At 43.3% G+C, this 240790-nt stretch overlaps 3 protein-coding genes across 6 annotated transcripts; 2 read left to right on the forward strand and 1 right to left on the reverse strand.

Annotated features, from left to right (window-relative positions):
- Positions 1-8963: 8963 nt before the first annotated feature.
- On the reverse strand, positions 8964-174802 carry LOC127585475 (myocardin-related transcription factor A-like). Of its 4 annotated transcripts, none has more exons than XM_052042952.1 (18): positions 174725-174802; positions 155885-155957; positions 155579-155659; positions 116400-116607; positions 105220-105339; positions 74286-74351; positions 37893-37948; positions 35624-35699; positions 30387-30548; positions 24928-25100; positions 22268-22393; positions 19252-19502; positions 17566-17725; positions 15775-16827; positions 13737-13841; positions 12617-12772; positions 10687-10744; positions 8964-9478 (listed from the first exon to the last, which is right to left on the reverse strand). In XM_052042952.1, exons 5-18 carry the CDS (start codon positions 105311-105313, stop codon positions 9288-9290), a joined length of 2727 nt encoding a protein of 908 aa, XP_051898912.1. In that variant the 5' UTR covers positions 105314-105339; positions 116400-116607; positions 155579-155659; positions 155885-155957; positions 174725-174802; the 3' UTR covers positions 8964-9287. The 4 variants fall into 4 exon arrangements, with proteins under 4 accessions (XP_051898912.1, XP_051898913.1, XP_051898910.1 ...); XM_052042953.1 differs by having other exon boundaries at positions 174622-174733; XM_052042950.1 differs by lacking the exons at positions 116400-116607; positions 155579-155659; positions 155885-155957; positions 174725-174802 and adding an exon at positions 110369-110533.
- Positions 174803-191632: 16830 nt separating this feature from the next.
- desi1a (desumoylating isopeptidase 1a) lies at positions 191633-203828 on the forward strand. Its single transcript, XM_052043215.1, has 6 exons — positions 191633-191820; positions 197428-197449; positions 197562-197631; positions 198759-198868; positions 201022-201144; positions 201621-203828. Exons 1-6 carry the CDS (start codon positions 191736-191738, stop codon positions 201709-201711), a joined length of 501 nt encoding a protein of 166 aa, XP_051899175.1. The 5' UTR covers positions 191633-191735; the 3' UTR covers positions 201712-203828.
- A 9285-nt stretch (positions 203829-213113) lies between these two features.
- Positions 213114-237514, forward strand: LOC127585679 (phosphomannomutase 1). The gene is made up of 8 exons (XM_052043351.1): positions 213114-213483; positions 217790-217907; positions 218115-218191; positions 221372-221463; positions 226257-226356; positions 229242-229317; positions 233746-233861; positions 236939-237514. Exons 1-8 carry the CDS (start codon positions 213409-213411, stop codon positions 237044-237046), a joined length of 762 nt encoding a protein of 253 aa, XP_051899311.1. The 5' UTR covers positions 213114-213408; the 3' UTR covers positions 237047-237514.
- Positions 237515-240790: the final 3276 nt, after the last annotated feature.

The following is a 240790-nucleotide window of genomic DNA, read 5'->3' on the forward strand; positions in this document are numbered from 1 at the left end:
CATCAGTGTGCAGAGCCGTCTAAGACTGCAGTCAGGGTTCAGCTGCTTGAACTGCAGAATCAGTTCAATCCCATCCTGTACAAAGTTCTGCTGTACTCCCACAGCATATCTGAGCATGCACATGCTGTAAATAAACCACTGACAGTGATTACAGGGGTCCATTTCCTACAATCCTAATTATAAGAGCAAGTGATTTGTTACAGGCAGTGATTTGTCAGGCAAAAAAAACATTTACAGAACTGTGTAGGGTGGGATGGAGGAATGGATTTCAGTGGTTTCTTAAAGATAATACCTACAGAAAAATTATCCATCCTGACCAATACTCCCAATTTGGGACATTTCCAATCCCACTCATCCATCAGCCAACCCAACTCCTGATCAACATTCTGGGATATTTCAGGAAACATCACCGACCCCCCTGCTTCAAGAGTTATCCTCCAACAAAGTGCCTTAAAAGTTGCTGTTCCTTCTTCTGCTGGTGGTGTTCAGGGGATTGACATTGAGCTGTCTCAGTGCAGACTCCTATTGGGTGTTCAATCAAGGAGACCTCCAGGAATGGAAAACTTCCATCAACACATGTCCACCAGAAGTGGTGGGACTGCAGGAGCTGTTGCAGCAGGCACTGCCAACGTAAACCTAGCAGGAAGTTTCTCCACATTTCCTCTTTGGTGGTACACACCATCCTGAGCAGTGTGGAAGACAACTGTTTAGATCACACTGAGTCAGCCTGAGTTCAGAGTGTTTACTGCACAATACTCATCAGGTGCGCAGTATCATTTCTTTGCCCACCGTGCTACAAGTGCCAGTAACTGAGATACAAGAGTTACAACTCTCACCCTGTATGCTGAAGTTTTTTTTAAGGGTTTCAGGGATGACTGGTTGCTTTCTCCATCCACTAGTGCCGAGGCACAGAACAGCACATTCCTGGGCTGTTAGCTCAGATGCACTTACCCACAGGACTGTCAGACCAGCCAGAGGCAGTAAATAAAGCCGGTACAGTCACCAACCTGAATCTGCAGTGATTCTGCCTCTTTAACCTTTAGAAAATGAAGAGCAGTAACTTGCCCTTTACCACAATGCACAGACTGCTGAACTGGACCTATCTTCACTAGTCTACAAAGGAGACAAACCTGAGAGACCTGGTTCTATCCCCAGCATCAGCAACCAAAGCACACACCTTCAGTCCATCTCCCCTCAATGCAGCCTATACTAAAGCAAGCAGAGTTATTGATAACAGGAATCTCCAAAGGTTCAAAACAATTTGTCAATGTTGTACCCCAGTAAAATTCCTGTGCAGACCCCACCTTTGTATCCCCATCAAAGAACAGGAGATAATAAAGATCAAACACTGCGATGTAAAACTGTAGCCCCATCCTATAAAAAAGTCCAGTCTACACTAACTGGATAATTAAGGTAGAATTTCAGCACATATATAATCTACTATTTTAAAGGATTTTGTTGCACTTCAGTGACATGCCTGTAACCAGACCAGGTTCCAACTGCACTCCGATCTGAGAGCACCATGCTCAATGGATGTTCAATCACAGCAACATTTCCTCACTGCCCCACTGTTCTACAAAAACACAGTCATCTCCTTGGGTGCAGTCTGGAGCTAGTATTCATGGGGCAAGAACTTTGTACTGCCAAGTGCTCCTTAGGAAACTAGCAGCAGATCTAGAGGTTCAGTAACCAGTGCCACATTCTAACACTAAGAGTGGAAAAGATTGTATTGTGTGAATGATCCAGAGGTCTACACACACCCTTCTAAAGATGCAGCCTTGCAATGAGCTGGTGTTACACAGCATTTTGCACCAAGCCAACTGCAGGTGATTTCACATATCATTAGACAGAACACCAACCAACTTCAAATGCTACCAACCATGACACGCCGAGCCACAAAGCAAACCCAGATAATTAAGGCAGCTAGTCTTCCTTCTCCTGCTTTTCAAAGACAACCATTGGCAGTGTTAGACAGCCATGCTACAAAAAAACATAAGAAATCAAATTTTAGTCTTGGCGATTTACCTTTAGTACACACTTACAGCAGCTTTCTTTTGATAATTATTTATCCCCAGTGCGCAGCAGGCTGGTTCTGAAATGAAGGCACATTTAATTTCTGATAAGGGAAAAAAAATTTAAATGAACGAAAGCAAGGACAAAAAAAAGTGCATTTAGTAATTAGCACTCAACTCTGGATGGAAGCTCTAATAAATGCTCTGCCTGAACTGTGTCCTTGTGTTTCAGACCCAGTCAGATTTGGTGGGTGTTTCCTGCATCTTCTCATTTTGGATTTCCAGCTTCTTTAAAAAAAGTAACACTCTGTCTTTGGATTTATGGTCTGGTCGCAATTAAATTAATGCTTTATCTTTATAAGCCTCGTCTCGCGAATGATGCATGCCAGTTTAGAGGCACCGAGATCTCATCCAGCAAGGATTTTCCCCACAGCCAGTGGGTGCTCTGTCTTGCTGGATCTGCACTCACAGGTGTAAGTGGAAAACAGGACATTAAGGGCTGATTTATGATTCCTGTACCGTTGAGACCAAGGGGAAGGGTCAAAGAGGCAGCTTTCACCTGGATCAGGAGCAACTTCCAGATGGCCGCAGCTGAGAGATTTTCATCTGCAGTGCCTCCACAATGTAATCACAGAAACAGGTCAATTACCAGTCAGTGACAACAATGGCAATTTGTAAGAACAATCAATGACCTTTGCCTTTTGTCCTGTTATCCATGAAGGGTTACTAACCTGAAATTTTTGACTCTGTTTCTCTCTCTCCACAGATGCTGACTGACCTGCTGAGTGTTTCACCAGTGTTCACTCGTCACTGGAGTTTCATTCTGTTGTGATTTTGGTTGAAGGTGCAATACAATAGCCCACTGTAGCCTGGCTGGTGCGATGCAGGAATGCATGGCAGGAGCAGGTCCATAGGAACTGCAAGATCTCCTGGGCAATACCTAGTCCAGCCTTGACAACTGGATTTTCCATAGATCCAAGACTGTGGATTACATATTAGCCACTCTTTAATCCCATGCTCTTTACCGAATCATTGCACAGGAAAAGGTCATTTGGCCAATCAAGTCCGAGCTGGCTTCATGTACAGATATCTGCCCAACCTCACAACACACAGCCTGTAAATATTTTGGAGACAGAAGAGACGGCAGATGCTGGAACCTGGAGCAACACAGAAGGCGCTGCAGGAACTCAGTGGGTCAGGCAGCATCTATGGAGGAAATGGACAGTCGATGTTTCATGTTGAGACCCTTCATCTGGACGGTTCAGGTGAAGGGTCTTGACCTGAAATGTTGACCGTCTATTTCCCTCCATAGATACTGCCTGACCCACTGAGTTCCTCCAGCGCCTGTGTTCCTTGTAAATTATTTTCCTTTCAAGTTCCTATGTAATTCCCTTTGAAAGCCCTGGATGATTCAGCTTCCAACACATGCAGATCAATAATCATCATTCTCCATTTTTAAGTTTATTTTTTTTTACTCTTACACCCCTCAACTTTTGCCCTTCACTTCAGCTCAGTCTGCCCTGGCCCCAAAACCATCTGCTAATGGGAACACCCTTGAGGGTTGCGGTACTGGAAACTCACTGCCAAATCCTGAAAATCTTACATTTTAAGTCCAAATACTTTGCTTTGTAATTGAAACAAAACTGTAGATGCTGGAAATCCAAAACAGAAATAGAAAGTGCTGGAACATTCAGCCAATAATTGGCCAGGATCTGAAGCATCAGAGACTAGTAAACTCTTGCCACACATTTAACTCCAGACCTCAATTGGCACCAAATGCTCCAACTCTAGAATTGAAGAGACCCCTGTAAAGTGTTCTGGTTTCTCACTGCTAAGTAGACTAGTATCCTCTGAAGATGGTTTGGCAGACCACTTGCTAATAAGTTTTTAATTTTTTTTTAATTTATGAAATCAGGAGGTTGAAGGGAATGGGAGGAACAAAGATTACATTAGAATGGAGTTGCTTGCAGTAGAGAGATGAACAGAAGGATATGTTGATAAGATTAGCTGAAGTAGGCAGGGACCGGTTAGGACAAATGGTTTGGTGCTAAATTGTACATCTGATGTAATATTCTCTGCTAAGGTCCATCTCCAAACTCTACAAGAGACTGAGAATGAATGCAGCCCTGCCAGGGTAGCGTTACCATAATCTAGAAAGCAAATGATGAAAGCTAATGTACCGGGTCCAAGATACTTAAAAGATGAACTCTATCTCCCCAATCTACCTTGTTGTGGCCCTTGCACTTTTGTCTACTTTGCACTGTACTGTAACTGCAACACTATATTCTGTTTCTTTTTACTACCTCGATGTACTTAATGTATGGCATGATCTGTCTGGATGGCAAGCAAACTAAAGCTTTTCACTGTATCTTGGTGGCATGTGACAATAAACCAATCAGGCTTGTGTTACATTTACATTCCAGCCAACAAAAAGGGAAAGTTTAGGAATAGAAAAGCCGATGTGGTTTGGCATCACTAATCATTTCCTGGGAGGAAGAGGGAGGAAAAAGGTTTCTACCCCAGGGCTCTGCTCGACTGCCATCTAGTGATCCCTGCTTGAAAGTGCATCTAAGGACAAGCTCTGGATCAGCGGGTAATCCAACCAGTGACACTAGTAATACAGGCTCGTGCACGAAGACTGTGGGTGTGTAATTCTGGCATAATTCCAGGATACAGGAAAGGGATAAGTATACAGAAGCACGTGCAGAGGTCAAACTTGTCTAAACTGAGGCATTTAAGGATCAAAATCCTCACACTGTCACCTCAAATTGTGAGCAAGATCCACAGAGGTCAACTTCAAGAGCATGACAGTAAGAAACAAATAAAATACATTCAGTTCTACCATCTGAATCGACTTTAACGTAGTAAACATTTCACAGGAGTAATCAAGTAATATTAGATACCAAGCCACAAAATGAAACTAGGGCAGGTGATCAAAGGGGTCAAAGTAGTAGATTTACAGAAGTGCCTCAAAGTAGGCAGGAAGGTGAAGGAGTGTATGACGTGACGTCCAGAGCTTGGGGCCACAGTAGCAGAGGCACTGCTGCTGATGGTGGGGATGAAGGGGAAACCAGAGCACTTCAGACTGACTGCGGTGTACACGCGACCAACCCTTACATCAGGGCTCATTCTTCTTGCAAAAAAAAACAAAATGAAGTATCAATTTATTTTACAGAAGTAGGACAGAGCTCCAAATCCTTCCATCGATTGTTTTGTGTCATGGTCTCTTGGAATCAAGAGCAGTAACTGAAATAACAGAGATTACTTCACCCCATGGTGAACCTACTGGGTCTTAAGATTGTCTTGGGATCAAGTAAAGCTGGTTTCTGGCATTCCAGCTAAAACCCAACTCTAGTAACAGAAATTGAGCCGGTGATCAATTTATATATAAACCTACATTAGATTCCTTGTTAACTTTATGGCTTAGCATCATTCCAGTGAATTTCACATATATTGCACATTTTTCTCCATCTATTTATTTTAATATACGGAAATACCTCCTTATTTCTCATGCTACAGGAGGTAGCTATTTGATCTATTTAGTCTATTAAGACTACGTCTCTCAGGAATCCCACCAGTCCCGTTCCCTCACTCAGTTTGCCTTGCTCAGATCAACTTACCCCTCCTACAGATGGTAGTTATAGGAGCCCATTGACTTACCAGCAAGCCTTTGAACATATGAGGAACTGGGGCATGGTTTTGGTGGGGGGGGTGCAAGTATTGAAACTCTGCGCAGACAGCTCCAGGACTCAAGATTGAACCCAGGTCCTTGGAGCTGAGACAGCAGCACTACCTGTGCTACCCTGGTCTCCCGAGTGGTCATTAGTTGGTGAAGGTGCTGATTATAATTGGAAGAACTCAAAATCATTATAACTTGCTTCACATCCCTGTTAGATGATATCAACAGGTTTGATATGATTTAAATACCAAACCACAATTGTCAGGACAATACACAAATATATAACCCCTATTCACCAACTGAGCTCAAGATGGCAAAGTTCAATGCTTTACTCCATAGGGATCTGCTAACAAGGTCCATGGCTTAGTTCAGGCTGGTGGTCAACAGAGAACTTCATTAGGGGATGGAGAAAAATGAAGTGGCAGTGAGGGACAAATCAACTTGGGCTTCTCCAGGTTTTCCTAGTTGCTCAGGATGCTGTGTCTCTGGATGTTCTCAGAGTCACAAAACATCAGAAAGAATGCTCACCACTTCCATGCTGAGGAACCAGGTGGTTTCCAGTGAAGGTGGTTCCACGTCCAGATATTTCACTTGGTTTGCATTGGTTCACCGAAACAGAGGCTCAATGAACAGATACAGAACTTGCCAAGTCTTTCAACTCGACACTATCAAACCATTATAACACTTTATGGAGAAACTTGATTGGACTAAAATGTCATTTTTGGTTGATGGGGTGTAGAGAAATTCACTGCTTAATCTCCTCTGAGTTCTCACACGTGACTCTCTTCAGTGCAAGACAGATGAATATCAAGTTCACTGGAAGTGGGATTGAGACTTTCAATAAAACATCTTTCTTCTGCTTTGGTGTGGGAGGTGGTGTTTGGATGGTCGTGGCCTTCTGTACTGTGGATCAGATCAGCAACCTTTGAAGCTTCAAGTCAGTTCCTATCCCCATTGAAAAATTAATTACTCAACTGTTCCCTTTCCACAGCAAGTTGATCCACTCTGGATTCTGTAATGCACCAGGACACGATGATACAACTGTTATCTCTCTCAACCCCTCTACAAAATGGAAGTCTACAAAAATCAAACAACCAGCTCCTACAGTGGGCTCCTCTGTACTGAAAAGCAGCTTGTGGTCAACAGGAACAGAAAACAAAAACAAAGAACTGATTGCCAAAGCAATGACACCCAACCCCTTTCTGGGGTTATATAAGACCACAGTAATTTCACTTTTGGCTACTAGAAAGGTTGACTTGGCCACTAGCTTGCAATAGTGATTAAGTGTAATGTACTCTCTGCCTTCAACTACAAGGCTTGCAGAATGTGCCATACTTGATTTTAGGAACACGTGTCAAATGTTTCAAGAATATATATATATATATATAAAAAAATCACAGCATTGTCCAGAACTCAATACAATGCCTGGTCACTAATTTAATGTGAAAGAAACAAGGAATTCAAGGCAACTTCTACCCCTTTGTCACTGTTTCTAAACTTCCAAAGGCTTATTCCTCTTAAATTTCCTTCAGATTAGTGTAAATAATCTAGAACCAAGCACATAGTCCTTCCTTGCTCCCAAGTTAATGCTGTTCCAATCTCAACCAAGAACTCTTGGTTCAGAATGAAAATGCATTAGCTTGGTCCTGCTATAACCCACACTATAGGGGTTGACAACACTGGGGATCATACAAGCTCTGTACTAGAATCCCACCGAGGCAAACATTAACTGCTATTCCATTAGGCTGCACAAGTTGTCATTTTCAAGGCTTGTAGTCAAAAGTGGGCCCCGTACACCAGTGTTATGTTATCAGTGATTTATATAACATAGCTGAAGATAGCTATGCAACTTATACACAGATATGACTTCGAGTGCACATATTACAGTATGTAATTTTGTTTTACATTCTAAATGATTGTAACTTTACAGTTTAAAAAATCCTCATGTAGCTGGCAAGAAGGACAATTTCTTCTTCCTGCAGATTTTAAAATGCCTTTTTGTTCACCTTTAAGAAATACTGCGTCAATTCACGGCCCTTTCCAACATTGAACCCTCGGCTTTTCAGACTCCCTTCACAGTTTGAAGGGCGAGGTACAGAAGGCTGAGGAACACCCTGCATAGGCGACACAGCTTGGATCGATGAGAGAAGGACAGATAGACAGACAGCCCCACACCCACAAACCAAAAGGGCTGCAGAGATCTTGCGCCTGACTCAAGAGACACCAGCTGGCAGTTGAAAGCTAGTTATCAGTACTCAACAGCCCCAGGGTGCAGATCTGGTGTCAATACCATAAAGACAGCACCAGACAGTTGTGACACTTTCCTGGTTAAACTCAGACCTCTCGGTTTCAGTTGTAGGTAAGTGGACAGAATGGAACTTGACTGCCTCAGACGTAGAAAACCTTTGGGGAAAGTCGCAGCTATCCTTGGGGCGTGCTCGAGACAACACTCGCCTGATCCGATCGTCCAACTCAACATCTGGCTGAGAATGAATGGCATGTTAGGGGCATGGTGAAGGCAGTCCAGGGCTAAATTCAACTCCTCTCCTCAGACTAAAGCAAACACTGTCAGGTTGCTGGGCAAGAAATAAACTATTTCACAACAAGCCAAAACGCCGCGGTTACAATCCAAGCCAGTCACAAACACAGGTCTTATTTCCTGATCTTAGAGTGAAACCATGCCAGACGGAGACAAGTGCTCTGGAGACAGACCACAGTAACATTCAGACTTGTCCTTAACGGGCTGGGCTGGTGGGGAGGTATAGTGGCAACTTTCAATCCCTACTCAGTTAATGTACCTTTGGGTTCCTGTTTTAAAAAACTTTTACTTGCCCCAGTCAGTGCAAAGAGACGGCCTTGGCAATGGAGAAACTGAGTGACGTGTGCTGAGAGTGGGAACCCTTTCTCCACAAGGTCCAACCCAGAAGCCATGTGAAGACTATCGATCAAAGGCTCCATTTTGTTCTGGTCAACTTTTTAATAAAGTCCATCCTCTGATTTGGACTCTAATCCAGGTGTGGTTCCCCCAGCAGCAGTGGTTGGGCTCAGAGGTACAGCCATGAGCTCCAGCCCGTAGTTGCCCGTGACTCTGATGCTTCGCAAAAGGATGTGCATTCCTGAGTCGTGTGCAGATCCTGCTCAGTTAAAGTGACAGCGAAGAACCACACTCGAGGACACTCACCCTGATTCAGCATCAGCGCACGGAAGTTCCACATTGACCAAGAGGCTCCGCGGAGGATCGCCCTCAACGTTTTGGCTGTTGACGTTAATCCCAGTGTAAATGCAAGTCGTGACCATCTAGGAAGTCAGTAGAGAAGACACTGGGGGTCACAGAGCTCAAAGGAGCAAGACCCACAGAGGAACCACCCATAGTAAGGTCCAGCCACTCCATGTTGTCCAAGTTAGTGTCCGGCAAGGTCCAGGGTCAGGCTGGTGCTGTCGGTGGTGAAGGTGCATGTCTGAAGTGTCCATGGGAGAGTGTGGATGTTCTAGTATACTGGAGCTGCTCAGCATTTGGTTGTGTAGATCATCGATGAGCGAGAGAGGCTGAGTGCCATCGTGGTCTACTGACAACAACGGGACACCGGTTGTGCTTACTAGAAAGTCCTCGAGCCGGCTCTCTGGTTACTGGGCTGACTGTCGGCGATGGGCTCCAGCAACAACTGCGGGGATGGTGGCTCCACTTTGAGAGCAGTCAGCGGTGGAGACACGGCAAGCGTGGGCGAGACGCTCTGCGGAGATGGCGTGTTTAAAGAGGCAGTAATGTCCTTGGCATTGACGGAAATTTCTGTAAATGAAGGCAAAGAAAATAAGCAAAAGCTTTGATCATTTCTCTTTTGCATTAACCTAGTCTTGGTTCAACACACTGAGATCCAGTTGGGAACCTTTCAATCTCCCGATGCACTACTTGACTAGATGAAGGGTTAAACCGCGTTTAACCCAATACCTAGAGTCAGAGTAATACAGCGTGGAAGCAAGTCCTTTGGCCCAATTCGTCCATGGTGCCCATCACCATCAGGATTCATACCTTCTGAACTGTATTGATCATTAATTCCCTCCACCTATCCTAACCCAAGGCACTGCAGACAATTATAAACAACCCGGCCCCACCTCCCCCCAACCTGCGCCATTGAATTTGATTATAACCCTTATCACACCTCCTCATCAACCCACCCATCCCCTCACCACCAGGTGCTTGTGAACATCTTAAAGGGTTTGCCTACATTAAACCCTGAAAGGTGGCTGGGGACTGACAGCACATTTGAAGAGCAGGCGCTAGAGATACGATCAATGTTAGTCACCTAGGGTTTCAGTGTGACTAAGATCTAAACAGTTACGCACGGTCTCTCCTGAATGCGGACTGAGAGTGGAGTTCAGCACCTCGGGTCCCACGAGAATTCAGGCTCTTCAGCATCAAACATGGATGTTTGGGGTGGGTGCCGATGTCAATGGAATGGTGCAACAGGATAGGAGGGAAGGAAAGTTAAGAGAAAATATAGCAGGTGGTCCCAAGTAAGAATCACGCTCGGTCAGTGCTATGTCAAGAACAAGGAGACAGAGCTGGAGGGCTAGAAACAAGCACTACAGCCTACCAGCTGCATGCCAACAAACTAGTATCTACAAATCCCATTTGCCAGCACTTGGTTGGTGGCCTGCTCTGCCTTGGCCATTCAAGTGTTTGTCTCGACACTTAAACGTTGGGAGTACCTGCCTTCACCATCCACTCAGGCACTGTGTTCCAGATTCCAATCACCCTCTGGGTGATCCTCAGATCCCCTTTAAACCTCTTAGCCCTTACCCCAAACCTATGCCCTCTAGTTTTAGGCACCTCTGCTAGGGGGAGAACTTTCCTATCCACTTTACAAATGCCCCTCAATTCTGTACACCTCTATCAGGTCTTAACTCAGAGACTCACAGTCAACATTGTTGGTTGGGCAGTCTGACGAAAACAATCTTAACCCAGCAAAAGAAAATATTTTGCCATCGTCATCTTACCTCCGCTTTCAATGAGGATATCAAACAAATCATCCATCTCTTGGCTTCTGGAGTTTTCCTGAAAACAGTAAAACAACAGTGTGACCACCAGGCACAAACCAAGACTGAAAAGAAGAACAAATTCATGTAGCAATGAGCTGAGGTGTTCAGGTTCCCAAGCCAGCTCTGCAGCAGCCCAAACCTTCCTGACATCATTGGGTCAGATCAGCCTGGTCACTTGCTGAGAGTCATAGAGCATGGACACAGGACCACACCAATCTGCATCCACACCAATCAACCACCACCCATTAACAATGGGACTGAATCACAGCTTAAAAGGCATAACACTCCCAGTGGGGACTGTGCCGATTGGGACAAATTCTCTGGGGATGTGGCTAAGGCCACAGAACTTTCTTGCTTCACGGCAAGATGGAGGCAGTGGGGAGGTGTTGGAGACGACATGACATGTCAAGGAGAAGGGGAAATAAGGTGATCCATCAAGCTGGAGATGGTGCATGGAATGTGATTGGGGTAGAGCACATTGGCATGGTTCTCCAACTTTGTTGTTGGAGAATGCTGAAGAAACCAAGGCATTTTCTATTCCCATTCCCTCCTATCACCTCCTCCTGGAAGCCCACCTAGAAACAAGGAAGATACCATCTAACCTGATCCCTTGACATCTTCCCCAAGGAGCCTAGATCAAGTGCAGGGAATCATCAGCACCAACTAAATCCCATCACTAAGTGATTATGCTCCAAAACACTTCCCTGTCAGGCAATAAACCTCAGGAATTGCTGTGGTAAGGTCTTGGTTGACTTTTCATTACCTTAATCACTTGGACTGGGTTCACAATGAGAAAGCTAGCTCACAACCCAGTGAACCAACAGGAACACCTTTTAGGACAAGCCAAACTTCAAGAAAGAATCCTGGAAACCTCACAGGAATTAACAGTCTATATGCAGAGCATGCTCAAAGTTTGGAATCCATACCTTGAATAGGTCAATCCATCTGGGGCAACTCCAACCCCCTGGTTCGATTTTCCTCACTGCTAGAGGTGAAAAGTATTGAAGGAACTCAGCCACTGGTGAGCGTTGCTCACTCTCTGAATGTGGCTCAACACTCTTTGAACATTCAGCTGGTTACCATGTAGGCTGATTTTCCAATTCTTCCCCAGGATCCTGCAATTTTCCCCCCTTCATGTCCATGTCCAATTCCCTTTTGCAAGCTACTTTTGAATCTGCTATTCATTCAGGGAGCTCACTCTTATTCATACCAACCGTGGTTGAAAGTAATCATATTCTCTACCAGTTATCTGTACCTTCATCAGCAGAAACAGCTCCTCCATTCTTAGGGCATTAACCCCTCCATCACCTGCAACACTTCTGCTCCATGCAGTATAAACACAACTTTGCCCATCTTCCCCTGTAGCCAATTCCTCTCACATCTGTAAATATTCTAGATTAGCTCTGATTTTGGTGGCAGTTGGAAGTGATGGGTGGGGTTCGCGTGGTTTGATGGTTGGGGGCAATGGTTATCTGGCAGCAGCAACAGTTTCTGCCTGCCATCCACAGCCCATAGGAAAGGGAACAGCTTTGCTACCCAGTTGATTAATAGTGACTGTTGAACAGCCTTCTTTTTAACTCTGGTACTCTCAAACAAGTTTTCAAAGAAAATGAATGTTTTTTTTAAAAACATCTCCAGTGTCCTCTCAGATTATTCAATTCCTAGGCTTTACAAACACTCAGGAAATTTGACAACCCCATAAGGAAAGAGTCAAATGTTACAGAGTGGTGAGGGAGCAGATTTAGAGAGGAGCAATTGGGATGAGGGAAAAAAATACCCATCACCATCTATCCCCCTCCACCACTGCCTACAGGCCCCTCACAATCAGTGGGTGGGTTTTTGCTTCTTGTCACAATTCTAAAATGTCTGAAGTGATTCACTAACTCACCTTGTGTGGGGAGCTGGATCCATTATTCACCCTAGTCTGTAATGAGTTCTCGGTCGCATTGTTTACAAAGAATGGCTGCAGGTTTTGAGGTGTCAAGGCGTATGACAGCACAGCACCGGATGTCCCAGTGATCAGCTGCAGACCCACCTTCTGGTCCTACATTTAAAATATAATAAGGGTCAGATACCACCTGCAGAAACCGCGACACAGCCACAAAGCAGGTAACTCAGACTCATGCAACGAGGCTTTTAGTAAATGAAACTTCGCCTTCCCAAATGCCAAACACTGTAACAATGTACAGGATGCAATTTGGAAAAGATCAAGTAGGTACTCAGAGTAGAAGTGGCAAAGTTGTTTCCCATGGTAGGGGAGTCTAGTACAAGAGGGCACAACTTCAAGATTGAAGGGCGCCTATTCAGAACAAAGATGAGGAGAAATTTCTTTAGTCAGAGAGTGGTGAATCTGTGGAATTTGTTGCCACGGGTGACTGCAGAGGCAAAGTCATTGGGTGTGTTTAAGGCAGAGATTGATAGGTATCTGAGTAGCCAGAGCATCAAAGGTTATGGTGAGAAGGCGGGGGAGTGAGGCTAAATGGGAGAATGGATCAGCTCATGATAGAATGGCAGAGCAGACCTGATGCGCCGAATGGCTGACTTCTGCTCCTTTGTCTTATGGTATTCCTTATATATAATACACACAAGTTTCCCATATCTGTAGCCTCCCCCAGTAAGGAGAGAAAGGGCCGCACTACCGCCTGCAATTTCCAGTCCAAATCACACACCATTCTGATTCGGAAATTTATTGCTGGTTTTCCCACGGTCATTGTTTCTAAACTCTGGAGCTCTCCCCCAACAGCACCATGGAACACCTTCACTGGAAGTACAGTAGTGGCTCAAGGGGGCTCACCTCTGCCTCCTCAAGGGCATTTACGGATGGGCAATAAATACTGGCCTTGCCAGTAATGTCCAGATCCTTAAAAGTAATGAAAACCTAACACAGACCTTCGGCAAACTAAGGGATATTCCAGACTGTATCGGAGCCCACTTTGCAGCCCCACCTTCTCTGCATCCTGGCTAAAAGGTGGAGGATTAGCTCCACATCACAAATACAAAGTGTGTACCTTCTTTCCTGTCTGGGTCATCGTTCCTGTTTGTGGCTGCTGCTTTGACTGAGTGGTGGGTGTTGTCAGCTGTGCCTGTTCCTGGGAGGGGGGAGACATCACTGCCTGAGAGCAAGAGAGAAATCTGGTAACTGTAGGAAAGTTGTATTAGCAGCAGGGCTGTGTACAACACCCTGAAGTAGGACTTTAATAGTTTCAACAGGCTCAGAATTCCCAACTTTATATGTCACTTGGCTGTAGGTGTCATTCTGGCTCCACTTTACAAACATGGCCTTCACTCCAGCAGCAGAGAACGTTGCAGTGTCAGAAACATCACTTAAATGGGTCTTCAATGATGTCTCCAGAAACATGGAGACACAAGAGGCCGCTACCTGGTGGGTTTTCATATTCACCTGCCCAGGGAATTGCTGCAATGTCCTTTCCCTGCACTGCCATCTCCACACTCTCCCATTTCCTGTCCAGATGTTGCCTTTCAGCAGCAGCACCGCTTCCACAGGTTCACCCTGACACCAATCCCACCTCTCTGAACTGCTACCAGCACATCCAACGTCATATACTGGTTGAGCAGAAACTTCATCCAACTACATATATCGGGAAGGCAGAACTCAGTCTTTGGTCCCCCCAGTCACTGATTCCTCCTCACTGTCAACTGCCTAAAACAGAACCAGTATGTTCACAACTTTCATGGCACAAATGACCCCAAGTAGAGCTTCAGACCACACCTTTTCCAACACTAAGATTGCCTCTTTCCACTTCAGTGACACTGTTCAACTTCACCCTTGCTCCCGACTTAACCAACCCGATGTACCCCAGACTAGCCTCTCTCCATCCCTCCCAAACACTGGATATAAGATTCTCCAAAGTTCTGCCTTAACCTGCACCACTGGATGTTGTAATGATAGGCTTGTCTTCAAACACTCTCACCCTCCCAATGCATAATTTGCCCCTGGGTTAAAATCCTCCCCAACATACACTCGTCCTTCCAATTCTGCCCTTGCCATCTGTTTAAATTAGTCCACCATTGTTAGCCTGTGGCTTCAGCTGCCGAAACTTCAAGCTTCAGAATTTCGTCCCAAAATCCATTCTTCTTTCCTCTATTCAAACCCCTCCTTTAGACTTTTAATTACGTTAAAGACCCGACAAGTTTAAGTTACACGGCAGTAGTGAACAGGTCCCATGTTTAAGAGTGTGAAAGTGTTCCTTTCAATGGGAACATTAGTTCTATTCCCTGGACAAAGGTGTAATATACCCTGGATACAGTGGTTCCACAATCACTAATTATTGCTGGAATATTTTACAACTTTTATTCTTCATATCAAACTAACGTCCGTTTTAAGGGAGCTGCTTAAATGCAATCTAGCTATTTCTGAATCAAATCTGTACAAATCCACTCATCAAATCAAACACTAATCACAGTATAAACTGTTGCACTGCATTCCCACCATCAGGGCATTAGTTCGGTACTGCACTCTGCTGGCAGAAAGCAGAACTTGCATCAACAATTTGGCCTCCAACAGTGAGAGAAGTCAATGCCACTTGAGAATTTACAACACAGAAAGAGATTGAGTATCCCAATTTATGCTCCACATGAACTCCCTCCCACCTTGCTTCATTTCTCACTCAGCATCTTGTTCCGTCCCTTTATCCCTCCTGGTTGTATCTGGTTTACCTTCATACTTGTCTCAACCAGTCCCATGGTAGTGACTCTCTGTGGGTTGAGGAGCTTCTCCCAAAGACCTTACCTTCCAATTAATGCTCCCCAGTTTAGGTTCCCTGCACCCTACCCAACTTGCTGGTAATTTTTCAGACCTTTGTCAGGTTGCAGGCAATAAAACCCTGTTCAAACAAATCTAGAATTCTCACATCAGTGAAATGAGCCCCCGGTACCTACAGGGTTTCCATTCAACAAGCGCTGGGTGCTTCAAGGTCACAATGAGCACCAGCAGTCATCATTAACCTCAGAAGCCGTGTGAAAGAAGGTGCCCCTCAGATCCCTGTTAGATCTTTCCCCTCTCACATTAAACCCATCATTGAGTACCTGTGTTGCTGGTTGATCCTTGGTGGTGCTCACGGGGGGAGATGCACTGTCCACGTCTGTCCTTTGTGGAGTCATGGTGAGGAGGATGTGAGTGCCGGCTCCGTTAGTCAGCAAGCTGGGGCTCTGTGCCTGCGTGATTGTCCTCAGTATGCCCGTGGTAAGCCGGTTTGGCTGTGATGGGCTCAGCAGGATGGTCGGTGCCGGCGTGGGTGGCTGGCAGCTGCTCCCCCCGCCCTCCTGCTTCACCATCACCGTCTTGATTGGCACCGGGTTGGGCCCGGGAGTGCCGGGGTTTGCCCTCGGGGGCTCCGCTTGGCCGGGGAGCGGGCTGGATGGGTCGGGCTTGCCGGAGAGGGTGCAGCTGGGTGGCGGGTTCTCTTGCTTGACGGCGATGGTTTTCCGGGAGCTGGGCGGGGTGGGGAGCTGGCTGGGGGCGGGGGCGTTGGCGGACTGCTGCTGCTGCGTGCGCTTTTCCTGGTCCAGCTGGAGGCGCAGAGCTTCGACCAGCTGCTGCTTCTGCCTCAGCATCCTGGTTAGCTCCTCGATCTGCTTGTCCTTCTCCTGCAGCATCAGGTCCTTGATGGCGGCCTGCGAGTCCTTGCCTGCCTCTCGGCCCCCGCCGCGGCGGACGATGGTGCTGGGCACCAGGGCGGTGCTGGCAGTCACGCCGTTGGGGCAGGGCGGCTCCTCCTTGCACGCCGAGTGCAGGGGTGGAGACTGGGGGGGCTCGGCTGGCACCTCGGGCACGCTGCCGTCCTCCATGCTCTGCACCGAGCGGTCGGAGGGGGCGGGCGAGACCGGAGGGGTAGGGGTGGTGGCGATCACTGCCGCTGGGGCGCCAGCGGAGCGGGCAGTGAAGGCCACCACCACCTCAGCGGGCTTGGAGGCGAGCGGGACGGTCTTGGTGACGGCGGCCGCCGGGGCAGGGGCTGTGGCGAGGGTCCCTCCCCCCCGCACCTGCTCCTGGTAGTTCTTCAGCCGCTCAATCAGGTCGGTTTTAGTTCCCGACACCGGCAGCGCCCGCAGCTTCAGCTCCTGCTTCAGCTCAGCCACCTGTGGACAGACAGGAAGATGTGTCACCGTCATAGACCGGGGGGGAGGCGGGAGCGGTCACACCAGGGGCAGGGGCATCAGAGACCCCAGGGACCCGGAGGAGAGGGAAGCACAGCTGTCAGAGATCCCTGGGGGAAGGGGGACCGGGGGGTGGGAGCACACCTGTCAGAGGTCCCGACCTGTCACAAACCCAGAGGACTGGCTCCACCCATCAGAATAACAGCAGCAGCCAACTGTACATAGTCATCATCACATTACAGTCTGCAGACATTTGCTATGTCCTTAGATACCAGTTGGGGTACTGGAGTGGGGGTAAATTGACCAGGAAATCAGACTAGAAACAACTACCCTGCTCCATTGCATTTTCCACACCCACTGATGAGGCACTGAGCAGCACTCTGCTGAATGCTGTAAACCCACTACATAGGTTCTAGGGTTTTCAATTGCTCACTGGGTGATACCAAGCCAAGCAACTCAGAATCTGAAGACGCAACCTCAGTTCAATGTTTTGCTGCCAGCAGATAGATCAGCCTCAGTGCCCATGTGAGGAATTATTTAGCCAAGGTACCACAAAATCATGGGAAAGGGCAAAATGCATCCCAGTGCAAATTAGCATACAAGAGGAAAAACCCAAAATTCAATAAAAAGGGAGATGATTCCTACAGAGGGGTGCCTGCTACAAACTCGGACCAGTGGCTCATAAGCAAGATGTACGTGGAACGTTAGAATGCAACTCACCTTCAGATCATCAAGGTTTGAGGGCAGAGACGCTGGCGGTTTGATGACGGCTGTGCAGCTATTCTGCCGTGGCAGACCCCCCGAACCTGATGATGATGTGCTGTTGGTCAGAGGCCTTACTGGTGTAGAACCACTGCTGGTTTGATGCTCATTGTTCTGTCTGAAAAGTAGTACAAAAAACCACTCATTAAAAGGTAAGGCAACCTATTATAAAATATCTCCCAGTGACATTGTGAGCAACGGAGTCAGTCATATAGCACAGAAGCAGGCCCTTTGATCCACCAAGTCCCTGCCATTCATCATTTACACCAATCCCATTTTATTCTCCCCACTTTCCCTTCAACTCCCCCCAGATATGACCAAGCTACACACTGGGGGCAATTTACAGCAGCCAATTAACCTACCGATCTGCACTTCTTTGGGAAATAGGGGGAAACCGAAGCCTCTGACAAAGGACATGGTCACAGGGAGCAAGCTTCCCAGACAGCAAGCTTCCCAGACAGCACTAGAGGTCAGGACTGAACCCAAGTCACTGGAGCTGTACTAGTTGCACCACTGTGCCACCTTCAGATTTATAAAAGGTACAGAAATGAGCCGTTCAACCCAAGTGGTCAACACTGGTATTTAGATCTGTACTGGTCATTACAAAATGTTTGGATGAGGGGAATGATACATTCGGAAAATCTTCTGTAACAAACTGAACTTCTAGGTCAGATAAAGTTAACAATTTGGGACTGTAAGTGATTGACAGATACACCTCGGACAATATATCCAGCAGTACCACACCAGACTCCTGCAAGCAGCAACTCTGTCACGTTTTGGAGGGGAAAGAAAATACAAGGAAAAGGAAAAAATAAAAATTCACTGTGGCCTCATTTTGGTCACTGTTTAAAAATGGGAACACAAAGAATGTAGAAACAACATGCAAGAAACTCTGGTGCAAGATGGGCCATCACACTGGAGGAATCAGTACTTGTACAGTATATAGTAACTTGTATTAAATGCCTGTGTAGGGAAGTGCGCAAAAGATCACTCCAAAAAGTAAAGGATGGTTTTCAGAAGACACAATGATGCTGGCATGATCACCAGCCATGAGACCATTACATCACTGACACATGACACTTCCAGTAACTGAGGGATGTCTTCTCACTGGTCACTCACACTTGCGGCCCTTTCTCAAGACCATCAGTAACTGTGTTAACATTAACGAGCTGGGGACTTGGCGAGGGAACAGAACAGAGGTTAAACCAATAATTCCATTTGTGATCAGCCTCTCCCCCACCTGGTATCCTCCTCTCTCCCAAAGGCTCTGACTGTTGTTGCATTAGGCTGTCAAGTTGTATTTCGCTGTCCAGTAAGAGCTGATGTACTGTCTGACAGACGTCCTCATCCTGTCCACTTTCCAAGAGGGGTAACAACATAGCAACCAGAGGCAAGAACCCAGACTCTCTCCCTCCCCTCCACAGGGTAGGGGGCACGAGCTTCAACTAATGCTCTGGAAAGGCAACCGGCCCAGTATGGACAGAGAACAACTAGTGGAATCACGCTGCCCTCAAACGGCTCAAAGCTGCATCCGATGCACAAAACTTCTGGACACCCTTCAGAGCGCTGCAGATACCAGAAACCATAAATAAACTGCAGCACTGGAATATTTGTGCAAACACTGCGTACAGGCTGGGTACTTACTTTGGTGGTGCAGGGAGGATGGTCTGATAGTTGTAATGTTGCTGCTGCTGACACAGGATCTGGAGCTGCAGAAAGAGCTGCTGCTGCTGGAGTAGTTTGGAATAGGCAGTGTCCAGAGGCAGCGTGGCCTTCTCCAGTTTCTGGTCTGGAGGCATGTATTGGTGGTACTTCAGCTTCTTCACCCGGGACTTTGGCTCCTTCAGCTTCTTGTTCCGCTGGTTCTTGTCACGTGCCAGTTTGGGCTGACTTTGCTGAATCAGGAAATTCAAACTGAGTGACCCACATACACTCGAGGAGGACGTTAAGTTTGTATAGTACAATGGATTGTATCAATATACTACATATTAATGACCAGAACTGCAGCTTCAACCCAAGCCCAGAGTTGAACGAACAAAAGGAGCTATGCTAGGAACATTACTGGACCCATAACAGGAATGATTACTCAAGTTAAAAATTTCTTTTGGACTATTTTTTGATGGTATTACCCTTTGCAGATAATTAATTTATATAAACGGATTAATCCTTTCAATGCAAATTGACGAAGGTCAGTTCTGTAAATGAACAGACAAGCAATGTGACTGCTGTAACAGGCAGCAATACTTTCACATTAAACTAAGGAAAGATTTTTCAAATACACACCCCACCCCATCACTTTGGGATTATTTACTTTGATCCCACTTATCCTCTTGCCAATGTACATCCATCTCAAAAGATGCTGACAGTGGCAACAACACCATTTCCCAACTTGATGGGTTAGCCCAAAGATTGACAGTGACCTTGAAAGCCAAGCAGATCCCGTCAGCGTTCGAAATCCACGAGTTGCAGCTTCTAAGAGGGATTGCTGGACAGCTTACCTCCCGGAAACTCTGGCTGATCTTTTCCCACTCCACCAGGCCTGGATTTGCAGCATCTGCTCTATAAACGTGGCCAGGAAATTCATTAAAGGACCCCTGCTAAAAACTAAGTATGACAAGCAGCTCACGTCTGAACCCATTATTTACTGCCCTGATGACGAAGGGAGTGGTTGAGGATAGGATCAATTTCATAATTTACCAACTAATTTTTTGGTGACAATGATCATCTCACAGGGGTAATGTGGTCTTCCAAACAGATTTGTTGAAATAACTCTACAAAGCTGCTTCCAGATACGCAAATCTCTGACATTCCAGCACACTTGGTACTTTGGTGCAGGATTGGTGGATTTTCCAGACTATTGGATGCTACTCCTGTAAGTGCTATCTTTAAATTAATATTTAGATGTTGCACTGCATTATAATAAATTATCCAAAGAACCCAGTGAGTTTTAAGGGAGCACAAGAACCAGGGCCACGGTGAGTTTCAGGGGACATGACAAACATCAGCTGGTGAACCAGATGCTGAACTATTTGGATTTCCAAATAGTTGAGAACAGATTATCGGAGTTTTACTGTAGTTTAATGAGTTTATCTGAGTTTATTTCAACGAACAGCCGAGTACACAGATCAAGTAGGGTTTTAGCCAAGATCAGCTAACACAGCTCACACTGGAGACCGAAGCAGGGTCGTTCTGGTGTGTATAATTCACTTAAACAGAAGAGACCAGAGAAATGCTGGGACCCCAAAATACAAGGATAGAAAACATTGTTTTCAGCCTAGACAAGAAGAGAAAATTAATACTCTGGGTGTATATTCTCAATTAGTTTGTTACCAGAAAAAGCAGGAAATCCCATTGATAAATAAAACCTGAAACACAAGGCAGTGGTAAAATGCCAGACAGAAAAGCTGAACCCTGTCCCCTTCTAAAGCCATAAAAGCCTCTCTTATGATGAGAAGTTTATAAACATGCTAAATAGCAAGATGGACAGAAATGAGAAAGGAAAGTATACTCCTTTTTTTTTTACAAAATGCTTGTAATGTGGAGATGGACTCCGTGTCCATATATAGTGGGTGAATAAAAAAAACTCCGAACACAATCAAATGGAAGTTTGGCATCAGAATCAGCTAGGTGCAGGAGAAGGACAGCGTTCATGTCTGAACAGCTAAAGCTTTCAGACATGGTAGTGACTCAGGTGTGCCACTAACACAACTCATTTACACCACTTTAACTGCTGGCAAGCAGGTGCTATCCATTGAGACCTTCTGATACCTTTTCTATTAAACTGCCTCGAATTAAAGATCTGAAAAAACACCAGCCAATTTGCCTCAGAATAAAAGAGAGAAATTCCCCACTGATGTACACTCAGAAGCCAATTCTTTCTAATCTATGAGACTGATCAAAACTGGCAACTGCCAACCTTCTGCCACCAATGATGAATGCATCATTGTGATGTAGCTCAGATTTATCAGGAAAACATTGAACAACGAAACTTAGTTCTTAAACACAGGATTCCACCCAGTTCAAGTGCAGATGTTTTGAAGCTGCGTGGTGTGTTGTCAAAAAACATAACTGTCCATCATGTACTGATGCGTTGAATAAATGATTTAGAGTGAGGTATATTTAGAAATTAAAACTTTACCAATTAGCTAACCATATTTTCTCATGTTGGAATGAGTAAAAAACACATGGTACTTTGGATTCCTCAGATGTTTATATTGAGTGCCAAGTCAACTGAGACTGAGGTTTCAGGTTCAATGCAATGCCTAGAGAATTAACACTGCTCAAGCAGATAAGTGCAGTAGAATTGACCACAGTGATGCTGGGCATAGGAAGGGACAATTCTTCCAGCTGTTCAGCGTCCAGAAATGAGATTGTGTGAGGGAAGCACAGACCAGGATCAGACCAAACTTCTGTGAATAAATGAATAGCTTGCCAAAAACAGTTCCACAAAAGGAGACAACAGTGACAGGAAAGGAGAATGGGAAACTGGCAAGGAAACAAAGTAAATGGGAGTAATTTGAACCACACAACTTCATGTAAATAATTCAACAGCTGATCAATCAACTAAATTCCAAAAATTCAACATTTCTGACCACATATTTTGTTATGATGCAAAATGTGATCACATGACCCACTGTATAAACATTTAAGAGTTGCTTACTTTAATGAGTGTTGGCGCAGGTTTAGCAGCTGGAGATGGCACACCATTTGCCAATTTTGCAATCTGTTGCTCAGACACTGGCTTGAACTTGTTCAATTCTGTTCCAGTTGGCAAGGATACAACATACTGCAACAGAACAAGGGGGCCATTAAATAAAGAGTAACAAATATCATTTCCCAATCGAGTTCAGGGAGGAAATGGGAAATACAACAAAAGTAGTCTAAGTACAGAGGAATACCAAGAGATTTTACAGAGTCAGTGTGGTACAGGACAGAAACAGGCCCTTTGGTCCACCACCACATTCAGGGCAAACTTGTACCTCATCTTCCTGCATCTGAGAAATAAATTATTGCATTTTAGGTTCTCTGACCTGACCACCCAACAAGATTTCCTTCTCAGGAACAAATGATATTAGGGCTCCTTCTAATGTGGTGAGAAAGTAGCAATGCAGATTGTTTGTGCCTCCAATTTAACGACTTCACTTACAGAAAACCACTGATGTTACAGGTGAGATTGGCAGAACACAGAGACTATGGCACCCTTATAGCACAGCTCAGTCTGGCAGCAGCAATGTGGCACTGATGTTATTAAAAAAGGGTTGACGTGTTAAGATATTTTGCAGAGGTTTACATTGGCTCTGGCTTAGACTTTGCAGAGACTTAAGAATATTTACTAAAACTACAGGAGCAATGTGATAATATTTTTCTGTGCTGGTACATGCTACCAAGACTTGAATGTGGGTGTTAATCCACTCTGGTTTACCAGTAGCCAAATATTCTTATTCAGTTGTGATCTAGGACCTTGAGGATTGAGTCACATGCAATTCTTATTAAGACAGTTCTAGAATAACTTGGGGCTGGTGGGGGGGGGGGGGGGGGAATGGAGAGAACAGCTGACTGATTGCTCTTTTCAGCCTTTCAAATGTTGTATGACAGATGGAGACAGGAAAGGAGGTACCAATGAAATCAAATTGCAAAATAAGCAATCCTGCAAACTGCAGAATATTGCTGCATGGTCCATCGATCTGTAGAAAGGGCAGTGCACTGTGAAATGGAGGACGAGATTCCACATTTGCAGAAGGGCATAACAAAGTCATTTAGCTGGCTCAGTAATGTGCCGTCCACTAAGCAACAATTATGTTGCACACAATGACTACTGAGGAGTGATCAGGAGATGCATCTATTTCTACACTCACAATGAGTGCTAGGAACCATACCCAGTACTAATGCTCTCAGTCAGGGAAAGCAAAAGTTACAAACAGACTTTCATTGTTACTCTGTTCAACCACTAACTCAGGATCAGATTTATTATACTGACATATGTGAAATTTGTTGTTTTACAGCAGCAGTGTAGTGCAAAGACAAAATCCATAAGTTACAAAAATATTCAGCTATCCTGAGGTTTTCTTTGCAAAGTGATAATGAATTAAGGACCTGCTTTTTCAAAGAGGAATTAGACGATGCATGAACTTTTTTCAATTATGACCATCACAATTAGAAGAGGATATTTGAACTTATCAGTCCAACGGAGGTCTAATTAAAGTAGAAATAAATGCCTTGCTCACGAGCTCAGCTTGTCCCAAAGCACCTTGAAACTATTGAAGTATTTTTGAAATTGTACTGTAGAAGCCAAATATGTGCACAGTAAGGTCCAAAGCAGCAGTGACTAGGCAATTTGCTTTAATAATGGTAGACTGACAAATATGGGAAAGTGGACACAGGTGAGAACACCTTTCTCTTTGAAATAACTCCATCTGACTAGGTAGACATACCTTAGTTTAACATCCCATCCAAAAGGCATGGATTTCCAGTCAATTCAAGTCTCTGGATTTTAACTTCCAGAACCTTCTGGCTCAAAAAAGACGTGCGAACACTGAGCCAGTCTAGGCTAGATTTAAATTCAGATGCAAGGGGCCAAACACTTTCTTGTACCCAGACGTTCCTATTTTCTAAAAGGTGGCCAGTGTTAACATGGTTTTCATACAATCCAGAAAAAGGTCCACAGATTCTGATCACACAATGCAAGCATTGCTACTTGTGTGTACAGCAAGACCAAATATATAAGGCAGAAGTTCAGATATTAAGAAAATTCCTCACTGTTGTTTGCATCACATCTCCAAGGTTATTTTCATTGCTGTCAATATATTGCTCACTATTGGTGGGTATTCCACAACGTAAAGCCTCGTAATGCTTTTGTCTTGACAGTAGTGCAGACCTACTTTGTGGGTCTCCACCAAATGCCATCAGAAATGCCTGTTCCAAGATCTGACTGGGTTAGGAGAGTGCCAACAGGCTCCAGCCAAGAAGCAGAAGGGGAGCAATCTTTGCCATCACACTGTCTGGGTCCAGGCTGTTGCATCACCAGCTGCCACAGCTGAATAGTTCACCAATATTCAATGCAGTCAAGAGTGGCCACTTTAAGGTGTGGGGTTGATTTATCCAGAAAGGGGAGAATGATGTCTCCGTGCCATTGGTTGTATGGGGTGGGGTGGGTGAAAAAACAAAGTGAAAGCAGCTTAGGACTTAGAGCTTCCACCATTCACATCTTGTTGCAGTTTCTGTCTGGAAAGGTCACACTTTTTATGAAGGAAGGAACTTCTTTTAAAAAAAACTCACTATGAAACTAAATTCAGAGGTTGGTTGTAAGTGAAAGGGCCAAACCTGGGTTGGAGAAGTGGGGAGGGGATGGTGCTGATCAACAGATCTTGCTTCTGTGGGGGATGGCAATGACCCTAGTGACTCCTGACTTCCTGGCTGCTCTGGTGAAAGGGCATCACTGCTGTCTTCGTCAAACGATGAGTTGTCTGCCAATGCAGAGTACGGCACATGATTATCTGCAAGAGGAATTGTAATGACACGCATTAGCAAGTTGGCAGAGAGATTAACTGAATTTCATTAGGGATGCTTTCATTGCAACTGGGTGACCAGCTCCTGCTCCAATCTGCGTGATCCAAAAAACAAAATAACGTGTTTGGTTATGCAACCGAACCATCCCGATTAAAACAAAAGCACCGGTTAACGTGACAAAGAATAATTTAACCTTCCCTACATCAGCTTCGTAATGGTTCAGGAACTGGCACTCTCATGCAATTCTCTTTAATAATGTTTTCCATTGATTTACCAACACCTTATTTTATGCTCTATGTTTTGCATCTACCTGAAGCTGTTCTACTACTCTCAGTACAAACAGAAGGGTTATCCAGGGCAAGGAGGCTTGATTTTCCTGCACACTGCAGCACCAGACTTTCTCACTTGCAAAGAACTTACCGTGATACAAGCAGCTGCCATTCAATCCATCTGGTCCATGTCAACTCCTGACAGTGAAATCCTTTCATCCCCATTCCTCGTTTCCTTATTTCTCTGTACCCTTATAACTTATTCTCTCACATGTCCATCAACTCTCTTTTGATCCTTTTTGCCACTTACTTACACTAAAATGTAACTCACAACATCCAGTTAACCTACCAGCACATCTTTGGAAGGAAACCAGAGCAAATAGCAGAAACCTGTACGGTCACAATGAGGATGAGCAAACTCTACAGGGGCAATACCCAAGGTCAGGATCAAACCTGGACCTCTGAAGCTATGAGGCAATTCACTGCATTCAGATCAATGCACATTCAGAACACAAAAGTGGTGATCAAGAAAAAAAATCAGCTGGTCAATCAAACTTACAATACACCATATCATAATGCGTGCATCATGACCAGCTAATTCCTACACTTACTCTCTAACCACACCCAAGTAATTACCAAAAGTAGAAACCACAATGTAAAGGCTTCATGTAAAACACCAAAGGGAACTCTAAAGGGAAGACTAGTTTTCTAATGTCACATTAAACTGAATGTGCAATTATATTTGACCTCAAAAAATCAACAAAACCAAGTGCACTTTTGAATGCGATCTAAATATTGAAGTGTACAGGACTTGGATACAAGATCTTCACCGCCAACAAATATTTCATAAAGTTCTCCTCATGCAAAAGTTAGCAACCTTTCCAATAAAAATCAGTTCAACTGAATTTTCTTTTGCTTTCAGTTGTCTCTATGTTTTACAACAATAGCATGCTCTTAGCACTTTATAGGAGCAATCAAACAAAATTTAACAAAGTCACACTGGATATCAGAGATGTGGGTTTTATGAATCTTAAAGGAGAGGGATGTAGAGGCCAGAGTTCCACAGCTTAGGCTTTAGGCAAATAGAGGATTCACCACACTGCAGAGCTCGCTCAAAGATTCTCACTGGCATCTGTTAATTAAGTCTGCGTACACAATCTGCGCTGGCTGAAAACTTGCAGCCAGGTAGAATGTCAGCGAGTAATTTTAATTCCCCTTCCCATACTGAGCCATCTGTCCTCAGCCACCTCCACTGCTAGGGTGAGGCCAAATGCAAACTAGAGGAACAGCACCTGATATTCCACCTGGGTAGTCTACAACCAGAAGGCATGAACATTGAATTCTCCAAATTCAGGTAACCTGCTCTTCCTTTTTCTCGTCTCGGTCTCTCAGTTCCACCTACACCTTCTAACTCTACCCCACCCTCCCCAATCACCTAGTTTCCTTGCCCCTCCTCCACCCACCACCCACCTACCACTAGGTCCCCTCCCCTCACTGTTCCCATCTGCCCTCCCCACCTTCCTTACTTGGTTCCATGCTCCACCTTCCTTTCCAATCAGATTCCATGATCTGCAGCCTTTTGTTGCCTCCACCTATCACCTCCCAGTTGCTATTTCCACCCTTCCCTCCTCCAACTGCCAATCACCCCCTCCCCCCACCTGGATCCACCCATCACTCGCCAGCTTTGGCCCCACCCTTTCCCCTCGCCTCCTTGTGCTGGCTATCTCTCCTCTACTCTCAGTCCAGATGAAGGGTCTTGACCAGAAACCATCCATTTCCCTCCACAGATGCTGCCTGACCCACTGAGTTCCTCCAGCAGTTTGCTTTTTTTTGCCTCAGGTTCCAGCATCTGCAGTCTCGTGTCTCCAGTAAGTAATCATCCCTGAAGTTATCAGGAGTTAGCCATCAACAACCAACCATCCACCATCAATAAACATCCTTGTAAGCTAATGAAAAGCACATGGCAGCATCCTCCAGAGGCAAGCAGTGTAGGCACCTGATCCATCAAAATCAATACTCCCTTCTGAATTTGAAATCCATAATTTTCAAAAATATACAGAACAACAACTCTTAAAAACCCACTAAATGTTCCAGTGAAAAAAAACTGATGTAATATTTTGTCATTTCATTTCAAAGCATTTTGTTTTAAATGTTAGTATATACCAGCCAGTGCTGAGATTTGTATGATAGCAACCCAAAATGAATTCTGCAAACTATGCTTTGTGAATTTTGTCACAACACATGATATGCTGGAGGAACTCAGGAGATCAGGCAGCATCTACGGAGGGAAATGAATAGTCGATGTTTCGGGCCGAGACCCTTCATCAGGGCTCGAGATTGTTGCTTATTAACACACGACACACAAAATTAGTAAGAGTGGATCACCAAGCCCCACGTGCCTGCCCTGCTATTTGATATGATCATGGCTAAACAATGCCAACTTCATCTCTTCTATGCCAGTTCCTTGTAGGCCTCAATTCTCTGACCTTTCAGATATTTCTCTCACTTTAAATACTTCTAATGATATAGACTCCACCACCCTCTAGGGCAGAGAATTCCATTCACTACCATCTAAGAACTTTCAACACACAATCAAGTTTTGATGCCAGAGGAACTCCATGGTGCAAGGTCAATAAAGGCAAGTGTCTAATTCCAGCCACACCGTAAACTTTACATCTGCCTATCGAACAACACACACAAAATGCTGGGGGAACTCAGTGGGTCAGGCAGCATCTAACAATGAACAGTTGACATTTCGGGCAGAGATCTTTCATCAGGACTGGAAAGGAAGAGGGCAGGAGTAAGAGTAAAAGGGTGTGGGGAGGGGGAGGAGCATGAGCTGGCTGTATCTGCCTGTAAAAAGCTTTTTTGATTAAGTTTATAAAGAGATGCAGAACACACACAAGCGTTATATTTGAAGTTGTTTTCCTGATTTAAGATTCATAAGTTTACATTGATCGTATGGGGTTATTATGGAACTATGAGAGGTCAGGTGCCTGAGCACGATTGGTTATGGTGGTGAGATCATAGCACTGTCAGAACAACCCAGGGATCCTTACGCAGTGACTCAAAATGTCTCCTGCAGCAGCTAAAATGACATAGCAGTGACTGAAGGGATAGATTTACTACTTTTATTTCCTATCAACAGGGAGCAATGTCACCAAGTGCTCTCTGTTACATAGAGCATACGATATGTAGTATTTCTGGCTAAAATCTGTAAAATAGCAACACTTATGAAGCAAAATAATGGAGGGGAATGCCAAGAAGCTAAAATATCAACTTATGCAAGACGTATATGCTTGTAATCCACGACCTATATGCTTGTAATCCACATATACAAAGGGAAAGCTCGGGTAGTTTGGGAGCAGGAATAGGCATGATGGGCAGAGTAGGCTCCTACACAAGGGTCTAAGTTTTCTCATGATTTTAAACAAAATAGCCTTTTAAACATAATACCCAGCAACTTTTAAAAATCTATAGCACACATTTTCATTTTATTCTTTTGTTTCGTGAAGAAATCACGAAGAGGAGACCAGTTCCTATACCCAGGGTAGGGAGAAGCCTTTACTCTAGAATTAGCAAAACATCACAACATCAAGGGCGTTAGATCACGTGGTGGTTTTATAACCCATTGTGCGTGTGCCAAGATTTTGAATGAAGTATCATACTTCGATTGACTGACACAATATTTCCCCATGGAGAGTATTTCATTTTACAAATCTATACATGGAAAGTTATGACTAAAATCTACCCTCTTTTCCAGGAATGCCTTGCATATCAAAACTTGTCACATTAAAAAATAAAATCTGATTTCCCTTCCCTGACAATTACCTTAATTCCATACCAGCCGAAGCCATTTCTCCTTCTATCTACTCAATCAAAACCCTTCAGATGTGAACATCTCCCTTTGCCATCTCAGCTCACAGTAAGCCTAGCTTCTCCAGTTTCTCTGCATAGCTGAAGTTCCTCACCCCAGAACTGTCCAACTATAACTCTGCACAGTGATATCACCACATAACACTTGTGTGATTCAAACTGTATTTTTAAATCAATACACAATGCACATGATTTATCGCTACGATCGGCTGCTTTTGAGTCGGCCTTGGGGCATGGGCATCTGCATCTGAATGAAAAATAGCAAAAGTGGGGCCAGAATCACAGAGAAGGTTTAATACCAAATCCCAATAATTTGCCTAAAATCAAATTGCAGATTCCACAGGCCTTGGTGTTCTGAATTAACATTTACCTATTAAGAGTCAGTGGCACTAAAATGCTTCAGCAAGTGAAGTAGGATTGAAGTGGGCAGCTTTAGGGTCATAGGTTGGAAGCTGCTGGCCTGGCGTACCACTTGGTTAGTTCCGAAGTGCGGAGGGCACTAAATATATCGGCTGGGTGCAGATCATACATCTCAGTGAAGTAGGAAGCAGCAAACTCAGTAGGAGCTCAGATCACAAACTTCTTAAAGTGGGTTACAATCACTCATTAAGCTAGGGATCATAAACCTGAAACTCTAAGGCATCCTTATTTATATAAATTTTAACAACAATGTAAGGTATAGGATCTGCACCAATAGGATTTATTTTTCCATAAGCTGGGCACTCGAGGCTAGTTCAGGGGTAACGTTAGGAAGAAGTTTTTCACATAAAGGCTCATGGAAGCATAAAATACTTCAGACCAAATGATACAGGGTCTTGACCCAAAACCTCGACAATTCCTCCCCCCCCACCCCTCCAAACATGCTGCTCGACCCGCTGAGTTCCTGCAGCAGATAGGTTATTCCTGCACTCCAAAATGTTGAAGTTGGGGAGCCAATGATCTAGCCTACACAACACTCCATCCCGGTGTTGTCCGACCTGGTTAGCATAGAAGAAAACTAGAAGGATGTCAGGGGATTTTTGGAGGCCAATGTTAGTAGTTAGATTAGATTCTTGTATGGCACTGCTGCCTTGCAGAGTGGCTGACAAAATACAGCACACTTTAGTAAAGCACCTGGTCCATACATACCTATGATGGCCTCTTTGACACTGGAGTCCACAGGCAGGATATTCTTTTCCACTAACTCCATAGGACCAGGGCGCTGTGCAATCTTCTCATTCAGATCATCAGCCAACCTCGCCCGCTTCAGCTTCATCTGCGTGGCTTGTAGGGAGGGCTCTGCTGAAGTCTCTGCACAACATCAGTAAATAGACACATTCAGCTCATGTTTGGCACTTTAACTCAGAGGTGGACCAATTACAGTAAAACTCCATTAATCCAGCACACAGAGGGCACTGATGGTGCCGGACTGGCAGATTCTCTGGATCACCTGGTGAGCCAGGTGCTAAAGCACAGGGATTTCTGAATAATCAGATGGGGGTTATTGGAGTTTTAAAAGAGTTAAATAAGAGCAAGCTCACAAAATAACACAGTAGGCAAAAAGCCAGAGAAGCTTTAAAAGGATTATATAGCCAACATACAACTCAGCCTACACAAGGGCAAGAGCCGATAAACATTATGTCAATTAAGAGGTCAATTAAGGACAGCAAATTAACAAATCAAGAATAAAAGTGAAAGTAGCATTAAGGACTTTCAGTACAGACAACTAAGAGAACAGACTGGTACATCATTCACCAATAGAGAGAAGGTCAATATGTTGACTTCACACAGTTTTAATCTACCGTTCTGTGTGTTGAAATCATACTTCAGAAAAAGCAGGTGCAAGGTCTCCACAGGTGGCCAATTGGATGCATAATAAATGATGTTGGTCCTCGTCCAGATTGCTCACCAGTCACACTTTCCCAAATAGCTGCTAGTTGCCCTAAAGAAAACAGCTGCAAGCTCTGGCATTAAAGGCCCACGTGACTGAACACCAGCAACATTCAATGCTCAAGAGGAACAATTTGAGCAAGCTACTGGATGTCTGTACCAAGGCTGCCATCCTTGCAGGCAGGATAGACAAATGAAAATCAGAGCCAAGGAGATTGCACTTTGATTCAGAACGCCACTGGATAAGCTTGGTACAGAAGTCTCTCATGCTGGGATAAATGAGCTCAACATGTATTTTACATTTTTGCCCGATATGTTAGCAATACGGACTCTTTATTAGACTGATGACAAAAAAAATGAAAGTGGCAACTTTGACATTAAAAGCGACCAGACAATTAATAGGTTCCACATGATGTAATATTTACTAGTACATATAATACCACTCATTTTTAGAATTAAATTCCCTTTTTATCTCTATCCACAGGAAATGGGAGGAACATTTTTAAACCATGGAAGCTGAAGGTCTTGAAATTGGCTGGGTAGTCAAAAATTTTTTTCAACAATGTAAATCTGACTGAATTATGTAACCGCTCCATTTGTGCTGTTGCCTGGTCTAGGTCTTAAGACTCTAATGTTTTCAATTAAGTAGTTTCAGTGCAACAACCATCTTGCTCATTCTTTAGGCATCAGCTTGTGATCCCACTTGACAACTTTTTTTATTTAACAGTTGTTCCCTTGAATGAATCTAGCTTTATCTGGGGACAGAATCCATTCTGGATGGACAAAGCCTTATATTGGCAAACAAATTCCCTACATTAGAAAAAACCTAAATGAAAGAAAGTATTGTATTGAAACGTAACTTATTCAAAGATTAATCTACCAAATAGTAACAGAACCATTCACTATTTTGAAGGGTTCAAATAGCAAAGACAAATGGGGAAATTAGGATCAGGGAGATATTTGGGTAGATTGCCCCCCCCCCCCCCACCACTCGAAAGGGCAACAGAACTGCTGAGGAAGTGACTAACAAATTCCACTCAAACAGAACTGGATGCATCACTAAATAGAAAAAATAGAGGGATTTTGTCAAAAAGGTAGGCGCAGTGAATCAGAAAGGAAAGGGTTTGCTCAATCCAGTGGCTGTTACTGAAAAATTTTTATACAGGTCGTGTGTGTCGGGAAATTTTAAAAGGTAAGAACATGGTCATTTAGCACAGTAACTCTTTAAATTCCCTTTTGATTTTTCTAAAAGGAACACATACATATTTCAGAGTTTTTTTTTCCTCCTCCCACTTGCTTTTACAAGAACTCTTGAAATGATCAAAGGATTGAGCAGCCAGGAACTAGGAAGCTGGTTATTTAGCAGCTGTGTATTGAGAAGTTTTAAATGTTACTCCTTCATGTGGAGTCCTGCTGCAAATGTTAAACAGAGCTTGCAATACAATGCCAACCTTCCCAGCAGCACAGTCCTGCTGGGCTATATTCTCTTTGAGACTTGCCAGTGCTCAGCATATCAGCAATTTACAAGTGCACATCGACCAATAACTGCCAATACCCAAGTGGAAGTGCCGAAAGCAGCTGCTCTCTTCACAATCACCATTTGTTCATTCCTCTGCACAAAGCAGAAAGTACAAATTCTGCGTCTAAAACCCCTCCCAACTGGCGTTTCTCATAATGGACTCCAGAATAGGAACATCATACTGGATCCTGTTGGAACAGGGCATCGTGTGATGCGCACCTTTAATGGCATCGGCGGCAATCTTCAGCTAAGAATTTTCTTCGAGTCTTATTTTGCTGGAAATGTGATAATGGAGCAGCAGGGCATCTGGGACCTCAGCAAGCAATGAAGCCAAACAGTCTCCCTCCCTAACCAATGAGATTTCAGATTGAGGAAAGAAAAAAAAATGTGAGAAACAAGGTGAATCAGAGTCAAATTAGGAAAGAAAAATAAACGAAAAGGAAGAATAGATTGATGGGAAAGAAAGGAAAACTGATGAAAATTTATTTCAAACTCAATATGTTTGAAATTATGAATAACCTGAAGAATTGAGAATCTGATTGAGACCTGGGCTGGAGGAGTTGATGGGTGCTACATGAACAATTATCCCATCATTACTGTGCCAAGGCTGATAATTACCAACCAAACCTTTCAGAGTGAACCTACAGGGAAAACGTGAAAGTCCAAGAGGTTCTATAAATAACAAGGGGAAGCTAATGTCAGTATGTTATTAGTTAGTTGCACCACATCATACAATAAGTTGTGGGGATTCTCAATGCATGCTGCACGTCTCTGAACTTGCTGGCCAATTTTGTGGTTTCACTATTGTGTACTTATGACAACAGGAGGCCATTCAGCCCAATGGCTTCCAGCAGAATAATCCCATTCCCCCTCTCCTTATTTCCCTGCACCCCTACAATTTATTCTCTCACACACTCAACTCCTTGTTGATTCTTTTAAATCTAAGCAAAGGAAACTAAATCAGGGTATGAGGGGAAAATCAGCTTTGGTTGATTGGAAGAATGTATTGAAAGGTATGTCAGTGGACATGGCATGGTTAGCATTTAGAAAATATAATGCACAATCTGAAGAAAATATATCCCTTAGCAACACAAATCCAAAAGGAAGAGAGATGGATTCTTAGCTGACCAGAGAAGTCAAAGGTGGTAGCAAATCAGAAGAGGCAGCTTATAAAAGTTGCCAGAAATAGCCATAGACTTGAGGACTGGGAGAGTTTCAGATAGCAAAAGAGGACCAAGAAATTGATAAAAGACAGACAAAATAGACCTGCAAGAAACATAGGAACAGTCTAAGAGTTTTTAATGGATATATAAAAAAGAGGGCAAATGTGAGCCCCTTAAAGAAACAAGAGAATTTATAATGAGGAATTAGGAAATGGCAAGGAATGAAACAATTACTTTGCGTCTGCCTTCATGGAACAAGGTGCTTAAAACCTGCCAGGGATATTACAGAATAAAGGATCTAGTGAGAATAAGGAACTGAACAGACTGTGCACACACAAGACACTGCAGACGCTGGAATCTGGACCAAAAGCAAACTGCCAGAGGAACTCAGCGAGTCAGGCAGCACCTGTGGAGGGAAATGGACAGTCAACGTCTTGGGTTGAGACGTTCAGCTGGACTGACCTGTTGAGCTCCTCCAGCAGTTTGCTTTTTGTTGAATGAATTATGTATCTATTAAGAAAATAATATTAGAGAAGATAGTGAGCTAGAAAACTGATAAATCCCAAAGACCCAATAAATTATGTCCCACAGTTTTGAAAGAGGTGGCTTGAGAGGTGGTGAATGCTCTGGTTATCACCTTCTAAGGTTCTATAGATTCTAGAATCGCTCCTGTGGAAAGGAAGGTAGAAAATGTGACCCCACTATTTAAGAAAGGAGGGAGAGTGAAAAATGGGACCTACTGACCTGTTAGTTAGTCTAAGGGTGATAGGAAATATGTTGAAATCTATAATCAATGTAGTAGTAGAACACCTTATAGAATTGAGCAGTCAACATGGATTTATAAAAGGAAATTATGTTTGATTAATCTGTTGTTCTTTTTTGAGAATGTGAATGATAGAATAGATGAGAGAAAGTCAAAATTACATATTTGGATTTCAGGTTTTCAATGAAGTTCTGCATAGGAGATTGATCAACAAGGTTAGAACTCATAGAATTAAGGGCATTATACTGACATAAATTGAGAATTAATTATTGGACTGAAAATAAAGAATGGGAATAAGCAGTTCCTTCTCAGGCTGGCAGCTTGTGACTGGTGGGTTACTAAAAGAATCAGTACTTGGGACCCAGCCATTCACAATTCACATCAACAATTTGGCTGAAGGAACCAAATGTTACATTTTAAAGTTTACTGCTGATTCTGCACTAGGTAGGATTGTGAGTAGAGAGGAGGATGTAAAGCTTCAAGGGGATATGGGCAGACTGAGTGAGAACACAGCAAATGGAAGACAATGTGGAGGAATACAAAGCCACCCACTTTGGTGCACAGAACAGGAGAGTATTTGTTAAAAAGCAAGACATTTTGCAGGCAGCTAGTTACCTGGTTGGACAGCCTTACAGATATTGAACATGTTGGTTACAATGTGCTGTACATACACAGACCGAGCCAAGGTCCTGTAGCAGGAGGCCATTTAGCCTCGTTTTTTTTCCAGCATTCTGTTGCAGCATGGCTAAACTGTATTTCAACTCCTTCCTTAATCAAGTTGGATAGCCCGAATAGTTTAATAAAAATCTACCTAGTCACAGCAGCTTTATGAAGTTGCCAATTTTGCTCTTCTGTGTAAACAAATGCAAAACTCAGAATAAAATGAAAAATATTTGTTAAATTTTAAACCAGTTTTATTTTAAATAGTTCCGGCCTCAGGTACACATTTCCTTTAACATTTCAGGATCTTGCACTCTATGAGTCACATCAGTTTTAGTTTGACCGTTAACTACTACAGAAGTGTTGTAAAGTATGATCTTGTACACCTTACCTTCAAGTATGTGCATTCTGACCAACTCTGCTCTCTCTGGACGTGATCGTATCTTTCTCTTTAAATAGTCCTCAGTCTGCAATTTTTCAAAAACAATTAGTTACATTAAGAATCCAGGAAGTCCACAATGTCAGCACAACACAGGGGCAAAGCTGCATCCAGTGAACTGAACTGATACTCTTCCCCCAGGCTCCAATCCTTAGCTGATTTATTCACCAGATGCCATCTCCACCGTTACAAGCTCTCAAGGCCACAGCAGGTCATCTTGCTCCTCTGTTGCTCATTGAGTTTGTGGACTGAACGCAGCAGAAACTTGTTTTAAAATGGCATTGTGAACATGGGGTGGTACAGTGTTGCAGCTAGCAGAGCTGCTGCATTGTAGCTCCAGCAACCAGGTTCAATTCTGACCTTGTGCATGGTGTGGAGCTTGTACATTCTCCGTGACTGCGTGGGTTTCCTCTGGATGCTCCAGTTTCCTCTGGATGCTCCAGTTTCCTCCCATGTTCCAAAGACATATGGGCTGGTAAGTCAATTGGCCACTGCAAATTGCCCCTAGTGTCTAGGGAAGTGATAGAATCTGGGAAGAGTTGATGAGAACATGGGGAGAAAGAAAATAAGATCAATGTAGGATTACTGTAAATAGGTGGCTGGTGGTCAGCACAGACTCAGTGGAACGAAGGACCTGTTTCCATTTTCTCTCTCTACCTTTTGTAGGATTAAAAAGCAAACTTCTTCCCAACTAAAGAAATAAATTCTTTGCAACATTCAATTGTGTGATTTGTTAAGTAACTAAAGATATAAAGTGGTGCTCTGCGCACTGCAAAAAAATTCTTTCAAGTGTTTTACTTTCCTAGGAGTTTTCATTTTAAAGCCTCCACATCTGATGCAGGAGAGATCATAGAAATATGCAGTTAGCGTAACGCTTTACAACACCAGCGACCCGGGTTCAAATCCGGCCACTGTCTGTAAGGAGTATGTACGTTCTTCCCGGTTTCCTCCGGGTGCTCCGGTTTCCTCCCACATTCCAAAGATGTATGGGTTAGGAAGTTGTGGGCATGCTATCTTGGCGCCGGAAGTGTGGTGACACTTGCGGGCTGCCCCCAGAACACACTACACAAAAGATGCATTTCACTGTGTGTTTCAATGTACATGTGACCAATAAAGACATCTTATAAAAAATATGTATGGCACAAGTTCTGTGTGGAACATGTATGCACTGTGCTTAAGATCCACTCATAACACCATTAAGTTCCATTGACGGCAATTTATATTACAGAATTTATGGAGACAAACAGGCCATCCTGCAATGCGTTGTACATACTCAGACCGAGCCACGGTCCTGCAGTAGAAGGCCAACAATTCTGCACTGTTTTTGCACACAAGCTTCCTCCCAGTTTTCTCTCCATTTACTTGGTGATGTGGGTACCAGCATCACTCCTAACCCTAATCCTAACTGCCCTTAGTTGCTGGATTATTGAGCTACTGCAGTTTACAAGATGGCAGTATTGACACAGTGCTATTGGCTGGGAGCTCCAGGATTTGGAGCAAACAACAATGAAGAAATGTTTCCAAATTAGGGTACTGAGAGACTAGGAGGGAGATTTGGAATCGGTGGAATTCCCATACACCCACTTACTCTTTCAGGTGGTAATGGCGGCAGGTTCAGGAAATGCTGTCGAAGCTGCCTTGGCAGATTGCTGCCAGGCAGAGCCACATATGCATAGTGGCTGCAAGGGCAAGAGATGGGGTATCCTGCAGGGAACAAATCAACCAACTTCTCAAAGCCTTTCCCCCCCACCAACAATGGAGAAATCATTAGAATGGTGGAATACTCATTTGCCTAGATGCTTCATCAACACTCAAGAAGCTAATTACATCCAGTACAGAGCACCCTACGTGACTGGCAGCCCATCTGCTATTTGGTGGTGTAAGCACTCTCTTGGAAAGGAATCTCTCTTGAATTGCTCACTTGACTGTTAGATTCACCACCCTGGGCTTTGGCAATCCCTAATCTCCTTACATCTACTCCAGCGACACATCCATCTTTATCTCTATTAGGTTGTCCTTCAACCTTCCCTTTCTAGAAAGAGGCATGCTTGTTTATTTGCTTATAGTTATAATATTTTAAGTGGTGACTTTGCCAAGAACAGGGTTCAACTCATTACCAAGTATTTCTCTCCCTGTATAACTGTTTGTTCTCTAGCCTGTATAAAAAGGGAGAAACAACACTCAGAAACGAGATTTTAAAATCTGTGTTAAAGTCGCTTACCCGTGCCCTTTCCAAGCTCCTCCTCTGTTCGTGAAATGCAGCAGGACTCTTGAGAGCTGGAAGAGTAAGAAAAGTTAAACTGTAGCAACACCCTTCACTTGTATAAGAGATTCAATGCATTAGAACATCTCAAGATGCTTCACAAGAGCATGATCAAACAAGGAGAGAGTCATGGTTATACAGCATGGAAACAGGGCTTTCAGCTCATCTCATCCATGCCAACCAAGATGCCCACCTAAGCTAGTCCCATTTGCCTGCATCTGGCCCATATCCCTCTAAACCTTTCCAATTCATGTACTGGTCCAAATGTCTTTTGGATGTTGTAATTGTACCCATCTCTACCACTTTCTTTGGTAACTCATTCCATACATCCACTGCCCTCTGTAGGAAAAGTTGCTCCTTGGGTCCTCTTTAAATCATCCCCTCTCAATTTAAACCTATGCCCGCTAGATTAAGATTCCCTTACCCTGGGGAAAAAAACTGACCATTCACCTTATCTATGCCCCATATCAACAGATACTGAGCCACGCAAGATATTAGGTAGGGCAAGTGACTGGTCAAACTGATGGGTTTTAAAGGATTGTCAATGGAGGGGGAAGAGGGACAGGGAGAATTTTAAAGGAATTCCAGGGCTCCTTAAAAAAAGTTGTTGCCATCGGTGAACAGCATTTAGAGTGTAAAGTCAACAGACATTTAGTCCTTCTTTCTGTAACCCCACATTTATTTATTTTTTAAAAAGAGGTTCAAAAGCGTGGATACAGGCTACAACTACAGATAATGCATGGCCTTGGGTAAAACCAAAGCAAATCATTTCTTTTCCATAATCATAAAAATAAATTGAAATACAAACTACTAAACCATGAAATCCTTTGTAGGTTGCAAAGTATTGGACTGTCTTCATTTGCATAACAATGAAGATCTCAGTGAATTCTTCAAGATGATTTAAAAAGTATGAATTTTTGAAAAAAAATTGGAATAGAGATAGAGACAAACCTTAAAATTGGTTCTTCACACTAAGCATACCCCAGAGGTCCGAGTACACCAGGTCGGAGATGGGTTTTTGGATTGAAGGAATCGATACTTATGGGAATCAGGCAGGAAAGTGGGAGTTAAGGCTAAAGATTAGATCAGGCTGTGTACCCTGATGCTGTTCCTCCTACTTACGTCCTTTCATTCCAAATCTGGAATGCCTTGTCCCAAAACTTCAATTAAATCACAAAACTTCAAAATAGAGATTGCCATATTTTTTTTATTAGCAAGGTTACTGAGGGATATACTATTAATATAGAGATCAGCCATGATCTATTGAAACAGGTGGAGTGGTTCAGAGGGGTTAAAACATCTCAGCCTCTTCTTACATCTAGCATATACAAATCAATCCCGTAATCTCAATATAGCTACCACTATTAGCTACCCCTAGTGAAGAGAGTGTACTTCAGTCACGTTGCACATGCCCGGTTTGAGACAATTTCAGTAATTTCACTGCAAAAATTATTATGTCCCCTAACTATCTCACAGGCTCCAACCCCATCCGTTGGTCTGTGATAAATTAAATTGCAGATTGCGGAAGCACTGGTGTGTGTTCCACAGCAAGCAGCTACAGCTCATCATCCACTCCCCAATGTACAAGGCAAGGTCTGATGCAGAGTTACGCCTCTTATTTTGTACTTTGGCACCTTTCTCAAAAAGGTACATATGGTCAGTGACCATTCCTCACACTAGAACAAGACACTGCTGAATACAAAATGCACACCAAGAGCCGAGACAAAAACATCTCCATGTACACATCTCCACTTTTGTTCCACCTCAACTCAACTGAAGAGAAAGGCACAAAAACAGCTGAATGCACAAGCAGTTGGGCAGCCTCTGTGCAGAAGGTGGAAGTCCAAAGGCATGCCCTGGTGCAAACCGTTCTTTTAAGAAGTTCAGAGGCTGGATTTACACACAAGCTATTAACTGATTTCTCTCTTCTCAATAGATGCCACCTCATCTGCTGAACACGACCATTATTTTCTGGTAAAGGTCCGTTTCTTTTGCGAGATGCCTGACAGTCAGGCATCTGGTACCAGTAGTCAGTAACCCCAGGTATCAGGCTCTGGAGAAGCAGTAGTTTGAAAACTTGCCCAATTAAATTATTCAGAGCTTAACATTTGTTGTTATAACAGCTAAAGGAGGATTTTTTTATCTTAAAGTATTAATAAACAAACTACTTTGACCTACAACACATCAAAAGGACAGTGGAAACTGCTGCAATAAGTTTCAAAAGTAAATTGGATAAATACTTCAAAGGAACCATATGCATTAATGTAAAAGGTCACGAGCAGGACTAATTGGCTGTCTATTTCCAAGAGGCAGCTCATGCCAGGTGGGGTAAATGGCAACCTCCCGTTCTGTATCATGTTATGATCCTAATCAACAGCTGAAATATGCAAAAGTGGGTCACCATCCTCTTCAGTTACCCCACCCATTAGAAAAGCCACATTTCCCCTACACATGAGCAACACCATGAGCAGGAGAACTTGGCTGTAACCTACACCCCACCATTCCTCTGTTCAGCATGCCAATAAAACCCAAAGACAAACTGCTCTGGGTAGAACTAAAGTGTGGTGGGGCAAGGGAGTAAATCTCACACAACCAAGGAACGAGCATTTTATAATTTGAATTCAGTTCAGTACTGGAGAAAAGATCCCCTCAAAAAAAAATAACAGCACGCGGGGATATGAAATTCAAACAAGGTCACATATGAACTTTTAAAATTTTATGCAACAATTCTGGTTGTGATCTGGCAACCAGAAATTATAACAAAAGGATGCAAAAACTATTAGAAAAATACCCCACATCGTTATGTTTTATACTGGTTTCCTAGTGAGTCAGTCCAAGTTTCAGAAAGCTAGCATAATGCAACATGACAAAATCAAAAGCCAATCTTCATGTCATCAAATGAATAAGAGATTTCCTGTTCTAATGGGTGATATTTATTTCAAACCATACCTAAGGCCACAAGTGAAGAAAGGCAACGTATCGTGTTTATACGTGCCTCTTGAAGCAAATTAGTTGCATGCAAATTTAGTGCAGAAGTTCTACTCAGAGGCCCAGATTTCTATAAGCAATACTACTAATGCAGCTGCACTTAAGAGCAGGAATCATCTTCCTCTGGCACGAGAAAGCCAGCAAGTACCATCAGGGCCTACATCTGCTAGGCGGGTAGAGAGCACCAAGGGAAGTCTCAATATAGCAGATACCAAAGCTAGTTTGAAAAGTCGAGGAGGAGGAATGGAAGAGAAGCAAAAAGGAAGCTTTGGGACCCTGAGACAGAGTGGCTGAACTATTTCACCAAATACTAAACAGTTATGCCACTGCCAAGCTTTAAGATAATGACATTTATTAAGAAAATACATAAAAACTGGATTCCAATCATTTCCAAAACATGTGACTAAACAGGGGGAAGAGTTTGGTTTACATAAAGGGAATGAGCCAATCAGCCTGCTTTGCTATTCAATGAGATTGTGGCTGATCGGTGACCAATATCTTTATTACCATCATTTGGCAAATTCATTGAAGGTTTGTACTCCACACAGCAGGCTCACATATAGAGGTCAATGAACCACAACATTTACAATGCAGAAGGCTGCCATTTGCACATGTCAGCAGGGGAAAGTCCTTGAACATTTGTTTTACATTTAAAGCAAACAGGGCTATGACATGCCCCAAATTCATCAACTGCAGTACCAAAGGAGAGAGTAGGTGACAATTACTCTAAGTCCCTTGGCCTGTGGGGCAGTTGCTCAACTTGCTAAGAAATTAGGGGAAACTAGAAAAGTCTGTCAGTCTTGTATTTTTTTCATTCAATAAAACAACTTGGCTCTTTTCCCAATCTTCTGTCACTTGGTCAATATTATATACAATTCTACATCAACCTTTCCATTCTGGATTGCTGGATTTTCCAAGTTCAAGTGGATACTCCCCACCAAATGTTAACTATTTTCCTAATTGGGGTACTTAAAGCCAAATCCAACCCTTACTCATCATCAATACTGATGCTGTCTCACAAGGATCAATTGTCATGGATAATAATTGAATTTCCTCCCAACAGTTAGTGGTTTGTTGGGACATTCAGGAAATGATTACACAGCAAGCTGCCTCTTCACAAGGATGGCTCAAACTCACCTGTCGCTGAGTTGATCCTCTTCAGTAGCACAGAGCGGTGCCATGTGAACATGTTCTGCTTTTCAGCAATGTTAACTTGTTTCTCAGAAAGATTCTTGTTTGTTCTGCTTCTTTGGGTGACCACAATTTTCTGGTTATTATTAAGCACTCTGAATTCAAGGTTCATTCCAAAATGCTCTTGACCAGGAAGTGACAACTGCTGGCCATTCAGAGGGAATTCTCAGGATTTTACTTGGTTGTCACATTGACTGTGTTATAAACACTAAAACGGCTCATCTCCTGTTCATGGAGCAGAGGAATTGGAATATCTTGCCATGGTAACCAGGGAGCCAGGAACCACATGGAAAAAATGGCACGAGGAAACAGGGAGGCCTGGCAGTGTTGTCCCTATTTGATACACTTCCACCAGTATAACTTAAGGCAGTAAAACCAAAAGGCTCAATACACCCCATGCTGAATGTTGATGTTAATTCATCACCTCAAATTCCTAACATGACCACTTTGAGGAGAATTAACCAGTGCCCAACTTGGTGTGTTGCAAATCAACAGCACGTTCCAGCCAAAACCAAGCTTACAAAGACAGATTGTCCCCAGGTTACAACAGGGTTTCGTTCCCGAGAACTGTTCGCAACCCGGAAATGCAGCCGCGAGCCGAGTTCCCGCCCTGCAGAGGACATCTGCAGCCCCGCAGCAGCTGGCAAATCCATCCTGCCGGTCTCCCAAACACTTGTTACGGGCTGTACACAGGTCGAGGGTTTGTAAGCTGGGGAGGACCTATACAAAAATTGAGAAATCTTGTCCAGGCCACTTTTCAGGCTCTGGTACTTAGTCTTTGAAAATTACCAACTCACCAACAGACTTGGCTGAAATTACAGGAGCAGAGAGATAGATTTATTACAAACTTCCAACAAGCTAATTTAGTTGTTGCAAAACATCAACTTACAAAACAGCAGTGAATTTGTTCTGAAACACAGCTGGATTGCAAAGATGGGGGTGAATAGGTCAGGGCCAGAGTAATCCATGGTGCATTTCGTCAAATAATGAGATATTTAATCCAGAAACGTTTTATTGGTTCTTGCCAGTTCTGTCCTTGCAGTAAAATGTGGTTCAAATGTTTATCTAAAACATTATTAATCTACTAGATTGAGAACCAACGGTAAAATAAAGATAAGGCATTACAGTGAAATCTTGCAATTGCGCTGGATTCTGTCACCAAATCATTACCCAAGAGAAAGCTTAACATTGAGTTAAATTTACAGCCTTCATCACAACTTGCAAGTCCTAATGGGAATGCCATCAATAGTGTTAAAAATGTATTAACTGGATGCCAGAGTCAGCATATAAACTTTCAAAGGGATTCTCAGCTGCAAATTATATCTGCAGGCCAGCTGAAATCCAAACAATTTATGATTCACATCAGGAGATTTTAATGTAGACTGTCAGCAACAAACTTCATCTGCAGAACTGGGGAAAATCTGCAAGCAAATGCAAGGAGGCAAACAGGCAAACTTTGGACACTTAAGAGGGAGGTCTTCAAACAATTCAGTTGTACGAAACAGATATATAGGAAAGGATGCCTGTATCTCATTTGACCTCTAATCATTCCATGCACATTGTCCATTTGATCAAATGATTGCCATAGATCTATGGACATAAATAGATTTGATAAGGTATATTATGTTTCCACTTGAAGATTGGAGTAGCCAAATTTAAGCAATTCACCAAAGCCCTGTGACAAATGTTGTAAAAAAAAGGAAGCAAAATACTCTGGATATTGGAAATTTGAAATAAAAACAGAAAATGCTGGAGATACTCTGCTTCATCAGAACTGGAAAAGTCATCACCCCGAAACAAGAACTGCACAGATTCTGCCTGACCCGCTGAGCATCTCCAGCTTTCTGTTTTCAGTGCAAGTATTACCCCAATGATGGGATTCAGAGTATTTACACAGGCTGCAAAACAGACTGGATCAGATAACAAGCAGTTTATAACTGCCACCAGCTTTTAGAAGGGGCTTAGATTACAACCTTATTTAAGTTAAGCATACTGCTTTAATTTTATAACAACTGGTTAATTCAGGAATGGATAGGGCCTTGCTTCTGGTAGCAGCTTTCAATGCAAACTCTAATTATCAGTATAATTAGTGACAAGCAGGTAGCCCAGGGGAGTTTACCAAGAAATGATCTGTTACTCAGGATCATTGCTCCCTTGGTAAAAAATAAAAATGGCCACATGGGTCTAATGTCTCATACATCACTGGCAGAACAAACATTAGGCAAGTCAAAACTACTGCATACCTTCGCTTGCACAAAAATTACACATCTAAATAGACCAAAAAACTCAGTTTCCCCTGCAATATTCACGTGGGTCTTTATTTTGCCAATCTACAGCCATCTCACACAAATTCAGCTGTATGCTGGTTAATGTGCAAGATACAATTTCTACTGCAATTAAGGCCACACTAACATTACAAACTGTCTCAGCAACTTTATCTGCATTAAAGTTATTCATTTAGCATTTGCACGCAGGATCTTGACCAGTAAATTTAAACGTAATTACACACTATGGATCAGATAATTCAAGTGCTTTATTTAAAAAGAAAGCCTCAGCTGAGGTTTATAAGAGGTGCAAAAACAGTAATTAGATGGTTATGTCCACCACAGTTCAACATCACGCTTCAGGCAGCACACCTGCAGAGGTACATTCCCACCTCTCACTTTCCATAGAGAATTAAGAGCACAGAAACAGGATGGGTCTACCCAGTCTGTGCTACAGCTGGCATTGGTCACCCTTATTCTATCCACACATCATTCAAATCTTTTCTAACTCATGTACTTGCTGTCTCATAAAAGCATTTATGCTACTCACCTCAATTAATCTGTGTTTTACTTTCTAGTGACTAAGTTTCTCATAAATTCCCCAGATTTATTGATAACTGGAGCACCACAGTGGCACAGCTAGTGGAGGTACTGTCTGCTGTCTTTGTGGAGTTTGCTTGTTCTCCCTGTGACCACATAGGTTTCCTCCCACATCAAAAAAGACATGAAGGTTGATTTATCAATTAGCCGCATTAAACTGCCCCTAGTATGTAGGTGAGTGGTAGAATTTGGGAGGAGTTGATGGGAATGTGGAGAGAATAAAATGGGATTAGTGTAGTATTAGTGTAAATTGTTGATGGTCAGTGGGCCAAAAGGGCCTGTTTCTGTGCTGTGCGATTCAATGATTCTGTGATATCTTAATATTCATGGCCTTTAGTTTTGGCATTTTCACGTGGGAAAATTCTTCCAAAGGAAGATTTAAAAAAATCAGAAAAGTAATGCATAAATGTTTAAATGAGGGTTTGAAAGGTGGATGGAACATATGAGAAAGTGTGACTTTATTCAGAACAGTACATCACAGGAACAGGCCCTTCAGCCCACAATGTCTGTGTCGAGCATGATGCCAAATTAAATTAATCCCACCGGCCTGAACATGATCCATATCCCTCCATTACCTGCATATTCATGTGTCTATTTAAAAGCCTCTAGAACATCAGTATCATATCTGCTTTTACTACCACCCCAGCAGTGCTTTCAAAGTCAAAGTCGAGTTTGTCATAATGCACAAGCACATGTATGCACAGGTGCAATGAAAAACCTACTTGCAGCAACATCACAGACACATGCACATGGCATCAGATAAGCAGCATTCACAAGGAAAACACTTAGGAAGGATATGATATTTTAAAATGGTACGGAACTGAAGTTCTAGTGCACAGTACTGCCTTGGTCCTCTAGTACATGAGACATTTTTAGAGTTAAGGTGTGGCTGCAGCAAGCAATTAGACAACTAATACCTCAGTTTTTATTGCAAGAATGTGGTGTGGGTGGGGTAGGGTGGGTGGCAGTGCTTTGGCATCAGAGAACAAAAAATAACTCAGTCTTGCTGTAATGAAACAGGGCTTTGATGATGCTACACCTTGGAGATGCATTTAGTTTTCGTCTGTGTATTAACATTCTTGCCTTGTCCTCTGCTTGCAGCATCTGCAGAATGTGAGCTTGTAGGCAAAGGGATGATTTTCTTTTCATTTTAAAAACTTTATTTGGTTAATTTAGTTTTACAATTAAATTTTCTTAACCTCGTAGTTTAAAATTACTGTGATATAAAGATGAAAACAAGTAGCCTTTAGTCTCCCGGGTAATTGGATAACCAGCAGAACTGTTTAATTGGAAGTCTGGTGACTCAGAGGAATGGGTGCTGGGAAACCAAATCTGTGGAGCCAGATCAAAGCATACTTTTAAAATGTCCTTGGAGCACCACATTGAAGTTGTGTAGATTTTAGCAAGACTGGGACAACACTGACAGAATTCAATAAATAAATATTTTAAAAAAGGCATGGCAGAGTAGGTGATGTGCTGCAGTTGTAGTTGTGGAAGTTGATGGAAACCACTGGTATCCATGGTGGCCAATCCTGCAGCGTCCAAAGTTCAAGGAACTTCAGGTCAGAGTTGATGAGCTGGAGTCAGAGATTCGGATGCATCAGGCGGCACAAATGTTACCTGGATAGTTTGTTCCAGGAAGTGATCACGCCCCTTAGATTTAGTATTCTGAAAGTGTTTGGTCACGAGGGACAGGAGGAGGCAACTACAAGTGAGGCAACAATGAGGATCCAGAAGGCAGCATTACAGGAACCTCAGACCTTGTACTTGTCCTACAGGTTTCTGCAGCTGTGTGGATGAGCAAACTGACCTCAACACCATAGTACAGGCAGTCAATCCAGTTGGAGTGAAAAGGAATGCACAAATCACACAAGGGACATTTAAAAAAAAGAGTGCATATTATTTGGTGGTGATATATTAGAGAGATTCAGGATTGCTTAAAGGGTAGAAGATACAGCAAGAATAAATGAGTAATTTTGAGTTTGGGAGATTAACAAATGAGGGAGGAGCACACAGATTAGTGTTGGGGACAACTGTTCATAATGTACTTAAATTGTATGTACCATGGGATCAAAATTAATATATCCAAATTTGCTGAGGATACAAAGCTATGAGACAGTGTGGTCTACGAGACGGATGAAGATGGGCTGGGGGGGGGGGGGGGGGGGTGGGGAGGGAGATAGAGACAGGTTAACTAAGAAAGACATGGCAGGAGGTGCAAAAGTGCGAGGTAATCCACTTTGAAAGGAAAAATAGAAAGGCAGGGTATTTTTTGAATGTTGAGATATTGAATGGTATTGGTGTTCATAGGGAATGGTATGTCCTTGTACACAAGTCACAATGTTCAGTTACAGCAAGCAGTTATGAATAAAAATAGTATGTAGATCTTTATTGCAAGAGGAATTGAGTACAAGAGTAGACATTTCTTACTCTAATTAAATGGGGTTATGGAAGATACAGAAATTAAAAACACAAATTCTGGAAATTTAAAATAAAAACAGAAAATACCAAAAGCACTCTTCAGGTCAGGTAGCACCCATAAAGGAGAAGCAGAGTTAATATTTCAGGTTAAAGACCCTATATCAGAACTGGAAAGTCGCTCTCTTCCAGTTCAAACATTCAAGAACATTAGAAATAGAAAAATGAAGAAAAAAATTAAAATTTTAAAAAGCTAAAAAGCACACCAAGTTAAAAGTAATTTTATAAAAAAAATACAACCATCTCCCAGGATCAGACATCTCCCATTCATTTAACTAGGGGCTGCCATGATTGCTCCTGGATTAACCCAGAAAAGGCACAGGGGCAGATTTCCCAGTCTGAGGCCAACAGCTCTCAGAGAAGGAGTCTCTCCTCATCTCAGTCATAAGTGGGCAACTCTATCCTATCTGCTACTTCTAGACTTTCACTGTGAATTAACCTCTTAGCATCTATACTGCCAAGTTCCCTCATAGCTTTTTGTTTCCATTGGATCACTTCTTTTTTCAGAGAACATAAACCCATTCTGTCAATCATTCTGCAGGACAACACCCTGTCAGTTAACGAGGTGCCCTGCCACTCCAGCTTACGTCAGGGAAATGCATGTTTTCAACCACATTCGCAGTGTAGCTGGCAGTGACAAACTACCTTAATGAACAATGCTGCAAGCCTGACTTGTTCATGTTTGAATACAAATGGATTGAACTGAGAAGATGTCAGTGGGAGTCAAAAGGAAGCACTAGTATTATTTGTTATGCTTCAGATAAATGTTCAACTGTAGTGGCTGCAGCAGGGAGAAAGGGGGATGGGGGTGCTGAGTGGGAGGGGTTTTGAGGGAGAGGAAGGGGTCTGGGAGGGGGGAGCACGCACAAGTGAGAGGAGAGAATTGAAGGACAGCAGTTAGTGGAAGAGATGACCACAAGAGGCAAGAGATGGCTGAAGCAAATGTGGGCAAGAGCACGTGTGGACAGAGTGGGCCCTCATGCACCTGAAGTGTCAGCCGATGGCTATCTAGAATCTGGATTATTGCGATAATGAATTTCCCCATCTAAAACATTAATTCACTCTCTCAGGGCTTCGTAAGCAATGAGCTTCAGTACAACATTCAATTCATAGGAGTAAACATCAGATGCTATTATTCAATCAGCAAAAAAGCTTAACAGAAATACTTAAAATGCCATGGAATTAATTCTGAAGCGTACTGGTCACAAATCAGAAATCATGTATGCATACAAGCAATTGAAACTTAAATTTGCTGCCCATGAGCAAGTTGAAATTAGATCTCCTTACTAGTGCCAGGCCAAATCAAAATTAAGAAAGGCTCCAAGTTTTCTCTGTAGTCTAGCTCACCTTTGCCAGGACAGAACACATGGTCTCCCTGGAGTGAGAGAGAATATTCATTAGAATTTCTAGTTGCCATCATCCTGGGTCCTCAGAGAGGACAGAGAGCTGTAATGTGGGATTAGATCAATAGTTCTCTATTGCCTAGCAGGGACACTATAGGCTGAATGATCCCACTCGTGCTGCAAATTTCAATGATTCCTCAAAGTTTGAACAATGAGAGGATAAGGTTTGCTGAACCACACAAGTACCTTGCAATCCTAACACAAGGGATCCTAATACTTGGAAGACAAAAACACACCCTTGCACATGGTAAATCCAGTGAAAGACTGGGGAGGGGTGAATCGTGGGGTCAGAGAGATGGGAAATGCCATCGAATCCAAGATAGCAACTCAGGTCTTTGATATTAGGAATCTGATAAAACAGTAATGCTGAATGGGGGTAGATCATTTTCAAAAACAGAAAATGTCAGAAAAACTCAGGTCAGGTGGAGAGAGAATTTGAAGTTTCACTCAATGACTTCATCAGCACCACAGATGCTGCCTGACCTGGAGAGTATTTCCAGCAATTTGCCATTTCGGATAGCCAGCATCTAGAACACTTTGCTGTAATTTTCAACTTGTACAAATTAGTTATGGAGTCACAGAGCAATACAGCACAGAAACAGGCCCTTTGGCCCAGCTCATCCACACCAAAGAACCCATCCAAGCTGGTCCTATTTGCCTGCGTTTGGCCCCTCTCTCTCCAAACCTTTCCTAACCATGCATAAAGGAAGAAAGAAAATGGGAATGTACACATTCCATAAATGACACCGATGGGACCCTCAGCTCAGAAAGGAAGGAGGGAAAAGAAGAGAGCAGTAGTGATAAGGGATTCGATAGTTAAGGGGGACAGATAGGAGGTTCTGTGGGAGATCGAGAATCCCGCATGGTCTGTTGCCTCCCCGGTGCCAGGGTCCGTGATACCTTGGATTTGAGTTCTCGATATTCTCAGGAGGGAGGGTGAGCAGCCAGATGTCGTGGTCCACGTAGGGACCAATGATGTGGATAGGAAAGAGGAGGAGGTCCTGCAAAGAGAGTTTAGAGAATTAGGTGCAAAGTTGAAGGACAGGACCTCCAAGGTTGCAATCTCAGGATTGCTACCCATGCCACAAGCTAGTGAGGCTAGAAATAGGAGGATCATGCAGCTAAATACGTGGCTAAGGAATTGGTGCAGGTGGGAGGGCTTCATGTTTCTAGACAATTGGGCTTTGTACCTGGGAAGGTGGGACCTGTTCCGACGGAACGGTTTGCACCTGAACTGGAGTGGGACATTCTTGTGGGTAGGTTTGCTAGTGCTGCTCTGGGGGGGGGGGGGGGGGGAAGGAGTTTAAACTAGATTTGCAGGGGGAGGGGAACCAGAGCATTAGAGCAGATAGTGAGGGGGAGGAGAAAAAGGTCATGCAAGGACTGCAGGTATCGACAGAAATCAAAGGTTTGTACGTGATAGAAATGTTCTCAGGTGCATCTATTTCAATGCAAGAAGTATTGTAGGTAAGGCAGATGAGCTTAGGGCGTGGATTGGCAAGTGGGATTACAACATTATTGCTGTTAGTGAGACTTGGATGCAGGAAGGGCAGGACTAGCAGCTTAATGTTCCGGGGTTCTGTTGTTTCAGACGTGATAGAGGGGGAGGGATGAAAGGGGGAGGAGTGGCATTACTAGTCAGGGAAAATATCACAGCTGTGCGTAGACAGGACAGCCCGGAGGGCTCGTCTACAGAGGCCATATGGGTGGATCTGAGGAACAGGAAAGGTGTGGCCACACTTGTATTATAGACCGCCCAATAGTCAGAGAGAATTGGAGGAACAAATCTGTAGTGAGATAGCAGACCGATGTAAGAAACAAAGTTGTAATAGTAGGGGATTTTAACTTTCCACATATTGACTGGGACTCCCACACTGTGACTGGGCTGGATGGCTTGGAATTTGTCAAATGTGTTCAGGAAAGTTTTCTAAATCTATATATAGAGGTACCAACGAAAGAGGATGCAATACTTGATCTCCTATTAGGGAACCAGGCAGGTCAGGTGACAGAAGTATGTGTAGATGAGCATTTTGGGTCCAGTGACCATAATGTCGTTAGTTTCAAATTAATTATGGATAAGGACAGGTCTGGTCCTTGAGTTGAGGTTCTAAATTGGAGAAAGGCCAATTTTGTGGAAATGAAAGGATCTACGAAGAGTGGATTGGGATAAATTGTTTTCTGGCAAGGATGTGCTCAGTAAGTGGAAGGCCTTCAAAGGCGAAATTTTGAGAGCGCAGAGTTTGCATGTTCCTGCCAGGATTAAAGGCAAAGTTAACAAGCATAGGGAACCTTGGTTTTCAAGGGATATTGGCGATCTGGTTAAGAAAAAGAGAGGGGTGTATAGCAGGTATAGGCAACTAGGAACAAATGAGGTACTTGGAGTATAGAAAAAGTAAGAAAATACTAAAAAAGGAAAATCAGGAAGGCAAAAAGGAGACATGAGGTTGCTTTGGCAGATAATGTGAAGGTAAACCCAAAGGATTTCTACAAGTATATTAAAAGGATAGTAAGGGACAAAATTGGTCCCCTAGAAGATCAGAGTGGACGTCTATGTGTGGAGCCTCAGGAGATGGGGGAGATCTTAAACAGTTTTTTTGCATCAGTATTTACTCAGGAAACTGGCATAGTGGATATGGAAGGAAGGGAAACAAGCAAGTGTCATGGAACATATAGAGATTAAAGAGGAGGAGGTGCTTGCTGCTTTACAGGGAATAAAGGTAGATAAATCTCCTGGGCCTTATAAGATATTTCCTTGGACATTGAGAGAGACTAGTGTAGAAATTGCAGGGGCCCTGGCAGATATATTTAAGATGTCCTTAGCCACAGGTGCTGTGCCGGAGGACTGGAGAGTAGCTCATGTTTTTCTGTTGTTTGAAAATGGATCTAAAAGTAAACCAGGTAATTACAGGCCAGTGAGCCTGACATCAGTAGTGGGTAAATTATTGGAAGGTGTTCTGAGAGATCGGATATACAAGTATTTGGACAGCCATGGCCTGATTAAGGATAGTCAGCATGGCTTTGTGCGTGGTAGATCGTGTTTAACTAATCTTGTAGAGTTTTGAGGAGGTTACCAAGAAAGTAGATGAAGGAAAGGCTGTGGATGTTGTCTACATGGACTTTAAGGCCTTTGACAGGGTCCCATATGGGAGGTTAGTTCAGAGGGTTCAGACACTAGGTATGCATGGAAAGGTTGTAAACTGGATTCGACTGTGTGGGAGAAGACAGAGTGGTAGTGGATGATTGTTTCTCAGACTGGAGGCCTGTGACTAGTGGTGTGCCTCAGGGATCTGTGCTGGGGCCATTGTTGTTTGTTGTCTATATCAATGATCTAGATGGTAAATTGGATCAGTAAGTTTGCTGATGATACTAAGATTGGAGGCGTAGTGGACAGCAAGGAAGGCTTTCAAAGCTTGAAGAGGGATCTGAACCAACTGGAAGAATGGGCCAGAAAATGGCAGATGGAATTTAATGCAGACAAGTGTGAGGTGTTGCATTTTGGAAGGACAAATCAAGGTAGGACATGCACAGTAAATGGTAGGGCACTGAAGAGTGCAGAGAAACAAAGGGATCTGGGAGTTCAGATACATAATTCTCTGAAAGTGGCATCGCAGGTAGACAGGGTTGTAAAGGCGGCTTTTGGCATCCTGGCATTCTTAAATCAAAGTATTGAGTATAGGAGTTGGAATGTTATGGTGAAGTTGTATAAGACATTGGTGAGGCAAAATTTGGTGTATTGTTTGCAGTTCTGGTCACCTAACTATAGGAAGGATATTTGTAAGATTGAAAGAGTGCAGAGAAGATTTACTAGAATGTTGCCAGGTCTTCAGGAGTTGAGTTACAGGGAAAGATTGAACAGGTTAGGACTTTATTCCTTGGAGTGCAGAAGAATGAGGGGAGATTTGATAGAGGTTTACAAAATTATGAGGGGTATAGAGTTAATGCGAGTAGGCTCTTTCCACCTAGATTAGGAGAGAAGTACGAGAGGACATGGCTTTAGGGTGAAAGGGGAAAGTTTAAGGGGAATGTCTTCACTCAGAGTGGTGGGAGTATGGAACGGGCTGCCATCTGACGTAGTAAATGCGGGCTCACTCGAGTTTTAAGAATAAATTGGATAGATACATGGACAGGAGAGGTCTGGAGGGGTATGGACTGGGTACAGGTGAATGGGACTAGTGGAATACCGTTTCAGCACAGACTAGAAGGGCCAAATGGCCTGTTTTCTGTGCTGTAGTGTTCTATGGAAAGACTATGGGTGAAGTAGAGGGGTCTGATAATATTATTAGAACAAGGGTGCTCAACAGGTCCCATAATAAATAATAGAGCTCAAAATATTAAGTTATATTGTTCAAAACAGCACAAATCACAGGAATGAAGACAAGAAACTATGAAGTTCTTTGGTCACACCACATCCCAAGTGCTCTTCCTATTCAATAACAGTGGAGACTTTCAAACCTTGGAAATAGTGAAGAGCATTCACCAGACTTATCTGGTAGTGGGCAGGCATAGTAGTGTAGCAGTTAGCGCAACGTTATTACAGTGCCAGCGACCCGGGTTCAATTCCAGCCGCTGTCTGTAAGGAGTTTGTACATTCTCCCCCGTGTCTGTGTGGGTTTCCTCCGGGTGCTCGGGTTTCCTCCGGGTGCTCAGGTTTCCTCCCACGTTCCAAAGACGTACAGGTTAGGAAGTTGTGGGCATGCTACGTTGGCACTAGAAGCGTGGTGACACTTGCGTGCTGCCCCCAGAACACTCTACACAAAAGGTGCATTTCACTGTGTGTTTCGATGTACATGTGACTAATAAAGATATCTTACCTACAGTATAAATTGCAGTTGTGGGAAGCTTGGCTTTCAACGTTCAATAAGGACAAAAGGTAGAAAATTTTGTATTGGATACAAGATAGCAAATCATATATAGAAGTCTACAGAAATTACAGCACAGAACTAGGCTACTTCACATAACCCTCCAGCGATCTGCACCATCAGCATATCCCAACATTCAGGTGCAATGAGAAAAATGAATCTGTAGCTGGCAGATGTCATAATAGTTAAATTAACCATGTTTCCACAAAATAGTCAATTTTTAACCACATGTATATCATGCAGGACTGTATACTCTAGAGTGCTCATTGAGAGAAGGGATCAGAAGTTTATAGCAAATGAGTTTTTATAGGGCACATCCAGATACCTACACTGCTCTAAAAACTAGAGCGCCAGATCACTTACAGAACTATTTCACAAGTGAACCAAAACATTAGGTACCCCAAACATAGCACAGGAAGTGGGTAGAGCACTTGCTTCAGGGGAATGACTCATCATTTTCTCCTAAGCTCCACTGCAAGGCCTCAATATTTTGGGGAAGTTATTAAAAGCACCTTTATTTAAAAACTCTTCCTCTACTTCATTAATAACTGTACTTAAACTTTACTCTCTTCCTCCAAACTTGCACAGCTCTGAACAATTTTCTTCCATTGCCCCAGGTTAGGCATCAGGGAGTTAGTCAAGTAATTACCACAGTTAAACTAGTCTGACCAACTATTCCTTCAGAAAGACACATCATTCAGAACAGTAAACAAAGCTGTTTTGTTTTAATTCCTTCACAGAATGAAAGTCGCTGGCTAAATGAGCATCTATTGCTCATTCCAAATTGTCCCAAACTGCACAACTTGCTCAACAATGAGACAGTAGTTAGGAGTCAACCAGATTGGTGGAGGAGTTACAGACCAGCAGATCATCTTTCCTGAACGACAATTAACTAGTTGGGTTTTTGACTGTTAAAAATATATAATTAACCAAACTTAAAATTCCCAGCTGCCACAGTAGGATTCCAACTTCCGTTTCTGGATCATTAGTCCAGCCCTCCATACAATGGTCCAGTAACTCATTTATTCTGTTACTTTACTGAATGACTGGCTTTCTCATGCGACTGTGCCCTTGGGCATCACCTAGACAACTAACTGCACAGCACACAGAATCAGGCAAAAACCCAATCGGTTCATTGCATGCTCCAGCAATGATGGCCACTGATCCCCACTTAGAAATCTTTCATTACATCAAAAAGTAAAAACACACGACTTGGCAAGGCTATACTTCTGCTTCTCACTTTAACTCTGACTTCCGTAGCATTTTACAGAACCATAGATGCGGCTCCCTTAAATCCAGCAAGTAGAACCTCCACAAGTCCTACCCTCATCATTTGGTTTCAACAAACATTCTTGCTTCAACAGTTTGTCTTTTTCTCCTAATTTTCCAGTTGTACTTTGATCATCTTCCACTGAAATAGGAAAGCTAACATCTGTCATGATTTTTCTGTTTACCCTAGTTCCTTTGAATCACTTAACTTTGATCTACTTTAGTTATGTTGCTCACTTCTTTCATCTTTTGTCTCAGTATATTGATAGTAACTATTTGAATTATTCCAGCAAGAATCATCAACTCTCATCTTCTGCTGGCAATACATTAAAAATACAGGTAAAGTTAACAATGATCTGGCATCATATTGCCCACCAAACAGGGTGGCACCAACACATGATACTCAGACCTCAGCGTCTCAGGAATTCCCTGGATCAGCTGCTTCCAAACTCTGGCTGAGGGGACAATGCAGTCTGGGGCAAGGGCACTATTACGCACTGAGATAGAGGAATTTCTTCAATCAGGGGGTGATGAATCTTTTGAACTCTCTACCCTGGAGGGCGATGGAGGCTCAGTCAATGAGTTCATTCAAGAGAGAGAGATAGATAGATTTCTGATATTAAGGGAATCAAGGAATATGGGGTGCAGGAAAGTGGCACTGAGATAGATTAGCCATGATTCCCATGAATGGCAGAACAGGCTCGAAAGGGCAAGTTGATCAGGTTCTGCTCTTCATTTTTTTCTTATTTTCTTAAAATTCTGGCTAATGGAGACCCTGTAATCAAGGTCAATTGACACATTTCCTGCTTAATTGTCCTAATTGAATTCTGTGTTTTGAAGCCTAGAAAATAAAAGCTGTTCTTAATTCTGCTATCTAGCTAGTGGATAAATCCTGCAACAGAACACCAAGCATCGCTAACACCCACAGCTTTACATATTATTGGGGTATTGATCTACTGGTACATTTCATATTACTGGTGAGGTCCCATTCTATGCTAGAAGACTCAAGAGAAAATTCCTGTAAATATCTCTCTCCCCACTGCCAGCTTCAACTTTTAACAAAAATTTCTGTAATTTAACTGTTGCCTCAAACTGCAAAATACTTTGCAACAGGTATTTTATTGAATAAGGACGAGAATATTTAGGCACTTCTGTTCCTTCATTTGACAACAATCATGGCAATATAAAATTCACCTACACCCCCTTTGTCATAGGATCCATACATCTAGCACAGCAAGTTAGGTAACAAGGTCAGCTTCCTGCTTTGACCAACTGGAATCACTGTTCCTCTCTCAAAGATGATATTCACTTACTACTCAAACCCATGCTGTCTGATTCCCCTTGTGTCTACAAGTCCCTCTCAACCTTTAACTTACTTGACAACTGACTATCCAAAGCTTTAAGGTAAAGAATTCAAAGATTTACCATTCACTGCATAACTAAAATTTTCCATCTTCACCCTTAATGGCCAACTCCACATCTTGAAGCTGTGCCACATGATTGTAGACTCCTCAGCTAGGAATTTCTGGTCTCAAGTCTCACCAACACTTCCCACTTGCCATACATTTCCATTGGGCCCCAGAGTCTATGCCAGCTCAGAAAGACAACTTCATTCTCCCACTACTTTTCCTGGTAACCTGTCCTCCCCTCATGCCTATTGACTTCTCTGAGATTCTACCACTCAGTCACACCAGAGTCCAATTAACCTATCAACCCACATGTCCATGACCTGTGGGAGGAAACCAGAGCACCCATGTGGTCACCGGAAGTGTGTGCAAAGTCCACACAGACAGCAGAGATCAGAATTAAACCCAGGATGCCAGAGCCATGAGGCAGCAGCTCTACCAGCTGAACCACCTTGCTGCCCACATTAGAGGCCACTGCCATTAAATCTTCAACTATAAACATTTGATTACTCTCATCATTTCATTTAATTTGGAACTTTCACATTTTCTACTGCAAGGTGATTTATGAACTTCCTTTTGTTTCTACACCATTTGCATTTAATACTCTGTGCTCCATCAAATTCTAGACCCAGAAACCTTCATCTCTACTTCCACAAAAACACTAAGCCTGGAAGAAAGATCAAACTATTACCCTATTGGGTCAGAGGAGGTGGAATCCTTATGGGTGGAGCTAAGAAATAGCAAGGGTAAAAGGACAATAGTGGCAGTCATATATAGGCCCCCTAATAGTGGTCAGGAAGTGGACGATAAGTTGCAGTTTGAGATAGAAAAAGCATGCCAGAGTGACAATGTGAAGATAATTATGGGGGATTTTAACATGAAGGTGGACTGGGAAATCCAGCAAGGCAGTAGAACTCAGGAGAGTGAGTTTGTGGAATGTCTAAGGGACGTTTTTCTGGAGCAACTTGTTGAAGAGCCCACCAGGGGATCAGCTGTTTTGGACTGGGTGCTGTGTAATGAACTGGAGGTGATTAGGCAACTAAAGGTAAAGGAACCACTGGGAACCAGTGATCACAATATGATTGAGTTCAGTTTCAAGTTTGAGAAGGAGAAGCTGATAACTGGTGTATCGGTATTTCAGTGGAACAAAGGAAATTACAATGGTATGAGAGAAGAGTTGGCCCAAATTGATTGGAAGAGTAAGCTAGCTGGAGGGACGGCGGAGGAGAAATGGAAGGAATTCCTACAGGAAATAAAATGCAGGATAGATATATTCCAAGAAAAAAAGGTTTTGAATGGAAAAAAGGCACAAATGTGGATAACGAGAGAGGTGAAGGCTAAAATAAAAGCAAAAGGGGCGGCGTACAAAGAAGCAAAAATTAGTAGGAAAACAGAAGACTGGGAAGCTTTTAAAAACCTGCAAAGGGAAACTAAGAAGGTCATTAGGAAAGAAAAGATGAATTATGAAAGGAAGTTGGCGGATAACATTCGAAAGGATACTAAGAGTTTTTTTTAAATACATAAGGAGTAAAAGAGAGACACGGGTTGATATAGGACCAATTGATAACAGTGCAGGAGGTATTGTAATGGACGATAGAGAGATGGCAGTGGAATTGAATGAATATTTTGTATCGGTCTTCACCGTGGAGGACATCAGCAATGTGCCGGTTAGTCAAGAGTCTCACCAAATGGAACTGAGTTCAGTTACGATTACTAGGGAGAAGGTGCTAGGAAAACTAAATGGGCTAAAGACTGATAAGTCTCCCAGACCGGATGAGGTGCATCCCCGGCTTCTGAAGGAGGTGGCTTTAGAGATAGCGGTGGCATTGGCGATAATTTTTCAGGAATCGATAGATTCCAGCATGGTTCCGGAGGACTGAAGGGTTGCAAATGTAGTTCCGTTGTATAAGAAAGGTGGGAGGCAGCATAAAGGAAATTACAGACCTATTAGTCTGACGTCAGTGGTGGGAAAATCATTGGAATCTATCCTCAAGGATGGGGTTACGGAATACCTAGAGGCGCAAGGCAAGATAGGTCCTAGCCAACATGGTTTTGTGAAGGGAAGATCCTGCCTGACCAACCTATTGGAGTTTTTTGAAGAAATCACAGGTAGGGTGGATAAGGGAGAGGCGGTAGATGTTGTGTATTTAGACTTTCAAAAGGCCTTCGATAAGGTGCCTCACAAGAGACTGATTAATAAGAATGAGAGGTCATGGAATTACGGGTAGGATAGCAGAATGGGTGGCGCATTGGCTGGTTGGCAGGAAGCAAAGAGTGGAAATAAAAGGATCTCATTCTGGTTGGTTACCGGTTACTAGTGGTGTGTCGCAGGGGTCGGTGTTGGAACCTCTCTTTTTTACCTTGTACATCAACGATTTGGATAATGGAATAAATGGTTTCGTGGCTAAGTTTGCAGATGACACCAAGATAGGTGGAGGAGTAGGGAGTATTGAGGAGATAGGAAGGTTGCAGAGGGACCTAGACAGTTTAGGAGAATGGGCAAGGAAATGGCAGATGAGATTCAATGTTGAGAAATGTGCAGTTGTACACTTTGGAAGCAGAAATAAGCGGGCAGATTATTATCTAGAAAGAGAGAAAATTCAAAGCACGGAAGTACAAAGGGACTTGGGGGTACTCGTGCAGGATACCTTAAAGGTTAACCACCAGGTCGGATCGGTGGTAAAGTAAGTGAATGCTATGTTGGCATTCATTTCGAGAGGTATAGTGTACAAAAGTAAGGAAGCGTTGATGAGGCTCTACGGGGCACTAGTGAAGCCTCATTTGGAATATTGTGCGCAGTTTTGAGCCCCACATCTTAGGAAGGATGTGCTGACGTTGGAGAGGGTTCAGAGGAGATTTACGAGGATGATTCCAGGAATGAAAGGGCTTACGTATGATGAGCGTTTGTCGGCTCTTGGACTGTACTCACTGGAGTACAGAAGGATGAGAGGGGACCTCATAGTGACATTTAAAATGTTGATAGGAAAGGACAGAGTAGATGTGGCTAGGCTGTTTCCCTTGGTGGGTGAGTCCAGGACCAGAAGGCACACAATCTTAGAATTAGAGGGTACAGTTTCAAAACAGAGATGAGGAGAAATTTCTTTAGCCAGAGGGTGGTGAATTTGTGGAACTCCTTGCCACATACAGCAGTGGAGGCCAGATCAGTGGGGGCGTTCAAAGAGGAGATAGATAGATATCTAAATAGTCAGGGTATCAAGGGATATGGGGATGAGGCTGGAAATTGGGATTAGAATAGGTTTTTTTTTCCCCCCATTCCCCATTTCTTTTTCCCTTTTCCTTGGAGCAGACTTGATGGGCCGAATGGCCTGTTTCTGCTCCCTTGTCTTGTGATCTATCATCCTCCAATATTTAACTTCCCTCCACTGCCTTCTTTAGTTTTAACTAGTACTATACTGGATCAATGCTGTTCTGAAAGGTCATAATCATTTGCTCTGTACAATATGCTACCCTAATGTTCTTCCTCCTCTGCATATTTGGGTAAATGGAATCAAGATTCCACAGAGTATTTCATTCCCAATTTATCTTTTCCCCAAGACCTCTAAGATATGGAGGAGGTCTTGCCCAAGTTTTTCCTTCAAACTATGCTCAACTTTAAAACCAGGCTTAATATGACAATCACAAGTCTTCACTAAATTAGTGACTTCAAAGTGAGAGGTTATCCACTTTGGAAAGAAAATCATTTGAAATGAAGTGAGACCACCAAATATTTGCAGTAAAAAGGGACCTCTGTGTCCTGGTATACAAAGTGATAACATGCAGGAACACCAAGCGATTAGGAAGGCTAATGGAATGTTGGCCTATATTGCAAGGCGTATGTGGTAGGAAAGCTCTGATGAAACGTTACAGGGCGCTGGACCTGGAGTACTGTAAACAGCTTTGGTGCCAAATTTAAAGAATGATACATTTACAATGGAGCCAGTGCAGAGAAGATTCACTAACTGGATTCCTGGGATGAAAGGGCTGATATAAGAAAGGTCGAGCAGGTTGGATTATACTCGTAATTAGAAGAATGGTAAATTGGTTTATTTCCCAATTTGTTTTTGCTGCACCTGCTGCACTCTGGGAACTGTAGTTCTGGAGCACCGGTGGTGCCAGCGTCAGCACAGTTACTGGAACTACAGATCCGATGTTGCAGCGCGAATGGGGGACCAGCCTTGCAGTGTTGTTCTAAGCCTGTAGTGCTCCTTATTTGGCTTGCTTGGCTATTTTGTATTTTAAAGTGACATCCAACACAGCTGGATTGCGAAATGACCAAAAAGTGCTAGAAAAATGGGGTCAACGCTGACCGTCATTTGCATTGAATGTTTGTACTATCCTGATCTCCATGCAGTGACTTTGGGGTGCTCAAGTGCTTATTCTTAACGAAAGTCGATCCATGGAAGCACAACTTTGAGGGGGACTGACAGGAGAGAGAAAGGATGATTTCAGTCTCCCCTAGTGAGGGGATCTAGAACTAGGGGCAACATTTCAGAATAAGAGATGACCCTATAAAACTGTGACTCTCTGGAATTCTCTACCTCAGTGAGCTGTGGAATTGGAGTCATTGAATATTTTCAAGGGAGAGGCAGCTTTGAAAATGGAATCCAGGAGTACGGGGAAGGCTGGGAAAGAAACACCGAGGTCAAGTCCAGATCAGCTACGATCTTACTGAATGGGGGAAGCAGGCTCGAGGAGTCAAGGTGGCCTCACGTTTCTCATGTTCTACTTTAGATCTGGACTTCTTCATTCTCAGGTTTGTACAGCTCCACAAGTGGCCCTTCAATCTTTGGACTCCTGCTTTTGGAACTCCTTGTCCCTAAAATAACTTCGCTAATCAGACCTCAATTAGCCTTTCCTGTAGCTCTCCACTTTTCCTTTATCTCCCGTCCACTTGGTAAGCACTGCTTTATCTTAAGTGTTCGTTAGACCATTACATGTTAAAAAATGCTACAAATAAATACAAGTTGCTGTCACCCAACCTAGGAAGTGGTCGAAAAATTTTGTTTTCCGTTCAGTATTTTTCCTTTTAAAATATTTCAAACACTCAAAAGTATAACAAGTCCACAGCCAGGCATTTAATGAATGGCCTCAAGGTTCACAAGAATTAAATGGAAGCAAGATTATCGAATGTGGGTGTTGCCAGTATGGCCAGCAATGATTCACCATCAGTGATCAGCCTCAAGGTAGTTGTGGTGAGCTGCTGTTCTGAATCACAGCAATTCTTCTGGTGAAGGTACTCCACAGTAATGCTGAGGAAGTTGTTCTCGGATTTAGACCCAGCAATGATGATGGAATGGTAGTACATTTACAAGCAAGGTATGCAGACAGATCACCGTGCTTCCATGTTCGTCTAGGAGGCAAAGGTCACGTTTGAGAGGTGCTGTCACAGTGACGCAGATAAATCACTGCAGCCACATTACATAGATGGAGGGAATTAATATTTAGAACGGCAGATGCAGTGCCAATCAAACAGGCTGCTCTGTCCTGAATGGTGCTGAGATTGTACAGTGTTGTTGGAGCTGAACTCATCCATGCAAGTAGAGAGTATTCCATTTTGCTCCTAACATGCGGGGCGGGGGGGGGGGGCTTTGAGGGAGTCAGAAGGTGAGACACTCACCACAGGATACACTGGCTCTGGCCTACTCTTGTAGTTGAGGCGGTCCAGGTGAACATCTGGTCATTTCTCACCATTCCCCTTCATTCCTTACGAAGGGGATGTTGGACTCAGCATGGGGCAACACTGAATGTTAAAGGTAGATGGCTAGAACTATTTTTGTTGAAGAAGATTACCTGGCACTTGCGTGGTGTGAACATTACTTGTCATTTGTGAGCCAGACTGAATATCACCTAGGTCTTGTAGTATACATACAGGTGTGAATTCCCTCATTTTAAGTGTTGCAAATAGAACAAAGGAACAGGCTAAACTGGGTCACACAAGAGACTGCAGATGTGGGAATCTGGAGCAACAAGCAATCTGCTGGAAGAACTCAGCAGGTCAAGCAGCATTTGTGAGAGGAAAGTAATTGTCGACATTGAGTCAAAACCTTGCTGTGAGAACAGGTTAATGATCCTGTGCAGGAAGCTTTAGGGAAAGTGACCAATACAGAAAAATATTTCCTTAAGAATGAAAATGAAGTATTCAACCCAAAACTAGGGTCTTAAGTCTAAAAAGGGAAAAGTATAGAACTATGAGCAGTGAATTGGCTATAACAGATGAGGGTACTTCAGTTAATGGCTTACAATAGGCAATGGCTTACATTTCAGGAACAAATGCAAGAAATGCAAAAATTATGCATTCCCCTCTGGCACAAGAACATAAAAAGTAAAGTATCCCAACCATGGCTAACAAAGCTTAAGGACAATATTTGATCCAAAGAAGAGTCAAATAAAGTTTCAAATAAATGTCTCTGACAGTCAGAGAAAGGAGACTTTATAATGAGGGACAAAGAAATAGCAATTAAACAAATAGTTTGGTTGTCTTTATGTGAAAAGTACATAAATGGTTCCCTTGCATTTCTGAGAAGTTAGGGTCTAATGAAAAGAAGGAATTAAAAGGAAATTAGTATTAGCAAAAATAGTGGAGAAATTAGACCTGAAAGCAGATAAATCCCTGGGTCTGAATCTGCATCCCAGAGTACTAAAAGTAGTCAGTCCTTTGATAGAATTTTGGAAAATGACAGCCAATGGATGACAGCCATTTTCCAAAATTCTACAGCAAGGCTCCTGCAAATTAGAGTGTGGCAAGTGTAATCCCATTATTTTGTTTGATAAAACAAAAGGGAGAGAACTACGGACCAGTTAGCCTCACACTAGTAGAGAAACAGCTAGGGTTTATCATAAAAGATGTGATAATAGGATACTTAGAAAACATCAATGGGATTAGACAAAAAGTGGACATGAATTTATGAAAGCAAAAATGCATTTGGCAAACCTATTGGCCTTTATTTGGGGATATAAGTGGTAGAACAAATAAGGGAGAACCAGTACAAGTGATGTATTTGGAACTTCAGAAGGCCTTTGATAAAGTCCCACGTGAAAGGTTATTATGCAAAGTTAACACAGGGATTGGGGTATCATACCACAAATGTTAGTGTGCTAAGGGATCTGCATGTCTCTGCACACCAGTCACTAAAACTAAATATGCAGGTGTAGCAAGCAGTTAAAGTACTTTAGCCCTTATTGCAAGAAGTTTTGAGTACAGGAGCAAGGATGTTTTACTACAATTAATAGAGACACAAGAGACTACAGATGCTGGAGTCTAGAGCAAAAAACAAACTCCTGGAGGAACTCAGCAGGTCAGGCAGCATCTGCAGAGGGAAATGGACAGAGGACATTTTGGGTCAAGACCCTTCATCTTACTACAATTATACAGGTCCTTGGTGAGATCACGCCTGGAACTGTGTACAGTTATGGTCTCCTTACCCAAGAAAGTATATACTTGCCAGAGAAAGAGTGCAACAAAAGGTTCACAGACTGACTCCTGGGATAGCAGGACAGTAGGATGAGGAGAGATCGGATCCACTAGGCTTGTATTCACTAGACTTCAGAAGAGTGAGAGAAAACATCATTGAAATCGAGGACTCAGGTTGGTTGGATGAAGGATCTTTCTCCTGGAACCAGAGGTCATGGTCTCAGCAAAGAGAGAAAGACATTTAAGACAGAGGTAAGAAATTGCTTCCCTTTTCTCATGATCATCAGGTTTTCCAAAACTCAAGCCTGTTGTCACAATCACTACTTTGACTTAGCTGAGCCATTTTCCAACTCTGCCTGTACTCATGGCCCTTGATTATTAGCAATCCATACAGAAATAGCCACTTCTGTCTACATTTCTTTCTGCCTCAGTAAAGCAGGCAGCATAATTAAAGACCCCACCCTCTTCTCCCCCATCCCAATGGGCAGAAGATACAAAAGCCTGAAAGCATGAACCACCAGGCTCAAGAACAGCTTTCATCCCGCTGTTATATGACTATTGAGCAGTTCCCCAGTACGATAACATGGACTCTCCACCTCACCATCTACCTTGCATCTTATTGTCTGCCTGCACTGCACTCTCTCTGTAGCTGCTGCACTTTATGCTACATTCTGTTATTGTTTTAACTTGTACTACCTGAATGCACTGTGTAATGAATTGTCTTGCATACTGTTCATACAGATCAAGTTTTTCCACCTACCTTGGTACAAGTGACAATAATAAACTAATTCCATTTCTGACTTCAGTCCACATGGGTGGCCTTGAGCTTTCAGTCACCTGTTAGTGTAATTCTCCATCTCACTCTGACATTGCCATTGGCCTCCAACACTCTTCCAATGAAGCACAAGCTTGAGGAACACCACTTCATCTTCCAGTTAGGCAAGTTACAGCCCTTAGGACGAAACAGTGAATTCAATAATTTCAGATAACCAGCCTTTGCAGCTTGTATCAGAACTGGACAATTCTAGAGAAAGGACATCAATAACTTTGTTTTTCCTCTCTCTCCACAGATATTGCCTGACCTGCTGGGTATTTTCATTAACCTAAATGAAGTTTGTAATTTCATGCCATGCTTACATTCTCAGGGATATCAGTCCCTACAAAGCCAATACCAAATCTATGCAGTCATCATGACTTCCACAGTGAAATACCAGCCAAGGAACACTGTGTACAATGCACGCCAGGAATTTCATATACATCAGGAACTTAATTTTTGATGGATTATACACTTCCAAACAGCATTCAATTGTATGACACTTAAGCACAACAAAGGAAAATTTAAAAGTACAACTAAAAGCAAACTGATTCAACTATCAGCTCAAATGCAAGCTCATCAATGACATATTGGAAGCTAACTTAGTGACTAACAACCACTTTTAGTTATGACCTTCTTTTATGATCAGAAACAGGACTCTAGGATTCTATAACCACAGACAAAGAAGAATTAGTTGTAGAAGTAAGGTACACAATTAGAAAATCCAAAGGTCAGACCGTAAAATTAACAACCTACTTAATACAAAACTATCTTCCACTATTCCTCACTTCTGATTCTAAAATACAATTATTTCCGATTCTGATGCTGCCTATTTCTAGCTCCCAAACATGATCTACATGAACATTATCTCCTTCTCACCCCCCCTGCCTTTGGTTGCTGGCCTCAGGCAACTTTTGGACAGCTTCTGCTTTTCAATCTGATGCTGGCTATTTTAGGTCTTCACTCTCCTGCTTCAGTACATGTCTCACTTGATGAAGTGCAAGGCTCCCTGCTCAAAACACGTAATGGTTTAAATCTAAAAATAGGTGCTATTGCATTTTCCTCCATACATCAGGGATGAAAGTTGCTGCAGACAAAGTGGTCTAAAGACTGTCTGGTGAGAAACCATGGAGGGCTCCAGAGGGGATAGCAGCAGATCATCCCATGGGAAACTTTGCTCTAATGAAGTGAAGTACTATTTCACCCCCCCCCCCCCCACCCCACAGACAGAGTCAAATTTACAATCCAGATTACTTACGATGCCAGTCAGGAGAAATGCAGCTTCCCAATCATTGTTTCATTTCCATTTCCACTAGAAAGAACACTCTTGATGAGATTAGCAATATAACAAACACGTATTCATGCAATACTACAATTGTAAACCTGGGCCCCATTTCCAGGTTACATTTCATTGGCCTTCCTGAAACAGGCTGTTGCAATTTGGGTTCTCATACAAGCGTACAGGAAACAACACAAAGTATCCATCAGATAAGAGAAAACAGCACGAGCCAAGAGTGCAACTACCTAGAAACAGGACATGAGCCTCCATGTTACAGGCTAAATCGGCCACCAATAAAAGATGGAAAACTAAAGGCCTAAGACTCTCCTGAACAGTATTAGACCAAATTCATTGAACGCACTTGATGCAGATTCCACTAAAAATAAGAATGGAAAGATTTTCATTTAATCAGCAGATTTACATTCTAGATCACTAAGAATGAGCCCGTGAAATCCTGCGTTTTGATCTAACTATGCGAATACATACGATGGCAGGAGATGAATTACATGCCCATTTTTCTTTGTATTAACTGCTACCTGAACAGTACACACGTACCTAAAGCCAATGAAGTCCTCATCCATCTACCACAGCAATCAAACAGCTGCAAGGTGAAGGATGAAAAAAATAACCTGAATACATTTTGAAACAAGTTAATCCAGTTGCAGAAGGTAGAACAAGTACAAAAATACCCAAAATAGAAGCTCAAAAATACATCAACTTTTACCACTGGGAAAAAGTTAGATATTACAAACTAGGGACAAATGGGCTTTAGGTCCTGCCCTGATGTCAGATAATGAAGGGTGTAGCATTGTCAATGTAGCAGCCCTCTATCTGGAAGAGATAAAAACAAGATTAAACTCAAGCTACCTACTCAGCAATGTCCACCCCACCAATGGAATCCTCTTACTTCCAAACTTGTTACTCCAGTGACCATCCTCAGAGGTGGACTACTAATGTCCCAAAGACTAGTCAGGGTTTCCACATTCCAGTTTCTAATTAAGTCAACAAACACCCTTCTTCAACGTTTTAAAATTATTTTTTTTCCACCTTGTTAATATTCCCATGATTTTTCTTGGAGTTTCTTGCAATAGTGTCCAGACAATAATCTTTAATTCCAGGAGGAAGTGGGGAAATCCTAGTGGACTAGCAAACCTATAAGAAGCAATGGTCCAAATTTCCATTACAGCACTCTTGTGAGAACCAAGTCAAATCATAAACACCACAATACATGGCAGGATTTAGTTTATATAAAAAAACAAATTACAATGCTGTCTCTTGTAAGCATTCAGGACATTAAAGTGACCTCTACTTCAACTTCAATTCTGGTCACATTAACTTTCATGGAGAGATGATTGGATTGTTGCAACCAATCAACAACAGCAATTCTTCAAATTGCTCAAAAGGTTTTTTAAACTGATTTTCCTTCTCTCTAAACCACTAGTCTTTAACTCTTAATGGGAAGGTTTACCTCTGATCCATCAATTCTACATTTAGCAGAAAAATTCATTACTATGTAGATTGTAATGACTGAAGCCAATCTTCAATGTGCTAAGATTCCACTACAGCTCTATGATCAAGAGCAAAACTATTTAGTACTGAAAATTTCAAATAAACTTGCATCCATAGTCTTTTGAAGGAAGAAAATTTTATATCTCACACTTCCAGCATTATAGTATGGAGAAAATGTGCTTCCCAGTTTTCTACTGAATACTATATGCCCTTCCCAATTTACAAACACCCATACACACCAGCAGGATGGACTTGCCGGCTGCTCCAGGGCTGCAGGTATTTTTTGTCGGGCCGGAATGGGGCATAGCTAAATCAGGGTCTAGTCAAGCCAAGCAGAACTGGGAGCGCTGAGCAAACTGGCTCACTTGCAGAATCAGCAAGGCTGGCTGGCAGCTGCTCTTCCCATGCCTGCTTGCTTTCCCAAAGTGTTTTCTCTGATCCTGTGCCACACACTGTTTTCTATTCATTTCTGACTCACGAACAGTTCAAGTTACGAACAGTTCTCAGCAATGAAACTCTGCCGTAACCTGGGTACTGATTGCCCTTGTATTTTAAAATGGTGCCACCTTAGCCAGGATTCTTCCATTTACAAGTGTTCCATTATGAATTTTCACTATAACACCACCGACTATTTCCATTATAGCAAAGAATAAATTAAAATTTATTTTTTGCCATAACATATAGCGCACCAATCTGCTCATGGCAGTACACTAAATCAAAATATTCATAATGCAATTTGCCTTCCAATTTATGAAATTTCACTTAAAGTATTTTCCAGGAATGCAAAACTTTTGTAAACAGAGGAATATGTATACCGGAGGAAACATCTGCTTTGTTGTTAACTTGTTACCCTCTTAACCAATTAGGTCAACACAAGACCTTCTAAATGCAAGGTATTACAAATTATATTTTACAACACACTACACAAAAAGAAGTATTTCACTGTGTTTCGATGTACATGCGACTAATAAAGAAATTTTCTTATCTTTATGTCCCTCATTATTCACATGGATGATACTGCTCGTGAAACTTTACCAGACCTGTTGATGCTGTGGAAGGATCTAAGTGGATATTCTACTGATCTCACTGCAATGAAATAGCTTGAACTACTTCCCCATTCAAGCAGTTGCTTTAATCCAGTGTGTTTGAATGCCTGGGTGCACATAATTTATTTGCAACTTCAATCTAGGTAGATTTCACATTATCTTCTGCTCTGAGGATGGGAAATTGGACAAAGTACAACTTGTTCTTTGCAATACAATTATCCAGGTAGTGCTTTTTGTATGAGATGTCTGTCACAATATATTCATATGCTTCAAATACTTCTGCATTCAGTATGATGTCAGATGACAACTAACCCTTCCCTCAACTGTTTGGGGACAATTCCGGACCAAGTCACATCATTCTGGCACATCATCCCAGAACCCAAATCATTCATGGTAAACTCAGTATACAAAAATTGGCAGACCACCTCAATGTAAAGTGTGTTTGGGGCAGAGTGAGAGGGACAGGTACAGGGGAGCACCATAGTGCCCTAAAATACCCTCTGACACACAACCTTCAGTAACCAGGAGAAGGACTCTATAATTGACTGCTGCAGAAGCACTGAAGATTAGCAGATCTTTGGGGATGCACACAAGGATTTCAGTATGCAGCATACCCACCCAATCACATTAACTAATAATGAAAATTGTGGGTGCTCAGCAAAAGCAGGCCAAAACACAGCTGTCTTGTGTCATGAAGATTGGAACTGCATGTGCATTCTATTATTAATTAGCATCATAGGTCTAGGCCTACAATATCCCCAACAGAAGACTATGAGATAGTCTTTCAGAGCACTGTGAAGCAGTGCCAGATGAAGGCTCAAGGAATTAGACCAAGGCTGCTGTTACATACCTACTGACATTGGTAGATGCCCTGCTCAGTTGGGACTTGCAGGTCAGGGAAAACTACATTCATCGTACTTTACTGACTTACAGCCTGCACTTTCCCACAGCAAAATTTCAGTACGAGTTGGGGTGGATGGGGGAAGAACCTATATACTAGCTGCTTGTTTTGTTTCCCCTGGTATGGACCGTTTGCAATAACAACTTAAACATAGACCAATGTGGTACTTTCATAACAGGTTGGCAGTGAATTTTGAACCACAATCAATTACCAGAAGATACTTATAATATTATGTATTTTCCCATCTCATCATTATGTTGAATTTCAGGGATTTTAACATGGGATCTTTTATTTGAAAGGGATTTTTTTTTAAAGTGGAAAAAGTCTTCATGGGACAATAACCATAGATGTCATTAAGCTTTTAGAAAATGATTTACTGTAACTACAGATCCAATACCCTGCTTTGTCCTCAAATAATCAGACAACTGTACAAACATACAAAGTAGTTTCAGTTTTATATTGCATGTCCTTAACTCTCAGGACCCTATCACAGAAGTCAGCTGTTCTCCAATACAGCACACATGAACCCATAAAGTGTGTATGTTGCCCTTTCATCGTGGTAGGCCAGCTGATCCCACCAGCTGCTGGCTATAGACAAAGATCACTCACTGGATCTTCTTTTCCTGCCCAGAGATAATTAGGTTGATTACTTCAAGTACAACTTAGAACATAGAGAAAGGGGAAGAATGAATCGACTTTACACAGGCCATTTCACAACCTTGCATGTCCTAATTCAGTTTTCAGCAATTATTTTTAAAAGCATAAATCAAGTTGCAGATACTACAAATGTGAAACCAAAGCAGTAAATGCTGGAAACATTTAGGCAGCACTTGTAGAAAGAGTTAATGTTTCAGGTCTGAGACACTTCAAAATATTTTGGACCTGAAACATTAACTGTTTCTCTTTCCACAGATGCGCCCAACCTGCTGAGTGATTCCAGCGTTTTCTGTTTTTATTTCTTTGTAAAGTGCAGTTACTGTTGCAATGAGAGGAAGTCCTGCAGCCAACACAGACAGCTAGGCTCCAAAGACAAATATCCAGATAACCCATCTTTGGTGTCTATTGAGGGGAAAAAAAAGTCACCAGAACTCCCTGCTCTGCTTGGAACCAAGTAATGGAATCTTTTACATCCACCTCAAAAAGCAGAAAAATCTTGGTGTAACATTTCATGAGGTCTGGCACCAGAGATTCAGCAGCATTCCCTCAGTAGCACCGAGGATTACTGCTGGCCTCTAGCACAGAGAGGGAAGCACAGTACAAAATCATACAGGAAAATGTGTTCAAAGTAGTAAAACCAAGGTCAGGATACCACGATTTAAAATCCAACTGATCTCCTTCACTTAACCCATAAAAATAAAGGAAAATTGAAACTGGTTTCTTAAAAAAAATCCATTTGAACAGCAGGGCTTTTTCTCTAATAGGCAAGTACCTCAAGGGGAAATCTTACCAGAGTTGGGTGTTTAAAGAAACGTAGATTGGCACAATAATCTCCATGCAAAGGGTGTTTCTCAACCAGTTAGTCAATGTATCTCTCTTTTTCCCAATACCCATTTCCCATAATTTGTGCTGCAGCAAAACCACTCTCAAGCTTTGTTCCTTCTTTTCCACCTTATTAGCACAGACATTCATCTTATAACAGCTCTGCAGTACATTCCACTTCTGCCTTGCTAAACTCTGCCAAAACTATATGCTCAAAAATAGCTAAGGTTTATAGTACACTACAAAAATAAAAGCAACAAGATGGGGCTGAGGGCAGTCAATGGCTCTGCAATCCAATGCCAAAATCAGTATGGGCCACATACATAAGGTGGCTCATGTCCACCTTCCACAATTGCTGGCTGACCTTGTGATGAGTCATCTGCCGTTAAGACTTCTGCTTTGGACATTCATCCTGACCATGTAAACTCAGAATCGACAAACTTTTGGTCTGCTAATAAGACAACATTAAAAGAATTCCAAAACTTAAAGCTTGCAAGACTCCAAAGTCACAAAACAATGAAGTAATTTTATTGTTACAACCTTTGAGGACCTTGATTTAGGGAATAAGTGATTACTTTTAGTTGTCACTTGATTTCATTCTCTGCAGGAGTACATCACTAGGAGTGTTTACCTCTTCTGCCTTATCCATTATATATATGGTAGCCTGGCCACTGGCATTCATGCATGTTTAAAGTTGATGCCCTCTTGCCATCAAGGAATGCTTCTGACAGCAACTTGCAGGGCGCATCACATGCGGATGTGTAAAAGTGCAGTGAGAAAAACTGCATTATTCAGAAGTGCTGGCTCAAGTTTTTAGGCAGCAGTGGCTCTAAGTATTTTAGTCCAAACTGCACCTCAGCCTTTCCAGTGTAATAACTGTAACATGGCTAAATGTTTGTGTGCATATATACAACCATCAGATGCAACAGTTTTAAGATAATGCAAGGAACCATTCTTAAAAGAAAGGGGCCTCCAATCAGTCACCGTTACATCTCTGAAATGAGGCTCAGCAGCCATTTTGCACATTGCAGGGTGCTTATGTTTCCAATGGTGTTGACAGAAGGACAAGGTTACGCCAGGGAAACTTCCTATTCTCTGAAAGATTCCACAGGATCAACACCCGCCTGAACCAGTCATGTCTGCCTCCATGAGTCCATGAGATGGGATCAAGTCCATGAGATGGGATCAAGTCCATGAGATGGGATCAAGTCCACAACTGCTGGCCTAGAAGAGAAAGCCACAGCTGACCGGAATTGGGGCTCAAAGTCTCAAACCCATTTCCAGGTTTCAGAAATGAAACTTCAAGGCCTTCTTCTGCCAGACTCCACTAAAAGTAACAAACTGTTTAATCTGTTGGGCTTTTGCAGCAAAAAAAGAGGACGGTTTTAGCCCACTCTGGATTCCACTGCTGAATCCTCCGATTATTCTAAGTGTATATAAAGTAAGGAATTATGGGAGTGGGGTTAAACATTTCTTTCAATGTGAATGCGCTGCCTGGGGCAGTGGAGGAGGCAGGTACATTTGTCAAATTCAAGATGTTGCTAGATAAGCATATGGAGGAATTTAAAATAGAGGGATATGTGGGAGGAAGGGGTTAGATAGTCTTAGGTGAGGTTTAAAGGTCGGCACAACATGGTGGGCTGAAGGGCCTGTATTGTACTGTACTGTTCTATGTTCTACACTCTTCCAGAACAAAGAGTAGAATCATAGCAACCTGGGACGTGACATCTGATCAATTCCAATTTCCATCACAACACCAATAGTGGTGGAGAGTCAGGGATAACCAAGCATAAACACTGATCTCAGCCTCTTTCTCCATTATTAGCCCACTCAGGATTAAGGTACAAAAGCTAATTTCCTTCCTTTCCCCTTTCAAAATTGCTGCATGGGAAGAGAGGAAGAAGCAAACAGAATTACATAGTACTTAAAAAGTCCATTTGTCCCAATGCAATGTCACTGTTTATGCTTCACAAGCACCCTTCTAATATCTGCATATTCTTACATTCCTTTCTTTTCTGTGTACATATCTTACTTCCCCTTAAATTCACCAATGCCATCTGCTTCAATTACCTCATGTTAGCACGAGTCACATTCCATAGGCAACTGGGCATAAAGATTCATCCTGAATTGTTTAGATACAACAATTGAAATGTGGACTCATTATCATAAATCTAAATTATCAGACTCCCATTAGGTCACTTCCCAGTCTTCTCCTTTTCAGCCCCTGCCTATCAGATCTTTGCTGATGTATCACATAACATGATTAAGAATACCATTTCTAATCAAACATTTTCCCAGTCAAATGCAACTTGTGAACTATGTCTGTGTTAGCTTCAACACTCCATTGAGGGGAATTACAATTTTTCATGATCGATTAATCTCTCAGGTGTATCACAGACACGGGAACCTAGCACCAATTTCAGGAGCCTCCAAGTCAAATTCCTCAAAATTCTGGATAAGTGGAGATCGTATTCACCTAATGTGAAGTGCACAGCTTCTTCAAGGTGGAAGATGCCCATTTACTTTAGGCCAGCACATAGGGCAGAAATGGACAAAGGGCAAGGATCTTTGAGCTTCATTTCACAACATCAGAGCAGTGAAAAGCTGCAAAAATACTTTTTATGGCTGTAAACATCAGGACAGACTGAAGTCCTGCATACAACTAAGTTCTTTCTCCCATGCTGAATTTACAAGGTTAAAACTTCAAGGCTTACCTGTACACTGCACTGGTAGACATTTTGCAGCTGGTCCAACTAGCACCACCATACCAGTTACTATCTGTTAGTAGCAATTTATCTTACAATGCTGGTAAAACGACCAATGATGCCACTGCATCCCCAACACCAGAGGCATTCTTAAATGCTACAGACAGGATCACCGGTCTTTGTGTCAGATGATACTTTATACATTCTGGATAAGGGACCCATTCGGCCTGTACGTGTCAGCCAACTCGGGGGAACTTTCTCTCTGACAAGACAAACTAAAAGGAGGAAGAACAGAGTCAAACAGGCACCTGTCACAAGCCTGTCTCTGAAAAGGCGGGGCTTGGAGAGGGGGTTGAGGCTAGGGGAAGGGGGTAATGATTTGTGTTATTCATTAGATTCAATATTAAAAACCCCATACTGGGCAGCATTCTTGAATATAGCTGCTATCTGCTTTCATACCACACCTAGGCTTATATCAATGCCAACTCTACACCGCTGCAGACATCCCAGGAAGCCAAACTGCACGTGCTTGCAGAAAGTGAAAGACAAGCTAATTCAGAACTTCAACTACGTGTGCTCACATAACACTTAGCAGACGGAAAAAAAACCAAAGATGAAGAAACGCAACCATTTTACAACCATGCACACATTGCCTAAAAGTGTCAAAATGGCACCATAAACTTCATTTAAAATGGAAAGAACTGCCCCCAGCTCTTGTTATGACTGTGTGCTGAACAGCGAGTACTTACGTGGCATGATTCCCTGGCTGGCCAGCTCTTCGCGTGTCCGCCGTTGCTGAAGCTTTAGCTGCAGTACTGCCAGAGAAAAGGAAGGGACATGGTTAGTGCTGCTGAGCAAGTGCTACAACACCCCACTTCTTTGAGAAGGTTCTCCATTCCTAACTTCACTTTTTGCAGAAGTGGTAACAGTTCAAGTGTTTCCGCCCAGCTGCCTCTGTGTAGGAAATAACAAAGCTGTCTGTCATTCTGATAAGCTCTACAATAAGATTTTGCAACTTTGTTATAAATAAACCTTGAGGGTTTAAGTCTTCTCCTCACTCCTCTTTTCAGTACAACACTTTGCAGCTTTAACAAAAAAAGTACTGCTTCGATGTAAACCACAAAACAGTTATGAAAGTAAGCCAAGTACTCCACTGCACAGCAGCAGTGCAGGACCTGAAATTTAAGTCAGGGGTCAGAGATTACCATCAACCTTAGACATGATCCACAGGATGGTTGGGGGGGAGAGGAAACAACCTCATTCTGTACAAAGACAGGCCTAAAATCCCATTTCATTTCCATTAAATGGCCTAGAAAGCCCATGGTGTCTGTTGACCATTGCACGGGACTTGCATTTCAGCACCAGTTTTCAACCTAACCAGTTGAACTACTGCTCCATTTCATTCTTGGCCAAATTCAAGTTTGAAATTGAAATTTACACTGATCTGTGACATTTGTTTGCCTTTTATGTTTTCTCTGATCCTTTCAAGCCCAAGACACTCAAATCGCCATCAGCTGATTTCATAATTCAACTGCATGATCAGGCTTGTGCATCTTCTCTGCCCACTTCCAGCACCCAAATCACACGCAGAACTGGATGTAGCGAGTAAAGAATATCATTGCAACTCCACCATAACTTCCTCTGGCTTGACCTCTGTCTTGATGATAAAATTCAACACTCCACTCCGATAGCCCAAGACTCTAACCACAAGATTGAACAGTAACACCATCACACAAGTCCAGTTTAAAAGCAAACAGGCCATTGCACGTCTGCTCAGAAGAGGAGATAGTGAGTGAAGTAGAAATGCAAAGACAAGCCATCCATATAGTCATGAAAATCTGTCTTCCCCTCCTGATCAGCTACCCTTTAAAATTCACAAATCACAAGACAAAGGAGCAGAAGTAGGCTATTCGGCCCATCAAGTCTGCTCCATGAGCTAAACAAACTATTCTCCCATCTCGTCCCAATTTCCAGCCTTATCCCCATATCCCTTGATACCTTGTCTAATTAGATACCTATCAAGCTCCTCCTTAAACGCCCCCAATGATTGGGCCTCCACAGCTGTGTGTGGCAAATTCCATAATTTCACTACCCTCTGGCTAAAGAAATTTCTCATTTCTGTTTTAAACCGGTACTCTCTAATTCTAAGATTGTGCCCTCCAGTCCTGGACTCACCCACCAGGGGGAAACAGCTTAACCACATCTACTCTGTCCAGTCCTTTCAACATTCTAAATATTTCTATGAGGTCCCCTCTCATTCTTCTGTACTCCAGTGAGTACAGTCCAAGAGCTGACAAACGCTTATCATATGTAAGCCCTTTCATTCCAGGAATCATCCTCGTAAATCTTTTCTGAAACCTCTCCACCATCAGTACATCCTTCCTACGATAAGGGGCCCAAAAATTAGGGCAGCAACAATGAGAATCCAATGTAAATGTCCCCCATTCAACAATTCCAATGCTCTGCTCCACTTGTAAACTGATCACAAAAAATAAGTTGCAAAGAATAGTGTTAAATACAAAACTGTGTGCATCAGTCTATGAGGTTTTAAATCAAGGGTCAGAGATTACCAAACTTCTATATGACCCACAGAATGGTTGAGGGAAGACAAAACACAGCCTTGCTGTGTAAAGATAGACCTAAAAATCAGCTTCTTCAGCAATTTCATTTTCTCCCTCCATTCAACAACCTAGAGAGCTCACTCTGTGGTGAAGGAAGTTGATCTTAACTTTAAACAATGTAAGAAACACTCTCAAAGTTCATTGCTTCATTTGGACATCAAAATAAAGTGTAGGTTATGTTTTTTTGGGACATTCTTTATTACTTCAAATTCAGTTTCTCAATCAGATTGCAAAGTTTAGAGAAATAGTTAAAGTCCTCAAATTTCGAGATACCTTTGATTAAATCCTTGCTTTTCTACAAATAGGTTTTTGAAATTGGAGGCTCATATATGCATTAGACAAAGTATGTAATTCCAAGTTAACGAGTACATTGTTTAGAGAAATTAGTTTGCGATGAACATTCTTCAAACTGGTATACACTGGCTTATTTATACCAATTTCGGTATTAATATTAGTTAGCGCAAATTAGACCAATACACAATCATGGATGCAGCAGGAAATATTGTTTCCAGGTGAGCGCTGAGCGCCAACTGTCATCAGTTGTAAGTAGGGTCAGATTTGGCTCCTGGGGTTTTCCAGCTGAGAACAAATAATTACCCCCCATTTTTTTGTTGGTGTCAGCGATCTGACAGTGGTGATGGCAGGTTGGCCATTAATACGGAGGCACAAGAATGTGCAGATGCTGGAATCCGGAGCAACACACAAATGAAGCCTCTAGATGAAGGGTCTCGACCCGAAACGTTGACTGTCCATTTCCTTCCATAGATGCTGCCTGACCCACTGAGTTCCTCCAGCACTTTGTGTGTAGGCTATTAATATGGTGGCTTTTAACAATTGTCTGTACCACAGACTTGGAATAGGGAGCAGACCTTGGAGTCACACAAAACAATTTTAAGTTCAAGATGGGGCCAGTGTATTTTCTAGGATTAAAACACCACCTCTAAATAAGAGTTATAAAACAACATTTGACACCAATCCTCATCAAAAGGCTGTTATGGCAGATGCCAAGGTTTGGTCAAAGTGCTAGGCTTCAAACTGCATCTTATGGATGAACCTCAAATAAAATGAGATAAATAGCCCAGGATTGAGCCGCATCTACAAAAGCATCTCCCTTTGCTACCTTCTAGACAGACTGCAATGATAATAGCACTGAAAGTAATCAACAGAATCCATATTCTTGGAGAACAATTCCTGGTATTGATTTTAGGATATATTTCTTAATTGTGAGAATTATTTGATGTAACATGACTGTGCGTACATAATGTTACTTCTTCAGGTTCAGCTCCAGTGAAATGAGCCAAATTAGCATCCAGTGCCATCAATACAGATCCATGCTACCTTGAATTGGCCACTCTCAGTGAGAGCATTAAAACTGGCTTGTTTCCATAGTTAAGTGTGGGGACGGGGGTGGCAAGAACAACTCAACCCACCTTCCTTCTTTCAATCAGAACCAATGGAGGAGGCTGGGAATTAGGAATGCACTTCAGACAAATATCAGTGGGCAAAATAGTGAAGAACAGAGGGAAATCCAGAGAAAATAACGGCACATGCACGAGCTTTGAGCTACAGTGTTAACGTGTGCCACAAGGACAACTGCAGACAAATAGACTGAATAAAAAAATAGGCTCACATGAAGACTGATTACTATGATGAGGTTACAAACAGCACCCAGGGAACAAAACACCAACCAGATTCACAGCCTTCAAAAAGGGAAGGGATATAACAGCAAAGAGTTTCTTGAAATTAAGCACTAGCACCAAAATGGCTCTTAAAGACAAATGACATCCTGCTTAGCACCAATAAGTTAACTGGTCCCTCCTCACTTTTGCTGCTTTTGACTGTGTTGACCACACCATCCACCCCCGACACTACATCACATTCACCTAAACAGGTCAGCACCACATTTGCTTGGTTCCACTCTTATCTATTCAGTCATAGGCACAGAAATTCCTGCAGCTGCTTCCCATTCCACAGTTACCCCTGGTGTCCTCTCAATATTTATTTCCTTATCAAAGTGCTGCACTCCTATTGTATCTAGTTTTGCCCAATGCAAAGAGGCAGCAGCTGCTCAAAGAACATTCCTTTCAATGATGGCAAGGTAAAGGCATTCACCATGTTCAACCAGAAGTATCAAGTTAGTATTCAATCTCAGCCTACTCCCCGAGATCCCCACCAAGGAAGCCAGCCTTCAGTCAATTCAACTTACTGCACGAGATATCAAGAAATGGCCAAATCTACTGATTGCAGCAAAGACTGGGAATCTTCAACTATCCTGGCTGCAGTACTGAACCTGTGCTCCAGAGCAAACTGTTTCTATATCAAGTCACTACAACAGCACAAAAGGTAAATCAATTCTAGTTACTTATACCTAATCAATCTGCTCTCAAAGTAATGGAAGGTGTCACTGAAAGTGCCATTAAGTGCACTTACTCACCAATAATCTGCTTGCTGATGTCCAGTTTGGATTTTGCCAGGGTCAACTGGCTCTAGACCTTATCACAGCCTTGGTTCGAACAAGGACCAGAAAGCTAAATTCTAGAGATGAAGTGAGAGTGACTGCCCTTGACATCAAGGCAGCACTTGACCAAGTGTGACATCAAGGCATCCTGGTAGAACCCTGTTATGCAACAATGCTGCCCTGTAGTGTGCCTTGATTCTTGTTCTCATATCCCTCTATGGCCTTGTTGCTCCCCTGCTCCAATTTTCTCAAGCTCAATAAGATAGGTGTACGAATTTAATTGTTCTACCACTGGCAACCTTACCTTCAGCTGCTCAGCTCTAGAATTCGCTCCATCAGCCTTCGACTCCTTTGTTCTTTTCTTGTCCTAAAAACCCCCAGTATCTCAAGTAGGAATGCACTACAGCTAGCTACATTAATAGTACTATTCACTGTTGTAGTTGTGTGCCTTCTAAAAGCTTCAAGATTTTAGAAACCTCTGCCCTTAGAGGTATAGAACTGCAGCAAAAAGAAAAGGCTTGAACTTCCTTCAGTTTCCCAAATTCATTACATTCAGAAATTAGGAACAAAGCATGCAAAGCAAGAGGGAAAAGCAGAGCTTCTGAGCCTTGCTACTGAACACCCACGTACGAAGGCTCAGCCTTCACTTATGAAAGTGAATGCAATCTTTGCCTGTCTGAGAGCATGCTGTTCTTTCTGCTTGAAGATCCCTGACAAATACAACTGCAGCTCTGGAATTGAGAAGAGATCTCAACTCCCGTGGACAGGCAAGGAAAATCACGAATGTCCCTCTGCCCAAGGCATATTGTGCATTTATCCTCTGCCCCTCCTCCATCACATACACCATGTAAACAGAAATGTTTATGCCAGCCCTAGTTTCAATGAGCAACTCTGCAAGATAAGAGAGTCTATAATATAAAAGGACAACAGACATGAAAAATTCTTTCAAAAGCTGCTTTTTTTTAAAAAAGAAACCCAAGGAAAATAAATCAGGTAAATTCCTGAGGATTCACATAGGTCCACACTGCTTCATGTCACAGGGGTAGATTTTACTTACAAAATTTGTATTAAGTATATTGATTTACTAACTGCAGTTATTTGTAGATACAATCTTGCTTTTGAGAGGCACTCATCTTTCAGTAAACTTCATTTGGCTCTATGCCCTGCCCAGTGTCTATCAATGATGCCAAGTTTCACTTCACATTCATGTGTAAATGATTCGATAAAAAGCGGTGCTACTCTCAGTGAAACTGCCCCCATCCTGTCTGGATGATCCTATGATAACCATATTTACTTCACAGAAAATACCTCCTCATCCAATGTGCAATACAGGAAAATATGGCAAGAGCAGAGGAACTTTGCAAAAAAAATTACAGAAGTGAGTTCAAAGCTGTCAAACCTCAGATTTTGTTTGTAGACTGATATCATCTGGCTTTGCCTTCCTTCCAAAGTGTCATCATCACAACATAAATGAAACTTCAATTAACTCATTAATTACCTGTGACATATAGGTAAATTTTTTCCACAGTATTCACTGTAACATTTCCCTTGGGATGCCACCAAGTGATGGAGGAACTAGTCAAATGACACACCTTTGTTCCTGTTGTTTGACATTATTGAGTCTCGTTTCCCCTGTTAGTAAATAGGTGTAATACATTACCAGTGTCCTGCTTACAAGAATTTTATTTTTGAGGGGCTGTATCGTATCAGTATCGTGATCACAGATCATTGGCAGCCACTGCTGGGCAGCATGGTGGCACAGCCATAGAGCTGTTGCCTCAACCCCAGCAACCCAAGTTCAGTCGTGACCTTGGGTGCTGCCTCTAAGCATGGAGTGGAGCTTTCACGTTTTCCCTGGTGTCTACATGGATTTCCTCTGGGCGCTCCAGTTTCCTCCCACATCTGAAGGACATGCGATTTAGTAGGTTAATTGGCTGCTGTAAATTGTTCCTAATATGCAACTGAGGGGTAGAATCTGGTGGGAATTGATAGCAACATGGGGAAAATAAAAAGGGATTAATGTTGGGTTAGTGTAAATGGGTGCTTGACAGTCAGCATGGACTCAGTACGTTGACAGGCCTCATTTCTGAGCTGTACAACTCCATGACTCAACCATCTGACTAGAAAGCACATGAGTAATAGTTTGGGTCTCGTTCATTTGTGTAAATAAAGTGATTGCATTTCAATTTTCTCAGTCTTTTATTACTTGGAGGACGTAATAGGGGTCAGCTATGGAGAATGAAATTCTTCAATGCAAGATTACAAAATTAGCCTAACCCAAAATGTAAGTGTTCATTTATGCTGTGCCTTTAATGTAGAAGGATGTCTTAAAATATTCAGGGAAAATGGACACTGGGGCAATGAAGAATGACCAAAAGCTGGGTCAAATTGGGCTTTTAAGCAACCTCCTGAAAGCTTGGGTGGATAGGCAAAGAAACTTAAAGAGGAAAAACAAGGCTATAGTATCCACAAAAAGCACTGGAGGAGCTCAGGTCCGGCAGCATCTATAAACTCAGCCTGACCTGCCGCGTTCCTCCAGTGCTCTTTGTGTTGTTCCAGATTCTGGCATCTGCAATCTCTTGTATCTTTGCTATAGTGTCCGTGGACACTGAAGGCACAATGATCAATAGTACAGCAAAAGACACAGACCAGCAGTGGAGAGAAAACAATGTTCAAAGGTCTTTGAGGCTTATAAATTGAGGTTAAGGAGAAAAGGTGAAATTACAACAGGAGTTAAACACAAGTATTTAAAATTTGAATCTTTGGGGAACTGGGACTCAAAGATGCCAAATGAGGGTAGCAATAATGGACAAACAGAGCTCTGTGCAGCAAAAGATACAGGCAGTGGAGTTTTATATCTAAAGAGGTGGGGGGAAGCCATCCATGACGGTGTTGGGATAGTAATGCAGGAGATGACAAAGACAGATGATTGAGAGGTGGATGATGTTACTTGGGTGGAAGCTGTACAATGAAGCAGGTGTAGGAACAGAATGCACATAGGATGAGGTGGTTAAGAATAAGGTGATTCAGTGACTGGTACTGGTCAGGGAGGTGGAGTGAAGTTGGTACCTACACAAGAGAGCTGGTGGCAGGATCTTCATTGACAGTCTGCCCAATGCTTAATTGGAGGAGATTACAGCTCACTGAAAAATGGGTGTCAGACAATCAGTTTGCACAAAAACCAGAGGCTGTGGTACAGCCAGGAAGCTCCTAAAACGAGCCATTTCACCAGTTCTCTTCATAAGTTACTTGGAGGGAGCCCAAATGACAAAAGCACACATCCGTCATTTTCTGATTACATATTTGCTGTCTAGAGTTTGAAATACTTGTCTCATATCATTTATCGGTAAATAAATACTAAAACACAGATTTTTAGATACATTTTCCTCAAAGCATGCAGAAAAGTTCCTTTCTGGAACCTCACATGGCAGTTAGGTAACCAGACTTTGGTCCCTTACATGTTCCTTCAGGATTGAGCAGCTGGTTGTTTTCACTCCAGTCTATGTTCAAATACCAATGCATTTCTGCCCATTGATCTCCAATACATTAATGACACAGTTCTAAGGCAGAAATCAGAATCAGATTTATTATCACTGACACAATGTGAAATTTGGTGTACAGTGCAAAGACAAAAATCTATAAATTACAGAAATAATGCAAAAAAAAAGGAATAATGAGGTAGTGTTCATGGGTACATGGACCGTTCAGAAATCTGATGGTGGAGGGGAAGAAACTGTTCCTGAATCGTTGAGTTTGTCTCTTCAGGCTCCTGTACCTCTTCCCCGATGTGCAGGAATCATGTTAAAGCTAAAGCAGGAATAATCAAAGAATGTTTTAACATTTGAAAGAAATATTTAAAGAAATGACATGAGAATGACAGGGAAACCACACACTACAACTGCAGAAAGGACATTTCAAAGCTAGTCCTTCTGAGTTCCAATGTACAGTACTGGTCCAAGCTTGGACGAAGAATGGAAGAGAGAGGACAGCATGAAGAGGTAAAGACTAACTCACTTGAAATCAATTGAGACACTTCGAGGTGGTGGTGGAGGCAGAGATTTTCACAACATTCAAGTAGTATCTAAACAAGCATTAAACTGGCAAGGCAAAGGCAGCTTTGGGCCAATTGCTGGAAAATGGGATTAGTATTGATGGACACTTGTTAGTCAGCATAGACATCATGGGCCAGAGGGCCCATTCCTGTGCTGTACAACTCAAATGATTTAGTATCTCCAAGACAAACAGTTTTGTTTGTGACATACAAATTACAATTTTCACAACATTCAATAACCTTCATTGTCCACTATACCTCCTATTTTAGTAAGTTTGCAGATGACACTAAAATCAGTGGTATAATGGACAATGAAGGTGGTTATCAAAAATTACAGGGGGATTTTGATCAGCTGAGTAAGTGGGCCAAGGAATGCGAAGTGGTGCTTAATTCCGATAAGTGTGAGGTGTTGCAAGAACCACCTCCATTGTCCACTATACCACCTATTTTAGTGTCATCTGCAAACTTACTAACTATGCCTTGTACATTCTCATCCAAATCATTGGTATCGATGACAAACTACACTGGGCCTCGAGAAGGTGGCATCCATCACTAAGGACCTCAGCATCTGGGATATGCCCTCTCCTTGTCAGTACCATTGGGGAGAAGGTACAGCAGCCTGAAGACCCACACTTGACAATTCAAACAGCTTCTTCCCCTCCATCATCAGATTACTGAACAGTCCATGAACCCATGAACACTACCTCTATTTTTTTTTGCACTATTTATTTTTGTAATTTATAGTAATTTTATGTCTTTGCACTGTACTGCTGCCGCAAAACAACAAATTTCACATCATCTAAGGCAGTGACAATAAATCCGATTCTGATACGACATCACTTCTGACAAAGGATAACACATTAAAATGTGAGTGATACTATTATTAAAAGACCAACAGCTCAGATTCTTTATAAATTTAGGAATTCAAGGCAAAACACCAAAACACATTGAATAAAGGATGGGCAGAGGAGTTAAAACAGATTAAGGGAGGAAAAAAAACGAAGGACGAGAGTTCTGTGAACCTGAACTACAGAAGAAGAAAAAGAGCTGCAGTTTTGATTTCATTACAATGGAGCTGTAGGGAAGAGAAAAAAACATGTAGGATGATGCATTTAAAATCTGGAAGGAAGAACATGCTGCAGCTTTACATTCCAAGTTGCTATACAGGAACCTAATCAAAACAGAATATCTGAGTCACCACTGCACAGTACAATTGACCAAAAACTCAGTTAGACCAGCCACTTAAATACAGTGACTTCAAGAGCAGGACAGAAGCTGGGTATCTGGCAGTACCCGACTTACCTATTGATACTCCAAAACGTTTGCCACATCTATAAAGGCACAAATTAGGAGCATGGGGGAAAACTCCACTTACCTGGATGAGTGGAGCTCCAACAACCTCAACACCATCTAGGATAAAGCAGCCCACTTGAATGGAGCCCTATATTCCTTATTAAATGTATTGCAGTTGCACATACCCCTCCAAGTTGCACATCATCCTGACTTGGGAACATATTGGCATTCATTCAGGGTTGCTAGGTCTAAATCCTGAACTCCTTCAGGATGGGAGGCAGTTCAACGTGGCAACTCTCCACCACCTTCTCAAGAACGATTCAACATGGGCAATATATGATGGTATCACTAAACCTCCCCCCACCAAAAAAAAACTTAAAAAGATCAGGACAAATCAACACATTAGTCAAAGATGTAGATTTTGATTAACATCATAAATGACAGATGAGAGGGAAGGCAGTTGGAGAGAAAAAGTTTAGGGAGGGAACCTAGAACAGCTGAAGACTTAACTACTAATGGATGCATAGAGAGAAAGCAGGGAGCATAAACAAAAAGGAACACAATGAAAGAGAAGGATCACCCACCAAAGTGCCTTCCAACACACCCTGTCCAATAATGCAGAATGCCAGAAGACCCTCTGCTAATGTGGGAGTGGTACTTAGGTCTTGGACAGTGCTCAAATGACCGAGAAAGGTTTAGACTCAAAAAAAAAGAGTTCAAATTTAATTAGATGGCAACTTTGAAAACACCCGAGTTATAACTTTTTTCTTTGATAGCACATGGAGACTTCCAACATTGCTGGGTGATGCAGACAGTAAGCAACTCCCATAAAGCTAATGCAGAACCACCAAGACTGATGTAATAGAAGCAGAATGATTAACTGTTTATCAACAAGTTTCAATTCCAAAAAATTTACATAGGGCAGCCAGTGCGTAGAATTAATACAAAGCACCTAGAATAAAGAAGTGTTTGGTGCTTTGAGACAGCTCATTTCCCTTTTCAAACAAACTTACTGAAGTGAAATTCTATGAAAGAAACTGTTTGCTGGTAGCATTGTTGAATAAAATGGAGCTTTAATCTTGTGTAATTAGGAGCAGATTATCCTGAATGAGGGAAAAAAATGAAAGGAAATGCTGATAGATTTAGAGTGGGAGGAAGCTCACATGGAGCATAAACATCAGCAAGGAGGAGTTGATCTAAACAGTCTGTGCTGTATGCTCTACATCATTCTATATGAAACAAACAGACAGATGATGGATATGGGTCCATTTTCTTTGACTTTGTCCTCAAAAGGTGCCTGGCAGAATCACTATTCCAACATACCGACCATACAAATAGAATGGCTTGCACTTTAGTGCCTTTGACGTCCCCACACCAGCTTCACAGACAATTAACCAATCACACAAACAAGTACATTTGGATACAAAAACTGCAGTAATTTGTACCATCTTTGTCAGGTTTTGCACGCTATACGTGTAATATATTGAGCTAGTTTAATTTAGTTGTTCCAGCGAAAGATTGAATGCAGGCCAGGAATAATCCCTGCTTTTCAAAAAGGTGTCGTCTTTGGGAATTTTTCTCCCCCAGCTGAATAAGCACGTTGCACTTTGGCTTAATCTGATACCATGGCACGTCTCAAGTGTTGCATTAGTCTGAATTATTTACTTGAAGTTTTATTATGGGGCTCAAACCAGTAATTTTCTGACTGAGATACAAACACACTGTTTGCAAGCTGTTAAAGCTTCCTTGCCAATAAATAATTCTAGATTTACAAACTTCATTGGCCATGGATTGCTATCCCATTTCAAACTTGCTTGGTGTTGCAACTCAGAGAAAATTAAACATCCTACTGGACAATGTCTGCAGTTCATTTTTCAAACTCAGCCAATGAAAAGAACTCCATGCAGGAAACAAATGCTTCATAAGCAACAAGTGGAGATTATAAGAAATCTTTGAAAGAGTGTTCCTATTTAACTAAAAAAGATAGGCCAAGATGGTTTTCCACTTGGTCTATATTTACCAACCAATGTGTAAAGTTTCCTTTAGCATTTAGAGGTCAGTACTCTATATTCTTTGGTGTGTAAGCAAATGAGATGGTGGTTTGCTTTTGGCTCAAGTTTGCTGAGAGTTCTGTACTAAAAACAAAGTACTGGACTTAGCGTAAACTGCACAGTGCAAGTGTCATAGATGAACCAACCGCTGCACTAGGCACTGTTCAGGCTGTAAAAGTGAAGCTCTTAAATACAAAGGACACTTCCTGCTCACAAGATGCAAGTCCGGGTCAATCGTTTCATATTTTCTTACAAAAACACCATTTTAAAAGTCAGATTCTAATAAAAACCCCAGAGAGATCCAAATGCTCAGAGAAAGAATTTCAATTTTCTCAATAATACCCATCATCTCAATAACCACATCAAACCTTTTCAATAATCCACCAATATATCCCCCTCAAATTTACCTGCAATTAGTATTAAAGCAGCTCAAAAAACAAAGCGAACTTTTACCCTATTTCTAAAGTAGGTAGAACATTTGCCTCTTAGCTGACAATGTGTTTATAGAGAAAAGTCGACAGAAAACAATGAAGGGTGCACAAATAATTTGCAATGTGGATTGGGATGCATGTTTAAATTTCAGAGCCAGGTAATTGCACTGGCTCGCCAAATAAAAATCAAACCTGGAAGCTTCTGGTCATTGTATTTAGTAGGGAAAGTGCTGGGGCTAACAGATAGGGTACAGGGAGTTAACGCCCTTTTTTACATTACCCAAACTCTTACACCCAAGCTCAGAAAGCAGTGAGTTATTTCCATTCCACACCCTAACTACTTCTGGGTGAGAGGACCAGTCAGCTTCAGTTGTGATGACTATCGACTGCTTTCAATCTCTGAAACTGTCCTCAATAGGAAGTGGTTTGACACTCCATCACACCAAGTTTAACTAGACCCATACAGTCAACAGAAGAGACCTTCAGCTAGACTACAAGCATGCCCAGGACAAAAAGTTAAATTACCGCACTAATTAGTTCTCTGGAAAGAAAATGGTTTCAGTTGTTAAAAATATTTGCTGTTCACTTTCAAACCTGCTTTTTATAAAGTTAATATAAGAACCAAGGGTATACGGTATGGTTGCCGCTTCAGTTCAGCACTCTAGGAGGTGCTGTCTTTCAAGCAATGAAGCTGAATCAAAGCCAACAGGTGGATATAAATGATCCCACACCACCATTCAAAATAGTTCTGGAAACACTGTACCTTGGCCAAGATTCCTCCCTCAACCACCAACACATCACCAAGTTCCTTCCTTCTGCATGACCTTGATGCATGCATATTAGCCAACACTTGTGTCTAAATAACAAGTCAATATGCTATACTGGTTTAATGGATGTGCAGTGCCTTGGAAGAGTTCAAAGAATACATATTCCTTTTATAAACTGGCAAGAAAGAAAAAAAAAGTCACAAAAAAGCAAGCACAGTTGAAGAGGTCTAATAATAAGGGCAAGTTACTGATACCTTGCTACATCTACCTTTCTCGCTGCATTGTTAAAGTACTTGTACATCAGTCCATAGCTCAGTGGGGAGAGTAGTTCATGGCCATGCTCTGTATTTACATTACTAAGGCACTCCCTTACAACAGCAGAATTGGTATTGAATCTATCATTCTGCCCTGTGAAGTGCACAGTCATCCACACAAAACACAAAAGGAAAAGAAATTTCTTTCTGAAATGCAAGCAGACCAACTACACACAAAAACTAGGAAGCAGTAGCTTCATAAATGTCCCCCTCAGCCGGTCAGAATGCATGCACAAGGAGACATTTCAAAAATGGATGCAGACATATTATCACTAATTTAAAAGGATGCAGATGTGTATACACCACACAACACAAAATTATCTCACAAGTGGGCACAGTACAAACTACAGGGATTAATGAGATGTAGAAAGTTGTCCATAGGCAAAGTCTAACCAATAAGTTTTTAAATAGCTTTTGATGGCAGATTGTAAGGCAAAGTGCCTCTGAAAAATGGTCTAATGACTCAAACATCAGGAGGCAGATGGTGAACAAAAATAAACTTCACTGCTTTAATATATCACCTTTCTAGAGGTTTTTCTTCTCTACATTTGTACTTATCAGAAGAGTTTTCAATCAGGATCTCTGAAAATTCTAGGTGATAGCTTGTGTAATGATTTACTCAATCCAATGACAGTTTTTAATGACATGCTCCACTTTGATAAATTCCTCATTCAGAAACCAAACTCTTCAGATCAGAGTTAATCAGACAGAAGAAAACAGCCTCTCGACCCAAATATAACTTCATGTCATCCATGCAGGTCATTGGACAACTTCTCTCATCAATACAATCTATTTATAAAGCTCTTGTGTATAGACTTACCAGCTGCAGAGCACCGAGCTATAATTACATTTTCACAGCTATTTTAATTTATCGTGGCATCAGTAAAACTAATAATAAGAATGAAGTAAACATCAATATAAAATCATAAATCCTACAGTAGGGAAAGTTGCTTGGTCTATTGGACGTGTTAAGTTTCTTGAAAGCATTATCCAATTATGTCCACTCCCTTGCTCTCTTAAAATTTGCCCCATAAATAGTTTCTGTTCAAGTATCTCTCTAATACCCATTTAATTGTTACTACTTAATCTGCTTCCACCACTGTTATAGTGCATTCCTGATCATCACTGTGGCATCTAATATAATAAAGCAACCATGAAACATATGGGTTCAGCAAACAATGCAAATAGCACATTGAGCTTTTATGCAAGGGGTTTGGAGTACAAATGCAAGGAAACTTTTGGGCAACTATGCAGAGCTCTGTGAAACTATACCTAGAGAAATGTGCACAGTTTAGGGCTCATTATCCAGGAAGAATATTCATACCTAGAAGGTAATTAATTTCTTGAAGGGTTGTCCTCTGATGAGATTATGATTGTCCAATACTCAATGAAGCTTGGAAGAATGAAAAGGTAATCTTTTAGACAAAGATTACAAGAGGGACTGAGAGGAGATGCTGAAAATCTACAATCTCTTGCTCGAGTCTACATCAACATTACAGAAGTGCCCTCATCCACCCTCAAACAAAAAACACAAATCCCTGATAGCTCTCTTTTACCAGTTTATGTTTGCCCAGTTTCCTTCCCCATAACTAGGATTAAACTAACTGACCTATAATTGCCAGTTTATCCTTCTTCATTGTGTGGAACAGGTGCATAATTTGTCACCATCCTGTACCCCAGGAGTATGGAAGATTGCAGGTTCACTACCAAAATTAACGTTTCCACTTCCCTTTGCCACCTCGGAATAATCTCAACCTGAAGAGGTCACTCATCTGCCTGAAACTTTCTCATACCTCTATTTCCTACCTGGATTTTACAGGTTACAGACAACCCTCTCATTTACTGCAGCTTTGGCAAAGTCTTTTTCTTTGGTACACAATGATACAAAGACTTTACTTGGTACTTTAACTAACAAAGCTCCATCTTGGTTCCTCACCAGTCCCACTGCTCCTCTGCTCGGACATTTTTATTGCTACAACACAAGGGATCACTTCTGGTGTAAATCTTCGGAGAATCCTGTCTGTTCTTGTATTGTCTCTTTGCCCTTTCCTTTTTCAGTTCCCTGTGCATATTTTCAATCCAAATTCCTCTTCCATTATCACGGTGACACCCGTCATACAAAACTTTCTATACCGACCCACTCATCTCTGCTTGTTATGGATGGAACACTGGCTTTGGGTTGCCTTCCCTTTCCCCCTTGTGGGTACATCCCTAAACCGCAACCAATTATTATTTCTACCTCTCAATCTCTGAGCCCTCATGAATTAGTTTAGCTCTATTACAACACCAGCTTTAACCATCCTCTGAGGTTATTCATTTCTCCCAACTCTGGGACTAATTCGGTGGCAGAAAGCTTGGTCAAGCTGGACAGCTCAAAGTATTGGAAACCCACCTTCCCACGTCTATCTGTGCATCAACTTGACACTTCTTCCCATCTTTCACATCTATTGCAAGTCATCCAGAGATCATTCAGGGTTGTCCTTTAACTCCTTAACCTGATCACTAAACCTCAATGCTCTTCCCCCCCAGTGTCATTAATTCTGACACTGGACACCAGCCTTGCTTTTCCCCCTTCCTCTGTAAAATGATCTGTATTCTCCCTGTGACATGCCATATTCCCATACTCCCATACTCGTTAATGAAACAGTTAGGTCAACTCTGAGCTGATTAGGTGCCTTGTTGGAGCACCAGTCCAGCTCCTGGTCCAATGTGATAGAAATCACAGAGCAAATCTATTCTAAGTCCATGATATTCAGAATATTCCAATAATAGAGAGTCAATGTAGTTGAGTTTTAAGTGCCCACTAAAGTGACCTAGCAATCCTTTAATATGTACAATCACTGCTATGTTGAAAGAATAAAACCGGGTGGGGCACTAACATTGATCGAGACGCCAAATTTGGACAGCGTAGAACAACTCCCAGCCTGATTCATCTTGGAAAGTCCTCCTCTCAAACATGTGGGGACTGGTGACTAAATTGGGAGAGCTGTCCCACAGACTAATCAAGCAACAGCCTGCCTAGTCCTCAAATAATCATACCTTACCAACAACATGATAGGCTCCATCTCAATCTGGGCATATTATGCCCCACTGACAAGACTGACCCACCAAAGACACAGACTATGGTAAATGGCAGAAGCTAGCAGCTTTGGGAGTCCTCAAGACTGATTCTAGACCCTAAAGTCTCATAGTATCAGGTCAAGTATGGACATGAAAATCTGATTATCACCTATCGTCCTCCCTCAGCTCAAATCAGGACTGCTCCATGTTGAACCAAAAGCTGGAAGATGCACCAAAGGAAACAGAATGCACTCTGGAGATTTCTATGTCAAACCACTCGGTGGTTTCAGCAGATGTGGTCGTGAAGGATCTGCCAGATTGAATATGCAGCAGACGATATGTGAACCAATACAAAGGATAAACCTACTTATCCTCACCAAACTAGTGCCAGATGCATGTCTAGGATGGTATTGGTTGAACTGACTACTGCACAGTCCTTATGCAGTCAGAGTTCTTTCCTCATACCAAGATACCCTCCATTGTGTTGTGTGGTGCCACAAACATGCTAAATGGGACAGTCTCAGAACAGATCTGACAGCTCAGATTCAAAAAAATGTGGACCATCGGCAAGCAGCAACAATGTATACCGACACGATCTGTAACCTCTACCATTACTCTCAAGCTAGGGGTCATCCAGGTCCAATAACTGCATGCCAGCAGCAGCACAAGGCGTGTTTTAAAGATGAGATGATAATGCATGTGCTAAGCAGCAAACATAGCGAGCAATAGACAGCTAAGTTATTGTGTAACCAACAGATTAGAGAAAATTTCTGTAGTCATAAAATGGTAGTGGACAATTAATCCAGCTCCAAGGACATCCCCATCTCTAGCAACAGAGGAGCCCAGCATTCGCAATCATGTTCACACAGAAATGCTGAACAGACGATCCATCTCAGCTTCCTCCCAAGTCCTATATTGTCACAGAAGCTGGTCTTCAACCAATTCAATTTATTCTGTATGATAGTGAGAGCGCTGAATACATGGGTTATGGGAATGAAAGTAAGGGATGTGGGAACAGGAATATTCAAGCTGTAGCACTGAAAAGTTGTGCACCAGAATTACCCACACCTAGTCAAACTATTCTGGTGCAGTTACAACACTGGCAGTGACCTGACAATGTGGCAGATTATCCAGCTATATCCTGTTCACAAGCAGGAAAAGTCCAAACTGGTCAATTAAGCACCCTCAATCAGCAGCAAAACGATGCAAAATGTCATCAAAAGTGCTATCAAGCAGCACTTACTCACTAGTAATCTGCTTACGAACCATTTGGTTCCAGACCTCATCACCTTAGACCAAATATGGACCAAAATGCTGAATTCCAGAGTCTTTGATATCAAGGCAGCATTTGACTGAACATCTTATAAAGGAGGCCTATGAAGAATGAAGTCAATGGGCATCACTGGAGAAACATTCCAATGACTGGTACCTTATATAAAGGAAAGTTGTTGGAGAGCATCATCCCAGCCCTGGGACACTGTTGTTGGTGTTCCCTGAGGGCAATGTCTTTGGCTCAATGTTCAGCTACTTCGTCAATAGCCTTTTTTCCATCATAAGGTCAGAAATGGAGATGTTCACCAATGGATCGTCCAACTCCTTAACAAATGGATCTGCAAGATCTGGACATCAGCCAAACATTGATCAATTTGTGGCATGTAGCATTTCACCACAAAAATGCCAGGCAATGACCATCTAAACAAGAAAAACAACTCGATCAGCCACATAAATATTGTGACTATAAGAGCAGATTAGAGGCCGGGTACCCTGCAACAATCACTCACCTCATTTTCAATAAAACACAAGTCAGTGTGTTGCAAAACCCTCCACTTGAATGATTGCCATTCCAACTTCCAAGGTGCTCACACTTTCCAGAACAAAACAGCCCACTAGCCTGGTAGCACCTGAAACATTCATACCTTCTACCACTACTGCACTTTGGCTGCAGTTTGTATCATCTACAAAATATACCACGGTTATCTGCATGATCTACTGCAACAACATCTCCCAAGCCCATGACCTCCACCACCAAGAAGGACATATGCTCCTCCAAGTCACAAGTCAGCCCAAATTGGAAATATATATCCACAATTCCTTCACCAGTGCCAGAACCAAATCCCAAAATTCCCTCCCCAACTACATTGTGAAGTACCTTCACTAGAAGGACTACAGCATTTCAAGCTGCAACTCTCCCACCTTCGCAGGGTAATAAATGGTGGCCTTAGCAGTGACAACCAGATCCTGAAAAATGAATAAAAGTTAGTGACTGCAACACAGCAACTGGATTCGCTATAGTCCTGAATTAGTAGGAATTTGGTTTTCATTTCCAATCATTACCCAGGTGATCCCTTGACAGCAAGTAGGGAGAGAAGGATATCCTTCAATGGCCTATTAATTATCATCGCTTGTACTCGCTGAAGCTACAGTTTAATCTGGAGACAACTTTCTTTGACTGCTGAGGCCAACAAGGAAGTGGGGATACAGAGATCCAGCACTATAGAGACAGCTTACAAGTGGCACATAAAATTATTCACATTACTGGCAACTAGAATGAAGTTCCCTTTTATTACAGTGCACAAGTTTAGGAGATGCAAGGCATTCACTTTTTCACTTTCAATTTTGACATGACCTACATTTAATTTTAATGAAAATAATTTTTTTTTAAGGAAAAGCAACAGTTCCAATAATCCCATGTTTATGCTACAAGAGAAATAAAAAGACAAAGCTAGTATAGTAACCAGAATTGAATACAACACCAGATATAGACAAATGCAACATAACTTCCTTGCTTTTGCACTCAATGCCTATGTAGCCCAGGATCCTCTAGGTTTACTCACCACTTTCAATAGTCCTGCAGGCTAATGTTTCTGTTCATGCAAACCCTTTAGAATTATCCTTAATGTCCTCATTCTGCACCCCATTCCAATGTGAGCCTTGTGCCCAGTGACAAATCACAGTAGCACAACTAATGTACCATTGAGCTTTAGCATGGCATTGCAGCAAGGTTTTATCAGTTCAAGTTGGTTTTCTTCTGTTGTAAACCCCATCTGCCAATGTGCCATCCAGGACTCTGCCAGCTTGGTCAGTGGGACAACCAAGCCATTCCCACCCAGAGAGCATTCTCTGCCCATGTTAGCTACACTCTTTCTTGCTAGTGACATTCAGCAAAGAGTCCTGAGAGAAGGGTAGATGGTAATTGGCAGGAAGTCCATTGCTCGTATTTGACTTAAAGGGGTCCAGAGTCAATTCAGATCTCCAGGTCTTCCTCCCAACTATACCACCATCTGTTGGTGATTCTTTCCTGCCAGTGGGATACACGTAGGATGTTGACACAAGAGACTGCAGAAGCTGGAATCTGGAGCAAAATACGAACTGGTGGAGGAACTCAGTGGGTCAGTCAGCATCTGTGGAGACAGAGGGATAGTCGATATTTTGGGTCAAGACCCTTCATCAGCACTGAGCGTCGAGGGATGTAGGATGTTCTTGGATTTTGGCTGATGGGTACAACTTTGTGCTTTGGACTCACCCAAGGGACAGCACTAGCCCCTGGCGACAGGCTTGACTAGGCTGATTGCAGCTTTGTCACACCCATTGCCCAAGTTGATTCCAGATTCTCCGTCACATCTTTATCACAATGCTCATCATGTTAGCTGAGTCATTTCAGATGATAATCAAGGCTCAACCACATTTCTACGGGTCACACAAGTCAGACTGGATACATTTAGCAGGATTTAGTGAAGCAGGTGGGTTTTTAAGTAAGTCTGACAACTACACCATTACTGATATAGGCTTTGTATTCCACATTTGTTTAATTATCCAAATTAAATTCCCAGTTGACGTCATGGCATGCATATCTAGATCATTAGTTCAGAGCTCTGGGTTATTAGTTTGTTTACTCATCTACTGCACTCCTGTAGCAAACATTCCTGCCGCATTCTATCAGGGCTCAAAAGCAGAAAACTAACCTTCTTTTATACCACGGTAACCGTGCTGGATACTATCAGTGCAGCACTGTCCTTTCCATGTGCTGCTGCCAGTGACGGACAGAATCTCAGACAAGACAGATTTGATTTTCCTGCTCTTGTCCAGCATGGTAAAAGGCCGCTCGAGGCAAGTTTCAAAGCTTTTCTAGGACAAACTGTTGCCTGCAGTGGTGAGCTTTGACAGTGCAGTGAGAACTCCTCCAACTTTTGATATTCGATCCGTGTGACCTGATTCGCTCTGCACAGAAACTTGCTTTTTAAAAAAAAGCAAATCTCTTTTTGTTTATAATCTAACATATGAAACAAGATCCAAAAATCACACAGATTAAGAGGTTAGACAGATGTCCAACAGAAGTAGTCAGCGTTTATATGATGTAGGTTAACATTTGCACAGTCTGCACTTTACAAGACAGGAACACACAGCAACAACCGACTATGCAACCAAAATAGTAAACACACAGCTGCCTGCTTAGCTCCAATCAACATATGCTGCTTAATTTTTTTTTAAAAAAAGAAAGGTTTTTAATATCACTGAATCCATCACGTTCTTTATTTATTTTCTGAGTAACACCACAGATGTTTTTCCTTTGATCTTCCAGTCCTCCAGGTCTGTTACTGACATTCAATGTAACTGTGCACACAAGTAGCTTGTCATCTGGGAAGGCACTACATCACAAATCCGACATGAATTCCTGTACTTTAAAATTGACTTGGACAATTATTTCAAGGTACAATCAGCCATTATTTCTACAGAATTATTTCCAACATGTTAAGGATGATCAGGCATGGGAGAGGTGGGGGGTTATGGTTGGAGAAAAGAAAAATCAAAGTCAACCAGGCTCTTTGATCTTTCTGTCAAAAGGTGCTGGAGGAAGAAAAGAGAATGGGGTTCAATTAGACTGCCCTTCACAGCCAGACCATCTTACTCTTCCTCCCTAAAGGAAACAACACAAGGAAAGAGGAGGAGTAGGCCACTTGGCCCCTCCAGCCTATCCCATCATTCAATATGGTCATGGCTGATCTATGCCAGCTTAAACTCCTCTTCCATGCCACTTCCCCATAGCCCTCAATATTTCAAATATTTATCATCACCTTAAAAGGAGAAGGCAGGAGAATGGGGTTGAGGGGGAAAAATAAAAATCAGCCATGATCGAATGGCAGAGCAGACTCAATGGGCCGAATGACTAATTCTGTACCTCTCTCTTTTGGTCTTAAATATTTCTAATGATTTAACCTGCAGCCATCCTGGAGCAGAGAATTCCAGAGATTAGGCAGCCTCAGAAATTTCTATGCCCTCAGTTTTAAATGATCGCCCCCCCCCCCCCCCCCCCCCGTTTACCTTGTAACTATGTCCCCTCTTTTGACACACCCACCAGTGAAAGTCGTCAAGCCCCTTTAGGATCTGATGAGCTTGAATGAGGTCACCCCTCATTCTCCTAAATTTAAAGGAATAACCTGGATGGAGGACAGACTGCTGGAAAGTGGCACAAGAAGTATCAGTGTTAGTAGGAGGAGTAAACAGCAACATTCACCATATTCAGTGGGAGCTTCACTGAAGTTAAGAAAATTCTCTTCACTGAGCATGTGCAATATAGCACTGGAATCTTTTATACAACTCCACCATGCTATGGATGATGAATTTTGATGAACTCAGACAAGTTTTTCATGAACCCAATTTGAGTCCTCAGCCATGCAATGGTGTTCATAAAATATCGGTTCAAGGGTAGGGAGATAAAATTGGCTACTCCAATACATTAGCCTGCCACTGGGATTGAACCTACACCAGTGAAAGCTGACTGCAGTTCTTTCAGAGGGCTACAGACCTATGACACATCACCCAGATCTTTTGATAGAAGTATTATACTTTTGACTATGTGAGAATGAGACATTGATTTATCATTAACTAAACTGTGGGACATAGGATATTTTGCAACAATTCAGACTACGTCACCAGACCAAGCAGTTAACTCAAAATAATTGGGCTGTTTGTACAATAATAGACTGTTGTCTTTGGCTCTGTTGCTTCTATATCTCACTACACCACACAGCACTAACATAACTAAATTATGTGGGCTGATTATGTTGCATTTAAAAAAATAGGTAATGCAGTAAAATAGACATCTGCCTTTCACCTCTGATCATTATTCAAATCCAGCCTTGAAAGATCAGAGAAGAAATTTTCCTCCATCTGTTGGCTGCCTTAACCTAGTTAGCAAAACAGCCTACAGCATTCAATTCATCACTAATTATTGTTTCATTGAAGACAATGGATCAACTAACAAGGGAATTTAGGGATAAAAGGTATCACTGGTGAAGTGACGGGTAATGTAGTTTTGGCCGATACACAATGAGGATAAAAATATGCAACATCTATGTTACACTTAATCTGTGAGCACTTCATGCTGGTATTGGATGCCTCAAGAGACTCATTCCATGGCATTATCATTCCACACATTGAGCACAAAGAACTTTTAAAAATTGCAATGAAATTGTAAGGCTTGACTTTGCCTTTGATATTTTTGTTGTCCTCTGTTATCCATACTGTATTCTTCAATCTCAGTACCTTTGCCTATGTAGAAGACTATATTTAACTCATGGGGAAAGCATCAATTATGATTGTACTGCAATTATTTTGAAGACAACTAAAACAGATTTCAGTTGACCATTAGCCAAGCTATTCCAACATCTTTAACTTCAAATACTTTTGAGGGATCATGCAGCAAACTGTGTTCCAGCAGTTCAAAGTATGCTCAAAAGCAGTCTCCATCAACAGGATGAAGCCAGCATCAAAACACAGGTCCAGAATTGTAATTTCCAGAGAACTTCACCATCAGAGGCTGATTTTATAGTACCAAAGCCTCAGGAAATTGCTATAAACATGACTTGCAACTTTACTAATTCCATGATCCAAATACCCAAGACGTTTGCACTGATCAGCCAACTTATTTTCAAAAACAAGGTGTTAATACAGGTGCAGCTCTGTGGCTATAACGGTGATTAGAAATCCACTGAATCACTGCTGCTACATGGAGAATTACAGAACACCCTGCTGGGTCCAGTATATTTGGCACAATCACACAAATCTTATTTACTTTTTGAATATTTATTCACTCTGAAGTAATTATTATTCATAAAAATCACTCATTTCATGCAATTTCTAATGGAGTGAATAGCCATTAGCACTGCTGACTAAAACACTGCTACTGAATTATTTTTAAGTTTTAACAAATTTAGAACTGTGCATCTATTAGACTCAATGGGATTTCTCTAACGAAGATGATGCAGCTAGCTAAATCAGTTATAACAAAGTGGAAAGAAAAGCAAGCAACAAATGATTTGAGTCTTGACTGTACTTGATTGGTTTAGTTTAAAAGGTAGAGTCTATTAGAGATGCATTATTTTCAATTTAAAATTAATTTATCTTGTCTGCCCAAACATACTCTCTCATACAACTTCCCTATTGCATTCTCTTTTCCCAGTCACTTAACAGGTTCTCCTTTCCATTGGAGAATTCTTGATCTCCAAGGTTACATTCTGTGCACCATCATTATTGATGGCAATCAGTGTCTACGTATGTCCATATCCAAACTGCAAATATCCTTACAAATTAACAGAGCATACTTGAAAGTGGAAACATTGCTTCTGGCTATCACGATAGCCCCTGCTGATATGCATCCAACTCAATTTTTCCTGATCAGATTACTAAAACCAGTGCACTCAATTTTTGAAGATTGGATGTGTAATACCCAGACCCATGCAATTTACTTCACACATTGCTAAATACTTCAATCAAATAAACCTAGGTTAATACTTGGCTGCAAATATCTCTTGGAACATGTTTCGTACAATACTTCCAAAAGCCCATTTTGATGTTAAATAAACAGAAATACAAGAACATTTCCCAATCAGTATCTCCCAGCAGAGCCTTACGAAATATCAGTTATATTAGAATCATTTTCCAAGTAACCCTTGTTCTTATGTGAATATTCCTGTTTGAATCTGCATTATTTCATTGGCTCCTCCTCAAGTTGCTGTTTTAATCTCAGCGGTTCTCCCAGTAATTTTGGGGTAAATGTGCTACTGGAATCAGGGCCGTGCATCAGTCCAAATGCTGTGATCAATTTCAGCTCTGCAGGTAACTCCGAGCTACCACTGAACTAGCAAAGTCCAAACACTAACCCACTGAGCACTCCAAGTTCACTCCCCTACTGCTCCCTATAATTTTGGAAACTGTCCTTTTCAAAAAAAAAAGGCTTGTATTCCATTTATTAACCCAAATCATCTGACTTGGTAGAAATTTGATACACAAATTTGTTAATTATAAAGCATATACTCCAACAATAGCTGTCAGCACCGACTACCCTTGATTCCATATCAGTTGCTTCATCTGCAACTTTCCTCCCCGACACCCTCCCAACCATTTCTCTAACCCCTGACTGCACTAGTGTTGCCTTCCAGCATCCTGTGATAGCAATATATATTCCAATCAGGCTAGAAGTCAAGGCAGTTCCACAAACCCTCTCAATAACTTGAAATTACTCCTACTCTGCGGAAGTACCAAGCGGATGATTGCAGACGTCCTTGACCACGTGGGTGAGCCATTCTCAGCCATACACGCTATCAAAGGACAGCAAGAGGAGTGGGGAGGCAATGAAGAGCAAGAGATGCAATTCAGAGAGTAAAATATTCTCTAAACCATTAGAGAACCCAGAGATTTGAAGTATGGTAACATTTTCCAGCAAAATGGAGATAAATAACCACAATTTCCAAAACTAACTGAACTTAAAGGCACTTTCTCTTCACATTTTCATCCTCAAGAGGGAAGTACTCAAAACAGCCACCACAGACTGGGGGGAATTCTCAGCACCAGCTACCCCATTGGTTCAGTGGCTTTCTAGTTCTACATTAGTAGCTTTATATATAGCAGAATTTGCAACTACAAACATACCCTAAATGTGAGCCACCCCCTGTGTAAAGCCCAGGGGAGGAGGGAAAGACAGGTTCAAACTTAAAGGACAAATTTATCACTAGTGTCAGACAGTTCTCAATCAGCATTGAAGAACCAACTGGACAGTTGTGGAGGCAAAACTCTTATTGAAGCTTAGTGCCTCTGTGGGAATTTTAAGATCAATACGAAATGATGAAAAATGTAGGAGTCCTTTGTCAGTAATTATCTGGAAGTATTTGTCGGGATCTGTAGCCCACCAACAGGTGGTGAAATTTGAGACCAAGGCCTGCTGCCCTGAGCTTGAGGGGTCAGTGAAGGCAAATTCTGCAAAGCAGGACTGTACCTAGATCAAAGACAATGCACTAACAGGAGTGCATATATTCTGTGTCAGATACCATCCATTCAAGAAGTTATGAAGTAGAATATGCAGATCGGCTGTGATCCAAGATCCCAGCCAAGGCATTAGCCCATCTGTGTAAATTTCCATTATTACTTGCTTTTACTCCAGATCCCTAGCATTCTCCAATCACTTCTTAATTATAAATGGGTGCAACTTGCTCTGGGAAAAAATGCAGCAATAAAATGGTGTTCCCAAACATACAGACAGTTTGTCACTAGGTCAAATGCCCATCATCATAAATGCTCAAATCTGTTGAAGAGAAATTAGATGATCCTCTTGCAGATTAGAAATTGATTAGTGTAGCTTGAAAAGAGAAAAATCAATTAATTTAGTGCAACACAATCTGCCGGAGGAACTTAACAAGTCGAGCAGCATCTGTGGAGGGGGAAAGGAATGGCGATGTTTCTTGTCGAAACGTCAATCACTTCTCTCCCCCCACCCCCAGATGCTGCTCGACCTGCTGAGTTCCTCCAGCAGATTGCGTTGCTTCAGATTCCAGCATCAGCAGTCTCTTGTGCCTCCATATTTAAATTCAGTAATTGGTTAAACCAATTCAGACAAAACGGCATGATTAATCTCAGTTTTGGCCTCTATCCGGCTTGCTGCTAAACTGACTTCAAAGTGCCAACTTATTTCCCAACCATGACTGCATTGATCCTTGGAACAAAAATCCTCAGGAATTGTTTACTTATTAAACAGGATCACAGAACAATGTAGAGCTCCAGACTGCAACAGAAAGCCTAACCATATTAGGAAATGTGAATGCTAGTTGAAAGCACTCTTTTCTATAAAAGATTTTGTCCAGTAAAGGCCTGAATTTTATATTAACAAAAAGTCAAAAAGATGAAAACTAGTATACCCTAGGACAGATCATCTCATCCTAATCTAATCAGTCAGGTGAGGACCTTACAGAAACAGGATACCCTGCCTAATTCTGCATACACTCATACTCAAGGGAGTGGGGTGGGGGAAGGTGTGGGATGCCTGTGACCAAACCAATCCAGTTAGCTCCCCACCAGGTGCAAGGGGCTCATATTATCACCAGACCTGCCAAACGTTTACAATAGGCCTTCAAAGAACCATCACCCTCTTGTTCAGGCTTTTTTCTGCATCATTAAAGTGCAGGGAGGCAGATATTTGACAGGTCTGCACATCTGCCCAAACTTTTAATTCAGTTGGCAAAAGGAACTTTGTTACCTTTCACTATGCCTGGAGGAGCTCAATGCCTCAATGAGGCCAGGAACTTATTTTGTACTGACTAGGGCAAAGTCTCTCACAGAACAAAGAAAAATAATTGCCAGCCAATTGGTTCAATTTAATCCTGCCAAAGAAAGCATTGATTCAAAGTCAATTCAATAGCATTTCCTCTCTTTGTTCAAGGAGGTTAGAGAAAGGTCTTCCTTGTTTAAGAGTCTATCCAATGTAGATTCAAATAAAATTCTTACCGAAGGAAACTACTTCAGGTCCACTAACGTTCGGAAAGCATCTGCCGAGTAGTCTTTTCAGACTCATGCAGCACAGAAATGGGCCCTTTTGCCCAACGAGGCCACACTAATAATCAAACACCCATGTACAAGAGCCCCATTTTATTCTCCCCACATTTCCAACACTTCTAATTCTACCACTCATACTTTAGTGGCTAATTAGCCTATAACCCACACGATTTAGGATATGTGAAGTCCGAGTACCCAGAGGAAACCCAACACACAAAAGAACATGCAAACTCCACACAAACAGCACCAAAAGTCAGGCTCATATCCAGGTCATTGGAGCTGCAAGGCAGTGGCTCTACCAGCTGCACCACTCTTCCTGCCTAGTTCCTATACAATTATAAACGCCATATATTAACCACAAATTTCACACCCAAGATCTAGGCAAACCCCCTACAATACACAAAAAGACCAGCTCATTCTAAATAACCTTTCCCACTACACATTGACAGCTAAGTGAGATTTAACGCCATTCTTAAAAACCCATATTCATTGATAAATGATTCACAATTCCTCCTAGGTCTTGCTCCATTCCACCTTTGTCCACATCTACTAAGCCAGCTCGCATTCTGCATAGAACCTAGATACAGCTTATTTTGCACCTCATTCCACCTACCAATGGCATGGCCTTCGGCCTTTAGTGTGATATTCACTTAAAATCATACATCACCGAAACAAGCCCTTTGGCTCACCATGCCCATGCCAACCGTCAAGTATCCTTCTTTACTAATCCCCTTTACCAACATTTGATTCATAACCATTATGCCCTGGCAATTCAACTGCTCATCCAGATACTCAAAAGTTGTGGCAGTACCTGCCTCCATCACCTTCTCAGGCAACACACTCCAGATGGCAACCACCCTCTGGGTGGAGAAAAAAAAATTCCTTAGCTTCCCTCTAACCCTCATCTTAAACCCATGCCCTCTAGTTTTAGATGTCTCTTATGAGGAAAGATTCTCGGTATCCATGCCCCACAATTTTGTACACCTCCATCAGGAACCCCTCTGCCACCTCTGCTCCAAAAGAAAGTCAGCCTCTCCTCATAACCTAAATGTGCCATCCCAGGCAAAACCCTGGTGAATCTCCTCTGCATCCTCTCCAGTACAATCACATCTTCCCAATAGTGTGGTGACCAGAACTGTATACAGGACTCCAGCTGTGGCCTGACCCAAGTTTTATAAACTTGTACCATGGCATCTATGCTCAAATATATCATGATTCAGCCAATGAAGGATATCCTGTATGCTTTCTTCATCAGCTTATCTACCAGGGCTGCCACCTTTTAAGGAGCATTAGACTTATGCACCAAGGTCTTTCTGCTCCTCAATACTTCCTAGGGCCCCATCATTCATGGTGTACATTCTGCCCTTTATAGACCTCCCAAAATCCATCACCTCATACCCAGAGGCTGTGGTATCTGTTACTGGAGTCTCCAACCACTGGAGACATCTCACTGTACCTGGTCTGTTTAGAGCTGTTAGACTTTTATTTTCAGATCCTCCTATTTTCCCATTCTCCAGTGAATAAGCCTTGTTGACCTAATCTCTCCTCATCCATTAACCTTGGCATCCCAGGAATTAGTAAATCTTTGCTGCACTCCTTCATTCCTTCCATGGCAAGAACAGTTGTCCTGAATAAGGGACCATGTGGGTAGAATGGTACTGCTGCAGCCTTAAAGATGGCAGAGATTTATAAGAACACAAGAAATAGGAGCAGGCCATCTGTCCCATCGAGCCTACTCTGTCATTCAATAAGATAGTGGCTGATCTGGCCGTGGACTGAGCTCCACCTTTCCTTTATATTGGAAAGCAATTGGTTAAATGCTATAAACAATTGGTTAAAGATCTATATTCTTTGGAGTTGGATGAGGGGTGATCTTACTGAAAGATGAGATGCTCAGAGGTCATAACAGGGTAATTATCTAGATATATCCACTAGTGAAAGAATCACAAATGAAGTGACACAGGTACAAGATTGGCGATCGGTTAAAACTTAAGTGTGTTGAAATTTCATCTTGTAGGGAGGGGGCAAATCTCTAGAATTCTTTACCCCGTAGGGTTGATGGGACTAGATCATTGGGAGTCATTAAAGAGGAAGTAAATAAACTTGAAAGATCAGGGAATTGAGGGCTGTTTGGAACTGGCATAGAGAAGAGGCAGCCTGGAACAGATCAGCTGTAATCATACTGAATAGTGGTACAGGCAAAAGGGGCCAAGTGGTCTACTCTTACATTCATATAACTCTTCAGAATCAGAAGCACCAGTATGTCATACATTCCTTTCAGCCTGCTCCATCATTCATTATTATGGCTGGTCTTCTACCTTACACTTTGACCCAATTACCTTTTATTCTGTTAAAGTCCCTTACTATTGTTCTCAGCTTGAATATTCTCAAAGCCCTCAGAGAAATTTAACGTCTCACAGCCTTCTGAATAATGAAATTCCTCGACCCAAGTCATAAATGGCCATTCTTCACTATGATTGGTCCCAGTCCTAGACTCCTCAAATGGGAGAAATCAGCATCTATCCTCCTAAAAATCCCTTTCAGAATCTTGTCTCTCAATAAGATCATCTCTCCTTTATCTAAATTCCAGTGGGGATAGGCTGACCTTACACAAACTCTCCTTCACATAAAGGAGACAGGTCCATGAATATGCAGGAAATGGAGGGATGTGAATCATGTGCAGACAGATCGGTTTAGTTTAATTGGGCACCACTGTCAGCACAGATAGTATGGGCTGAAGGGCCTGTCCTTGTGCTGTACTGTTCCATGTTTTAGGCTCACAGGACAATCCCTTTACCCTTGGAATCAATTTCAATAACCTCACCTGCAGAGTTTCACAATATCTGACTCCATGCATTTTCATTTCTGTACCACACCAAACAAAAGCTCAAGGAAAATATACAGGTGACCCCCATAATATTTTTGGATTTGGGGGGGGGGGTTTCATTTCTAGAAAAGAGTCCATACTGCGATTTTCCATAAAATGTGCGAGTTAAGAAACAAGTTGAAAGAAAATAAATTTACTTTTCACAAATTCCACGAGAGCGAATTTTGGTCTGTGCCTCAAAATGTTGGGTAGTGATTTGTGAATTCTGTCAGAGTGAACTTCTGTTACCCAAACTGGGGGGGGGGGGGGGGGTCAAATATTATAAATAGCACTCATTACACCAAAGGAAGCTGCTCAGCCTCATCTAGCCACAAACAATTCCAATCCTATTTATCCAAATGGTTTTTTGTCCCTTTATCTACTTCCGCTTTGCCAAAGCAGTTTCAGAATATTGAAAGTGATGAACTAAGAAGGAACAACAGTTTAAACCAGGAGCTTTCCATTTATTTGGCTGTTTAATGCTTAACTAACATCACCATTTCCAGTTTTGATGAAAAGGTCATTTACCCAAATGTTAACCATTTTTCTCCCCACAGATGCTACCGAGCAATAAACATTCCCAGCATTTTGTTTTCTTTCTGGATTTTCGGAAACCTCCATAAGGTAAAACCCAAACCACAGTAAAGCAGTAGGTAACTTGTTGATATGGGAACCTGTGACACAAGAATCTATCAGAATAAAATATGAAAGCAGTAAGTGCAAGCACCGTCTCAGATGATGCACCTCAAACAAGCAATTATATCATTAGTGAAGCTTCGAGTATATTCAGTCAACTGCAGGCACTGACCTGTGCTAAAACAAGATTTTTGGCAAAAGCCAAAATATGATCTGGGTCACTGTACCAAAAGTGACCTCTTTTCAACACCCCAGCCCAGCAGCCAACCACCACCCCCTCCCCACTCCACCACAAACACACTGGTGCATCTCACCTTGCAGCAACCGCTCCTCCTGTTGGCTGAATGTGGAATGGCACTGGCGTCTAAGGCGTGGAGAAGTCCGCCCCTCGTGCGCCTGCCCTTCCATCTGAGGTCCAGTTTCAGAGGAGTGCTCTTTGGGGAAGAAAAATAAAGAGTCAATCTATCTCACAGCTCAGAAAAGTCCATCAGCACTACTACCCCACCCCCACAAAGCAAAACTCCTGCTTTGAGACCAGGAGGATGGACAGTCAGTATAATGCTTTTGGGGACAGAATTGAATAAACAATGTAGCATCACAGACATTGTAATGGAACTTCACTGGTAACCAATGCACAACATTCTACAGTGAAGCACAAGCTGCTTCATGCTTTGCCAAGCACAATCGCAAATAATTTCCAGATTTCAGCCAAAAATAATGAATGCAAGTACTAAAGAAACAGCCAAATGTTTTACTAACTCAAGAACTAAGGACATCACATAGCAGCAGTCAAATGGCAATGCCATCAACATAAACACTTGCATTACCAATATTTACTTAAATGAAAACATTTGATTGTCCCCAACTTTAGTCTGGCTGTGTATCATATAAAATACACGGATTCCAGTTCTGTCTGCCAATGCTGACAACCTAGGTAGTGGAGTGGGTCAGATAGGGATTACCCCTTCTGCAGGGGAGCACCCTCTGCCCTGCACTATGCAGTCTCAAAGCTCAGACTGGGAACTACCTGGAGGCTATAGGTGTGAAGATAGGCTTCACTATTCCAAGGTTGTTTGCAAATTTATCATGTTGCATCACGCATTCCCTCAAGGCAACCTACATCTCCTTGCTTATCCAACGAAAAACAAAGGCAAGTGTAAACTCCTGTGTCATTTAGAGAACTTCTTTAAACCTTCAAAAATATGATTTATTCATACAATTTCAAATACATACAATGTAGAACATGCCAGTAAACAGTTCCATCACATGTAACTCCAATTCCATGACTTTAGTTATCATTTAGTTACAACCCTTAAGTAAACTTCTCCCTAAACTTTGGCCCTGCCCCAAAAAGCCCTCGCAGTGGCTGCATCCAGCTTCAGTAAGTTACTCAACACGTAGTCCTGGTGCTTGGAGCGTGCCTATTTGCAGCCCTTTGTCATGGGCAACACCTTGCTCTGGAACACCGGCGAGTTTCAGACAGACCAGAGTGGGGGTCTCCAGCAGCAGCTGATAGTGGCTCCCACCCCCCTGGGAACTGCCCCACACCAGAGTTCCATGTTGTGCAACTGTTCAGGATGAATCTAAGAAAAACCTTGTGTTGCACCAAATAATCAAGTCTTACCAATATCTCTGGAGCTGTCAATAAAATTGGGGGCACAGCACAGAATATAACGTAGGAGAAACTACTACCACGTTTGGGCGAGATATTAAACGAAGAACGCATCCAACTTTTCTCATGGATGCAATAAGACTCCACTAAAGCTATGTGGCCTATTTACCATCCTGACCACACACTAAAAGAACACAAATTAAGTGGCCATTTATCATATTTGCAGAGTTTTGCTTGTGCAACAGTGAACAATCCTTTTAATGCAATCCATTGTTTGCAGTGGAACATTCTGAAAAAGTGAAATGCACTCTTTAAATCAAACCCTTTGCTCAGAATTGAATTCCAACTGTGGGGCAAGAGGAGAAATGGTAAACCAAAAATCTGGTCTCCTGCTCATTGGCTAACAGCCATGCACAAGTCTTGTTGGGAGAGCCAGGTTAATAACCTGAATCACTTCCAAGGGTTACGCATGCCACTGGGAAAACACCAATCTACGAAAGGGCCACAGTGTTATCATCTCAGCCAGTTGTGACATCAGACTCGTGGACCAAAGCGCCTCGCCAATCAAAGACAACTTTGTGCAATGTCCTGGATTTAATGCTGCAAAATCTGGGCAGTGAAGTTAAATTCAGCTTGACTGGTGCAGCAGCAGAAATTGCATTTTAAGAGGCCAGGAAGTTTCAGATTAGAGCTTTTGAATTAATTTGGTTAATTTCTTTAATTCTAAGTGCTTTCTAGAATTTTGTGTTTAATTATTTTTAAATTTGTAGCAATTAAAGTAATAACTCTTTCATTGTTTTTGAATATCTTCACAATGTTTCTGTAATGTTAGCAACAGTCAAATGTTCAAAATATTTTGAGTTTTTGATACCCTGCGAGTTGGGACTCCAGCTCAGTTAGCTGTCAAAGCATCCCTGGGGCAGGGAGGCCCTGAACTCCAGAGGCTCCCCAATCAGGGACCAAGTTGCTACTGCAGACAGGTGCAAATAGGGGGAGGCAGTGATCACACACAACTCATTGTTCACACCACTAAACCAGGATTATATTCCATCAAATAGAACTTCAAAAGGAATGCACATTTATAATCAAGCATGTCTTATTTCAAAGTTGATGCTGTCTAGACATATCATGACATATGTATATATCCAGTTTTTCTCTGGAGTGAGGAGCAACAGAAGGCTGCAGAAACTTTTCAAGAATAAATACTGGATAATTGCTGCCCCTCTGGATCCAAAAAGCAATTCAATTACATCAAGTTGCAGGGGCATTAAGTACTGACACAAGATTGATCATAAACCTAGTTTGCATAAAAATATATCTAACCAACTTGCAAAACGTCTGCCTACAGCCCTTTATTAATACAGTGCGATTAATGTGGAATCATTCATGAGAGGTCAAATACGTGTTGTCCTAAAACGGATTTAATGGAGTCCTTTAGCAGAACACATCAAGAATTTAACCTCTGGAGAAGAGGCAACTTTGCTTAATTCCTTAAAATGATAAACATAAAAATTGGGAGTCTCGGATTCTGTGGAATGTTACCGTTTCATTGCTGTGCACAAGCTCTGGTACCCCTGCGTACACACGCTCCTCTTTTGTAGGAAAATGCATTGGGTACAGCTTGCAATATGTAATATAATATCCCACCGTCTTTCACTAGTGAACAAAGCAGACAAAAATGTGCAAACCCTGAAAAGAGATATTTTGAAAAGTAATGAAAACCTTGCTTAGAGCCAGGTTTTAAGGTGTGACTTAATCAGGGAGTGAAGTACAGAGCTGGAGGACATGACAGAAATCCGGAGTTCAAGGCCCAGAGGGTGCGGCAGTGACAGTCATGCACATGGCAAGAGGCCAAAATACACCAGTGTTGATGGCACTGTTCAATATTGGAAGTTAGTGAGCTGCAGCTGGGGATGATTTCAGGAACTGCACAGCAAAGCAATTAAGTAGAAGTTAGATGCCTCTCAGCTGAAACACCACAGTTCCAGGGAACTGGCAAAAGACCAAAGCTACACGGGATATCTGCTGCATCAGAGTTTAAAAAAAATCCTTCATTTGCCTGAAAGCCAATTCTAGAGGTGGGTTAGTGAAGTCTGATCATTTGCCTCCGTGCTCATTTCATCGATGTCAGAGAATCGGGGGCACAGTCTGCAGTAGTAACCACAGGTTCATTAATTCATGGACTATTTCTAATCCCATCATGGCAGTTGGGGAATTTAACTTCAAGTAATTAATCCCAGAATTTAAAAACTATGTTGACCATGAAATTATCAGATTGTTATTAAAAATAATAAATGTCCCAGAGAAGGAAAGCTGCTGTCTCTGCTTGATCTGGCCTATATGTGACTCCAAACCTATCAATGTGGTCAACTCTCTTCCAAAATAGTAAAGCACCAGGGTCAAGGAAATTAGGGATGGACTATAGATGCTCCCCTTGTCATCAAGTGACTGAATGGATAAATAAGTAAAAGAGCAAGAATGGATAAAATGACAGGGAAAACCAGATAACTAATTTATCTCCTTTTCCTGGAAAAAACCCCCCCACACACAAAAAAAATTTCACAGTACGTAAACAAGATGAAAGTTCAAATTGTTGCATTATAAGTGCTTAATTCATCAGTTGGCTCCCCTCAAAACCAAGATTTGTCCCCAGTTGTATCAGGACTTTGAAATCCAAAGCTGATGCAAGTTTGCCAGCAAGGATCACCTGTAAACAGAACCACACATTTTGCCTGGATTTTGTTGATAAATACCAGCAGTTCCAAAAACATCTCTGGAGGGGAGGTGACGATGGCAACATTTAACAGTCTGTGGTGTTGATTCCCCCTTCACAGAGGTTAACTATAGGCAGTAGTGCAAGGATATCCCTGGCATCCAGCAGCCACAATAGCATTGAATGAGCTGGACAACTAATCAAGAATTTACATAAATCGAGAGAGGGGGAAAAAAAAGCTTTTTTTGGCTAATATTTTGAGTACTAAAAGTTTGGAACTTACAAGATTAATGTACTAACACAATGAAACTGGAAAATCTGCTGAACTTTTAAAATATTTGTAGGTAAAATTACAACTCACAAAATTAGATTTTTGGGATTATAGAATTTGCTAAACAGCAATTATGGATTGGTATACCAATAAAATCTCATTGTATAACAATATAAATTTCCCCAGATACGCACCCCACTCAAAAGGCCACATTTAAGAGTTGAGGGGAAAAGAGAAAGAGGCAAAACAAAAAGTTTAGAGCATTCCCTGCCAGATAAGCCCATTGATTTTTCATACAATTGATCTTAATCAGGGGCCTTCGCCATTTCAAACCCATGAAGTGCTTAACTAGCTTAGCAAGTTAATGAACTGCAGTGGTGTATATGCCTCAGATTTGACTCCCAACGTTCAGAGTCCAAAGTGTAGAGGCATCAGCTGCTGATCTTCTAACAGAATAAAACACCACATTAAGCCCGAGCCATTGGAGTCCTGACATTTTATCAAAACTCCCAAGTAGGTGGGAGTGTTTGGAGGGGGTCAAGGGGAAATATGAAAAATTCAAACAGTCCATAAACGGCACCAAGAACGGCGTGGCCCATATTTGTCATGCTAAGAGACAAGTGAAAAAAAAAGCAAAAGAACGTGTTCAAATTATCAGTAAATTGGCCATCCAAGCAGGATTGCAAAATAAAGGTTAACCTACAGTACTCTATCCCCAGGGCTCGATTCTCTCTGGAAATCAACCTCCCTCAGTTAACTGGGACAAGAACAGTGTTAGGCCACTCCACAGCAATTCAAGCTGTCCAGCAGTGAACAGCAACTTGAACCAAATTCCACACAACCCTACCCAGTCATATGCTGCTTTACCTGCACTATACATAGTGGATTATGAGCATCAGATTTCTTGTTCCAAACAATGCCATTCCTATCCAGTGGCTCGTAGTACTTTGTCTTGGTCCACAGCAGCTTCACCACTCAGTCTTTTTGCACAGACTTATCACTGGACACAACTGAGTGTACAGGCATGTTCTGATGTGGACCCGTCCCATTAATATTTAGGTGCAGCCAACATGCATGAGCTCACCCTTACAACGAGAACAGCCTTGAATACACAAAACTTTCACTGCGCTATGAACTTTATCCTGCGAGGACAATCACTCGCTTTCTTCCACAAAGAACGTTAACCCCTTCAGTTTGCTTTTTTTTAAAAAAGAGAAAAAACTGAATGCACCAACTTCCTTTCTGAAGTGATGAAATAAAGCATCTTTTTGTCTTCTACTCTCAGATATTCCTTTGCAGGTGTTTAAAACTGTGGAGCTTTTCCTCTAGTCTTTCCCTCCACATACAGTCAAGCCCAGGTCTGGAATTATTTCCAAATGCATAAAGTGCCCAGGTTACTCCCATCAACCTCAGTAACTACAATATGGGCCCATACCTTCCAATTTAAATAAATCAATGCTTCCTAAGTGAACCACCTGGGCTTCTAAAATTGGGAGAGGTAACTTTACAAACCCTTTATGAAAACTGGTGCCACTTTGTCCCACTGCTGTCTGGCAAGTGGTACTGGAGTATCCGGGCCAGAAGTACTAGATTACACAACAGTTCCCCCCCCCCCCCCCCCCTCAGGCTGTCAGGCTCCTGAATACCCTGGTAGACAAATGCCACGTCAAAAGCTCTGGTTTGCACAACGCCGTATAAGAACTTTGGCTGCTGCTGAACGTGTTTACACAATTAGTACAACATACTGAGCTTGTATTTCTCTTCATCCAACTCTGTTTTGCACTAACCCTGCACTCATTTTGTATTCTGTATATACTGTTTTTTGCACTATTTGTACTTGCACAATTTTTTTTTGTTTTTTGTTTGTGTTCATTGTATGTTCTCTGTTGTGAGAGTCCGGGGGAAAACAACATTTCGTTCCGCCATGTGTTTTTATAGCATGGATGAATGACAATAAAGTAACTTGAACTTGATTCAAAATCTACATTAACAATTACACACTTAATAGTGGCAGTGATCTCTCTCAGGAAGGGAATGTCCTTAAAATATTTCCAGCTAGAGAGATGACAGTCTTCATTGAGGGGTCAGTGGTAGAAAGGGTCAGCAGCTTGAAGTTCCTGGACATCAACATCTTAGAGGATCTATCCTGGGCCCAACACATTGATACAATCAATGAAGGCAGCACGCCAGTGGCTGTACCTCATTGGGAGTTTGAGGAGATTTGGTATATCATCAAACACTCTTGCAAAATTTCTATACATGTATGGTGGAGAGCATTCTGACAGGTTGCATCACTGCCTGGTATGGAGGCTCCAATATGCAGGATCGAAAGGGGCTGCAGAGGGTGTAGACTCAGCCAGCTCCATCATGGGCACAACCCTTCCCACCATTGAGGACATCTTCAAGAGGTAGTGCCTCAAGAAGGCAGCATCCATCACTAAGGACCCTCACTATCTGGGACATGCCCTCTTCTCATTACTGCAATTGGAGGTGGTGGTACAGGAGTCTGAAGACCAACACTGAACATTTTAGGAACAGCTTCTTCCCCTCTGCCATCAGATTTCCGAACGATCCATGAACCTTTGAACACTACTTTGTTATTCCTCTTTTGCACTATTTATTGTTTGTAACTAACGTAATTTTTGTCTTTCACTATCCTGCTGAGGCAAAACAACATATTTCACAACATAGGTCAGTGATAATAAACTTAAAAAAAAAGCAAAGGTTTCAAATGAGTTGTAGAGGAGATCAGAAGAAGAATTTTTTCCCACCCAGAGGGTTGTTGTAATCTGGAATGCACTGCCTGAGGTGGTGCTGGAGGCAGACACACTCACAACATTTAACTAGCCTTGAATCGTCAAAGCACGAAGTGCTGGGAAATGGGATTAGTATAGACAGGATTTAATGGTCAGCATTAAAGTGGTGGGCTGAAGGGCCCGTTTCTATGTTGAAATGGCTTTATGACTCTGAGACCGCTTAGCTGCAATCAGAACTTATAGTGATGTGGTTTTCGTGCTGGTTGGCCAAAGGGAGCTGCATACACTTCTTCCAAACTTGATATTTAGCATAATTTAGGTCAGGTTGAATGGGAAAAATGGACCTAGTTTATGAGGCACTTCACTGAGACCAGGTGGTGCCAGAACACTTCAGGTCAAGTGAGTGACATTGCTGTCATCACTAAGTACACTCTACAGCAGGTTCATCAGGGACATAAGGGAGCGAGATGCACTTGAAACACTGAGTCAAAATCCAATAAATCAGATTATAGTGGTTGTGCTGGATTAAAGATAAAATACACCTCAACAGCATATTGGAGATATGCTGAACTCTTGGCTAAATACTCAACCATTGATCTGGAGTCATTATTTTAAATTCTGTATTGGCAGCTGGGGACAAATAATTAAATTAATTTGGAATGAAAAAGGCAGTTAATAGGAACAAGGGATTGTTTAAAACATGAATATTGCCTTTACCTGATCAGGTCTGTTAGTCATTGACTTCAGGAAAGGGAGCAGAGTACATACACCTGTCTACATCACTGGTGCTGAGGTTGAGAGGGTTGACAGCTTCAAGTTCCTGGGAGTGAACATCACCAACAACCTGTCCTGGACAAACCACGTGGATGCCATGGCCAAGAGAGCTCACCAGCACTTCTACTTCCTCAGGAGGCTAAAGAAATTTGGTTTGTCCCCTTTGACACTCATCAACTTTTACTGATGCACCATAGAAAGCATCCTATTAGGATGTATCACGGCTTGATACGGCAACTGCTCTGCCCAAGACCGCAAGAAGCTGCAGAGAGTTGTGGACACAGCCCAGCGCATTACGGACACCAGTCTCCCCTCCTTGGACTCTGTCTTTACCTCTCATTGTCTTGGTCTAGCAGCCAGCATAATCAAAGACCCCACCCACCCCGGGACATTCTCTCTTCTCTCCTCTTCCATCGGGTAGAAGATACAGGAGCCTGAGGGCACATACCACCAGACTTAAGGACAGCTTCTACCCCACAGTGATAAGACTATTGAACAGTTCCTTTATACAATGAGATGGACTATGACCTATGACCTCACGATCTACCTTGTTGTGACCTTGCACCTTATTGCACTGCACTTTCTGTGTAGCTGTGACTTTACTCTGTACTTCTATTGTTTTTTTTAACCTGTACTACATCAATGTGCTCTGTACTAACTTGATATAACTACACTGTGTAATGAATTGACCTGTAAGATTGGTTTGTAAGACAAGTTTTTCCACTGTACCTCGGTACAAGTGACAATAATAAACCAATACCCGTGTGATTGACACTTAACCAAGGTGGATTTAGCAAACCACTCAGAATGGGCAATAAATGTTCACCTTGTCAATCATAATGATATCCCAAAGAAAAACGTCAGGATAAGTCAGATTATGTTAGGTGGCAGAGTAGCCAAAACACCGACATCCAAACGATAGGTATACTTTCTACCATTATGGCCAACTTGATGATCACATTGGGGACAATCAGAGTCGGGGACAATGCATATTATCTTAGTTGGGTTCCAATCTACCGTAGACCAACAAGAACAATTGTCCCATTTGCTCCCAGGACAATGTGGACAACTTTCCCAGCAACATTCTAAGTGTCATTTTCTGGGTATCTGACACGGAAATAATTGAAATCATTTTAGATGCACACATGCAATTTGCACAGGTTAAATTTCTTCAGTGATGGGAAGTGACAGGCATGAAGGAAATAGTCATCAAGTTTCATTCTGGGTAAAGCTCATCTTCAGTTGTGCCCCAAAATAAATGATGCTTCACAATCACATTTTTATGCCAATGTCCAGAAAAGATGGTCATTTTATGCATCTTAACTGAGGCGGCTTTTTCTAAATTGCACATACAAAGTGAAGGAAGTCTACCTCTTGTATTGGTCACACAACATTGCCAGGAAAATAAAATGCTGCATTTTACTTGTTTTCACATTTGAAATCAGACAGCAACACAAGAAATAACTTGATCTGCATTTTGCAGATTATAAGCAACAACATGTAAAAAAAAATTTGGAACAAGGGTACCAATTCAGCAGAAAGCAATGAAACAACCACCCAAGAACCTGATACTCATGATCTACTCAATAAACTGCATCCTATAACCTGGTGCAGAGAAAAATTCACATTATTTATTATTGTGGCATTTGTTTGTGCTACCTTACAACCCCCTAAGTTGCCTTTTAAAATGCCACGAGTAGAGCCTCAGTGGGAGCCCTCGATACATTAGGGTCGGATCATGCCAGATTGGATCAGTTTATCCAGGTCAGGATGACTTATTTCACATCACTGCCTAGGCAGTGAGAAGGAACAAAGGGATTACACAACACAAACATGCCAATCATTAAAAGTTGTGCTACAGGTTATAAAGGCCATTAAAAAAAAGCTAGACAAGAACAAGGGTTTATTTCGAAAGGTTTAGAAATGAAGTTGGGCAGTAACGTTAACCCTGTGTCAGGCTTTGGTTAGACCACATTCAGAGTGGCTTATAGTTCTAGGCACCATATTGTAAAGACAAGAGGTTCTGGAGAGGTTGTTTACAAAGATTGGACTAGAAATGTGAGGGTTTTTCATACTAGCAAAGTATAAGCAGACTGGATTTCTTTTTTGAGAAGTTGAGAGAGTCTTTAAAGTTACAAAAGGTTGTGACAGAGATAAAATGTTTCCACCTTGAAGAAAATCATAACTAGAGGCCATCAGTACCAGATGAATACCAAGTCTAGTAGGGAACTCACAGGAAACTTTGTGATCCAATGAGTAAAGGAATATGTAATTCACACTCAAGGGAGGGTTGAAGCAAAAGGTAGCTACTCGCAAGGGAAGGCTGGACAAGCACGTGAGAGAGAAGGGAATAGAAGGGGTAAACAATGATAGTTCTAGATGAGGAAAGGTAAGAGATTCAAGTGGACTGTACTGTGCATACTATGAATACTCTATCAAAGATGATTATTCTTAGGATGACGATTGGGTCAGATATAGAAAAGTGATTAATTCAGACTGGACATGGTCAGGTCAGGTCAGAGCTGGGCTGGATTTTGATTTTTACACCCAGCAGACCTCTAACCAGGATGTCACAAGACAATTTTCAGTTATTGAAACGTCTTTGAAGCAGAGTTGTGATGTGGGAAACATCAGCCCACTCGTGTACTGAAAACTCTGACGAACAACAAAAGGTACAAATGCTCTAGTGATGTTTGCTGGGGGATAAACATTGGCTCATAATACCAGAGAAATTCCCTTGATGTTCCTTCAAAGTGGTGCCATGAGACTCGTCTTACATTCACCCAAGTGATTCTCAGTTTAACATCTCACCCGAAAGACAACATATCTGACAGTGTAGCATTCTTCTAGTGGAGTGACGGCCACAGTATAACTAGAATTGAACATAAATGGAAGGAGGAAACTATTCAACCCTATGCTGCTCCACCACCCTTCAATTCAACCATGGATGCTAGTTTTTTGTGCCCCTGTGATGCTTTTCTGCACTAACTCCATTTGTCAATACTCAAAAATTGATCAATGTCTAACTCAAATATATTCAGCAAACCTTCTGACTCAGCACTAGTAAACAGCTGCAATTAAACCATGATGCACCTTCTCCTGTACATGGTCACAATACAATATTAGTATTCTTCTGGATGATCACACACAACAACATGATCATCCTTCCTTTATGCAGCAAATGATGGCAAGATATTCAACTACACAAGACTTCACAGCTGGGCTTGATCTTGTTCTCATCTCTCCCGGTAGCTTTTCAGTGGGCCCCCTGAGAACCACACGTTTAGGTACTGGATGTGGACAAGATCACAAACAGTCTGTCACAACACAAGCCACTACTAGGTGATATGCACTTGGGAGATGCTAACCATTTTTCCTCTTGCTCAAAGGCGAAAAGCCGTTGCTTGACTGCAGCGTGAGCTCTTGCAGTTCATTTACGACCGCTTCACTCTGTGGACTCGGAGCTGATCCATCCTCTTCACTATCGCCAACCCCACCACCGTCTGACCCATTACCAGAGACGGCGAGGGGAAGGCTCACTTCATTCGGCAAATCCACTTTGGCTTGAATATTAACCTGTAACAATGAAAACAGAAGGTGGAGAGGGAATTGATTAAAAAAATATGAACACATTCGGACCACTATACTATTTCCTAATGAATGATCAAAAGAATAAAAACAGGCTATAATTAATTTTCAACTTGGAAAATTATTTTCATTGCAGCCATTAGTAACATGAATCTCTGGCAACCTTCCATGACAAGGCCCTGGAAAACATGGATCACTTTCTTTGTCTCAGGATCAATCTCACAGCAAAGATGGGCATCCATAACCAAATTCACCACTACCTCCATGTATACCAGCAGTTTTTGAACATTATGAACTCAAGCTCACCACCAAGCTTGTGGTCTTCAGGATAGCAATAGCCCCCACTCTTCTGTACACTGCAGAGGTGTGGACCACCTGCAGCAGCCACCTCAAAGCACTGGAGAACACCACTGGTATCTCCATAAAGTCCTCCAGGTCCACTGGAGTGGGGAACCAGGCAGTGCCTGCTCCCTAGCCAATGTGCCCAGCATCGTGGCTCTAATTAGATTCAAATAACTCTGATGGGTAGGACATACCATCTGGTGTCAGGACTCTAAGCTCCATAACAGTAAGACATTTCCACAAGGACAGGAAATATGTTTCAAGGATGTTCTCAAAGGCTCCATAAAGCAAATGTGACATTATAGGGATGGAGGAGCACCATTTGGGCAGGCACTGAGCATCTGAAGTCTCTTCAATGACAGCACAATGAGGATGAGCGAAAACACAAGAGCACAGAACCTCCCAAGCAATGTGTTGGGAATCTCCTGCCTGCCTGTGGTAAATCCTGGGCATTTCACATTAGAACACACAAAAATGGGAGTGGCAGCAAATCATCCTTGACAAGGGACTGCCTTAGGTGACAACTGATGCAAATCTAAATAACAGCAGAGCCCCCCTGTAAAACTGTTTGCAACTTCAAACAACTCATTTTCAGATGAGAGATTAAAATTACATGGCTAATAGCCCTTGACAATTTATTTTCTTTTGGCTTAAGGCAGCACTCAGAGCCTAACCATACAATGGAGCCCATCAAACCGCATCCTTTTCAAAAAATCTTCAAAGTCTACCTCTTTAATCAATCTTTTGATAACCCATTTCCTGGTTGATCATTCACCGTTTGCATATTTTGTCAGCTTCCTGTGGACATTCCTTTTCAAACATATTGGTACACACACACACACACACACACACACACACAATCTGCACACCACAAAGCATAAAGATGCCCAAAAGTGCTTCACCAAAGGTCCTTTATTTTTAAATACACAGCCGGGTTGTTGTAAATGAAACTTACCCCAAGAAGCCAAGTCTATGGTGCAAACAATTACAAGTTAGATTGCTGCTGGAAAATATTTCCACTCTAAATGGCTGCACCACTGCAAAGTAATAGTCTTGCAGACCTACAGGCACCACCTAGATCTGTTCAAGAAAAGCACTTACAAAGATCATGAACAAAGTACTGCATTCAGCAAGAGAATGACTCATTTTGCTCCACCCTGAGGCAAGGGGCAGAGAGATCCCAATGATAAAATGGAAGGCAGCAATCCACTTTTCAGAACAATATACACCACACTTTCAAGGCTTGTTTTAAACCTAAATGTAATAAGATTGCCAAATCAAAACAGGTACTTTTATTGCCTAGCCAGGTGTCATTCCAGTATATTATTCAAGTTGAAGCTTAAATTTATTGTCATAGGCATATATACCCAGAGTATGAAGGCCACAAAAGTTAGTTTTGTTGCAGCAGATTTCAGAATCAAGGATTTCTAAGAAACTACAACAGAGATCCAGGTAAGCAGATATTCTACACATCCAGGAAGAACACTGGCCAATTCCACTGAATTATACAAAATTCACAGCAAAGGAAAATTCAAGCCAAATGATCAATGCCAGTATTGATCAAGGCACGGTAGCGTAGCGGTTAGCACGATGCTATTACAGCGCCAGCGATCGGGGTTCAATTCCCGTCGCTGTCTGTAAGGAGTTTGTACGTTCTCCGTCTGCATGGGTTTCCTCCAGGTGCTCCGGTTTCCTCCCACATTTCAAAGACGTACGGGTAGGTTAATTTGGGTTTAAGAATGGGCAGCGCGGACTCGTTGGGCCGGAAGAGCCTGTTACCACACTGTAAATAAAATTTTTTTTTAAATTAATTTAAAAATTTATCAAGAGACTCCCTTCACTTTAACCTATCCTTTACTCCTATACATTCTTATCTGCCTTCCCCCTTAAACACATTTGTGCTCTCACTTCAACTGCACCAGTGTGAGGAAGTTCCACATTCCTAGTACAAATAAATCCAAGAAGTTACCCAAAATATTATCCACAGAATTTAATAAAGGTCCATCTCTTGAATTAACTAGGGGACGTGGATTTAAGTTAGAGACAGAGACTGCAGATACTGGAATCTTCCATCAAACGACCTGCTGGAAGAACTCAGTGGGTTGAGCAGGATCTGTGCGGGGAGAGAATTGTCAAATGTTCCAGGTCGAAACCCTCCATTGGGGCTCAAGTTTGGTCATTGGTAGAAGGATTAGAGGATATTTAAAGAAATATTTTTTACCCAATGTGTAAAGTCATGAGGGCAGGGAGTTCAGGAGAAACTGAAAGGCTGATGGAAGAAGAAAGTCCTATCAAATTTGAAAAGGTACCTGGTTGAGTGCTTGAAGCTATAACCCAAGGCTGCAGACAGAGGGCTGGAAGTGGCAGAAACATAAATGGCTCCATTTTTTAAGCCAGTAGTGACCAAATGGGCTGAATGGTCTCTGTTTATAATTCAATAAACAAATCACTACTTTTTATATCTTTTAATCAAAAAGGCCCAGGATACAAAACAAGGGAAAACACTTCAGTTCCAAAGATCTGGTCAAGTCCCATTGGGAATAGTTAGATTTTGGTTGTGCTTCTCAAAAGGTATTGTTTCCTCAGCAGGACAATGCAGATTCAGAGCTTGAGAGTTAAATTCTAAGGTTAAGTTGCATAAACAGCTTATGTTATTGAAGTGTGGGCTGTTGAATTTGAAATGGCAAAAGTATTCAACAGGATAAATGAAAGAATTATTGTGCTATTGTTAGTGTTGAGGTACATGAAGATAAGTAAGTGGAACTGAGATGGAGGTCTTGATGATCCAAGTGATTGAATACCCAGTTTTTATATTTCAAGCATCTCGATAAAACGATTGTGAAAGTAATACAAGCAGAATGTAAAACTGGATCCGCTCAACAATTTGCTCCATTAGGAAATAGAGAGGGCAAACAGCACCAGGAGTAGTCGACTTCAAGTAACTAAACATACACTTGGAAAAAACTCAAATGGTTTCGGGTTGGTTATTCTAATACACATGATCCAGTGGCAGGAAGGCCACATGCAACATACTCAGCTTGGTACTTTATGGCTGAGTGAACCAGACAACTCGCAAGGAGTGGAGAACCCATGACCACATGTATTTAGAAATATCACGTCAGCAGCCAGGAGTATATATTTCAGAATTAAATTCAATGACAAGGGGAAAGAGGTAATGGAAATGAATCAAGGGAAGTTATTCAATACAAAGAATCACCTTAATCAAATCAATAAATATGAATAAATGCAAGAAACCAAGAGGGTAACTGACTCCTCCACAAATCATGCAGGGATAGGAAAGATTTTGCTGAAATTAATGAAGAACTGATAAACACAAGGAGCTCAGAAAAGCAAGGAGAAATAGACATATTTAAGCTCCATGGAAAATTGGCTGTGTGGATTCGAAATTGGCTTGCCCACAGAAGGCAGAGGGTGGTTGCAGTATTCAACCTGGAGGTCACTGACTAGTGGTGTTCCAGAAATCTGTCCTGGGACCCCTGCTCTTTGTGATTTTCTTTATATAAACGATTTGGATGAGGAAGTGGAAGGATGGGTTTGTAAGTTTGCAGATGACACAAAGGTTGGTGGTGTAGTAGATAGTGGAGGTGGTTGTCGTAGGTTGCAAGGTGAGTTAGGCAGGATGCAGAGCTGGGCGGAGAACTGGCAGATGGAGTTCAATCCAGAGAAGTGTGAAGTGATAGATTTTGGAAGGAGTACTTTGAAGGCAGGGTACATGGTTAATGGTAGGATTCCTAGCAGTGTGAAGGAACAGAGAGATCTTGGGGTCCAAGTACATAGATCCCTCAAAGTTGCCACACAAGTGGATAGGACAGTTAAGGCGGCATATGGTATGCTAGCCGTCATTAGCCGGGGAATTGAGTTCAAGAGCCGAGGGGTAATGTTGCAGCTCCATAAAACTCTGGTTAAACCGCACTTGGACTATTGTGTTGATTTCTGGTCACCACATTATAGGAAGGACGTAGAAGCTTTGATAGGGTGCAGAGGAGATTTACAAGGATGCTACCTGGGTTGGAGAGCATGTCTTATGAGACGTTGAGCGAGTTGGGGCTTTTCTCTTTGGAGCGACAGAGGATGAGGGGAGACTTGATAGAGGCTTGAAGCATAGACAGAGTGGACAGACAGCATCTTTTCCCCAAGGTGGCATCGGCCAATACTAGAGGTCACCCATTTAAGGTGCGTAGAGGAAAGTTCAGGGGAGATGTTTTTTTTCCTATATAGGTCGGTGACTAGTGGTGTTCCACAGAAATCTGTTCTGGGACCCCTGCTCTGTGATTTTTATAAATGATTTGGATGAGGAAGTAGAAGGATGGGTTTGTAAGTTTGCAGATGACACGAAGGTCGGTGGTGTAGTATATAGTGGAGGTGGTTGTTGTAGGTTGCAAGGGGATTTAGACAGGATGTAGAGCATGGTGGGTGCCTGGAATGGTAGTGGTGGTAGGGGCAGGTTCCGATGCAACAGGGTCATTTAAGAGACTAATCAGATAGGCACATGGATGAAAGAAAGATAGAGGGTTATGGGAGGTGAAGTAGAGAGGGGGAGAGATTGAATGGGAATAAGGTTTATAAAGGTCAGCACAACATTGTGGGCCGAAGGGCCCACACTGTGCTGTACTGTTCTATGTATGTTACTATTTTCCCAAAATAATTAAACAGAAAATGAAAGGACATTAAATGTACTGGAAAGTTATGAGGACAAATAATATTGCGAATTGCTATTTCAAGTATATAGGGGAAACAAAACATACTTTCAATCAATGATAGCAGAGGCTTAATTAATGGCCGCATTTAAATAGAGTGCCTTAAATGCAAGGCAGCTTGGAAGTGCTCTAAACTAATTTTTCAGAATAGCTGGTATTTGTCCATTAAAACCAGGGAAGGCACTTATGAATCATTTACTATAAGTGAGAAATTGAACAGGGGGAAAAAAAAACTAAATTCCCTAACCATTATGCTACTCCGATCGAAATAAAGTTACAAGATTGATTGGCAAAAGGAATCAATGTTTTAATCTAGTTAGTAAGAGCCAATAATATCCTGCCTAGCCACCCTCCAAAAATCACACAAAAGGCAGCACCCAAGTGAACTACTGAAATCTGAAAATATGGAGTTAACAGAGACCCATGATGTGGATTGTGACCTCAGGTCCCGGAGCACATCAAGCAAAGTAAACGTTAATTTTATTTTAAAAGTGCTGAGACATTGTAATTTAGATAGGTATCAAGTGTGGCTCAGACAGTTGCATTCTCAGGTTCAAACTCCACTCAATCAGAACAAAAACCTAGGCTCCTCTTCCAATGTAGAATTGCTGAACTCTGAATGATGCAAGTCCCATATTTTGTATGAAAGAGCCATCTGCTCTGAGGTGGACTTAAAAGATCCCATTACACAAGTTTAAAAAAACAGGAAAATTACATCTGGTGCCTGGGGCAATGCTCATCCATCACTCGACATAATTGACTTGGTTACCACCCTATTGCTGTTTGATGGAGTTTCCTGGGTGCAAATTGGCTGCCATATTTTCTAAATTACAATTGTGACCACGTGGCAAAATTACCTCAATGGATGCAAAACACTTTGGGACATCTGAAAGGAGATGAAAGGCATGACATAAATTGAAGTATTTTATTCCCCCCCAGCCACCCTTAAGAGTTCATAAGGCACTATTCAAACATGGGCTGACCCCAGCACAGCAGCTATGCAAAGAAATGCAGATTGTGGCAAGAGAAAATTTCACATTAAAACTAGCTTGATAAACATTTGGTTAGAGATACTTTTCTTTTTAAAAACAAACTGATTCAAAGTTTTATGTTTGCAGTACATTAACACATTGAACAAATGTGAAGACTTTTTTTGGGGGGGGGGGGGGTGGAGGTGGAAGGATGGTCAGAGAAACTGGATTTAAAATTTCTCAGCAAGCACAGAGGATTACTGATTTGATTCATTGTGTTTCACTGACCACTTGGGCACAGAACTGCCATAAACTTGTTACTGAAATGACAGGCAAAACCAAAGAACTTCATCCAAAAAAAAGTTACTATACACCAGGGAATGGGAATGCATTGAGACTAAAAGCCAATTCTTTCTTTTCTCTCAATGTCAAACTACCCTTGCATGCAGCTTCACCTGCAGATGCCATGGACCCCGTTTACACCACGCATTCTAGTGCTGACAAATTACTATTCCACACCGAAAGGTAATCCCATTTTAAACCTCATGAATGGACAGTTACAATAAGAAAATACACAGGTTCAACACAGTAAATAACAAAGTCTGTGAACTGCACAATCACTGTACTAACAGCAGAGAAGAATTTCTCTAATCAAGATATTTCTGAACTTGAAGTCAAAGTAAATAGGTACTTTGGATAAGCAAACTTAAGAAATCTATTTTAGCTCTGACAAAAATTTGTTAGCTGGAGCAGCCAAAACGAATTGTCAAATTACTATCAGCTTCCCGGAATAGCATAACCATAGATACAAAGCATTTCTTCATCTAGGTGCCACTCACTGGACTTGAACAATTTTATGAATCTCTTCTTACTTCCAGGAGAATAGGCTGCTGAACACCTACTAACTAAAGCAATATTTTCTTTAAAAATTGATTCAGCTGCAATGGTTTTCAAAGAAAAGCATCAACATTACCTTCAACAGAATGCCGTTAAGATCTGGATTGCAAAGCATGCATGTGAAGCACCTACACAGCACAAAGAACTTGTGGGAATGCTGTAGGGCTGTCACCTGGTGTGCACAGCACTAGTGTTCATGTGATTTTGCCTCTAAATCTTGCCGTGCCTCTCCAGTAGCCAGGTACAGATCACAGAGAGGGTTTTGTTCTAAATCAACTAGCCACAAGGAACACAGTGCACAACCACCAATTACTGCAGTGACACAAACTTCAATAGAGGTTGACAATTACTGTTCAGGCATTGACCTGGTGAACAAGGACCCCTTTAAAATCACTTACCAAAGTCACCAAATGGGCATTTTATTGCATCCAAGGCAGGGCAGAGAGTCACTTGGACAGCAGCAGTGTTAATTTTACAATCCTGGTTGACCTTGAGAATACCAGAAATGGGCTTTCCCATTGAATTCTACTCAATATTCAAATTGAATCATATTTGCCTCTCACTGGGGTCATAGGGCAAATTAGTTTTAATCCATGGAAGAACCACCACACAAGAGTTATACTCCAGCAACCGAAAGGTGTATTGTCTTGCAAGGGTGATTTTGTAGAGCAGATGGCATCACACAATGAACTAAAACATTACAAGCAACTCAACTCCCAGATTCCACTCCTGAGCTCATTGTGATTACCAGGCAGCTGGAAGCTGGTATCAGCCAGTTGTTCAATAACTTGACAGAAATAAAGACATTTATAGTGAAATATTAATGCAGGTTAGAACAACACACACAAAATGCAAAACGCTGGAGGAACTCAGCAGGTCAGGCAGCATCTATGGAGGGAAATAAACAGTTGACGGCTTGAAGGGTCTCGACTGGAAACATCGACTGTATTTCCCTCCATACCTGCTGCCTGACCTGCTGAGTTCAAGCATTTTGTGTGTTGCTCTCCATCCCAGCATCTGTAGAATCTTTTGTATCTCAATGGAGGTCAGAAGTTGCCTTTATAGGCCACAGACATAGCACAGTAGAAATACACCCAGTGGCATAGCAGTAGAGCTACGGCCTCACAGCTCTGATGTTGTACAAGTTTACATACTTTATGGCCATGTGACTTTCCTCTGGGTGCTCTCTCATTTCCTCCCACACCCCAAAGACACAAGGTAGGTAGGTTAATTGTCCATTGTAAATTTCCCTTAGGTTGTCGTTCAGGGGTAGAACCTGGTTTGGGGGGGGGGGGGGGGGGGGGAAAAGAGGTGGTGGTGTGGTGGGGTGGGTAGGGTAGGAGAGTTGATGGGAACATTGGAAGAATAGGTTACAGGGGAAAACATTAGTGGAGTAATGGGATTGTTTTGTGAGCCAGCTGACTCAATAGGCTGAAATAGGCTCATTCTATGTTGTAAGGAAACATGGAAATAACTGCATCTCACCATGCCTTTTACTAAAGGATTGAGAGAGAGAAAAAAACTCTAGCAATGCAAATTACTACTCTTCAATTGGCTCTGCTACTGACTACAAGTTATTAAATCACCTGATTTGCAGCACACCATAGTGCACCCTTTTGCATGGACTGTATAATCCATTCATGTCCAAGTTTTAAATAAGTTGCACCTTCAACACTGAATCAAGTCAAATCTCACTACCTTCTTTTAATTAACTCAATGGAGTCCTTCTAACTCAACATGCTCAGAACTTTAGGGGAAAGCAGTTTTCTAGTATAGCACCAAATATTTTCTACGTTGCAGACAGGATAATTTGCATTACATTGTAACTTTAAACCAACTAAAACATTAACCAGTCATACCAACCCATCCCCTTTGGCTGTAGCTCAAGTTCAAGGACTAGACTGCAGGGAGGATATGAAGGCTTGGAGAGTGTAAAAAAAATCTGAAAAGGTCCCAGAGGCAGGAGATCTGTCGCATGGAAACCGCAGAAGCTGGAATTGCTCTCTTTCCACTGCACACCCACCTCTTCCCCCCCCCCCCCCCCCCCAATCAGGCAGAAAAGATTGAGCAGCGATTTGACATGCATTCAAATTCAAGGATCTACATAAAGTCAATGAAAACAAACTTTTTCCATTGGTGGAAGAGTGGAGAATCAGAAGACAAAATTTCATGTGATTTGCCAAAGAACCAAGGAGACAAGGTTTTTACCCATGGCAAGCAATTACTATCTGATTTGACTACCTTAAAAAATGCAGATTCAAATGCAGTTTTCAGACAGCAAAGCATAGATATCCCATGGAGGTAGAAAAAGTTTTAATACTGATTTTGCAGGATACGGGCATCACTAGCAGAGCCAGCATTTATTGCCCATCTATAAATGCCGTCAAATCAATGATGTTGAGCCGCTTTCTTAGCCCTTTCAGTACTCCCAAAATGGTTGGGGTAGGGAGTTTCAAGATTTAGACTGAATAATGAAGAAACTACAATGTTTCGCATCTGCAATATACCTCCATTCCCCATCATGATGGCCTCACTGCCCTCCACTTCTTTCTTGACCAGAGGCAGAAAGAGTGCCCTTCCACTAACACTCTCCTCCACCTGGCCGAACTTGTCCTCACCCTAAACAACTTCACCTTTGATTCATCTCACTTTTTACAGACCAAGGGCGCAGCTACGGGCATTCGTATGGGCCCTAGCTAAACTTGCCTCTTCATTGGCTACGTTGAACAGTCTCTGTTCCAAGCCTACTCCGGCCCCATTCCTCAACTCCTTTTCCGCTATATCAACGACTGCATCGGTGGCACCTTGTACCCGTGCGGAACTCGAGTTTCATAAATTTCTCCACAAATTTTCACCCTGCTCTCTAATTTTCTTGGACTCTTGACACCTCTCTCCTTCCTCGATTTTTCCATCTCAAGAGATTCCTTATCCACTGACATCTTCTACAAACCCACTGACGCCCACAGCTACCTTGATCACAGCTCCTCCCACCCTGTCTCTTACAAGGATACCATCCCTTTTTCTCAATTTCTCCGCCACATCTGCTCCCATGATGAGGCTTTCCACTCCAGGACATCTGTGATGTCCAACTTCTTTCCTAACCGTGGCTTTTCCCCTACTGTGGTTGAGAGAGCTCGCACCTGTATCTCCATCATTTCCTGCACCTCTGCTCTCACCCACCCCCCCCCACCCTTCCCAGACCCAACAGGGATAGGGTCCCCCTTGTCCTCACATTTCACCCTACCAGCCTATGTATCCAACACATCATTCTCCGTCACTTCCGCCATCTCCAACAAGACCCCACTACCAAGCACATCTTCCCCTCCCCACCCCTTTCTGCCTTCCACAGGGACTGCTCTCTCCATGACTCCCTAGTTCGCTCCTCTTCCCCCCCCGCCCCCCCCCCGCATCCCACTCCCACCCCGGGAACATTCCACTACCCCCACCGTAGGTGCAACACCTGCCCCTAAACCACCTCCATCACACTGTAGTCAGTCTGACAAGGCTAGACAGAATTAATGTTTATGTCTGTCAGTCACGCAGGCTACTTATTCCTAAGATTGATTCAAGCTTCTTGTTTTGTTGGAACTTCTCCAGTCAAATGCAGTGGACAGAGTTTCTGCTCAATGGTACTGCAATGATGATTACATTGGAAAAAAATCTGCCATGATCATGCTGTTGAATGTCATGGGTAGGTAGTTAGACTGTTGTTGGAGAAGACCATTGGCTGACACACAAATGGCAAGTGAAAAGTGCCATACATCAGCCAATGCCTGAACACTTCCTGGGTCTTGCTGCAAAGAACCGCAGATTGCTTCATTTCTGAATAAATGCAAATGGAATTGAAGACTGTTCCTTGAATGCACCTACTCATTTGAGTCTTGCATGGATGGTAGTTCGTGATCATTACTCGGTTGTGGGGATAGAGACTAGATTGCTCGTGGAGGGCAATTACTGATTTGATGGGCTGAACGGTTTCTTCCTGTCACAATTCTCCTGAAAGAACTTAAAATTCAGCCTCACTTTAAACAGGACTTTCCATGTTTACAAACAAAACTACAGCATTAGCAGTGGCTTTTAATACCTTTCAATACTGTGGACTAGGCAACTCAATATTAAAAACCAGGGTTAATTGCTTTAGATGTTAAAGATTGTGTCCATCACTGGTCCATATAAAAATGCCATTGTTAATCCACTGCTGTCATAAACAAACTAGAGGAGGGAATTGTACATTTTGCTGCCATCTTGGGGTTCAGTGCAATATAACCTCAATCCCTGCTCGGGAGTCTTCTCCCAGTCTGAGGCACTCCTTTGTCCAGAGCCCTCAGCCATATAAAAAAAATCTCGGGTTATGGAGGTTTATTTTTCTGACAGCTTTATGGGAGTTGGGCACAAGGCTATGTGGACAGGGAAGAGGGTTGACTATACAGGAGATCTCTTTGGAGATGATGTCTCGGAGATTCTAGAGGAGTGAAGCTGATGTCTGGAAGAAAGAAGAAATAAGAAAGAATAGCTGGCAAAAAAGTGATTGAAAACAAAAATCACACTAAATTCTGTTTGGAATAACTTAGACCACAACGAAGCTGCACCTTTTTTCTGGTTCTCTCTCTGCCCAGATGGAGTTTGGATTTGTGATAATAACCGGACAGGTGGAACTCTAAATGCATCAAGATATATTTAGAAGTACAGGTAGTTCTGCTATAATGCAACGGTTGTGTTCCTAAGATACCTCATTATATAGAAAATCATGTTATAAAAACAATTGTGTCAGTGGGGAAAAAAGGGGGTTAGGGACTAGAGTTTCAGACTTGCAATAACAAAGTTATTTTTCCTGCATTTTTGAAAATAAAGGTGTTTTTAAATAGCTGCGTTTTTTTTACTGCAAGCTAAATACTAAAGGCTGTATTCTACCTTGTTCAGAGTATTGTTGCACAAGTATTAAAAGAAGCAATTGCTTGTCAGTTTCCAAAGTAACTCTTAAATAGCCTCCCACAGTGAAACTAGCAGCCTGCATTCTTGAGACAACTGATGAGTCAAGTGTCTGACTACTGTGGGGCTCATTCTGGATCAAAATTGCATCATAACCAATTCAGCCCACGTAATACAAATAATGTTCCATACTTTATCAATCACATTATATCTGATCTGTGTTATGTTATGAAAACACACATTATAGCAGAACTACCTGTAGTTTGCGTTTCCATGGAACAGCACACCAGGCATTACATACAATCATGGGATCTTGAAATGTGAGATTGTACTATCACTCAGAAATTGCACTATATCCATTCAGTGTAATAAACTCTAGTGTGACACAGCCAGCTAGGGAATAGAACACGAAACAACTACATTATGACTTCAGAAAATTAAAATAAATTACGACAAAGTTACAATGGTAAATATCACTTCTTTCTGATTATGTACAAGTTTAAACTGAGTGATGCAGGATAAAGTTAAAACAAATATAGGCTTGCCCTATCAACTTTATTAACAATTATAGTTCTGTTTACTCTGCAGATGTAAACACCCACTTCTTAAGCAGTGTTATCTCAACGACTGTCATTAATCCTGCCAGCTCTTCCCTTCACACCTTGAATTTTGAATTCCCCTTTATTCTTTGGAAATCAATAAAAACTACAGATGCTGGAAATCTAAAAGAAAACAGAAAATGCTGGAAATACTTAGCAGATCAGGCTACATCTGTGGTAAGAGAAACAGAGTCAACATTTCAGGTCAGAGACCCTTCATTAAAACTAAAACAGAGACAAAAGTAGCTTGTAAAACTGCAGGGAGTTTGGGGGAGGGGGATGCCCCTTTGTTCTACTGCCCTTGGTTCTATATTATCTTCAGCCAAAGAAGTTGGTGTAATTGAGAATTCCCCTGTATGTTACTCTATATCAACCTCCACTTCACGGGCTAAATAAGTCACTGCACAGGATGTCCAGAAATACTGAAAAACACTACATAAACACTAGCTTTATTTTTCCATCAAGAGATCAGGCTAATCAATCTCCGTGGTGGACCAGTCAATAAACATGTTGCAATTCACCCATTGGGAATAATTACAATTGGACACCGGTCAAGCTTATAACTCAACCTATGTTCCCACAACAGGAGTGGGGAAATGCCAGAACACACTAATCATTAAACTTAAACTGACTGCATTGTAACACAAGTTTTTTTTCCTCCTCTGGTTTCTCCTACCACCCAGCAATTGTACCGAATGTCCTTGGCTGTTTTCACACACACTTCCTGTATAAGCATGCACATAATCAAAAGGCAGCAAGAAAGAAACAACGAAATTTTATTGACGAGATTTTACAACGTGGAATCTATCAAGTGTGCCCAACGTTTCCTTCCCAAGCCTCTGGCTCACTTCCACAGAAAGCCTTTGAGTTCAGGTCTGCCAACCGCCCCAAACTCCACTATTGAAAGTCAGATAGAACACACTGGCACAGACCAAGGCAGCACTAACCAGCCCATCCATTTGCACTTGGACACTAACTTGAAAGCATTTCATATTCCACCTGGCTAGTTTATCATTGCTTCATTCCACCACCTCTCTTTTGGTCCACTCTTACTAGAATTTGGAAAAACGATGCCTCAATTCATTAGATGAAGGGTCTTTAACAGTCAGAGTGGACACCTATTTGTACAGGGCTTGGTTTGATTTAACCAAGTGAAAGGCCTATATCAAATACACAGAACTATTTAGTCTGCTCGTCATTCAACTGGAACCTGGGAGGAACCTAGAAAATTGTTCAAAATCCAACAAGAATGCAGGTCACCTGCCAGTATATAGTTTTAATTTTATTCCCAAAGGAAACTTTAAGTCTATATCCAAGTCACAATACAGAGCAGTGGGAACTATAATCCTGATACATTTGGCAATGATACAGCAGATGAGAATTGGGGAGTGTGACAAGTGTTGCACCTCACGAGGTGGCTGTGCCACAACACTCATCTTTCTTAAAACTAAATATCTCATTAAGGAGCTACTGGAGGAACTTGGCGGGTCAGGCAGCATCTGTGGAGGGAAATGGACAGTCGACGTTTTGGGTTGAGACCTTTATCTGGACCAGTCCAGATGAAGTTGACCAGAAACATCAACTGTCCATTTCCCTCCACAGATGCTGCCCAACTCACCAAGTTCCTCCAGTAGCTCTTTTTTTGCTCCAGATTTCAGCACCTGCAGTCTGTCTCTCCATCTCCTAAGTAAGTTTGCAGAAATACAGCAAAAGAACATCCTCCATTCTTTGAATACAAAACACCAACTGCTCACAAAAGACCTGTTTTGATTACTCACCTGCTCCAAAATGCAACCAATATTTGAAGCAAGATACACCCTGAAATCACTAGCTTGTCTCATGAAGATTTACCTGTACCAGGTTCAATATATCACTATCCCCAACCCAGTTTAAACTGCGAATGAATTACTTCCGACGCACACCCAACATGGTAGTGTAGCGGTTAGCGCGACCCTATTACAGCACTAGCAATCGGGGTTCGATTTCCGTCACTGTCCGTAAGGAGTTTGTACGTTCTCGCGTGTCTGCGTGGGTTTCCTCTGGGTGCTCCAGTTTCCTCCCACATTCTGAAGATGTACGGGTAGGTTAATTTAGGAGTGCGGACTCATTAGGCCAGAAAGGCCTGCTACCACACTAAATAAAACTTAATTTAAAAAATTTAATTTAATTTAAAAGTTTAATTTAAACTTTTAAACAAGGCAAGACATTGTGCAAGGTTAGAAAAAACAGAATCTGATTACCCTAGCAAGTGCTTGCGGCAAACCACAAACTCTGGTTCTCCTCCCCCCCCCCATCCCCAATAAAACATCCCAGCTTGGGTTTCCATGTCACCGGTAATTTCCTAAAACTAGTTTAACCTGCTAGATGAGTGTGGAGAAAAGCAAGGAGCTCTTTATTACAAAACAAACAACAGCCAAAGCCTCTACCTTTTCTTAAGAAGTTACATACAATTTAAACACTCCCACTCATAATGCAATCATTCCTAAAAGGATGATAGGGATGTGGAATAAAAGTTGCCTGGCAAATTGAACTGGAGAGTTTGCAAAATTAACTTTTTATTCACCAACGCTTACTGAAATTTTCTGGAGGAAATGAGAGATGACTTTAGTAACAATCCTCTGGTGTTCCCAATGACACAGAACACTTTAAAAATTACATACAAAGAATGCAAAGCACAAAGACATGTAATCTGAAGCAGCAGGCCTGCACCTGTGTTCACGCACCACAGTTTCCTCCTGCTCGAGGCAACCCACTTCCTTCTTCCTGTGTACGTCTAGGTTTCCCTTAAATACTTTATCCTTTGCATTGTTGCTTTACCTTGGACTTTGTTTCTAAGAGGAAAGCATCTAAGGGACAAAGGATTCCATGTCCAGTTCCTAAGGGCCTGAACTTCCCTAGTTTGAGGTGGCTGCAAAGGTATATGAAATCCAAGACTACAACTTTCATTCTTGGTCACTATCCATCAGTTCCTCGACTGTCATTGTCTTCCTTCTAAAGCAGTTGCTTGGCATCGAGGATCACTTGCTCCCTCCGCAGTTTTGTGGATTCTGAGGTGACGAGGCAAATGTGGGAATCGCAGAGTATGCCACAGATGTCAGATAGGGCAAGTGGGTCAGTAGCTTGCGAGATGGTGTGGCCCTTCCACCATTTCCACAAGGCTTCTGTGTTCTCATAACGTATAGCCTCAAGGTTCTCAATACCAACCCAAACGCTCCTTCTCCACCTTGAGCTGTCCCAGGCATCATGCGTTAGGTCTGAGGTCTTTGACCTCCAAGGACTCTCTTCCTCGATTAACCTAAAGCTGTGCCGACAGATTCTTCCTCTAGCCCCTCACTATTATACGCCCGTACAATCTTGAGATATCCAATTCTGACATCTAATTTTTAGCACTTCAGCATGGGCAGCAATACTGCAAGCCATCTAGTTCAAATTCCCTTCCTGAAACTCTAATCAAGACCTGGCCTTGCATTTTAAGTGGCTCTGTGTCAAATTATGTTGTAGAACATTTTACTATATTAAATGCACTGTATATAATGCACATTCGGGAAATCTGCTCACAATCCCCATCAAACCTTAAGAGTCAAGGCAACTCAGGAGAGCCAACTTGAAAGCAACAGGTATCAAAAGATCTATACATTGAATAGCCATCATTGCCTAAGGTATGGAAGGAAGCTACCATTGTGTCTGTCAGAGTAGTGAAGTTGGGGATCATAATTCATTTGCATTTAACTTATTCCACCTCATTCATTACTTCTCATATCTTGAGCATAATATGCATCCATGACAGGTGGTTTCAGCAGTTCAGTTATATCTGTTTTTGAAGACCAAAGTGAATGGATACCTGGAAGGAAGAGATCAATGGAAAGGGATGAGATCTGAACACGGAAACAGGAAGACCACCAGCCCCTTGCTTTATTCAGTGAAGTCTGATTTGTAACCCAATTCCATTACCTACATTCAAGTAGAGAAATGATTTACTGATCTGCCAGACCGAGTACAATGCTAAAACTAGATCAGAATGTAGTTGAATGGTGAAAAAAAGAAAAAGGGCTTGTCAAAGGTCTTCACTGAAACCCTTGGTGGACTTTGTTTCTGAAATGTCCCATCACATTTCACAAGTTCTAACCACCAACGTTTCCTTTGGCCACCATCAAGTCAATTAAAATGGCAACCTAGCTTAAGCATCCTGCAGGGTGCAGGAGGAAGAGAATTATCTTCTAAACTTTTTTTTAAACAAAGCAAATAAAACATTGTATTAATGAGTCAGTCAGTGGAAAGAAAACATTCTTCCAATGAAGGAATCAGATTTGTTTATTCAAACAGAATTGGAAAATTTCTGCTTTTATTTCAGATTGCCAGTAATAGTTTTCTTTTCACATTTTCAAAGTAGCTGGTATGTGACAAGTCGAGGTTGTTAAAGGCATTATTCAATCACTGGCTGCTGCAGGATGAAGGAGCTTTCTCAATGAAGGAACAGAAAACCTCATTCTCTGATGTCCCTCTCAATTTCTGTGCCATAGACAATTCTGACAAACGCCTACACTCTGGCACGCCTCTAAGCTCCAGGGAGCAAAACTGCACTGCAGAAAGGAAATCTGCACTCAAGAATTACAAAACAAAAGGGGTACCCAAGAAATATTTAAATAAGGGTTCCACAGAGGAACAGAAGTCGTCAGTTTCCATCAGATACAGTTTAGAAAGGTGGAGGGTGGGACAGCTTGAAAGAGGAGGATATGCCTTTGATAATTGGCATATGAAAGTTACAAAAACAACTCTTTACAACATCCATTTTCCTGAGGTGTAAATTGTCACAGATACACAAAAGGTATCAAAGGAAGCAAGTCTAGCTACGTTACACCTCTAAATATGTACCCTACGGCAGAACTCCTGACCTGTCATGTCTGAACATTCAAGTATAATCCCGATTTAGAATCTGTAGCCTCAAGCTACAGTGGAATCAATCACTGCAGCTGAGAGCCCAAGCAAAGGCAAACCAAAGGACAAGAGTATTGCAACATCATACTTTGTATAATTGCTAGCCCTTCCAGTTTGAAAATCTGTAATACAGTATGGTTTTAAAGGGTTTCAGCACTCGTCAGTTCGTATGTAGTTCATTAATGATGAATTTCAGCTGGTCTGTTCCCAAAGCTGTCATGCAACAGGTGTAGCATAAATACATCAATGACATTCAAATCATGTACAATCAGTTTATTGGCACAGTATGTTGGCTGTCCAACATGCCCACACAATGCACACAGATTTGAATCCATGTCACTGTGCTATTCTTGTTCTAAGGGTATCCATTATTTCAACTATTGTATCCAATGAGCCATTAGCAGAACAACTGATCACTGCCTCGAGGACCCTACAAAGTTGCAATATTTTGAGGAAGTGGCGTACAAATTCTTGGATTAGTCGCCCCACATCACTTCTTCGTGCTATGCAACAACACACATACGTGGTCTCCTCTTATTTGCTCACGCGCAACATAACATGATCGACAGTCCTGCAATTAACAAACATCTTATAATGTTGAGACTTAATGAACTCTATAATTTGTATACAGTTATCTAATGGCCAGTTTACAAACACATTGGGCAGAACCTTTCTATGAAAAGAGATGTCCAAGCTCACATCCCAATGCATGCACCCCATTTCTTCAAGCACGTACCCAGATGTAATCTCCCACAGGCAGCAGGCCCACAGCTCGTTGACAAGACCCAATGCAGCAAAAAGCCTTTCCAGCGACTAGTCTTGCCCAGAAAAGGCCTCAGCTTTCAGCAAGGCCCAGTCCTTAGACTCGCTGTCTTTCTATGTCATCAAGTGGCCAGCAATATTACAGAACACTGAAACTATTTTAACAACATCAACTTCACAATCCATATGTCAGGTTATTTTTTTCATACAAGTCTCAGGTTTCCTTGCACTGCTTATTGCTAGTCCTTGAAGAATGTTCTTAAGTTAACAAGGGTGAAATATGAAAATGTTCCAATAGTTAATCAAAAATAGTAATTAGCATGTTTTTTCTAAATCAAAAAGGAAGTTTTGATGATAATTTCGTGAGTTTTACCCTGTTTAAATAAAACATTTTATCTAATCTGGGACTGGCTTAAAGTTTGAGGAAGTTTTTAAAAAAAAATCAGCTGAAGGGAGACTTCAGGAATACCAGCAGCAATCAGCAGCAGGTATCATGACTCATTGTTTGCTGTGGGTCTGTGTTCCTTTCCATGGCTGTTACTCCAAGAAATCTGGTGCCTCAGCACAAAGTGGGGGTGAATGATCTCATACCCATGATTCACACTCTGCAAGCAAAGGAGAAGTGATCTCGTAAATGAAGCACCGGTAAGCAGAACAAGGACAGTATGTAATCTGACTGAGTTAGGGGCCCAGTCCCCAGGTCTGATGGCCAGAAAACACTCCAACAACTCAGCAGTCCGGGTAAACCAATTTATAGATTGCATAGATCCCTGTATTAGAGGGAATATAGGAAACCTAAAAGATTACACTAGCCCACTGAGCTCAGCATCATGGTTCCTGCTGGATCAGTGGGAGGCCAACTGGATTACATATAACTGGGCATATGAACATCCTATCAGTGCCAGCAGTTACTCAAGAAATGAACAACATGCCTTAGATGATCAGCCAATTATACAGTTAACCGCAAAATGGATCGGGAAGCTTGCCACAGCAATTCACAACTCGCAACCAAAAAGAGCACACCCAAGAACTACAATGATGAGAAGCAAGATATACAGTCCAGTGTAAAACACACCCAAGACTTATCCTATATTGGACTGGAATTTCCAATCAGCAGGAAACAAAGGGCACTAGCCATTCATCAGTGTCGATTACAAATCCAAAACAAAGATACCCTCCACAGGGGATCCAGTGAACAGGGAACACAACTGCACGTCTGATTAACTCGACTGCAGGATCTTGTCTGAGACACTGTCTGAACCAGGAATTAACATTTCTTTCTTTTTGCTGTCCACACATGAAAGTTGGGATTGAGAGGGGAACGAAGACAAGGTTTTTTTTAAAAAAAGCTTCAGTTTTATCATTAATTGTAGTACAATGTAACTTTTGACTGAAACAATTTGCTGATAGTGGTCATAAACTGAATGCATTATAATCAGTGTGCAAAACAGAAAAGTCGGTGACTATAGGAGTCTGGGGTAGACAGAGTCTCTGATATTCACCTCTAGAACTTGTGGTGTTGCAAGCTTAACGTTGCATTCAAACATTTTCCAATATTTAAGGTTTAATGCAATTTCCTATGTACGAAAACAAAGCTTGGATTTTCACAGCAAAGTGTTTCCAGACAGCAGCACAAGGGACAGCAAGGGGACCAGCTGGTAGACCCAGGTTCAATCACCTCCGGTGCTGTGTGGAGTTTGCATATTCCCCCCATCACCATGTGGGGTTCCTCTCCATGCTCCAGTTTCCTACGTCTTAAAGATTTGGGAGCAATAGGTTAATTGGTCACAGTAAATTGCCCTTAGCATATAGATAATTGCCAGATAAGTGGTAGCATCTATGAGAAGTTCATGGGAACATGGGGGAGAATAAAAAAGGATTAGTGCAGAATCAGTATAAATGGATGCTCAATGCTGGACTCAGTGGGCCAAAAGGCCTGCTTTCTTGCTGTACTACCCCATGCCTGTCTAGAGAAAATACTTTTGCAGTAGATAACTCTGCCTCAGTAAACTGGAGTGAGAGTTGAAGACAAGCCAACACATGGAACTGTTTGTTCCAGTCTGTCACACTGCGTAACAGGCTTGGTGTAACTGATGGTGTTGTGTGCAAGAGAAATCCAAGTGAGATAGAGAATGAGGATCTGCAGAAACTGATCTAATCCATCAGGTACAATGTACCTGTTGCTTGTATGGATAAGAGTAAAAGTCTGTTTAAAAAAAAATAACAGATTGCTGCCCAAAGGAAGAAACCATGTGGTAGTTGTAAAGGGATCATAATTAAGGGGACAAATTTAATCATTTGCAAACATGAAGCCACAGGATATGGAGTTCACCTGGAGTCAGAGCAAAGGATGTCCTAAACCAGCTTACAAGGAGTTCTGCAAAGGTTGCATCTATCACTTATGACTCAACAGCATACAGAAAAAATGCTGGAAACACTCAACAGATCAGGCCGCATCTGTGGAAAGAGACAGAACAAGTCACAGACCCTTCAGAATGTTCTGACGAAAGGTTACATCCTTCTACTCACCACTAGATGCAAGCAGAAAATGAAAACTTTATGCAAAGAATAAAATAGGAAAAAGGAATCAAGATTGTTGTGAAAGTTCTTTTGTAGGCTCCTGGTAGCAGTCACGATAAAATGTGGAAGTTAGTCAAACATGTAGTAAAGATGATGATTTCTAGGGGAATTTCAGCTTCTATTATCTGACATTTTTTTTTATAAAATAAACTTTATTCATAATAAAAGACAAACTATATACAATTACAAAACAGTGCAAACCTTTACATTCTTTCACAAATCATTCGTGTTACTTTTTTTATATAGAAAAAAAACAGCACCAATGCCACACATGTGGCTCCCTGGAAGCTACCCGGTCCAGTACTTACAATATTTAGGGGCTTTCTCCCTGTCCCCGCCCCTCCCTCTCCAGTGGCAGAAGAATCCTAAACTGTAGTCCTTCCCCACCGAGCCTTTGCGTTGGCTGCGCCCAGCTTCAGTGCGTCCCTCAGCACGTACTCCTGCAGCCTGCAATGTGCCAGCTGGCAGCATTCCCCTACGGACATCTCGCAGTGCTGGAAGACCAACAAGTTTTGGGCAGACCAAAGAGCATCTTTCACAGAGTTGATGACCTTCCAGCAGCAGTTGATGTCCGTCTCTGTGTCTCCCCCCGGGAACAGCCCATAGATCAGAGAATCCTCTGTTACACTGCTGCTGGGGATGAACCGTGACAAGGACCCTTGCATCTTTCGCCACACCCTCCTTGCAAACCTACAGCCCGCAAAGAGGTGGGCGACCGTCTCGTCCCCAGTGCAGTCCTCCCGGGGGCAACGTGCGCTGGGAGTGAGGTTCCAACCATACAGGAAGGATCTTCCATTATCTGACATTAAACCATCAGAAAGGCATGAACTTAAGTGCATTCAGAATGGTTTCCTGCAACCATGTTCCACAACCATTACAGCAAGCCACATTAGATTAGATGAGGCAGATTAATAAAAACTAAAATACATAAAGGCAAAAAAGTAAACACAGATACCACTGGAGACTTAAGAACAGCAAAGCTGACAAACACAAAGCTAGAGCAAAAGAATAGTTTTGAAATCACTTTCAGTTTATCAATAATGAAAAAAAACACATTTACTGTTCAATTTAAATTCTATTAGGAAATCAATGTGGCTCCTTCAAAATTGATAATTCTGATATTGTAAGGAAATGGCAGTCTTAGATAGTGCACGTTAAGTATTTGTACTGGAGGAAGACGACATACTGATTCAGGGTTGGGTATGTGGGGAAATAAATCAAAATTAACAAATGTAACAGTAACAAAGAAAACAAGCGCAGGTAGTTCTGCTACAACACACGGTTCCATAACATAAATTGGTTATAACATGATTAATGGATTAGGGAACACTATTTGCATTATGCAGGCTGCATAGGTTATAGCACATTCAGAAAAACCTGTTTTAATCTGTACTTTGAAGGCAGCTACAGCTAGTTCTGCTGCAACACGACTTTCTATAATGTGAGGTTTCATAGGAACACAACCATTGCATTATAGCAGAACTACCTGTACACTATGGAACATAGAACAGCACAGCAACAGGCCCTTCGGCCCACAATGTTGTGCCGAAGCAATTACATTAGCAATAAAGTGGCCAACTAAACTAATCCCTTCTGCCTACACAACGTCCATATCCTACCATTTCCCTCACATTCATGTGCCTAACCAAGAGCTTCCTGAACGCCCCTATCATATTTGCCTCCACCACCACCCCAGGCAGTGCATTCCAGGCACCCACCACTCTGCAAAAACAAAATTGCCCTGCTCATCTCCTTTCAACTTACCTCCCATCACCTTAAATGAATGCCTTCTGGTATTAGACATTTCAACCCTGGTGAAAACATACCGGCTGTCTACTCTATCTATGCCTCTCATAATCTCATAAATGTCTATCAGATCTCCCTTCAGCCTCCGCCGCTCCAGAGAGAACAACCCAAGTTTGTCCAACCTCTCCTCATAGCACATACCCTCTAGTCCAGGCAGCATCTTGGTGAACCTCTTCTGCAGCCTCTCTAAAGCCTCCGTATTATTCCTATAATGGGGCAACCAGAACTGAATGCAATACTCCAGATGCGGCCTAAGTTTTAAAGCTGCAGCATAACTTTGGCTCTTGAACTCAATGCTTTGACTAATAAAGGCAAGCATGCCGTATGCCTTTACCACCCTATCAATCTGTGTAGCAACTTTCAGGGAGCTGTTACGGACTCAGTGAATGTCCCTTTAAGATAGAGTTAGAGAGGGGTGTGTGTGTGTGTGTACACGCCAACAGAAGATAAAGGATGTAATGACGTTGTTCAAGTCAGTCAGTCGAAGAGGGAGAGAGAGAAAAGGGAGAGAGACACCAGCCTGCTAGTTTTTCCTCTAATGATGGATGAGAAACAATAACTGTGTCTGCCACTGAAATCCATGTATGGAAATTGGAAGTAATCTGGTGGAGTTCACTTTGTTGCTGACCTGTAGAAGGAAACAGGTATTTGTGTGGACGACCACGATTCGGATGCTTTTCAGGGTGAGGAAGTCACTACCGAGTAAACACTGAAGTGTCGTTTGGGTTCCATCGTGGAGCATTTGGATTTCGTAATTACTCTCTCGATGTTCTCTACGTCTACATTTTATCTTCAGACAACGGTGGTTGTTGAAGAAGCCTTTGCTCATGTTTCACCTTATGGCTTGCTGAACTGAATTTTAAGAACCATTCCTGGACTTGGAGTTTGGGACTTTGTCTCACACACACACACACACACACACACACACACACACACACACACACACAGAGTTTAGTTTTTGGGGTTAATGTTCAAGGTTTAACATTTTTACTTCTAACATACTAACATTTTTACTTTTATTTTTCTTATTATCATAAGTAGTGATTAATAAAATAGTTCTTAACACTGAATAATGACTCAGTGTGTTTCTTTTGTTGCTGGTTCGTAACAGAGCTATGAACTTGGACCCCAAGATCCCTCTGCTCATCAACACTGTTAAGGGTCTTGCCATCAACAGTGTACTGTCTCTTTACATTTGATCTCCCAAGGTGCAACGCTTCACATTTGGCCGGGTTGAACTCCATCTGCCATTTCTCCGCCCATATCCACAATTGATCAATATCCCACTGTATCCTTTGCCAGTCTTCCACGCTATCCACAATACCGCCAATCTTCGTACTATCTGCAAATTTACTAACCCACCCACGTACATTTTCATCCAGGTCACTTATATGCATCACTAACAGCAGGGGTCCCAGTAAGTATCCCTGCGGAACACCACTGGTCACAGACCTCCAGCTAGAATTAGTCCCATCAACCACTACCCTCCATCTTCCACGGGCAAGCCAGTTCCAAACAGCCAACTCACTGTGGAACCCATGCATTTTAATCTTCTGGGTGAGCTTCCCATGAGGGACCTTGTCAAATGCCTTACTAAAATCCACATAGACAACATCCACAGCTCTACCTTCATCAATCACCCGTATCACCTCAACAAAAAACTCAATCATGTTAGTAAGGCATGACTTGCCCTGCACAAAGCCATACCGACTATCCCCAAGGATCCTCTCCAGTAACTTCCCTACCACTGACGTGAGACTCACCAATCTATAGTTACCAGGATTATCCCCCTTTCCCTTCTTGAATAATGGAACAACATTAGCTATTCACCAGTCCTCCAGGACCTCACCTGTGGCAAGAGGGGACACAGAGTAAATGGTAACGAAATGTAAAAGATTACTGGGACCAGGCAGCTTCTACCCTTAGGTCTTCAGAGGTAACAAATGCTTGAACTACTAGCTTTCTATTTCCAGAAACTGTTCCTTTATACCAAAGAACTGTTTTTGTCATTTGTCTATATTTAACAGAAGGTGAGGAGAGAATCCAAGAAATTATAAAACAGTTCCAGAGCAGAGTTTATAATTAAAGAGTAGCACACTGTGAATAACACAAACCTATGTGCTAGATTCAGTTTGCAACATCTTTCCAACCCAGAGCCTCTGACACGGGCTAGTCAGTGGATCGTGCAAGTGATCAACTCCACGTGGATGCCAAAGTTTCAACTTTTGCATTTTAGGTATTTAACTTGAAATGTTCTTTTATGGAATTTTATAGCATGGATACACAGAATGCCTTGCAACCTATAACTGACAGCAACCAGCTTACAATTGCTGGAAGCACTTGGACCAGATTTGCATTTTTCAATGATCCAATAATCACACAACATCTGCAGCTTGTTCCTTATCGGTAAATAGTGACCAGAAATGATCAGTAGTTTACATATGGACAAACTCCAATGGTTGCCAAGTTATTATCCTGCACACTGCCCAAGCAACAAGCGAAACATTCTTGGATTAGTCAACACACAACTTTCCAGTCCCGTTTCTAGAATGGCATGGCAGGATGTTAGGAGAATATTTCTGGCCCATTTGCCAAGACACTAAGACAATGCAAATGCTGGCTGTAATGTGTCATTGGTTGGATCCTCTGTAGAGGCATAGGCTGGAGGAAATTTGCAAATGTGAGCAAAGTAAGTTAAATAAAAATTCTCTTCCTGTGTTCTCAAATTTAGAAAATTATACCAAGTCTGTGTAGAGCTAGAGTCCCCTCCTGGTGTGACATTGTTGGGATTTTTCTACAGGGTGGGGAAGTAGAGGTGTGGCAACTCAGAGGGCTTCTAATGAGCTTCTGTAGTGTTGACATCAACTTGCTTTTATTTGTTTTCTTCAATTCCTTCATGAAATAAAAACACCATTGTTTTTCAGTTTCCAAATTAAATTTCTGAATTTTCAGAATTCCAGTTTGCCTGATATGCTCTGCACATCACCCCTTCTCTCTCCCTGCAACTAGCCTCACACCCCAGACTGCCTTCCAACAAATTCTTAACAGAAAACAACCAGGAGGTGAGCAGCATCTGTGGAAAGAGAGAGAGTTAACATTTCAGGTCAAAGACCCTTCATAGGAAGGATGGATAGAACAAAAGGAAAAACTTATGACAGGCTTGCCTGGCGATAAGTAGTGGTTAATGGGTTAAAGGCAGCAGTTAGAGAAAGAACACAAGCCAAGGCATGTAAAATATAGCAAAATCCAGGGCTGTTGAACAAGCTCTGTAGGTCAGAGTGTACTAATAAGGAGGAAAAACCAGACAATATCACAGGTGGATGACATAGCAGAGACAGCCAGTTCTGACATAGACAGAATGTGTGTTATCTGAAATTGTAGAATTCCCCGTGAAGTCCAGAAGGCTGCAACTTGCTCAGACAGGAGATAGTGCTGTTCTCCTAGCTTGTACTGGGCCTCATTGAAAGAGTGCAGGAGGCCACAGACGCATAGGTCTGTGGGACTGAGATGGAGAATTCAAGCAGCAGGCAACCAGAAGCTCAGGGTCATCCCTGTGAAACAAAAACAAGATTTCATCACCAGGTGCAGCCTGCCCTCCACTTCAGCATTTTGAAGGGACCATTCCCTTCACGATTCCCTGGTCCAATATTCCATCGTCACTGACATACTTCATTATCCAGTTGAACACATTGCTGCCTTCGGGATGAGATCAAATTCTGCAACTTCAGATAACTTGCTTTCAGTGCATCAGAAGCGGCCATGTTCACTGCAAGTCATCAATTGGTTCAATTGTTCTCCCTCTGGTAGTAATGTCCGACCTGCTGAGCACGAATGACAACCCTGCTTTTCATAACATTTTACATTCCTTTGTCTGGATTATCGCTCTAACAGCCTCCATTAACCCATCAACCCCCATGGCAATCCTGGCCTCACCCACCTCAAATATCCCTTATCCTATTTATCTCTACCCCAACCTTCCCTGCAGATTAAAGCTAATTTGTTAACTGTTTCTCATTCCACAGATGCTGCATCACCTGTGTATTTCTAGTATTTACTGTTTTTAAATTCAGATTTAGCATCTGCAGTTCTTTTTTATTTCTAACAAGCTCTTCTTCCTTGGTATGCGGCACATCCATGTAGTAGTCCGAGGAAAATTCCTGGTCTTTTTTTTAAAAACAAAAAACTCCAGCAGGATGTCCTTGTGCTTTGCTGGGGCAAGGCATTTGATTTTTTAATTGTTAAATAGCCCCGTGTACATTAAACATCCCCTAGTACTTTTGTCAATCCATCTCTCAACTCAATGGATTACAATAACTTGATAGAACCAAGGCTGTGGAAAGAACATACATAGCATCTCATTGAAACAACAAATTCAGAATTTAGTGCAGCTCAGCTTGTAAGAAATGGGATCAGAGAGACAAGCAGCCAATAAAACAAACTGGCAATGATTGAAGATTTGTATGGTTTAATAATTAAAATTGTAAAGCAGTGAATGTTTAAAAATGATGCATGGTTGTTTTGGTCTAGATCCTAATTTCTATCTCCAGGATTGATAAAAGATTAAAAAATCAACCAAATTGTCCTGTCAAAAACATGACGCCCCATCAAAACTCCACACATTTCAAGATGGGAACAGTCACTGGATTGTTGCAATTTCGCAGCATTCTGAACGGGGACTAACTTTTTAAAATAAATATTGGTAACAGTCCTTTCAAAATTGTACCTTGAAAATAACATCTGATCACACATGCTTGAAATAAAACACTGGCCTGATTGTGCTGCTCACAATTCCACAGTTCTGTAGAAAACAGCTTCAGCATGTGCATATGCTTCTTGCCAAAACACCTGCACATTACAATGTAGAAGTGAGGAATGTGCCAGAGGTCAAATACCAATGCAACACCCACTCTGACACTGGACTCTGCTCAAATACACCAAGCCAAGGAGCTGGACATCCTTAACAACCACCCCCACAGCATTACAGCATAGTTGGGAATATACACAAAAAGTGCTGGAGGAACTCAGCAGATCAGGCAGGATCTATGGAGGGAAATAAATAGTCGAAGTTTCGGGCCGAGACCCTTCATCAGGATCGGAAAGGAAGAGGGTAGAAGCCAGAATAAGAAGGTATTTCCCTCCATAGATATTGTCTGACCTGCCAAGTACCTCCAGCACTTTGTGTATTGCTCCAGATCCCAGCATCTGCAAAGTTTCTTGGGTCTTAGTTGGGATTATGTAGCACAACTCAATTTACCTGGATGTTTCACAGATCCTGGTGAAAAAAAGGTAAGGACTTTCTCAACTTACTTTAATCAGAATGTTTTTAATTGTCATTTGAATGTGCTCAAGTATTTACTTGAACTTTTTTAATATTTAAATCCTTTTGCACCAACTTTAATGTCTCTGACCAGAGATACCTACAAACAGTCCAAAGACCTTTGACAGCAGTAAGCTGTCAAAACGCCATTAGGGCAGTTGTAGGGGCAGGTTCTCAGTAGCCACCACCCATGTCCAGTCTGCTTCATGGGACAGCTGCGGCAAAAAGACCTGGAGAATATTCAGGCCTGTGGGGCTGTAACAGTGCACTGCAGGAAAAGCATAGGCAGTGAGTGTGAACAGAACGGTCCAGGTCAAGCACAGTGCAGCCCATACACTTCAGTGACTGGGGCTGCCAACCTGGTCTTCAACCTAGAACAAGTTGTGCACCAGAAGAGAGTGGCTGAACACCTTGAAAATTACCGGAGTAGACTTGTGAAGGCGGGACAATGACGCACCAGCAGAGTTGCTGCCTCAATAACCAGCGACCCAAGTTCAATCCTGACCTGCTGCTGTGTGGAGTTTTCACACTCTCCCTCCGACCACCTGGCTTTCCTCTGGGTGCTCTGTTTTCCTCCCACATCTCAAAGACACTCAGTTTGGTAGGTTAATTGGCCACTGTGAATTGGCCCATTCCCATTATTGTAGGTGTGCAGTGAAATTGTGGGGAGAACAAGTTACAGGGAAATATTAGTGAAGTAATGGAATTGATCTGCGAGCCAACTTAGACGATGGGCTGAATGGCCTGCTTCTATGTTGTAAGGAAGTGTGGAGAACTGAAGAATGGTCAACAGTTCTCTTCAAAAAGTATTCTAAGCAGCAAACAGGAGTATATCTACGGATGTGGAGTCATTCCATCAAGGTTGACAAGGGGACCATTAGCTAATGGTGCAACTCATTTACTCGAAGGTAAGTTATTAACTAGACTAAGAAACCGACTGAGCTGCAGTAGACAGAATGTAGGAGTGATTAGTGATGCCACACAAGGATATGTATTGACTACAACTATTCACTGTACTTAAAAGCAACTTGGGCAATATGATAGAAAGCTACAGATCAACCACTGGTGATTACACAAAGAGCCAGCATTTTAAGCAGTGTACATAGAAACTTAAATTTCAAAGCCATATTAACAAATTAAACAAATATGCAAAACCATAGTAAATGCATTTTAATGTAAGCAAATGCGAGATCATCAACTTTTGACCTGAAAAGGAAATAAGTAATTTATAAGTGAAGAGAAAAACCAATGGTAGCCCAAAGAGACTGAGGTCCATGTATACAAATTAAAATATCAGGGACTGGTGCAGGAAAGTAATAAAGACCAGTGGCCATTATATTCAAGGGCAAGGATTCAAGGCAATAGAATTTATTCTAAACTTTACAAATTTGGTTGGCTGTAGCTGGAGTAATGTGAACAGATAAATAACCAAAAGGGACAGATTAACCTCAGGAAGAAGAGCAAGAAAGATTTGTTCAAATGATGGCTGGACTCAAGGTTTAAATTTTGAGAGAACACACAGGTCAAGGCTGCATTTCCTAAAATTCACAGTTACAAGGTGACTTGATTGAATAAGGGAGAATAAATTCCTTTGTGTAGATGGAGAGAAAATATTTGCATAGTTGAGTTAATGATGATTGGAGCACAGACACAGACACCATCCGACTTCAGCAACATCAAATGCAGCCAGCCATTAAAAACTAAACCTTTTTTTGAAAAGAAACTTAATGTCCCTTAGAAGTGGCCTCAGCAAATTAAGTTTTACCACCCATTAGTCTTTTCACTGATCACTAAGAAACAAATTCCAATATGAAAAGATCAATTCTATCACAGCCAGATCTAGAGGTACAGCAAAGAAAGCGTAGATTCCACTAAAATAGTAATCACTGCTTATTGAATTGATATCCTAATGCACTTATAACTAAACATTGCAATATATTTCCCAGTAACACAGGAAATTCTATGGAACCCACTTAAGATTCAAGGGAATGTCATGGCTTTTTGTGGGGGATTGTCAGTTGTAAAGTTTGCCCTGCATCCAGAGACATTTGCAAAACAGCAAGTGTTTCAGCACACTAGGTTTGCAATTTAGTTAGCAATTGTTCTGCACTTGTGCATGCAAATTCCTGGAGTAATTTTCTTTTTACACTTGGGCCATGGCAAGACGACAAAGCAAAGAACTTGCCTTGTAATTAAAAGAGACCTTTGGCATTATACGAAAATGTACTGTTCCACTTGTCCAATAGATTTTCTGTTGATAGCAGTCACAATCAGCACAAATCAACTATTATGGGCACTTCTTGAAAAATACCCCCATCTCCTTTTCTGTGATGAAAAAAAATTAGTTTACACTCATTGCCCTTCAGGTGACTCCAACCATAAAGTGATAGGAACAAGACTGGGCTTGAAGCCAAGTATGCTGACAGCCCTCAAACTCATCAGCTCACAGGAAATGACTATTTAGACAAACTACGAGAGTCAGCATAACATCAGGAAATCAGGCCACTGCACATCAGAGGTAATAAGAGCAATGAAAGGCTAACAGAGAGCCAAGAGGAAAGCTCTGCCACGTGTAGTGACTTTCAAATATTCCTTTCACAGCTTTCTCATCAGAGGCTTTGGGAAATTAGCATGCAATATAATCACAGACCACGGCAAGCCACTCTGCAATATATCTAAGCATCATGCTTTTGAGAAACCATACAGCCAATAAAAGTGCGACTATATGTCGTGATAAAACTGTTCCCAGACAGTGGAGGTGACAGCATAATGGCAACACCACTCAAACCTGTTGAGCAAAGGCAGAAAATCCTGAAAGTACTCAGCAGGTCAGGCAGCATCCATGGAAAAAGAAACGGAGTTCGTGTTTCAAGTCAATGACCTTTCCACCAGAATGGAAAAGTGAGAAATCAAGCACATTTTAAGTTGTAGAATGGTATGGAGAGAACAGAGGGACTGTCTGAGAGAGGGTGCAGACCAAAGCTATCAAGGTAACATTTAATTTTAAAAACTGGCATTTGAAGACAAAAAAAAGACCACATTTCACCAAAATAGGGGAAGAAAATTGCTGGCTAGCTGAAATTGTTGAATTCAAGAGGGCTGCAACATGCCCAGATGGAAGACTCAGTGGCGTCTCTTGAACTTGATTGGGACAGACATCTGACTTCAGTAATATTAAATGTTTCCAGGCATTAAAAACTAAACTTTTTTTTTAAAAAACTTAATGTCTCTTAGAAATGGCCTTAGCAATTTAAAATAGTTTTAGCACCCATAACTCTTTTCACTTAATACCAAGAAATAAATTACAATATCAATGAAAAGATCAATTCTATCACAGCCAGATCTAGAGGTACAGCAAAGAAAGGGAATTCAATCAAGAGGGCTACAACATGCCCAGGTGGAGGATGAGGTGCTGTCCCTTAAACTTACAATGAGGTTTTGTAAGTAGTAGACATGTAGTAGATAATAGACGGGTCAAAGATTAGAGCAGAACACAATTAAAGTGATAGGCAACTAGGAACTCAGGGTCACTCTTACGGATTGAACCAGAGCGTTATACAAAGCAGTCATCCAATCGGCATTTGGTTTCTCTAGGGTAGAAGAGGCAACATCATGAGCACCAAAGGCAAAATACTAAAACTGAAAAAGTTCAAGTGAATTTCTGCATCAATTGGAAGTGAACAGGTAAAAAGGTAGGCGCTGCATTTCCCATGCTGGAATGGGAAAGTGCCACAAGAAGAATAACGTACCAGGGAGATGCAGAGGGAACATCCCTTTGGAATACTGAAAAGGGATCAAGGGAAGATACATGTTGGTGGAATCCCATTGAAATGGTGTAACTTAGAGGATAACCCACTGAATGTGGAGGCAGATGGGGGGTGGGGGGAGGAGAGGCAGGGCAAAGACAAAAATGAAGGGGAACTTTATCCAGCTGGGAGGAGAGGGAGTGAGAACAGAACTGCAAGCAATAGAGGAGACAGTCGAGAACGCTGCCAACTATGATGGAGAGAAGCCATGGTTGAGGAAAAATCCATCTCTAAAAATTAAGTGGCAGAACTGATCTGACAGAGGGAGAAACTAGGAGAATTAACATCCTTACAGAAAGTGGGGTAGAAGGAGGTAGCATTGAGACAGCTGTGGCAGTTTGTGGGCTAATAATGCATATTAGTCACTAATCTATATCCTGAGCCATAGACAACAATGTCAAGAAATGGAAGGGTTTGATATGGAATCTGAGGGCAGAGTGAAAATTGGCAGTAAAGATAGTGAAACTTCTGAATTCTGTGCAAGTACAGTCATCAATCCAAAGGAATGAGTTGGCAGACTGACAGAATTTACAATGGTTACCTTGACAACTATAGTCTGCACCTTATCACGGATGTTCACTGTTCTCTGCAACCTCCCTCCTTTCTGCTATTCCAACACATTTGTTTTTCTCTCCATAAATGCTGCCTGACTTGCTGCTTACTTACAGCATTGTGCCTTTCATTTCAAATTTCCCAGCTTCTGCAGTGTTGCTGCAGGCTTGGTGAGCACATTGTCGAAAGTGACAGAGGTTGATTTTATGCTAGTGGTTAGTTAGCCATTTTTTACTCATTGCATTTTTGTGGAGAAGTTATCTTATGTAGACGGAGAGAATTTCCTGTAGTTTGTCAGAAGTCCTATTCCCTCTGCTCTAAACAAACTGTATTTTTAGTAAGTTGATATTGTGCATTGCACATTGACCTACTGTGCCTAAACGCAAGCCTCAAATGCCTCAGCCAGTAAATTGGAGAACAATGACAAAGTGAACAAAAAATGTTTTAAAATAGAATATATCCAAAGAGAAAGAACTAATGGAAATTAAAAAATATTGTAGCTACATCAGCATCCAAAAATAGTTTTTAAACTTAAATGATTTATGGCAATTTAGGATTCGATGAATAATCTCTACACAAAACAGTGATTCCTTATTTTTCATGCATTTATAATTTACAGCAATATTGTCATGCAAAATACCAACAGCAATTGCAGCTTCAATGTCACTTTTGAAGTTGAATCACTGGTAAGGAATCATTCCTGGGCAGAGCTGGTACACTTCTGTTGTTGTTGTTTATCCAAACTAGCACAAGTGAAGAACTATAGTACAAACTATTATAGTAGCAAACTCAATAGTAGCAATCTCTCTCAGTTAATTCCCCATCCCATCCAAGCCCCACCCAAGATTAGACAGAACTGCATTGCCAAAAGGTGTTATCTTTTGTACAATGTATTAAAGAGAGTTTGGATCACCCACAGATCCCTTCATACAACAGAGGACTGGGGACTTCTTCCTACCAAACTGGCCTGTAATTGGTAATTAACATCATTGCTTCGAAAGGTGAAGACAAGCTCCTACGTAGCCAAATCAGGTGTCCTAATACTCAAGGATATCCAAATGTAAGAAGAGATCCTAAAGGAATGCAGAGTTTTCCTTCTGACACCACCCCACCTCCACCCACCCACAACCCCCCCCTCCAGATGACACAGTTAGGAGAGCAAGAAATGAACACGAGTGTTGCCTTCCAGAAAATTGTGAGGCAAGAGCCATTCCCACTGTCCAAATCAAGGCAGGAGAGTATTGGGTTCCACTGCTGAGAAAACATTTCAATACTTCATAACCTCAGCCAGATGGGTCTTTGCTAGAAGGAATAAAAGGTAGAAATCAAGGCAAATTATGGATCTCATGATGAATAGACTTGTGAGTCTCATTCAAGCAGATGGGAAAAGTGGTAGAGTCAGCATGGAAACAGGCCCTTCAGCCCAACTCACCCATGATACCCATCTAGGCTAGGTCCAAACATGGGTACATGGGACATGCCCCTCTAACCCTTCCCTATCCATGTACTTGTCCAAGTAAATGGGTTTATTATCATCACATGTACCCATGTACAATGAAAAAAACTTCCATGCCAGCCACACAGATCATTTCATTACAACAGTGCAATAGTACAAGAGTAAATAACAGACCACAGAATAAAGTGTTACAGTTGCAGAGAAAGTACAGTGCAGGCAGACAATAAGTTCCAAGGCCGTAACGAGGTAGATTGTGAGGTCAAGAGTCCACCTTATCATACTAGGGGACTGTTCAATAGTCTTATAACAGCAGGATAGAAGCTGTCCTTGATCCTGGTGGTACGCGCTTCCAGGCTTTTGGATCTTCTGCACGATGGGAGTGGGGAGAAGAAAGAAAAAAGGTGTCGTCTTTTAAATGTTGTATTGTTCCTGCCTCAAACCACTTCCAAAAGTCCTAGCCTAATCAACCTCTCCCTATAACTCAGGCCCGAGTCCTGGCAATATTATCGTAAATCTACACGGAGTTGAAGGGCAACAGGTAAATGTTGGAAAAACATCCAAGAACAGTTCGAAAGAGAGAAAAGAAGAAAACATGGAGGATCAGTGCTATTCTGGGCAAAACTGTTTTTGCTACATTAGTATTCAGGAGTTCAAGAAGTTAATTTAGAACCATGCCTGGCATAAGAAGTGGACTACTCAAAATTTGGTAACCTCCATTCCTGACCCAAGAGAGGAATTCTATTTATTCAAAAAGCAATAAAAAACATTTGATGATAAAGTCGAACTGAAAAGTTCAAACTCTGGAATGAAAACAAAACACCAGATGTATGAATATTTGAGTTAAAAGCTGCTGGTCTGGATGATAGGAATGTTGCGCTTCTGCTGAGAATATCCAAGAGCAGGTTTGTTGCTGTAATTTAACTTGATTTACAATGGGCTTCAGCAATCTAGCCTTGCATCACTCACTGGCGTTTGGCAGAAGGGTTATAAGAACAAGGTTGAATATATCAAGTTTATATCCCATCTTCAAAATAAAACAATTAATCACACTTATTACAAGACTGCGAGTGACACTAAAATACCTTCTACACTTCTCGGTTGAGAGGAAGGCAAAGAAAAACAAAAGATAATAATTAGCCATGATTTCAGTTCCTAATCACTCGTGTGCACAGATCTCAATTGAATCCACAAATATTTAGCATCAAGGCTCACATGTGAATAACTGGCATTCAGCCAGAGGACCCGAGTATGGCTGCCATCTGAGGAAAGCGATGTAGAAAAAAATACTTTGCCCTATTAAGTACAAGAGTTTCTTTTTGATGAGTAAAATGAACTATGTTATCAACAGAGAGTTATGCATTTCAGGTCAGTTATTTGTCTACTTGTATACAGAAGGAGTGGTGGATTACAGGGATAACACTAAATTCTGTGTTTAGGGCAAAGGGCTCAGGGACTTTAAAAAAAGTGTTTTGGGATTACTTGTCACAGATTCACCTGTTTTCCCCATCAAAACTAAACCAATTCCTTTCCCATGGCCTTTCGCTACAACACTTTAAAAAAAAGCCAGATGTTATTCACTGCTTTATTGCTTTCCCTTAATCTTCTTGACATTCCTTGTCAATCTTACTAGTTACAAAAACTTGCATTCACATAAAGCCTTTAAAACTGATTAAGACACCCCAGGGCATATGCTTAATCAATCAAAATCACAAACACCAAGACAAAGAGAGATATTAGGAGACCAAAAGCTTGGTCAAAGTGGTAACTTTTACAAGAGGAGCCTGGAGGAAATGTCAGAGGTGGAGGTTTAAGGAAGGAATTTTTGCCGACAACTCACACCTAATTGATGTGTTCACAAGCTAACACAACACTCCTTTCATTTTGAGAAACAAATATTTATTTACTCTCTATGAACAATTAACAGTCTGGAGGGCCACCAATAATAATTTATTGAAAAATTAACATAAATTGACTGCTCAATAATGATGAGCCCTGCTTAACATCAAAGCCTGCCTGCCTTACCAATTAGTACGAGATTCATAGACGAGCTATGGAAGAAACAACTTCTGTGCCAAAACAAGTTTAACAAATGGAATTTACAGGATAGGGAGGAGAGCAGTGGTTTTGTGTTAGCAGTAGACTTGCTGGACAGTTTAATGGTTATTCTGTTGGATAAGCATGAGTCAGCTATTAAACATCTAGAAAGGACTCTAGAGGAGCCCTTCCTTCAGCTAGTTTCTACCCAATCTTCAATGATATGGTTCTGGGGGAAAAAAGCATTTCTATTATTCCATTTGGTAGGGATTTGCGTCCTCAAGTGAAATTTGTAACCTAAACTAAGAAACAACTGCAGGAAGTATTTAAGCCAACATGGATTGAGCCACTCAGCCTCTTACCATTCAATAAGATCATGACTGACTCGATTATAACCTCAACTTTGCCTACTCCTAGAAACCCTTCACTTTTACTCATCAAGAATTGACCTCTTACCTTCAAAAATATTCATGTTTTGTTTTTGCTGCCTGTTGAGGAAGAGAGTTCCAAAGACTCAACTCCCAAAGAAAAAAGTTAATTTATCCTCGTCTTAAATGGGTAACCTGGCTTTGGGTTCTCTCACAAGCAGAAACATCCTCTCCACATCCCATCAAGATCTTATGATTCAATCAAGTCACCTCCCACACTTCTAAACTCCAGCAGACAAGCCTGGTTTGTTCTCATAAGACAACTACCCACCCATTCTAGGTATCATTTTATAAGCAGTCTTTAAATGACTTTGAATGCATTTACATTCTTCCTTCAATACTGTACATAGTACTCCACATGATCTCATGTGGCCTATATAACTGAAGTTTAAACTTCCTATCTTTGTGTTCACTTCCCTTTACAGTAAGCAATAGCATTGTTTGTTTTCCTAATTACTTGCTATACTTGCATTCCAGGCTTTTGCAAAACACACACAAAGGCACCCTGGTCCCTCTACATCTTGGAGCTCTGCAATCTTTCACCACTTAGAGAATGTACCTTTTTGTAAAAAAAAACTTTTCATTCCAAAATGGACAACTTCACCTTTTTCTACATTCTACTTCATTTGCCAGATCCTTGCCTACTCACCTATCACATTTCTTTGTAGCCTCCTTGTCCTCTTCACAACAATTTTCTTATCCTTAAGTCATCATCAAATTTAGCGACCTTACCTGCAATCTCTCATCCAAGTCATTTATACAAATTGTGAAAGGTTTAGGCTCCAGCACCAATCCCTTTAACACACCATTTGTTACATCTTGTCAACCAAAGACCCTATTAATGCCAACTGTTCCCAATTGGCCAGCCAATCTTGTCTCCATGCCAACATGTTGCCTTAATGTTGTGCATATATCTTTGATGTGGCACTCATCAAATGAGTTCTGGAAATCCAAATCCCCCTTATCCACAGCATAGGTTACTTCTTGAAAACAACTCCATTAGAGTCATAGGGTACAGAAACAGGCCCTACAGCCCAAATAGTCCATGCTGACCAAGATTCCCATCCAAGCTAGTCCCATTTATTTGCCTGTTTGGCCCAAATACCTTTCCTTCCCAAGTACCTTTTAAATGTTGTTAATAATGTACCTGCTTCAACCACCCCTGGCACCACATTGAGGAGGTGTAGGATTAATAAACTATAACAGTATTCACATCAAGACAGATGAGAATTATGGTTGCTCAAAATACTGATGATTTAAAAAGTGTCCTTCAGGCCAGAACAACCACACCACTGCTTTCCTGGGCTAGGTGCTATGTGATAATTGCTGTGTCTGGAACTTAATTGGATTCCCATTATGTTTGACCATGGAGATGATGGTCAATCTTAACGGGAAATGGGAAAGTTGTCTCAAACAATGAAGGTGATACCTGCCTTTGTCTCACCTGATTGCAAAACGATTAGCTGAACCTGGGGTGTGAGGCTGCCCTTTGTCCATTTCCTGCTCAACCAAGAACTCCGGTGCCTGACTCATTAAAGTGTGCGTGACAATGTTTGTATAAATTACTGTCTGCCCCCTCTGTACCTTGGAGAACTCCGCTACAGGCTCCACGATAGAGTAAGATTTCTCCCTAGTGATATATTGCTAAATAAACGCCCTTGAATTAACTTGTGGCACTGTGTGATTTACAGCAGACGGAAGTGGGATTTCAAAAATCGGGTTAACAATTCCATTGACTAACTACTCTCAAGGTGAAAAAGTTGCCCAAAAAGGGGTCCAGATAAAGGGTCTCAACCTGAAACATCAACTGTACATTTCCCTCAACAGCTGCTGACTGACCCACTGAGTTCCTCCAGCACTCTGTGTTGCTGCTGAAATGTCGCCCCCTGAGTTTCTATTAAACTTCTCCCCCTCACCTTAAATTTATGCCCTCAAGTTCGATTCCCCAATTGGTCAAACATTTCCCTTTCACAAAATCAATTTTGCTTGATTACCTTAATTTTATTTCTAACTCCCTGCTATAACAACATTAATAATAGGTTCTAACATTTTCCCAGACAGCTAACTGGACTGTAATTTCCTGCTTCCTTTGCTCCCACCCCCACCCTCCCCCCCAATCCTCTTTCTGGAAAAGTTGGAGTAACATTCAGTGTTTTATAATCCAATGAATCTTCCCCAAATCTGGGAAATTTTGTAAAATTAAAACCAATGCATCAACTATCTCATGACCCATTTCTTGAGACCCCAAAATGAAGTCCAGTAAATTTCTCAGTACCACTTTCTTGGCGGTTGGACATTTCCAAAGTTCATCTTCCCAATTCAGTTATTTTGGGAAGGTACGCTGTATGGTGAAGTACCTCATCAATCCATGCATGCAAATAATCAGTGGACCGGTAGGAACTTAAATATGCAGCAACCTTCCCTCTCCCAGTCCCAGGGTGCTGAAGTAATTGACTGCTCCAGTTGCACATACAGCAGAGATACAAGAACAGTTCCTCCAACATGTCTCAGCACACTGGTTTATTAATACACTGTCCTAGTTTTGTGCTGACAGTTCTGCAAGTCAACCCACACAGGGAGAGCTCAGATGCAAGGCAATTCCCTCTAGGGAAAAGGAAGGAAGATTTGTCAATGCTTTCCCATCTAAGTGACCATTTTCAGAAATGAAAATTGCTTAAGGAAGAACAATCCAAGGCAAAACTAAAACAATAAACTCGAAGTCAATGCATCATTTAAAATGTTAGTTAATAAACCCCTTCTTTAATTCGCCACTTTAATGTTATGTTTAAGAATACCCATAATAAGAAAAGCCATGACTAATAAATACCTCGATTTGCGTCAATTCTGCAGCTGCACTTCGGCTAGATTCAGTAACCGTCAAATCCAGATCAATGTCATCACCACCACACTGGAGGAAATAGTAAAGGTGTTCATAAAACAAACTGCAATTCCTTAACATCTAGAAATATGACTCTTCCTAAAGCCAATTAACAAGTGTTAATTAACAATGAGCCCATTCAACATAAAGCCCAAATTGGCCCCGAATATCCTGCAACCGTCAATTTTTTTTTAAAAAAAGCTTTTTTGTAATATCAAGGCAGCTCCAAGCTCCTTCCTAGATGATTTAGGATACCTGTATGGGTCTCTGGTTGTCTTCCCCAGCTTTGTTCCATTTCTTTTAAGGTCAATTGCTTCTGACACAAGCCCTGTAAATAAAGGGAGAAAGTATCAGCACGAGCGACTAGAGTGCTATGATGCGACTTTATCTAAACTAATACAAATATGGATAGTGGGTGCTTTCACATAAAAGAGTTCTCCTTGAAAAGCTGCTGAAAATCAAAGGCTTTGCCAATTTATTGGGCAAAAAATAGCTTATGTTTAACACTTCCCATATAGAAAAGCTAGAAAATATTCAGAAGGAAGAGACATAGACACACACAGGATCAAAATTCCTGAACGAGTCAGTCAATGCCCCCATTAGAATAGCACACAAAAGAATTTTAACACAAATGTGACACTTTTGTGCAATTGCTCCTAGCACAATTTGCAAGCAAAAGAACCACAAAAAATATTTATAGTTCAAGGTTTCCTTAAGTTCCTCCCCCCCCCCCCCCCCCCCCCCCATTTTGCTGCATGTTATTTAACAGTTTTCCTGGTGTCAGGACATCTCCAATATGCAGGGAAAGGGAGACTGGGCCCATGAATTTAGGAAAAGTATCAAACGGAGGAATAACCTTTATTGACAATCCCATAAGGTAGTTAGAAAACGATTAGTTTAATTGATGTTGAGACTAAAGACAGTTACTCAAGGTTGCAAATGCAAAACATTGATAAGTGGTCTTTAACCTCCAGACCTCAGCGTACCCATTGGGAAGGGGGAATTGGAGAAAATGATGAGTGGGTTATACAAATTTAGCAGATTAGACTAGATTGACTGTTGCCATCAGAATACAATAAGTACATGGAATTTAGTTTCACAATGAGCTATGGCAAAGATTTAAACTAACAATCTCTTTCATTGGCATTGCTGCACCACAATAGTATTCAGTCATGGAAGGCATCACAGCTAAGCATAGGTTAATCACAGCACTGGCCAACTCGGCTTGAAGCCTTTTGTGCCATTCAGGTACATTTTCTCCTCAATCCATCTGCTCACTTTGGTTCTGTTACACTTCCCCCCCCCCCACCCCAAAAAGAGGCTGGGTTTGTTTTCTTTAGAACAGAGAAGACTGAGGGGTGGAACCTGATAGAGGTATACAAAATTATGAGGGGCACAGACAGTAGGAAATATTTCCCCCCCCCCCCCCCAGCAGAGGTATCTAAAGCTAGAGGGCATAGGTTTAGGGTAAGGGTCAAGAGACTTAGAGGGGATCCAAGGAAGAACTTCAGGGTGATTGGAATCTGGAATGCACTGCCCGAGGGGGTGAAGGCAACATTTGGGATGTATCTAGACGAGCACTGTATTGCCAAGGCATAGAAGGCTATGGACTGACCAAGTGCTGGTAAATGGGACGTATAGATTGACAATTGATGGTCAGCGTGAACACGGTGGGCCAAAAGGGCCTATTTTCTGTCCTGTATGATTATAGTTAATCAAGAATAAAGCCAATCTTAAGTCTGAAAGTTTCAATCAATGATGGCTCTGTGTGTGTCTGAATACAGTTTCAGATATTAGTTCTCCAGTGTGAAGCAGTACTTCATGACATCAAATCTCCCTCCCACACCAAGAGGTCCCTTATTCAGGAGGCATTCACTCAAGAAATAGATTCTCTCCATTTATCCTTCCAATTGAGTTAATCAACCTCAATTACACCTTTATGATTTCTACAAACCAACAAATGCGAGCCTCCTATAGGCAACCTATTCCAAATTTAACCCTTTGCACTCTGTTATTCAGCATACATGCACACATTTTAAGCAAGACACATCACGTATCAGCCATAAACCTGGCTCAAGACCACAACAGCTGGATGTAACGACAACCTCTTCACTCCAGCTAAACTGGAAACTGAACCTGAGGTAGCAACTACCAACTGAGTCATCAGAAAACCAACAACACAATGTTATTGATGCCCTGACACGTACAAGAATTGCCAGGACCTGCACTGGTGGTGCAGGGTTACTGGCCCTATGCATTCTTGCTTTTGCTTGGCATCCAGGAGGTGCTGCTTTGCAAGTAGAGGAAGCTCCCTCAGTCGTGTTCTGATGAGAAACTTCCAATCTTGTCATTCCCCTTCAAAAACCTGACCCATCCGTGCACGAGCGTGCTCTGCTTCTCTTCTCCCATGGACCACAGGACAAACGGATCTCCATTCACACCATGCTAGCATCTCAAACCCAAACATTCAGTACAGAAGGAAGGTCGGGAGAAGTTATTCCCACTGGGAGGAATATTAGTGACTAGATTTCAATCATTTACAATAATTGACAAAAAAAGGGGAGATGGATGGAACAGAATTACTTGCTGTGTTATTATGATGCTGATCATCCTGAATTATTCAACAAATTTCCCCCAAAGGAAGTGGATTATTATTGGAAAAGATTAAATTTGCACAGCCATGGAGAAGAGGAAAAAAAATGCATAGCGCACTTCCACGTGCTTCAGCGATGCACAGCTGGTGGAGTAGATTGCCCCAGTAGCAAAGTGAACAGCAATGGTACAAACAACCCCACGTACCCCAGGGCCAAATCAGCTCAAAGCCAGAGCCAGTCTGCCACTGAAAACTATATTCTGCTCTGATCCCACAAGGTGCACTCAAATAGTTTAGTTTGTGGAGCAACTCTACCCCACAATGCCTTCCCACACCAGCTTGGACAGACAACATCAGGTAACCTCTCTGATGGGCGCGTACACTGCGCACCAGTGCAACATAAGGCTTGTACACTGTGCATCAGCATAGTACAAGGCATCACTGTTGATTAACCCGTTGTCACTTTCTGTTTAGGCTAATTTGGAAGAAAACACAGACCATTCACCAAGGTGCTGGAGAGGAAACAGCACCTCAATATATCTGGGAGAGGAGGACAGAAAGTTGTGGTGGAACAGGGTTCTTTTCCTACAATGATTGACTATAGTATGCTCTGGTACAGAAGTCTCCTACCAAACTCAAACTGCTCACCTACATCAACTGACTGGCCAACAGGTGAAGAAACATCGCAGACAAAGAACTAGCTTCTGCATCTGAATTCATATTCCAGACCACAAACACTATTCAGGAATACTTCCTTAGTAAGATGATTACCTCAGTCTGCCTTTATCCAATATTGGCTTCACAGCTTACTACGATCTGCAAATGTCCAGTTGTTCAAAATCCTTTTTCCAATAAACCCAAAATGCAAAAAGAATTGTTTAACTATACTCCTTCAGAATTAAATTAGGAAAATACATTCAATTAAATAATGAGGAAGTCATGGAACCACGACCATCTCTCTCCAGTTGCAGTAGGAATGAAGCTCCATTCTATGACTTGATATATTATATGACTTTTCAGTAGCAGATACATTAAATGTAATTTTTTTTCCCCAAAAACTCACTTGAAATTATGCATGCAAACATATTTATGAATCTCAAGCTCTATCTATACAAGACCATTGCCATTAACATTTAGAAAATAATAACATTACTCAACTACAACAGGCTTACTATTAGATACAAACATTACTCTTGGGTTGTTTTAACTGGGCCAAGAACAATTCCACCCCCCCCCCCCCCCCGAACCACAGAAACTTCAACCAACATCTGGTTTCACAGTAAATTCATTCAAAATTTCTTTTTTTTTCCTGTCACAGGATATAGAGCAGTGCAGCAAACCTCAGTAACCACAGGCTGACGTAGAAAAAGACTAACAGCCCAGGCTGGGAACAGCAGAAATTGCATTTATCAAAAATATCCAAAGCCACTTAGAAATCACTCTCTCCCTTTCATAGGAAGTTTAAAACTAGTTTCTCCAAGGACCATCCATTGCTAACTACAGTTCCACAGACTGTGGTAGTAACAACGATGTACTTTACCCAACTTGACTCTGCTAATAGCTTATGGAAATAAGAGAGCATGTGGAAAGGGGGTGGGTTGGGTGTTGGGAAGAACATCCTTTCCTGGTGTGACCTTGAAACTACTGACATTGTCTTCCAGTATAAACTAAATCGGATAGTCATCCAAAAGCAATTAAAACTTTGTCCATGACTCTCTTCATTCCTGCTTATCCCCAACCTCAAGTAAATGTAACCCACCACCATCCAGGAGAAGACTGCTCAAAAGATTACAGTTCTGGAATTCATGATTCTGTATTTTATTTAACAAGGAAAAGTCAACTATAATCCACACAATCTCTTCAAGCCATTTGACAGACTTTGAAGTAAAAACCATGCTGAGAGAGAAGCTAAAACCTATTTGAAGAGATTTCAGGCATTATACAAGATCTGTGAATGCATTACTATCTTGGAAGAGTTTCTAGCTTTTGCAAACAACTAGAGCTCTGCTTGGGAACAACACAAACCTAATTCCAACCTGACCCAACCACAGGCAAATAGAACCCAACATGAACTGATAGATGCAATTTTTTGATATCTGGCCAGAACCAGACACACACATACAGTACTCAGGTCTTGGCAGGCTCAGGAGGAAAGGACCATTACTCCAACACATAGTTCCAACAGATCAGCAAATTCTAATGGATTCCATTGCAGGCATTGCTTGCCCAGCCCGGTGCAATCTGGTGAGCTGGGGCGAACATGAGAGCTCCCTCCCTCCTTAATTGCTCTGGTCCCCTCTCCAGCTAACAGAATACCCCTATTCTGCTTATGAATATACTCCACCACATAGCAACGACAACAAATGACAGCTGTCTTTGCTTATTTATAAAGGGAAGGCCCACCTGATCCAACCAGCGCCAGAGGTCATAACTTTTCTCAAAGTCCGACCTGATCCAAACCCAGAGAGTACAGCCACGTTCCTGAAGGCACTGGTCAAGCTTCCAGGCTCCAAAAAACAATTCTAGTCCATTTACTCAGACAAGCAATTATCTACCTTCCAGAGAAAAAAAATCAGCCACAGATGAGACAGGAAACAATACTTTACACCTTGAAAGAAATCTTTCCCCAAATTTTACTGCAACAAGCTTAGACATACATTCAATTCAAATCAGATGATTAGTTATCCTCCAGATGTCCCAAGTGATAATCCAAGCCTAATATTTGATTAGGACAAGATAGAATGTCTGTTATGCAACAACACATTGTGTGTTAAAAACTGTAAACCATGCTTTTGTTTAACAAAGCTTATCCTAGTTTTGTTTTCCCCCAGTAAATCCACTGTTTCATCTGAAACAGAGCCAAAATATCCTGGAGAATGCCAGCTTTCATCATTGACCCATGCCAAATAAACTAGCTTTAGCCAGGAAGGCAGAGCCCATCAGCCCCACTGCATCAGCAAGAAATTGAAAACATTATCCCAGTTCTCTCAAATCACTGAAGTGCAAATGTTGCAAACCAGACTTTCCCGTAGTGCTCCCTGCACTCCATCAGCTAACTGGCAGGACCTCATGCTTGAAACCTCAGACTGGAACTTAAGATAAAATAAGATATCTTTATCAGTCACATGTACATCGAAACACAGTGAAATGCATCTTTTGTGTAGAGTGTTTTGGGGGCAGCCCGCAAGTGTCGCCACACTTCCGGTGCCAACATAGCATGCCCATAACTTCCTAACTCGTACGTCTTTGGAATGTGGGAGGAAACCAGAGCAACCAGACACAGGGAGAATGTACTAACTCCTTACAGACAGCGGCAGGAATTGAACCCAGGTCACTGGCGCTGTAATAGCGTTACGCTAACCGCTATACTAATGTGCCTGCCCCCTTTCTCAAGTGATGAGAAATGGAAAGACCTTTCAATCAAATGAAGCTACCATCTGTGTCCTAGCTCGGGTTGCTGTTCTGTAGGTTTTGTATTTAAAGAAAAAATACACAAGCTCAACTTAGGCTGATATTTCACTGCAACGTTGGAGGTGCTACATTGTCAGAGACATCGTCTTTCAGACAACAATAAATCAAGGCCTTATTTGTCCATCCATGTCGAAGATTGCTTGACTATTCTTTCACAAAGCCAAGCAAGTTTCAACATTACCTTGGCTAACATTTAAAGTTAAGACCTTTCAGACATAGGAACTGCTTATTTCTTACTGCTGTTTGTGTGAAGTAGCTCTATGTAAATTGACTGCTCTGCATGCCTGTTGAACAGTGCAATTTAGGAAATTTTATAGTATTGAAGATTCATAGCAAAGAAACATTAGGCTAAAATAATTTATGCTGGGTTTTTAGGCCCCAAATGAGCTCTTCCCAATCTTCACTAACCCATACAGATATCTTTCAGTACTATTCTCACTGCACAAGCAAATCTAGATCTTCCTTCTCCTTCAAATACCCCAAGTAGTGAATTCCACATTCTTACCTATTCTCTGTACGGTTTCCTCATGAACTCCCTAGATTTGATTAGTAATATCTTATCTTTGAAGCCATAATCCAAGAGGCATAATAACTGGTAGATGCTGGAAATGTGAAATAAGTCAACATTTCAAGTTGATAGCCTTTCATCAAAACATCTGTTTGTTTCCCTCGATCTCTCCACAGGTATTTCCTGATAAAATAGTTCCTGCATTTATTGTTCCTGTACTACATAATTAAGGGTTGAATTTCTCAGTTTTAACCAATAAAAACCTCTGAAAGACCAGAAAATAAAATTGATTTGCCCCCTGCACTACCAATAAACACCATAACAATAAATTTCAACCATAATGCAAAATTTTTCATTTTGCTTTACAAATGTTTGTATAAACAACTGACCCCCCCTCCCCTTTGTATACGGGCACTGGTCATTAGCACGATTGTGGTGAAAAAAGGTCAGTAGAGTAAAAGGGAGAGCGAGAATGGGCTAAGAAGCAAAAAAAAAGCAGTTGGATTTGCAAGAAAAAAATATTCAAGATAATTAAAAAGTTAAAGCACAAACTAATCAGTGATTGTTTTTATTAATTGCTGTTTAGTTGTTGTTTGTAGGGAGCAAATGTTTGTGCATCTCAAGTGAAGTTTTTTTTTTAAATTAACCAAAAATACCTGGCTTAAACACCAACCAGAACAGGAAAAAGTAACTCAACTAAAAACAACTAATGAAATTCAAGCTCTACATACACCGCATTAATTCTGGTGCCTCCAGCAAATTAAATATATTTCTACAGCTATCCTATCAACAATATCTTAAGCTTGAAGATCTCTACTAGGTCACTAGCACCAAATGACCATTCCTCAATCATGAGCACACAGCCGTGGCATCAATCCCCAAACCAAAGTCTCAGCAGTGCAATAAGCAATTATATAAACACATTTTGTTTTCCTTTGATACTAACTAAACTCCATTATGTTGTAAATAGGGCTTTATAGGTTTCTTTATATATAAATAGATAGATTATTTTCCTGCACTTTACAACTACTTTTCTGTACACATGTATAAGTGTTCCAGAAGTATGCACTTAAGCACAAAGCATTGCTCTGAAGCTTGAAAAACAGCCGAGGATTAGAACTTAGACAAGCAAATAAATCTCCCAGAACAGCTGTGATACCGCACACTAGAACTCAAACTACATTTGCCAGAATTGTAGGGCAGTGATTGCACTAGTCCCTATAGTATACATTTTATGGTCCTAACCCTTTCGATGTAGCCAGGGAGAGAAAGTTGGATAACTAACTTCCTCTCCATCATTAAGGCACCAAATCGAAGTGCAATTGCCCAATAATCTGCCTGATCAAAGTTAAATCTTGGATCTTCTCTATGAATGCTCAGTAACTTCCATTCAAAGAGTTCATTTTAGAATTGTTACAGCAGAAAATAAATTTAAAGCAGTGCGCAAAGTCATCCTATGGGAGAAAAATAAACGAGTAGAGATTCTGTTCCAGTGGCTCCTGTGCATCTTGTCAGCAGTTTACTATCCGATATCTGTCTTCTCAGCTGGCAAACGCTATCTGACCACTGAGAAATGAAAATGAAAGGCAATAAAGGAAAACAAGAACCAGCCCTTTCAGGTGAGGATTTCCTATGGCTCAGCAAGCAGGAATGCATTTCGACTCATGAAAGAGCAAGTGCCACTGAATGTAGCTGGCATGACACCTTCAACACAAAGTCTTCTTCTATGGTAGTCCCTTGGGATCGAGGATGATTGCTTACTCTACAGTCCTGCGAGTTCTAGACTGGCTGCGAAGGACAATGTAGGAACTACAGGCTTTTCCACAGGTGGGGTGGAAGGTGCCTGATCAGACAGGGTGTACTCCTTCCACCATTTATATTGGGCTTCTGTGCAGCACATGGAAGCAAGATTCTCAGTGCCATCCCAAGTGCTCCTTCTCCATTTTGAGTATTCATGGACCAGGGATTCCAAAGGATCAGTGAGGATGCTGCCTTTTTTGAGGCGGCTTTGAGAACACCTTTGAATCATTTCCTCTGTCTACCTGATATTCTCTTACCATGCCAGAGCTGGAAATCTGGCGTCAGGCATGCAAACACTGTGGCTTGCCCAACAGAGCTGACAGAGTATAATTAGGCACTCAGTGCTGAGGAACTGCCCCTAGGAGAGGTCATTGATGCTAGTTTGCTTATTCTTTCAGTGGATTTGGAGGAGTTTGCAGAGACAACTTTGTTGGCATCTTTCCAATGCCCTGTAGTGTAGGTAGTCCGAGTCCGTGCACATGGGAAGGCAGATTCCACGTTTGCTTGGAAGACCAGGTTTTGTGTCAGGTTTGAGGTCTTGATCTTCAAACACACTTGCCTCAATTGGCCAACAGCTGTGCTTGTATAATGAAGGCAATGCTGTTTCACTAACACCTAGCACTAAAAAAAGTTTTAATAAAAATAATCATTAAAACTACCAGATCATTGTAAAACCCCATCTGGTTCACTAATACTCTTCAGATGGGGGAACATTCAGACCTTGCCTGGCCTATGCAGGACTCCAGACAAGTCCTATGCAGTTGACCCTCAAATGTCCTCTGAAATGGCCTGACAGGCTATTAAACTGTACAATACCAGTATTTCTACATTTAACCAGAAAAACTGGCCAGACTACCTGGTATCGACCTTAAGCACCAAAATCAGATATGGCAAAGTTACCTCTGAAATCATATTATCTTACAGACAATGTGCCAAACTCCTCATCACAATTCCTGGGTACATCTTTCCCACTGGCAGTACTGGCCCACCAACAAGGACAGAACAGTGGTATACATATGGGAGGGTGTAGTCCTTAAGAGTCCTCAACATTGATTCCAGACTTCCATTAAGTCTTATGGTATGGCTAAGGACCCACACTGCTCCCCTCCACTGCCCAGCTGCATCTACCATAACTCCCTCAGCTGAATCAATGCTCTTTCACAGTAAGCAACACTTGGAAGCAGCACTGAACGTAGCAAGGGTGCTGAAAATCCTCTGGATGCAGGTCTTCCTTCACTCTATCATCATCACCAAGTCTGGGGATATCCCCTGGTTCAATGTGGACTACAGAACATGCCAGGAACAGCACTGGGCATACTTAATGACGTGGTCCCAGCCTGGTGAAGCTGCAATACAGGACATGTATGCTCAGCATCAAGAACACTTAGCTTTATCTATGCATGCTGAAATCGTAACCAAAGGATCAAATTGGAGCTCTGTAGTCCTGCCACATCTAGTCATGAATGACATGGACAATTAAGCAGCTAATGGGAGAAGTCTCCAACAACATCCCCATCATCATCAATGGCAGGATCCAGCATGTACACCAGAAGTAGAAGCACTTGCAACCTTCAGCCAGAAATGGGGATTTTCAAATGGGGCCCATAACCCTCAGGTGGGTGGCGAGATGTTAAACAACTGGGTTGCTATCTCAATGGCAGACCAGTGTTTGTTATTATTAATGGGTCACATAGGTGAGCCATTTACTAAAAATGGGTTGCCTGAAATAAAAAGCTTTGAAAACTACTGAATAAATCATCCATATTGGCGTCCTCCCAAGTTTCCCACCATGTAACACTTTATTCTGCACTCTTATTGTTTGACTTTGCACTACCTCAATGCACTATTGTAATGAATTTATCTGTATGGACAGTATACAAGTTTTTTTTTACTGTACCTTGGTACATGACAATAATAAACCAATTTACCACAAAACAGTCTCCAGCCAATTTGATTCACTCAAGGTAACATCAAGAAACAGTTGGGAGCACTCAATACAGCATAGGCATTGCAGTTATGGCACTGAAGGCCTGCTCTGCAGAACCAGCTGTGGCTCTAGCCAAGCTGTGCCAGTACAGTTACAACAATGGCACTTGCCCAGGTCTGTCATGTTCTCAAAAAGCAGGACAAATGTAATCTGGCTATTTGTCATCTAATTAACCTACTCTCAGTCATCAGCAACGTGATGGGAGCTGACATCAATAGTGTCATTAATTGATATTTACTCACCAATAACCCACTTAGTGCTAGTTTGGGTTTTGCTAGAACCAGTTAGATCCAGAACTTTGTCCAAACAGAGCAAAGAGCTGAACTCTACATGCAAGGTGGGAATGACTGCCCTTGACAGCAAGGTAGCATTTGACCAAGTGTGGCATCAGCAAATCTGGTATAACTGAAGTCAAAAAGCAAAGGGAAAACACCCATGGCTGGAGACATTCCTCGCACAAAAATGGCAGCTATAGTTGTCAAGAGGTCTAACAGCTCAGGCCAGTCCTCTGCAAGACTTCCTCAGGGCAGTGTCCTCACCCAACCATCTTCATGTACTTCATTAACAACCTTCCTTCCATCAGAAGATCTGAAGTAGAGATGTTTGCTGATGGTTGCACAATGTTCAATTCCATTTGCAACTCCTCAGCAAATGAAGTGGCCCACACCTGCAAGACCTAGACAACATTCAGGCAAGGGCTGACATGTGCAAAATGATGACAATCCCAATCAAGAGAAAGTCTAACTACCTACCCTTGACATTGTGGCATTGCCATCACCATGTCCCCCCACCACCAATATGAAGATTACCAATGACCAGCAACTCAATTGGGCCAGCCACATAAACACTGTGGCTACAAGAGCAGATCAGAGGCCAGATAATCTGCTGTGAATGAATCACCACCATCCCAAAGCCTTTCCACTTCCTGCAAGGACAAGTCAGAAGTGTGATGGAATGATCTCTGCTTGCCTGAATGAGAGCAGCATCAACCCCTCCCAAAAAAGCTCAGCACCATCCAGGAAAAAGCAGACAGCTTGACTGGCATCCCATCAATCATTCATTCCCTCCACTGTCAACGTACCTCGGCTGCAGTGTGAACCATCCACGAAGTGTACTGCAGGTATTCAACTATGCTACTCCAACCGCACCCCACAAAGCCATGACCTCCAACTCCAAGGAAGACAAGCGTTGTAGGCACTGGGGAATACACCACCTGCAGGCTCCTCTTCACGTCACACACCATCCCAACTTGAAATTCTATCACCATTCCTTTATTGCTGCTGGGAATAAATCACAGAACTCCCTCCCCAACTGCATTGACGGAGTACTGTCACAAAGAAACAACAGCTCAAGAAGCTGGTTCATTATCCTGCCCCACCAAATCAGCACCTATTTCCTAAACGTGTTCCTGATGACTGAGCTGTCACAGGGTAGCAGGGCATCAGTTTGCAATGGAAACATCAGCAACAAATTAAAACCTTACTGATCCAAATGGCTGCACATAGTACAACTGCGTTTCCAATGAGATTCTGCCTTGACAAGGAAATTAGAGGAATCAGGTTTTGAGGGGTGGCAAGGTTTTTAACCCTGGCATTCAGCCAAACAATCATTGGACGATATTTTAGGTGCAGAAAATCCAATTATTTGGCAGCAGCTTGCACAAAAGAGTTTGCACTTGTAAATGTACTCTAACCAGACACCACTAATAGAAATTTGCATTTATGGAATGCTGTTAAAAATTGAAAGGATGCTCCAAGGAGCTCACAGTGTGCGTTCAGAAGACCCCAAGATGAAGACATGACTAAGATTAGGAGGCAGAGAGTCAGTGTGCTTCTAGGAAACAAAGTCTCTGCCCAAAGAAAGGGCAATTGGAATATCCTGGCTAATGTACAGACATTTGTGTGTTGAAGCGTCAACAGTGCTAGAACAACAAGCAGAGTACATGGATGACCTGTCACTTGCATACCCTGCCCCTACAGTCACCACGACCCATGCTAACGGAGAGACAAGAGACCACAGATGCTGGAAATCTGGAACAAAAAACAGTCTGCTGGTGAACTCAGAGTGTCAAGCAGCGTGTGGCAGGAAAAGGAACTGTCGACATTTTGGGTCAATCAGGACAGAGTGGAGAGGGGAGATAGCCAGTAATAAAGAGGAGAGGGGGGAGTGGTACGACAGGGGCCCCTGAGGGATGAAAGATGATGGGCAGGTCGAGCTAGGTAGGGGAGAGAGGAGAGGAGAGGTGGAGTTGGGAAACAGAGGCAGGTTGATAATTGATGGAAACAAAGAAAATAAATAGAGAGGCAGATGGAGCTGGGGGCAGGGGGTGGGAGGGTGTAGGGTGAAGGTGATGAGCAGGAAGACAAAGGCTACCAGTGCTGGAACCTGTGCTAATGACCTCTCAAGCCTGCTCCACTGATCAAAGGAGATTCAGTGCTTTAAAGTTACTTTATTGTCCAATCCTATATCATTTGATTCCCAGAAGTGTTTAAGTATCCATGGATCCCTGCTTTGAATTTTCAGTGAACAAATATCTATAGCTCTTTGGAGTAGGCCATTCAAAAGACTTACAATCCACTCCTTGAAGTTTCTCTACATCTCAGTTCAAAGTTGTCAAGCATTTACCCCATAGCTATGCTCAGTTGTTCAGGACTTCAGAGCCAGATGAAACAGCCTCTCAGCAACCACCTTGTCCATCCTTCTGAATGTCTCATAGATCAGCTCTCATTTTTGAAACTCAAGTACAAGCCAATCTTGCTCCAAGTCTCCACAAAGAACAACTCCCTCATCACAAGCATTAATCCCATTCTAAGGAAAGTAATAAAAGATCCTAACGACTTCAGGAATACCAACACAATATGACACCAAGCCAAATGAGATAACTTTGAGCCTTCTGCAATAATAAGTTTTTAAGGAATAGCTTAAAAATGAAAAGAGAGGACTATACAGGCACAAAGGTTGAGAGAGGAAGTTCCAGAATGTCAGCTACAGCAGCTGAATAGTCATTAAAGGAGTGAAAACTAGAGATGTACAAAAGGCTGAACTGGAGAGGAGCAAAGATAGTCAGATACAGCACAGAATCAGACCCTTCAGCCCATCGCATCCACGCTTACCATCAAGCACCCATTTCCACTAATTCTACATTGAGCCTTTTTTTTAAATTCTCCTCATTCTCAATTGCCCCTAGATTCTACCACTCACCTACATACTAGGAGAAATTTACAGTGACCAATTAATCTATCAACCTACGTGTCTGTGAGAGGGAGGAAACCGGAGCACTCAGAGGAAACCCACACAGTCACAAGGAGAACAGAGAGACAGACAGCACTAGAGGTCTGGATTGAACCTGGGTCTTTGATGCTACGAAGCAGTGGCTCTGATAGCTGTGCCACCCTCATCTCTTGACACAGTCAGGAGTTGAGGGTGGAAAGATGCAAGTGTGGCATGGTGCTTGGAAGGAACTTATCAATTCAAAATCATCATTGTCAAAAGTTAAGGCAGCAGCAAAAGGAGACCACAGGAGTAGAAGGCTACCTCCCCCAAGCCTGCCCTGCTGTTCAATACAATCAGAGCTGATCTGTCCCAGGCTTCAACTCTTCTGTGGCAGTTCCCACAGCCCTCAATCCCCCCCCCCAAAGTTTATCCACCTCCACTTTCAATATTTCTAATGAGCTAGCCGCCACAACTCTCTGGGATAGAGAATCACCACCCTCTGCGATAAGATACTTGTAAGCTCCTCGGTTTTAAATAATCTGCTCCTTATTTTGACACTGTCTCCTCAATCGTGACTCTCCTCTAATATAAACATCTCAACATCTTCCTTGTCATGCTATCTTAACATCTTATGTTTCATCAAAATCACTCCTCATTAGTCTAAACTCCAAAGAATACAGATTCAAACAGTTTAGCCTCCCTCATCCCAGGAATCAGTCTGGTGAATCTCCTTTGCAGTGCCTTCTTTCTTAGATAAGGGAATCAAAAACAGTGCACGGTACTCCAGGTGTAGCCTCACCAACACTTCGTACAATTGTAACAAAACTTCCCCATTTCTAAACTCCAATCCCTTTGCAACAAAGGCCACTATACCATTTATCTTAAGCACTTGCTGTACCTCCCTGCTAATTTTTTGTGATTCGTGTACTAGAACACCTAGATCCCTCTATATTTGACGTCTCTCTCCATTTAGATTATAATCAGCCTTTTGATTCCTTTTCCAGAAGTAGATGACCTCACACTTTCCCCACATTAAACACCATTTGCCAAGTTTTCATTTATTCACTTAGTCATCTATATCCCGTTGCAGAGTCACAGCATCTTCACAGTAACTTGCCCTTCCAACTATTTTCATGTCATCAGCAAACTTGGATACCATACATTCTTCCCCCACTTCCAGATCATTAATATACAAATAACAAATAACTGACAGCCAAGAACCGATCCCTGGGATACTCCACTAATTACATCCTTCCAACCCAAAAAACACCCAACTGTGTTCCACGTGATAATCAATTTTCACTCCACATTAGTACACCTCCTCTAATACCAACTTCTTATGTGGCACCTTGTCAAATGCTTTTCAGAAATCTAAATACACATCTACAGGTTCCCCTCTATCGTCTGCTTGTTACATCCTCAAAGAATTGAAGCAAATTTGCCAAACGTGATCTAGCTTCCATGAAACCATGTTGACTTGGTTTGAGTATATTGAGCTTTCCTAAATGATTAGCTATTTCTTCTAATTATTGACTCTAGCACATTACCAACAATAGATATTAAAATAAACTGGCCTATAGATTCCTGCCTTTTCCCTTCCTCCTTTCTTGAACATAGGAATCACATTTGCCATTTTCCAATCCACTACTACCCTCTCAGAATTCAGGAGAATACATATGGGAAGATAGAAGTAAAAGGAAACTACACAAGCTGAAAGTATGTGGAAGAACTATCCAAAAGGGACAAATGATAGGAGACTCCTCATTAGGAAACTACAAGTTTCCACCCAAACCTTTTACAAACTTACATACACACCATCTATTTCCAGCATTTGGGGTCTTAGAATGTACACCTGTGTGTAGAAGACTTCATTTCCTTACAATATTCAGACAGATACCTTATAAAGAGGCCTCTTTATATCAGTATGTAACCACCTTCATTACTGCCACTGAGAACCAAGTGATGAGCAAAATTACCCTGATGAGGAGTACATACTACGCCTCAGTACACACACCTGCAAGTTGTTCAGACCTGGTAACAAAACGATAGCAGCAGTTGCCATTTTGTTGGAGGAAGTATAAGCTCCAGGTAACAATGCAAATGGAGACTCGTATTTGATATTCATGGATCAACTATTTTGACAAAGTGCCAGTGAACTTCTTTCCAGTGTTCTAGCCAATATTTATCCCTCAACTAACATAACTGAAATAGATTATCATGTCATTATCACAAAGCTGTTTGGGGGGAGCTTATCATATAATGGTTGCAACATATCCTAAACTGCACAAGTGACTACACCACAAACCTACTTAGACTGTAAAGCACTGCAGGGCATCATGAGATCATGAAAGGCACTACATATAAATAAACAAGTTCCTTCAACCCTCATTACACAGTGGGAGAGCACACAGGTCCTCCCAACAGCAAAACCTACCACCACGTTCTTCTAATCTGATGTAAAGCAGGCATTCAGGCTTGAATTGGACAGGTATTACTGGAAGAGCTACAGACACACAAGTCACTCAAACTGGCAAAGTAAATTGACAAGGCCACAATAAGAGGGTATTTGTGGAGGAACAGAATACAAATTAGGAAAGTAATGTTAAAGTTACATGGAGCTTTTACTGAAACACAGTTGGAGGACCACATCCAGTTTCTCCCACTATATTTAAAAATAGCAATTGAAACACTAAAAATGCTAACGAATGTGTATAAAAATTATTGGCCAAAATAAAACAACACAATGAGCAAAAACAACTCTGGGGATTCTCTCTCTCAAAAGATTGAAGCTAGCTAGGAGTTCTTAAAAGTTTTGATACAGTGGTTACGGAGAAACCACTCATTGGAAAGTCCAAAACAAAACAGCAAAAATACAAGATCAAAGAATTTAGGAGGAATTTTCCCACAGTGCAGGAAGAGTGTGGACTCACTGCACATTCAGTGCCTCAAGCAAATAGATACCATCAATATTTTAAAAGAAAGCTTGATTAATACACAAGGGAGAAGAAAATAAAAGGATTCAGAGGGAGGGGGCAGGATGAGGTAATTGGAGGTGGTGGCTTGAATGCAGCAAGGATAGTGTTTCACAGGGAAAAAAACTTTTGGTTCAAACCTCAGAGGGCTCAGGATTTGAACCTCACTCTGAACAGTTCCAGTGACTGAGGAAAGGAGCTCTGAATTCTAGGCCAACATCACCAGCAACAATTTGCGCTTATGACCCAAGGTGCTCCACCTGAGCACTTACAGATAATATGCAGAGGTGGAGAGGCAGGGATTAAGGGAGGTCACTCCAAATCCCGGGCCTAGACAGCTGAAGATACAGTCAACAATGATGTGGCAGCGAAAACTGGAGCAACAGGAGCCCAGAAGTGAAAGAGCACAGATCGGAGGTTGTATGACTAGGGAGGTTACTGGTCAGGAGGGGGCAAAACCACAAGAGAGTTTTAAAAACAAGGTTGAGAAGTGTTTGAGATATTTTCTCGACCTATCCAACAGAATGCTGCTATCTGAAAAGTGTGTCCAGCCTTCCCACACTGAACAAGTTGCAGAAGGACATACAACCTCCTGGCACACGAGATAATCATCCTATCAGTTAGCAGACGCATGGGTATGTTCATGTCATAGCCCTGCCATCACCCTGTCTATGAATCCATCCACCGCAAATATTCTGCAAGTCAATTGGGCTGAATGCTGTAGATTTCAAAGGGAGCTAGTAGGTTTCACAGCATGCAACTTTGAGATTCATGAATTTCTACCCACACAATCTGACAGGAAATACACAGCCCCCTCGCACTTGCTGCTTTCTGGAGCAAGAAAATCTAAATCACCAGAGAGCTTTTCAAATGGAGAAATCAATTTATAGCCTTCACATATGTTGCACCTATATCAGTTAACATTTTTTAGCCCTGGTAAAAATCACTGCATGCAAGTGCAAGAGTTCAAACTAATTCAGATAGCAACACCTAATTTAACAACTATATAATAATGCAGATACACAAATTCCATATTATCTTGAAATCACAAGGCAGGACAAGAAAGCTTTTCTCTCAGTAATTGAGTAACTTCACCATTACATTTAACACAGATGAAAATGAATAATGTGATTAGATTTTATGGTCAACTTCTACCACATTAGCTAATCTCAAGATAAAGACATCATAATTGCCCTCATATCAGAACATAATAGAAACAGTAGACCACATGGTGCCCAAAGTCTGTTCTACCATAGCTGATTACACTTGAGGGAGGCACTTTCCCACTCAATCCCCATTTCCTCCAATTCCATTGCATTAAAAAAACAATGTATCTCAGTCATGAATATACTCAGACTGATCTCCACAACCCTCTGGGTTCAAGGTTCCAAAAATTCATGACTCTCAGTGAAGAACTCTTCCTGATCACAGTGCAAAATGACCACTCATAAGAACACATCCCCCTAGCTGTAGGCTCTCAAGCTAAAAGATATAACATCTATTCTTTCACTCCCTCTCAGAATTTTGATCATCATGTGAAGCCATTTGGAGACACAAGAGACTGCAGATTTTGGAATCTAGAGCAACAAACAAACTGCTGGAGGAGCTCAACAGGTCAAGCAGCACCTGTGGAGGCAAAGGGATAGCTGATGTTTCCAATCGAGACTCTGAATCAGGGCTCAGTGTAAAGGAATATAGGACGTCCCCTAACATCCACCAGCCACTGTCTCCAGACTCCACCCCTATCAGCTCTATCTACCCATCATCATCTTCCTCCTCACCTGGTTACACCCATCACTTGCCAGCCCTTGCCTCACCCTTTATACTAGCTATCACCTCTCAGTCCTGATCGCAACGCAAAATGTCACCTACCCCTTTGCTTCCACAGGTGCTGTTTGACCCACTAACCTCCTCCAACAGTTTGCTTTTTTTTGCACATAAAGCCATACCCCAGACAGGAGACAAAACTTCAACACGGTCACGTTTGGCTTGTACCTGCTTCATGTAAAGCAGTCATTTAAGATTGATGTCATTTACCCCATTATAATTTAATTTGCAAACAACCAAAGTTAGTGGGGAATCTGGCACTGCCCCAGCCACCAATACTCCCAAGACACAGTGCTAGCCTCTTAACCACTGCTCTCTAACACAGCCCAATACCCAACTCACAGCCCCCTGCTCCAAGCTCAGTCCTGTTCCAACAAGTATCAGTATCTTTCACCCCTAAGCTGCACAGCCAGATGCCCAGACACCCCCCTACACACAACCCCCATCCCCCAACACTAAGATCTGGGCACTTCATCCCATTTCCCCATCTCTAAGCCCCAGCCCTACCTACCAGTCCCAAGCCCCAGCCGTAGCCCTAGACCCACCCTACACACCCTCCGACACCAGCCTCAGACCTACCCAAGCCCCAGGCCTACCGCCCTACCGTGCCCGCCTCCTTACCTCACTCCGCTTCCCCAACTTGCACCCATCCACAAGCCGCTCCCCTCTCTGCCACCTTCCTCCCACCAGCAGGCGGCAAACGGCGCCCCCGACCTCGGCTCACCTCACTTCGCCGCCCTCCAGCAGCCGCTCTCTGCCCAATGCGTCACCCTCCTCCCCCACCGTCTCCAAGCTCCTCTTCAGACGGGAAACATGACAGCGGAAACACCCACCTTTTCGGCGTGATTGACAGGGATACAAGCAATCAGTAACAATTAACGCCCACTGTGATTGACAGTCAAGTTAACCAATGGAGATCAGGATAGCTGCAAGATCTAACCAATTGGTGGAAAATATGTTTGACTGACATTGCAACTACCCAATCATCATTACGCCTAATTTCAAAGGTTGAGCTACTATCCAATAGACTCGCACGTTGGGTTTAACTGGCAACAGTATCATCCATTCAGAAAGTGATGGTCTTCATTGACAATCTTAACTGCGAATGAAAGTACCAAACATCATCAGTTTAGGTGTTATTAAGAAACAACCAATTAGAGCGAAGGCCCATTTTCATAGGTTTCCCAGTGACCAATGAGAACCTTCAGCGGTAGTTGGCCTGCCCAATTGGCGTTGGAGTGGGTGTAAGCCTAACATAGACAAACCGTAAGGTCTCCTCTTTGAAGCGGGAAAGTTGTTCTGCTTCATTTGTATCTGGTCAACTTAAATAAGTTACAATAATCAGCGACACTGTTTTCTGTGACTTTCTGAGAAACGGAAGACGAGGTAAAGGGAGGAGACGGGTAATGGGTGGTTGTATCATTGGAGGGACGGAGGTGAAGAGGGTGGTTGGATCATTGGTGGGACGGAGGTGAAGAGGGTGGTTGAATCATTGGAGGGACGGAGGTGAAGAGGGTGGTTGGATCATTGGACGGACGGAGGTGAAGAGGGTGGTTGGATCATTGGCGGGACGGAGGTGAAGAGGGTGGTTGGATCATTGGACGGACGGAGGTGAAGAGGGTGGTTGGATCATTGGCGGGACGGTCGTGAAGAGGGTGGTTGGATCATTGGCGGGATGGTCGTGAAGAGGGTGGTTGGATCATTGGCGGGACGGAGGTGAAGAGGGTGGTTGGATCTTTGGGGGGACGGAGATGAAGAGGGTGGTTGGATCATTGGCGGAACGGAGGTGAAGAGGGTGGTTGGATCATTGGAGGGACGGAGGTGAAGAGGGTGGTTGGATCATTGGACGGACGGAGGTGAAGAGGGTGGTTGGATCATTGGCGGGACGGAGGTGAAGAGGGTGGTTGGATCATTGGAGGGACGGAGGTGAAGAGGGTGGTTGGATCATTGGCGGGACGGATGTGAAGAGGGTGGTTGGATCTTTGGAGGGACGGAGGTGAAGAGGGTGGTTGGATCTTTGGCGGGACGGAAGTGAAGAGGGTGGTTGGATCATTGGCGGGACAGAGGTGAAGAGGGTGGTTGGATCATTGGAGGGACGGCAGTGAAGAGGCTGGTTGGAGGAGGTGAAAGAGAGGAATTGAGTTTGAAGGCTAAGGAATTGGTCAAAGATTGGTTATGATGCCACTTCCTTTCATATTTGATGTCCAAATTAGTCATTTTAAAGTCATGGAGTTATAAGCATGGAAACAAGCCCACTGAGTCCACATTGACCATCAAGCACCCACTTACACCATTTGACACCCTCTCCCATTTTATTCTCCCAACAGGTGCCCAGTTCTGGCTAAACATTTCAGCAGTGGAAAATGTTGCCAGGATGGGTTCAACACTGATGTTTGAAAAATTGACCTCACTGTTGGCAAAATGCCCTTATTTGTTGCCAGGTGCCAGTGGGAGGAGCCAATTAAAAAATCAAGGCCTTCTTGACCATGAGTGTTTTCAGGAAGAAACCTGTTTGTTTTGTCTTGACACACGCTACTGTAGATTGCACAAGGATCGCACCACTGGAGAATGTTGCTGCAGTTCACGTAACAGCTGGAGACCTAGCGTCTAATCCAGTTGAAAGTTGGCAATGCAGTTCTGCTCTACTTTTCTCACTTCATGAAGGGAACAACCCCATTCCCAACTCCCTCAACATCCGGACAATCACCAATCAAACCAGACAATTACACAGAACAAAATCTGGACCATTTGTGTGGGGTTTGGTTGCATAATGTTTAAGTTAAGACCTGAGTTTTTGACCTGGACTTAGAGTTCAAATCCTATTACAGCAGCTAGCAATTTAAATTCAAGTTTAAATTGCACTTAAATGCAAACAGAAAATGCTAAAGTGAGAGTGTTTCTCGAGCTCTGAAGAGAGGTCATCAACTCCAGGCACAGTGGCACAGCTGGTAGAGCTGCTGCCTTGCAGTTTCAGTGACCCAGGTTCGATCCTAATCTCGGGTGCTGTTGGTGTGGAGTTTGCACATTCTCCCTGTGACTGCATGGGTTTCTTCCGAGTGCGGGATAGTCAGTCTTTCTCCCCCTGGAGTAGAAATGTCTAATACTAGAGGGCATAGGTTTAAGGTGAAAGGGGGAACGTTTAAGGGAGATGTGTGGGGCAAGTTTATTTTGTTACACAGAGTGGTGGATGCCTGGAACGGGCCGCCAGGGGAGGTGGTAGAAGTAGATACGATAATGGTTTTTAAGAGGCATTTAGACAGACACATGAACAGGCAGGGAATGGGGGGATATGGATCACGTGCAGGCAGATGGGATTAATTTACTTTGGCATTGTGTTCAGCACAGATATGGTGGGCCGAAGGGCCTGTTCCTGTACTGTTCTGTGTTCTGTGCTCCAGTTTCCTCCCACATCCCAAACACGGGTTGGTAAGTTAATTAATGGTTGTAAATTGCTCTTAGTGTGTAGGTGAGTGGTAGAAGTTAAGGGCAATTGATGAGAATGTGAGGAGAATAAAATGGGATTAGTGTAGGATTAGTGGAAATGGGTGGTTGATGGTCGATGGACTCAGTAGGCTGAAGTGTTTGATTCCATGCTGAATGACATGTTCTCCATGTGATTGTGTGGTTCCTCCCACTACTCAGGTTCTTTCCACATCCCAAAGGCTTATGTATAGGTAGGTTAAATGGCCACTGTAAAGTTATCACGTGGAGATAAGTGGTGGGAAAATCGGAGGAATTTCATGGAGACTGAACGGGATTATTTGGATTAATCTGAGAGCCTGCATAGACTCAAATGTGCTGAGTGGTGTCCCTCCATGTTTTAAGGAAATACAAACAAAATGAACTGTTTCTCCCTCCGCAGATACTGCCTGACCTGCTGAACATTTTCTGCTTCATCTCATCTGCAGTATTTTGCTTTTAAATTCCACTAAACCTGGAATAAAATGTTATTTTACTGACTGAAACTGCATTGTGGTCACACAAAACATCTGGTTCAATGATGTCCTTCATTGAAGGGACTTCGCAGTCCTTGCCCTTCTGGCCTTTGTAATGCAACCCACAGTGACTGGGATAACCCTTTTGTTGTCTCTGAAAGGGCCCAGCAATTCACTGAATTCGATGTTAAGCAGTAAATGATCACATCCTGTTAATGATTTTTTTTCAATGGAATAGAGGGGATTGGAATGTAGAGAGAATACAATGGGATTAGTGTGAGATTAGTGTAAATTGATGCTTGAGGGTCAGCATTGATTCTGTGCGCCAGAGGACCTGTTCCTGTGCTGTGTGATTCTACGACACCCTCTGCTAGTCAATTCTCTGAAAATGAACCACACTTTATGTGTGTTGCTCCAGATTGCAGCATCCACAAAATATTTCCCCCCATAGATGCTGCCTGACCTACTGAGTTCCTCCACAACTGTGTGTGTGTGTGTGTGTGAGACACTTTATACAACTTTGATATTATATTTGCCTCTGAGGCGATCTGTGGATCACATTCCTGCCGCATCACCAACACTGCGTCAACCTCCACAACATCGCCCTCTGCCTCGACCCGTCTATTACTGAAATATCAGCCGTGCTTTTGTTACGTTTGTTCTGACGCGCTCCTGGCTGCTCTCCTTCCTTCCACCCTCCAGATTACCCAAAAGCTGCTGGTCACATCCAGCCTTTCACCCACCCGCCCTCTGCTTGCTGAACTCTTTCCATCCTAGTTAAAGTACTGCTGCCTATTTCCACATTTCACCCCCGCCCTCTCCCACCTCCTTCTCCCCTACACCATCTGGTCTCCCAAAATCCTCACACCAAATTTAACCACTGGTAACCATCAGCTGCCAAAGATTGGTAAACTCCCTCCTTAAATCTCTTCCCCCTCTGTCCCTTTTATAAATGCCCTTCAAAAACTACCACACTGACCAAGCTTCTGGTCACTAGCCTGATGATATTTCCGTACAACATTGGAGGCTATTTGACCATTGAGGTTATGCCAACTCTCAGAGCAATCCCATCAACCCATTTATTTCCCCACAACCTATCACAGGTGCCCACTTAAACCCCTGCTGGGGTGTTTCACAGCATTTCCAACTCACAGGAACATAAAAGGCTGCAGAAAGCAGTGGACACAGCCCAGTCCATCACAGGCACAGCCCTCCCCACCATTAAAGGCGCTGGCTCAAGAAGGCATCAATCATCAAGGACCCCCAGCATCCAGGCTGTGCCCTCTTCTCATTGTTACCTTTGGGCAGGAGGAATAGAAGCCTGAAGTCCCACATCACCAGGTTCAATAACAGCTATTTTCCTACAACTATCAGGTCCTTGAACCAATCTGCACAACCCTAACTCTACCTCAGCAATGGAACACTACGGACCACCTCTTGCACTATCACACTTGTCTCTGATTGTGGTTTTTTTTGTACTAATGTCTTGTCTTTTTTTTTCTTCAGTCTGGCATAATTTATGTATAATTTACGTTCTGTGTGTGGCCTGAACCAATGTGCCTGTGGTGCTGCTGCAAGCAAGTTTTCCATTGTACCTGTACCTCACCGTACTTGTACATACGACAATAAACTCGACTTGACCTGACTACACTCAGGGTAATTTCCAGTGGCGACCTAACAACCAGAGCATCTTGGGATGTGAGAGGAAACTGCAGTACCTAGGTGAAGCTCAAACAGTCACAGCGAGAACGTGCAAAATCCACACAGGCGGCACCAGAGGTCGGAATCGAACTCAGGTGCAGGAGCTGTGAGGCAGCAGCTCTACCTGCTGTGCCGTTGCTTATGTCCTCTCATGTGGCTCAGTATCCAATTTTGTCTGATAACTGCCCTGTTAAGTGCCTTGAAGTATTCTGTTTCATAAATCTACTATTGTTCCTTTTACTGGTGCAGCATTAAATAATGAATATAATTGCTTATCTTTCATTAGAGTTCTTTCATCTTTTCCCAAAACAAAATTTGAAAGGCTCAAGAGGCTTTGATTAGCACCAATATTGCTTTGCTGACTCTTAGAAAACGTGCACTATTCTAACAACATTGCCAACTGTGAGACAAAAAGAATCAGAGAGAGAGAGTGAGACACAGTGGCACTCAGCCAAGAGATAAACACAAAAGGCTGAATTCAGTGTTTGCAAAAATCCCTCAGTAAAGCCCCTGGGATTCAAGGGAACATATCAAGTCAGATACAATATTGGTTCAGTGGCAGAAAGCAAAGGGTAATTAGTGTTTGCCAAGCGTTTTAGAGAGTGGAAGGCGACGTGAATAGGGCTCATTGCTAGGTTTATGCATTTTGCAGCATATGTCAATGATCTATCCATGATTTAAAAGTTTCGAATGATGCAAAATTCGAGTGTCAGAGAGATACAGCACAGAAACAGGTCCTTCAGCCAACCAATTCTGCGCCAATCATCTACTACCCATTTACACTGATCCTACATTATTCCCTTTTATTTTTATCCTCCCCACGTTCTCATCATCTCTCCCCAAATTCTACCACTCACCTACACACTAGGGGCAATTTACAGTGATCAATTAACCTACCAACCTGCATGTCTTTGGGATGGGGAAGGAAACTGGGGAACCTGGAGAAAAGCCACACAGTCACCCAAGGTCAGGAAAGCATTTAAGGCAGTGGCTCTACCAGCTGCACTGCTGTGTTATCCATCTGTTCGAATGATAGCAAGCTACAGATATTATGCAGAGGGGGAGAGGAAATTACCAATGGACTGTTCAAGTGGCAGAGAGGTAGTGAATGGATTTCAGTCCAGAGAAAGGTTTTGAAGAACATTTGAGGAAAGCAAACAAGGAAGTGAAACAGACAATAAAAGATATGGTGCTGGAAAGAATAGAGGGATCTTGGAGCCCATGGAGGCCTCTGGAATAAAGATTCACTGAGTCATAGAATTAATGAGCAGGGAGGTTATGCTGACCTGACATAACCCATGAGATTCCACACTTCATACAGCATACAAGGAAGCCACTTTGGCCCATCATGTTTTATGCCAGCTCACAAAGCAATCCCACTCCCGCCCACCGCCCCGTAGACTCTTATTCCAATATTCCCATGAACCCACAGATTCTACCACTCACCTCCATACTAGGGGTAATTTACAATGGTCAAATAATCTGGTAAACCACCTGTTTTAGGCATGTGGGAGGAAACCCAAGCACCTGGAGGAAACCGGTACAGTCACATAAAGAAACAGACAGCACCGGAGGTTAGGACTGAACACAGGTCATTGGAGTTGTGAGGCAGCAGCTCTCTATTAGTTACACCATTGCATCAGCCACAAGGCTGGTGTAGTGCATGAAGTTCTGATCACTATGTTACAGGAAAGATGGGATTACATTGGAGAGGGTGCAGAGGAGTTTTACCAGGGCTGGAGGGTTTTAGTGTTGAGAGTTTGGAACAGCAGAGGGTGGAAGGAGACTTTATTAAAATGTTTAAAATTTTGAGTGGCTGAACAGGACCCACTTTCCTTAGCAGTCAATAAGCAGAAATAGTCGTAAGGTTATAAGTAGGTAAAATAGGGGGAGATATTGAGGAACTGAGGGAGAGTATTGGTTGGGTGAGCCCAGCCTGAAAGAGAGGTGGAAGAAGAAACCCTCATCTCATTTAATTGATGAATAAACCCTTGATATTCTGCAGTCTACCTGGTTACAGAGCTGGGATGTGGGATGTCTAGGTAGCTCTAGGTGGGCAGCAGGGAGACAGTGAACCAGAAAACATTCCTCTATGCTGTAAATTTCAATTATATGGTAATTTCCAGGCTGTAGTGTAGGGGTTTGTAGACTCAGGCAGCTTCATCACGGGCACAACCCTCCCTGCCATCGAGGACATCTTCAAGAGGCGGCGCCTCAAGAAGGCGGCATCCATCATTACGGACCGTCACCACCCGGGACATGCCCTCTTCACGTTACTACCATTGGGGAGGAGGTACAGGAGCCTGAAGACCCACACTCAACATTTCAGGAACAGCTTCTTCCCCTCCACCATCATATTTCTGAACGGTCCATGAACACTACCCCATTATTCCCTTTTTTTCTGCACTATTTATTTATTTTTGTAATTTATAGATTTTTATGTCTTGCACTATACTGCTGCTACAAAATAACAAATTTCACAACATGTGTCAGTAATAATAAACCTGATTCTCATTCTGGTTATTTAATATTTATCTAAAATTATTATCAAATGGTATATTTCTATGAATGATATGAAATGATCCTATAATAAATAACTATGTTGACATTTATAATGGAAAACAGTTAAATAAATGCAATCTTACCGAAACATACAAAATTCTTAAAGGGCTTGATAGGCTAGATGTAGGGAAGATGTTTCTCCTGACTGGACTGTCTGGAACCAAGGGTGACAGTCTCAAAGATAAGGCATCAGCCATACAGGCAGAGAAGAAATTTCTTCATCTAATGACTCTTTGGAAGGGCAGGGGGGCTCAGTATGTTCAAGGCAGAGAGTGATAATATCCAGGATATTAAGGGAATCAAGGGCTAGTGCAGGAAAGTGGCACTGAGTGGCATCACAGGCTTGAGGGGCCGAATGGTCTACCCCTACATTCTCATGTCACATTGGAGCTACACCATTTAGGCAGTGGAGGTGTTGTAAAACTGCCAAAGGGACGAAGACTGTATGTGACATAGGCAGAAACAAGGGTTCATTGTATTGCCTTCAAATGGGGTTTAAATTATGTCCGAATTTCCAACTCATCTCTCCCCACACTCTAGCCCTATGATCACATGCTGGGTGTGACTATAATTGCACCAGTTCAATCTTACAGAATGTAAGGTTGTTAATTTATTATTAAAGCATTGGCTAATTTTTTTAATTTCAAAAATAGACTTTATTCATAATAAAAAATGTATACAAAAGAAACAGTGCAAAACTTTTTTACATTCATGGTCATTACATTCAGTAGTGTTAACTTATTACTTTTTTTAAAAACCATAGCACCATTACCACTCATGTGGCCCCCTGGGGTGATACACCATTTCAGTGTTTGAGGGAGTTCCCCACCCGGCTCAGCCCCTCCACATGCGGTGGCGGAAGGAGCCCAGACTGTGGTCCTTCCCCAGGGAGCCTTTGCATTGGCTGCACCAAGCTTCAGTGCATCCCTCAGCACGTACTCCTGCAGCCTGGAATGTGCCAGTCGACAGCATTCCCTTACGGACATCTCGCTGTGCTGGAAGACCAACAAGTTTTGGGCAGACTAAAGGGCGTCCTTCACCGAGTTGGTGACCTACCAGCAGCACTTGATGTCTGTCTCAGCGTGTGATCCTGGGAACAACCCGTGGATCAGAGAGTCCTCTGTCACGCAGCTGCTGGGAATGAACCAGAACACAGACCCTTGCATCCTTCTCCACACCCTCTTAGCAAATCCACAGTCTGCAAAGAAGTGGGTGACTGTCTGTTCCCCTCCACAGCTATTCCATGGGCAGTGTGCATTGGGGATGGTATCTCATCCGTATAGGAAGGATCTGACTGTGTGGGCCCCTCTCACCACCAGCCAAGTGAGGTCTTGGTGCTTGTTGGTGAGTTCTGGTGATAAGGCAATCTGCCAGATGGTTTGGACAATTTGCTCAGGAAAGCACCCCGACCCGGGTTCAATTCCCGCTGCTGTCTGTAAGGAGTTTGTACGTTCTCCCCATGACTGTGTGGGTTTCCTCTGGCTGCTCCGGTTTCCTCCCACATTCCAAAGACGTACAGGTTAGGAAGTTGTGGGCATGCTATGTTGGCGCCGAAAGCGTGGCGACACTTGCAGGCTGCCCCCAGAATATTCTACGCAAAAAAGATGCATTTCACTGTGTGTTTTGGTGTACATGTGACTAATAAAGAAATCTTATCTCTTATCATAGTGTCCCTGTCCCGCAGTGTCTGCAGGACATTCCATGCTGACCACTGTCTAATGGACTTGTGGTCAAAGCAGTTTTCTTGGAAAACTCTTCCACAAAGGACAGGTAGTGTGGCAGCATCCAGTTGACTGGGACATTGTGCGGTATCAGGGCCAGACCCATCCTCCACAACATCAGGGACAGGTAGGACCTCAGCACGTAGTGACACTTGGTGCCCACATACTTTGGATCCACGCACAGCCTGATGCAGCCACACATGAAGGTGGTCGTCAGGATGAGGACAACGTTGGGTAGACTTTTGCCAGGAGAATTCCAAGCGCAAACTGGAGGAACAGCACCTCATTTTCCATCTTGGAACCTTGCAGCCTAACGGCATGAATATTGAATTCTCCCACTTTAGGTAATTTCCCTACATCTCCACCCACCCCCCCACCACCATGCTTCTTCTCTCTTCCATTTCCTAGCCATTTTTTCTCTCTCTCCTTACCTTTGACCCATCCCCCAGTAGATCTGCTCTCCCCTCCTGCCCCACACGTGCCTATCACTATCTCTTACCTGCATCTACCTATCACCACCCTGTGGTCACCCTGTCCCCCCTCCTTTGTCCACTGATCACTGCTCTACTTTTCCCTCCTATATATTGGGCTTCCCCTTTTCCTATCTTCAGTCCTGAATAAGGGTCCTGACCCAAAACATTTTCTCCACGGATGCTGCCTGGCCTGCTGAGTTCCTCCAGCATCATCGTGTTTTTCATTTGGATTCCAGCATCTGCAGTCCTTTGTTTCTCTTGATGGGAAAGCTATCTTGATTTAAACTGCACTACGGATATCTGTGTAGAGCAGTTGGATCCAATTTCTGATTCCCTCCCCAAAACCCATTTTGGAGAGCATGTTCATCAATGTATTGGTATTGGTCTATTATTGTCACTTGTACTGAGGTACAATGAAAAACTTGTCTTGCATACTGATCATACAGGTCAATTCATTACACAGTGCAGTTACATTGAGTTAGTACAGAGTGCATTGAGGTAGTACAGGTAAAAACAATATCAGTACAGAGTAAAGTATCACAGCCACAGAGAAAGTGCAGTGCAATAAGGTGCGAGGTCACAACAAGGTAGATCATGAGATCAGAGTCCATCTCATCGTATAAGAGAACCATTCAATAGTCTTATCACAGTGGGGTAGAAGCTGTCCTTAAGCCTGGTGGTATGTGCCCTCAGGCTCCTGTATCTTCTGCCTGATGGGAGAGGAGAGAAGAGAGAATGACCCAGGTGGGTGGGGTCTTTGATTATGCTGGCTGCTTCACCAAGGCAGCGAGAGGTAAACACAGAGTCCAAGGAGGGGAGGCTGGTTTCCGTGACGCACTTGGCTGTGTCCACAACCCTCTGCAGTTTCTTTCAGTCCTGGGCAGAGCAGTTGCCAAACCAAGCCATGATGCATCCAGACAGGATACTTTCTATGGTGCATCAATAAAACTTGGTGAGTGTCAAAGGGGACATACCGAATTTCTTTAGCTTCCTGAGGAAGTAGAGGTGCTGGTGATGGCATCTACGTGAATTGACCAGGGCAGGCTATTGGTGATGTTCACTCCCAGGAACGAAGCTCTCAACCCTCTCGACCTCAGCACCGTTGATGTAGACAGGTGCATGTACACCACCCCCTTCCTGAAGTCCTGAACATATGTGATATGTGATATCCTATCAAAGGCCTAAAATGTAGGATATTCTCAAATCACCACTTTATTCACATATTTTGATTTCCATTTAGCAGGCACAGTAGTGTAGCGGTTAGCATAATCCTATTACAGCACCAGCGATCTAGGTTCAATTCCGGCTGCTGTCTGTAAGCAGTTTGTACTTTCCCCCATGTCTGCGTGGGTTTCTTCTGGATGCTCCGGTTTTCTAACATTCCAAAGACGTACGGGTTAGCAAGTTGTGGGCATGCTATGTTGGCACCGGAAGCGTGGCGACACTTGCGGGCTGCCCCCAGCACATTCTCAGTAACGCAAAAAGATGCATTTTACTGTGTTTCGATGTACATGCAACTAATAAATAAATGTCTTATCTTACTTACGGGCTGCCCCCAGAACACTCTGTGCAAAAGATTCATTTTACTGTGTGCTTCATGTACATGTGACTAATAAAGATATCTTTACCATGGAATATCCCTGTCAATAGTTCCCATTTAATTTGTGGCTACCATTGCTACTTACATCTGTAGTTGCAAGCTCTGGCCTTTAGATGGAGCTGGGATGCAAGTAAAGTGCAGATCATCCTTGGTTACAGACATCCATGTCAATTTTGTCCATAAGTTGGAAAATATCCAAAAAACACTCGATATGGTAACCACACCTCCTCAGTATTGTAATGAATGGCATCAAAGGCACGTTAGACTGATAAGAAAGAACAATCACTAAAAGTGGAGACAGAGGGGAAACTTGTTTTGCTGTTCATAGGAATGAAAGTACGTAAGTACATTGGAGAGTTGAACTTAATAGTATTATGGGAGCTCATTTGTAAGTAGGGGTGTCTATAAACCCACTGTTCATAGGAAGGGGTGGCCTATATTCCAATTCTCATTCCTGCAACATCAACTTGTATGTAAAGTACAACTTCCTGCTCTGATTAAGGGAAACATCATGGTTAATTTAATAGCACATGATATCAGTAATAATAGTAATATCATTTTTTCTTTTCTTGCCTGTCTATTCACCAAAATTAATTTTTCCCTGTGTGGAGCACATTCAACACTCACTAGTTGGCCTGGGCTACATCTCACACCATGCAGGGACCAGCCTTGAGCACAGTGGAGACCAAAGGGTGAAGACCAAACAACCATGGATAAATCAGAATCAGATTTATTATCACTGACATATGACATGAAATTTGTTGCTTTGTGGCAGCAGTACAAAATCTATAAGTTACAATAATAAATAATTGGTGCAAAAAAAAGGAATAGTGAGGTAGTGTTCATGGGTTCATGGACCGGTTAGAAATCTGATGGCGGAGGGGAAGAAGCTGTTCCTGAATGGGCCTTCAGGCTCCTGTACCTCCTCCCTGATGGTAGTAATGAAAAGAGGGCATGTTCCGGCATGTCCCGGATGGAGAGGGTCCTTAATGATGGATGCTGCCTTCTTGAGGCACCACCTCTTGAAGATGTCCTCAACGGTGGGGAGGGTTGTGCCTGTGATGGAGCTGGCTGAGTCTACAACCCTCTGCAGCCTCCTGCGATCCTGTGCATTAGAGCCTCCATACCAGGCGGTGACGCAACCAGTCAGAATGCTCTCCACTGTACATATATAGAGACTCATTAGGGTCTTTGGTGACATACCAAATCTCCTCAAACTCCTAACAAAGTAGAGCCACTGGTGTGTCTTCTTCATGGATGCTAGAAATCTGAAATAACAAATAGAAAATCCTGGAAAACTCAGCAGGTCAGGCAGCATTTATGGAAAGAGAAACAGTCAGCATTTCAGGTCTGCAAATCTTCGTCAGGCTGAAAGGTGTTCAAGTTCAGATTCAAATTAGTTTACTGTCATGTACACTAGGGTGCAATGATATTCCTTGTTTGTGTGAAGTTCAGACAGGAAGCCAGAGTTACAGGTCTTGGAAATGGTTCTTCACTCACCAACCTCCAACATAATATAAATATTGAACAGAATATAAATGTGTTCTGGTCATCTCTGTGTTTTGACTCTGTTACCATGAAGTGCATGTTATATGTGAATTGTCTTATGAAGGAGATTGTTTTCTTCATGGATGCAAGCTGTGGTTGACAGCCTAGTGGTATGTGTGTTTGTGTTGCCACCTGTCCTCCTGGCCTAGACAGTGAGGGAAAGTGGGCGAGGCTTGGGCACAAAGGGCCAATGAGGGCATGGCCAATGGTCAAGAGACGTGGCAAAGAGAGAGGTAGGATGTGGGCAGGAAGTGTGAGTGAAGCACTGAAGAATGGAGCAGTGATACTCAGAGACTGCATATAGGAGCAGGACCAAGGAGCTGGTCAGCAGGAGGTGAGGGCCAAGGCTCTCTTAACTGGACTGTGATAGTGAGAGATGGGGCAGAGCAAAAACCAGCAGGTGCTGGAAATCCAAAGCTGAAACCGAAAATGCTGGAAGAGCCCAGACGAACAGCAATCACTGGGGAGAGAAACGTTTCAGAACAACGGCCCTTCATTGGAACTGGGAAAGGCAGAAAACAGGAATGTTTTAAGTTGTAGCAAAACTCCAGGTGTAGAAATATTAGATATTTTAAATATCCATTATAAGCCCATCAGCTCTCACAGCTGACTGAACCACACCTCCTCCCACCCCACCTCTTCTGATTCCCTCCATTCCCCCAAGTTTCTCCATCTCGGTTATATCTGCTCTGGTGATGCTTTCCACACCAGTGCCTTTAAGATGTCTTCCTTTTTCCTCAACCATGGCTTCTGCTCTTCCATAGTTGACAGAGCTCTTAATTGCATCTCCGCTATTTCCTGCATTTCTGCTCTCCCTCTCTCCTCCCAGCCAGAAAAAGGTTCTCCTTCCACCCCACCAGCCTCTGTATTCAATAGATCACCCTCCATTATTTCACCTTCAATGAGATTCCATCACCAGACATCTTCCGCTTCCCTGTAAACATCCCAAAGGGACCATTCCCCCTGCAACTTCCAGGTTCAATCGTCCATCTTCACCAATCACTCCCCCTCTCATAAAATACTCCTAAAGCAGAAACAATACCTGCCCTTGGCCGTTTTACCTTTTTGGACCCAAATAGTCCTTTCAGGTGATACAATTCTTACAATTTAGATCATTAGTACAGCAATCAGTACTCGTGTTATAGTCGTGTCCACATAGGAGAAATTAAACACAGATTGTGTGACCAATTCGCAGAACATCTTCATTCAGTCCATGGGGATGACCCTGAGTTTCCATTTGCCTGTCACTTTAATTGTCCACCCCCCCTCTCACTTTGACCTCTCAGTTTTAACTCCTGCATTGCTCCAATGACCCCCAACCTCAGACGGAGGAACAGCAGCTCTTCCTTCTGGGCATGTTGCAGCCCTCTGGACTCAATATTGAATTTCAAGTGAAAAATCCCCCAAAAAATGCAGATGGTGGAAAGCTGAAATAAAAACAAAAACTGCAAGAAAAACTCAGCAGGTCAGGCAGCATCTGTGAAAAGAGAAACAGTGAACGTTTCAGGTCCAAGAACTGAGAAAATGAGAAGATGGGGGAAGGCAAGGAGCGGAACAAAGGGAATTTCTCCAACAGGGTGAAATAATGGGAGAGTTAAGATAAGATTCTCAGGAAAGAGATGTGGCTGTGGAAACAAGTCTCAGACAACTGTTACGGATTAAGTTACTACTGGTGAATGTCCCTTTAAGACACAGCACAGTAATGTGTGTGTGTGTGTGTGTGTGTGTGTGTGTGTGTCTGTGTGTGTCTGTGTGTGTGTGTGTGTGTGTGTGTGTGTGTGGGGGGGGGCGTGATTACGAGAACAATAGGAGATAAGGACATGATGACATTTTTTGGAGCGGTCAGTAAGAAGAGAGAGAGAGAGAGAGAGAGAGAGAGAGAGAGAGACCTGCCTGCTGGTCTCTGTCTCGATGGATGGAAAACAATAACTGTGGCTGTCACTACAATCCACGTATGGATTTTTGGAATAATCCAGTGGAGTCCACTTTGTTGTTAACCTGTAGAAGGAAACAGGTATTTGTGTGGACGGCCACGTCTCAAATGCCTTTCGGGGTGGCAGATACTTCGGAACAAAGGAATGGAGATTATCAGTGATTGAGGTGTCATATGAGTTCCATCGTGGAACATTTGGATTTTGTAATTACTCTCTATTTTCTCGCTACATTTTATCTTCAGTCATCTGTGGTTTTGAAGAAGACTTTGCTCACAATTCACCTTATGGCTTGCTGAACTGAACTTTGAGAACTATTCCTGGACTTGGAGTTTGGGAATTTGCCACACACACACTTCGAGTTTAGTTTTGGGGTCAATGTTTTAAGATCTAACATTTTTACTTCTAACATTCTAACATTTTTACTTTTATTTTTCTTATTATCATAAGTAGTTATTAATAAAATAGTTTTTAACACTTATACATGACTCGGTGTGTTTCTTTTGTTGCTGGTAGGTGACACAACATCTTATCAAAGAGTAGGAGGGAAGGAGAAGCCACTGAGGGTGATCAAGGCAAAAGGGGCAGGGGGAGATCCCGGCTGAGAGCAGACAATGTTTTTGTTGGCATTCCTGGAATAGAAGTACATAGAACGTAGAAAAACTACAGCACAATTCAGGCCCTTCGGCCCACAGAGCTGTGCCGAACATGTCCCTACCCTAGAAATTACTAGGCTTACCCATAGCCCTCTACTTTTCTCAGCTTCATGTACCTATCCAACAGTCTCTTAATAGACCCTATCATATCCGCCTCCACCACCATTGCCGGCAGCCCATTCCACACACTCATCGCTCTCTGAGTAAAAAACTTACCCCTGACATCTCCTCTATACCTACTCCCCAGCACCTTAAACCTATGTCCTCTTGTGGCCACCATTTCAGCCCTGGGGAAAAGCCTCTGACTATCTACCCAATCAATACCTCTCATCATCTTATATAGCTCTATCAGGTCCCCCCTCATCCTCCATCGCTCCAAGGAGAAAAGACCGAGTTCCCTCAACCTACTTTCATAAGGCATGCTCCGCATTCCAGGTAGCATCCTAGTAAATCTCCACTGCACCATTTCTATGGCCTCCACATCCTTCCTGTAGTGAGGCGACCAGAACTGAGCACAGTACTCCAAGTGGGGTCTGACCAGGGACCTATATAGCTGCAACAATACCTCTCGACTCCTCAGTTCAATTCCCCGATTGATGAAGGACAATACACCATATGCCTTCTTAACCACAGGGTCAACCTGCGCAGCCGCTTTGAGCATCCTATGGACTCGGACCCCAAGATCCCTCTGATCCTTCACACGGCCAAGTCCTACCAGGTCAAAAATGGAACAGGAAGGGTCAGTCATCTGAAGCTAGCAAAGGAAACTAGGGCAAGTACTAGATCCGAAGACATACAAATCAAAGCGAAAAAGAATCACTTCCTGTGCAATCAACAGAATGTAAAATTACAGCACATGGGAATGGGGTATTACACTGACACAGATAAAGAGCTGGTTGGCTGGCAGGAAATGAAGAGTTTAAGTAAATGGGTAATGAATTCAACAGTAAATGGAAATGAAACCACCCATTCTCCCTCAGTGCAGAAGCACCTATCTATTTCCATGTATTTCTTCTTTCTTTTCTGTTTCTGCCAGGTTTTACAGTAAATGTTATCTTCACAACTTTGGTCTGCATAGATTTTCAGTTCTCTCCAGCACCCCTCGCCCCCCCCCCATATCCCCAACACGTTTTCTGAAGCGTCCTTGACCTGAAACCTGCCTCCCCACAGATGCTGACCGACCTCCCGAGCGCTTGATCCATTGCATGGGACGGGGCGGGATGTGGAGATGCCGTGTGGGCGCGGCTGAGTCTTTGATTGACAGGAGGCGGACAGCGGGAGGGCGAGCCGTTGATGGGCAGGAGGCGTTTCTGAGGGAGGGACTGTGACGGACCGGCAGGCAGGGTGGGCGTGGCCTGTCGTTGATGGGCAGGAGGCGTTTCCGAGGGCGGGACTGACGGCATGGTGCTACGGGACAGAGAGTGGCTGAGCGGTTGATGGGCAGGAGGCGTAACCAAGAGACTGTGACGGGAAGAAAGGGGGGCGGGGCGTTGGGGGTTGCCCGTATTGCTTCATTCTGAGGGAACCCTCTTGAGGCGCTGAGCGGCCGCTCGCATCCCAGCTAAAGTGGAGCGGAAGCCGGCAACGAGCGACCTAGCCCCCGGCGCGATGGAGACGGCGCCTCATCCCGTCAAACTCTACGTCTACGACCTATCCCGAGGTCTCGCTCGCCAGTTCAGCCCCTTCATGCTCGGTGAGTGGAAACCAAACCATTCCCCCCCCCCCCCGGGAAGATGTGGGATGGAGGCGGCCGGAGCCGCAAGTCGAGTCCGGGGTGCCGGTAACCGCCACTAGGCCGCAACATTTACTTTTTTAAAAAAGAAAATATGTAATTTTATCTTGTGTTTAACCATTTGTGCTCATTTTAACGTTTTGTTTTCATTTTGGAGCAAGTGAAGGATGGGTTGTCAAAACTGAAAACAATCCAGTTTTATGTTTTAATTTGTTTTAAAATTTAATGTGGACCTTAATGAAATAGAAACCTGTCACTAATTGCCGTGTATGTGTCCCTGAGAGTGTTAACACGGCAGGTGTCAGTGCTAGATGAAAAATAAATGGTCACACTCGTGTACAGCAGTAGGAGTTCATGTGTGAACTGTCGTTTTCCTTCCGTTTTCCCCTTGCCAGTCTACTTATTTCCCCGTCAAAACAGCCGACATTGAAGAGATGACAAGGTTATCTGGTGACTCGCGTTTGGGCACTCCAACTTTTCCTCAGAAGCTGAAATTAGATCAAGGCTCTATCAGTATCTGAAAGGGGGAAAGAGCAGGCTGATGAGTAAAGACAGTTGGCCAGGACTGTCGTGTATTTTCTGAAATTTTCTTTAATATTAGTGTTTCATTTTTTAAAAAAAAAATTCAGCTCCGTCTTGCTTTGAAGTACTCTGCACAAGGGAGAAAAATCCTACTCTGTTTGATCCCAAAATCCTATTGTAACCCCTTTGATGCACAAAGAAACTAGAAAATAGTAGTTGTAGAAATATAATAGTCCAGTAAGGAGTGACATCTTATGATTTTTTTCCCAAGGTGGAAAGTGACTTGTGTGACTCATTTGTGATTTTACTGACTGTAATTTAGCAGCTGTGTTGTGTCCATAGAATGGTCATTGTATTAAATAACAACATTAAAGGGAATCTCTGTTTGTCCTGACCAACATTTCCCTTTCAACCATCACTATCGAAAGCAGCATAATCATTGTTCATTGCTTCCTGTGAGATTGTGCTGGGTGCGATATTGTTGCTAGGTTTGCCTGTGAAGCGGTCTCTGTACTTCAGATGACTTGTGTGTAAAGTGCTTTCAGATGTTTTTTTTGGAAAGACATAATAAAATATTATACTGAACCACCAACTTTATAGAAATGGAATGACATCTGCTTTACTGGTTCTGGCAGCACCTGCTTCCCTGTCAACAACATTTCTCCACTGTTTCAAAAAAAAAAGCTGTAAAAAGAAATTTGAAGGCTATTGTACTCTATTTTTACCTCAAGTTTGTGGATCCATACACTTTATTAAAACAATCTTAATTTCCTCAGTTATTTTGCTCTGCAGTTAATGCCCTCTAGTTACTTACTCATCAACCAGAGGCCTTGCATTGTTTTGTGCTGAATCTTTTGAAGGTTCTGATCATTGCTATGACTTTGCATGAATATAGTGAACTGGCTTTTGGCCTGTGGACTTCAGGTTTACTGCAAAGACTAGGTGGTGTAATTTCCCTGTGTTCTGGCACTAGGCAGTCAATATTGAAAGTGGTGTAGTGAACTTCTAATGTCCCAATTACAAATTGTGCGCAAAACAATTTGAAATGCAGAAAGGCACAGTTTATTGTATTTTTGGTACAGAGTCAATTAACAAAACTTTGGAACACTTGACTAAAAGATTGGTGCAAGATGTACTGAAATGTTCAAAGTTTAGTGACAAAATTTCAGAGTTTAAGACGGCAACATCTGAAGGATGTTCCTCAATGGTTAAGCAATTAAAATCAGGAATGTGCAAATGGTAAGATTCCGAGGGTTGAAAGTCGGGCATCTTAGAATTTTAAAATGATGTCAGCAAGAACAGGAAGTCTGGGTGACTAGGTCATAGTATGAGTTAAAATGTTATATTAACTTCAAAAACAACATTCATTTTTTATGGTATCTTTAAAATAGCAAAAATAGGAGAGTTGTTAAACAAAACTTTACACAATCACAAAAAAAGACTTTTGGGATCATGATCACAATCTTAGTCAAAAGGCTGAAAAGTATAGCTAATTTGAAGGTCAGCTGTAGTCTAAATTACAAAGGAGAAGAGCAAAAAGGTGGAAAGGTTTAAAGAGGGGGATAGGGATTCAAGGCTCTATCAGTATCTGAAAGAGGGAAAGAGCAGGCTGATGAGTAAAGGCAGTTGGCCAGGATTGTCGTGTATTTCTGGAATTTTCTTTAATATCAGTATTTCATTTTTTAAAAAAAAATTCAGCTCTGTCTTGCTTTGAAATACTCTGATAGGGAACCACTGCATGTGATTCTTTGGCTATGAATGGATAGAAGGATGGAAGTGCACATCTGGTCCTACCTTATGGTGATGATGTAATTGGCTTTTCAAAATGCTACCCACATTGAATGGGACAATGGGGTGTAGATTGCTTTGTGACAATCACATAGATTGTCATTGATATCGAGCAGAGTCATCAAAGTACTATTACAAGGGCATAAACCAGAACAAAGGGATTCAAAGGAATTTTGGATAAGGCGGCACAGGTTTTGGAGGCTGAAAGGTATTCAAGGACTTGTAGAAGAAAGGTTGTTTGCAAGGCTGTAGGGGTCAAGAACTGACCTTCTTTTGAGATGAAGGTGATGTCAGCAGGTTTGAAAAGAGGACTGTACTTCAGAGAGAACTGTCAACACCAGCTAACATGGGGATTTTAAAAAAAAGTTATCAATATTGTGGATGAATTTCATTTTGGAGGTAACAGTGGGAGGCCAGCCAGGAGAGCACTGGAATAGTTCAGGTTAGAGGTAACAAATGCATGGTTGAAGCTCTTGGTGAAGTTAAGCTGAGGCAATGATGGAGACAGCTGGTGCTTTGCAGATGGAAATGAACAATATTTATGGGAAAGCTCAGCTCAGGATCATGTAGGGTGCCAAGGTTGCAACCGGTTTGGTTGAAGTCCATGCAGTTTATTTTTTCTGGTAACTTTTTAAAGACATGTAACCTAATTGGAGAAACAGATAGAAAGTGCTTTAATGAGCATAATCTGAAGGGCACTAGATCTCACAGGGTTAAATTATGAAAGCAGTTTGTATAACCTTGGCTTATATGTACTTGAGTGTTGAAGACTGAGGACAGGCTATGGGAGGAGGGACTAAATTCTGATTTGAACTGTTAACAGGCATTTGGTAGGATGGTTATGTGCTGTGGGAATAAAGAATGGGGACATTTCAAAATTAGAGCTGGGTCTTGTACAAGTGAAACCAAGAAACAGTTTTTTCTCACAAAACGAGAGGAGAAATTGGCAGCATTATCCAAAGAGATGGGGTAAATGTTTGTTGGGTCATGGAGGAATAATTAATTTGTTGGTCAACAGTCATCTAATTGAAAGATAGAACAAGCCCAAGGGATGAAGGGCCTACTTTGTATTTCAATGACTACATCTAGGTAGAAGTCCTTTAATGATCATGAGGGAAATACTTTGTGTACTAAGAGAACAGGTCTAGCACTTGAGAGAAAAGTAAGTTTGCTCAGTAAATAAAATGTATTTTAAATAAACCCAGAGACATAATTCACAAGTGCGTTCTGTGTATTCTGTTTGATTCAGGGTAATCGGTGAAATCGGTGAAGGATCAGATGATCACATGATCTTTTGTAAATAAGTAAGCTTTTCTTTGTTCATTATCCTTTAAAGGCAGGGGCATTTGTTGATCATGTGCTTTTAGTCACCCTCCAAAATATCCATTGAGTGAAGTAGAGGAACGATTGTATTCAAACTAACTTGCTTTACTCTTAGACTGATGTGTTTCCTAGATAGTTATGGTTTGTCCCCTCATTGTTCCCAACACAGATTGTGATGGTATTGAAAAATGGTGTTGCCATTGCATTAGACCACTGCAGGCAAAAATGACCCAACCCTCACTTGAATCGAATGTCACATATATACAGTATTGGGTACAATGCTGTAGTGACAGTTACTGCATGGTTAATCTGTTCTGCACTAATCCAGTGCTTTTGAATTAAAATTTTTTAAAAAATTTTATTTACGGCGTGGTAACAGGCCATTCCAGCCCAATGAGTCCACACCGCCCATTTTAAACCCAGTTAACCTACCTGTACTACTTTGGAATGTGGGAGGAAACCGGAGCACCTGGAGGAAACCCACGCAGACACGGGAGAACGTACAAACTCCTTACAGACAGCGACGGGAATCGAACCCCGGTTGCTGGTGCTGTAATAGCATTGCGCTAACCGCTACGCTACTGTGCCGCCACCAAAAAAAAGTGGGAATTGAAGTCCCACTGTGGCCATCTGAGAACTTGAAAAATCTTTCTTTTTTAAAAAAAGATATGAAATGAAAATTGTGATCACAAAAAACACCTTTCCATTAGAATCTCAACAAACCTCTTGTAATTGGTGTGGTTTCTATGTGGCTCCAGTTGAACAACAATGCTTGATTTCAAGCTATCCTTTTAAGATGTCCTGGCAAGCTGTTCGGCTGTATGAAACTGACAAGCATTGCACACCATTAGGTAAAGGAGGGATATTAAGAGAATGAGTAGTTGGTTTCAAGTCGGTGACATAGCTTGAGATTAAGGTGACTTTGGCAACTTTTCTCACATCTTGCTCATGCTGAGATCTGGAGGCACCTCACCCATCAGTACTTTGCTAGGTGGCATTCACATATCACATAGACAGCAAGTGTCAACAAATCAGATCATGGGCTGTCTTCAATCTGCCTCATGTCTCCTAACACTTGTGATCGATGCTCCCATTGGAATGGGGCACTAAGTGGATGGAGGGTGACTAAAAGTATGTATGCCAACAGGTGCCCCTGTCTTTAGAGGATAACAAAAAAAAGTTTGTATCCACATACTAAAAAAACATGTGATATCTGATCCTTCTTGCCTCCAATGTTATTCTCCTTTTTAATTAAGCTTGGACCCTAAAGAGCAGGTGCTCCTTCAACAATGATTCTTTCTTAAAATCTAAATGCATTGCCCCACACTCTTCTTCACCATTTGCTTTTCCAGGATCTCATATCCCCATAATTCCTTGTCTTCTTCCTTCTCCTCTCACTATTGTTTATGTATTCACTCAGGGGATATGGGCTGAGCCAGCATTTAATAGCCCATCCCTAGTTGCCCTTAAGGTGAGCTGCCTTCTTGATCTGCTGCATTAATATAAACTTTACCTATTAAAACCCATTTAGGTTTCACTTAATTATAACTTTCTCCCTTTTTAAATCATTCTTGGTACCCTGCTAAATAGTTTTAGTCCTTTAACCAAAGATTTGAATAAAGAATGATACCCATCTATGAAATTTGATATGATGACCATCTGACAGTTATTGATGATTAGTCATGGCATTGAAATTAGGAACGTGGAGGGTACACTTGAGAAATGGGTACTGTTCTGATCACCACATTACAGGAAATTAAAGATTGCACTACAGAGGGTAAAGAGATTTACAAAGACACTTCTGTAAATGGAAAATTGTAGCCATGGGGGAGGGGAGATGTAATTGAGCTGTTTTTAAAAAAAAATTGAGGCAAAGATGGTGAATAGGAAGTGCCAAATAGTTTTAATTACCTTTTATTTTCTTGTTTTAAACAGGAAAACAACTTGATGGAATATGGTGAGTTAGTTTACACTTTCGAAATAAAACTCTTTTGGTAATCAGTGTGCTGTTTGTAACAGTTTATTTTAATTATTATATTAAAATGTTTTTGTATCTGGTCCTCTATCAGGCACACTGCAATTGTTGTCAATGGAGAAGAGTTCTTCTATGGTTCTGGTGGAATTGCTAACTGTCAGCCAGTGAGTCTTTTCTTTATTTTTTTGCCAAATGTTTTCCTCTGTATATGCTCATTCTATTCTTTGGCTGATTTCCAGGTTGGTGTAAAAACCCCTTCCCCTCTAACTCCTGACAGAGACAGAAACCCTGACATCTAGCCAATGCAGTACCTCTGGACAAAATTCCCCTCCAGCCCATGTGGGCAGTCATGACCCCAAGCCACTCATTATTTTCTGAAGGTAGTTGATACTTGCCTTATTGCTTCTACCTCGTACTATCTTGGGGGATATAAGAAATCAGTCTCCATGCTCTCCTTTATGGAGTTTTGTTCTGGTGGTCAGCCACCCTTGTAAGTAAAATAAAAATTGCCAGTGGCACCTACCCTCACTTCTTTCTCCATTTGCATGGGTGCTTGCTTCCTACCCCTTTCCCACCTGGATTTCCACTCACCAAACACAATATCCACCTGCATGTTGTGTACATATCTTTTAGTACCTTTTTTGTGTTCAAATCAATAAAGTAACTGATTTGTAAATAGCTGGTGGAACTATGCAACCATCAAGTTCATGAATCCTAGCCAACTTCCTCTTCCCTGACCCATAGTATTGAGCAAACAGCTCATCTGGGATCAGTTAATTCGGCAGAACTTTGGGAATTGAGAATAGTTTATAGGGATATAAATTGGGGAATGGGATTGCTCTGAGAGCCAGTGTAACTTCATTGAGCCAATTGGCTTCCTGCTGTGTCAAAAGGAAATATGAGAGTCTGAGACCTTCTGCTTTCATGTTGCTCTACAACTTGCAGACATATCAGGATAGCCAATTTGGAAGGGAATGTTGCATTGTTGCTTTTGTAACTTGCATTGCTGCATCCCTTTTGGTTAACCTCCCTTTGTGCAATGTCTCCCAATCAGGAATTACCTGAAATGTTGATAACAGTATTGTGTAGGTACTTGTCTTGGATAATCTCTCTCCCAACTCTTCTCTCCACCCCCCCCCCCCCCCCCCCCCAAATTACTGGAAAAGGTGGTATGTATGCTGGGGGGGTGGGGGAGGATAAGAAAATTAGCATGACATCTGTACTTTATCGGATCCGATTAGTTTTTTTGGTGCTATAATGTCCTATGTTACTTGTTTTATTTGATTCCCAGGGAGGGACCTTACTTGGACCACCTGACTCTGTCGTTGATCTTGGTACCACAGAAGTGACTGAGGAGTTAATCATGGACTATTTATCGTCTTTGGGAGAGTCATCCTTCAGGTTAGTTCCTGGTTTTTCCTTGTGTTCTCTACGTGCAGGCAGGGTAGGCCCAATTGGTGAGTTATTTAGAACAAACCATATGGACATCCAAACTTACTTTTGAGTTACCAACAGTATGACCAATACCAATACATACACCTGTACAATTTATTTCTTAAAAAATTTTGGGTTCTGTGCATACACCTTGTCATCCACTGCATTTAAAAATTCATCTGTTATACAATCTACTGATGTGATGTATCACATTATAATTAAACCTTCCTGCCAATGAAGCACTACAGTGCCACGCAAGACTAAACAGCGTTTATCAAGTCTTTTTATTGTCTTCTTGTCTTGAAAATGCTGACTCACTGTGGGAAGGTTCCACAAGAATTGCTTTATTTGCTGTAGATTTCTTTTAAAATATGATGCCAATACTGGGATTTTAATCACTTTGTTCAGCCTGTATCGCAAAGTTAGCAAATCAATTTTTTTTCATTGAAGAATGGTAATTGTCTGCTATATACAGCATAGCATCCAGTTTTAAGCCTTACAGGTCCATGCTAAAGTTTATGCACCAGAAAAGCAACCTGTTCATCTAGCTCCATCAGCATATCCTGGTTCTTTCCCCCTCGTGTAGATACCTGGCAGCTATCGTATTCATTACAGCCACTCCAGATTCTAACTACTTTCTAGTTTCTTCCAAATTCCTTAACTTTATACCTTCTAGTCCTGGTTTCCCCTGAATACCTTTCCATGTGCAATGTACACTTTGAAAACCTCTATTGGTTTGACGGTCACTTCTCTCTACTGGAGAAAAAATGCTCTACCCTGTTCTTTATAGGTCTAACCTCCTCAGTTGTGATGTTCTAATGAATTATTCTTGTACCATTTTCAGTCCTTCTGTAATAAAGCAAGCAAACTATTCACAAATGCAGTCTAACTAAGTTTCTAGTCAAAATGCCATCTGTGTTAGGAAACTTATTAAGGCAGTCCTGCAGAGTCAGAATGTTCAGTTCCCAGTAAGGAACATTGGAATAAGAGTAGGTTATTCAGGTTCCTTGAGCTTGTTTCCTTTAAAATTCATGTTTTTTTTTTAACTTCATTCTCCTATTTTATTTCATTGTTCTTAAAACTTTTGCTCCTAACAAAACTCTATAGGTTTCACTTTTGAAATTTTCAGTCGATACTATCCTAAAGAGAGTTCCAGGTTTTCCAGTAATTATTGCAAAGAAGTGCTCCCCAAAGTCACCTCTGAACCACCTAAGGTCAGGCTTCCTTGTTATGGACGTCACTAAAGGAAACTTGTAGAATGCAGGCAACTGCAGGTGGCTGAATTTGAGGAGGATGTTCCACGGTCATCCCAAATGATGAAGTCAAAGACTTCAGTGAGATTGAGAAAAGTCAAGAATGATGGATAGTGGAAAATTTCTCTCTATTTAGACTAAAAAAAAATACTTTAATTATCTTAAATACTTCCATTAGATCACCCTTGATCTATATTCAAGATAATGCATGCTTATTCTTCCACCTGTCAGCATAATTCTGCCGTAGGTGGAGTTTGCAGGCCCTAGTTTGTATTGTAAGTGCCCTCATTTGATTATAGGTGAGGTCTTAGTCCTGGGTGTATCACAGGTTCTCTGGTTCAGTGTAGTCCTAGGTCTGTAGTTCAGTGCCCTGGTAAAACATACAGAGTCTGTGTCATCAGTTTCCCATGTTATAAAGTATCCATTCAGGGAGAATTATGTGCCACACCATTGGCCACAGTTATAGTGCCTGTGAATCATGGTCTCTTATCCAAAATGTGACTTTCTCTGCATTGTTCGTCTCATTCAACACATTTTGTAACTTTCTTTTAACTAATTTGGTTGAATGTATTCTAATTTTGATGAAAGTTAGGTGGGCAGTGGACCCAAATTTGGTGATTTTAAAACAGGCAAAAGTAAATCCATTTACCCATCTGCTGAAGTCTCTGACTGTATATGGAGATTTATTGCTGTTGAGTAAGTGGTTTGTTTCTGTGTTACAGATACTTTGACAATTGTTGTTATGGTATTCAATGTTGTCAATGAGATCTCTCTTTGGTCACCTTAACAGTTTCCTCTTTACCACTGCAGGAACCAATTGATTAACTGTTCTGTGAAATCTTAACTTCAACCTTTTTCGCCACACAGGGGAGAATGCTACAAACTTTTCGAACATAACTGCAATACATTCAGTAATGAAGTGGCCCAGTTTCTTACTGGGAAGAAGATTCCATCCTATATCACAGACCTGCCTTCTGAAGTTTTATCAACGTGAGTACTTGTTGTCCTTGTTATATTTTATTATTCCACTATTTTTGTTCACTTCTGAATGCATTGATTTGTGTTGGGGCACTGGAGGACACTCTAATGGCTTGCTTAGAAAAGTTTGATCAAAGCAGGCCAAGGTTTCCAAGTTTGGTCTGTTGTCTCCTCTGTAACTTCTGCACAATTAGCCAAAATAGCTCTGTGCTGGAGAGGGGATAGTCAGTTTATCAGCCTTTGTAGATTCCAATTCCTGACTGCAATCCAGTGATTTTTGCTGGAAATTGTGTAGATGTCAGCTGTGATAGCCCTCCATTGTTGGATAGGTTGGCAGTATTCCCTTCATTCGGTCTAGGGCAATGTACTGTTGAACCGCCAGTGTCCAAGGAACCTCCACCCCAGCAGAACATCTGTGTCTTCTGAATGGAAGGGTAAAAATGAACGGTGAAATCTAACGTCTGTGTTCCTCTCCTTTTTGTTTTCAGTCCTTTTGGGCAACTCATTAAACCAATCCTCGACTCTGTTCAGATTCAACCAGTGGGAGGAACCAGCATCAATGAAAATAATCAGAGCTAATAGAATCAATTCAGAGAGCTGCTGCCTGCAGAGTTATGTGGTCACCAGCCTCACAGAACTAAACAATGACGTCAAGAAAAATGAAGATTTCCCTTCTCAAGTATCTTTCATCATACCTAAAGTGTAGAACAGTTGAAAAGTGGTAGAAAATTTCTTTACTAAAATCCTGTTTAAAATGTGCATATACATTGTACACATACTTTACTGAACTTTACAGTGCAATATTTCAATTTTCTTGCCCCTCTATTAGCTGTCTTTGAATGAACTGTGTTAATAGGCACTCATGAAACATTGCATTCTTTCTTGCAATACAATATTTTTACCCCTAGAAACACCTGTCCTCTGGATTCTTCCTGAAATATACCACCAGCATGGACATGTCAGTGTTTATCCACTGTAGTGCCAGTATCATTGCCAATGCATTCAACAATGCAAGGGGTAACTTTTCCAGTGTTGCCACTGGATTTATTTATTAAATGTGTTGCATATTAGTGATATGGGGAGGGGTAATGTAACTTCAGTCATTATTGCATTTTCATGTTGTACAATTGTCTTAATTGCTCCTCAAATTGCTGACCACTTATATCTCACTCTGATATGATGCCAGTTGCAGAATCTGCTCTAGGCTTTCATTCTTTTATCGCTCCCTTACCTCCCCAGTTCAGGAATTTTTTCTTCTTGTCCATTATTCTATCTTGAAGGTGGCACAGGTCTCTGAGTGCCTTTTCTTCTGGTACAGTTTCTTGGCAGTTAACTATTTAGGCCCCAGTGACATCCTAGTAATACACTGTTCATAGCACAGTTCCTGTGAGGTTTGGAGTAAATCTCAGTCCTTGGACACAACTCTTTATCTCTTTATTTAACTTTGTTGCTACCTAGTTAATTCTCTTTCATTCCACTGACTTCTGTCTGACCAAGTCAGCAGTGAATTGTATACCAACAAAATATTGGTTGAAGGATGGAGTCAGGCTAGGTCTCCCAGTTTCAGACTACCTCTTTATTATTATTATTCATACCACTGTTCTCTCAATTTCCTCCCATTGTTTCTGCAGTCCAGAAAATGGTGCAGGTACTGGAGGATGATTCCTGGTTAACAAGCAAACTTTCCTTTTCAGCTGGCTACTTGGTGGTTAATAAGTGTTGGTAGGCACTTTAACCATCTGATTTGTATTCCCTTAATAGTCATTCCCCTTGGAAACCAGCCAAACTAGCACAGACCAGGGAGTTCACTATTCCCAGTATTTTTGAGGTTCTGTTAAATAAGTAGACTAGAAACTGTTCCAGTGGTTGAGATCAAACAACTGCAGACCATCAAGATCCCAGAGTTCAAAACCTACTCTCCTGACTTCAGCTGGACTGTGTTAATCTGGTGTTACAGGATAGTACAAAGTCTAGGCCAGAGTTGTCAGTTAGTTGCCAGAATGCAGACTCAGCCCTTGTGGTGGTAATGGAGTGTTTCAGCATGCTATCGAATGTATTCCTGGGTTGCCTGATTATATTGTCCACTCTCCATGTGAAGCCTTGGGAATTCACATGGGAAAATACTGAATAGTGAACAGAAACTGTTGATAGTCATGTTATTATCTCTGCCTTCATTTTGCAGTAGTAAAATGAATTGCAAGTGGTTTTGACTGGATTAACTTGTTTGGTAACTGAATGACAGCAGCTATTTTTGTACACAATACATTTTTGTGTACTGTGTGAGAATGTGCAAGCTATCATAAACTAGAATTGACAAGACCTGGGGCTTGTCAGTGATTCCTATTAGGTTGCCCTGGTCTAGACAGCAAAAGATGCTCTTGATCTTGTTGGATTGAAAATAATATTTCCATGGCCATGATTTTTGTGGAAGTAGTTTTGGTGTCCTTGTTTGTAGGTCTGCTCTCAGTATCCTGATGGTATCTACTAAATTTCCCAGAAGCAAACTGGACCAGTTTAAAACACCAGCTAAAGTGAAACCCACTGCAGTACAATGGGTCGTAAACCATTGAGCCTTGCTTCTGACGGTGGATTTTAAACTTTGGGGTGTCTGGAATGAATTGATTGGTATATTAAGGATAATGTAAACATTTTACATTAGGCATCGTTTTCAGCCTTGCATGTGATTGGGGGGGGGGGAGGGAAGCAGTTCTGCATCAGTGCTATGTTGTGGGAGTGGGAAAAGAGTTGAAACCCTGATGGGTTGCAATAATCAATATTATTGAATTCCATGATTAATTGTCAATTCACTTCTCATTGTATCAGTTCTGTTGTTAAATCTCGTACTATTGGCCCTCCTTCCAAGCTCTGGTTTCACATCAAGGGTCACTGACTAACTCCCAATGCAAGACATTCCTGCCTCTAGTAATACAAATTCCCTGGCTCCACAACCATCAACATCACAGGAGGATCAATCCCTTTAGCCCAGAAACACACAGTCGGGGGAGGCAGAAAATGGCAGTCATGTACTGGCCCTGCGGTGGAGGCTGGTTTTGTGACCTCGTTCACTTTGAATTGGGAAAACTTGATCTACACCCTTGGAGAAACCATGAAAGAAACTTGGAGTTATTTCAAAGCTAGTGACCAGATGTGAATTGCAGTTTGAGCTTTTGCGTCTGCAATGATTAGATGATACCTGGCTGCAAATGGAAACCCAAGAATCCAGTTTATAATCAATAGAAATTTGTCAGCAGCGGCTTTGGTGTCCTGAAAGATTGCTTTACCTTGGCCCTCTAGTGGAACGTTTCAGTGTAAATCTGAAAGACTATGATGTAAAGAATCCCTTCCTTGTCCATAACCATCTCTAAATCAGCCAATAGGATAGATGATCCTATATGCCAAAAGGGTTACATGGGCTTCCACAACCCATTTAACAGCAGGATGAGGGGAGAGGAGGTGCATCTGAGATCGGCCTGTTGAGGTTGGTCTTCATGCTCTTGAGCTTTGCATTAAGGCAGCAAAAGATCAGGCAGCATTTAAAGTCTGAATTGCTGTCCAGTATTACTCCCACAATTCCAGACATGGCCTGAAGTAGAAACAGGAAAAGGCTGGAAATACTAATTTGATCAGTTAGCATCTGTGGAGAGAGGAGCACAAGTTAATGTTTCAGGTCAATAAGGTCAAACATAAACTTATCTGGGCTAAATTGGATTCCAATTCGTATCTTTACTGATATGGATTTTATGCACAAGATTGCCCCCTTATTAATATATTCTGTTTACATTGGCTAAAGAATAGCAGTTTTTGTGTTTTATTGGTAGAATTTGGCTCTTGTAAACCAATAATTCAATATGACAAGTAACATACAATGATGTTGCAAGTCCATTCAGAGTACAGTACTTCAATCTTGTAAAGACAAACTGTTTTTTCAGCACTTATTAAAATGTCTTTTAATTTTATTGCTTTAAAGAGGCATTGACTAGAAGAGGTGGGAAGATGGGGATAATGCAAATCCACTGCTAAGTTGCAGTACCCACTAAAACATTGACAAATCTGTCAGCAGTTCAGAGTTTGCATTTATGCTTTTAAAATGTATTCATTTTTGTTTCAGTATTTAATTTTTTAATGTCTTGATCATTCCTGATTTGAAAACATGCTGATTTCTCAGTATCCTGTTACTCTGGCATGTTACAAGGCTGCTTACTGCTGGAAATCTGCCATTGTCGCTTGTTATATTGATTCTTCACCAGGCTGCAGGGTTTAGCAGTTCACTTTATGCAGACTACATGCACACCAATGATGCGCAGTTTTATAATTGTTAATTTTTTTTTGTCATACTCATTTCATCACTTAATCTGACTGACTTTCACTGCATTGCCTTGATGGAAGGGTAGGTGCTTTGTGACATGACTTGTCTTTCTAGTACCCGGGAATACTTCCTGTCTGCTGGTTGTGAAGTAGCGTTGGCTGACATGTTCACCTGCATCAGTGAGCATCAAAAAAAATTAGTCAAGGAGCTGAATGGGACACCTGTCATGTTCTAAAGTGCCCTGGGGGAAATTTGGAGCTGCCTTTCATGTCATTGATAGAACTATTGTTTAATTTATAACCTATGCAACTGTTGTAGTGGAACTGTTTCTCCTTTTCCCCATAGAATGAATCAGAAAGGGCATGGGTTGTAATAGTGAAAAGTAGTTGCTGAATACCCAAAGTCAATCCTGAATAGTTTCCATGGAGTAATATGATTGGCTCCAATTCAGAACCTCTCCAATGTCACCTGCATATTGAACTTGTGTATGCAGTTCATTTCTCTTTGGTTTAGTCTCCTGTGAATGAGCTCCAGCTGTAATATGGGCAGCATCCATCTTCTCCCTGCCGCTGTCTTGCACTGCCCTGATTCTACCACTGGAGGCTGTGCTAGTGCCCAGCCTCTTCCCACAAACTGCTGGAGGGTTGCACTGTCCACTTACCACCAGAGATTGGCACGGGGATGCAGTGTAAGCTTCCAGCAGGGTTGTTTCAGCATTTACTTGACCCTCCTAGTTCTGATGGATCACTGGGACGTCTACGGATTGGGTATAATGTAGAGAAGGGAGCGGCTGGTGAAAGTTACTAGTATTGGCACAATACTTGGAGCAAATGTGTTGGTTTACATCAAGTCCTGAGCAGTTGTATTTGCTCAAGTTTCAGAGAACATTTGGTCAAATTTCAGGTGCTAATTAAACAAAAATAAATACTGGTGCATAAAGATAAAGTTAGAGGGTGGGGGCTGGAGAAAGTACAATTTCCAAAGGTTAGCAAAACTCGATCTTTGTTACTGAAACTCATCAATGTCTCCTGGACTGGCCTAAGTAGTTACTCAGCTGAAGGATAATTAGAGCAGTTAATGCTGGTCTTACCAGCAATTCCCACACTTTGAGAATGAAGAAAGAACATGCCTAGATCAAATATCTGTACCATGAGTTTCCAGTGTTGCTGTGATATTGGAATACGAAAGAAAGTGTGGTATAAACAAGCAACGTTTTAAGTCACCTGGACTCTAATCTCACATCCAGTGAACAGTTTTAATGCTCAAGTTATGTGGGGAAATGTAAACCACGAGCATTGAATAAAAGTTGTAGGTGGACTGCTGAATCATTTCCACGCTCAACAGTTTTGATACAAAGGATTTGTCAAATTCACATGACATCATGGAGATCGAGAAAAGCTGAACTTGTCGGACACAGATTCATTATTCTGTCTGTTGGCACCAAGTACTCCCCCAACTGAAAGGAAGCTACCTGGCTTTGCCTGACAGTTTGGCTGACTCTACCCTATAACCAGCTGCCTGGAACATCCTGACTGATTTTGCTCTCTGACTTGCCCTGACCATGTGCGTAAATGATGGATCATTTGCACAGCAATGTTTTTAAACAATACACATTCCACATCACCTTGAACTGGGTGTGGTCTGCTTTTCCTTTCAGAAGTTTATGGGGCTTTTCTTCCGCTACAATATTCCTTATATTTTAGCATTGCACTCCAATTTGTTTCCTCCTAACCAGGTGGGTTTTAAATGTCAGTTTGTAAATTGTTTTTGCTTCAAATAAATTGCATTAAATTGCAGTTGCTGCTCACCGTTTCATTGGTTGTGTTTTGATGAAATATCTTTTTAATTTTTGCACAGTAACTATCCCTGATACAGGTTTGTTTCATAAGAATGTGCATAGCTACCACTTCCAATGACAATAAAGATTTTTTAAACTTTTTATGTTGTTGATTTTAATCCATACTAACATCTGGATGGCAAACTCTAACTACAGTGGTAAGTGTGATATAAAGGGTAATGTCTGTATGCACCATGTATCTTTCTGTGGATATAATTTATAAATCCTAGAACAAATTCAGTAAGGATTTTTAAAAAAAAGGACAGTTAGCTCAAGTTAAAGTTCATGGATTGAAAGCAAATTACTCATCCACTTGCAAACTTAAAGACTAATAGCAGTGGATAAATTTTAATTGGAAGGGAGTGATCAGCTTCTGTGCTGGAATTTGTTTACTGCGTTGATAAGTTAACTAATGTGAGAAGAGAGCAATCCAATTTTGCCAATGTCATGTTATTTGCATTGTAAGCACTCTAAGCTCCACCCAAGAGATGAGCAGGAGACTGACAAAACACTTCAAAAAAAAAATGTTCTCAAAAACTCCTGGGTGGGTGTGGGGGGTGGGGGAGAACACAACTCCTTCATTGATTTGTGGGAAACTGCCCTGTGACTAAAGTGAAAAAAGAAGCATTCAAGTTGGCAATGAGAACCCAGTGTCTCTTCCAGAACATATGGAAACCCAGGAAACTGGTAGAAGCAGCACATCACCTCCCATATTACCCATCCACTAGTCCCAACTATAGCAGGCAGGGTCTGTTGATCAAGTCGTTGGCTTCATCAGCCTTCTCAGAACTGGAGTAGAAGCAAGTCATCCTCTAGTATAACATCATGGAGATACTGGATCAGATTCTCTGCCTGTACTTGCTAGCAGACTGACCTCAACTCCTTCCCAGCTTTCAGCCTGAGCAATTTCCCGGTGAGCAGATATAGCAGCCCCATTAAATGAAAGGTAAGCACTGCTTTAAATAGTTAGTTTGTTGGGTTTTTTAAAATCTGTCTTTTTTTAAAAAAAACATTTGGATGTTTGTCAAAAAAAAACCTAGAAATGTTCATAACAGTGATAGCTGGTGAGCTGGAAGGGTCAGTACCTCACTACCTGTCAAAGCTGTTCTGTCAGCGGGTCACTTTTCTGGGAGAGGACCTGCCTCTGGCCAGTGGGAAGCATTGGCAGGAGCTGCAGGCAGCCAGTAAGCTCAAAACAGTGTCAGGTTTGCTCCATTGATAAATTAAGCCCTTGGTCAAAACTTTAGTAAGTAGATTTGAAGAAAGACAAATGTCAGGACAAAATGTATAGATCAGCAAGGCACCCCTGAAATTTAAATCAATGTACGAAAGGTATCAAGGCATGGTATTCTTTATATTTAGAGCTAGACAATGCGGATGAGCATATTTGAGAAACTAGATGGCCAAATGGCCTACTTTTTCTCATGTAAGAAGAAGGGGAGTTTTGCTTCAACTACAGAAAGCCTTAGACCATTGTTGTGAAACAGATTTGAAGGGTCTTGAAGGACAAGGACTCTGAACACGGTCCTGGGGTTAAATGATTTATTTATAAAGACAAACGCGGGAAAGGATAACAGGAGCAACGTGCACCTACACACACGCACACTGGTGATAGTGAGTGTGGGAGAATCGCAACAAGGGTAAGATGCACACAGAACGAACTGGGTACAAACAATCAAGGAAGAAACAATACAATGCCTGACACCCCTTGACTCAGTGCAGGCACGGCTCTATGCTACCGGGAATATACTTAGAACGCTCCTAACCCTGTGGAAGTGCACACTCTTATCAATAGTCTCTTCAGTGTTGTTTCATGATTCCTTGGAGCAATCGAGAGAGAACCATACACAGGTGGCACTCTTTATATGGCTGGGGGTTCCAGCCCAGGTAGTTCAAACAGGCCAATGGCCCAAGGCCAGGTACAAAAAGAGGCCAATGGTCAAGTGTGCACTGATGGGTGGGTGGAGCCAAACCTTGATTGACAGTGATGTGTCTTTCAACCAGGTAATGAGCAGTGCTGTCACGTGACAGCCACGACCCTTCACAATACAACCATGTACTGTGTTCATTTCAAGGGCTGGAACATCGAAGGAAGGCAGTGCAAACGTGCAGGCTCCAATGGTCATATTCTGAGCAAATATTCTGCCGTCTGGGTTTGGATTTGGATTTCCCATAATATCAAACAGTAAGGGATAATTTAAGGTACTGGGGATCGTGAGAGGAGTTTCTCCCACTAGTGAAGAGATCCAGGTGAAAGACAGCAAAGAGTCGTCATCAAGTCATTCAGGAGAGAAGCTGGGTAACTGTTCTCCAGAAACCTCCTGCAGAGGGCAGTGAGTGTTAGCTTGATTACCAATTTTACTTTGACAGTGCATTTGTTGGCAATGCTCTTTACTGAAGCTTGGTCCAGGTGGGAGGTTATAGTAGAATTCACATATCCCAGCCAAGTGGCTCTCAAATTAAAGCCACCATTTATTTTTAGGGGATTTTGTGTTAGTCTTCGTGCCTCATTCTGATGTCCCAGAATGCTATTGCAGTCAATGTGAAGTGTGGCCATTGCATTGTGTGGCAACTGATATGCATGTAGTAGTGTGACAAAGGTCAAAAAATCTGCCTGGTGCTTATTTAAAGACAAAAGTTGGCCAGGAGCACAGCACAAACTCTCAAAATAGCACTGTCATCTTTTAGTTCCACTTTAGAGGACAGTTTGGCCTCATTCTAACATCTCATCTGACAGTGTAGCACCCACTATGTGATGGTGTCTGTTTGTGCTTAAGTCTCTGGAGTGGAGTTTGAACCCAGTGATTTCAGAGGCAAGAACATCAACAGCTGAGTCACAGTTGCTTTGAAACTTTGATCTATTTTGACTTCGGTCAACTTTAAAATTTAATCCCAACCTCTCACACAGTGTTAAACCACCCCAGCTGCCAGTTTGAGTGCTGGATAGTGTCTTTGTTTTTCTATGTATCATACCCAGCTGACAACACATTCCACATTCAGATTTCACATCGGACAAAGCACCCAATGACTCATTGTTACAACCCAGAAGTTGTTCATTTGCTAAGGAAAGGCTTTAAACTGCTTGTTTCTAGCATGCTGGGGTTTCTTGTTTCATGGGTTGATTTAGAATAGGCTGAGATCAGAGTGCTGCAAAAATAATTACCTGTCCTTTTAAACTCACTGGGTTCACTGTTAAATTTATTCTACTGCTGCTTAACATAAATGAATTCAAAGTGGGCTGGGGTATATTAATGGGAGTAACATTCGATGGTCTGGAAGATCTGCCATTCTGGCTTCACCAAAGACCTAAGGGTGCCGGCTTATTGTAATTTTACTGCAGTCGCTAAATCCTGGAACTCCCTCGCTAACCTCACCGTGAGAATACATTCACCACCAGCATCATCTCCAGGGCAGTTAGCGACGGGCAACAAATGCTGGCCCTGCCAGTGACGCTCATTCCTGAAAAATGAGTAAAGAAAAAAATTACATTGGCACATCAGGCAGTATCTGTAGTGAAAGAAATAGAACACTTCATCAGAATTGTGAGTAAAATTAATCGTTTGATTTGACACACACAAAATGCTGGAGGAACTCAGCGTGTCAGGCAGCATCTATGGATGGAAATAAACAGTCGACGTTTCAGGTCGAGACCCTTCATCGGGACTGGAAAGGAAGAGGACAGAAGCCAGAATAAAAAGGGAGGGGAGAGGAGAACAAGCTGCCAGGTGATAGGTGAGTCCAGGTGGGAGGGGGAGGGGGAGTGGGGGGTTAACAGGGAATGATGCAAAAAAGCTAAGCGGTGATAGGTGGAAGATGCAGAGGGCTGAAGGAGGAGGAATCCGGTAGGAGTGGTAAAACCCAGGGAGAATTGATTGGAAAGAGGGGAGAATAAAATGGGATTAGTGCTAATGGATGGTAGATTGTCGGCATGGACGGCGAGCCAAAGGGCCTTTTTCTCTGCTGTGATCTTTTGGAAGCCCCTTAAGTGTCTGTTTGGTTGCAAATAGGCTGAACCTGTGCTCTGTAATCAGGGCTCGCATGTCAGTAAGTTCATGGAAGAAGGCCTCAAGGAGGTGAAATCACATCAGGATGGATTAAAGGTGCACATAGGGTTGGGCCGTGGGGGAAGCTGCAGTCAAATATAGAAGGAAAAACAAGTCAGTCCAGTAGGCAGAGCAGACATGGGTATGATAAGGCACGCAGGAGGAATGCAAGGCTAAATTATGTGTATTTGAATGCAAAGCAGATGAACGGAACATTGATCAGCACAAGGGAGTATAATACTGGATATAATAAGGACGTGATAGCATTAGAAAGAGTGCAGAAGAGATTAACCAGGAGGACTTTAATGGAGGACATTAGTTACAAAGAGAGATTGGATAGGCCAGGTTTGTTCTCACTGAAGCATTGGAACCTTACAGAAGTTTATAAAGCTATGAGGTGCATAGATACAGTAGATAGTCCTTTCCCCAGGGTAGGGGAGTCTAAACAGGAGGACATAGGTTTAAGGTGAGAGGGGAGAAATTTAAAGGAGATCTGAGATGCAAGTTTTTCACACAGGGTGGTGGTTATCTGGAACGAGCTGTCGGAAGAGGTATTGGTATTGGTTTATTATTGTCACTTGTACCGAGGTACAGTGAAAAGCTTGTCTTACAATCCGATCGTGCAGGTCAATTCATTACACAGTGCAGAGGCGGATGCAATTATAACACTTAATTGGCATTTGGACAGGTACTTGGATAGAAAAAGAGTGAAGGGATATGTGACTAATGCAGGCAAATGGGATTAGTGTGGACGGGCAACACAGCCAGCACGGAAGATTTGGGTAGAAGAGCCCATTTCTGTGCTGGACAGCTCTATGACTCTCTGTTGCTATCACAGACACATGGTTGAAAGAAGGGCAGGACTGGCAACTCAACGTTCCGGGGTACAGGATTTTCAGGCGTGACAGGTAGGATGCAAAAGAGAGGTAGTATTGAAACTTTGATGAAGGTGTCCCTTACCGCAGTAATGAGGGAGGATGTCTCAGCAGGCTCTTCAAATAAGTTATGGGTGGAGCTTAGAAACAAAAAAGGGGGCTGTCATTTTGCTGGGGTAACACTACAGGCCTCCTAACAGCAGGAGATGTGGACAAATCACAGGGAGATGCAGGAGTAATGGGGGATTATCAGCCTTCTCAATATTAACTGGGATTGGTCTAGTGTGAAAGGTATAGAGGGAGTGGAAATTTTAAAGTGCATCCAGGAGAGTTTTTTGGGCTATTGTGTAGATAGTCTGACTGGAGGAGGGTAGTTGGACCTAATCTTGGGGGATGTAGTCAGGCACATGGTTGATGTGCCAGTGGAGTGAAGGAGGCTGATGGGACATGAAAGGGATGTAAAATTACAAGACGCAGAGAGCCAGCGTCTTGTTTCCCATGGTAGAGATGTCTAAAACTAGAGGGCATAGGTTTAAGGTGAGAGGGAGGAGGTTTAAAGTGGATCTGAGGGGTAAAATTTTCCACATAGGTTTAAGGTGAGAGGGAGGAGGTTTAAAGTGGATCTGAGGGGTAAAATTTTCCACATAGGTTTAAGGTGAGAGGGAGGAGGTTTAAAGTGGATCTGAGGGGTAAAATTTTCCACATAGGTTTAAGGTGAGAGGGAGGAGGTTTAGAGGGGTGAAATTTTCCACACAAGGGGTAGCTGGTGTCTGGAATGAGCTGCCAAAGGAGGGGGAGGTGGCAGGAGCAGTAACAACAGCCTAAGAGCCATCTGGACAGGTACTTGAATGTGGAATCAATGCAAATAGACACGATGGTCGCCACAGACGGGGTGGGCCGAAGGGCCTCTTTCTGCGCTGTACAACTCCGTGCCTCTAAAATGTAATCTGGTCAGGATCCAAAGCTGATGACAAAGCAGTGTGTTGTTGTGTGGTGGCAAGTGCTGAGTTGTCAGCCCTGCCCCGTGTGAGTCTCCCGCTCCCCGCACCTTTCTCCTTGAACCCTGTCCTCTCCTGTTCACAGAGGCGCTCCGTCGACACCCTCCCTACGTGCCGACAGACCACTTCCCCGCACCGCATGTGACCGATATCGTCAGTGAGAGAATCTTCCTGTGGTGCCGCTGCGACCCATAGTCCGGGCTCATGCGGCAGCGGCATGGCTGAGCCCCGGCCCGACCCCAACACCCTCTGCCTCTTCGACGTGGATGGGACCCTCACTCCAGCCAGGCAGGTAAGCAGAGTGGGTGCTGCAACACCAGTTGGAGCCGCGGGTAAATCAGAGTAGCTCTTGAGGACCTTCACCATCTCAAGCCCACTGCCAAGGCACTGCGTTCAGATCCGGCCTCTGGTCTTCTACTGAGCAGAAACCTCAGCTCGTCCCAAGTCCCGATTCACTCCCACCCCCACTCACCCAACACTGGGCGACGTGGGCTCCTGGATTATATCAGAATTCTCTTTAGCATCACTTCCTAACCCGGCTTCACTGCTCTGCAGCGCTCTCTCGTCCCCCAGTTTCACCTGTCCCATTGCGACCAGCCGTAAACTTTGGGATTCCCTTCTCATATCCTCTCGACTTTCCCGCAAACCTATTCCCTAATTCGTCCCCCCCCCCCCCCCGCCAAACCTGCCCCCTAACCCTTTCCCCCAGATCTGGTCCCATAACACCCTTTTGCCACCAAACTTGGTCCCATAACACCCCTTTTAGTCCCAAACCTGGTCCCATAACACCCCTTTCCCCAACCTGTCCCCTATCAAGCCTTGGCCCAAAACTTGCCCCCGAACACCCCTTTCCCCCAAACTTTTCCCTTCCTCCCCTCCCCTCAGACCCCGCCCCTCACTCCTGTCAGTCTGGTTGTGTTCAGCACAGACATGGTGGTCTGAAGGGCCTGTTCAACACCCTTTCCCCAAACCTGCCACATAACCCTTTCCCCCAAACCTTTCACCTAACACCCCTTGGCCCAAACCCTACTCCCTATCATCTCTCTCTCTGACCAAACGTTTGAACCCCTGCACCGTTTCACTTTTTGTATTTCAATGTAAAAGTTTGACCATGGTGCTCCTGTGACGAGCCTTGGGATGTTTTAGTGTGTGCAAGATGCTACATAAATGCAAGTTATTGTTTGCCATGGGCTTGGATTCACAGAATTATCCACTGTCAAACTGTGTTGTTGAGCAAGTCTTTGGATAGACCTCAGTGAGAATTCATTGATGGTGAGTCCAGGGGTGCTGAAGGAGTCCTGAGGTAGATTGTCAGATGAATTCCCAATTCAAACTCTGTCACCTGCCCTGATGGGCTCTGAGAGCTGGACCTGTGGATGTTCAGGGAGACAGTTCACTTAAAGCCCCAAAATAAGAAACATGTGGATTCGCTGGGAGAGCAGCTGTCTTACAGTGCCAGCGACCCGGGTTCAATCCTGACCTCCAGTGCCATCTGTGTGGAGTTTCCATGTTCCCCCTGTGGGTGGGTGGGTTTTCCCCAGGTATTCCTGTTTCTTCCCACATCCCAAAGCAGTTGATAGGTTAATTGGCCACTGTAACTTACCACTAAGGAGCAGATGAATGGTAGGATCTGGGAAGTAAATGGGAATGTGGGAAGAATAGGTTTCAGGGGAAATGAGTGAGGAATGGGATTGTTCGGTGAGCCAGTATAGACTCGCTGGACCAAATGGCCCATGTCAGAAGGAAATATGGAACTTATAAATTATTTCACATCCCAAGGCTGGGGTGGACAACAGTCTTGGTTATAAATTACATGTGGGTTGCTTTGGGAGTGAAGTAGTCCTCTGATTGCCCGGGGACATTAGTCCAATGGACCATAACCAGCATCTACATTGTGGGCTAATTCAACATGCAGTGTAGGCTGGTGCTGGTCAGGATGTAGGAGTAAGGGGTAGGAACCGAATAATGTCAGGGTTAATGTGGTCTCCTAGTGGGAGCAGAGGGATTTTCCAGATTTTTCCCCTCATCTGGTTTTTGGTCTCAGCGGTATGTTCAGGGTAAGGAATCCACTGTACTGATATCCAAGGCATTGTAGGTGAATGAGACAGGTTCATGGATGGCTGATCAGTTGACTCTTATGTTGCTAAAATGGAGGGAGGGAGAGGGGTGGAGGCAAAGGAAAGGGGGTAGAGAGGGGGGCAAGACAAGAGAGGGAAAAAGAGAGAGGGCAAAGGGGATAAAGAGGGGTGGAGAAAGAAGGGAAGAATAGAGTGGCTGAGAGAGAGAAGGGGCTGATGGGGTCTGAAGAAGGGGGAAGAGTGGGAGAGAGGGCAGGAGGATGGGGGAGAGGGTGACAGGATAGAGAGGAGAGGAGCGCAGGAAGAGAGAGTGAGAGAGGGATGGAGAGAGGATTTGCAGTTCTGATCTTATGAGACCTCATGCGGGAGGATTTAGTGCAGGTGCTGAGCTCAGCGACCAGCGTCTCAGGCAAGAGGAGCAGGAGGTTGTGAAATTCCGCTCTTGCTATTGAACACAGACCTTGCACAAGGTCACGTGTGGATGTAAACACCAGCATTTCAGCACCTGGGTAATTGCGTTTGTGACATTTCCCTGTGCTGGCAATACCTGTTATCTTGCCAACTGCTTTTAGTTTATCTCCTGAAGACCTCCTGTGAGGATTGAGGAAGGCTTAGAGTCCTTGCCCAGTGAAGTGAAGGGGTGCTCAACTCTCCCCATCCCAGCACGCTGCCAAAAACCCCTGGGGACCAGGACTTGAGGGTTGATTGGGACAGCCTGCTGTCAGTTAAGTATATAACCAATAAAACTCTTGATTAAACCACTATCCAACCATTTAGAAATCTGGTTCGGGAATTGGCACACCAGGTAACATCGGCCACACTTCCTTCCTTTCACTCGGGTCCTGGTTCACAAACTCCCTTCCCACTAGTCTGAGCCCCAGTTCCCACATTCCCAATCAACTCACCGGTGCTCCAATTCCTGTGTTTTCATTTAAGTAACACTTCAGGATCCTGTTTCCCGTGCTCCTTTTAAAATTACCTGGTTCACTGGGAAATGTATTATGTTACTGTGCAACATCTTTGAACAAAAATCTGTTGGGGAGCATCCAATAGTCTGAAAAATTTGCTAATCAATCACCACCAGCGTCCAGAGTGTGCTGGATTATCGGAGGTTTATCCTATCGCTCCCAACTGTTATTCCTGTGCCACACTGGTGTTCCAGACAATGTGGACAGAAGCAATGATTTGCAGAGGCATAAACAGATTGCGAGACAGCTGGGGGTAAATGGTTCAATACTGGTAAACGTGACATCATGCACTCTGTACTTGGAAAAGTTAGAGAGTTCTCTTCTCAAATGTGGAAGCCTAGACCTGGCGGAGGGTCAAACAGACAACAGCCCGTTAATGTGTTCTGTAGGGAAACAGTAAACAGCGCTGGTGGAGTAGGGGGTTGGGACATTATAGTCCAGCTCTATAAACCCTGCTTAGACCTACCCTGGGGCAGTGTGAGCACTAGTGGGTATCTAGGAAGGATATAGTGCAGGGGGCCCAGCAGGGATTTACCTGAATGAAACCTGGACTCAGGGTTAAGTGAAGTGGAGAGGTGAGAGGAAGTCGAGCTGTGTTCGCTGGAATCAGAAGGTTGTGATTGGGTCAGAGTTACTGGTGTCTGCCAGCACGGACCAGCACATTCCAGGTTCGAGGAGACTTACCCGGAGCTATTGCTTCTGCAGGGTTGTGTCTCACCTCGGTGTGAACTCTCTGCAAGCTCTGGTCCACGGCATTGGGTGTTGGAAGTGTGGACACTGAGGCCTGGTGGGGGGATGAGGGAGTGTTCACACATGCAGGCACAAGACCACCTTCACTCTGCTTCACACTATCATTCTCAGAGCCTCTCTTATTTGCTTTCCCACACTCTCACATATGCGTTTGTTCGCGCTCTTTCATACACAGGCACGCGCACCCCTCTTGCTTTCACACACACATGAGTACACACACACACGTGCATTTTTGTCTCTCACACCAACACACACACTCTCTCCCCCCTCTCCCAACAACCCCACCACCACCACCCCACCCCCACCACACACATCCCTCTCCCCTCTCCCAACCCCCTCCTCCTCTCCCCCTAACACACCCCCTCCCAACAACCCCTCTCCCAACAACCCCCCCAACGACGCCCCCTTCTCCCAACGACGCCCCCTTCTGCCAATGACACCCCCCTCTCCCAACAAGCCCCCCTCCCACCACCACCCCCCTCTCCCAACAACCCCCATCTCCCACCACCACCCCACCACACACCCCTCTCCCAAACCCCCCGCCTCTCCTTCCCCTGCCTCTCCCCCTCCACTCCCTCCTCCCTCCACCACCACATCCCCCCCCCCCCCCCCCCCCCCCAGAATCCCTGTCCTGGGCACTTCCTCTTCACCCTTGCCCACCCCCACCTGTACCCAGCCTCAGGACACTCATACTGGCCCCATCCCACCTACCCTACCTTGGCCTACTCCCCACCCCCTGTCCTGGACACCCCCCCAATGCTCCCACCCCGTTCTCACGCTCTTCCCCCACTGTGCTTTGCAGAAGATCGCTCCTGAGCTGGACGAGTTTTTCCAGGGACTGAGGAAGAAGGTGAAGATTGGTGTTGTGGGAGGCTCAGATTACGCCAAGATAGCAGAGCAACTGGGGGAAGGAGAAGAAGGTGAGGCACCGGCTATAAGTGGGCAGGGGCGAGTGGGCGAGTCCCAGGCCCGAGCTGTTAACCAAGTGGACAGTGCGGTTGCCACAGTCCCTCCTGGCAACCCCATCGATGCTCAGAGAGGAGGGGGTCCCCACTCCCCAGCCAGAGGCAGGTGTATACAGTTCGTTCACACCCCGCTTTTCAAACCCTTCTCTTTTGCCTTTGCAGTCATTCAGAAATTTGATTACGTCTTTGCTGAGAATGGGACGGTCCAGTACAGGGATGGGAAGTTCGTCACGAAGGAGGTGGGTACATGGCTCAGGGGAGCAATGCTTTGCCACTGAGGTAGAACCCCTTACGGCTGTTGCAAAGCCTCTCGGGTGGGGGAGGTAAACTGGTTTATTATTGTTGCATGTACCGAGGTACAGTGAAAGACTTTGTTTTGCATGCCGTCCGTACAGATCATTTCTTCACATCAGTGCATCAAGGTAATACAGGGGAAATGTAATAACAGAATGCAGAATGAAGTGTTACAGTTACAGAGAAAGTACAGTGCAGACAGGCAATTAGGTGCAAGGCCATAACAAGGTAGATTGTGAGGTCAAGGGTCCATTTTATCACACAAGTTCCGTTCAATAGTCTTGTAACAGGGGGATAGAAGCTGTCCTTGAGCCTGGTGGTACGTGCTTTCAGATTTTCGTATCTTCTGCCTGATGGGAGGGGGGAGAAGAGAGAACGTTTGGGGTGGGTGGGGGTCTTTGATTACGTTGGCTGCTTTACCGAGGCAGCGAGAAGTGTAGACAGAGTCCATGGAGGGGAAGCTGGTGGAAGGGGGGTTAGGGAAAGAGCAGCACAGTGAAGCTGCAGTTAGAACCATGGAGTCGTACAGAATGGAAACGGGCCCAATGAGTCTGCACCAACCATCATTTACACTAATCCTATGTCAATCCCATTTTATTTTCCCCACATTCCCATCAACTCCCTCCTCCCCACCACCCTCCCAGCATATGTTCTACCACTTACCCACACACATGGGGCAATTTACAGTGGCCAATTAATATACCAACCCACACATTTTGGGATACAAGGGTTGGGACGTCGTGTTACAACCGTACAATTCATTGGTGAGACCACATGTGGAGGGTTGTGTGCAGTTCTGGTCAAGGATGCGATTAATCTGGAAGGAGTGCAGAAAAGATTCAGAACAATGTTACCGGGCTTCAGTTGTAAGGAGAGACTGGGTAAGCTGGGGCTTCATTTCCAGGGGTGCTGGAGACTGAGGGGTGACCTTATAGAGGTGCATGTATAATGGCATAGATAAGGTGGAGGGTTACGGTCTTTTTCCCAGGGTAGGGGAATCTAAAACTAGAGGGCACAGTTTTAAGGTGAAAGGCTTAAAGGGGTGAGAGGGGCAACTTTTCACACAGGGTGGTGTGTATATGGAAGTAACTGAGGCAGGTACAGTTACAATGTTTAATAGAAGTTTGGACACGCACATTGATAGGAAAGGTTTAGAGGGATATGGGCCAAACACAGTCAAAAGGGATTAGCTCAGGTAGGTACCTTGGGCAGTGTGGACGAGTTGGGCTGAAGGTCCTGCTTCTGTGATGTACAACTCTATGACTCGCTGACCACATGTGGGAGGAAACCAGAGCACCCGGGGGGAAACCCATGCGGTCACAGAGAGAGCACACAAACTCCACACAGACAGCACCTATGATGCAGCATCTACCGATCCTGACCTTGGGCGCTGTCTGTGTGGAGTTTGTGCGTTTTCCCTGTGACTGTGTGGATTTCCCCCGGGTGCTCCGGTTTCCTCCCTCGTCCCAAAGATGTGCGGGTTAGTGGGTTAATTGGCTGCTCTAAATTGCCCCTAGTGTGTAGGGGGGCTGGCATGGACTCAGTGGGCCAAATGGCCTCCTGTGTCATAGTAAATAAGAACAAGCACAGAAAGCACAGGGAATTCTCAGCAAGCCAGGCAGCAACTGTGGGGAGAGAAAGAGTGTCGGGTTGTTCTTGCACTCCTTCCCCAGATGTTAGCACCACTGGAAAGCCAGCATTTATTGTCCAAACCTAATGTCCTTTCCAAGAATATACTGCTTCCCCCACCACCCCTGGCAGCATGTTCCCGGCACCTACCACTCTCGGCGTAATAAACTTACACTGCACCCCCTGTCAGAGATCCTGCTGTTGGGTGGACCTGGTTTAAGTTCAGGTGTGATGCCTTCCACAGTTCAACAGCTGATCGATACTCTGTCAAAGCTAAGAGGTAACTGCCTGGTTCTTGGTTCAGGAGGGTGGTCAGTGACGGGGGAACTTGCCCCAGAAAGAGATCCCAGCTGTCGGGGAGGAGGGGAACTGTCCATACTGGGTCCCAAGATGGGCTTGGGGTGAGGCAGAGGCAGTTTTGGCCTGATGACTGAAAGAGGGAAGGCAGAGAAGGTGGAGGGGAGTTGGTGGGGAAATGAAGAGGGGGTAGATGGAGAGAGTGGAGGTGGGGTAGGGAAAGGGGGAAATTAAGGATAGGAGAGAGGAGACGGCAGTGGTGACAGGAACAAATAGAACCATAGAAAACTACAGCACAGAAAACAGGCCATTCAGCCCTTCTAGTCTGTGCCATCAGCTGGCTGTGGTTACAACCGCTGATCCTACTAATCAGCGCAGAAGCCCTGGTAACACTGAAGGTTGGATGGGAAAACTGGGCATGGGGCTGGGAGTGGGACAGATATATATGGTTCAGAGCGAGAGAGCTAAGGTACACAGCTTGGGACAATCTCCACCAAGGTGCAGGGTCCTTGGGAAAGAGGCAGAAAACCGGTAAGTTATATTTTCGGAACACGGGAGGCAGGGTGGCGGCTCGTGTCTGAGCGTTCAGCAAGGCTGGGCTGAGCTGGCTCAGTTCACCCTGTGCTAATCAATGCATCTCTCTCCTTCCTCCTCCTACCTGACCCCTTCCCACCTCTTACCCCCATTCCTGCCTGTCCCTTTCCCTTTTCACCTGTTCCTCCCTCCCCCTCTTCCCTCCGTTCCTGACCCTCCCTTTCTCTCCCTCCCTACCCAATTCCCTCTCCTCCTCTCTCGCTCCCTTCCTTCTCCCTCCCCACCACTACTCTCCCCTTCCTCATCCTCCCCTTTCCCTTGCTGTTCCCCCTCCCCTTCACCTCCTCCTCCCCATCCCTCCCCTTCACCTCTTCCTCCCCATCCCTCCCTTCCCACCTACCCCTCCTCCCCATCCCTCCCTTCCACCTGACCCCTCTGGTTCCTAACCCACTTCTCCCTGACCCATCCTACTACCCCTCCTGCCCTCCCCACATACCCTCCTCTCCTACTCTTAATACTAACCCTATTTTGCTGTTCCCTTCCTCCCCTCTGCCTTGCCCCCCCTCCCCTTGCCTCTCTCCACCTCTCCTCTCCTGTTCCTCACCCACCTCCCTAATCCCCTCTCCTCTCCCCTCACCCTGCCCCGCCCCATTGTTGCCCCTCAGGCCATCCAGGACTACCTGGGCGAGGACTTACTCCAGGAGCTGATTAACTTCTGCCTGGGCTACATGTCTGACATCAGACTCCCTCGCAAAAGGTAACGAGACTGAAGCCCCTGCTACCTCCCGCAGGGCTTGGGCTCAGGGGGTGTTGATGGAGGGTGTCTGATAGCCTGTGTGTGTGGGCTAGGGGGTAGAAGGAGTGTAGAGGGGGTGGGGGATGGTGAATGGGTTGGGGTATCGGTGGGGGAGCCACCACCGACTTTCATGTACCCAACAGGAGATTGTCGAGTGGGGACTCAAGAACCATGGACCCAACACCAACTTTCCTAATTTTCTGATGCATGGTCTTGACCTGAAACGTCGACCATGAACTCTGCGTGTCAGGTGCTGCCTGACCCGCAGAGTTCCTCCAGCAGTTTGTCTTTGTTTTCTCATTTCCTTACAGCGGACAAAGAAGCTATTCAGCCCATTGAGTCTATCCTAGCTCACACAGCAAGTGACATTCACTGCCCTCTGCCTAGACATTCCTTCTCACAGAGGGTGGTGAATCTCTGGAATTCTCTGACCCGGAGAGCTGTGAAGGCTGGATCATCGGGGGTGGTTAAGGTGGAGGTAAGTACATTTTTGAAAGATTGAGGGCCATTGGGGAACCGGCACAGAGGGGGAGTTGAGGCCTGGGGTAGATCAGCCGTGGCGGGACAGGCTTGAGGGACTGTGGCCTTCTCCTGCTCTCTCGTTGTTGGAGGTGCTAAGATGGGTAGTCGAAGAACTTGGACTGTTGGCAATGAAAGGTGCAGCCTGCAGCGGGTGAGGGGGTGCCCTGTTTACCAATGGCCCACAGGCACCAAGAAGCTCCATCCTTACTCTGTGTTGAGAAGAGCAGCTTTGGGGCAATGTTTCCCTTCAATCCACCCTGTCAAAGCCTTTAATAGCCTTCTGCACATCAGCTTTCAATTGGCCACAAAATTCAGTCAGTCCTCAGAATTTAATGCTTTTGGGCCTTGTATTCTGGTAAGTTTGCATAGCCCTCTGCTCTGACTAAATATCCTTCATGCAGTGTTCTGAGGTCCGCTGAGAGTTTGACCGAACCCCTGTGTGGCTTCCAGTTACCTGGGAGCTGTGCTGTCCCTCACTCCGCACCCACTCCCGGGAGTCTGCTTCATGACGAGGATCTCGCTGTTACCCTGCGCCACAGGCACCCTGGCCAGCTCTGGCGGACTGCGCTGCCAATGGTTGAATGGTTGAACGGTCTCCAGCACAGGCCTTATCTCCCCAGGTCACATCCACTCGACAGTCTCCCGTCGCCAGCTTTGCGATTGGTTGATAATCTTCCAAAGTGCACGGCTGGGGCGGTTTTACTCCCTAATCGTTTACTTTCTCAGCCTTCTCAATTTGTCCATTCCTCTCCAGAAGGTTTTGGGTCCTTCCACAGGGTCCTTCTCTGGTTCCATGGCGATGGTTATTGTCACAGAGTCAAACAGTGCGGAAACAGGCCCTTCAGCCCACCGAGTCCGTGCCAACCATCAAGACCCATTTACACTAATCCCATTTTATTCTCCCCACATTCTCATCCACTCCCCCCGGATCCTACTGCTCACCCACACACTAGGGACAATGACAGCAGCCAATTAACCTACCAACCCCTATGTCTTTGGGAGGTGGGAGGAAACCAGAGCACCCGGGGGAAACCCACACGGCCACGGAGAACATGCAGACGCCACACAGACAGCACCCGAGGTCAGGATCGAACCCGGGTTGCTGGAAGTGTGTGATGGGTGAAGGGTGCCCTGTTTACCGGTGGCCCACAGGCACCAGGAAGCTCCACCCTCAGTATGCTGAGCAGAGCAGCCTTGGGGGTGACGGTGGTTGTGGTAGCGGCGGGGGTGGTGAGCAGGGAGGGCAGGGGAGACACCTGCTGTTGTGGATGGAGATGGGAGTACTGGTGAACAGCCCCTTTCTAAGCGAGGTAGTTACTGACAGCAGGAAGAGGGGGTGAAGGGGAGAGGTGGCGTTAGTGTTTGCAAGAGCAAGAGGTGTGGAGTAACATGAACGTCGATCAGTGGCGTCCACACATCTGCGGATGAAGCACGTTCCTGGTATAGGACAGGCTAGGACTTTATTCCTTGGAACGTAGGAGATTGAGGGGTGACCTTATAGAGGTGTATAAGATCATGAGGGGTATAAATGGGGTGGACGCACATAGTCTTTTTCCCAGGGAAGGGGAACTAAATACTAGAGGGCATAGGTGAAAGGTGAAAGATTTAAAAGGGACCCAAGGGGCAACTTCTTCATGCAGAGGGTGGTGCGTATATGGAACGAGCTGCCAGAGGAAGTGGTTGAGGCAGGTACAATAACAACGTTTAAAAGACATTTGGATAAGTACAGGGATAGGAGGGGTTTAAGAGGGATTTGGGCCAAACGTGGGCAAATGGGACTAGCTTGGTGGGCACCATGGTTGGCATGGACGAGTTGGGCCCTGGCCAACCATGGTGCCCACCAGAGAAACAAAGGACTGCAGATGCTGGAACCTAGATGAAAAGAACAACAAGATGCCAGAGGAACTCAGCAGGCCAGGCAGCATCCGCGGAGAAAAGCAGGCGGTCAACGTTTCGGGTCAGGACCCTTCTTCAGGACTGAAGATAGGAAAAGGGGAAGCCCAATCAATGGGGGGGGGGGGGAAGCAGAGCAGTGATAGGTGGACAAAAGATGGGTGGGCACAAGGTGGTGATAGGTAGATGCAGGTAAGAGATGGTGATGGGCAGGTGCACGGGAGGGAGGGGAGAGCAGATCCACCAGAGGATGGGTCAAAGGTATGGAGGCAGGCGGCGTGGGGGGAGGGGGAGAGAGGAAAAGGAGAGAGGGAAAAAAAGGCAAGGAGAAAATAGAGCCAGAGGCTGGGAAAGGGAAGAAAAGAAGAGGCAAGGTGGGGGGTGGGGGGTGTTTGGTTTACTTAAAGTGCGAGAATTCGATGTTCATTCCATTAGGCTGTAAGGTCCCAAGATGGAAAATGAGGTGCTGTTCCTCCAGTTTGCGTTTGGATTTCTCCCGGCATTGGAGGAGGCCGAGGACTGACAGATCAGTGACGGAGTGGGAGGGGGAGTTGAAGTGACTGGCAACGGGGAGAAGCAGATCCCGGTTACGGAAGGAGCGCAGGTGTTCTACAAAATGGTCACCTAGTCTGCGTTTGGTCTCCCCTCATTCTCCTACTTTCCAAGGAATAAAGACCTAGCCTGGCCAACCTCTCCCTGTAACTCAGGCTCTCTCATCCTGCCAACAGCCTCGTGAATCTTTTCTGCACTCATTCCAGTTTAACCATGTCTTTCCTCCAAGTGCAGCCTCACCAACGACTTATACAACTGCAACGTAATGTCCCAGCTCCTGACTGATGAAGGCCAGTGCACTAAACACCTTTTTCACCACCTTGTCTACCTGTGACGCCACTTTCAACGAACTATGCATGCACTTGTACTCCTAGGTCCCTCTGTTCCATTACACTCCCTAGTGCCCTACCATTCATGGTATAAGTCCTACAATGGTTTGACTTTCCAAAATGCATCACCTCACACTTATCTGTATGGAAGTCCATTTGCCACTCCTCGGCCCACTTCCCCAACTGATCAAGATTCCCCCTGTAATCTACAATAACCTTCTTCACTGTCAAATCACATTTGACAAGATCATGGCTCCACTCCATGTTCCGGCCTACCCTCTGTAACCTTTCACACTCCTGCCCATCAAGAAACCACCCCCACCACCCACTTTAATAAGCTTGCCTGAGGAAAATCTGTCAGTCTCCATTTTGAAAGTTACAACTGACGTCCCTGCCCCCAACAGCTCCAGAAGATTTGGGTGGAGACACATCGCCCCTAGCAACCCGTCTCTAATTACAAGGTCACGGTCCCTTATTCGGCACTCTCCCTCCCGGGGCAATGGTTTCCTTCAATCCACCCCGTCAAAGCCTTTAATCGCATTATGCACATCAGCTCCCAATTGGCCATACGATGCAGTCCTCAGAATGTAACCCTTTTGGGCCCTGTATCAATCTGGTAAGTCTGCATAGCCCTCTGCTCTGACTAAATATCCTTCGTGCAGTGTTCTGAGGGCTACTGAGAGTTTGACCGAACCCCTGTGTGGCTTCCAGTTACCTGGGAGCTGTGCTGTCCCTCACTCCGCACCCACTCCCGGGAGTCTGCTTCACGACGAGGATCTCGCTGTTACCCTGCGCCACAGGCGCCCCGGGCATTTCTGGTGGACTGCGCTGCCAATGGTTGAACGGTCTCCAGCACAGGCCTTATCTCCCCAGGTCACATCCACTCGACAGTCTCCCGTCGCCAGCTTTGCGATTGGTTGATAGTCTTCCAAAGTGCACGGCTGGGGCGGTTTTACTCCCTAATCGTTTACTTTCTCAGCCTTCTCAATTTGTCCATTCCTCTCCAGAAGGTTTTGGGTCCTTCCACAGGGTCCTGCTCTGGTTCCATGGCAATGGTTATTGTCATAGAGTCAAACAGTGCGGAAGCAGGCCCTTCAGCCCATCGAGTCCGTGCCGACCATGAAGACCCATTTACGCTAATCCCACTTTATTCTCCCCACATTCTCATCCACTCCCCCCAGATTCTACTGCTCACCCACACATGGGATAATTTACAGCAGCCAATTAACCTACCACCCTTCATGTCTTTGGGATGTGGGAGGAAACCCAAGCGGTCACAGGGAGAGCATACAAACTCCACACAAACAGCACCCGAGGTCAGGATCGAACCTGGGTCTCTGGTTACGGGGCAATGATATGTGGGGGAATGGGAGTAATGAGGTTGGTCTGAATGCTGACATAGACTCAAAGGGTTAAGTGGCCTCCATCCATGTCATAATGTGAACCACTGTGTTGCAGGGGGACTTTCATTGAGTTTCGGAATGGCATGTTGAACATCTGTCCCATTGGCAGGAGCTGTTCTTTAGCAGAGCGTCTCGAATTCTCCCAGATTGACAAGGTAACTGGGGAGTGCTGGGGTGGAGGGAATGGTGCAATGCAGAGGAGGGCCATCAGCTTTCCCAAGAGGACATCCTTCTACAAGGAACAGGCCCTTCCAAGCCTGTCCTGCCCTATCATTAGATCACCACTGACGTCTTCTGCAGTTGCCGATGTCAATATCTCTTTGGAATAAATATCTGTTGCTCCCAGTCATGTTGTGGAGGGGTTTTGGTCCCTTTATTTAAGATGGTTAATGCTAGCATTGGAAACAGTCCAGAAGTGATTCATCAGGACTAATGGAGACACAAGAGACTGCAGACGCTGGAATCTGGAGCAACAAATGATCTGCTGGAGGAACTCAGCAGGTCGAGCAGCATCTGTGGGAGGAAAGGAATCATCAACGTTTCGACCCGAAACATCGACAATTCCTTTCCTCCCACAGACGCTGCTCGACCCGCTGAGTTCCTCCAGCAGATTGTTTGTTGCTTCATCAGGCTAATTCCGGGAAAGAGAGGGTTGTCCTATCAGCAACAGGTGAAAGTTAGACCTGTATTCTTTGGAGTTTAGAAGAACGAGGGTGACCTTATTGAAACATAAGATCCTTCAGGGGCTTGACAAGGTAGACGTCGAGATGATTTCGTTAGTGGGAGAGTTTCGAATAAGGGGACATAGTTACAAAATTAGGGGTGGTCATTCAAAACTGAGGTGCATAGGAATTTCTTCTTGTTGGGGGAAGTCTCTGGAATTCTCCACCCTGGAGATTAGATAGTTAAAGGATTTTACAGAGGAAGTAATTTCTTTGAAAGATTGGAGGATTGAGGGTCGAGGGGAACTGGGACAGAGGAGGGGGTTGAGGCCAGCATAGGTTGGCCATGATCACGTTGAATGGCAGGGCAGGGTTTGAGGGACCGAGTGGCCTCCTCCTGCTTCTGGAGTCACTCTCAGCATCTGTAGCATTTTGGGGAAGGAAACTCCTGAAATCCACTGTCCGCAGAATGGACATAAATGTTCCAATTTGGCTCTGATTTTATTCTTGTTTTGGAACATGAGAGGGAGACACAGGCCACTCGGCCCCTCCTCCTGAGCGGGAGAGTCTAGGACTAGAGGGCACAGCCTCCGAATAAAAGGACATCGCTTTGGAACTGAGACGAGGAGGAACTTCTTTAGCCAAGAGGGTGGTGAATCTGTGGAATTCATTGCCACAGACGGGTGTGGAGGCCAAGTCATTGGGCATGTTTAAAGCAGAGGTTGAAAGGTCCTTGATTAGTAAGGGCGTCAAAGGTCACGGGGAGAAGGCAGGAGAGTGGGGTTGAGAGGGAAAAATAAATCAGCCATGATTGAATGGCGGAGCAGACTCGATGGGCCGAATGGCCTAATTCTGCTCCTAGGTCTAATGGTCTACTTGCTTCTCCGTTTTATAAGGCCATGGCTGATCTTCCACCTCAGTCTCACTTTCCTGCACTAACCTCGAATCCCTCAAATCCCTTGATATACAAGTAACTACTGATCTCCATCTGGATTATCCTCAGTGACTGAGCTTCCACACACCCCTTGGATGCAGAATTCCAAAGATTCACTAACCTCCTGCTGCAGAAATTTCATATCTCCGTCCTAAATGGCTGACCTCTTATTTTGGGACTGCTCTTGACACCCTAACCAAGGCGAACATCATGGAGTCACAGCATGGAAACAGGCCCTTTGGCCCATCAAGTCCATGCCGACCATCAACCACCCATTTACACTACATTGGTCCCATTTTTATTCTCCTCACATTCTCATCAACTTCCCCCTTATTTTATTGCTCACGTACACACTAGGGGCAACTTATAACGGCCAATTAACCTGCCAGTCTGCACATCTTTGGGATGTGGGAGGAAACCAGAGCACCCGGGGGAAACCCACACGGTCACAGGGAGAACGTGCAAACTCCACACAGACAGCGCCCGAGGTCAGGATCAAACCCGGGTCTCTGGCGCTGTGAGGCAGCGGCTTTACAAGCTGTTCCACTACGCCACCGAGGTTCCGTCCTGACCTGCAGCATTATCTGTGTGGAGTTTGCACGTTCTCCCCGTGATTGTGTGAGGTTCCTCCCACATCCTAAACACGTGCGGGTTGGTGGGTTAATTGGCTGCTGTGAATTGCCCCTAGTGTGTAGGTTAGTGGTAGAATCTGAGGGGAGTTGATGGGAATGTTGGGGGGAATAATTAGGATCAGTGTAAATGTGTGCACAATGGTCAGCACGGACTAGGTGGGCCAAAGGACCTGTTTCCTTGCTGGATGACTGTGTGACTTCTGTACTGCAAGGTCACCTGAACCCTGTTCCCTCTTCAGTCTCTCTCTGCATTTCCTCCTCATGGAGCAGTCAAGTCCCAAAGGGCTGAATGGCCTCTCCTCTGCGTCCTGTGAGTCAGCTCTGCCTCACTGGACTCCAGTCACCGTGCAGTGAGTCAGGGGTAGCGGGTTCAAATCCCACTCAAGTCCGGACACCTCGGTTGCAGTCTGGTGCTGATCTGGTGGTGCTGGATGAGTAGAGGTGCCATTGTCTGGATGAACGCTAAACCAAGGTCACCCCCATCTGCTCCCCTGGGTAGATATAGAAGGTCCTTCGCTGCCACTTCAAAGACGTGCAGTAGAGTTATCCCCGTTTCCCCGGCCAAACCTTGGTTCAAGGTTTCAAACAAAAAGCACGTTGTTGTTTGTGGGTTCCTGCTGTGCACAAATTGGCTGCTGCATTTCCCACAGTGCAGCAGTGGCCACACGTCTCAGGCAGCTCATTGGCTGGAAGGGACCTTGGGAGGTCCTGAGGCCGTGAAGGGAGGTGAACCCGACCTTTACGGGTGGCGCCAGACGCACGCGGATCAGAGGCTTCGTTAACCCTCACCTTTCCCTCCTCTTCTACCAAAGAAGGAGAAGATCAGAGAGAAGTTTGTGGCGGCTTTGCAGAAGGAGTTTGCCGGCAAAGGGCTGAACTGTACAAGAGGCAAGTAAGCAGTATATGTGTGTGTGTCTTTGCGCGTGTGTGTCTGTGTGTGTGTGTGTCTGCATTCTGTATGTGAATGGATCAGTGAGTCTGTGCAGGTAATGAGTCTGTATCTGCGCATAGTTATTCGTGTGAACATCTACACACGTGGAGGTCTACATGTATGTCTGTGGTGTGTATGTCTTTATAGTGTGTGTGTGTGTGCGCCTATGGTATGTGCGCAGGGTTCCTGTATCCGTGCCTGGCTCCTCGCTGTTTCATTTAGTTCAGGCATTCAGTGTGTTGGGAAAGGGATGAACTTTGTTCCGACTGGAAACTCCACCCCACACCCACCCCCGGCATTGGCCAATCACAGTCACCTAGCTGTTGGAGACACCGGCTCCCAGTTAGCCCCGCGTGCAGGTTGAGAGGGGCTGCTGGGTCCGGGGAGGGGGTGGGTTTGCAGCGCTGATTCCACACTCCCTCGTTCCCCACCCGCACCCCCCCAGCCCACCCCTCGCATCTTGGGTGTGAATAAGGGAGACCCATTAAAGGTGAAGGGGCAGGGTGGAGCCCCATGGAGACAGCAGAGGGGAGATGAGAAGGTAAACTGAGCGATTAGAGAGACATTGTTGGTAACTGATTTATTATGGTCACGTAGCAAGATACAGTGAGAAGCTTTTGCTTTGCGTGTCATCCAGACATCATTCCCTACACAAGTTCATCAGGATAGTGAAAAGTAAAACAGAATGCAGAATATAGTGTTACAGCTACAGAGAAAGTGCAGTGCAGGCAGACATTAAGGTGCAAGGGCCACGATGAGGTAGATTGGGAGAAATAGATTCCATCTTTGGTACAAGAAGTCTGTTCAATATAAGACAGCGGGATAGAAGCTGTCCTTGAGCCTGGTGGTACGGGCTTTCAGGCTTTTATATCTTCTGCCCGACGGGAGAGGGGAGAAGAGAGAATGACTGGGGTGGGAGGGGTGATTATGTTGGCCGCTTTTCAGAGGCAGCGGGAAGTGTAGGCAGAGTCAATGGAGGGGTAGGCCAGTCTGAAGGTCTTTTGACTATTTGTGATGGGCTGGGGGAGGGAGTTCCTCCATCATAAAACCCCAAGAAAGAGGTTACAGGACAGCACGAGGTCAAGACCTAGGTGCCCTTTTACTGTCATGCCCCCACACAAGCAGGGCTGGTCTACTGTTCCCCCATATCCTCCGGTATCTCCCAGCCACCCTGGCCAAGCTCAGCTCTCGGAGAAACCTCCTGGCCGTGCAGCCTCGCTCTCTGCTTCCAACTCCGCCCGGACTCGAACCCTCCACCGAAACACTTGCACCCGTGGCGCCTTTATTCCCGGCACAGCACAGGACGAGGCCATTTGGCCCACCGAACCAGCACCAGTTCTTTCTAATAACCACCCAGACACTCCCTCATCTTTCACATCGTCCCTGCTGTTTGTCCTTCTAATCGCTCTTCAACCACCTCTGACCCTGATGGTTCAGCCAATGGGGAAGAGTTGCCCTGTGTGTTATTCCACCGCAAACCCTTCACGATATTAGACGCCCCTCTTAGTCAGGCAATAACCAAGCCACCAGCAGCCCTACACCACCGTCAGGGCAACTTTTTCACTTGTCAGGGCAACAGTAACATTCTTGTGTTGTTGGGCTGCTGATGGCTTGGTTAGTAGTTGTTGGACATCTGTATATTCCAGCTCCAGCTCCCAGACTTGGGGTAAGGGATTGGAATTACATCTGGCTGTGGTGCCCTTGGGAAGGGAAAATGAGTCAGGATTTTGGTGATGTGTTTCTTGAGTTAGGAAGTGGAAACACAAGAAATTCTGCAGATGCTGGAATCTGGAGCAACACACAAAAAGTGCTGGAGGAACTCAGCAGGTCAGGCAGCATCCATGGAGGGAAATGAACAATCGACGTTTCGGGTCGAGACCCTTCATCAGGACTGGAAAGGAAGAGGGCAGAAGCCAGAATAAGAAGGTGGGGGGAGAGGGAGGAGCACACGCAGGGAGGGGATAGGTGAGGCCAGGTGAGAGGGGGAAGGTGGTGGGGGAGGGGGAGAAGATGTAATAAGCTGAGAGGTGATGGGTAGAAGAGGCCAAGGGCTGAAGAAGAAGGAATCCGGTAGGAGAGGGCAGTGGACCATGGAATAAAGAATGGAGGAGGAAAGGAGAGGAGATGGGCAGATCATCAAGGTGGGGGAAGGGAGCCATGGGAATGGGGTGGGGGGAGAAAAAGTAGGGGTGGGGTTACCAGAAGTTAGAGAAATCGATGTTGAGGCGATCAGGTTGGAGACTCCCAAGGCGGAATATGAGGTGTCGTTCCTCCAACCTGCGTCTGGCCTCAACGTGGCAGTAGAGGAGGCCGTGGATAGACATGTTGGTGTGGGAGTGGGATGTAGGATTGAAGTGGGTGGCTTATGAAGTGTGCCGGTTTGCTGAATGATGCTCACCGTTGCCTTCAGTGGGCCAGCACAGCCTTTACACGTCTGAGGAAAAGAGTGTTTGAAGATCAAGGGATGATCTACTGGGCAGAGGGATCCCTGTGTCCGGTGTGCTTCTGATACACGGGCTACCTACAGCAGCACTGAGAAGTACCACCAGCATGCGGAAAAGTCCACCAAATCCACTGGCAAGATGAGGGAACCGATGTCAGTGTCCTCTCCCAGCTCACTGTCCCACCACAGAGGCCATGATTACACACGGTCGGTTCTTTTTGGGCAGACCTAGTCATCCACGGGTGCCACACCAGACTCCTGAGAGAGGCGCTCTGTTCCTGGCTCCATCTCGGGAAGGGATTCCCAGGCAGAATGGGGAAGAGCTTCAAGGACGCGCTCAAAGCCTCCTTGAGGAAATGCAATATCCACATTGACTCCTGCGAATCTCTGGCCCACGACTGCTCAAAGTGGAGAAGGAGCATTGGGAATGGTGTTGGGAACCTTGAGCCTGTGCAGGGGGAGCACACAGAAGCTCCATGTAAGTGGTAGACAGAGTGCACCACCTCACAAACTGCCCAAGCACTCTGTCAGCTGTCTCCTGCCCACGTGTGCAAGTCTCCTGTTCCCGCATCAGCCACCTCGGAATCCTCAGGACTGGAGTGGAAGCAAGTCATCCCCAATCCGGGGGCACTGTCCTTGCAGGAGAGGGCAGCGGGTTAAACTGAGCGCATTGTTTGTCCCAGGGCTCCTTCAGTTCTTAGGAAGTGACTCGAGAGGTTCTGCAGATACTGGAATCTGGAGCAACACACAAAATGCGGGAGGAACTCAGCAGGTCGGGCAGCATCTGTGGAGGGAAATGGACAGTCGACGTTTCGGGCTGAGACCCTTCACCTGGACTGGAAAGGAAGAGGGGAGAAGCCGGAATTAGAAGGTCGGAGGAAGGGGAGGAGCCCGGCTTCTGCCCTCTTCCTTTCCGGTCCTGATGAAGGGTCTCAGCCCGAAACGTCGACTGTTTATTTCCCTCCGTAGATGCTGCCTGACCTGCTGAGTTCCTCCAGCATCTTGTGTGTGTTGCTCCAGACCTGGCTCTCTGGCAAGACCAGCCCTAATTGCCCTTGGGAAGTTGATGGTGAGCCACCTTCATGAACCACTACATTGCTTCTGTGGAAGGTTCACCCACAGTAGAGTCGTGGTGTTGTACAGCATGGAAACAGGCCCTTCAGCCCAAATTGTCCATGCCAACCAAGGTGCCGACCAAGGTGCCTACCTGAGCTAATCCCATTTGCTCACATTTGGCCCATATCCTTCTAAACCATTCCTATCCATGTAATCAGGCAGGAAATATGAAGCAGGGAGTTTCAGGTTCCTGATGTCCTCCTTGGTGATAGAGGTCACAGATTTGCAAGGTGCTGTCAGAGTAGCCCGGGCAGGTGACTGCGGTGCATTTTGTAGACGGTACCCACCGCAGCCGCTTTGTGCCAGTGACGGAGGGTATGAATGTTTATAGTAGTAGGTGGGGTCCGAGGCTGGCTGAGGGCTGGCCTGGTAGAGGTGTATCAAATGATGTGGGGGGGCACATAGGGTAGATAGCAAGGATCTTTTTCCCATGGCATCTAAGACAAAAGGGCAAAGGTTTAAGGTGAGGAGGTTTAAGAGGGGATCCTAGGGGGAGTTTTTTCCACACAGAGGGTTCGGAGTCAGGAACACACTGCCTGAGGTGGTGATGGAGGCAGAGAGACTCACAACGTTTCAGAGGCAGCCGGACAAGTTCTTGAATCACCAAGGCATGGAAGGCTGCAGTGGTGTAGGGAGATACGATGGGCAGCATGGACGCAGTGGGCTGAAGGGCCTGCTTGTGCTGTAAAATGTCCTTCGATGCGTTCGGTAGAGGAACCGGGACTTTATCATTGGGCCATATGCATCTTTCTCCCCAAAGGACATAATGTTCGTTTTCTCTCCCTCCTCTCTCCCTCCCTCCTTCTCTTTTCCCTTCTCCCTGCAGGAGGCATGATCAGTTTTGACATCTATCCTGAGGGTTGGGACAAGCGCTACTGCCTGGATATCTTGGAAAAGGATGGAATTAAAACTATCCACTTCTTCGGGAATGAGACTGATCCGGTAAGGGTTCACTGGGGGACGGGCCTTGACCAGGCATTGTGGGCTAAAAAGGGATCAGTGCATTGACCAGGGGTCAGGGGTTGGTGAGGGGTTAGGAGTTGATGAGAGGTCAAGGGTTGAGAACAGGATGATTAGGGATTGGGGTTGAGAAGTCAGGGGTTGATGGGTCAAGGGTTGAGAGGATGAAGAGGAGTTGGGGTTGATGGGGGTCAGAAGATGACAAGGAGTTGTGGGTTGATGGGGGTCAGGGGTTGACCAGGGGTTGGGGTTGCCGTTGGCGGACTGCAGTGCCCACCGGTTTGGGTGGTACCATGGCACCATGTGGCACCCTACAATTCCACTGTGCAGGGATCAACATCTGTCCACGAGGCACTGCCCATGGAGACATGAGAATGAAGAGCTCAATGTGACCATCAGGGACTGTCTTTGAAAGCAGCTGGAGCTCTGATGGGGCAGTCTCCCCTCTGACCATCCTGCAGTAACAGGACAATCATTGAGGAATTGGAATTGGCTTATTATTGTAACATGTACGGAGATACAGTACCCAAGCTAACCCTCAACTGAGATTTTATTAATAGCATTTAAAAGACACTTGGACAGGTACATGGATAGAAAAGGTTTAGAGGGATATGGGCCAGAATGGGACTAACTTAGATTGGAAAGTTGGTCATCATTGATCAGTTGGGCTGAAGGGCCTGTTTCCGAGCTGTATGACTGTACAGTGAAAAGCTTTTGTTTGCATGTCAGCCAGATGGATCATGCCATGCATAAGTACATCAAGGTAGTAAAAAGAAAACAGAATGCAGAATATAGTGTTGCAGTTACAGAGAAAGTGCAGTGCGGGTGGACAAATAAAGTGCAAGGGCCACAACGAGGCAGACTGGGAGATCAGGAGTTCATCCTTCAGCATACAAGAGGTCCGTTCAAGAGTCTGATAACAGAGGCTGTCCTTGAGCCTGGTGGTTCATGCTATCAATCCTTCTTATCTTTTGCCTGACAAGGGGGGGGGGGGGGGGGGAAAAGGGAAGGTCTGGGATGGGAGGGGTCCTCGATTATGTTGGCTGCTTCCCCAAGGCAGTGGGGAGTGCAGATAGAGTCAATGGAGGAGAGGCTGTTTTGCGTGACGGATAAGATAAGATCTTTATTAGTCACACGTACATTGAAACACGCAGTGAAATGCATCTTTTGCGTAGAGTGTTCTGGTGGCAGCCCGCAATGTTGCCACGCTTCCGGCGCCAACATAGTGTGCCCACAGCTTCCTAACCCGTACAACTTTGGAATGTGGACTGGACTGCATTCACAACTCTCTGCAATTTCTTGCGGTCCTGGGCGGAGCAGTTGCCTTAACAAGCCATGGTGCATCTGAATGTGTCACTGTTAAACACAGAATGGACGAGGTAAAGAGCAGGAAACGGTACAGGAAAGTGTGTAATTTTGGTGGAGTGTAATTAGTGAAGTACCTCAGGGATCAGTGACGGAGCCTTGGCATCTCATGGAATATATTAATGTCTTGGTGGAGGGATCATTGTAATGTATCCATGGAAAACAGATGATGTAAAGCCTCAGTGAGAGTGGTTCAGTCAGGCTGGGCAAGTGGGCAAGGAACAATAATGTGAGGAAATGGGAGGTATTCACTTTGTTAGGAAGGAGACTAGCAAAGATCTGGAGGGATCTAAGGGCCCTCGCACACTATAGACAGAATATTAACTTGTTGCCTGTGGATTGAACAGCCAATGGTGAATTGGCCTCTATTGCAATGGGTTGGACTTCAGCTGTCCGGAAGTCTTGATGTGATTGTACAGGGCTTGGGTGGAACCAAACCTCAGAGGGATGTCCCTGCCTCGAAAGCAGTGTGGCAGAGATTCAGGGGTGAAAAAGCTTGGGCTCAGCTCACTGGAGGTAAGAAGGCAGAAAGTGTACAAGAACCAGTGATGGCTTCTCAGAGTAGGTGGCAAGGGGTCGATGCCTCCAGTTAGAGAGCCTAGAGCTTTGGAGCACTGTCTCAGGATGTCCCAGGGAGCTGTGGATGTCTAGTAACTGGCTATATTCAAAGCTGCAGGGGAAATGGAGGTTGGGCATTGAGGAGGTGGCTGGGGCCCATGATGGGTATGCCTGTTGATGGGGAAGGGAGGCCATTTGATGGGAGAGGCCATTGACAAGCAGCCCGTTGATGAGCAGAATCCTTGATGCACAGGCGCCATTGATGAGCAGGTCTGTTGACCGCTGGGAGCATTAACAGAATGGGCATTGATGAATGAACGCTGAAAAACACGATGATGCTGGAGGAACTCAGCAGGCCAGGCAGCATCCGTGGAGAAAAGCAGGCGGTCAACGTTTCGTGTCAGGACCCTCCTTCACTCTTACCTGCATCAACCTATCACCACCCTGTGCCCACCCTGCCTCCCCTCTTTTGTCCATCTATCACTGCTCTGCTTTTCCCTCCTATATATTGGGCTTCCCCTTTTCCTATCTTCAGTCCTGAAGAAGGGTCCTGACCCGAAACGTTGACCGTCTGCTCTTCTCCACGGATGCTGCCTGGCCTGCTGAGTTCCTCCAACATCGTCGTGTTTTTCATCTAGATTCCAGCATCTGCAGTCCTTTGTTTCTCATTGATGAATGAACCATTGACCATTGAAAGATGGGCTGTCTGCAGTTGGTCTTTGCTTGCTCGCTGGTAAGCCATCTACTGACAAGCGTTTGGTGGTTTGGTCACTCATTGGGCCCGTCATACTGAAGAGTCTGTCAAAAATGTGCCTTGGGGGAGAAGCACAATGTGTGGTGGTGGGCTGCTTTAATGGGGCGGTTACATTGGACCCCAAACACCAGCAAGGTGCCTGGTCTGTACTGGCAGGGCAGTGAGCCTTCATGCAAGGGAAGCAAAACCTGTCCCATTTGATTACTGACCAAGTCACGGGCACATGGATATTGGGCCATAACATTCTCTCTCTCTGGTGGAAATCCAGCCTTGTCTTGCTTCTAAAACAAAAGATGCTTGGATGAGATCATCCTGTGGGGCCCAGCGAGGGAGAGGACTGAGGAGAGGAAAAGAAATTGACTCCATTGTGTTTTGCACACAGGGTGGGAATGACCATGAGATCTTTCATGATCCCAGGACAATTGGATACACCGTTGTGTCACCGGAGGATACAGTCAGACTATGCAAAGAACTCTTCATGCACGAATGAGCCACACACAACCTATCCCAGACCTCGACCCAAGGGTATCTTCCACAGGACTTCATGGAAACTTGAATGTAGAATGTTCCCCTGTAGAATCTAGGACATGGCTCCATGATATCACTGTGACAATTCCATATCAGCACGTCATGGCAATACTACTTGAATTATTTGACACTTGCCCACAATCAAGTCCAGTTATCATTCTGTGTGCACAAGACCCAACTGGAGCTGGGAGAGTGCGCTTGCAACGTGCTCCCCAGCACCGCCTAATGGCCAGTAACTAACACTACACTGTGACTGTTGACATTAGCATATCTGAGCAGGAAGTGTTGGGAAAACCATCTACAGTGCTGTGTGTTGACAGAAAGCACGGCCCAAAATATGGTGACAAATGTGAATTTATTCTCCTTGGTAGGAATGAAAGAAATAAAAAATATTTTTTTAAACAGTGAGAGACTCGTAAATGTTAGTGTGCAAAAGGTTCCTGAGATGCAGAGAGTTTCTCAGTGGATGACACGGTGGCGCAGCGGGTAGAGCCGCTGCCTCACAGCGCCGGAGACCCGGGTTCAATCCCAACCTCCAGTGCTGTCTGTGTGGAGTTTGCACGTTCTCCCTGTGACTGAGTAGGTTTCCCCCAGATGCTTCAGTTTCGTCCCACATCCCAAATGGTCACTTTAAATTGCCCCTGGTGTGTGGGTGAATGGTAGCATCTACTCACCTCGATTGTGTGTGAGGTAGCAGTAGAAAACCAAGTCCAATAGAAAACTAAAATCAGTAGAAACTGGGACCAATAGAAACCTGAGGCAAACAAAAACCCAGAATCAATAAAATATATATATTTTAATAGGACCACTATACACTATACATAGGACACATGAATGATAGAGAAATGGGGAGCTATGTGGGAGGGAAGGGTTAGATAGATCTTAGAGCAGGATAAAATATTGGCACAACGTTGTGGGCCAAAGGGCCCGTACTGTGCTGTAGTGTTCTATGTTCTATCACACCGAAGCGAACATTTGATAGTTTTCAGATTTCTGGCTAGTTCATCTGCTTCCAGATCTGACAATTTGGAGATCAGTCCCAATCCAAATCCATCCGTGTACCAGCTGAGCCAGGTCAAAAGCTTCGGATTATCACTAAGGAGTAATCCTCCCTCTGAGGCTAAGACACAACCAAAGATCCAGGACTGTGTGATCATGAGGGAGGTCAGATTTGTGACATTGAAGTCACCTTGATGCAGCTGTTGTTATTTATCATCCAAACACAAGGATTTACTTTCTGCTGTGCAATGAGATGAAGCGTTCTGCTCCTTTAACACGGAGCAGGGCACTGCCTGTACCCAGCGGCACACAAAGGCAATTAGACTCCTGTGGACTGAATCAAATTATAATTTTAATCAGTTCTACGATATAAATCACCATTGTCTTGCACAGCCAAAGGTCCTCCAATAGGAAAGGGATGGAGAATGTTCCAGAATATGCAAGTCACCATGATGGATGTGGTGGCATGGACATTTATAACAATGATGTTTATGGTGTGGTTGATACACAGATTTTTAACTCTGTGTGTGTGTGTGTGTGTGTGTGTGTGTGTGTGTGTGTGTGTGTACGCGCGCGCGCACCTGTCTGTGTGCATGTTTGTGTATCTAGTGTGTATATACATATCAGTGTGTATACCTATGTTTATGTGTGCGTGTGTCTGTGTGTGTGCACGCACCTGCACATTTATTGGTGTGTGTGTTGAGTTTGTGTGTGTGCATGTCTGTGTGCCTGTGTTTGTGTATATACAATTATCAGTGTGTACAGTTGTGGGTGTCTCTGCGTGCGCCTGTCTCTGTGTCTGGGAGTGAGTTATTTAGCAATTCAATCACAGAGCACAGTTTATTTCATTTTTATTCAATCAAGAATTGTCCTCTCCCGGAGTAAAACACAGAAACAACTGCTGTCGTTTCGCAACGTTCCGGAAATCCATCTGAGCTATTCGACAGTATTCCCTCAGCAAAGCTCCTTCGGAGCATTCCGGAGATGGACCACGTTGTCCAAAGGACAGTGTGTTGCTGGGCATTGGCTCAGGTCGAGAGTATCCCAGCACAGTCCCGGGTGGGGAGGCTCCAGGTCAGTCATTCACTTCCCTTCACCGTGGCTCTGCCCTCAGCCACACCACACAGTCCCGTCCCACCCCCTCCCCTCGGTCTCCAGCCCACCCCACCCCACCCCACAACCAACCCAGGATCAGAGCCCCTGATCCACCCCCTCCCCAGCTTCACGGAGACATGAAGTCCCCAGCAGAGGGCAGTGACCAGTGGCTGCTCTCATACAGCCCCATCCCCTGGGCTGCACCACAGGTCCTGGGCAAGGCATTCATGTGGCAGTATGAATGTTTTCTTGTGCATGCGTGTGTGTGTGTATATGGGTGTGTGTGTGTGTTGATCTGTGTGTGTTTGTCTGTATGGGTGTGTGTGTGTGTGTTTGTCTCTGTATGTGTCTGTCGTGTGTGTGTTTATCTGTGTGTCTTTTTGTCTGTGTCTCTGTGTGTGCGTGTATGTGTTTTTGTGTGTGTGTTTGGGTGTTGGTGTTTGTATGTGTTTTTGTGTGTTTGTATGGGTGTGTGTGTGTGTTTGTGTGTCTGCCTGTCTTTCGTGTGTGCGTGTTTATCTGTGTGTCTTTTTGCGTGTGTTTGTCTCTGTATGGGTGTGTGTGTTTTTGGGTGTTTGTGTCTGTATGTGTTTCTGTGTGTTTGTATGTGTGTGTGTGAAATGTCTTGGGCTAGTTATAGTATAAATATTACAGGAAATCGCAGGTCCATTGGAAAGTGCAAACAGAAACACCTCAGTCATAAGACAGCACCTCCTACAGTCCAACTCCCAGAGTACAGGACCAGAGTGTCAGTGTGTGCTTTCGTCTGTCAGCTGAGAGCAGGAGCAGTGAGCACCAGCTGCTCTCTGTACCATCCAGCTGTGTCCCAGTACAATGAGTGATTGGTACAGCGTTGACCTGGATACACAAGGTAATGCCCACTAGTGGTCTATGTGTCGTTCTGGAATAATAAATCTTTTGTTTAATGGACAACTAAAATATACCTGATAACACCTGGGCATGATTTTCCCCAGTTTCCCCATCAGTGCCCTCGCCTGTTGGCATTACCTGTTCTTCGTGGTTGAACTGGGGGTTACTGAGTTATGTAACTGAGATGGGTTTCAGCCACTTAGGGCTAATATCCTTGTTCATTTAATAAAGGTTTGCCTTCATATAGCACCTCCTGTTATCCCTAGACATTCCAAAGCAGTTGACTAACAATGAGATATTTTTTCAAAGTGCAGTCACTAAAGTGTTTATAGGGGGCTGGGAACCAATTCATGCAGCAAGCAACCCAAAAACAGCACTGCAGTTTTGATCAGGTACACTGATTGACATGAGACTGTTTCTCTCTCCCAACCAGCTCAGCATTTCCAACATTTTTTTTGTTTCAGTAACAGAAAAGTGCTGGAAACACTCAGCAGGTCAGGCAGCAGCTGTGGAAGGAGGAACAGTTAAATGTTTCAGATGTGGGACCCCTCAGAAGTGAGAAAAGCCACACGTTGGTCTAGAGGGCAGAGAAGGTGGGGAGAGAGGGTGACGGGTAGAGCTAAAAGGAATTCTCTGATAGGGTGAAATACTGTGAAGTTAACTGCCCCTTTATTTCATCCTATCAGAGGAATTCCCTTTGTCCCATCGTCCTTCCCCAACTGCCCAGACAAAGCCTTTCTCT

The sequence above is a fragment of the Pristis pectinata genome, chromosome 33 (assembly GCF_009764475.1).
Source record: "Pristis pectinata isolate sPriPec2 chromosome 33, sPriPec2.1.pri, whole genome shotgun sequence".
Classification (NCBI taxonomy): Eukaryota; Metazoa; Chordata; class Chondrichthyes; order Rhinopristiformes; family Pristidae; genus Pristis; species Pristis pectinata.

Bases quoted from the DNA above. Each gene is read 5' to 3' on its own strand.
- desi1a (XM_052043215.1), top strand. From the start codon at position 191,736: ATGGAGACGGCGCCTCATCCCGTCAAACTCTACGTCTACGACCTATCC. The intron at 197,450-197,561 runs GTGAGTTAGTTT...GTCCTCTATCAG, and splicing joins AAACAACTTGATGGAATATG to GCACACTGCAATTGTTGTCA. The intron at 198,869-201,021 runs GTTAGTTCCTGG...TTCGCCACACAG, and splicing joins TTGGGAGAGTCATCCTTCAG to GGGAGAATGCTACAAACTTT.
- LOC127585475 (XM_052042950.1), bottom strand. The intron at 22,394-24,927 runs GTTTGGCCCTTT...GTTCTGTTGCAG, and splicing joins TCCCCACTTCTCCAACCCAG to TATGTTGTATCCTTGCCAAC. The intron at 17,726-19,251 runs GTAAGTACCCAG...ACTACTTTTCAG, and splicing joins ATCCTCCCTGCACCACCAAA to ACAGAACAATGAGCATCAAA.
- LOC127585679 (XM_052043351.1), top strand. From the start codon at position 213,409: ATGGCTGAGCCCCGGCCCGACCCCAACACCCTCTGCCTCTTCGACGTG. The intron at 217,908-218,114 runs GTGAGGCACCGG...TTGCCTTTGCAG, and splicing joins ACTGGGGGAAGGAGAAGAAG to TCATTCAGAAATTTGATTAC. The intron at 229,318-233,745 runs GCAAGTAAGCAG...TTCTCCCTGCAG, and splicing joins AGGGCTGAACTGTACAAGAG to GAGGCATGATCAGTTTTGAC.